We start from the raw sequence: 261,419 nt of genomic DNA on the forward strand, positions 1-261,419 counted from the left end.
GAGTCTTTCGTGATTATCAAGGGGCATCGAGGGCATCGGGAGGGTGAGCGCTCACCTGCTGCCCCCACCGGGTCCATGGCCACGTTCCGAGGCCTCCGCCGCTCACTCACCACTCTCCGCGTTTAGCGCCGCTGTCCCGGGAACCAGGTGCACTCCGGCTCCGGGGCCCTTCTCGAGCCGGATATATCCTGCCCAGGCCTTATCTTCAAGGCCCCGAGGCTCCTGGTCCTCTGTTTGCTCTGGGCAAGGGCACCTGCTTGGCAGATGTGGGCTTCCCACGGCCCCCTAGCCAACATAGCTAGTCCGGGGAAGATGCCCCCTGGCGGCTTCTTCTGAGAGCTGGTGGGAAGTGGAGTTCAAGGGGGAAGCCGCGAGTTCAAGTGCGTTTTGGCCAACTCTCTGCCGAACCCCCTACTTTCCCAACACAGCGAAAGGGCGTGCGGCCTTCCCCGGCAGCCTGCGGTTGGGCGGTGCGTGTCTGACTACGTGTGTGTGTGTGTGTGTGTGTGTGTGTGTGTGTGTGTTGGAAGGACAGCTACACAGAGGCTTCTTGTATGGAGAGGGGAGGAGGGCCTGAGGCGGGGAATGGCTTCGGTCTGCAGAGATTCTCCCTCCCACGAGAAGAGGGCGTGGAACACGTTGGCTCGTCCTCGGAATCCCCTAGGCATTGGGTTGTATCCTGGTGCAGCTACATTTTTGTCGCGCGACTTTGGGTGCCAGCGCTTAACTTTTCTGAGCCGGTATCCTCCTGGGTATTCGGTTGGTGCAAAAGTAATTGCGGGTTTTGCAATTATTTTTAACCTTTTAAACTGCAATTACTTTTGCACCCACCTTAAACAATGGGAACAATAACAGCCTTAGTCTCATAGAATTGTTGAGAGGATTAAGTGCCACAATGCATGAGAAGTGTTCAACACTGTGCCTGGCACTCAGGAAAAGCTTTTTTCTTTTAAAATTCTGTATATTTTATCTGCTCTTATTTATTTACTATTCTGCAGTTCTACAAAGCAGACAGAATTCCTTGTGTCTTCCAGCAATCCCGCTGTAATGAAATTTAGTTATGAAAAATTTCAAGCACACACAAAAGTAGAGAGATTAGTCAAATAAACCCATGAACCTCCCCTTCTTCCAAGTGCCCATCACCCCAAATGAGAGTTCTGTAAACACTGTTGCTTTGCTATTTCCCTTTCTCCCTCCAGGTTCTGACACGTCTGTTCCCCAAGCGCCATGAGGGTCCTTCCATGCTCACCACTGCCTGTGTTGCTGCTCCTTCTCCAGCCTTGGGAAACCCAGCTCCAGTTCGCAGGTGAGCCGGGGCCCAGCCCTGACCAGCGAGTGGACGGGAGCAAAAGCAGGTTTTTGGTCTGCAGCCAGCTAGGCTTGCGGGGGAGAGAAAAGCAAAAGCTTTGCAACCATAGGGGCTGGGTTCGAGTTCACCGCTTCAATTCTCTGGGCCTCAGTCTCCTCATCTGTAGGACGTGGCTTAGAGGTAAGAGTTGGGCTTATGCAGAATGCCCATTTGGTAATAACATTTTTTAAGTTAATTGAAAAAATCAGGAGGTTTCACATAAAAATCCTGATTTGGGACTTCTCTTGAAAAACCCAAGAATCTGCTAACACTGGGTCCGCATGGCTGCATGGCAACAATTGGCTGGAGCTGCCCACTTTAGGAGCAACATGGGCTCTCTGGGTGTCCACTGTCTATCCCACCGATGTACTCATTTATATTGCCTGCCTGGCCTCTATAGGCATTTGAGTTTGCAGTACCCCCTCACCCACTCCTGAATGGATAATACCTCCTTAGAATAGCTCTCAGAGCTGTAGTAGGATAGAGAATTGGTGAACTCTCCTAGCCCAGGCCCTCAGCAAATGCTGGCTGAGTGAATGTACATAGCTAGCTTGCATTTGCTAGGCTAATTCTGTGTAGGCGCTGTTATGCTGGGTTAGTACCATTCCGCCCTGGGCTTCCCTCGGGGTTTCCTCGGGGATGAGGCTTTGCTGATTTAGGAAAGTCCTTCCTGGTCTCCTCGCAGGTCCCAGGTGCCGTACTGGGCCCCTAGATTTGGTGTTCGTGATTGACAGCTCGCGCAGCGTGCGCCCCTTCGAGTTCGAGACGATGCGACAGTTCCTGATGGGCCTGCTCCGCGGCCTGGATTTGGGGCCCAACGCGACACGCGTCGGCGTAATCCAGTATTCCAGCCAAGTGCAGAGCGTCTTCCGGCTCGGCGCCTTCTCGCGCCGCGAGGATATGGAGCGCGCCATTCGAGCTCTGGTGCCGCTGGCGCAGGGCACCATGACCGGGCTGGCCATCCAGTACGCCATGAACGTGGCCTTCAGCGTGGCCGAAGGCGCGCGCCCGCCGGAGGCGCGCGTGCCGCGTGTCGCTGTCATTGTGACTGACGGGCGGCCCCAGGATCGCGTGGCAGAGGTGGCGGCGCAGGCGCGCGCCCGCGGCATTGAAATCTATGCTGTGGGGGTGCAGCGCGCGGACGTGGGCTCCCTGCGCGCCATGGCCTCTCCCCCGCTGGACGAGCACGTCTTCCTAGTTGAGTCCTTTGACCTTATCCAGGAGTTTGGCCTGCAGTTCCAGGGCCGGCTGTGTGGTGAGTTAGGTGGACCCTGGAGCGCGGCTCGAACTCGAACTGCTTAGATTCCGGTTCCCACATCAGTAAATCCCACCGGATCCCGGGCGTCCCCGCCCATTCCAGCTTTAGCCACGCCCGCCAGGTAGTTGAGTGGTTCAAGCCTAACGCAGGCTGTGCCGTATGCCAGCTCTTCCCACTTGGGCTTAGGCTTCGCCCACCTGGTGCAACGTTTGACGTGCCGGCCTACCAGGATGGACTGCTGTGGTTTACCGCAGGCTTAATGTCAAACTGCAACAGCACCCCTCGAACATGAGAGGAACGCCTACACTAGGCCCTGTCCCGACCTCGCAGCCACTCTTATTTTAGCTTCTCCTACAAGGCTGCAAGATCCACTCACACTTTGAGTTACTCCGCCCACGTTGATTCAGCACTTCTCCGCCTCTGCCTCACCTCAGTGGAGTTCTGCTCCATCTCACTGACACCCCTAGCCCTGCGTTAGCTCTGCGTCAGCCCTGTGTCCCTCTCTTCTGAGCCTACTCACAGGGGGCTGTTCAGGCCCCATTCTTTCCAAGCTGTCCCATCTGGATTGGCCCCTCTCAAATAAGTCGTATTCCACCTAAGGCCATACCTGAGCATGGTGCCCTGCCTTTTATCCCATCGAGCTCTCTCTTGTTTGAGGATTCTGCCCATCTGTCCCCTGCTGATTATACTCCTGTGTGTCGTTAGGCAAGGACCTGTGTGCTGAGGGGGGACACGGCTGCCAGCACCAATGTGTCAGCTCCCCAGGCACATCCTACTGTGCCTGCAACACCGGCTACCAGCTAGCAGCAGATAACAAGAGCTGTTTGGGTAAGAGCTACCTCTGCCCTGCAATCCCACTCTTCCTGAGCCTTCTGTGGCTCCCCATTGCCCTAGAACCAGCCCAATGGGTCTGAGAGGGCCTTTGCAAGTAAAATTCCAGCTCCCTCATTTTACAGGGCTAATAAAGAGATGACACACCTGGGGGTCAAACAAGTCCTTGGTGAGACCAGGGCTAGAAATCTTGACTTTACAGTTAGGTATGCTTTCTGCATCCTTCTCTCCTGTCTTTCAGGCTCATTTCCTACCTGTCTCCAATACACCTCCCAAACTTGTTTGTGTCTTCTCACAGGCATATCTTTACCGTTTCAGTTTCTTAGACACAATTGGGGTCTTCAGTTAGGGTCTCCATACACCCCCCCACCACCACTACCCCATATATGCTGTCATTCTTGCTTCTGCATCTCCTGGGCTGTTCTCCTGGGCTGCTCACCTGGGCTCTCGTGCCCCTCCTCTCTGCACTTGCAAATCTTTCAAGGCCTGGTTCTTTGTTTTGCCTTCTGAAAGGTTTTGGCACACAATGCCTCACTTATACAATTGGGGTTTTCTTTTTCATGTGCTGCCATGTCCACTTCTTGGATCATAACGGCAGTTCCCATTCGCTGAGTGCCAAGTTAGTACGGGACCGTTGTGCTTGGAATGTTGCATAAACCATCTCTCAACCTCACGACCACCTGAAAAATGAGGTCATGTGTTCCCCATAAGCCAGACATCAGCTGGGGTCTTCTTGTTTCTACAATTTAGAAAAGGCTGGCTTAAAGCCACCCGTGATGACCCGTGAGCGTTCCAATCCCTCCCCCAAGAGCTCTGGAAATTCCCCCAAGTGCTTACGTTCTGTGGTTCCCTCTCACTCTGAGCTTCTGCTGAATTCATTGTTTACGGGTCCTCTCTCAATGTCTCCACCCTATACATGCTGTTCTTGTTCTATGCATGTAAATCAGCCTCTTCCTTGATTTACACACTTGTGCACACAAGGGCATGTGCGTGTATGTGTAAGTGCATGCATAGGTCAGACAATTAAGTTCTCGAACCTGTTGCAACGATGTTGCTAACCTGTTTTTATGTCAGAGGGATTATTCATTATGAATTTGTACCAACTGGACAAACTGTTAACCAAGTTTACTATTTGGAAGTGCTGAAAAGGCTGTGTGAAAAAGTTAGATGACCTGAACGTTTTGCCAACAATTCAAGGCTCTTGCATCACGACAATGCACCAGCTCACACAGCACTGTCTGTGAGGGAGTTTTGAGCCAGTAAACAAATAACTGTATTGGAACATCCTCCTTACTCACCTGACCTGGCCCCCAATGACTTCTTTCTTTACCCGAAGATAAAAGAAATATTGAAAGAAAGACATTTTGATGACATTCAGGACATCAAGGGTAATATGACGACAGCTCTGATGGCCATTCCAGAAAAAGAGTTCCAAGATTGCTTTGAAGGGTGGACTAGGTGCTGGCGTCGGTGCATAGCTTCCCAAGGGGAGAACTTCAAAGGTGACTGTAGTGATATTCAGCAACGACATATGTAGCACTTTTTCTAGGATGAGTTCATGAACTTAATTTTCTGACTTTGTATGTCCATTTTAGTAAAGCTGGGCATGAACAGAGGTGTGAATTACATCTAAGAAAAGTCAAACATACACAACAGGAGACATCCATTCTTTATAATTGAATATTAGACACTCTTGACCCTGAAAGCCCTCAGTCACCCGACGACGGGATTTTTCACTGGTGGGCTCAACCCACACAGTTACTCATCTTCACACCATCTCTCTTGTTCTTTGTTTTTCCTCTCTCCACTCCCATCTCTTTTCTTGGGATCCCAAATTCTCACTTTTTTACGCAGGACAATTCATCTCTCTCTAGTTCCTATTCCCCAGTGCAGCTCTAGGCCATCTTTGCACATTTAAACTATCAAGATACCCAACAGGGCAGTAGTTCACCCTGCTCAGAAGGAAGTTATAAAGAGCAATAGCTCTCTTCCATTACATCCCCATTTTGCAGATGGGGAAATGAAGTCTCAGACAGGTGAAGTGACAGATCCCAGTCTTCCCCTGTAAGTCAGTGAGCATCTTCAGTGCAGGGGCCCTGTCTTCTACCAGTATGGATTCTTGGCCTTATGCCTGGCTTAGTAAGGGACACACTGGGATGCATCATCTGGGCTTGAGTTGGGAGGGCTACCTGGCCCAATAGGAAGGAGAGCTATGCATATAGGAATCACAGATGCCTGGGTACCAGTCCAAACTAATTAAGACAGGATCTTTGAGAGCTGAGGTCCAGACATAGGTATTTTTCAAAAAGCTGTGCTGTCAGGGCTGAGAGTACAGCCCTTGGGCATATGCTGACCTCCCCTCTTTCTCAGCCATTGACTTATGCATTGAAGGGACCCATGGCTGTGAGCACCACTGTGTTAGCTCCCCAGGCTCCTATTTCTGTCACTGCCGAGCTGGCTTTATACTCCAGCAGGACCAGAGGAGCTGCAGGGGTAAGCGAGCCCTCCCACCCTGGACTGAGATCTCTGATGGCTCCAATTAGAAGTGACATCTTGCTGCCTCTTCCTTCTCACCAGCCATTGACCACTGCAGCTTTGGGAACCACAGTTGCCAACATGAGTGTGTTAACACCCTTGGTGGGCCACGGTGCCACTGCAGAGAGGGCCATGACTTGCTGCCTGATGGAAAGAGCTGTCAGGGTGAGGAGGGGCTTCTGCATTGTGTGGAGGGGCACGGGGTCTTAGTTGGAGGAGTCCACCCTGATTCATCCTGACCTGTTGTCTCTTCTTTAAGCCCGGGACCTTTGCAATGGTGTAGACCATGGATGCGAATTCCAGTGTGTGAGTGAGGGTCTCACCTACCGCTGCCTGTGCCCTGAGGGGCGGCAACTCCAGGCTGATGGCAAGAGCTGCAACCGTGAGTTATAGGTGGGAGGGGGTTCTGTCTGCCCTTGCCCTACTGCCCTCGTTCTGAGCACCCTTGACTTTGCCCTTGCTGTAGCCCAGGGGTGTGGTGTGAATGTGTGGGTGGTGGTGGTGGTGGTGGTGGTGGTGGTGGTGGTAGTGCAGGGTGTGCCATGCCCTGTCTCCATCTCTTTCCCCTTAATTCTCTACCCGGCTGTAAAGTTAATTTAAAAAATGCATATTTGATCACATTCCTCCCTTGCTCAAAAGTCTTCTGTGGCTTACCAGTGCCTGCAGAATAGAGATCAAATGTCTTACCCCTGAGTTTTGCAAATGGTGGGTGCAACCACATTAATGGATAATGAAATCAAATTAGGGGGTTACAACCAGGATTAAAAAGAAAGAGAGAGAAAGAGAAAATAGAGTTGACTGCATGTAGAAAGAGTAAGTATTATTGCATGAAGCTTAATTTTAATTATATGTGAGCATATGAAGTATGTCATGATGTATTATTATTGTTACTACTTTTTTAAAAAAATTGTGGGTTGTGGTCACAATTTTGAAACCACCGCTTTAGCGCATCACAGTCTAGCTTCAGCCAACCCCATCAGCCTGTCTCGTGCCACACCTGAACATTTTAGCTATACTGGCCTGTCCATTCCCGAATGTGTCAAGAGCTCCCAGCTTCCATGCCTCTGCACAGGCTGCTGCTACCATCTAGAATGTCTCTTCCTGCCTTGGAGAACTCCTACTCATCCTTCAAGACCAAATCAAATATCACTGCCGCCAGGCAGGCTTCCTCACCAGCTCCAGAAAGAATGAACTATTCCTATCTTGGGCTCCCTGCAGGCCCATCTGCTCTAGACTTTCTTTGACTGTAGCATATGGCATGTCTGACTACTCTGCTCTACCCTGATTTCCTCATGGATCAGGATTGTTTCATTTCCTGTTGAACCCCCTTCAGGGCCTAGCAAAGCCCCTGTTTGAGGAAAGGAGAGAGCACATGATAGAGTAATTAGAAGCATGGGTTTTGGAGTCGGCAGATCTGGTTTCAAATCCTGGCTCAGCTACGTTCTACTGGCTCTGGAATCCAGAGCAAATCACTTCCTCCTTCAGAATCTCAGATGATAGAAAATGGGGATCATCCCCAAGGTTATTGGGAGGATTGAGAAAAAATATATAAAGCACCTAGCCCAGGGCCTGGCAGGAAGCTGTCAAATAATAATGTTTTTGTTTTTACTTAGTATTGTTGATAGTGGTAAAGTATTTAGAATTCCGTCTGATACGTAAGAGATGATCAATAAATGGTAGCTATTGTGCTGGTTGTTGTTGTTGTTATTATTATTATTATTATTATTATTATTATTATTATTATTAAAAAGATGCTTTTAGCGATTGCCTGGCTTGTGCTAAGCACTCCATAAATGGCAAAGGTTATAATGACTCTGCTGCTAACAACAATAATACATCATTCCATTAGCACAGCGCCTGGCACAGGAAGGACTTCACACATGGTGTCTGTTATATAATTAGTGTTTCTGAATGAATGACCAGATGGGTAGACGGCTGGTGCCGGCCAAGGTTCTGGTCCCTGCATCGAAGCCCTTCTCCTTGCCCTGTAGGATGCAGGGAAGGCCACGTGGACCTCGTTCTGCTTGTCGATGGCTCCAAGAGCGTGCGCCCGCAGAATTTTGAGCTGGTGAAGCGCTTTGTGAATCAGATCGTGGACTTCCTGGACGTGTCCCCCGAGGGCACGCGAGTGGGGCTGGTGCAATTCTCGAGTCGGGTGCGCACCGAGTTCCCCCTGGGCCGCTATGGCACTGCCGAGGAGGTGAAGCAGGCGGTCCTGGCCATAGAGTACATGGAGCGCGGTACCATGACCGGGCTGGCACTGCGCCACATGGTGGAGCACAGCTTCTCCGAGGCGCAAGGCGCGAGGCCCCGTGTCCTTAACGTGCCTCGGGTGGGCCTGGTCTTCACCGACGGCCGCTCCCAGGATGACATCTCCGTATGGGCGGCGCGGGCCAAGGAGGAAGGTGGGTTTGGCGCAGGACGCACTGACCTGGGGTTGGGTTGGAAGCGGGGAGGTGGTTTCCTGAGGTCTAGGGTGCCGCCTGTGTCCCCTGGTCCCTAGGCATCGTCATGTACGCCGTGGGCGTGGGCAAGGCGGTGGAGGAGGAGCTGCGCGAGATCGCCTCAGAACCCGCGGAGCTGCACGTGTCCTACTCCCCAGACTTCAACACCATGACACACCTGCTGGAGAACCTCAAAGGCAGCATCTGTCCAGGTGAGCACACCTGTCTTAGGACTCCTCCCCTTCTCTCACTGCCGATCCTCTGATATCTCCCCTTTCTATTCACCCCCACTCACTTCGCAGAGTGATAGCCAGAGGATGGACTCCCTAGACAGAGCCTTGTTGCTTCAAGTGTGGTCCGTGGACCAGCGGCAGGGCTCTCCCCTGCTGGTTTGTTAGAACTACAGCATTTCAGGCTGTCTCCAGACCTACCCAATGAGTCAGAGTTTGCTCTTTAACGAGACCCTCAGGGGATTTGTATGTATATTAAAGATTAAGAAGCACTAGACGAGGCTATCTGTCTTCCAGATCAGTGGGTGTCCAGATTAATTTGGGGAAATTTTTTCAAAGGAATGCCAAACAACATTTTTAAGTGGAGTCACATTATATATTCCATTAACTTGTTGGAATTCAACTTTACAAGCCTGGCAAAGTGGCAGGACTGAGCGTGATTCAAGTACACACAGCTATGTATTTTTTTTTTCTAACAATGTAGCCCATAAATTCAATCCATTTACTTTGTCTGGTGCTCAGCTGAGAAAAAAAAAGACCAGTGCTATCCATGGAGGAGAAGTGGGCTGTTAAACTTTGTGTGCTGTACTTTATAGGCGATATAGTGAATTTCTTGGGGGTAACTTTTACTATAGAGTCTTTAGACTCTAGCCCAGGCCTAAAATAGGACTCTTCTTTTAGATTAGCAGGCCCTACTCCAGAACTAGGTTCAGTAGGGCTGGCCTGGGCCTGGTAAATCTAAGTTTAAGTAAATGGAGAAATCTATACTTAAATAAACAAACAAACACGCACACATATATACATATGGTATCTATATATATACACATATGTTATGTATATACAGATACATATATATACATATATATACAAATATATATATATACACACACACATATATATACCTCTCCTCTCTTTTTCTTTCTCTCTCTCTCTCTCTCTCCCTCCTACCCCCCAGGCTAATTCTAAGAATTAGCCAGGATATTCTGGAGGCACTGGATTAGCTGCTCCTTCAGGGCCCTTCCTGTCCTGAAGTGTTCCCTACAGTATGACTTTGAACAAGTCACTTAACCTTCACCCCTACCTTAACTTCCCTCTCCTATAAAGGGGAGGAGGCTGGCTGCCCAAGGTTGCCTTTAGCTATAGAATTCTATCAGAAATCTGGGCTCTGGGGTTGAAGCTTTTCACCAATTGGCCATATGACCTTGGGTATGTCCTCCCCGCTCTCTGGACCTGGGACTTAATCTGCAAAGTTAGGAGTCTTTGTAGGCCTGTCATCAATACCATCAATGACATGACATACAGCAGTTTGCTAAGGGTACACACAAGACTAAGAAAGAACTCAAATCATAACAGCAATTCTTTTGAAGGCCAAGTGCCAGACATTATGCTCTCATATTAAAAATGGCACATGTTTACAGACTGTCAGTGAATCTAAGATGCCATCCGCTGTAAGAGTCACCATTATTTTCTATATTGCGAAGAAAAAAACAGGTGCCAAATTTAATTGTAAATCCCTTATTTTGATTTCACAGATGTAGAACTGTGTGAAGAGATAGACTTGGATCAGTGGTTCTTAAACATTAGTGTGCATCAGACTCATCTGGAGGGTTGGTTCAGACACAAAATGCTGGGCTCCAACTCCAGCGTTGGTGATTCAGTAGGTGTGGCATGGAATCTGATAATTTGCATATCTAGTAACTTTCCAGATGATGATGCTGACGCGTCTGGTCCATGGACCACACTTTGAGAAGCACTGGCCTGGTTGAAATACGCTGTCGTGTATTTACTTTTGCCAGGAAGTGCTCTAGATTCTAGATCTGCTGTCTTCAACAAGGTAGCCACTAGCTACACGTGCCCATCTCCTTTAAATTAATTAAAAGAAACATTTTAGTTCTTCAGTCACACTGGCCACCTTTCAAGTGTTAAATAGTCACATGTGGCTGGTGCCTACCACACTGAACAGGGCAGATACACAACATTTTCATCCCCGCCTAAAATTTCATTTGGAGAGCGCTGCTGCGAATTCTTGCCACTCAAAGTGTGGTCCACGGACCAGCAGCATCAGCAGCCTTTGAGAGCTTGTTAGAAATGTACAGTATCAGCTCCTGCTCCATTCTGAATAAGAATCTTGTAACAAGATATCCTGGTGATTCCAATGAGCGTCAAGGTCTGAGAATACTCTTCTAACACACACACACACACACACACACACACGTTAGCATCCTCAGCACCACCCAATGAATAGGATTTTTCATTGTATCCATTTTTACAGAGGAAGAAACTAAGGCTTAGAAAGGTTGAATGAGGTTTCCTGTATCACACACTCATCCCACGTCTGTCTGAATCCAAAGGCCATACAGTCAACTACAGTCCGGGTAGAGGTATATCAGAGGGCATTGGCCAGGGCCAGCTGGTCCTCCTGCAGATTTTCATTTCCCCACTCTCTGTGCCTGCCTGGCAGAGGAAGGCATCAGCGCGGGCACAGAGCTTAGGAGTCCCTGCGAATGCGAAAGCCTCGTGGAGTTCCAGGGACGAACGCTGGGGGCGCTCGAGAGTCTGACTCAGAGCCATATCCTTTGGGGCTGGGGGCGCCGGCTGAAGGGAAGGGGGCGGGGGGTCCCGCGATACCCAACGGCTTCCTTAACCACTCACTCGCTCAGCTGATGGCGCGCCTGGAGGATCTGGAGAATCAGCTGGCCACTCATAAGTGAGGACCACCATGGCGACCCGGACAGGGACGCGGACCCACGGACTGTGCCCCCTTGTGCGCTGTCCCCAGCCAGTGGAGGGCTGAGCCTGGGCTCCTTTGGCTCCGACTGGCGGGGACCAGGCGCTGGCGGGCTCCCAGCGCTGCGCTCGAGCTGGCCTCGCCTGGACCACAAGCCGGACTGCGGAGTACAGAGGGACGTGTACTAGGTCCTCACGCCCTCGCCGCGTGCTGCGCTCAGATCTTTCTTGGATTTCTTTTTTTGTTTTCTTTTTCTTAAAAAAAAAAAAAAATCTGGTTTCCACGGGGTCGGTTTGTGGGTCTTGCTGTGCCGCCAGGGGGAGGGGAGCCCAGACGGAGCGCGCTGCGGCGGCGCCCGCCCGGGCGGCGTCTCCTCTGAGAAAGGCGCATTGTGCGGGGGTCGGGCTGGGGGGCAGGGGACCGGGCACTGCTTCCCCCTCCTTGTTTATTCAGCCGAGAACAGACGGCTCCTTCTGCAGGCTGCAGGAAGGGAAGGGGCTCCACGGGAACCCTGGGGTCTGTGCAAGTCTGCACCCCTCCTTCCCCCTGCGGATCTGACGCTTTGCTCTCTGGCCATGCCTATCTCATGGTGCCCCCAAACCTGGCTGAAAAGCTGCTAGAACTCGGTGGGGGAGTTGGTGAGGAAGCCGGAGGCAGTAATTGAACCCTTAAATGGACAGGGTGGGAGCAGATAGGTGAGTTTCACCTGAATTTTATCTGCCTTCTGCACTAGGTAGGAAGAAGAGTATCAGCCAGGACCTGTGGTACCGAGCAGGCAGGCCTCTGCCTGCCCAACCTGTGTCCCACGCTCTGCCTCCCATCCCTCCCCCCAAAAAACCTCTAAACACTACAAAACCAACCCCTATAGGTAAAGAACACAAACTGGTACCATTCCCCAAGTGCGTGTAAGAAAATACAAAGATTAAAATGCTTCCAGTCCTAGAGTGACTGGGGGCAAATTACTCTGGGTTTGTTTCCATATCTGTAAAATGGGGATGAAAATTGTTACCCCAAGAATGATGGTGAGAATTGAGGAAATTATTCTAAGGCATCTGACGTTGTGCCTGGTACATCTTGGGCCCTCAATTAATGGTAGCTATTAATCATTCTTATAATAATAACTAACATATTTAATCTTGGGCATTACTCTAAGTGACTTGCAGGCATTTTCATTTTATCCTCACAACAACCTTGTGAGTTAGGAATTATTGCCCTTCTCATCCCCATGTTACAGACCTTCCAGCCAAGTCTTAACCTATGGCCGGAATTTCTGCAGGTGGCCATAGGGGATTTCACAGGCGACTGAAGCATGAACGTGTGTATTCAGGAGTGACTGGAGTATGGGGGGATTGGATGATTGAGATCTTACCTGGACTTGAGGGTCAGATGAGCTAAAGTGCTAAGCACAGTGCCGGGCTTATGACTTCATCTGCCCAATAGCTTTGTTTTACAGTTAGAGAACCAGACCCAGAAGGCAGAGTTGCATGCCCAAGATCACACAATGAGAGAACCCCACATGGGTCAGGCAGTAGCCTCGGGGAGGGTTCTGATTGGAACGGGGCTCTCAACTGATGGTGGGGCACCAAGGGCAAAGATGAGGTTCCCTCCCTGCCTCCTCCCTGCCTGCCAGGACAACTTTCTGTAGGGTTTCTTTTCTCATCTGCTCTTTTCTCCTGCAATCTCCCCAGTGGTCACTGGATGGCGCCTGGAGCTCTGATTTGGAGTTGAGTCCCAGCCTTTTCAGACACTTGGTATCTGGCAGTTGGACACATGACACATGAGCCAGGGCTGTTCTCCATCAGGCTCTCCTTCCCCTTCACACCCCACCCTCCCACTCTGGCAGACCCCACCACCTCATGCTAGAAGCTACTTCTGTTCCTTAGGTATTGAACACAGACTCCTGGATTTGCAGACCAGCCCTACTGCTTACCAGCTGGGTGTCTGTTGACAGGTGCTGGTTCCCTTGCCCATCTCCCAGTCTCCTCTCTTTAATTTTCCTTTTTCCCTCTTGGATAGGAAAGAATGTCCCACATATACGGGTAGCTAGCCCTTGCTTCTTTGTTTACACCCCCTCCTACTTCAAAGGATAGAAGACTTTCAAAGGATTCATTGGTTCAGAAAAACAAACATCCATTAACCCAAGAACAGAAAGAATCCAAGAACAGTGGGGGGAGAGTGAAATCGCCAAGAAAGCTTAGGCGGAGAGAAGGCACAGAGCCTGAGCAGACACTGGGCCTGGACCACCTGGTGTCCAGATCCTGATAAGACTGGTCACAGAGCACTTAGGTTTTGGGGGACTCTTGAGCCCAGGTCTCCGGGAGGGAACGCAGCACCCTCAACACTCTTGGTTCCCTGGCGATTTGAATATTTAAAAGGCCCATATCTTCTACAGTGGTTGTGTCGTGCAGGGGATCCTGCTGACTTCGCCATGTGTCGTGCGGGGCGGCCTGCGGGGTCTCTGGTCCTGCTCCCCACACAAGAACGCAGGATATGGCTAGGCCAAAAAGGAACACCCACGGAGCCATAGGTAGGGGAGTCATACTACTATGGTCTCACTGGAGGCTGGGTTTACACGACGTGCGACCTGCTGTTCACTTTGCCGCCAACCGACCGACTCTCCTCCACTCTCTTTCAGTCTCCTCCTCTCTCCTCAACTTCCCTCTGTAGCCGCGGCAGTTATATTAGTGGCCAATGGCTCAATGGTTACAGCTGACGGCCAACCAGCCACAGCTGATGGCTATCTACTACCTGAGCCAGCACCTTTCCACATGAGGCCGAGAGCCTGGAAACTGCTTTCTGGGGCTCTGTCCCCACAGGTTGCCAGAGTTGTTACTCATGGAGCTGTTTCTTCTACTTGGTAACGTGTGCTGGAGATATTCCCCGATGGGAATACCCGGGGCAGGAATGGCCTGCAACCAACCTCAGCCAGTCGCCCTGACTCCCTTTACTGAATTTCACCCCTTTCTACGTTCTCTGGCTTTCCATTTCTCCATGGTTTTTGGCCTTTCTATCCTTATCTTCTAGCTGGCAGCCCTTCTCAGTTTCTCCAGCTGGCACAGCTGCTGTCTCCAAGGGTTATCCACTCTTCTGGTTCTTTGCACTCATGATAGTAAGAAAAGGGAGAGAAGAAAAACATCAATCACAAAATACCTACAGCGTACCAGGGCTATGCTATGCCTCACACCTGCGTTATCTTGTTTAAACCCCTCACCCTATAGAAGGGAAAACCAAGTTTCAAAAAGAACTATTGCCCACGGCCACAAAGTTTCAACACTAGGATTTGATTTGAACCCAGGTGTTCTCAATCCCAGAGTATGGCCTGTTCATACTCCTACCCTTTGGTTCATCATGGACAAATTTGAACTTTTACTAGGAAATTCAAGGGGCAGGCAAAAGCAAAGCCAAAGTTTTCGAAGAGATGAGGGGCAGAGCACTGGTTGTCCATTCAGGGATAGCTCAAGTACATTTAAAACTCCCGGGTCCATGAACCACTGTTTCTTTCTGCTTTTCATCTGGCCCTGGGCAGTCCTGCCTCCACCCCACCCCACCCTCTGCTCTGCCTTCTCCCAGTCCCAAGGTGATTCTTTTTCCTGAAGCGTACAATATACCTTCTGTGACTCACCTGAGTGTCTGACCCCCAGGGCAAGCGCATGGTGGGCAAAGTGTCCCAGCAGCTGAGCTGGGTGGGGCTGGGGGTGGCGATGAATGAGGAAGTAGGCAGATAAAGGTAACAATGCCATTACTGCAATGCAGACCATAGTCCAGGTCCGTTTTCTTCCACGTGAACAAGAAAATCTCAGGGGGCCTCCGTCCCCTGCTGGAGAGCACCTAGTCCTAATCTTGGCAGATGCTCAAAAATGCCTTCCCAGAGAGTATTTTTTGAATGTCTACTTTGGAGATATGTTAGATACTGTACTATATAGACACTGGGGATACAAGGGTGAAAAAGAGAATCACACTCCCTGTCTTCAACGTACATTCTAGGAGGGAAAGAAAGACAACAAATAAGTAAATGAGTAAGAGTTTAGGTCGTGATAAATACTAAGAAGATGATAGGATAGCCCTCTGTTAACAGCAGTGCTATCCAACAGGATTTCTGTGATGACAGGAACCTCTATATGTGCGTTGTCCAATACAGCAGCCAGCATGTGGCTATTGGGCACTGGAAATGTGGTTAACGTGACCGAGGAACTGAATGTAAAGTGTTATTTTAATTAATTAATTGACTAATTAATTAATTGTGAAAAAGTTCCATGTGGTTACTGGCTGCGGTATCAGGCAGCATCAGTAGAGAGAGTACCTGGAGAGGGGAGAGGTGATTACTTTGGATGGTAGGGGTCAGGGGAGACCCCCTCAGGAGGTGAGATTTGAGCTGAGGGTCTGAATGAGGAGCCACAGCTTTCCAGAGTTCCAAGGAGAGAGAGTGCGAATGCAGGGCCGGCGGGTGGGAACTCGCTGGCTTGGTGACTCCAGGGTGGGCAGAAGGTCTGTGAGGCTGGCATTTAGTGAGCAGGATGGCATGGTGGGAGTTGGTGGTGGATAGAAAGGGTGCAGAGGGCAGATAATTGGGGCTTTGCAGGCTGCAGGGAGGGGGTTCATCACTGCTGTCGTGCGGGGCGGCCTGCGGGGTCTCTGGTCCCACTCCCCACACAAGAACGCAGGATATGGCTAGGCCAAAAAGGAACAGCCACGGAGCCATAGGTCAGGGAGTCATACTACTATATTCTCGCTGGCGGCACTATACTCTCACTGGAGGCTGGATCCACACTGTCCGCAACCCACCATCCTAACTGCAATCCGCGCTTGCCAGCTCAGCCACCATCTTCTTTCTAGCCCCCATTTCCTGCTAGCCTAGCCACGGCAGTTATATTCATGGCTAATGGCTCACTGGTTACAGCTGACGGCCAACTAGCCACAGCTGCTGGCCATTTGATCACAGTCGATGGCCATTTACTACCTGAGCCAGCACCTTTCTATGTGAGGCCGAGAGCCTGGAAACTGCTTTTTGGGGCTCTGTCCCCACAACTGCCCTGCTGGATTTGCCCCTCTGGGGCCTCTCAACTTCCTTAGCAATGAAGTGGGCATGGCTGCTCCTGCCTGGCCTGCCCCTTTTTCTCTCAGAGTGGCGGGGAGCATCAGGTGAGACTAGGTGATGATCAAATGCTTCATACATTCAAAATTCTGCCCATTAGAGAAGGGCAGAGCCGTGGTGCTGAGTGCAGTCCGGGACCAGCCACATCAGCGTCACGTTGGAACTTGTTAGGAACGCACATCCTCAGGTTCTCGCCCCCCCCACAGCTCTGGGGGTGGGGCCCTGTGATCTGTGTTTTCACAGGCCCTCCAGGTGGCGGTGATGCACGCTCAAGTTTGAGAGCAACTGTGGAAGAGGAATGACATTCACCGGCTCTTCTTCATTCTCACTCACAGCCCCTCACAATTGCCCCCATCTCTCCCCCGACAGAGCTCCCTGATGGCAGGCAGGAAGGTGTCTGTGCTCACTGTGCTCTCTAGCTCTCCTCCCCACAGGACCGGTGCAGTTTTTAGCTCCACATCCAGAAATGTTTTTAAAATCTGGTAAATAAGACCTTTGTATTAAAAATCATTTTTTTATAAAAGCAATTCAGGCTCATTGTTAAAATACAACTTAAATCGTACAGAGTGTATCCAGTGTGTGTGTGTGTGTGTGTGCGGGGGGTGGGGGGGAATCCCCTGGCTCTCCTAATCCCATTCCCCAGAGGTAACCACAGAACCACGGTTTCTTGTGATTCCTTCCAGACCTTTCTGGTGCTTCTGGAGGCAATCAGTGCCGTGCTCTGAAGCCAGCTCACTTGGGTTCAAATTCCAGGTTTGCCTCTTCTTTGCCGAATAAGTGGGACAAGTCACCTCAGTTTCCTCATCTGTGAAACAAAGTTAATAATAGCACCGACCTCACAGAGTTGTTGTGAGGATTAAATAAATGAATTCAAGTCAGCAGTCAGTGGTTGGCATGCGGGAAGCTCTTTGTAAGCGTTAGTGATTTCAGTATGTATTTTTATAATTTTCTTTTTTAAAAATGGAAGCATGCTCTACACATTACTTGAAGCTTGTTCTTTTCACTTACTACTCTCTCGGGGAGATATTTTTCCTATGGCCAGACATGTACATCTACATGTACAGGATGGTGCTTGTTTTCTGTCTCCCCTGTATCTGACCATCCTTCCTGCTGGGGGAAGTCTCCATCTGGAAGTTCATTAGAACCCCTCACTCAGAGAAATAGCCTTGTCCTTAGCCCACGATGGTCACTGGTCTTACCATTGTTCTTTTTGGTACACAGTGCAGCTGTCAAGTGTTGGTCTCCCTCATCTGTTTCAGGAAGACTGCAGGGATGCTTCTTCCAGTGGTCTTCTCCTTTGATGGTAGATTGGCCACAGAAATCTTAATGGAACATGTCTCTGGGCCTTAGTTTTCTCATCTGTATAATAGGACCATAAAAGTACCTAATTCCATAAGATTACTGTGAGGATTAAGTAAGTGACAGCATGGGGAGTTAGACCCCAGCTTAGTCTGACCCCAGATCCTGTCCTCTTTTTGTAACTGGGCCAAAGAGAGCCAGTCAGATGGTCTCAGGAGTTGTTACTTTTTTTTTTAAGCTGTAATGGAGCCTTGAAAATTATTTCTAAATTAGACACTTTTGCTTTTCAAAGGAAAAAAAAAAGTTAAAATGAAAACCTTAGGACTGGAAGAAAATGTTTACCATATATGTAAATGACAAGGGATATTTATATCTGACAAAGGATACACATAAACTATCAGAATATATAAAGAGCATCTACGAGTACAACTCAATCATACAAAGACTAAACATACACACACGAAAATGGCCAAAGACTTGAACTGATATTTCACAAAGGAAGCTATATGAATGGCCAATAAGCACATAAAAAGGTGCTCAACATCATTAATCACCAGAAATGCAAATTGAAACCTCAATGAGATATCACCTCATACCCACTAAAATGGCTAAGATAAAAAAACAGTGACAATACTATGTGTTGGTGTAGGTATGGAGCAACTGGAATTCTTCTACACCGCTGGAGAAAATGCAAAATGGTACAACGACTTAGGAAAACCACTTGGCAATTTGTAATAAACTTAAATATACAGCTACTCTATGACCAACAATTCCACTCCTAGGTGTCATTTATATTCAAGGGAATGTAAAGAATATATCCATAGAAAGATTTGAAAAGAATATTCATAGTAGCTCCAAACTGGAAGCAATCCAAATGCCCACCGATAGGAAAATGGATAAACAGATTGTGGTATATCCATATAAGGGAATATTACTTGGCAATAAAAAGTACTGGAATACTGACACAAGGAACAACATGGATGAATCTCAAAAACCTTATGTCAACCAAAGAAACCAGAAACAGAAGATTACGTATAACAAGATTCCATTGTTCTGAAATTCTAGAGCAGATAAAACTAATCTAGAGGGAAAGAAAGCAGATTGGTGGCTATCTAGGGCTGGGATTGTGGGGAGTGGCGAAATTTTTATCGATATCTACATATCTATATATTTACATCTATCTATAATTGAAGTTTCCTCCTTTAGCAATTTGGCAAATGGGATGCCTTCTCTTAAGCCCTTGGGGGACTGCCAGAAATGCCCTGGTATATTTCTGACATCTTCACAAATGATTTCTGGCAGGGGTTATCGGTGGGAAGGCATTCACACTCAACCATCGTCAGTCTGTTCTCTCACCTTCTACTACATTGACAAACCATCGCTGCCTTTGTCCCAGACTCCAGGTCTCAGCTTCCCTAAGATCTCAAACTCCTACCTGTAGGAATTTCACTCCTGAGGAGAAGAACCCCCTTACCAGTCTATATAGAATCATAATCCTAGGAAATACAATCACTGTGAACATAAAGATCAAAAATGCAAGTTGGGAATGGTTTAGGTGGGAAACCCCAGTTGGGGAGTGGCGGGGCCACCCAGCTGTGTTCTGGATAGGAGGAGATCTTGCAGTCACATCTGTCACCGTTGATCATTGAGGAAAATTTGAATGATCTGATCTTTCCTTGTGTTCACTCTTGCCCAATCTTTTTCCTTCTTGCTCATCTTTGCAGAGGTTTCTTCACGGTGGCCACCACCCCCAGGAAGGCCACTGGCCATTCTCCCAGTCTTCTGATCTCAGACCTGGGGGAGTAGGGAGTGGATCCTCTAATCTTTTAAGCCTAGCACAGTATAAGTAAGCATTTTGCAAGGATCCTTTTTAATTGAAAACAAAGACAACTATAATTCCCGAGACATGGTCTGGTGAGTCAGGGACAGGTACAGGTGGAGACTGGGATGGTCTCTTCTGGAGTAAATCCATTCTCTCATTCATTCATTCCACAAATCATTGTCTGCATCTAATGTTTACCGAGCACTGACTATGTGCCAGGTCCTATACCTTGCACCTAAAATAAAGATACGAACCAAACAGCAAAGATTCCTACATTCATGAAGTTGACGTTCATAACTACTGAGGCTTACTCTATGCTAGGTGCTGTGTTAAGTTACTAGGATTATGGAGATAATCAAAGTGCTCTCAGTCCAGTGCAGGGAGCTATAAGTTAACAGGTAATTACAACCCAGAGCAAAAAAGAAGGGGAAGGTTGGGCAACAGTAGAGGAACATCTGACACAGATAGGAGGTCAGAGGTTAAGAGATAAGAGGCATAAGCTAGGCTTCCAGAAATGGGTCTGAACCTTTCTGGAATCCAAACCATTTTGAGATCCTGATGAAAGATATCGAGGTATGAACTCACTCCTCTGAAAAGTGTATATGATATTTGCATATAATTTCCTGAGGATTATAGCTCCATTAGGTATCCTTGGACCTCAGATAAACCCTAGCAGAGGCATAGAGCATCAGAGCCAAGTGGAGTCAGAGGTTACTAGAATGGCCTCATTTAAAAAGGTGCCCTCCTCCCCTCTCGCCTCTAAGAAACCTGCTTAGAACTGGCTAACGGAGGCCCATGAGCGTGAGGGCTCTCCTCCACTGAGAGTCTGCCGTCCTGAGTCTGGGCCCTGGGAGGACGCAGAAAGCATGGTGTTTCCTGGAGACCTAGGAGTCAGCACTAGGAGGAGTCTTCACCGTTACCTAATCCAACACACTCTGTACTGGTGAGGAAGTAAGGCTCAGAGAGGGGCAGTGTCTTGGTCAAGACTACATAGTGAGTCAGGGACAGGGTCCTAAGACTTCAGGTCTCTAAGCTGTCGGTTCAGAGAGGATGGGGCAGGGAGCAGTCAAGGTTAACCTCCAGTCAAGGTTAAGGATGGCACCTGCTAGGCCACTAGAGAGACAACTGGAGACTTAGAGGTGCACAGGACCAGACTGGGCTGATGGTCAACGGGCCTGAGCAAGATCTCCCCAGAGATGAGGACGTGAGGTGACAGAAAACCCTGGAGTCCCCGCTGAGCTCCAGGTGGGCAGGAAGCAAACCGTAATCACGAGAAATACTATTTTGATTCTCTGCCTGCCAGACACAGAGCTGGGTGCTTTATGAGTGTCCTGTCACTTGCCTCTCGTAGTAGCCCTCACTAAGGGATAATTGATCGTGTCTAATGTACATAGGTTCTCGAAAATAACAGAGGCCTCCTGATTTGCTGAAGATCACACAGGAAACAAATGGCCGAGTCAGGCTTTGAATTCATTTCCTTCTGATTCCACAGTCCACCTCTGAGCTGCATGGCGTCCAAGTGCGTATTCCCAGTTGCTTCCTGAGTGGCCAGGATGCAATGCCAGGTACTTAGTAGGCAGTTTTTGAGGGACGGAACGACTAAGCAAGACTTAGGAAGAAGTGTTGGAGGATCCTCAGCTGCCTGCCAGGAGCCAGATCAGGACAAGATACTACAGAGCAGGCTCCAGAGAGTGCCCGTGCTGGGACAGCAACCTGGCCGGTGTCCGCCTCTCAGAGTCTTGGTTTTCTTTCTCTGAGAAATGGCTGGTTTGGCCAAGGTGATCTTCAAGACCCCCTCCGGTGCTAACATATTATGGTTTTAGGATTTAGAACTAATTATGATCGGGTCAGAATGGCTCTGAGCTGCTAATATGAAACCTGGTTCTGCCCTGAAGGGACCTTGGAGGCCCCAGGGAGGATACCACAAAACCAGAAACTTTCCCTTTTAGGCAAGTCCATGCACTGAAATGGGAACCCATGTGCATGAAAATAGTACTAGGAAAGCAAGCTGTTTTGGTCAGTTGACAAAATCAAGGGAGACTTTCTTTTCTTGAGCTACCGTGTTTCCCCGAAAATCAGACCTAGCCGGACAATCAGCTCTAATGCGTCTTTTGGAGCAAAAATTAACATATGACCCGGTCTTATTTTACTATAATATAAGACGGGGTCTATAACATAATATAATATAATATAATATAATATAATATAATATAATATAATATAATAATATAATACCGGGTCTTATATTAATTTTTGCTCCAAAAGACGCATTAGAGCTGAAGCGACCTAGGAGACCCGTGAAATGGTTTTTCTGCTCCGCCTTGAGTGTGCTCCTCAAAGAGTATTCAGTCATCACCTTATCGATTCCATCCCCTCTGTTTGAGAGATTTCTTTTTCTTTTTTATTTTCTAAAAATCCAAACAGATAGCCACTTTTATAAGACTGGGTAGTAATTGGGGGTGCATAGAGGGTTTTTCTTATAACCTTATTTTTAAGAAGGGAGGTATTCCCTTTCGTAACCTCTCTTGACACACAAATGATTGGCTGTGGTGAGACCTGTTTGAATTCCACTAATACCCTCCAAGCAGGTTCCATGGGCACATCCCGTTCTGCTCTGCAACATTAAACAAAACAGCTGGCTGGTACCATGTTTGCACAGAGAGAAACTTCCCGTAGGTACTTTGTAATCATATCATGTTCTGTTTCTTGCATATGTAAAATTTATGTTTCTGAGAAATGCCCATGAATCATGGTATAATAGTTGCTTTATTGTTATACTTTATTAATTTATTTTTAAACCAATAGAGCAAAAAATAGTTTTATTGTGAGTGTAAGATAGCACAGACTTATAAAAGTATCTCGACTAAGGATCTCTTGAAACAGTAGCCAACAAACTTAATAATTAGGAGATGAGTTCAAGAAAGACAAAATGCAAATAACAGCCTCATCCCCCCAATAACTTTGAAATAAGAATTTTAAGCCCGTTGAGAGGCTAAAAGGAATAATATTCATGAAAGGAGGAGAAGAGGTTATAAAATAAAAACAGGTAGCTAAGAATCAAGAACAAATGGATATGAACAAAATAAGAGGGTGTGACATACATACAGCTCAAGTTCTAGAATAAGAGAAAAGAAAGTCAGAAGAGATATTCAAAGAAGTAAAGGGAGAGGATTTTCCAGAATCGAGGAATGTGAGTGTCCAGATCGAACGCATACATCAAGTGTGGAACAGAACGAATGAGCTAACGTCTACACAATAGGATACTTGGCTTTAGTTATAAATTCATGGCACTGAGTAGAAGCTAATAGACCAGAGGTTGACTAAAATTACAGTTGTACGGGCAGGGAAAGTCCAACGCTGGCCAATAGGAGGATGGCTTATTCCCGAAGGCAATCCTCGGACCCTGTTGCACCTACAGGAGTGGTGGGATAGAAGTCCAGAGATGGGCTTGACCCGTGGCCTTTGTCTTTTCTGTTGTGATTAAGGCCTGGAAGTATCCAGACGCTCCAATCCCCCAAACAACTTTGAGAAGAAAGGCCAGTGCTAAGGTGATTTTCAGTGCTGCAAGAGTGTGCATGGGAAGGCACGTAATCCCATTGTGAATGATTCAGAGGTGGCTGATGTCACACAACAAACCCACTTATAATCACAACAGTTGGTACCGTGGGGCATGGCTAAGAGATCACCTGCCTGTTTACCCTTTTGTGTGTGGGGGGGCCTATGTGCCTGGCATTTCTTTAATTAATTAATTAATTAATTTATTTATTTATTTATTTTAGTGGGGGAATATTGGGGAACAGTGTATGATGTCCGGTGTCCTTGGCTGTCATACACTGGATACCAGCGGGCCTTTGCAGTCATGTCAAAATCCAAAACCACCTCTGTAAGTTTCCCAAAGTCCCCCGCGGCTTTGCCACTGCCAGTGAGAGCCACTGATGGGACCGCTGTGCGTGGAGAGACGGAGGTCCAGAAAAGGTTGTTGACGCAGGGAGTCAGCTGGAGCCAGGATTACAACTTGTCTCTCTCCACCCCACACTGATATTGTTTCCATGCTGAGTTTCCATCCATCCCGTAGAACCTTGAGGGTGGGAAGAAAACACAACAGGTCCCCAGTGCTGAAGCATGGGCCTGATTTCCTTCCCACAACCTGATTCCCACCGCCAACTGGAAAGAATAGAAACTCCCTCACTAGACGGTCTCAGGAGAATATGATCTCCTAATTTTATATAAGGCTCATGAGGCCAGGAACTTAAAGCCTCAGGAGGAATGATGGCATTAAATAGATGGTATTGGAAACTGCAGAGGGAAGAGGTTTTAGGGGTCAGTGTTCTCTGAGAAACAGAACCAATACGTATAAGAGATAGATAGATAGATAGATAGATAGATAGATAGATAGATAGATAGATAGATAGAGGGAGGGAGAGAGAGATTTATTGTAAGGAATTAGCTCAGGCGATCTTCGGGCTTGGCAGATACAAATCCACAGGGCAGGCTGGGAATTCAGGTAAAAGCTAATGTTGTGGTATTGCACCTGAATTCTGCAAAGTAGTGGACTGGAAAGTCTGGCAGCGTTTCTAGGTTTCCGTCTTACGGAATACTTCTTTTTCAGGAAACCTCTGTCTTTGCTCTTAAGGCTTTCAACCGATGACACGAGGCTCTCTCACATTCTGAAGGGTAATCTGCTTGACTTGACGTCCACTGATTTAAATGTTTAATCACATCTAAAGACTACCTTCCCAGTAACATCTAGATTGGTCTTTGGCCAAACAACAGGGTACCAGAGCCTAACCTGATTGACACATAACATTAACCATCACAAAGGTCTATCTTGTTGTAATACACACACTACAGAGCTACGGCACTCTGAGTAATAACAGGGCTGTTATCTTTTTGTGCTGGGAGCTCCAAAACCAGTCACATCTGACACTAAAGAACATGGAAATCTGGTTTCTGGACCCATCGAGGAAGAATTGCTGCCTGGATATGAAGGAGAGTCTTCACACGCTCCGGTTGGACAATAAGTAAAGACGTTGGCATCTCTTCTCTACCATTATTTCAAATCTTCACGGATAAATCACTGTACCTCACATGGGCCCATGAACTTTGTGATATACTTTTTAGTCCAATTGTTTCTATGGACAGAGGCCCCGTAAAACATATTTGCCAGGACCCCCACACACCGTAGGAAGAATTTAATGGGTCATAGAGCGAGGGGCCCAGACCCAAGGACTGAGGCTGCAGTGAGAGGACTGAGCCTGACGGCTCCCTGTGTGCCTAAGGGACAGTTTACCTGACCGTAATAAGAACAATAGTTCACCAGACTGAGTGGGCCACACACTGTGCCAGTGATTTTCTTCCAACCTAGGTAGCTCTGACTCTGAATTGAGGTTCTTTTTTTAACAAATTAAATTTGGTGGGATGATATTGGTTAATAACATTATACGAGTGTCATGCGGGGTTTTATGCGGGGTCTTAGCTCCCGCTCCCCGCACAAGAACACAGGATATGGTAAGGCCAAAAAGGAACACCCACGGAGTCATAGATAAGGGTGTCATACCACTATATTCTTGCTGGAGCCTGGGTTGGAGACACAGGAAACAGGAGCCACATGATCCACAACCTGCCATCTGCTTCTCTGCCAACCAACCAACCCCACTTGCTAACTGCAATCCGCTATCTGCTTCTCTGCCAACCAACCAACCAACCAACCAACCAATGTAGCCACGGCAGTTATATCAGTGGCTAATGGCTAACCGGTTACAGCTGATGGCCAACTAGTCACAGCTGATGGCCATCTACTACCCGAGCCAGCACCTTTCCACGTGAAGCCGAGAGCCTGGAAACTGCTCTCTGGGACTCTGTCCCCACAATAAGTTTCAAGTGTACAATTCTCTAATACATTATCTGTATATTGCAGTGTCTGCTGATCACCCAAAGTCTAGTCTCCTTCTGTCACCATATATTTGACCCCCTTTCCCCTCCTCGAGTTTAGGTTCTTGATGACCACATGGTACTGACTGCGTGTGTCTTCTTCCTTGTAGCCTGGCATGCAGTAAGAATTCATGAAATAATTTTGGTGTGAATGAACTGAATGAATGAATGAATGAATGAATGAATGAATCTATAGCATTTAATAGAAGGCAATAGAGGGTATGTGAAGTAGGCTTTGCGAAGCAATCTCGCCTTAAGATCTGGTTAGGGGAGGGGAGTGTCCACAACCAAACAGGTTCTGGGAGTCAGCAGGGGAGTAGCCAGTTTTAGGAAAGCTCAGTCTGGTGCTGTGTAATTAACTCCTTATGCAACTTTGGGTTTGTCTCTTGCTGCAAACTGAAGATTGGGTCTTGATCATTGTGGTAGGAACGTGGCCACAGACAACGCGTAAACGAATACACGTGTGGTTGTGTTCAAATAACATTGCACTTAGCAAAACAGACAGCTATCTGGATTTGGCCCAGGGGCTGGCTGTAGTCTGCTGACCCCTGGCCTAGATAACCTCTGACATCCTTTGAACCCTAACAGTCTACGAATTAAGGATTTCGAACCAATTGTGTGAAGGACAGAAATGACCATCCAGCATCATTATGTTCCTGTGGTGGCCGGGGCAAACATTATTAATTGATCACATGGCTCTTTTCTGATGAGAAATGAGTTGGCTTTCTATCATCAATCGCAGATAGAGAACTGTAGCTGTCATATTTCTCCCTTTCACTCTTTAACAAGCAAATATTTGGAAAATTCCAGAACCCTCTTAAGTGTGGCATCGAGGAAGATAGAAAGAAACAGAAAGTGAGAAGTGTGGCAGATTCTCCTACTCTCATCCCCGTGTGAGAGGAATCAAATTAAGTATAAGGGAGAACCAAAATCCTGAACCTAAACCAAGCTAATTGACCTGCCAGTCATGTTACCTGGGGTAGAAGTCAGATCCTTCAGCTCTCTTATTGACCCTACTGAGCGCTCCAGCTAGGACTGAAAGCACCTGGCTTATCGGAGTTATCTATCCAGTACATGCTAATTTTCTTTTCTTTCCCTGCCAAAATTTACACCATTAAGAGACTTCTGCATAGAGGGATCAGTCGACAGTTGACTGTCTAGGTGGAGAATACTTTAAAAGTGAGTTCCCATGAAGCATTCACCGCTTGATAACGCATGGCCCTCTCATGTCTATTTAAATTTCCACAAACCTTCACTTTGAGGAATGAAGGGGGAAATTTCAAGCATCAAGAAGTCACATGGTCTTGAGGAAGAGCTTGGGCTTTGCGGTTAGAGATAACATCACTCTCTTGATAATTAGAGGCAATCTATGCGGACTGGGTAGCACATAGATTAGATTTAATCTATGGCAGCCCTGTTTTGTTATCATAGGAGATCTGTAGGGGATGTTTCCGTAGGAAGCACATTCCTCTAACATCACAAATGACACACTATCACTAAGTGTTGATTACAGTGACTGGTGAGCTGGTTTTCCTCTTTGGTGAGCACTTTTCATGTTCCGGCACGGAATAGGCACTGGGGATATAATGGTGCAAATATTTGGGGGAAATAAATACTGTTGGTTGAGTGATATGTTACCTGAACTTTTGAGCAGGAAATTACCTTGTGCAATCAGTGGAGAGTCCAGGAATAGGAGAATTAGGGGTGCCGTGCCCGAGGTCTCAGCTGAGAACCCCACATCTCTAGTTTCAGTTCCAGATTTAATTAGCATGTTTGCATTTGACCTCTTCTCCCCGTTTCCACCTACAAGGCTAATGGGGCCCCCATGATGTTCGGGGTTCAGATCAACACCAGAGACGGCCTTCTTATTAGCCTGATGACATCTTCCAGGCCAACTCCTTCTATTTCTTCCCTGCTAGTGGACCTCACAGTCTAGCCTGGGCCAGGAAAAAGCCACCATCTGGCTGGTGAAGCAGCTAGTCTGTCAGGCGGTCAGTTTTTCAGGTAATGGTCATTCAGGTAACCAGACAGGTAGCAGCCACCCATCCTGTCAGCACTGGACAACTGGTCACCTGCATTCACTGAGACCCTCATTTTAGACGAGAGCCAGATCTTACCCACGAGGCACACACAGGTCTCAGGAAGGAGGTGGTGGTCGTGGAGGTGGGGAGATGATTCTTCCCTCTCAGGCTGGGGCAGGGGCTGCGTCCAAGGAGCGGGGATGTGGTGTGGAAGGTACAGGACCTCAGACCTGTGGCTCGGCTCTCACCAGATCAGAATCCTGGGGAGTGTCCAGCGGTCTGTGAGCAAGGTCTGACGCTTGATCCTGCCCTCTCCCCCACCCCGCCCCCGCCAATTACTGTGAGTCAAACAGCCAGTGCTTGTGTGACTTAAAGTGCTCCAGGGGCACATGTGGGAAAGCATGTGTATTCCCTGAGAAAGGTCAGGATTCAGACTCATTGGAGAGGGTGTGGCGGCAGCCCATTTGTTGGCAGAGAAGCCGTTGGGTTGTCCCAAACCCGAGCTGGTCCACAGTCCCAAGCTGGGCAGAGGCTAGCTTGGGTGCTGGAGAAACACTCTGGGAAGCTGCCTGCTGGGGGTGCTGTTGAACTAACTGGGAAGCCGTTTCCAGGAAGTCACCAGGATGCAATTGGGGAGCGTGCAGGACTTACACTTAGGAAGCCTGCCGGTCGTCCTTGGAACGCTTCTTGGAGCAGCCTGGGTGGGGAGGGGGATGGGGGGGCGGGTGTCCAGCTAACGCGCCTGCTGGGTGAGCACCACTGGCGGTATCATACACCAGCGCTGCAGCAAGAAAAAGGAAAGCACACCAAAACCAGGCTGAGAAGACCCTTTCGCTTTCACTATTGACAAAACATTAACATTGCGCTGTCTGGCAAGGGAGAATGTTCCCACATTACAGGCCAGCGATGAAGGATGGATTTGGAGCGGACAGGTAATAAATAGAAAACTAGCACAAATAGCATAGAATAAAGAGCCCCCAAACAGTCCCCTACAAATACGGGAATTTGATTAATGACACAGGTTGTTTTGCAAACCAGCAGGGAAAAGGGAGTCTTTTCGATAAATGGCCCTGGGACAAATTCCATTGTTTAAAAAAGAAGAAATAAAAGAAATTTGATCACTGTCTCTCATTATATGGAAAGCCAATTCCAACTGGGTTGTAGACTTCATATAAAAGGCAAAACCATAAAGATTTTAGACTATAATGTAGGACAATGTTTTCATGACTTTAGTGTAGAGAGACATTATTTAAAGAGAACACAAAATACTAACCATGAAGAAAAGGAGTGGTAAATTTGACTACAATAAATTTAAAATTTCTGTTTAACAAAAGGTACTATTAAGAACATGAAAAGGCCAACCATAGGAAGGAGAAGCTATTTGCAATGCATGTCACCACCACAGGGCTCACATCTAGAATATACCAGGGTGCCAAAAAAAATGTATACCCATGACTTGTATTCATCTTTTGTTATCGGTATATACTGAGTATTACAATTTTAATACAGTTTTTCCTTTCTTGAGATGTGTATACATTTGTTTTTGGCACCTTCTGTATATAAAAAAAGAACTATAACTAGATAAGCAAAGAATAGTCAACCTGGTAGAAAAATGTACCAAATATATGAACAGCCTCCACACAAAAAAAGAAATGCAAATGCCCAATAATCACCTTAGAGGTGCACAACCTCATTACTAAGCAGGGAAATGCAAATTAGAACCCAAAACGAGACACGACTGCATATCCACCAAATTGGCCAACATGCAAACGTTTGACAGCACTGCGTTGTTTTTCACAAGACTGAGGAGCAGTTGGAACTGTCATCCACTGCCGGTGGGAAAGTCAACTGGGACAATTCTTTGGAAAACTGTCGGTCATGATGTAGTAAAGTTGAGAGAACCCATGATCTATGGTATAGCAAACCCCAAGTATAAAGGTATTCACGTGTATACAAGAGAATGAGCAGAAATGATCATAGCAGCATCATTCAAAATAGCCAAAGTCTGGAAACAGCCCAGTTGTCCATCAGAATTAGAACGAAAGAAAAAGTGTGGTATATTCACAGATTGCATGTAAAGGTAAATAAACAGCTACACACAACTTCAGACGATAATGGTGATTGAAAGCATACAGACTGTTAACATTTATAAGAAGTTCAAAAGCAGCAGAATGAAAGTATAGCTTTGGGCGATGAGGCTTATGTAATCAAACTATAACTAAAAGCAAGGAAGTGCTTATCACAAAAATCACAGCTCACTGGTTCCCTTTGGTTGAGGGAGGGGTTTATGGCTGGGAAAAGGCATACAGGGGCTTCTAAGTCACTGAAAACATTTTTAAAATCTCGATCTGACATGGGATTTGCTTTATCATAATTTATTAAACTGCATATTTATGTTTTAGATGCTTTTCTTCCTGTGTTATATCTGATAGATTAAAAGATATGCAAATGAACATTGAGGCAAATGACATATCAATGTCTGTACATTGGAAATAAAAACATTTATAGTAGAAATATGAACTTACATCTGACAAAGAGAAAAACTGGTCAAAAAATCTTGAAGAAAATCTCCAAAGTGGGCACACATGCACATCCAAAGAAAAAGCAAACATTCTTTCGAGTAGCTGCAAATACTCTCTCATGGGGGACTAGCCTAAGTGTCTTAAACACAGGTTGTAGCTCGCTTCTTTATTAGATAAACTCACGTTAGGGGAATTCCTGGCTGGCGACTGCAAGGTCTACTGACAGGAGAGGCAGAAGTCCCAAAACATGTGGACCAGCGCTTTCTCCTTTAAGGGGCCCAGTTTCCCTATCTGTACATCACAGTGACTGGATGACATGACCTCTGGAATATAAACTGAGCAAAATGCAGAAGTGCCAGCGAGATGTCTGAGTCGCAGACGGCAGAGAGGAAGGTCAGAAGACATTAGAAATGATGGTGTTCCACCCTGACTGCAAAGATGGAGAGACGGGGGCTCAGAAAAAGGAAGGGCCTTGCCCACATTTTCACAGGACATCAAGAGTGGGAGCAGAGCCAAAGCGGCCCTTCCAAAGCGCTCTTCTCCCTGACGCTCTCTGCTTTTCTGACCCTCAGGCCACACGGGAGCTGGGCGGAGGAGGGCGGTTGCTGCTATTTCAGGCTTGGTAGTGGGAACGTGAAGGCCAGGTTCCAAAGAGGAGGAATCCAAGCCCCATTTCAGGGAGCAGCACTTCTTTTAGGGAAAGACTGCTCAGATTATCCTGTCCTTCTCTGTCCCACCCCACCCTTGCACTGCCCAAAACACTGGCCATTGTTTTATCTTTCCCCTTGTCTCCTGGCAAGAAGCAGGGGATGTTTCAATAAAACTCACAGAGCCTGGCCTTTCTGCAGTTTGGGGCAGGTGCTTACAGGTTTCCCGTGGAGCACAGATCCTTGCCGTTGGAGGGCTGACTGTTATTTCCCAGTGCAGTTCTGAGAAAATGCGAAAGCGTGTGTGGGTTTTACTGATGCCGGCGTATGTTTCTATGTGCCTGTTGTGTCTTTGTGGCCTACCTGCCTATTAGTCAGGGTGTGGGCCCCAGACAAGCAGCATCGGCAGAGCCGAGAGCTTGAGAAATATGACATCTCTGATCCCATCCAAGACCTACTGAGTCACAATCTGCAGTCTAAGCTTCTTGTGCACATTAAAGTTTAACAAGCCGGGCACCCCTGTGTGAGGGAGTCAGGACAGCGTGCAACCTATGGAGGTGAAAGTGTCGGGACTAAGCAGCCAGGCGTGTCTGCGTTCCAAATCTGGGTGTTTACAGGCACATTCGTGTGTGTCTCTGTACGTGAATGAGATGTGTCTCTTGTTCAAAGGGGGAAGCGTTTCCTGAGGGCTGACTGTATAGCCAGGCACCCTGTAAGTTCTTACCGCGATTATTTATATCCTCTGCCTCATTTGATTTTCAATAAAGGCCTAGGGTGAAGCAGAGAGTGAGGTTGATTTGTGTTGAAAGCCTTAAAAATAGGCAAACTCGTTGACCCGGTACATTTCACTTCATCTGAGCAGCTATCTGAGCAGGAGAACCTGAAATAAAGCAAAAATGATTCACATGTACAGATTTACATACACACCGACTTTACAATAGGAACCAAGAACTGGGAGCACCTGGTTGGTCCAGTGGAGTTACAGAAATGATGATCTAACCTTGAAGTGAGCAACAATATGGCCATTAGCTGAGTTCAGCTAAACAGTGTTTCCTGGGCAACCTCTCCATGCCAAGTGCATGCCCTGTAGAAGGTTGACAGAGCCGACAAACACGGCCCCTGCTCTCATAAAGATCTAGATATTTATGAAGTTTGTATAACATTGGGAGATTGTGTTATAACATAAACCAGAAAAGAGGATATGAAATTATATGTACAGCATAGTCATAATCAAGGGAAAAACGCACTTGAACGAGAAAGAACAAGCCACACCTTCCCTCCGGACAGGGAGGGGGGCGGAGGAAAATGACTTTCCTGGACGCTAGTCCTATTAAAGCCTTGCCTTGTTTTCTGTATCAACTGTTTCTTATTCCCCATAGATTGCAAGAGTCACAATTCGAAAGGAACAAAAGGCATACTTTGTGAAATCGCGTCAACACTAGCTCCTTTGTGGGGAGCTTTGCAAATTACGGGCAGTTTAGGAAAATGTTTCTCTTTCTCTGAACAGATTTAGGCTATGCATTATCTGAGAACTGTTCATCCTTCAGGGCCTGTGTGCCATAGGAATAAGTCTGCCTGTCTATCACCCGATCCAAGTGATACTCACTGGACATTTGGAAAAATAAAGATGATTATCTGCAAGTCACAGCAGATGGAGTGCTCAAAAGGACGAATTCTGTTATGTCAATGCCCACTCTGGATTATTTTGGGAAACTTGGAACGCCAAAGACCTCACTAGACCACCCTGCTACACCCTTCTCTCACCTCCAACAAGGGTTATTCCCCAGACTCAGAGAAATGTGTTGCCAGGGGCATGAGCCCGTGTCACCTTGTAGGGGAAGGAGCCTGAGTCCTGGAAGGAGATAAACGCCTGGGTTATACATAGAACACACACTGAAAAGGCGATGGCAGGTTTTTTTTCTGTTGATTGCTACTTATCTAATTTTTGACAATGATCACTCGAAAAAAAAATTAAGCTCTTACCAATGAATTAAAAAATATTTAGAGTCCAGAAATAACACTGGATTCCCCAATTCTTTTTTTAAGACTCTTTTTTTTTTTAAAGAGCAGAGTTATGTTCACAGCAAAATTAAGAGGAAAATACAGAGATTCCCCACGTACCCCTCACCCCCACGCATGAATAGTCGATCCCACTAGCAACACCCCGCACCAGAGTGGTGAATATTCCATTGTCTGGATGTACCATCATTTATTTATTCATTCACCTGCTGAAGGACATCTTGGTTCCTTCCAAGTTTTGGTAATTATGAATAAAGCTGCTATCCATATCTGTGTGCAGTTTTTTGTGTGGCTGTAAGTTTTCAACTCCGTTGGGTAAATACAAAGGAGTGTGACTGCTGAATTGTAGAGTAGGAGTATGTTTAGCTTTGTAAGAAACTGCCATATTGTCTTCCCAAGCGGTTGTACCAGTTTGTATTCCCACGAGGAAATAATGAGGGTTCCTGTTGCTCCACATCTTTTTTAGCCTTTGCTGTCGTCACGGTTCTGCATTTTGGCCACTCTCATAGGTGTGTAGTGGTGTCTCACTGATCTTTTTATTTGCATTTCCCTGATGACATGTGATGGGGAGCGTTTTTTCACATGCTTATTTACCATCCGTACAGTTTCTTTGCTGAGGTCTCTGTGAAAGTCTTTAGACCATTTTTTTTTTTTAACCCGGGTGGTTTGTTTTCTTACTGTTGAGTTGAGGTTGTAAATTTTGGACAACAGTCCTTTATCAGATGTGTCTTTTGCAAATAGTTTCTCCCACTCTGTGGCTTGTCTTATTCTCTTGACCTTGCCTTTCACAGAGTAGTTTTCAGTTTTAATGAATTTTTGGGTAATGATGACTTATTCTAATAAGGTTCCCCGGGGGACAGTCTCAGAGGCAGATGTTTATGTGCAGAGGTTTTCTGGGGAGTAGTCTGAGGAGTAATGTGAAAGGTACATGTGAAAGGTAAAAGCAGCATGGCTGGAAGAGGGAGAAGTGGAATTGTGATGCAGTTGCCACAAAGTCTCAGCCAACTTCATGGGGAGCGCGGGAGTGAGGAGGGACCGTCAGTGTCCCTAACTGAACAAGGGAGCCTTTGAATCCCTACATCAACTAGTCAGTGGATACAGATTGCCCTGGGAACGAGGTGTAACCTTGGATGAAGCAGCTTACTTCGGCCTGGGCAACTCCCAGGGAGGGACTGAGCTGTGAGTGTCAGCAGCCAACGCTCCCGGCACCTGCAGGCATGAGTACCTCAGCCCTAAAGGGGGATCTGGACAGCACATCACGGCACCCACTCTATAATCTGAAAAAAATAAACGTGAAAAGAAAGAGAAAGAGCGTGGGGCTTGGAGATAAAGGGTACTCAGCTCCGCCACTGACTTACTGAATGATCTCGGACAGCTCTTCTCTTGGGGCCTCAGTTCTCCATCTGTACGTTAAGAGGGTGTTACAGGACAGACTACCTTTGACATTCTAGTTGCGGCTAATTGGGACACCCATAAGTCACAATAGCCGGGTAAGCAGGTGCCCTGGAAGCTGACCGCACAACTACAAAGGATGGGCTGGGGTGGGGTCACAAGGCTGAGGAGAACCTGGAATTACAGGGAGTTCATAGAACTCGATGGGGTGGCCCCTCCTACCGGGGCTTTCCCTCAAAATGCTTCTGAGACTCATTAGTTTGTATAAAAGCAGAACAAAGTGGGACTTTAAAGGGCAGATGGATCATCCATTCATTATACAAATGAGGAGTCAAAGAACTTGTCCAACGTCACAGACTGAGTCAGCAGCAGAATTAGGAATCAACCTCGGTTATTCAAACGTGGCCAAGTGATTTCTCAATATCCATGTTTCCCGTACCTTGAGTCAAGGTTTGTTTTGGTTGGAAGACAGAGATACCCCCTCAAGCTAACTTCTCTGAAAGGAGAACCTCTTTGAAAAGAGTCAGACTAGAAAGCAGTGATTTGAGCACAGCACGCGGCAGTGGCTGTAAGACAGGTTTAAAATGTATCCAGAGTATTGGAGGGGCAGACGCCCTCTTAGCACAGTAAGGTCAGAATTAAGGGACCCATGGAATAAAACCATACTCTTTCATGTAGAACTTGGGAGTCTTTCAGGGAAAAATTAACCTTGTGTTTCAAATATTTGATTTTAGATAAGCTGAGAGTAAGCTTGAGCTAGAGTGGAAGACAAAAACCACTCTTACTCCTGCCAAAAAAGATGGGTTTCTCCTTCCCCTCTTCTCAGCCGTCACCGATCCATCACACTGAATCAACAGACAGTGAAGATTGACGTCACCCTCCTCCACCAAACACTGAAAGCATGTGCAAGAGAAAATTGCTTAACATTAGTGGACCTGGAGAGTGAAAACAATCTATTCATACGTGATATTCTTGTAGTGAAGTTTCTGGTTCTTCTCCTTTCATTTCCCACCTCCATCCCCACCCAAACATGGATTAGATTCAAACACTTCCATGTGGGATCCATGATGAAATGAGGCATCACACAGAACTCAAAGACAGGAAACGAAATGAAGCCATACAGTGGACTGACACTGGGCTCCAAACAGTGATCAGGACTGGATTATTCATGTCATAAACAAATTCCAAACAGTGGTGGCTTAACACAACACGAATTTATTTCTTGCTCACGTCATAGTCCCAGGCAAGTGGGGAGGAGAGGCCGTGATCCACAAAGAAACTCAGGATCCCAGGCTCCTTCCAGCTACACCGCCTTCCAGGTCCTTGGTCCAGAATTGGAACACATCAGTCCCACTCACTTCATTGACCAGAACTCAGTCATATAGCTGCACTCAACTGGAAAGGAAGATGGAAAATTCAATCTAGCTGTGTGCCCAGGAAAAAGCGGAGACTGTGAATATTGGTGGACACTAGGGTTAGTTATCTTTAGGTCTCTCTCTCTTGCTGTAGAGTCTTCTTTGCTTCAAACCCAGTTTATTCTTTTTCTCTACATTCCAGATTTATGCTTTCTTAGCTCCAACAGCCTGAGCCACCGGGCCAGCCCAACCAGTCCCCTTTTCAATCCTTTTTCTCTACAGGAAGCCATCATCTCACATTTGGTGTGTATCCGTTGGTGTATACTCATAAACAACTTGCTATTTTGTGTGATTCTTAAACATATAAAAATACTTCATACTAATCTTTATATCAGTGATATGATTTCCCCAACAAACTGTTTTTGTGATATGTCTCCATGTGGACTCATGCAAATTTATTTTAATTTTTCTATAGCATATCAAGGTATGAAACTTTAACCGTTTCACAAATGAGTGACATTTAGGTTGGTTTCAGTTTCTGATTCTTTGGAACAATCTTGTAATAAAGATCCCAATATGTGTATTAGGCTCTCATTGGCAAATGTTTAGTGTTGCCTATATTTCTGGAAGGAAAAGTCCTAAATGATAGCTTATGTGCATTTTCAGTTTTATTAGGCATAAACAATCATTCTTCTAAGTGGCTGTCCCAATTATATGCACATCAGCACACTTTTGAGTCTCTGAGAGTTTATATTATAGACTTTTTTTAAAAAAAGATTTTATTGGGGAAGGGGAACAGGACTTTAGTGGGGAACAGTGTGTACTTCTGGGACTTTTTCCAAGTCAAGTTGTTGTCCTTTCAATATTAGTTATGGAGGGCACAGTTCAACTCCAGGTCCAGTTGCTGTTGTTAGTTGCAGAGGGCACAGCCCACCATCCCTTGTAGGAATTGAACTGACAAACTTATGGTTGAGAGCATGTGCTCCAACCATCTGAGCCATCCGGGAGCTCAGCGGCAGCTCAGCTCAAGGTGCCGTGTTCAATCTTAGTTGCATGGGGTGGAGCCCACCATCCCTTGTGGGAGTCGAGGAGTCGAACCAGCAACCTTGTGGTTGAGAGCCCACCGGCCCATGTGGGAATCGAACCGGCAGCCTTTGGCATTAGGAGCACAGAGCTCCAACTGTCTGAGCCACTGGGCTGGCCCTATATTATAGACTTTTAATTCTTACCATTCTGATGGATGAAAAATGGTGTTTCTGGTTGTTTTAATTGGCTATTCCTGATAACTAGTGAGGTTGAAGCTCTTCTATGTGATGTTAACCATCTATTATAATAATACCTCTTTTTTGATTGCTTATCTATTCATTTTCCTTTTTTTCTAAGAGCTTGATTTTCTTCCTGATTTGTAGAAATCCTTCACATGTTTTTCATTCTGTTTCTTTGTCTGTTATAATGATCCCCAAATATTTACTTCAAAGCTAGTATTTATCTTTTAACTCTTTTGTGTTTATAATTTTTTATGTTGATGTAGTCAAATTTTCGGCCATTTTCTTAATGTTTTTGTGCCTCGCTTGAAAAAGCCTTTTTACCCGAGATAAGTCTAGCACTTATTGTCTACTGTATGACAATCACGGGGCTATTCATTTCACGTTATCACCTCTAGTTCTCATGACAACGGAATTGGCATTGCTGGTACCGTTCCCATCTTATAGTTGACAAAACTGCAGCTCAGGGGGTCACAAGCACTTGCCCAACATTATAGGGCCAGTAAACTACAGATGCAGGACTTAAACCCATATCTGCTTGACTCCAAACTCTCTTCTTTCCACTTCACAGGTTGTGGGTGAAACCCTGTGCATGCGGATATTTCGTTCTTCATCTCACCCGTCATACTGTAGACCAGACTCAATGAGTCAAGGAAGATAGAAGTGTAGAGAAAACTTTGTACATTTATTTGTTCATTAATCAACAGACAGTTCCTTTTGTGTGCCAAGCCTCATGTTGGATGCTGGGCGTACGTTGATAAAACAGGTCCAAACTTAGACCTCAAGAAAGTATTGGTTACAAAGCTACATCTTCATCAAGGTACTCTCATTTTCTCCAGGCTTCAGGGGTGGGGGTGCGGCAGGAATCCCCAGACCGCAGATACCAGGAAATCATAATGGTTTTGAACTGATAAAAATAAATTTGTGGAAAGAAAATAAAACAGAGCCTCAGCACAGGAACAATCCAAGTAAGTGCCCCTTACATCTTTCCCCTTCTGCCATCACGCCCGAAATCCCTTGGGATAAAGAGAGTGCAAGAGAACACGGTGCTGGAATAGTTGAAACAGTACTGGTCTTTCATCTAGGAATCTAGAACAAATTCAGGCTTTTCACTGACTCTCTGCTTTAGTCTTCCCTCTGGTAAAATCAGAGCATCGGGCCTCCAAATCTGTGCATCATACTAGGGTTTCCTGTGGGTCCAGATAACCCAACCAAATGAGGCCACAACCATAGCAATACTCAATGCACATAGGACTTCAATCTTAAAAAGTACTTTTACAGGTAGTATCTCAGTGGATATTAGGTTGGTGCAAAAATAATTGCGGTTTTTAATGGAAAAAACTGCAATTACTTTTGTACCAACTAATATAATTGTGTCCATTTTACAGATTAGGAAACAAAAGTTATGGAAGATACAGTCAGTTGCTCATAGTCACACAGTTAGTCAGAGGCAGAGATGATATTAAAAGATAGAACTTGTGCAGCCTTGTGACACGGCTCCTTCCTCCTAGTTCATTCCAAGAATCCTTCCCTCCCAGGACCCAGCACTACCAATCACAAGTGAGCCTGGAGACTTCTTGTTTGGAGAACAGGGGGTGAATACTGTTGAAGGGCAGAGGATCTGCTTGGTGGTGCGGGCTGCAGGGAGACGCTAAGCGTCCCCCTTTACCTGGAAGAGCACACGGAGTTTGAGGCTGTATTAGGATGGGGGGAATGTGGACTTGCCAGATCTTCTCCTTACCTCACACTGGTTTGACACATGAGTTTCCACACATCCCCTTGCAGCACTTGAAACCGTTCAGGCAGTGGCTGTCATTCAGGCAGTCGTCTTTGGGGCTGAGCATCTTACACTGGCCAATGACTACTGGACAATTCTCAGGGTTGACCGCAACTGGTGAGAAGAAAGCCACTACTCAGAGGCTTGATCCCCTAGACACCATCCAAGCTCCCTTCCCCATCTCTATCCCATGCATGGAAATCAGGTCCTCCCCTACCTCCGTACCCAAACAGAGTCAAGCGCATGTCTTGAAGAAGATTCCTTCCCACTGAGGAGGCTCCCAGCAGTGTTGTAAATGTCTGAAGGACAGATTGACTCATTGACTGACTGACTGCTGTCAATGAGTTGACTCATGGACTGGCCAATGGCTACTGGCTTACCTACTGACCAACTGAAAACCTGAGAATGCTGAGCTGGGAATGGACGAGGCCTGATTCTGCCCCATTATCCAGCCTAGTTCAGAGAAGCCCCCTCCACTTCTCCAAGATGCGTGTCCTCACGTTCAAATTTCCCTGGTCCCCCTTTCCAGGACTCTACTTCCTCACCTGGCTTTGATGGGTCTACAGGATCCAAGCATTTGATGCCACAAAGGTCAGGACAACATTTCTGCTTCTCTGGACACTGCCAGTCACTGTGGCACTGAGGGGGTTCATAGACAAGGCACATCGCCGGGGATATGAAGGGGCAGGCTCCATATTTAGATTTTTCTGAAGGGTAAGAACAAAGGAAGGAGAAAGATTTGATTCTGAGTCATGACCATAATCCTGGACAAGGAACCAGCTTCTCAGGAGGGGAGAGAAAACCTAACCCAGGTGGCTGACCCCAAAAGAAGGGAAGGAGCAGTTAGGATTCCAGTTTTAAGGCAGGTGTGGGGCAGTGGCAAGCTCAGCCAAGCTCTCAACCAAGAGCGTGTCAATGGCCCAGGGAAGAAGACACAGATGGTGGTGTGCTGGTAAATGTTTTAAGAGGGAGATTTTGTAGTGTTCGCCAATTTCCATGGTGTAAATACTCCCTTCACAATTGATTTCAAGCTACCAATGTGATGTCAACTAGCCCACAAAAGTCTTGAAAATTTACCAGTCAGCTATTGCAAGCCAGTATGAGCCAGTTCCAGGACCCAGCTGCATAGAGCTCACGGTTAGGTGTTCCCGGCCCAGGTAGAGGGAGAGATACACCCTGGCTGGGAGGAACACAGAGAGGGGCAGTGATAGCAGGAGAGACAACTCATCAGAGATTGAAAGAAAGAGAGCAGATCAACTGATAAGTAAATAGAGAAAGAGAAAGTGACCATCAAAAAAGAGCTAGTAAGAGAAAAAGAGAACAAGTTGGAAAATTACACAGATGGAGACGAAAAGAATGTGACAGAGAAAACGACCAAACAGTAGAGAAGGCACCGTAGAGAAAGAAACAGTATGACAAGTACTGAGGTCAACAGGTCCATTTGGTGAAAGGTGGGTTTCCAGGAGCTCAGAAACTCTCTTGGTTGAAGTCCTCGGAGAGATGCTTGAAATTACGGGCCATAGGCTGGACCACTGGAAATATGGCTTCCAGGTCACCTGGGCTAAAAGGAAGAGGCCATGCCGAGAACCTGGATGGCCTGAGACTGACTCACCTTTGCTAGCCCCTTCCACAGACCTCAACGTCAGGATTCCAAGGGACAGGAGCACCACAAAGGGGACCAGGCTGCTGGGCTTCATAGTGAGAGCAGGTAGGGCTGAGGTGGCCAGGGCCCGCCTTTGCCCTTATACCTCTCCCTGTGGGTGTGGCCCAACCAGAATGGTCTTGGCTCTCCCAGCTGCTATTTCATAAGCAGGAAACTCAGGCAAAGACAGTGACCTTGCCATGTAGAGTGTTGGTGGCTCTTTTCTGCTCTAGGCAAGAGCCTGGGGCCCAGGAAGGAAAATATAGAACTTGGAGGGGGACATGTCACCAGAATGGCCAGGAGCCATTCACAAACACTTTAGAGAACCCTGAACCACCTGCCTTTGGGGTGAGAGGGGGAGGGGAAAAAGGGAGATTAAAGGGCCGAACGGAGGGACATAATGGAGCTTCTCAGAAACCTGGAACAATCAGTGAGGTGTGACCCTTCAATGAACCTTGACTTTCCCACACTCCCGGACTCTTAGGGATTACCCAAAGTCCCTCCCTTCTGTAAGCGTCAGCTGACACATTCACTCACTTTCTCCTGGCTTGTTCTGATATAATACCTGTAGTTCCAGGCACTCTGCGGGTCACAAAGGGGTTTCTCAAAGAATCCTCGTTGAATAACAGGTGCAGTGGGGACAGCAATGAAAATCTCTTTGGGCCTAAGTCTTCCCAGCTGGGAAGTGGGGATAATAACAACTGACTAGGTCACCGAGAAGGATTTGAGATAAGCAGGGGAAAGGACATTGAGGACAGTGGACACACTACCCCATGGCATTGTGATTGGAAGGGAAACTGATGTGAAGCAAATCACATTGGAACCAATTTTTCTGAGATAAACTAATAAGACTCTTTTCAGCAATGAGTTGAACAGCCAGGTAGAAAAAGAGCACCACTTAACAGGCTCAAAAATTTCTCCCACATCCCCAAATTAGTCCACTGCTCTCTCATGATTATAATGAAGGTTTTCATTTACTGATTATTAACTGCGTGCAAGCCTATTATGGTGAAATAAAGAAAAAAAAAGCATGGGATTCAGAAAACAGAATGTAGGGGAGAAAAGAAGTGACAACCCCCTTCCCCTGTGATGCTGGTGACAAAATCCCAAAGTGACAGCTGAGTACCAGAAATCCAGGGCCACCAGCCCAGACTGAAGCAGGTCAGAGGGGTCTCGGAAATACATCTTCTAGAAAGTGAAATTAATAGATGCATATGAATACAGGCAGAGGAAATTTTGGCAACTGGAGGAGAATTTGTGGTTGAATAGGTGATAGCTATATAGAAAACCAAGCAAAGGTAAAACTCAACAATTTTTCACTTCAGAGAGAATAAAAAAGTTGTGCCAGAAAAGAAAAACAGTATCGTTTACTACACAGTTCAGCTGTGACAAGTGTTTACATAGTCATGATAAAGTAAACAATAGTACAGATCTAATCAAATTTATTGCATAACGTTGATGGGAGGGAGGAGGATGGAAGGGTGGGCCTATGGGCTAGAAGTGTTGAGAGGGAAGAGGTAGATGAAAATCTCGTTTGCAATTGTGGACAGTCAATAGATTATATCTAAAACGGAAAAGTCAAGATGTGACGTTACACAAATACTACTTAGAGACAGGGAGGTAAGTGCCAACATAATAAACTAAACGTGGTTTCTTTTCCTCTGGAGGTGAGAGTGGTGGTGATGGTGGTGATAAGCAACTGCTGTTTTGCACCACCACCTTTGTAAAACTGTGACTCTGCAGTCTATCTGTATGTATAACTCTGATTAAAATAAAGGAAGATGTTTTTGAAAGAAAGCCTATTATCTCACCTAGCTCACCATAAAGATGTACCATCACTCAGGTAAAGCACCATGCATCCAAGCGTAAGCATTCTTCTTCTTTTTTTCTAAATTAAAGTTTATTGGGGTGACAATTGTTAGTGAAGTTACATAGGTTCCAGGTGTACAGTTCTGTAATATATCTGTAATCCTCTATATGTCACATTGTGTGTTCACCACCCAGAGTCAGTTCTCCTTCCATCACCATATGTTGGATCCCTTTTACCCTCATCTACCACCCCCAACCTTCTCGTAACCACCAAATTATTGTCTGTGTCTATGAGTTTCTGTTTCTTCATTTGTTTGTCCTGTTCCTTTGTTGTTTCCAGTTTTATATACCACATATCAGTGAAATCATAGGCTTCTTGACTTTTTCTGCCTGACTTATTTCGCTTAGCATTGTAATCTCATGATCCATCCAGGTTGTCGCAAATGGCACTATTTCATCTTTTCTTAAGGCAGCATAGTATTCCATTGTGTATATGTACCACATCTTCTTCCTTTGTACATAGTGTCTCTCTCTCTCTCTCTCTCTCTCTCTCTCTCTCTCTCTCTCTCTCTCTCTCTCTCTCTCTCTCTCTCTCTCTTTCCCCGCGACTTGGGAGCCCCTCCTCTACTCCCCATCTTGCCCTGCACTTACCACTTTCTTGATGATTATCACTGAGGATAAGTCCAGTTTATGGGGATGATTCTCCATGAGATGATAAGGTCCTAAAGAAGAGGGACTGTGTCTGTCTGGTTAATTGTAAAATTCACCCTATTCAGTGTGCAGAGTTTTGTGACAAAGGCTTATAGCCGTGAAACCACCACCACAATCAAGAGAGAGAACAGTTCATGACCCCACAAAATCCTCTTGCACCCTTTGTAGTCAATCCCTTCCTCTACTCCCAGCTCTTGGCAACTACTGGTGGGTTTTCTATCCCTATAGTTTTGCCTTTTTGAGGCTGTCATATAGATGGAATCAAACAGTATGTAGCCTTTTGAGTATGTCCTCTTTCACTTAGTGTAATGTATTTAAGATTCATCTGTGTTGTTGGTCGTTTGTTCCTTTACAATGCTGAATCCTGTTACATTGCATGGACAGGTCATGGTTTGTTTATGCATCTCCCTGATGAAAGATATTTGGGTTGCTCCCATCTTTTGGTGATTATGAATGAAACTGCTCTAAGCATTCACGTACAGGTTTCTGTGTAGATATGGTTTACATTTCTCTTGGGTCATATCTAGGAGTAGGATTGATAGGTAGTATGGTAAGTGTATGTTAACTTTAGAATAAATTGCTAAATTATTTCCAGAGTGTCTTATCATTTTCTAGTCCCACCAGTGGTATGTGAGAGATCTCATTTCATTGAAATTTTATTGTTATTTCCCTAAAGACTAATGAGGAAGTGATTATTTTCATGTGCTTGTTTGCCATCTGTATGTCTTCTTTGGTGAAGGATCTGTTCAAATCTTTTACCCATTTTTATTGGGTTGTTTGTTTTCTTCTTGTTGAGTTTTGAGGGTTTTTTATATGTTCTACATCCAAGTACTTTATCAGATATGTATTTTGCCAATGTTTTCTCCCAATTGGTGGCCTACCTTTCATTTCTTAATACTGTTTTTCAAAGAGTAGCAGTTTTTAAATTTGATAAAATCCCAATTTAAAAATGAATGAAGTCATCAATTTTTTCTTCATTATGTTTTGTGGTGTTGTGTCTGGGAAATCTTTGCATAGCCTGAAGTCACAAAGATTTTCTCTTTATGCCTTCTTTTAGGGCTGCTTCTCCAAGCTTCTGCAGGCCATCTCTTTCCCAGGGCCCAGATCAGAGAGGTCAGGCCTAGAAGTGCTGCTGCAGGCCATCCTCTGAGGTTCTGTGCGTGGAGGATTGTGGGAGATAGTATTGAAGGGCTGGAGGTTCTGCTGAGGGTTACACATGAGGCAGCCCCCCGTCAATGAAGACAGTTTCTACGGATTTGGGCCACACTGGGGGAGGCTGATGGCAGGTGGGTCACAGAACTGAGCCTAGCCTTTCTTCTGCTCTTCCTTAGGGACAATGCACCACTTCCTATACTTGCCCTTGTAACACTTAAGGCTGTGTCAGCTTTGAGCATCATTTTTGCAATAGTTTGGAGGGTTGAGCATCATACGAGTGCCTTCTACCACCGAACACTCCCCATCTTTCATCTGAACTGGAGACAGCAGGTCCAGAGCTTGGGACCCTCTTCTGTTTGGGACCACAGCCCAGCCTTATCCTGCTGCATAGAAGCCAACCTTTTCCTGCTCTCAGTCCCCAAATGGAGGCCTAAGCCTCTCATGAAGGAAGGCCTGATGGACTGACTGTGGCTTACCTACAGTCAGGCTGCCAGGGGTTCCACTAACTGATCAAGTAACCAGTAAGATTGACAAAGTTGGCAGTGGCAGAGATCCAGCTAGGCCTTATCCCCAACCAGATTCAGAAGGAGACCTACCTACACTCCCAAACTCTCCATCCTTGGAGAGTCTCAGTCTTTGCCCCTTGCTTGCAGATAGGACCCTCTCACCCAGGTTCAGAACATTTACCGGATTCCTACACTTCATGCAACACACAGTAGGGCAGCATGTCCTCTCTGAGCACTGCCGGTCATTCTGGCAGTAAGAGCTGGTCGACCTGGCACCACTAAAGGGTGACAGGAGGGCAGGCTCCAGCTTTCTCTTCTGAACACAGACAACATGGACAAGAAGGGAGGTGGATTTGACAAGTGCACGAGAGGCCATCTTCCCAGGAGGTGAAAGGAGTCCCCCAGATACCAAGAGGAAGGCTGTGGGGGAGCAGTCATAACCCCGATGTAGACGAGGGGAGCGTGCTAAGGACAGCCTGATAAGCGGGCGATGAAAAGTCTGTGACAAGCGGGCTTGTGATGTCTGTGTAGGGTCACATTCAGGTGAATGTCCCAGGGCAAGATAAAGACACACAGAACAAAGAATGACAGAAAGAGAGGAGAGAATAAAGACAAGCCTATGAAAACATTACGACAAAAACTGAGAGTTAGCGACGGGACACAGAGAAAGAGAGAGATTAAAATGAACCAGAAATTAAAAGAAAGCCAGATAGACACAGAGGGAATGAGATGAAGAAGAAAAGAACAAAGTCAATGTCAAGAATGAGAATGAGACGAAGTATAACAGAGAGGTAGAGTGAATATGGCAGACAGAGGTGTTTTAGTCAAAGGCTAATTGCAGGTGGTCCAGACACACTCCCTCACAGAGAACTTGGCCCCTATTTGTCAGGATCCCCTTTCCTGGAAGGCTCAGTGGAAGGACTTGTTGAGCTCTGGCCCTAGGAAAGGAAGAGGTGCTCACCCCCAAGCTCGCCAGGAATCCTTCCATCTCTGGCCCATTCTGAGACGTGGGACTTTAATTCAAGCACTGTCGTTGAAGTGGTAATTAGATTCCATTAGAAATATTAAAAAGAGTGAAGTCCCCAATTTATCACTTGCAACTATGTAAATTATGATGAAAATTATTGAATGTCAACTTGAAACTTTCTAAAGAATACACACTTTTTCAAAAATTTGTTTAAGATGCATGTGTCAAAGAAAAACACATCTTTTGAAACCCACACTCCATGACCTGAAATCCCTAATCAAGACAGATTCACATAGCAGACAGCGAGAAGATGCAAGGCTAAATAATACTTTATTATTAGGTAGATTAGGGACTCAACTCCTAAACAAGGAATCAAGGGAGCTAAGCTGGGCAACAGACAAGAGTTCCTTTTCTTGGTTTATAATGGCCTACATTTTAGACCCTAATGTAGCCTAGCACTAAGGCCTGTCCTTCTCCTTGTCCAACCCAAAGTCCCAAATCTCGTCCTAGATATATTACTCCAACAAGTGGAGAAACTACCAGTGGTAGCACCAGAGAAAACGTAGCAAACAGGCTTGCTCCTCCATTTCAGGATAACGTGTACACATTTCATGGGGTCCAAACACAGAAGATACGACTCAAAATGCCCCAGGGTCCAAGGTCACGGTTTGGAATCTGACCAACAGAGACTGTGAGTGTCAGAAGACACTGAACGAGAGAAACACATCAGAAAAACAGGAGCTCAGGAACTGATCAAAACTAAATGGGAAACAGTACCTCCATCCTCTTTTACAAACCTTAAAAGATCTCCCTCAAAAGCTGAAGACAGAGAAAGGGGTATGGATGGGTGGGGGAGGGGTCCAGCAGCCATAGATCTTCATGTACAGTAATTTTTAATATTTAACACTTTATTTTTATATTAATCAGCCTTCAACTTTTTTTTTTTTAATTAGTTTCAGGGGAAGCATTAAACTCTTGATAAAAGGAAGTCTTGAGGAGAACAAGAAAGACCTGGAGATCAGTTATCCGTCTGACCTGTGCTACCAGTGTCTTCTCAGGCCTGGTTAAGAAGGGGTTTCTCCCTGGGGAGAGAAGAGAGAATCAGAGCTATGGGACGGTGCAAACCTGCAGGGGGCAGGGACTGGGTCGCGAGACCACTGTGGTCGGCATCCCACTAGCTATTCTCCTCCCAAGAGCCCTGAGATGTGCTGCCAAGGAATCAGGCACTGGGGATCAGCCATCCTAAAGAATTAAAATCTTATAATCCTTTACCTCACAATTTCAATGGGAAGAGGAAAAGGATTCATTATGAGAAGCTGGAAGAAAAAACAATGGCAATTGAAAATAGTCATAATGAAAATTCAGTAATACTTATCCAAATGTCCCCATCACTCACAGCAGAAGAGTGAGGCCCATTACATGAAATAAAGTGTGGGGTCTGATAAGAGGTCTGATGCCCTCCCACCCCCAACTCTCACCCTCCGTCTTTACTGTCCTTGAGGCAAATGTCAGGGCAGAGCCCCATTTAAAAGCTCGGATCTCAATGATTTCCAAGGGCACTGGCAGTTCTCAACTCCCTGTGGGACTCCTGGTTCTCCCGGAACATTTCTGGGACAAAGCTGAGAACGGCCGATGTGGGGTTTCTCACCTCAATCCAAACTCGACCACGGCTCCACACACTGACGTTTACAATTGTAGAAACAACACTTCTTGGCCCCTTTGCAACCTCTATCGCGCCGGCACAGAGGTAAAAGGATGAAAGGGCAGGAAAGTAAGAACTCTGGGCAGTATCCAGGTTTACCTACATCTGAGGAAAAAGGCCACAGGGTGATTGGGGCACCTGTGGGTCGTCGCTGGGCATCAGTGCCAGCTTGTCCCGTGGACTCCTCCGAGGGAACGTTCCCCACCCCAACAACACACAGGACCGCCACAGCCTACACGCACTTTTCTGGGATCCAGACTGCGCCATGTAGAGGCAGATGAGGAGGAAGCCCACGGTGAGGCCAGACGAACTGCTCAGCTTCATAATCCACGAAAAGCGTGTGGGTGAACGACGAGGCGGGCTTTTTATAGTGTCTATGGCAGGGGCCCACCAGCAGGGGGAGCTGTAGTTTCCATGGTCCAAGGTCAGAGGTGCCTTAATTTGACCTTTCCTATCAGCTGTTTCCTTTCACCCCCGCCCCCTCCCCCAGAAGAGGAGCTGTAATAACCTCTGGGGCCCTAACTTCTGAAAGCCCACAACTGCTCCCCCTCTTTTTTAGGGAGTGTCAAGGCTGGCCTGGCCCCTAATAATTCTTTATGCAGTGGAGTTTGAGGCAATGGGAGGGAATTGTCTCTCACAGGGCATTCCTCAGTTCTAAAAGTACTCCAGCCTCTCACTATGTTTCCAGAACAATTTAAACCCTACCCCTCCCAACAGATGTCAGAAATGGGTACATTGGAAGAGTGTATTTCGAATAAACGAACTTTTGAAACACACAGGCACCAAGATAATGAGCTATCACCAAGATAATTTCCAGATTTATGGAAAATATCAATATATTGTGAGCTGCAGAGATACAAGTTTAAGTTGTGTGATGAAGGTTCTCTGCTTTAACTCCTGTCTTTATGTCACCATGATTTTGTATAAACTTAATTTGTTTTTAAGGTCAAAAGTCTAACTTGAGATCATTTTGGAATGTGATCCCTTGCCCAAATAACCTTTTTATTTGGGTTTTATTTACGTTATCTTTGATTCTACACTTTGGCTTGAATCATTCTATTACCCTAGAATTCCTGATATGAACTTGATTTCTGACTCAGGTAAAACAAACAGATCAACAAGTTGTATTTCTCCAGGGCCCATCAGCTCCAAGTAGCTGTCCTTCAATCTAGTTGTGGAGGGCGCAGCTCAGCTCCAAGTCCAGTTGCCATTTTCAATGTTTAGTTGCAGGGGGCGCAGCCCACCATCCCATGAGGGAATTGAACCGGCAACCTTGTTGTTGAGAGCTCATGCTCTAACCAACTGAGCCATCCGGCCACTCTCCAGTCTTTTTTAAAAGGCTACTGGTCCTCCTGTAGCCTATAGGATGTCAACATCCTATAGAAAGAGAAAAGGCATAATATCAGGACAGGTGGTTCCCAGCCCCAGCTGACCTTGACTCCTAGTGTGAACTTCAATGGTGCCTCCAGAAGTCAGCTTTCCTGTCTGCATCCTGAGAGTGTCTGTCTGAATTACTCGTATGTCAGAGGGGACTTGCCACTCCAGATTCAGTGGAAGTTCGTGGCTCAGGGCACCTGGGTCAAGCTGAGAAGCACTTGCTTCCTGTGCGGGACCCTTGTCATGCTGGACTTCTGGGGGCAGACACACTTGGCTGGCTGGAACAGAGTGTCCTCATCTAAGGAGGGTGTGAACAATGAGAGCCTCAGAAGTGGCCAGAGAATGTCCCCAAATTATCAGTGACACTGACTGCTCAACCCTCAGGGTGCGCCCAGAGCCTGCAGATATGGCATCAGGATTTCAGCTCAGCAAAACTCTGCTAGAGAACGCTATGTCTCTGGGAGGAGCCCGGTACGTAGTAGATGAGCTGTTCCCAATTAAACATTGTCGTGCGGGGTGTCAGGCAGGGTCTCTGGTCCCACTCCCCACATAAGAACGCAGGACATGGTGAGGCCAAAAAGGAACACCCACGGAGCCATAGGTAGGGGCGTCACACCACTATATTCTCGCTGGCGGCTGGGTTGGAGACACGGAAGCAGGAGCCACACTGTTCGCAACCCTCACTGAGCCGCTTGCAGGCTCAGCCACCATCTTCTTGCTAGCTCCCCCCTTTTTTCCTTTTTTGCTAGCCTAGCCACAGCAGTTATATTCGTGGCCAATGGCTCACTGGTTACAGCTGATGGCCAACTAGCCACAGCTGCTGGCCATTTGATCACAATTGATGGCCATTTACTACCTGAGCCAGCACCTTTCTATGTGAGGCCGAGAGCCTGGAAACTGCTTTTTGGGGCTCTGTCCCCACACTCCACCCCTACAGGGTCTCGCCTCACAATCTACGCGACAAGAGTCTTCCGCGAGGGGCCCTGTGCGAGGAGCCTGGAGGTGAATGCTATTTCCTGGACACAGCCAAGCTCTCTGGTCACAGCCAGGGTTTCTCAGGGCACACCAGTACTTCTGGGCACAGCCAGACTTCCTGGACTTCTTAGGGTACCACTAGTCTCCCCGGGCACAGCCAGGGTTTCTCAGGGCACCACCAGTACTTCTGGGCACCACCAGTACTTCTGGGCACAGCCAGACTTCCTGGACTTCTTAGGGTACCACTAGTCTCCCCGGGCACAGCCAGGGTTTCTCAGGGCACCACCAGTACTTCTGGGCACAGCCAGACTTCCTGGACTTCTTAGGGTACCACTAGTCTCCCCGGGCACAGCCAGGGTTTCTCAGGGCACTGCCACTCTCTCTGGGCACAGCCAGACTTCCTGGACACAGCCAGGGCTCTCAGGGCACTGCCACTCTCTCTGGGCCTCTCAGGGTACCGTGCTGGAACAATAGCGGCTCACAGTCAAGGTGCTTACATATTCTCGATGGCGGCCAGTCAAGACACAAAAGCAAACATCTGCCAGTTCCTCTACATGGTGGTATGTTCCCAAACAAATAGTCAAGCTGTCCATTAAATTAGGGATGGAAGGCAATTCCCCATAGTCCATAGTCATTCACCAGGGCTGTCCTGGGGGTGAGGGATGACCTTGACCTCACCCTCAGCTCCCACGGAGGACTCAGCAAGTGTTTCCTCCTGGGACTACAAGTCCTGCATCCGGGCTGCCTCAGCAAGCACTTCCCAGCTCACAGGGCCGCCACAACCTTCGCTTTCTCCGTCCTCTGCTGGTTGGGGAACCGTCCACGTCTTCCCACCCCTCCACAGGGTTCCAGCTCTCAGGCAGCTGCTCCTCCTGGTCTTCCTGCAACTGAGTGTTCATATGCACAAACTGCTCCACTGCCCTTCGGAGGGCTTTGGCCGGCACCAAACCCTGCTCGCTGCGCCATGTGTAGTGCAGGGGATCCCGCCGACTACGCCATGTGTCGTGCGGGGTGTCAGGCGGGGTCTCTGGTCCCACTCCCCACATAAGAACGCAGGACATGGTGAGGCCAAAAGGAACACCCACGGAGCCATAGGTAGGGGCGTCACACCACTATATTCTCGCTGGTGGCTGGGTTGGAGACACGGAAGCAGGAGCCACACTGTTCGCAACCCTCACTGAGCCGCTTGCAGGCTCAGCCACCATCTTCTTGCTAGCTCCCCCCTTTTTTCTTTTTTTGCTAGCCTAGCCACAGCAGTTATATTCGTGGCCAATGGCTCACTGGTTACAGCTGATGGCCAACTTGCCACAGCTGCTGGCCATTTGATCACAGTTGATGGCCATTTACTACCTGAGCCAGCACCTTTCTATGTGAGGCTGAGAGCCTGGAAACTGCTTTTTGGGGCTCTGTCCCCACAAACATATATTGTAAGATGACAGTGCTTATCCTGAGCGCTTCAGCTGGCATCGCTGGGTCATTTCACTAATATCATGCATGCAACCCCAGAACTTCTAGCCTTTCCCATCATGCTTGCTCTCTCCTCTTCACTTCATGCAGAGTTGAAAATGCTTTTATGACGTAGGTGATTTAGAGAATGTCTGCCAAGAGGCCTTGGAAGCCCTACTAGCTGTAATCCCCTTCCTTTTTACAGTTGGTTAAACTATAGGCCAGAAGCTGGGGCTAGAACACAGAATGGAAGGGAGGGTGCATAGCAGCTGCTGTCGTGCTCACAACGGGAATCAGAATGGCTTAGACAGCTTTATTTCTTGGCTGATACTCCACTGCTTTAATGAGGGCATACTCTGCCAGACCTCGTGGGAGTATGAGGCTGAGCCTGGGTCCCCCATGGAATCTGGAAAGTTCGGATGCCTGCTCTCCTTGCCTTTTCTGCAGCCACCCCATGTGCATGTGTCCTGGTTCAAACAGCACCTGCACAGACACCCTCATGGAGGTGAGGACTGGTAATAGTGAGAAGCAGACACAGAGAAAGGCAGAAGTTAGACTTTATTCCAGAAGCCAATGGCGGCAGCATCTCACTTCCAGGGAGAGGAGTGGGAGTGATACCCAAGGCTCTGACAAAGTTGGCTGAGAATGTAACCTGTGATTAAACGAGGGGCAGAAAAGTAATTCAGGTTCATGAAAAGTGACCTTGTGAAATAAATTACTGCTGACGGAGAAACTGATAGAAGAGGCGTCGTGCTGTCTGGCTCCATATGAGAAAGCATTTTCCTAGGGACATTGCCATGGTGATTGGGGAGTGTGGCCTTCTGTTCAGAGGTGGCAATATTTATGCAGTTCCCTTTGCAACTGCCAGTGGAAAGAGTCCCTGGAGTTTCATGAGGAGTTTGAATCCTATGAGACTCTGCAATGTAGGGGATAGTGGTATGTCTGTTGACGACCCCCTATATGAGGTTCCCTTGTTATGTTTTGGCCCCTCCCAATTTGAGTTGACACTTGAGAGCTGGTCTCCTGCTGTACAAACTGAACAGATCAGAGGGTCACATTCCTTTACCCTCTGATCCCTAGGGCTGCACTAAGAAGCTCAGCAAATCCAATGTTCCCAGCTGGCACTTTAGATCTCTGCTGAGTGACTCAGGACACCAAGGATGAAGGGGCATTCGGCAATACAGTGTTGTCAACCACAGCAACATGTGACTCAGAAACACTGGTGGCCATGGGGAGTGTCCAGGACTGCAGCAGAAAGGTCCACGGCTCAGTGTTGAGGTGTGGTTCTGGCTGCACTCATGCTGTCAAACACTCTCATTCTTGCAGTGGCCCTGAGCCTGAGTCTTCATTATTCTCTGAGCCACATTTCTCAGACTGGTTTCTCAGGGGAGCGAGAGCTGAGTCAGAGATAGGACTGCAAGTTTCATTGCAAAGCAACACCTGTGAAAGTAAAGGAGAGGACGCAGGGTTGGGCACAGGGAACCATTCCCACGATGGTCTGACGACATCTCCACCAGCCCAATGGGGAGCTCTGGAGCAAGGATTTTCCATCAGAGGAGATTTCCCTGGGGCATAAAAGGCAAGACCCTACGACCACAACCTTACTCAGTCCCTGGGTAGAGTGTGAGGCTAGAGGCCTCCTGGGTAGAGTGTGATCTGAGCTCAAGCATGGAGGCAGTGCCTGAGAAGCATTTGCTGTCAGTGGTCAGATAACCACAGCCCTTGCAGCTGGGCAGCGAGTTGCTTCTGGAAGGGGTCTGAGCTGCACATCTCGCAGTTAGACACAGCGCCCCCCTTGTGCTGTGGAGCTCCACAGACGTCTCCATACACGTTCAGGAATAGCTCCTGCAGGGCTCCGGTGGGCGCTCTTTCTGCAGGAAACCATAGAGGATGGAGGTCTTTGGGGAAAACAACTCCAGCCCCTGAAAATGGTATCAGGGCTGCAGCTGCTCCTCACCGGCCTCCTCATCTCTTCGTTCAAAAGTCTCCTTGTCCTCAACTATCGTCAATGCTGCTCTCAGTGACTTACGTGGTGGCGTGAGCCAAATCCTCGTTCCTGAGGGCAAAAAGACATTCCATGCACGTGGTAATCATAAGAAAGCTGAGTACTAATATCTGTACTAATATCAGACAACCATTTTTGACTCTAATTCAAAAATGGGAACGGAAAAGCAACAAGGTGGAAGGAACCAGGGTCTCTGAGAGGTCTTCATTTGATGAAGCCACTCGACTAGCCATAGACTGCTCACACTAGACTGCTTCCTGAGAGAAAAGAAACGATCTCATTGGAGCCATTTACATCAGCTTAATCTATATGCTAATTCGAACAAGAGGTGCTTCTTTTAGTTTTGCAAATGTGAACCTGCAGTCTGAATCCTATTATTTTAATAATCCAAGCTTTATTTATTGATTTCCAATACGACATTGATCTAAATTAAATTGTATACAATAAGCCCTGCTTCTGGATTTTCTGTTCTTTGGATTGATTTCTCTGTCTCCTCATTTTTCTAATAAAACCATCATATTACGTGTTATTACTTGGTTTTAAGGCAATGAGACTCAAATGCCCTCAAACGATTCTTTATTTTCAAATATTCAAATTTCCATGGATATTCATAAGAATTTTTCCTTTTATATGAGCTTATGTATGAGTTTTAAGTTCCTTGAATCACCACCATTACCAGCCCCCCCCCCCAAAGAAAACAACTGGAGTTTTGAATATGTTATACTCAAGGGGTAAATTGGGCAACAACTCCCCGACCCCTACCCAAGAATTCAATTGGAAAATGGGCAGAGGACTTGAACCGACAATTTTCCAAAGAAGACATACAAATGGCTAACAAATACATGCAAAGGTGTTCGACATCACTAATCGTCAGGGAACTGGAAATCAAAACCACAATGAGATACCATCTCCCACCTGTTAGAAGGCGGTAAAAAAAATATATAAAAAATATATATATAAAAAAGTATAAAAAATAATAATAATCAAGAGATGATAAACACTGGCAAGGATGAGGAGAAAAGGGCTCACTGGTGCCTTTTGGTGGGAATGTAAATTGGCACAGCTGCTATGAAATTGAGGTAAATATTGATATCTTCACCTTGTAGGGTCTTCCCATTCAGGAGCACACTGAGAATCTATTCAAGCCTTTTTTCATGTACCTCATAAACAGGTGTATCGGTTTCTTTTTAAAAATATTTCTGCCTCTTATTATTTGTAGGAATGGTATAATTTTGTTGACATTGTAAGTGGGCATTTCTTGCTGTTCCATACTCTGATTATTGCTAGTTTATATAAAAATAGGATTTATCATCATTTACCAACTATGTGATTTTGGGTAGTTACTGACCCTCTCGTAGCTTCAATCTTTTAACAAAATTAGACTTGTGTATAATACCCATCTGAGAGAGTTTTTGTGAGAAATAAATAAGACTATACACGTAACATACTTAGTATAGGACCTGGAAAAGAGAAAACTACGTGCTTAAACTATGCTTGCCGCCAATGGTGTATTTTGTATTTGTATTTGTCAGCCCAGAAGTTTAGGCACTGCTGTCGCCTGGACTCCAAGATGCCCTGGTATCAGAGCTCTAGCCCAGTCCAGCCAGTCCCCTGGAGAGTGAGAGGGAAGCCCTGGCTTGTATGCTCCCAGAGAGAAGGGGCTCAGTTCTCCCCGTTCTCTCACCCCAAGACTCTGCCTCCCATTTGCAGTCACAGCAGGAGCCCAACACACAAAAAAGAGTTGTTTCAGGGCCAGAAGGTCAGAGTCAGACTGCTTCCAGAATAATTGCATCCAACCCTTCAAACGAAATAGACAACGGAGGCTCAGAGAGGGAGAGAGATCTGTCTGAGGTCATCCAACGAGTTGGGAGGCAAAGCTGGGACCAGACGTCGGATCCACTGACTGCCACGCCAGGGCGCCTCCCACTCCACCCCACATGCCCCTCCTCCCGTGGCTTTGGCTTTCCCGGAGAGCGTCCTCGTCCACGGGCAGCGCGGCGAGGGGGCCAGCAGCAGAGCCATGAGTTCCTCCCAGTTTGCTCAATATCTACCCTCCACCCTCTTCACTACAAAAGTAGACCCTGCCTCCCAATTTATGTCTCCGGAGAACACTATTCACCATTCACACTACAACTTGGTGTGTCTTGCCTCCTTATTCACGTCGTAAAATAGAAAGTTGGGAGAGGACAGTGCTTAACCCAAAGGAATTATCTGTCAATAGAAGCATCTCAGGCACGACCAGGTGAAATGTTTCACGAGCAGAAACTTCCCAGCATCCGTCTTTCTTTGTCTTTTTGCGAGGATAGAGGTCCCTGGGAAACATTAAAGGAAAGGAGGGAGGGAGCTATAGGTTTAGCCACAAGGGTTGGTTGGTCACACGGGCAGGTCTGGCAATCGCCAGGGTAGGACTAGGGGTTACTGGAGAGGAGAGGAACTGCTTGCAGTTTATGCCACATTTTAAAATTGTATTTTATTTTAATTAATTAATTAATTAATTTATTTATTTCATTTCATTTCCCTGGTCCTAGGCCAGAGGCAAAATTTCCAGATTTCCATTTCCTGGTTAAACAGAGACTGTAGCTCTTGGGTTAATTACTGGATTTCTAATATTAAACCCTATGAATGGGCCTCTTGGTTCCTGCCCCTTGCTCTCCTTCATACACCACGAGCACCTCCCATGGGGCTCTCTCACCCCCACCCCCCACTGGGGAGAGGGAGTCCCAACTCCACAGCTGCCTCCCCGGGGCTCCCAGGAACAGAGGAGTCATAGGAACCAAACAAATTGAGCAGAAAGTGGTCTTTTATTGGAAAATCACTGAGAAAAACAGCTCCAGGCTGGAACATCCTCAGGGAGAGGAAGTCTGAGCAGCGTGGGAAAGCACAGTGCTACAAGGACCAAGGACGGCAGCCCCGCGGACTTCACAGGTGCAGCAAAGACAGGCTCCACCTGGCAGGAGAGAGGCGAACCGGAGATGTGATTCAGCAGGTAGAAGTCCTGGCCACCCCCTCAGGAGCCCAGTTATGGCCTCTGAGACCCCTCAGCCTCCCCAGAGCCTCTCCTCCCCACCACTCAGCCTTCTCTGTGCCTTCAGGACTCTCCTCTTCCTCCATTCAGTTCTTACCTCACTGGGGATTCATACAGATCCTCCCGCAGGAGCCCTCACAGCACTTCTTGGTCCCCCGGCACTCGGAATCTCTCATACAGGTGTTAGGGGGATTCATCATGGCGCACTTCATCAAAACCATGGGGCAGAAGCCAGGCTTAGTGTGACCTCTGACTGGATCTTGTCCTTTAACTGGCTCTCGTCCTTTAACCGGCTCTCGTCCTTTAACCGGCTCTCGTCCTTTAACCGGCTCTCGTCCTTTGACTGGATATCGATCTCTAACCGGATCTTGTCCTTTGACCAGACTTTTGTCACCTACGTAACCATGATAAGGATCTGTTGAAAGAAGAAATGTACCCACATCTAGACCCAGTGTCCTTGCTTCAACTATCTCATCTTGCCTCTAGGTCCAGCTACTGCTCACTGCAGTGTCCCCCAAACTATGACCGGAGATGGAGGTGGGTCACCAAGGCTAGCTGTGGTCTGTGCTCTTGGAAGGCTATTCCCTGAGCTCTGCGGAAAAGGTCTACAGGACCATGGTTGCCTCGGGTGTCTGTCTCTCCTCTCTCCCTCCAAATCCTGGGATGACAGACTGGAGTGACTTCCAGAGGTGAGAAGTATACATTGTCACCTCTGAGGAAACTTAATGGAGGGGAAAAAGAGCCCTGAGACACATGCCGGGAGACGTGAGCTCCTCCTGGCTCTGGAGATTGCTTTGACAATTTCTCATTCTTGTCTAGGTCTTGATATTCTCCTTGGTCCAATGGGCGGTCTTCAAACTATATGATTTTGAGGTCCTCTTGGTTCTTAACCTCCTCTCTGAGAACTGACTCCTCAGGTACTTTTATGGGGCAGACTGGCAAGGGACAGACCTCATACCCAGGGCCCAGATTTCTGGGGTGCCTCACTTCATTGCCCATGCTGCAGAGGTATCAATCCCTGGGGCCAAGGCCACATAACAACGCTTCTTCCACAAACAGTCCTGATATCTCAGTCCTGGGGTGGAAAGCATGTGGAGTCTGCTGGACAACTTCCTGCTTTTTCTGGGTACAACGGAAGTGACCACAGCCTGAAGTGTGGGTCCAAGCCCTGCCTGCTGCTCCAGAAGTGCTCCCAGGCAGGGTCCAGGTTGCCCTTACAGCCTGTCCTCAACCCAGCCCGGCCCCAGCTAGCCCACGTATCCACTCACCTCCTGCGACAGCTGCCTGTGCTGCCAGCGTCCCAAGGACGAGGAAAACCGCCAGGACCAAGATGCTGCTGGACCTCATGTTGTCAGGAACGTGGATGGCTATGAGCTGAGGCCAGCCGTTTTATGCAACTGCAGCTGGGCCTGGTGCCAGGGGCGGGTCTGATTTTACACAGGGATAAGACCTACATTTTTGTAGTTCTACCAGGAAATAGCCACCATCCTGGGAGGGACCTGGGGATTTCCCCAAAGATTGTTCACAGAGAAATGTGTTACATCGCCTCTGACGGTGCCAAGAGCTCTGCTACTTTCTCACGGAGGTACATAGCTGCTTGCCCTATCGGTACCATCACAAATTCTTTATATGTAGAAAGAACATGAAATCCAGAGAACAGACAGAAATCAGCCAAGGTCATTCTGCAAGTCAGTGATAGGTCCTCTGTTCTGATTTCAAAACCGAGGTGCTCCCCCATGACTCCCTGTCTCAACAAGCCCCACCTGAACAGCTTACCCCTCCCAGCGTCAAGCTGGGCTTTTCTTTCATTCTCCTCTGGCCCAGGGGAAAACTCTCAAAGGCAAATTTGCCTGGAAAGTTTAATGGCTCACCACTGCAATTTGCCATTTCACGGATGGTCTCTGAGATGCACCAAGAAAGTAAAAGGGAAGGGGGCATTCTAGATGGGGAAGCAGGTATGCCCTTGAAATCACAGTAAGAAGAGAAAAATAAAAGGAAGAAAATAGAAATCATCTATAAGGTGGACATCTATAGTACACATATCCAGCATACCTTCCTCCCTCTTACCATATTTCCCCGAAAATAAGACCTAGCCCGACCATTAGCTGTAACGCGTCTTTTGGAGCAAAAATTAATATAAGACCCGGTACTATATTATATTACCCGACCTTATTTTACTATAAGACCGGGTAATATAATACCGGATTTTATATTAATTTTTGCTCCAAAAGACGCATTAGAGCTGATTGTCCGGCAAGGTCTTATTTTCAAGGAAACACGATAGAACGGGCCCCTGTTTCATCTGAATTCTTGTTTCTTTGTACCATCAACTTAAGAGTCTAATGGAGACTGCTAATCACGAAGTGGGGGTGTGTGTATGGGGGTCGCTCAGGTCAGGTCTATTGAAGTCCTTTATTTGAGTGGACATTAAGGGGAAGAGGGAAATCCTCCCTTTTGGTAAAGATGCTAGATACGAGCCTGGGAACTCCAGAAGCTGTGGTTCCAGTCTGTAATGAGTTCAACTGCACGAGAAAAATGAACCTGATTAGTACACTAAGAGAAGCAGAGAAAAGATGGCGAGAGGGGATTCAGAAGGCACCGGCCTGCCCTCCATCCCCCTTTCCCTTGAAAGCAGCTCTTCCCACACCCTTTCCATAGTTGGACTATAATCCAATAAACTGGCTTTCTGCCTAAGCTGGTCTTATTTCGTATTTTGTCATTGCCACCAAGGTTGAGAGTAATAGAAATTAATACCCAGATGTTGGGTGTTACCAGGGACAGAACCTGAAGTGTGGGAATGACTGAGCTGAGTTCAGGTGAGACAGGGAAGAAAGCAGACTAATTATTGGATAGCAAACCAGTCGACTAACTCCCCATCCTTTGTCTCTTTGGACTCAGACCACATACCCACCAGTGCTGAAACATTACGGAGATATAAGATATAAACAAAGGTTAGAATGTTGGAACCTTCTGGCTACTTTAAAAAAAAAAAAAAAGAAAAGCTCATTGCAAAATAAATCCTACAAACAAAAAAGTGTGTAGAACATACTCTGTTCTTTAAAGAATGGCATTAAAATGCGCAGTGTGTACTCACCTGCCAGGTAAAGAAGGAGAATATTTTCTGTATATGTATATTGTCCTATCTCTCCAATTGCTTCCCTCCTCCTCCTTCCCAGAAGTAACCGCTTTCCTGGATTTTCTGTTAATTAGCCTTTTCAAATATCTTGCCCATTTTTAATGAGTCTATCTTTTTTTCTTATTGATTTATGGAGAAAAGAAACTCTCGTACATTACTATGTTGGTACAGCCTTTCTGAAAGTCAGTTTGGCATCAGCTATTAAAATAGAACATGTGCAAAACCTATGATCCAGCAATTATCCTCCTAAGTATGGACCATATACTAAAGATAAATATTTCCACATGTTGACCAGAAGACATGCACAAGAATCCACAAAAGTACTGTTTCTAAAACAAAAAAATAGTGGAACAGCCCATATTACCAATAAAAAAATAATAGGTAAGCATGTTATAGCATATTAATACAATGAAATATTATGTAAGTGTAAAAATAACACAAATGTGCCCATTTAATATTTATACAAATATATTTATAAATATAATTTATAAATATCGTCACAATGTGACTCATTGAAATCATGTTGAATGAAAAATGCAAGTCCTCCAAAATATTTAGAATTATATGCTTGTTATAAGGCTCAAAACTAAGGAAAACCAAGTAACAGATTATTTAGGCATACTTATATATGTAGTAAAACTCAAGATGAGGTAAATGGAAATGAGGAAACTATGAACATGAAATCACGATAGTGATTAACTCTGGGGGTGAGGGAAGAAACATTTTGGATAGGAGAGAAGCACTTGGGTTGGCTTTTGATTATGTTCTAGTTCTCAGGCTGATGATGATTTCACAGCTGTGTGTGTGTGTGTGTGTGTGTGTGTGTGTCTGTGTTTGTGTGTGTGTGTGTTAAGGTTGCAGGGTAAATGATTTACGTATTACCTTAGCTTTCCATAAACCCGTAGCACTGCACTCTGAGGTTTTAAATCCTTTGTTATTACAAACTATACCACATTGTGGCCTTTTGGAATTATTTTGTAAGCTAGATTCCTAAAAGTAGATTTGCTACTACAAAGGTTAAATGCATTGGAAAAATCTCCCCAGCTTATCGAAGTGTGATTGACAAATGAATATTGTTTGTATTAATGTATACAGCATAATGTTTTGGCATACGTATATGTTGTGAAAAGATTACCACAATCAACCCAATTAACATATCCATCACCATTTTTAAATACTTTTGAAATTTTGACAGTATTGTCATATTTCCCTCGATAAGGATCGTGCCATTTTGTACTCCCACTTGTAGTGGATGAAAATGCATTTATATCCAGCCTCTTGAACAGAGAGTGTGTCTAATTTTTAGATTTTTATCAATGTGATGGATGAGATATGGTACCTCACTGAAGTTTTTAGTTAGCATTTCTCTATCATTACTGCAAACATTTTTTCACATATTAAAGGCCACTTAAAAAAAAAAGGCCACTTATTTTCTTTTTTTCTGAAAACTTCATTTCCTTTGCTCATTTATCTATAGATTCACTAGCTGTTTTCTTCTCTATTTCTAGGCACTCTTTACATATTATAGAGAAAGGTCCTTTGTCTGTGACATGGTTTGCTAATAAAAATGTTAACTCATCCTAAGATGTGCTCAAAACAGCTCAGAGTGGGACCCTTTCCTTGTCTTATCTGGATGTTACTTCCTGTTGTTGAGCTATTTCTGCTCGGGATTTCTGCATTTCTGCTTTATGATATTCTTAACCTCGTGCAATTGGTTCATTAATCATTTTTAATTCACGTGCCAAAGTATTTAAAAATCTAAATGAAACAGAAAAGATCATAGAAAGATAACTTTTTATCTAAACTGATATCACGGCCAATTTCGTTAGCTCTGACAGCAGCGTGGTAGTCACGTGCGCAGATGTCCTTATTTCTTTGAGATGCATACTGGAGGATTGAAGGGTAAAATGTGAGAGGCGCTAGATTTACTTTCAAATACTTCAGCCAGGAAGGGGTGGGAATAGACATGAAAGAAGTGTTGTAAAATGTTAATTGGGACTCAGTTCTAAGATGAGTAAGTTAAAGGGATCTCAGTAGAGCCTGGTCATTATCACCATCATTACTGGATTGTCTACTTGAAAGTTGCTCAGAGTCAAGCTTTAACAGTAAGAACAACAAAATGGTAATTGTGGGAGGTAAAGGAAGTGTTACCTAACTCATTGTGGTTAAGTATTTTACAATACCTATGTGTATTAAATCATCACATTGCATACCTTAAACTTACACAATGTTGTACGTCAATTATATCTCAATAAAGCTGGGAAAAATGTTAATCATTGAATCTGGGTGGTGGGCATATGGGGTTTCATAAAAGCAACGCACTGTTTTTTGGTGTATTTTTGAAAACTTCTATGATAATTTTTGACAAAAAGACGATAACTTTAATTTTGGAACTTAAAAATGACTATTAGGAAAAAATAGTCATTTTTTAGATTACCTTGGAAGAATAAAATACTTGTGACATGGATGATTGAAAATGTAGACTAATGAAGGGTAATGGGACATTGTCAGTCACTAAAATGTATTTTTGTAACTGTTACAAAAGCAGTTACAAAAGCAGTACTGGCAGGAGAATAAACAAAGGAAGAGAACAGAAAACCCAGAGTCAGCCCCTGTTACATAGAAGACTTGAGTTTTTGATAAAGTTCTAATTCCCAATCAATGGCAAAAGTTTGAATTACTCACTAAATGATGCTAGGACAATGGCCTAATAACTTAGAAAAAAGGTATTTCCCTGTTTCATACCTTTGCCCAAGTAAATTTCAGATGGATTGAAGAATGAACGTTTTTTTTTTCAAAAGTCACAAAAGAATTATACATAACTATAGTGAATAATTAATTATCTGACACCAGTCAAAAAGACTTTTTTTTTCAGCATAAAAACAAAGGGAGAACATACAAATGAAAACTGATTTGACTACCCCCAAATTTAAAACTTTGATACAAAGTGAAAACAAGGAAACAAATAGGACAGGATTAAAATAAGCATTTATCAAGCTCACTTTACTCAATCTTCAGAACCATCCTAAAATAAATATTATTATCTTTATTTTATAGAAGAGGAAACTGAAGTCCAAAAAAGTTAAGTAACTTGTCCAAAGTCACAGCTAGAACCTGGGGGCAGTAGGATTCAAAACGAGGTCTGCCTGACTGCAGTTTACATCCGTTAACCACTTTACCATACTGCTTCTTGTGTTTGACAAGTTAGTCGTATCCTTAATACATAAACAGCTCTTACAACTCAACAATAAAAATAAAGGTATTCCAATAAAAATGGGCAAAGTACAAAACCAGGCAATTCACAAAAGAATACATACAATTGGTCAGTATAACCATATGAAGAAATGCTCTCCCTCACCCATATTCAGAGAAAGGCAAATTAAAATGAGACTGTTTTCCATTGGCAAAGATTTTATGTACTTCTTTTTTTACTATCCTGTATTTGGTGAGTATATCTGTTAAGAATCTTGGGTTGTGAGCAATGATTTTAGACTGTTCTCTAGAGCACTGCCTACTCTGTTCAGTATTTGAATGGAGGGTTGGACAGGTTAGAGTCCAGTGGCTCTTACCTGGGTTAAATGTCCTCACCTGTGATAGGGGAAGTACCTGGTGACTGGCAGCCAATCAGAATTACAGTGGGTGGGGCGCTATGACTCCAAAGGAAGGGATGCTGGTCAGATAAAAACAAGAGATGTCTCCTGCAGAGCAGGTGGAAGCTCACACACTTATTTACTTTCTGAAATGCAATTTCAGGATGTTCAAAGCCTGGAAAACTTTCCCGCCCTTGACCTAGCATTTCTTGTTTGTTTGTTTTTGGTTTTTCGGACTTTCTATTGAGGTATAACTGACATATAACATTATATTATTTTCAGGTGTATAACATGATTCGATATTTGTACATATTGTAAAATGATCATCACAATAAGTCTAGTTAACTTCCATCACCATGCACAGCTACAAATTATTTTTCTTGTGATGAGAAATTTTAAAATCTACTCTCTTATTAACTTTCAAATATGCAATACACTACCATTAGCTATAGTTACCATGCTGTGTATCACATCCCCAGAACTTATTTATTTCACAACTGGAAGTTTGTACCTTTTGACTGACCTAGCATTTCTAATTTGACAAATTTACCCCAAGAAAATAGAGATGTGATTCAAAATATATGTACAAAGATTGTTGTCACAGCTTTACTTAGAGTGAAAAAAAATTGGAAACCTATGTGTTTCACAAATATACATGTTTTGGCATATAAATATTACAAAATACCATGTTACATTAGAAATGGTGATATTGGAGGACACTTCATCACCCAGGAAATGTCTAGAGAAAGCCTTTCTTTAATATACACGTGTAGTTTGTCATCAGGAAAAAAAATAGCCTCATAATATTCTTCTAAATAAAACTGCCAAGGGGACGCTAAAATTCCAAAAGTAATGATCAGATCATAGAATATAGGGTCCCTCTTTCCTGAGAGCTTAGAAGACAGCATGAGGGAGTCAAGTTAAACCCAGGGAAGAACTTCCTGTGAGGGTTCTGCACTGGAATGTCCTCTTCCTTTCTCAGGGTCAGATGGGGTAAAGCCTTGCTTCCAGGGCCCAGGACCTGATTGGGGACTGTTGGGAGACAATGACAGAAGTCACAGCTTAGAAATTAACTGTGTGTCCTTGGCCTACAGTTTCCTCATCTTTCAAATAGGAGGCAGGAGGGTGGTCTTGACCTTCTCCCATCCTGGTAAGGTACTATGGTTCCGTGGGGTTTCTGCTCGGGGCCCTCTAGGACCCTGAGCCCCAGCTGCCTCTCTTCTACCAAATGACAGGAGCCAAATGATGTGAAATCTATGGTGGGGTCCTTGGCTGAGATGATTTTTTTGCTCAGGATCCCTTAGGGCCAGGGAAGGGGGTCTCAGAGGCCACCTACAACTTGTGACCAGCGACCTCAGCCAAACCAAAACCTGTGCTTCATCCACCCCGGACAGCTGAGCCAGACCCAGGCAGGGGGAAGTACTACCAGATGCCACTGGAGGTGATGTCCTCAAAGGCAGCGAGCTCTCTGTCTCCCATCCATGAGGACCCAAGAGGAGAGGCCAGGGCTGGACTCACCCACCGTGCCAGCCTGGGCCAGTCTTCTGCAGCAGAGAGCTCTGACCCGAACCCTAATGCTTCCTAGGCTCACAGAACTCTGCAAATCCTTGTCATTCAAAGCTGACATCTATCCCTTGCCTAAGCCATTGCTGGGGCTTCAAGATCTTAGAGAGCCAGGAAAGGGAGTATCTGACAACCTGCACCCATTAAGGAGATGAGAAAAACTGAGGCCTAGCAAGGGACAAGACTTGCCTAAGATGACAGCCCAAGTCAGCAATACAGGCAGGACTGGATCCTAGCCCCCAGTACTTGGTCCTGTCCTGACCCATCATCAGTTCTTGCACAAGCGTCCTTGCACGGAGGCTCTTGGGCAGGGGGGTGGGGCCAGGATGAGGCAAACACGTACCACTCCATCCACCCTCTCCTTCCTTCCTTTACTCAGCTGCCTCCCTGAGGCCGAAGGTGTTAATTTAGGGGCCCCTGGGCCCTGACCTTATTAGGTGTCGGCAGCAGAAACATGAGGGCCCACAGCCTCCTCCTCCTGGTGGCCTTCCTGGCTTTGGGGAGCCAGCTGCCTGCTGCTTCAGGCAGGAGGAAGGGAGGTGAGTGTGTATAGGGTCCTCTGCTGCAAGGACCAGGTGGTTCCTACCTCTCCGGGGAGTGTGAGGCTTTGGGGGAGGCAGGCAATGCAGTGTGTGCCTGTGTGTGTGCCTGTGGATGCCGGCGTCTTAGTGCTTCCAGCAGCTTGCGTTTTGTTTGTGCTTCTTTGTGCCCATCAGCCTGCCCACGTCTATATCTGTAAACATCTCCCTGCCAGTTTCTTGGTGCTCGTCTGTGCTTGTCTTTACACCTGAGTGTGGGATTGTGGGTGCACGCATGCACCTGTTTCTGTGTCCATGTATATCTTTGTGCGTCTGGGGTGGGGGAGTAAACCTGTCTGTACCCCCTCTGCTCTGGTTGTCTCCATGGAGATGTGTGGATTTGTGTGTCCATGTGGCAGGGAGATCAACCTTTCTGTTGTCTTTTGTGGCCAACGAGCCTGTGCCTGGTCTGGCCTGTCCATCTTGTTTCCATCCTTCTTGGACCCTCTTTGTCCCCCAGCCCAGTCTGTGGAAGGGACTCCGAAATTGAGTAGGGGTGTGGTTTCTTGGGAGGACCTGCCTCCTTCTCTCCTCCCTGCTTCCCCCAAAAGGCTGGGGCTGACATGTCAACAGGTGAGGGAGGCTGGGAGGCCAGGGCTGCTGGAGTAGCTAGACAGGTGCCTCCCCACCTGACTGAGGCCTCTGCCTCCATCCTCTTCTGGGGCTGGAACACTATGACCTACATACACCTGTGCAGCCCTGGCCCCGCCTTGCGGGAAGGGGACAGTGACGGGGACAGGTCCTGTCCTCACAGGGCCCTGGGAGCAGTTCCCTGCATCCTCTTTGCCCCCTCTAGCCTAATGTAAGCCTCCCTCAGATGCAGGGCTCTCTCCCTGGGGAGGAGAGACTCAGAATCCCTAGGCTGAGGAGGAAAGGATGCTGGCAAGTTCCAAGGCCAGATCCCATTCTGGCTGTGATTCATATGCCATCACCACATTCCTCTTCGCTGCAATGCTGTGAGGTCACAGCTATTTTTATTCCCATTTCATAGATGAGGAAACTGAGGCTTAGTGGACAACCACTTGCTCAAGGCCGAAGACTGACTCTGAGTCAGTGTCAAAGGTGGCAGTTGAAGGTGGGTCTTTGGAATCAGGAAGACTCACCTCCCAAACCTACACCTTGTAAAATGACGTCTCATGCTTCTCTCTCAGGAGTAGACGGTGTCTTGAGGAATAAAACACGCTGGTCTCCCCCAAACTCATCGCATCTCTGTCCTTTCCTGATTCTCCCCATGAGACCTCAGCCTGGCTCTCCGTAGAATTTCAAACAGTGGAGGAAAGGGGCAAAGTGGAGTGAAGGGAAGTCTTGGTTTATTTTCTGTGGAAGCACAGCTGCCTCTGTTTGTAAGGTTCCCCTCGCACACTCAAATCTGTCTGGGTGTCTCTGACATAAAGAGCCTGGTACAGTTCCTGATAGGTAGTGTGTGTCTAACCAGTGTTTTCAATGGTTTCATTGTATTGGTGTAGCTCTGGGCATATAATTGTGTCTATGACGGTGTATGCACGTTCACGTCTCTCTTCACACCCTACATATGCTATGTGTTTATATGTACATGACTATGTACGTCCGAGTGCGTGTTCATTTCTGTGTGTATGTATTTCTGTGTATAGGCATGTGTACATGGCAGTATGTCTGCATATTCCGCTCTGTACATATGCCCCAGTTCTCATGACTGTCTATATTTATACATATATATATATATCAATATTGTATATATCTCTGTGTGCATGTATATACACAAACAAATGTATAGGTTAAACCATATGAAATTGCTATTTTTGTAGATCAAAAAAGTTGAATATCAGCATTTCGTACGGTCAAACTCATAGCTAAGTGTGTTTGCATATCTAACTATGTATGCGTATGTATGTCTTTGTGCATAAATATGCATATTTAACTGTGACTGGGTAGGACTCTTTTATTCTCCGAGTCAGCACCTCCAGGAGCACGCAGGTACTCCTGTCTCTGTGTACATGTCTGTGAGCGTGGAACCTGGATTTGGAGGGCAGGGGAGGAAGGCAGGTGAAGACCTGAGTATGACCTCCCAGCCCCTCTCCCATTGTCCCTGTATACTGCAGGCTCTTATTCCACCGCCACTCTGTTGCTGCCCCAGTTCTCCCCACTTGAAATGCCAGTTTTCATCCTCCTTCCCTTCCTGCTCATCTGTCTGTTCCTCAAGGCTCAGGTCCTGGCCCTCCCCCCAGAAGCTCTCCCTGGTGCTATGACCTGATCCCCCCCCCACGCCCCATAGAGAGCTCCCGCTTTGAGTTCAGGCAGCTCCCTCCTTGAGGCCTGAGACCCTCTGGCTACACCCTGGACACTTGGTCCCCAGGGCCCCTCCCTTCCCTAGCCTGGGAAGGAGAGGCTACTCAAGTGTAGCGGGCTCCCTCACAGGCTAAGCTGCTCTTTCTCCAGCAGGGGGCAGCAATTTGGTTTAAGCCACATGGCACGAGTGAAGTTGACTAGAGCACTTACTGTACCAATAAGCACGGTGCCTACTATGTGTGTGGCCAGTACCCAGTCAGGGGCGGGAGGGGAAAGGTGGACACAAGGTAAAGTCACAGCACTGCATCCAGCTGCTGCTGGGGGTTCTAGAACCTCTTCTCAGAGACTAGACTGAAGTGAAGGCCCGGGACCCGACCCTGTCCGCAGGGCTCAGGGGCAGCCAGGGTCGAGGGATGCGCAGGTCAGAGGGAGCTGCCCTGGGAGATGAGGACTCAGAGTCGTCCTCCTAAATTAGGCCTTGATTCCGCCTTCTCAATGGAGACAGACACTGACGCAAGCCTTCTGCATGAAATCTGGAAATCGCCCAAAACCCGAACAAGGAGAGTAGCTAGGTAAGCGCCGGGACAGAACTTTCTAGAGCTGTTCAGGGACCTCCTGAAAGACCGAGTTAATACAGACCCCTGCGCCATTTGCAACAGTGACAAACGTGGTACAGATGTGGCCGACTGTGGCTATGACAAAGCACCCAGATGCCAACAGCTGACACACCTACGATGCCGGCTCTCCCTTCAAAACCCTTTCTTTCAAATACTCACTGAGCACCTAGTGTTTTGCGTCAAGGGTTGTGCTTCAGCCTAATGGTGAGAAAGCCGGCAGAGGCGCTCTTCTCATAGCCACCAGCGAAGTGAGAGAAGCAGACAAATAGAGGCAGTCACGAACGGAAGGAAAGCTCCTTTGGGAGTGTGTAGGGTGGGGTGGGGTGGGGTGTTTCCGCTGAGACCTGACAAGTGGGGTGTAGCAGAGCCAGGCAAAGGGCACAGCCGAAGCAAGGCCCTGCAAAGAGAAGCGGCTCGGAGTGGGTCAGGAGCCACAGAGTGAAGAGGATGAGGACCGAGGCAGACAGGGGCGGCCTTGGTGCAGCTGGAGATTTACAACTTCGTTTTCTCCTAAGCTTCCTGTCATCTGAGTCTCAAACCAGACCGGGAGGAAGGAGTCCAGCTTCCCACTTCACAGACAGAAAATGGAGGCTTAAAAACAAACAAATAAACTAAAAAAACCCAACTCTATAGCATTTGTGACAACATGGATGGACCTAGAGGGCATTATGCTTAGTGAAAAGCAAACAGAGAAAGACAAATACCATATGATCTCACTTATGTGTGGAATCTAAACAACAAAGAAAACAAAACCTAAAAAAAACCAAGTTCTTGGATACAGAGAACAGTGGTGGTTGCCAGAGTGGAGGGACGGGGGTCAGCTGAAATGGACGAAGGGGGTCAAAAGGCACAAATTTCCAGTTATAAAATAAGTCCTGGGGATGTAATGCACAGCATGGTGTCTATAGTTCATAATACTGTACTCCATATTTGAAAGTTACTAAGAAAGTAGATCTTAAAAGTTTTTGTCACAAGAAAAACACATTTTTACCAATGTATGGAGGCGAATGTTAACTAGACCTCTTGTGGTGTTCATTCCGCAATACATATACATACCAAATTATTACGTTGTATACCTGAAACTAATATACTGTTAGATGTCAACCATACCTCAATTAAAAAAAGAAAACTAAATAAAGATAAATAAATAAAAGCAAGCCCATCCCCCAAATAAAAATTATAACTTGCCAAAGGACAGGCAAGAAGGGGTGGAGAATTCAGATCTTGTGATTCCCAAGTCATTGCTTATTACTTCACTCTGAACTGCCTCCAGCTACAAGATTTGGGGGGTTCCCTTGCAGAGAAATCTGGGGGATGTCCACCGGACGATGGGCCCTGCCTCCTGTCAGTGCCTGACCAGTGCATAGAGGACAGCCAGTGTCCCTCAAAGATGAAGTGCTGCTACAAAAGTTGCTTCCGCCAGTGTGTCCGTATGGTCACAGGTGAGTATAATCCAGTTTGCCAAGTGCCCGAGCCCTAAGCCCCAGGACCAGGGCACAGGTAGGGCTCACCCAGGCCCGTGTGTTGCAGTAAAGCTGGGCACCTGCCCCGAGGACCGATTCGACTGCCTCAGCCCCATTCAGCACCTGTGTCACAAGGACTCAGATTGCCGCGGCAACAGTCGCTGCTGCCCTGGCGCCTGCGGCCGGGACTGCCGAAACCCTGCCAGAGGTATGGCTCCTGTGTGCCGGGCCCAGCTCTAAGGTATCCTTCTGGTTCAACCAGCTCAGCAGGATACCTTTCCAGAAACCTGGGCCTCCCTGTGACCACAATTGGGGAAGCAGATGGGGTAGAAAGGGTCCTGTTAGGATGATGGAGAAACTGGGGATCCTTGGTTCTCAGCGACCTGGCTGTGTCCCCTGGACCACAACGCTAAACTGCTCTGACCTTCAGTCTGCCCTTGTGAAGGAGGGCGGGGAGTCCTGCCTTCGTGGCCACTGGAGCTGGGCTGATGGGGTCTGGATGGGCAATCAAGGCCAGAACTCAGAGCCCTAGCAGGGGAGGGGGTTAACCCTTTCCTTCTCTCTCCTCAGGCTAATTCTGGTTTAGGATCCACAGCTCTGAACCTTAGGAGGGGGTTCCCAGCTGGAAGAGATGATGACCAGGGGCTGGGACCCTACCACCCAGACAGCAAATCTCTGCCGGCGACAGTTCCAACCTTTTGATAAACACTGATCTACTGTCACTTCCCCTGCAGCCCACCCACCCCTGGCTTTTCCTTCTGGGAGTCGCGGCTCCTAGTGAGACCTCAGAGGGGTTCCTCTCTGTACCACTGCTGCACCGAGCTTCTCATCCTTCCCAACACCCACTTTCACAGCTCTCAGGACATGTGTTTCTTCCACCTAAAATGCTTAATGCGGTTAGGTCTCTCCTTGTGGGGTCCTGACCCCTCCCCCAAGCAGCCCAACTACCCCGAATGTATGTTCTAGCAGTTTCCCAAACATCAGTCTGTGCATATACCCCTTTCACTGTTTTCACCATACTTGCAAGATAGCATCCTGATGCTTTGTGTTGTCTAATGTTTTTCCTTAAATGGACTCTCTTTTGTATATAAATAAACTTACTTCAAAAGAAAAACTTGATATCACTACTATAAATGGGATAAGCAGGATCACTGGCCACAAATAGATGACCATTACAAAAGCAAATGCTATGAAACCAGATAAGTTCCATTAAAATCATGTCCGATTAAACAATATTAAATAATGTTATTAAATTCTAGCTAGATGCTGCCACCTGCCAAGCCTGTGAGGCTGAAGCCTGCTTTCTGTCCGTTGTAATAAATGAAGGTTGGTAAGGGTTATTGAAATGTTACAGACACAGGTCTGTAAACTGAGACTTTCTTCCTGGTATATTTAATCAGAAGGACTGAAAAGAGAGGCACTTTCTCACTCCAAGAGTCAGTGTTGTATAATGTTGCACCCAGGTATACCCTAAGGTCACTTCAAATCCCTCCACATTTGGGGAAATGTTGCTAGAGCAATTGGGGTGCCATTATTTTTGGGGAGGGGCTGTCTCCCCCACTGGACAATACCTCATTCACCTTGATTTCTCGAGAACCTGCTCTGTAGTCAGGGCCTAAGGAGAGAGAATGACAGCCACCACAATGGACATTTCTGGACCCAGCTAGCTGGATTCACAACTGTCCCTTCTACCCAGGACTTGCTTGGAGGAGGGAAGGAAGCTGGCAGCCTCCTCCCTACTTTACCTGCTGGCTCTCCTCTGGTGTCCTGATAGAATCTGGGGCTGGACAGTCAACCGTAGAGGTGAACTGGGTATCCTGGGTCTTCCTTGTTCCCTTGACCTTGCAGTGTGGTCACAGGTGAGTCACACTCGCACGTCTGTTTGTCCTGGAAAGACTTCTACTTCTTCACGGCGACCATCCTTCTGGTAGGATTCAAATGCCTGAGCTGTTGATTCAAAAGCAGCAAATGCAAATTACATATGGATACAAGGTGAGGCGTGGGAGGGAGGAGAGGAGAACAATCTGGGGTCACTGATTCCCTGTGAGAGCGAATATTTCCCTTACTCTTTCTGGGCCTCAGTTTCCCCATCTATAAACTCAGGGGCTTAACAGATAATACCGTACATTGTACTGTTTGCCCACAATCACCCCTGCCCTCCCTGGGGGAGATTATACATCTACAGCCCAGTGATTTGGGGCTTGGCCCTGGGGACTTGTTTTGGCTGATGGGATGTGGGAGCAAGTGACGGTGGGACAGTTTCAAGGCAAGGCACCAGCCTTCCTGCAGCTGTCACACTCTGCCATGAGCAGAGCTTGCCCAGAAGCCACTGTTCTCAGGATGCAAGACTCTTGGGGCAGGCTGAGCTACCCCAGCCAATCCTCAGACTTGCACGTGGGAAATGAATGTCTGTGATCGGAAGCCAGTGAGATTTGGGGATTGTTTGTTACAGATTTATCTCAGAAAGAGCTTGTCTAATTCAGAGAATGATTATCCTTGAGTGAATGCCCACTCTATGCCTCACACTTTAAAACATGATTTCATTCATCCATCCTGTAACCATTCGACAATTGAAGAAACAGAGGCTTTGAGATCAGTGACTTGTCCAAAATTTCCAGTTAGAGGTGAAATAGCCATGAGGAAATGATACCATCTGCCTCCTTAGATACTGATAAAATCAGCAACAGTTAAAATTACAGCACACTTACCTTGCAGCTGTCATGTAAATTACTTTACATGAATAATCTTGTTCACTCCTCACAGCCTTACTATGTAGGCTTTCTCATTTGTGCTGGTTTCACGTATGAGGAAACTGAGGCACAAAGAAGCTAATTTGGCCAAGCTCGTACAGCTTATAATTAGGAGAGCTGTGATTCAACCCCAAAGAGTCTGACGCCAACGCTGACCACCTTAACTGACCACACTAATTACATTGTCTTTGAAAATTCCTTCCAGCTCTACAGACCATTTCCGCATCTGAAAAATGGGAATACAACGACCCAAGAAGGTTAAGAGACCAGCCTGAATTCTAAGCAACTGGAACCCGAGATAGTTGGTACACAGCCCATTGCTTTGGGTTTCTTTCTTTAAAGGCATCAGGAAGAAAATGAAGGGGCCCCGGGAGGAGGCTCCCAGGCGAGCCAGTTAGGACTAGGCTGCTAAGGGGCTCAGGGCTGTCCTCAGGCCCTGAGCTCTGGGCCAGTGTCCTTCAGCAGCAGGAGGGGGCACGTCACAGGTCATGGCTTTTCTGGCTACAGGTGGCAGCATCTATACAGTCCATTCTAGAGTCATCTGCTCAGCTTCCTGGCTAACTCACCAGCTGTTCCATTAGGTCTGTGCATTGGTCCATGCAGTGCCGGCTCCGTCCTCAGTCACCAAATTCCAGTCCATCCAGCACCATCTCCACTGCCTGTCTCCAATGCCCTTCTGGAAAGTCTCCTGGGAGGTTGGACCCCTGGAGTCAAAAGCTTGGGTCCTCAAGCTCCAATCTTGTTTTCCTCCCTCACTCATTCAACGTTTGCTGGGCCCTTAGTATACGCTGTAGGCTGTGTCTTCACAGAGTTCATGCGCTACAGGATGAGACAAAGCTTTAATTCACGAGGAGCATTATATGTATCACACTAGAGGAACCCAGGAGACTATGGGAGGGCTGGAGGGACCCAACTCAGCCTGGGGACCAGAGAAGACTTCCTGAAGGAGGTGATAGCCAACCACGATCTCGAGTTTTAGTAGGAGTCAGCCAAGTAAGACACTGCTAGTCATCCATTCTCCCCTTCTTCCTTACCTATAGCAATGTCTCCAGTTAGAAATACCCCGTTTCCCCAAAAATAAGACTTAGCTGGACAATCAGCTCTAATGCGTCTAATGCTTAATGAGCAAAAATTAATATAAGACCTGGTATTTATTATATTATATTATATTAGACCCGCTCTATATTATAGTAAAGTAAGACTGGGTCTTATATTAATTTTTGCTCCAAAAGGCACATTAGAGCTGATTGTCTGGCTAGGTCTTATTTTCAGGAAACATGGTATTTGCCCTCCTCTGCCCCCAAACTACTGGGATGCTGGTGACATTCTATATTTTGACCTTGGTGGCAGTCAAAGGGATGCATAAATTTGTAAAAAATAAATTTAGCTATAACTTAAGATTTGTACAGCTTCCTATAAGAACATTATATTTCAAATTTAAAAAGTAAATTAAATTTTAAAAAGTTCATTTCCTTTCCAGGCTTCCTTGCAGCTAGGGATAGCCATGTGACCCAGGACTGGCCAATGAGAAGTTAGGGGAAGTCTACTGGAAGGGGCTTCCCAGAAAGCTATTGTTTTTCTAACAAATGAGACAGATGCAGCCTTTTTGCCCATCATCCTTTTGCCCTTCATCCTTCCTGGAACATGGCTGCTGCAACTAGAACAGCTATTTGGTGACCTTGAGGATTGCCTTAGGTGGGTTTTCAGAAGCAAATCTTGAGATGAAGATTCATAGGATGGTGATGTTTTGAAAATGCTCCCAGGAAAAATGGGTATAGGAGTGGAGAAGTGTACCAGGAAAGGAAGAAGGCCAGTAAGGTGTGACATCAAGCAAAGTCTCACAGGAGGATTCTCGGGACAAGTATAGGTGACTCTTCTGAGTTGTCCCTGTGGGACAAGTGTGCTGGAGCATTTATGCTTCTGGACCCCTTAGACATCAGTTAAGCCTATGGGTTGGGGGACAGAAATTTAAGGTTCTCTCTGTGTGTGGGCATAGCCAGCTCCGGTAGCCTTACAGAAGTCCTTTGACAAAGAGATGCGGATACTAGCTGTCAGGAGGGAAAGCATGCCAGGAGCCAGTGTGCACAGAAGTGGTAAAGGGATCCGAGGGGATGTGGGCAAAGCTCTGACATCATCTGCTACTAGAATGAAAGCCACACAAGGCTAGTGGACGAGGAAGTGACAAGACTAGGTGTTCAATACCATTCGTGGGCAGCTGCACCACATCTGGACTCCTCCACAAAAGTCACCTCCTCTCTGATTAAGCCACTATAGTTCATCTTTTGTTCTTGCAGCTAAATTAAATCCTAACTGCTATACCGGGTACAGAAAGGGCAGGAAGAGTTGTTCATGGAGGGGAAATAGCATGTGCTACTCCTCACCACAATCCTGAAAGGTACGTACTGTTCCCAGTCTACAGATGATGAAGATAAAAATCCAAGAGGAGACATCACTTTGCCCATGGGCCCACAGCAATTTAGTGGTGAAAGGCAGGATTCAAACCCAGTGTATTAGTTATCTACTTCTGTATAACGAATTACCACACATGTAGAAGCTCAAAACAACACACATCTTATCTCACAGTTTCTGTGTGTCAAGAATCCAGGCACAGCTAAGCGGGGTCCTCAGCTTCCGAGTCTTTCAAGGCTGAAATCCAGGTGCTAGTAAAAGCTGGGGTCTCCTTTGAGCCTCAGCTGGAGAAGGATACCCTTTCAAGTTCATGTGGTTGTTGGCAGCATTTCAGTGTCTTCAGGGCATCTGAATTGAATTCCTCAGCTCCTAACTGGTTGTTGGCCAGAAATTGCCCTTACTTCCTTGCCTTTCTAGTATGGCTGCTTGCTTCATCAAAGCCAGCAGGAAGTCACAGTCTTATGTAACCTCGTCCTAGAAGTGACATATCATCACCTTTGTCATAGTCTGTCCATTAGAAACAAATCAGGATGTCCTGCCTTCACTCAAGGGAAAGGGATTACTCAAGGGTGTAAATACCAGGAGGCAGACATCATTGGGGGATATTTTCAAAGCTGCCTGCCATACCCAGGTCCTACTTAATTCCAGAAATTTCTGTACTTTATGCAACATCAAGCTTGCTCTTTAGGGTCAAACTCCATGGATTCAGATGTCCATCTGGGTCCAGGGACTGAAGGAGAATTTGGGGGGCAGCCCATCCATGGCTTTGATACCCTTTTAACCCCAGAGGCCCATATGCCTCTCTTCCCACTGCTATCACTCATGAATTCATCTAAAACTCCAGTTCCCTCCCACAGAACGATCTGGGGACAAAAACCATACCCCGGCTCCATTCTCTCCTACCCTTGGGAAACAGGTCTACCTTTTCTCTTTTGGAAACAACGTCTCCAATTCCAGGGGGATCTCCCTGAGTTTTGGAGGTAGTGAAGGCTACAGACAGACTAGTAGGCCAGGAAATGGGAGACCTGCTTCTCCGCAGATCTGCCTCAGTTTCCTTGTCGGTAAAATGAAGGAATTGGGCAAGCACCTTCCTGCTCTTCCTAGGGAAGACCGACAGTGACACAGGCTAGAGCTGAGCTGTCCAATATGGTAGCCACTAACCACATGTGGCTACTGAGCATGGGAAGTGTGATTAGTCCCAACTGAGATTTAGGGTGAATGTAGTCGAAAGAGTTCTAAGATGATTCCCAGCGACCCTTGCTCATGTGTCACGCCCTTCTGTTTGAGTGTAGGTAGAACCTGGGAATGTGTGTTTTATAGTGAAAGGGAGATCGTCCTGGGTGGGCCTCGCCTAAGCAGGCGAGTCCTTTAAAAGCAGAGAATTTTCTCTGGCTGGTCACAGAAGAGGAAGTCAGAAGTCTGGTTTGCCTGGAAGAAAGGAAATATCCACCTTGTGAAATGCCTGTGGGGCCCATGGCAAAGAACCACAGGCAGCCTCTAGAAGCTGAGTGGGATCCCCAGCAGGCAGCTGGCAGGAAAAGGGGACCTCAGTCCTACACCCACAAAGCAATGAATTCTGCCAATAACTTGTGAGCTTGGAAGAGAACCACAGGCCTGGCTGACACCTTGACTTCAACTGGGTGAGACCCTGCGTAGAGAATCCAGTCATGCCATGCCCAGACTTTTGACCTATAGAAACTGTGAAATAATAGCTGTGTATTGTTTTAGGTTGCTAAGTGTGTGATAATGTGTTACACAGCAATGAAAAAAACAAAAACGAATGCAGTGGATTTTGAAGACTTCATACAAAAATGAAAATGTAAAATGGCTCATTAATTTCTTTATTGATTCCATGTTGAAATGATAACATTTTGGATACTGGGTTAAATAAATTATATTACTAAGACTAATTTCATCTGTTTTCTTTTCACTTTTTAAAAATGTGGCTATCAGAAAAATTGTAAATTATGTGTGGCTCACATTATATCTATTGGACAGAGCTGCTCTAGAGGACTCAGGACGGAGCTATCTGACCCTGGGAGAGTCACTTCACCTCTCCAAGCCTTACATTTCTTATCTGTGAGGTTGGAATACTAACGGCACCTCCCTCACAGCTACATGTGCCGCTTAAATGAGACGAGACCCGTAGAAAACTTGGCCCAAGATAAGTGCTCAATAAATGTTGGTCATTATTATCATTAATAACAATTAATATTTGTAAAGTAGGAATCCTTTCTTGTAGCTGGGTCCTGATCTCCAGCACCTCTCCCCAACCAGGCACACACAGGCACTCAATAAATGCTTGCAGATTATGCAACACTTACAAAGCTCTTTGGCACAGTTCTTCCTTACCCTCACTACCCACTCAGAAGGTGGGACTGAGGAACCCCTGAGCAGGTGGGCAGGCGAGGAGACTGAACTTCAGGGGCCAAGGGGTCTGTGCCAGGCTTCACAGCGAGCAGGGGAAGAACCCGGTCTTGACCCGCTCAGGCAGAGCCTAGGACTCTGTGGGGGCCGGGTGTGTGTGTGTGTGTGGGGGGTGGCGAGTCCATCTTCTCCAACTCCCTAATGCCAATGCCCTCCCACAGTTTTGGAGGGGAGTTCAACCCCGGGTCCACAACTCCCAGCGAAGAGCCCTGAACGAGTGACTCGGCCTCACCTGTAAAATGGGAAACGTGAAGACCTTCTCCCTGCGGAGTCTGTGTCAGCAATAACTTAGATAAGTCGCCTGAAACAGAGTGCCTGGCACGTCCCAACTTAGGAAGCTATTGTTCCTTTGTCAGAGAAGCTCCGGCTGAAATCCTTCTCTAGGGGGGACCCCCCTCCCCTAAATGACCCCTCGGTAGGGCCCTGGCTTGGGGGAATGCCCCGTCTGTAGGGCCCTGGCTCCAGGTCCCCCCACCCCCAACCTAGTCAGTAATAGAAACCACAGCCTCCTGCCGCGGACTGCCTCCCTCCTTTCCTCCCTCCCTCCCCGGCAGCGATCGATGCGGCCTCAGCTGCGGGGGACGGAGCAAGACAGGGAAGGAGGGGGCAGCGGGGCCTCCGCAGCAGCGAGGCTTGGCGGGGCCGCCGGGGCAGAGAGCAGCCCCGGTGCGCCAGCGGCTCCCCAACCGCGGCGCTTTCCGAGGGGCAGCGACAGGTAAGGGGCCTCCCCCCGGGAGGGGCGTGGTCTGGGCAGGGGAGGGGGCTGCGAGACTGGGAGGCGGAGGATGCCACCGGTTTCCGGTGCCTGTGCCCCTTTCCTGAGAACCCCAAGGAGGCAGCAATGTGGGATGGCCATGCTTTGGGGCTGGTCTTGTTTGTTCTGTAAAACGGGATTAGAAAACCTTCCTGGCAGGGTTGGGGTAGGGCTCAACTCAGTGGAAAGTACATGTTGCCCAGTGAAGTGACCAGCACATAGTAGGTGATCAAAATAAGTGTGGAGAGTCTTGAATCACAAAACCTAGTTTCCAGCATTGCCTGTGCCATGGACTAGCTCGATAATTTTGAGCAAATCACTTAATCTTTCTTACTGATACTCCAGATTGTTGATGGGGAAAGTTTGAATTAATTCTCCCATTTCATAAAGCAGGAAGGTGAGTTCCAGACAGAGAAGGAGATTTGCATATGGTGCAGCAGCTAATGGGGTACTGGAACTGGAGTAGAAAGTTCATATTTTTGATGCCAAGTCCAGACGGAGGGGTAGGAGTGCAGCTGTAGCACACACGTGTTTAGTGTGCCGTTTATATTCCAGGGACTGTGCTGCTGATAAACACCTTGCCTCCAGTAACCCTCAGAATCTCTCATGGAAAGGATGATGGTCTCCAGTTTACAGATGGGGAAACTGAAGCTCAGAAGAGGGAATGGATCAGCTCAAGGTCAACAGTAAGCGGCAGACTCAGCATTGGAACCCAGGTCTGACCAGAGAGGCATGCAAAGGATTAACATTTACTGAGCACCTACAGTGTGCCAGGGCCTTTACACACATACTCACAAAAACCCTTCATCTGAAGTGCTATTGTCCCCATTCTATAGATGAGAGAGTGAAAGCCCAGAGCCGGAGGAGACCGAGACTGGTCTGCGGTCACACGAGTGACAGAGCTAAGGATGAAACCTCGACCTGCTTAATGCCAAGCGCAGGGTAAGTGAAGGGCAGGCCGCTCGCTCCTTGCTAGGCACTGGGCCAACTGCTTTATGTGCACTCACTCCGCCTCCAGCCCGGGGAAGCAGGCATTACTGAATCCACAGTGCAGATGACGTTACCGAGGTCAAGAGGTGAGTCACTGGCCCTCAGTTCCAGCAGAGCTTAAAAACAGTGGGCAGTGGCAGGATCTAACCTTTCCTGAGTATCCACTAAGGCTGAGCCTTCCAGAACCTACCTGACTCCTCCAGCCTTCCTTGAAGGCAGGCGCTATTCATTGTGCAGGAAACTGAGACCTAGAGAAAAGGAGCTTCCTCAAGGCGCCAGATGCATCTAGGGTGGAGAGAAACCCAGGTTTGCCTGAGTCCAGGAGACAGTGAAACAGGTGGATAATTTCCTTAACCTCTTCTGGGAGCCAGGCCCAATAAAGACATTCATTCATGTAACCTTTTTAACCACCGTTGGAGGTGGGTATTTTTTATCTCCACTTGACAGAAGCTCAGAGAGGTGACATGACTTGCCTATGGTCACATAAGAAAGGCCAAGTTCAATGTGATTGACTCTACAGATAGTCTAAACCAATGGTCTCATGCCTCAGAATCACCCTTCAAGCTTCTTAAACACAGACCGCTGGATCCATCCCCCGAGTTTCTGATTCAGCAAGTCTAGAGTAGGCTGAGAATTTGCATCTTTGACAAACTTCCAGGTGATACTGTCGCTGCTCGTCCAGGGAACACACTCGGAGAACTACGGGTCTGCAGTGATTCTCCCAGCAATGCCAGGTGGTAAATAAGTATCACTATCCTCGTTTTGCTGCGGACGAAACAGGGTCAGAGTGCTGGAGTGTCCGAGATCCCAGAGTATACTTCTGGGATACGAACATCCAAGTTTGTCTGGAAAGAGGAGGCATCCTGCATGAACACTTTCCCAGGTGCCAGGACATCCTGCCATTCAACCACTTTCATAGTCCTCCAAGGTAGACTCAGTATTTGTTTTATGCTAATGAAAAGGGGGTGGGGAGGGCCAGTGATTTGGCCAAAGTCCCCCAGTTGGGGTGTGAGAGCTAGTGAAACCCACGCCTGAGTCTTGAGTCCAGAGAGCACTTGACACCTATGAGCGCCTACTGCATGCCAAACGCTTCACATAGAGCAGAGGATTTGAACTGGGTCTTCCTGGAAGGGAGGTCCGGGGATACCCCTCAGTGCGCCCCTCCCGTGTCCGCAGACCGCTGCACTGCAGCCATGGTGAGCGAGTCCCCCGGGGACGGGGCCAGAGTCCCCTGGCGGCGAAGCGACGAGGCGCTGCGCGTGAACGTGGGCGGCGTGCGGCGGCGGCTCAGCGCGCGCGCCCTGGCGCGCTTTCCGGGCACGCGGCTGGGCCGCCTGCAGGCCGCGGCGTCTGAGGAGCAGGCGCGGCGCCTGTGCGACGACTACGACGCCACGGCACACGAGTTCTACTTCGACCGGCACCCGGGCTTCTTCCTCGGGCTGCTGCACTTCTACCGCACCGGCCGCTTGCACGTGCTCGACGAGCTGTGCGTCTTCGCCTTCGGCCAGGAGGCTGATTACTGGGGCCTGGGCGAGAGCGCGCTGGCCACGTGCTGCCGCGCGCGCTACCTGGAGCGGCGCGTGGCGCGGCCGCGCGCCTGGGACGAGGACAGCGACGCGCCGAGTAGCGTGGACCCGAACCCCGGCGAGATCTCCGACGTGCAGCGCGAGCTGGCGCGCTATGGCGCGGCGCGTTGCGGCCGCCTGCGCCGCCGCCTCTGGCTCACCATGGAGAACCCGGGCTACTCACTGCCCAGCAAACTCTTCAGCTGCGTCTCCATCGGCGTGGTGCTCGCCTCCATCGCCGCTATGTGCATCCACAGCCTACCTGAGTACCAGGCCCGCGAAGCAGAGGCCGCCCTGGCTGCGGTGGCCGCGGGCCGCAGCGCGGAAGAGGCGCGCGACGACCCTGTGCTGCGGCGCCTGGAGTACTTCTGCATCGCCTGGTTCAGCTTCGAGGTGTCGTCGCGCCTCCTGCTGGCGCCCAGCACGCGTAATTTCTTCTGCCACCCACTGAACCTCATCGACATCGTGTCTGTGCTGCCTTTCTATCTCACGCTGGTGGCTGGGGCGGCTCTTGGCGGCCAGGGAGGCGCGGGCGGCGAGGAGCTCGGCTACCTGGGCAAGGTGGTGCAGGTGTTCCGCCTCATGCGCATCTTCCGCGTGCTCAAGTTGGCGCGCCACTCCACTGGGCTGCGATCGCTGGGCGCCACGCTCAAGGTAGGGCGTCTGAGGCCGGGTTGGGGGGTCTGCGGGGAGCGGCTGTGACCATCGGGCAGGTTAGCAGGTGAACTTACAAGCCCGCTGTGTCCAGGCACACAGTGAATTGAAACGACACCCTTTGTGCCAGGCACAGGGCTAGATACCAGTTGGACATTTCAGGCCCAGGCTGACCTTCCCAACAGCCCACCCAGGAAGGGCTTCTGGTTATCTCTACTTCCCAGGGGAGAAAACAGAGGCAGAGCTTTGCTGGTATTTATTAAAAAACCAAAAAAGACAAAGGTCACGTTTGATCTATCTGTCAAACACCAGGTAATACAGACCAGAAGAATATGCAAAGCAAGATGCTAACTGGCTTCTCCACTGAACCTTTCTTCTGACATTATCAGGAGCACAGCTATCATAGGTCACCCTTAACAGGCCAAGTCTAGCAATCGTTCTGGAGCGAACGCTAAGTGCTGATTCTGTGCCAATTTCATATCCGTTATCGATTTCATCCTCAAGACAACTTCCTCAGGAAGATGCTATTATTTATTCCCTTCCCGTAGATAAAGAACCTGAAGTCGGAGGGTTGGCTTTTTTAAGGCTGGTTGCCATGTGTTGAGCACTCTCCTTGTGCCAGGCCTTGCAGTCAGGGTGAATCACTGCCCTGGGGAGCTTACCCTTCGGCGGGTGAAATTAGCCTGCTTTAGGGCAGGAGGATATGTGAGCAGCTTGGACGATGGCCAGAAGAGAGGACAGGATGAATGCTGGGAGGGGAACACGGAGGGCAGGGGTACCAGTGGATGAGGTTAAGGACGTGAGTGGGACAGGGTATTGAAGGGCATGAACTCCTGGCCCGGGATTTTGGACTTTATCCCTAGGGAATAGGGGAGCCTATGAGGGATTTAAGCAGGGACAAGTATTATTGTCATTAGTTTGCAGATGTGGAAACTGAGGATCCAGGAGGTGACAGGACTTGTCAGAGATTCCCCAGTGAATAAGTGGCAGAGCCTAGAGAAGAACCCAGCTGTGCCTGACTCCAGCGCCTCATGTTCTTTCTCCTAAAGCCCCATGTAACCCTGCTAAGGATTCCTAGAAGGTGCTCAAATTTCCCTTCCACCCATGGCTTAGTAAAACCTCTCCCCCCCGCAACCCTATATATATTTTTAAATTTTTATTGGACACTATTGGAGAACAGTGTGCTTCTCCAGGGCCCATCAATTCCAAGTCGTTGTCCTTCAATCCAGCTGTGGAGGGCACAGCTCAGCTCCAAGTCCAGTTGCCGTTTTCAAGGGGCCGCAGCCCACCATCCCACATGGAATTGAACGGGCAACCTTGTTGTTGAGAGCTCGCACTCTAACCAGCTGAGCCATCCGGCTGCCCCTCCAGAAGCTCAGCAGCAGCTCGTTGTCTTCAATCTAGTTGTGGAGGGCGCAGCTCACTGACCCATGTGGGAATCGAACTGGCAACCCTGTTGTTCAGAGCTCGTGCTCTAACCAACTGAGCCATCCGGCCGCCCCAGTAAAGCCTTTTGCATGTCCTTATTGCGGGGCAGCCCAGGATGCTGGGTGCAGGCAGGGTTACCTGGGCAGAATGCTAGGGTGCTGCGCAGGTACAGAGAATTTCATTAGCCAGGCGCCCTGAACTCAGCAGCTCTCCAGGGACGATTCCTCCACCCAGCACTCTGCCTTGCCTCTGCCATACAGGGAGCCCGATGCTACCAGCCTTTCCTGCAAGGAGGGAGAAGAGTATTGATGGAGGTCGCCAAGGTCCAAGACACAGGTGTAGGATTCCAGATGAGCGCCTTGCTACTCAAAGCGAGGCCCCTGGCAGCAGCAGCTTTCTCATTAGCTGGAAGCTTGCTAGCATTGCAGAATCCCGGGCCCTACCCCAGATCTCCGTCCTCAACTGATTTCTGCCCTTTCAACAAGATCTCTACGTGATTCCTCCGCATACTACAGTTTGGGAGGCCCTGCTCTAGCCTAGGGGTTCTCAGCCTCTGTTAACATTTGGGGCCAGAACATTCTTTATTGTGGGGACTGTCCTGTGCACTGCTGGATGGTTAGCAGCGTCCTTAACTTCTACCCACTGGGTGCTGGTAACACAACGTGTCCCAGTTGTGACAACCAAAAATGTCTCCAGACATTGTCAAATGGCCCCTGTGGGGCAGAATTGCCTGAGAACCACTGCCTTAGAGACAGAACAAATATACACACCCCTAGACAAGTGCATTCAGTGGGTGGTCTGGGGAGTGTGTGTGTGTGTGTGTGTGTGTGTGTGTGTCCCCGTGTGTATCCTTTCAGCTTCCCTGAGAGGCAGAAAATATTTTTGTATGTTTCAGAAATGCCAAAAGTACCCGAAACCAACTCTGCATTGTGGAATATAAACTACGGTTCTCTCTTGATTCGGCAACAGTGTAAAAACCACAAGCTTTTCATTAACTGGCCGTTGTTACCAGTGCCTCCCACATTAGAAGAAACGACTGTGGCTCAGCAGGCACCTTGGGCAACGGAAATTAGGCCTGTGTTCAGCTGCAGGGAGTTTTGCTGCTCATTGTAGTTGAAAGACCTTAGTTTGGAGTCAGGGGACCTGGGTCTTGGCAGCAGCTCCACCTTGCTTTGTGACTTCCGGCGTGTCCTCGCTACTCTGGGCCTTAGTTTCCCCATAAGCCCAGCCCCCGGTCTGTAAGCCCACCCAGCGCTGACTTGGCTTCGTACATTCTCTTCCAGCACAGCTACCGCGAGGTGGGCATCTTACTGCTGTACCTGGCCGTGGGTGTGTCCGTGTTCTCCGGCGTGGCCTACACAGCCGAGAAGGAGGAGGACGTAGGCTTCGACACCATCCCGGCCTGCTGGTGGTGGGGCACCGTGAGCATGACCACCGTGGGCTACGGAGACGTGGTGCCGGTGACGGTGGCCGGCAAGCTGGCAGCCTCGGGCTGCATTCTAGGGGGCATCCTGGTGGTCGCCCTCCCCATCACCATCATCTTCAACAAGTTCTCCCATTTCTACCGGCGCCAGAAGGCTCTGGAAGCTGCCGTGCGCAACAGTGACCACCGGGAGTTTGAGGACTTGCTGAGCAGCGTGGATGGGGTGTCAGAGGGGTCTCTGGAGACATCCCGCGAGACCTTCCAGGAGGGAAGGTCTGCAGACCTGGAGGTTTCGGACCCCAGTGGGCCTCCAAACGCTCAGATTTATTAAAACCAGGGCTCCATGTCCCCCTTCCCACACGCCTACAGTCAGCTGCAGCAGAGATTCTTCCCCTGCGTAAGTTCTTCATGGTCGCATGACCACTCGGGATCATTCACGCTGGCCTGAGAAGTGACCCCCAGAGGCTGGGTCCCTTCCTCCAAAGGCCCAGGGCAGGATAGTGTTACCCTAGATTGTGTGAGCCTGGAGAGTGACCCAGAGACCTTTATAAACAAACCTCCAAGCCATCTAGGAAACAGCATGAGCAAGAGGGAGAAAGCTGAAAGGATGCTAACAGTTCCTAAGCACCTGCTGTCTGTTAACCAGATCATATTTGGTCCTATGTTGCAGGATAAGAATTATCCCCATTTCACAGTGGAGTAAACTGAGGCTCAGAGAGGTGCATTGACTTGCCCAGATGTCACGCATCTAGGAGTCAGGTTTGGAATGTGTGCTTGTGGGCCTGCCCAAACAATGTTCCTCCCAACCTGTCTTCTGCCCTCACAAAGTTCGCGTGGGGTTTCCGTGGGTTCATGGATCCCTGGAGTTGATCCTTAGAGTTAGAATCCTATGTTAAGCTTGGGAAAGGACCAGACGGGATTCAGATATAGGGAGCCCTAGACCTCAGCTGTGGTTCTTTTCCAGGAGCTTCCAACAGGAGTCAGCTCTCCAAGGTGAGGTCTGGGAGGAAGGAAGAGGTTGCTGCCTCCTTAGCTGATGCATGAGATTTGCTGAGCAGGAATCCTGTAGCTTCCTCCCAGGGCTGGCTTGAGATACGGATAAAGGGGCCCTGGCCTGAGACCGGAAGTCTAGACCCAGCTATGGGACCTGATACGTGAAACAAGTCCTTGCCCCATCTCCGGATTTCAGCCCATCTGCCAAATGATCATAGTCTGGGCCCAGAGGGAGATGAAAGCCAAATGGAGCAGGGGAGGCACTGATTTCAAGCTAGCTTGGCTCTGAAATGTTGGTGGCAAGGAGCTGCCAGTGCATGGACACCTGTCCCCCAACCCTGGGTCCCCCTAGTCTGACCTTGGCAGTTTCTGTCTGCCCAGCAGGCAGACCTCGAACCGTACCTTGAGTTATCATCCAGACACATGCTCGAGATTCCCGTCCCTTTTGGCCAGCTCCAGCCCCCTCCTCCTTGCTGGGGGCATATCTCGTGTGCCCACCTACTGAATCCTCTGTTTACTTGCTAGAAAAGTTGGGAGGAAGGGTCCCCATAGCCCTTCCACATACTGTCGCCACCACTGTATTGTCATTGCTGGATTAGCTGTTTGTCCCATCACTCTGAGCTTCAAGATGGATGACACTGTCTGGTTGAACCCAGACAGTGGTGTAGGTATTTAGGAAATGTTGAATAGATCAACCAGTTCATATGGCTAGTGTGCGCCGAGCACTGCGGAGAGAGAGGCAAGTGCCAGGGAGAGACCTTGCCCTTAAGAGAGTGGTGGTAAGAATGAAAAGGAGGTCCTTTCACTTTTGCCTCCCTCTTCTTCCTTGCTTTTTGAGGCTTTTACAATGATTTCCTTGTCGAGTCTTCATTCACTCCTTCAACAAATATCCACTGGAAAAGTCATAAGCTGGCGCTTCACCTGTGGCCTGAAGACAGGTTTTGTTTTAGCGGAACAGTATTTTTAGAGTGTTTTAAAACTTTGAATGCCTTTGGGGGAGGCGTGCACAGTTCCCGATCGCGCCCCCGCCCCCCACACACAGCCGCTCCTGTGTTAGCCCCACCATTTCTCAGATTTACTTTACCCACTGGCCTGTGATTTATTGACTTCTTACTAGGTTCGAGAGATAACAGTGTCAAGCCAAATATATAATCCTACATCCCTGTGTCCTGAAGCTTACAGACTAGTAGGGAGACGGATTTTAATCCATTCATTACATAAATATGTAATAATGAGCTCTCCTAAGTGTAGGGAATTATAAGCATGTATAATGAATGTCATAGGGACCATTAACCAAGGTCAGAGAAGACTTTCCTGAGCAAGTGACAATTGAACCTGCCATCATATGGGTAAACAGTGATTAGCCAATGGGGGTGCCAGGGAAGCAGTGTATTCCAAGCAGAGGGAACAGCATGTGTGGAGGCCTCATGTTTTACACAGGGCCTGGCACATAGTAAGCTTCCACATGTAGATGGATTCCCGTCTCCAGATTGGAGCAGAGACTGGAGCTAAGCCAAGCGGCTGCTCGTGAATTGACCACATCTGTGCACCACCAGCCCTCCTGCACGCTCACCTTGTCACGTCCAGGTCCAGCTCTGCCCACATTGGGGCACGGACCAGGAGGGCTGCATGCACCGCCCTTATGGTCTTGCTGACCATACAAAGGAGCCAGTTAGCTTCCAGACATTCTGACCCCACAGACAAATCCCTAAAGCTGGTGTGGGGAAAGCTCCCGGGGGAATCGTCTGGCTTGCATCCATCATGAGGTTGTGTGTGGTCCTGGCAGAAAAACAGCAACTCACTCCCACTCCCATGTAGCAGTGAAAGCCACTATGCAAATAAAGAGGCTGGGCCCACAGACCTGTTTCTGCCTGTATGGAGCTGGCTGCCTGGCGTAGTTTCTGGGTGATGGGGAAGGGTGGGGTGATGCATGGAACGACCCAGAATCCACATTCTCTGGTTCCAATCTTAGATTTGGCACAGGTTGCAAGTGACAGGAATCCAGCTGGAACTAACTTGGCCAAAAAGCGTAATTCATTAGCTTCAATAATTGAAGTGATGAACAACTGTTAATAACTAGAGTTCTTTGGCTACAAAGCAACAGAAACTGACTACCTTAAGAAAAAAATGAATTTGTTGGAAGGTGTACTAGTTTCCTGTGGCTGTCATAACAAATTACCACAAGCGTGATGGCTTCAAACAACAATTTATTCTCTCACCGTTCTATAGACCAGAAACCCAAAATCAAGGTGTCAGCAGGCTCACACAGGGCCACACTCTCTCCAGAAGCTTTAGGGGAGAATTCTCCCCTTGCCCTTTCTCACTTCTAGTGGCTGCTGGTATTACTTGGCTTGTGGGTGCATCACTCCAAACCCTGCTTCTGTCATCATGTCACCTTGTCCTTTGTGTCAAATCCCCCAGTGCCACTCTCATAGGACACATGTGATGGCATTTAACACCCCCCCCCCCGATAATCCAAGATGATCTCATCTCAAGATCCTTAATCACATCTGCAAAAAGACCCCTTTCCCAAAGAAGTAACATTTATAGGTTCCAGAGATTAGGATGTGGCCATATCTTTGGGACCGCCATTCAGCGCAGTATGGAAGGGTATTGGTGAAGTTCACCCCATCAAAGAAAAAGCTGACTGACCAGGCCTCGGGAAATATAGGAATGAGGGGAGCTGTAGGGACCACAGTCGCAGAACCCAGGGACCTTGTATAGGACACTGTCATCCAAGTAATCTGCCTCCAATCACCTTCCTTCCTTGGATCATTCTGCTCACAGTCCCAGCCCCAGAAAAGAAGCTGATTTAGCTAGCTTGCGTCATATCTTCTCCCTCGGTAGGGACGGAGGGCAGGGAACCGGGATTAACATCCGAAACAGATCATGTGGAATGGAAGAAAGGTAGTTACCCAAAGAAAAGGCCCTGTGATAGCACCACAAAGGGGAGGGATGTTAGTTACTAGGCAGAAATAGTAGAGGTCCGTTACATGCCAACTGTGGTGCCCAGCACACCATGTGCTCACGCCTTCCCACACACACATTTTGTGAATGTTTCTAACAGAAGGAAACGATCCTGTATATAAGCACAAATACAGTTTAGCTCTCCAGGCCCAATTAATGTGATTTAATCCATGCAGTGGTCAGTTTGATGTGGAATGGGGAGACTCAGGGAATCAGATTCTTTCTGGTACAGAGCTGGAAGAGAATGGAGGTATCCCTGAGGTGAAGAGTAAAGGAAAACCTCCCTTCCAGCTAATACAAAATGCATCCAGTGGTTTCTGTTTCTTGGAATAGAGAATAAAACCCGTAGGTGCATATTAGCACCAGGCACTGTAATAAGGAGCACATGTCTAACAGCAGCTAAAATTGGAATTGCCACTTGATTAAAATAAGCCACAGGCATTTTCCAAGACCCATCTAATTTTGCACCCACCAAACGGGAAACTAACGGTGTTGAGATGGGAGTCATCGCCCTACAGGGTCTTCGGTGGAGGCACTGATCTGTGTAGCCTCTCCAGATACGTGGTACTCTTGTTGAATTTTTTATTCCCAAACAGTTGCTCAATTGGATTCTATTGGCCTTTTATATTATAATGGCCTCCGTGGGTCAGGGAGCCAAGTGGGGATCTTTTCCAAGTATCACTCAGAAACGAGATAAAGGACAGCTTTGGGATCCCATTAAACCTCCAGTGACAGGGACAGAGGTCAAATAAACACTATTTTCCACATGACTGGTGGACCGCCAGTGGACCTACTCTCAGACCCAATAAATTGGTATTAGCTCAAAGTCTTCGTCCAAGATTCTCTGCAAGTTTTGGGTCTTTCCCTTTCTTCAGTCCCCAGTGACCCTGGTAAGCGGCCACAGGTCTTTCGGAGAAGGCAAGGGAAATGTTCCCATCACGCTCTGCACCAGTGGAGCAGAGCCCTTCCTCAAGGGCAGGTAGTGTTGCTTCATTCAGAGGTCTTTCGTCTGTAACCGAACTCGAGCCTGGGTGGTAGGTGCTGCTCTAACATGGTGGCTTAAGTCGGGACTTTTTTTTTTTTTTTTTTTTTTTTTGCCAGGGCTAGAAAATGTTTCTGGTTTTTGTTTTACTTTGTTTTGTTTCTTATGTTTTGTTGGTTGTACACATCAAGTAAGACTTGAGTGGTCGCCTTTTTGGGGCCCTCCGGCGTGAGATCCTGCCTCATTCAGAGACCGCTGAACATGACAGTGACCATTCCCACTTAATTTCTGAGGGTTCATTGCGGATACCTGGCCTCCCACACCTCTGCATTCTTCCTCCCATTTGATGTCAGGGAGCCCCTCCACCTAGCACTCCCACCCCAGGCTTTCCTTAAAGCCAGGGTCAAGTGCTCTGGGCTTCACGAGGGCCAAGGGCCGTAAGTTAGAGGTATCTGGGGGAAGGAGGCACAACGCATATCCAGTCCAGCATCCCCAGCTTCAGAAATCTTTGAATCCCTTCCTCTACAGGATGCCAGGGGATTTGGGGCCTTTAAATAAAATTTCACGTGGGCCGGTGTTTGGTCCAAGTCTGCAATGGCCAACCCATCAGTTGTTAGAACCCAGCCAGCTTCTGGCACAGGCACAGAGAATGCAAAACCCACTAGAGGATCAGCTTGGTCCAACATCCCATTTCCCCTTCCTTCACCAAGTGCCACAAAAAATCCTTTCCCATGAGTATGCCCCAAATTTCTGATGACATCAATTAACAAGTTTCAGCACTTCTGGATGGCTCCACGATTCTTTCCTACCCAGAGTCTGTTTTTCACCCTCTAGGTCAAAATTGATCCCCATCTTCCAGCTAAGCAGCCTTGAGGGGTGGGGCAAGGAGGTACGTGGGGACTTTCTCCAGTAAGGAGGGAAGAGGGCTGCTTCCACCCATTGTTTTAGATCGCCTTGGATTCTTCCCATGTCCTCTCATTTAGCCATTCCACTTGTCATACTCCCACTCGTTCTGTCAATGCCTAACTTCATCCAAGTGTAGCAGGGCTGTGAACTCAGCAATCTGCCTAATCCCTTGCCAACTTTGGTTTTGAAGATCTCAGCCCTACTGCACGTCCAAAGAGAATCTTTCACCATGGTCCGAGAAATGCTCTCCATTTCAGTCCAGGCTCCCCCATCCCCACCCCAGTTATGTTTGGCCTCGCTTTGTTGACTTTCCCTTTACATTATTCGGTGCAGTTAGAAATAAGACATTCTATCCCTCAGCCTGGGCATTCCTCACCGCCTAAGATTGGACTGTGACAGAAACTACCCCTTCTCTACGAGTCACTCCTTTGGTGGTCATTAACACAGGAAGTGGCCCTCGCCCACTGCGTCCCACGGTCTGCTGGTGTCTCAGGCCAGAGCACAAGCAGCAGCCTCGCTGTGTCTTGCCTCGTGACAGCTCAGTCATTTTTAATACCCACATTTCCTGGAGGACATGTTGCTGTGACTCCACTCTAGTTCCAATTGCTGCATCAGTCAGGTGTCTTTCGTTGCAAACAACAGAATCCAACTCTGGAAAACTTAAGCAAAAATGACTGCATCGGATAGATATCGGCTAGGATCAAAGCAAAATTAAACCACTGAGAAAGATAGGAGTGAGGGTGACTCAGGGATGGAGGTAGATAGAGCCCGTGCATCCCCTCTTTAGGGCACTGCAATTCAAGTGACCCTGTGACAACTGCCTCCATTTTATGTATCACTCTGCTCAAGCTAGGAATTCCTTGAAGACTGAGTCTAAATGGACTGGTTTGGGTGACATGTCCATCACATGCTGGGGGAAAGATGGAGGAACATCACAGATGGTCTCACAGGACACAGACAGCAGAGGAGTAGTTCCCTGAAGAAAAAGTACAGCAGGTCCTCAAATAACAGCCTCTCGTTCAACGTCTTTTCGTTATAATGTCAATGAGATGCCACAGGAACGTCACTCTTGTTGATACCAGTTTGCCTGTGGTAACACTGGTTTCAGAACACGTTATTTCCCTTAAAATTGCAGAACCTATCGACGATGTTAAGTGAGGTCTTACTGTGTGTTGAGATGTAACTGAGGTTTGCTTTAGAATCAGGTGCTTTTGTAAACAAGTTTCCCACCAACATAAGTGTCCAGTGCGACAACCAATATGGTGCTGGACGCAGGACAATTTTTTGTTGGGCGGACTGTCTCAGAATGCATTGCAGGACATCTAGCATCCCTGCTTCTGCCCCTTAAATGCTGACAGGGCCCTGCAGTTGTTGTTACAATGAAAACACTGACACATTTCCAGAACACTTGCAAGTGGGCAGTACTGCACACTATGAGAATCACATACCTATACAAGGGCTGTAGTACTATGTACCTCAAAGTCTGTGAGACAAAATGAAACCACTTAAAAGGCTCTGCATTGTGGCTGACATATAGTGCTCAGTAAACGTCAATTTATTAGGTTGGTGCAAAAGTAATTGTGGTTTTTGCAGTTATTTTTCACCTTTTCAACCGCAATTACTTTTGCACCAACCTAATACTTCGTCTCTCCGTCCCTCCTCCCGGCCATAGGGTCTCAGTCTGATCAATAGGGAATACCTGTCGTCACCCCTGGCAACAGGAAGGAAGGTACGCCGAGTATTTCAGGGAGCGAGGTGAGTACATCAGGCAACAAGAAACACATCACTTCCACTCGCAGAAAAGTGGGCAGAATAGCATGACAATCTATTCCAAACAATTCCAATCATACCAATAGACTGTAGAACTATTATATGAAATACTGAGGATCAATTTGACGCAAGAGACCTAACTCACTTTTCGGTGTAACTCTGTTCCCTCCCTGCTGTGAAGGCAACTTGAAAGACGAAGAGCACCCAGGGCCAGGCTAGGGAGTTATTCTGGGTAAGGACGGCCCCTGTGATGGGCAGGCTCCTGGGGCTCCCTCAGAAGGCGGGGCCATGCCTGGCCTGGCTTCATGCAACGACAGACAGGGAGGGAGACTTCAAGGTCATTCTACAGGCAGACGCACACTGGCATAGGCCAGTCGCTTTGCCCAGGATGCCTTCTCTCTCTCCCTTCCCATCCTTTCTCCATCTGGCCATTTCTCCCTCAGTTAAGTTCAGGATGTTTTACCTGCTTCCTTAGACACTCCAGCAGAAGTGACGATCACGCCCTCCTCCTCTATCCACAGGCTGTGTACCTCCTTCTACCATAGTATTTCCAGGGTTGTGTTCTCGTGTGTTCCAATGACTCCCTAACTGGTTGGTCGGCAAGAACTGTGTCTGGTTTTTTTTCATTATATCCCTGACAACTAGCTTAGAACCTGGCACACAGTAGGGGTCCAACCAAATTTACTCTCTATCCTACCTACCTACCTCTCGCTGGCTTTGGATTCTAGAATAAACACAAGTCAATGTCATGAAGGTTCACAACACCATTATCCAGGCTATAGATGGAGGGTCTCATTTTTAAAAAAAGGATAGTCTGTGGTCTGAAGTACAGTTTATTTAAAACAAAGGTAACATGGTGTAGGAAGAACGAAGGAGGGAGAACAATTCCAACATAAAAGCACATAGGAAGCATCTCAAATGAAGAAAAAAAAGCAATGGAGGAAGCTATGTCTCATACATATACAAACTGCTGACTTTGACTGATTATTTACATCCAAACCTTATAAAATAGCATTTCAAATCAGCACTGAAGCCAGTGTTATTAGTTTTTGTTACAAAAAATTAAACCTACAAACTTCACATTTTAAAGCTGTACATCTGCAACAGCATTTATGCTTGTTTTTCAAAGTTGGTCTGAGTGTAAGCTGGTGGAAGAGGATTTTATTTTCCCCAAACACAAATAAGGACATGGGTTCCAAAGACAACGAATATAATCCCGATGAAAACACAAACATAGTGCTTAAGAAAGGATGGGGTGGGAGGGTGTAGATTGGGCAGGAACAATTTTCTAGTAAATAAGAGCTGCAATTTTTAGAGGCAACATGGTATGCTAGAAAGGGCACTAGAATAAGAATCCGGAGAACTGGATTTGAATCCTGGCTCTGCCATATTCTAGCTATGAATGGACTTTAATCTCGCGGAGCCTCAGTTTCCTTATCTGTAAAATGAGGACAACAATACCTGTATCTCCCAGAGCTAATATGTCTTAATAGATACAGGACTTTTCAGAATCTACTTCTTCTTGAGTGAATTTAGTACTTTGTATCTTAAAAAAAAACTGTCCATTTCATTTAAATTCACTGAAACAACTTTATTAGCATAAAGTTGTTCATAATATTGTTATTAGCCTTTTTATATCTGTAGGATCTATAATGATGTTACCTTTCTCATTCCTGATACTGGTAAAAGCTTTTGAGTTTTAAATGGTGTAATAAATTTCTGGCATCTGGCAGGTGCTCAATAAACATTTCCTGGATCAGAATCTATAGTCTCAAGGAGTTAAGGCTATAGTGCTTAAGTTGCTTCAGAGAATTGGTTCTGTCCGTCCATCCATCCATCCATCCATCCATCCAAACATTCACATCTCTCTATCTATCTCTCCATCCACCCATCCATCCATCCATCCATCCATCCATCCATCCATCCATCCATCCATCCATCCAAACATTTATCCAACAATCCAATTGGTTGGGAGAAGGGGCAATGGAAAAAGAAAAATAGAAATTTGCTTCAAAATTACTGATGAGGAAGCAATTAAGATATTCTTAGAAAATTTGAGTTTTTTAAAGACACAATTCGGGGGTGGGGGTGGTCATCGTTTCTTAGGAGAGAATAAGTGAGGGGCTAAGAGTTACCTGGAAGCTTGAGTCCCAAATGCTCAGGCAAAGACTAACGCTCAGGGCTCAATGAAAGCAAACTAACCTATCTTGAATTTAGAATTCAAAGGGGAAAAAAATGACTAGGTTGACTCCTCTGCCTTCCTATCACTAGAAAACAAATACACCTTGTCAGGAAATTTATCTGATCCAAAAGAAATTGATTTCTGGCAAAGGACTCTGTCTAGCTAGACTGTGTACTCTGTTGGACCAGCCTGTTGGGTGCACACATGCTTGAAACAAAATAAATTCCAGATCAAGATTCATGACCCAAGAAAATTTATGGGGAAAAACTGAACCTTCTTTTACTTAGATCTAGCTTATAAAGGGAGAAAAGGGCATTCCCTTCCTGTCTGGCCAAGTGCAAAGTCCTTTTTAAAAGGGACTCAAGCAGGACTGTTCATTAGCAGATGGTGTGGGGAATGGCTGCTCCATGCATTGGTTTCTAAAACTCACGTACTTGGCTGTCAGACTTGACTACTAATTCAGTTTTTTCCCAACTTAAAAATGCCCGTTAGGAGTTAGTCTGTACACGAAAAGGTGGTTGCTTCCTTTTAAAGAGACTTGTGACTTTCCTTTTCCCTGTAAATACTGGTCCCATGTGATGCTCTGAATCCTGATTCTACCACTGACTAGCTGTGCTGCCTTGGGAAAGAACTTTTTTTCCTTCTCTGAACCTTTTTCTTTATCTATGAAATGGGGCTGACACATACAGCCTACCTAGCTCAGTGCCTGGCATATCATAAGTGGCCAACGAATGATAGCTGCCATTATTCTAGTGGGATCCTCAAACTGTCTTCTATTCTCTATATCTGCCAGATACCGTTTTTCCCTGAAAATAAGACCTAGCCGGACCATCAGCTCTAATGCGTCTTTTGGAGCAAACATTAATATAAGACTTGGTCTTATATTAGATGAGACCAGGTCTTATATTATAGTAAAATAAGACTGGGTCTTTCTTATATTAATTTTTGCTCCAAAAGATGTATTAGAGCTGATGGTCTGGCTAGGTCTTATTTTCGGGGAAACACGGTAGCTGCTTAACTGGCTTGCTGACCAACAACTGCCTCTTGCATTTTTAAAAACTTGCTTTAATAGCAAAGAATAGAATGTGGCCACAGAAGAGGAACGTTCCCTGCCTTTCCACTGATTCCCAGGTTGGGAAGCAAAAGCAATTATGGAGTCAAATTACAGTATCTTTAGGTGCAACCTAGTCACAGCCCCGTATCTGAGAGGAAGAGCTCATTTGAAAATAAAAACACATTTGACTTTCCCTACTGTCTCCTCCGTGTGGAGGGACTAAATGACAAGTGGCTGAGCTGAGGCTGAGGAAGGGCTCCGTGCGGCCTGTCATAAGCCCTCTGATTTGCTTTTGGCCCTCAGTCTGCCTGCATGAGGCTTGTCTGCGATCCGGCAGATGTTGCAGAGCCAGGGAATGCCTGAAACAGAATGATTTGGCTCCCCCGCAAATCTCTTCATAGCCAGTCACCCACTGAAGAGACAAAGCAAGGGCACGTTTCCATCAGCAGGCTTTCCTGGAACAACCTAACCAAAACAGACACAAGTTGCTTCCGCGGAGAAGGGGCTGTGTGGCTCAGCAAAGCGGGAGTGGGGAGTCGTGAGGTCTAGTCCCAGCTCCTACTTTAACCTGCTTTGTGATTTAGGCCATGTCACTTGCCCTCTCCAAGCCTCAGTCAGACCAGATGATGTCTAGGGTCCCTTCCAGCTCTGGCCTTCCATATGTCTGGGTTGAGCCTCCTGGTGAACAAATCTTAGTCTGATAGTCACTGATACTTTCCAGACCCCTTAGCAGTAAAATAAAAAAGAAAACAGTCATATACTTGAATGTGGGTCATAAAATCAAGGCCCCCTACCCCGGTCTATAAGGAGTGGGGAACAACATGCCCTGGGAACGACGAGAACTTGGGAAACCCTGTCCCTTTTGTGGGTTGGACACAGCCCCGCGTGTGCGGAGAGCTCCTGGTAGGCCTGTCCCCTCAGTGGATCATGTCTCTTCTTAAGGCATTGGGCCAGTATCTGTGCTGTGACTTTAGGCAGCTGGGAGAGGGGAGGTGGATGAGAGACGCTGACACCGCAAAGGCCAATTTGCAAAGAAGGCGCCAGGCTTCTCCTGGGACCCGCAAAGTAAACGCAACTCTCAAGGCTTTGCCCTGGACATCACCAACAGCTCCAGAGGCCGGGACGGCCCACACAAGGCCGAAACCGTGGTGGAAACTGGCCCAAACCTAGTATTTAAATGCAGCCCTGCAAACGGGAGAGCTTGGCTCCTGGGAGCGGGTGCCCCGGCGGCCCCCGGTGTCCTCTGCCCTCGTGTTGCACAGTACCGTAATCTTACAGAAAAGAGGCCAACGGTTTAAAACTGTACCTGTACAGAGATGCCACCACACTGCGTGGGGGACCTACTTATAATTTATATATATATATGCATATTTATATTTTTTAAAAAAGTCCTCCAGAAAGAACAATTGAAAGCTATTGGGAGAAGGAAAACAAAAGACAATGTAAAACTTTCCCAGCTATCACTCAACTAGGAGTCTCTGTTCCTGGGGTTTAAAACTGAGTTTAAAAGCGCCAAGAGAAGTCCTGTGAAATAAGAAACCTGATCAGTTTCGACACACACACACCAGGGTGGCACGCTGACCGTCGAGGCAGCCCGTCCGACTGGCGCATGTTCCTGAGTTCGCGAAGGTGCTGTGGAGGAGTGACGGCGTAGAAGGTAGAAGTGTTGGCTAACAAGCTTGAGGTTGCCGAGGGCCGGGGTGGAAGCGGGGCCCTCACAGCTGGCCTGGCTCAGAAGTTCTGTTGCCGCCGCTTCTTAGCCTCGATGGCGTCCAGGATTGGCTGCCGCTTCGACTGGTACTTCTGCCGGATCTCTTCAATCTCCTGCTCCATCATGGGGTCCAGGGCCACAAGCCTCTTCTGAAGGTCCTCCACTGTCCAGCTCTTAAGCTAGAAGAGAAGTGGAAAGTACCGTCATGACACAGCCCAGGTCAGCGGCAGAGCAGCAGAGACGTCAGCCTTTGCAGGCACCCGGAGGGAAGGGAGAGAGGAGGACATGTGGGCTGTCGTTGGACAGTGACAGGTCATTCAAATAAATGGCACATCACCAATCTTTCCTGAAACAATTTATCCCTGGAAGAGTTCGGAAAAGTGCTACTCTCTCTGATTGACAGCGCTTTGGGAACTTTCACCTCCCCTAGCTTTTAAATTAATTACGTATGGACTCACTGTTAGGGCATTAAAATAACAGTAACTCAGTGTATGCAGAATAATGGCTGCCTCCTAGTTCTTGTGCTACCCAGGAGATGGGCATCTGGACAGTGACCACGCCTCCTTCTGGACACCACACCAGGGAGCACGGATGCTCTCCCCCAACCCCTGCCTTCCCACCCCCCCAATGTCTTGGCGCTGTCGTCCTAATCATCACTAACATTGGGGGCTAACCATCAGCCAGGCCCCACGCTAAGCACTCTATGTGGATTAGCTACATAAATGTCTTGGGAATATAGACATCACCCTGGGGTGGGGGTGGGGGCACAGAGATGGAGAAACCCTAACCCTTCCGAGCTAAGATTTCCGTCATCCAGAGAGGAAAACAGGACTTGATATATAATAACACTGACACTTACGTAGTCCTTTCTACGTGCCAGCCATCCTGACATGTTTACGTACATTGTGTCATTTAATCCTCACTTGAGTATGCTATTATCCCCGTATTACAGATGAACAAGCCACAAAGAGAGGCTACGTAACTTGCCCAGCGTCTCACGGCCATAAGTGGCAGAGTCAAGATTCAAACCCAGAGTCCACATTCTCCGCCAGCATCGCTTCTAGGAGGAGTGCAACTCTTGACCTTTACAGTTGACTCAGGCAAGTTCCCCATCTCTCCAGGCCTTCCTCAGCTACAGAAGTGGGACAGCCGTGCCTCATCAGGTTTATTATTAGGCTTAAATGAGATCAGGCCTGAAAAGCTGCTAGCACCGTGCCTGCTACCTTGTGTGCATAAAGATGGCACTACCCGTGACAACCTCCCTCTTCACCAAAGCTGTGTCCCTGGCTGCCGGCGAGTGGCTTCAGTGCTGTGTGGCTGGGGGTCTTCAGTGCATCCAAGCAAGGCCAGTCCTGGCGGGCAGGGTGGGAAGGAATGCAACACCATCCTCAGCGGGTGGTGATCAACTCTGTGAGCTCACAAACCAGTTTAATAGGTCCAGTGTTTCGAGAACTCAAAAGGCTCCCTCTCAAGGCTTAGGAGAGATTTATAGAATCATCACCTCCCGCAGCCCGTTCCTGAGGCCCCAACAGGGAAGTGGTACAGGAACGTGGGTGAAGGGGCCTCTTTCTGTCCCTGCTTCCTTTAGAGCATGGGGTGTGAGTGAGTGTGAAGTGCTATAGCGGCCTCCCCAGAAATGGCTGAGTGACCTGTCACCACAGGAATTTTCCTTGGCCCGCTTCAGGGAGGTTGTCTGAGAAGTGAGAAAAGCCTAACAGTTCAAGACGAAAGGTTCTTTGTAACCTGAGAATGGAAAGACTTGAGAGTGTGGGGAAATGCTGGAACCTCAGGCTGAAAAAAAAATGCCTTTTTCTTTCCAGCCTGTAGTTTTATACCATCTAGGAGGTTGGTATTCTTGGCCCAGAGACACCCCAAAAAGTGATGCTTGCCTCGTCGTTAGCTTTTCCAATTCCTCTCCCAAGAGAGAACACCCCAAACCTAATACTGAATGTTACTGGTAGCGAAGGACTTCATCTGTGGGACCCCAGATCCTAAGTCTCTACTGGCTGTGTAACCTTGGACAAATAACTTCACCTCTTTGAGCCTCGGTTTCCTCCTCTGGAAAACAGATAATACTAGTTCCTCCATGAGGATTAGAAGAGTTAACGTTCTTCGCCTGGAACTTCCCATAGTACATATTTGGCAGATAGTAAGCATTCCATAAATGGCAGTTATCTCTGTTGTTATTAATAAGTGTTACTGTTGTTCTTGTTCTTGTTATTATTATTAAAAAGTCTTTATTCACCTCTCATTAACAAGCTGTTCCAGTAACCTCTGATCCCAGCCAGAATCAAATAAGTGAAAAAGAAAATACTCTATTTTGGGCTAACAGTGCCTCAGGGTTGGCATTTGCTACAATGCCCACTAACTTATCTATAGTTTAACAAAATATTTTTCATCTATCCATCCACCCATTTATGAAATATTCTTTGAATATCTGCTATGGACCAGGCACTGTCCAAGGCACATAGGATACAGACAGGAAAATTCTTGTGGTGACAGGTCACTCAGCCATTTCTGGGGAGGCCCCTACAGCACTTCGCACTCATTCAAATCCCACACTCTGAAGGAAGGCGGGAGTATTTTTTTCAGTGAAAACAAAAATAAGAATCAATGCCCTTGTGAAGCTTACATTTTAGTGATGCAAGACGAATAACAACACAGTAAATTAGCAAAGTACTCTTACATTAGGTGATACGTGCTGTGAAAAAAAGAAAAAAATACAGTGAAGGAAGGGGAGCAGGGCATTGGGAGGGAGACTTGCTTTTTGATCCATACATTAGGATGAAGAGTCAGCTGCAAAATGAAGAATGGGAGTGACTGGATCTGCTCTGGCCTCCCAACCTGTTCTGCAGCTTAAGGCCGGCCCCTTCTCCTCCCTGGGCCTTTTTCCCCATTTGTAAGCGAGGGCTGCCTACATGACCTCACAGGTCTTTTTAGTTTTTCAGACTCACTGTTTCTCCAAGTATGAACCGTGGGTCAACCTGCATCGGAATCTCTCGAGCCCCAACCCAGAGCTACTTGATCAGACGCCCCACGAAGTGAGGCACAGGACTTTGCATCCGGGTGTTTCTCATACATCCTCAAATTGGTAAGCATGAATCTGCATCTTCCTGATTGTTTTCCTGTTGCTTCTTCTAGGTTTCTGATTTCTGTGCAGTCTTTCTGCCCTTGATTCTAATCTGGGGGCACAACCAACAAGCACCCAGCCACCTTCAGGCTAATTGACTTGCCCGAAGGCCTTTGAGGCTTAAGTTACACCTGACCGATGAGAACACAGCCAGCCCGTCACCGCTAATGACTGGGTCACACCATCCAGATATGGATTTTTCTGAAAACAAGCTCAGAGAATGGTTTTATGGCACCGAGGGTAGCATTTCACCTTCCTGGTCCTTGGTGGCGTAAATAAATTTTAAATGGCTATCTTGTAGTAAAATAACTGTGGTTCTACAGTTTTGCTACAGCCTGTACCCTGAAGGAGCAAATTCTCAAACCAGCCACGTAGGAAGCGTGAGCTGTTTTCGCTAGCGACAGGCAATACCACCATTTAGTATCTCACCTATCCCCCCAGGATAAACATCCTCTCTGTACAGTGACTCCCACATCTCTAGACCAGAATTCCCCTGGGAACACGTCCAGATCAGATCCTACTGGATCTCGGTCCCTGATGATCTCATATAAATCTGCAACTTACCACATCTAAAACAAAGCTCTGGGTCCTACCCCTCCCTCATCCCCAAACCTCCTCCCCTTACTTCCCAGCCTTCCTCATCTCAGGAAAGGTACCGCCATCCTCCCAGGTGCTCAAAATCATCCCTGACTCTTCCCTTTCCCCCACCCGCATCCAATCCTTGGATCTAATCTCTGAAATACTGGTACAACTCAAATCCAACAACTACTTTTTTCCATCTCCACCTCCAACCCACTAGCATCGCACAGCAACAAACATAATTAAAAATACAAAAATGAACCAGATCACATCACCTCATGTTTCCTAGTGCACTTAGAATAAAATCCAACAAAAAGGCCCACTTCTCTGGCCCCGTCGTGCCCCCCACCCGTTATCTACCACGCTCCCCTTTGCTTAGGACCCGCTAGCCACGCTTTACTGCAGCTCCTCACATAGGCCACTCTGTTCCTGGCCTCAGAGGCTATGCAGTTAATGACCCTTCTGCCCAGTTCTGCCTTGTCCTTTAGGCTTTAGCTCAGATGTCCACTCCTCAGAGAATTCGAGCAAGCCTTCTCTGACCATCGTATCTAGAAAGTCGCCTCCTCTCCATCATTCTCCATCTCAGCCCCTGGTTCTATTTCCTTCAAAACAGTCATGGCCTGTGGGAACCATCAGTGTTGATGTGTTTGCTCATCTCTCGTACTGGGATGAAAGTTCTACGAAGGCAGCAACTTTGTCTTGGTCACTGTGCTGAGTGTAATACGGGCTGAAGGAACGATCGCCCTTCATTTCCGGTCAAACAGTAAAGGAAGCCACAGAATCCAGGGAGCGGGCGACCCCACCGCCCCTAGCACCACCTCAGGTAACAGGCCCCGTCCCCACTGAGGTGCTGAGAAGACTCGGATTGGAACAAAGGAGTGAGTTCTGCCTTCAAAGAACTGACATTCCTTTCAGCATTCTTTCGAAATCAAAAGAAGTCTCTCTTCACTTGATTAAAATTTCCGTGTTTTATACAAAGCAGGTCTCCAATCCTTGCTTAGCTCTAAAGGACATGTCCAATGTAAATTTCTTTTTTTCCCCGACAAAAAAGAACTCCTACTACAAGAAACACACTATGGAAAGAAGAAGATCAAACGAACAGACGTGATCTTTCTGGACAAGACATGATCTCTCTGAATGCCAAGCACAGATTCGCAGGCTCGTTGCTGCAGGTAGGCTGTGCTGGAGAGAACAGACCCCACCCTGGGATTTTGGGCTCTCTTCCTGGGAGAGGTCACAGACAGAAGGAGAGACTAAAAGAAGCCTCTCACTCATGGTTATGTAGAATCCCCTGACCGCCTGGGTGCTAATCAACACTTCAGTCTTGGGGGAAAATGGAAAAGGGTGGGCTCTGAGTCTGACAGGTGGTACTGACATTTGGCGGTTGTCCTCACTCACTGCTGTCTGACGGACACCTCGGCCTCACTCAGCGTTGCCTTTTATCCTGTCTGATGATGTGGTCGGAGGTCTGAACAAGTAAAGGCAACAACGTATGTGCGGGAGAGAGAGAGAGATCTTAAAAAATGAGGCTTCCGGAAATGTGCTGTATCTAAAGCAGGCATTATTTCAGTCTGAAATTCAGCCTTTCCCCGTTTCAGCAGGATCCAGGGCTGACTTACTACTGATTCTACAGAGACATGGAGAAATATGTTAATTACTTGAGCACATGCCATGTGTTCGGCCCTGAGCCAAGCATTTTGTCGACACGGTTTCATTTAACCATCTGTAAGGTAACTATCATTACTGTCCTTTCACAGACGAGGTTAATGAGGATTAGAGCCAGCAAGTCATTTCCCCAAAGTGACACAGCAAGGAGTTGGGAGCGACGTATAATCCCCACGGGAAGGGTTTCTGGAAACGGGTGTGTGTGAGTGACAAATGTGGGGCAACTGGGAGAATTACAAATTTCGCTGACATTAACTACACCTGATTGTCCCTCACATTCCAAAATGCCACTGCTGGCAATGACGGTGATTTGGGGCAAGTTCCGTGACTTCTCTGGGATTTGGTTTCCTCCTTTGTAAAACAGGGATGAATGACGCTGCCTTTCCTCATGTGAAAATGCCAAGTGCCTACTATGTGCATGGCCGTGAAACTGAGGTGCCGTGACTCAACTCAAGGCTGCTGAACACGATTCAAATCTAATTAACCAATTTTACTGGCAGCGCCACGAGGCCAGGAACACTGCTGGGTAACGTGAGAATAAAAGGTGGTATCTGTTGGAGAAGCGGCTGGGTTTAGGGGCAGGAGCACTGGCGCTGAGTCAGAGGGACCTGGGCTCCCTGGGAGCTCTGCCCTTGGTAGCGGGATGCCCGTGGGTAAGTCATCTAATATGTGCCTCATGGTCCCCATTTTTCAGTAGACAGTAACAGTATGTCTCCTACGGGGAAGCTGTGAGGCTTGGCGGTGTGGGCAAAATGTATTAACGTAGTGTTTGGTGCACACCAGAAAGAAAGGGGAGAAGTGGGAGCTACCACCTTAAGTCCTTCCTTGGAAAATGGAGTAACAATTATAAATAGTAGCTGCTGTTGCTGATGAGCTCCAGCTACGGTGCAGGACGCACACCACACACAGAGGAGTCGGCAGTGGCCTCCGTGGGAGAAACCCCACATCAGATGACTCTGGCTTGTTTCCTCTGGGCCAGACCACAGCAAAATCTCAGATTCCAGCACTGGTCTGAATACAGAAGGCTGATGGGAACTGATTTCTTCTCACGTAACTTTAGAAACTGTGAAATTCTGAGTTACACAGTACCGTTGCACAACTGCCTGGATAAAAACTGAGAAGATGTGGCTGATGTTTCATCACAAGTGACAGGTAACTTACGGGAATTACACTGACAATGAACACATTAGAATGTGTAGCAGAGCTTCCTCCTGCCTGGGCCACAAGGCCCACAGTGAACAAACAGGTCCGGTCCTCATCCCAGGTACAGGGTTTACACCTATTTCAAAGTTCTGCTTCTCTGCTGCTAGAGACCCTCACCTCAGAAGTCTATTGTGCAAGCAGTGTCATGAGATGTTCCTAAAAAAACCATCAACGAGAGACATGTCAAAGCTTTAAGGACAAGCTTCCACTCTATACAGACTGTACTGAGCACTCACCATTCTGTGTCCAGTGTCACAAACAGGGTTTCTTAAACACACACCCTTCTGGACAGGTGAGTCAAGCTGAGGCCCTGTCACAGATGTTTTACGGTGGCTAACAAGAAGGAAAGAACACACCTTTGGAATTTAGCAAGATGACAAGGAAGCTTGACAGAAGCTAAAAAGTCAAATGAAGCCACTGCATACCTTCAACACCAGCCCTAGAAGGTGGGCAATGGAGAGAAGGTACAACAGTCAGTCAAAAGGCACCGAGGGCACTGACTTTGTTCCACCAAAGATACTCTTTCTTGTCTCTGTCTAGGAGTGGATTCTAGACTGGGAGAGGTGACTCCAGTAAGGTAAGATTTGTAGGTGATGCAATAATCTCTCAGCAGATGAGTGAGCAGATAGTCAAGCGTAAAAGCAAGGACGCTGACAATTAAATCACAACTTGAGTGGATTAAGTAAATACCAAACCATTCAGTTTCAAAAGATACTGCTCTGTAAGTGAACCTTGTGAGAATTTTAATGAGAGATTTCCTCTGATTCAAATTATGGTCATGCCAAATTATGCTTTCGTCATCAGGCCCTTATACAATCCCCCTCATGCTTTTCCAATAAGGAAGAAAAGTTATAAAACTATTATCAATTAGAGATTCCTTCAATTCCATTTTGAGTTTATGATGACTTCAAATCAATACATGGAACTGTTATCAGAATTCCAACCAAAGAAAACATGACTGCCTATATATAAAATATATACCAAGAAGACTGGAATGAAATGCAGACTGAAAGCCTGGGTAAAACAAAGAGATCTGGCTCAGGGAGGCCTGGTGATAGGACGAGAGCTCAGACATGGGCCCGACGACTGGTCTCAACCAACCTGAACACTGAATCCAGACAGTCTCCCACCTAGAGAGGGCTCTGTATGTGTGTGTTGAAGTGCATGATTTGATAAATGGTATAAACAAAAAGACAAAAAGCAAAAGATTTTTTCTTTGAACACTGAGGTTTACCTATAATATAAAGTATGTTACTTGCATACTGTTAGTAATAATAAATATGGACGTGATTTATGGAAAATTATCCTTCAAGTCACGTGACAAAATTCATTTTTGAAGTAGTACTTTTGCATGCTTAGAATTTACTCCAACTCTGTTCTGCCATGAACCTTCACAACTTCCTCATCACGCACCTGCTCTTTTGTTGTTCCTATTTTGTTTTTGTTCTGTGAGTTTTCTAATAGCCTTTGGCCAAAGGTAATAAAGTTTTGGCCAAACCAAGATTTTTTCTTACCACCATGACTCTGGCTTTTCCCAGAAAGAACCCATAGGAAATTTCACACCTCAAATACAAAAGAATAATGGGTCTCACGATGCACTGCACTGCTCCTACATAACATTAAATCTTTAATTATCAAGATGCAGGGAGTACCTGCTCTGTGTCAGACACATGTGGTAGGCCTGGCTTGGGGGCAGGAGTAGGGGGGCAGATGATAGGGGTGGTGGGTGAGTCAGGGTGCGTACGGGCCAAAACAGTATACATAGCAGGACCCCTTTAAGACGTGGAGACAGACGAGGTAGGTAAGGCATGAAAACAAGCTCCCACCTGAGGCCTGCTGAGTCAGTACCTGACGATGCTGATAGTGAGAAGAGCTGCTTTAACCGAGCGCCAGGTTAGGTACTGTGCTCAGCACTTTACAAGCATTAGAACAGTCTGGGAAGTAAGTGGTATTAGCCCATCCCACAGAGGTGGAAACTGAGGCTTAGGGGGATACAGGAATTTGCCCATGGCCCCAGAGCCAGGAAGTGTAAGTGGCTGAGTTAGAGGTGAGCCCCAGCATGTCCGACTGCAAAGCCTCAGCCAACTCCGTGTCAAGGCAACATGTGCTACAGGAGATGAGAGAAGACACCCCTGTGGTCAGAGCCTCTGAGAGAAAGAGCTTGCCATTTTATACAGTTAGAGTGCAAACAAGGGCCACTCACTCTAACTCGGGGAAAAGTCTGAACTGTAGAATTTTTACAAATGAACAAATCTCCATTTTCAAGGAACCACCACCACACTTGAGATATAAAGGAATAATAAAATTAGGTTAAGTAAATGAAAGGATATCTGAGTTCTTTTGTCAGTATTACCATAGCTCCTCCAAATTCCTTCAGGTGCCATACTTTCCAACCTCCATGCTTCTGCTGAATATAATGCTCCCTGTCTTAGCTTCGGGAATGCCCATTCAACCTTCCAGTCCTGCCCAAGCTCCTGCTCCTCTCTCTTTCCGGCTACCTTTTCCTTTTACGAAAGTGGGAGCTATTTCAGAGTAGGAACTACATCTAATATAGTTTCAGAGTGTCAGGCCAGCAGAAAAGAGTTCTCAATAAATATTTAACAAAGAAATATACCCTTAATCATTAAGCCCTGACTTGAAATGGATACTGACGTTTTACTGGGTTCCCTCCATTATTAGTAAGACGCTGAGCTTTTCAGAAGCTTTGAAAATACGTAATCAATACAAAAGCCTAAGAGTATAAGTTTATTAATAAGGTTACGTCAATTACTCCAAACTCAAAACGAACAGCTCATCCAGTGTCCTCACTGCCATAAAGGTACACGGAAAACAAGGACATAAAAATTCGTTCTAGTCTTGGTTGCTGATGATTGCTCTTGAAGAAAAAGTCTATTTGAAAGGTTTTTAAAAATGAACAAGTCTCGTTATTTCACACTTGATAAAGCCACACTGTGAGAGGACAACTTTCAGGAAGTTAGCAAACACATAGTTTAGAATACTTACACCTCCTAGAGGAACTGTAAATGTCTAAAGAAGGTAGAGCGCAAGAACACAGCGTGTTAGCTCCCGCTATTTGAAAGCACTCAAGGGTGACGTCAAAAGTGTCATCATTCTTGCGGGGATATTAATCTTTCAGAAGGTTAAGAAAACCTAAACACCGAGCTGCTGTTTTAATGTAGCTTAATAATTCAGGAAAAGGGCGAGCTGATCACATAAGAACCCCTGTAAGTTGTGCCTCTGGACACTTTCTCAGGCTGGAAATTTCCAAGATAACAAAGAGGCTGGGCTTTTCTCTCTTCTCTTGCCAAATGAAAGAAGCCCAAAGAATCCTGAGCAAACCTGAAAGCTAACAAACAAATTGATCTCACTTTACTTAATAGAGGGAGTCTTAAAAGGTATCTTCAGACCAAATAGGATCCAATTTAAATACACTAAAAGAACAAAATGTTTACAGAAAACTGGAGAATCCAAAGAAAGTTCCCTGAGTAAGCTGTTTTGCGGGCCTAAATTTTTACAGTTTGGACTTTCTTAAACTGGGAAAACTTGTACGGGAACAGCACTCAATTTCTGGAAAGTGTATACAACGTCTGTAAGTAAGCCCTACTGCTGGGAAAGTCCATGTAATGAAGGGTCAGAGATTTACAACCTGAAGACCCCAAAGTAAATATTCTCTCAATATCCTTTGAGAGAGAAAGGAATTCTGCAACAAAAGCAGACAAGGGCTCTCTGCAAGGCACATCAGAATATTTCTGCAATGGCCTCAAGTCTTGGGACCTGAGTCCCCTGCCGTGTCAAAAACATAAATCAGGTCTGGACGGGGGGGGGGGTGTGTGTGTGTGTGTGTGTGTGTGTGTGTGTGTGTGTGTGTGTGCAATACTTTCAATTCTACCAGAAACACGTAACTGTTAAATAGGGACTTTTCTGATTCTTTTATTTGTCTGATTTAAGATTGCCTAAAAAAGATGGTTCATTCCTATTCTGTAAAAGTATTAATGTGTATATGTCCTAGATACTTTGGGATCACCCTTTATTCTTTTCAACAAGTGTTTAACTGGTATGAATAATCAAATGTGACTTAATTTATTCCATGGTGATACTTTTCAAACGTGTATAAATTCATACCAGGAAAGTTCTTTGTCAAGACCACGTGTCCTAGTTTTCTGACTCAGAAAGGATGATCACCATCTTCCTAGCGGTATGTTCATCTAAATTCAGTTAAAAACACACAGCTTCTCTGGTATGAAACTGTTCTTTAAAATATAAATTCACGTATTCAAAAGCTAATGCTCAATGGCAAGGATCAACAAAACCAAAAGCTGGTTCTCTCAAATGAGTTCAGGGGGAAAAAAAAATAAAAGAAAAACCTCTGAGAAATTTGATCAAGAAAAAAAGAAACATATATTAGGAATGAAAGGCAAGCTAGAATTACAAGTTTTAAGACCCAAAACTTTATGCCAAAATATTAAAAAACTTAGATGAAATCAAGATTTCTAGGGGGCAAAAACAACAACAACAACCCTAGACTTATCTGGAATAAAACCAAAAAGATTATGGACCAGGAATTCTGGACCACAAGAATAAAGCGGGAGGAGATGGATTGTTAAAAATGTATACTGGGGCCGGCCTGGTGGCTCAGGTGGTTAGAGCTCCATGCTCCTAACTCCGAAGGCTGCCGGTTCGATTCCCACATGGGCCAGGGCGCTCTCAACCACAAGGTTGCCAGTTCAATTCCTCGAGTCCCGCAAGGGATGGTGGGCAGCGCCCCCTGCAACTAAAATTGAACACGGCACCTTGAGCTGAGCTGCCGCTGAGCTCCTGGATGGCTCAGTTGGTTGGAGCACATCCTCTCAACCACAAGGTTGCTGGTGGGCTGTGCCCCCTGCAACTAGAAAACAGCAACTGGACCTGGAGCTGAGCTGCACCCTCCATAACTAAGACTGAAAGGACAACAACTTGAAGCTGAACGGCACCCTCCACAACTAAGATTGACAGGACAACAACTTGACTTGGAAAAAAGGCCTGGAAGTACACACTGTTCCCCAATAAAGTCCTGTTCCCCTTCCCCAATAAAATCTTTAAAAAAAAAAAAATGTATACTGAAACGACAGCGCTACAGAGGATGAAATAATCTTTGAAAATAGAGACAACCATGATGATATTGAGCAATGGTGCTTCCCCTATAAACCGGGGGGGGGGGGGGGAAAGAAAAGTGAACTCCCAATTCCCAGTTCTGGCGCCATGACAGACTACTGAGATAACTCCCCAAACTTCCTCCTGTGAAAAGGGAAGTCTCTAGGCGCCAGAAACATTGTAAGTATGCCCACCCCATTTTATTATAATGCTAACGTTATTTCCAGTCAACCTAGAAGACATAAAGGTAGGGCAGAAGCACGAGCAGAAGCCTTGCCAATGTGGCCTGGTGAGTGGGCAGGATTTAAGAACTCATTGTATAACGATTACAGTAAGAGTAAGAATTATATAAACCGGCATTTACAAACACTTATTAAGCATTATTAGCTGGTCACTATGTTAAGCACTTCCATGTATTATCTCTTTTGATTTTCATTAAATCTTACAGCTATAATGATTGACCTGATTCTATAGATGGGAAATTTGAGGTGTGCAGAATTTTATAATTTGTCTGAGGTGCAGGCCCCAATTGGCAGAGACCAAAATTGAATCTGGTTCTATCTGACTCTAGTCTGTACTTTTAATGAAACATCACCCAAAATCTACCCTTGGTCAGGTGCTTTCACACTTGTAATCTTAGTTATAGAGAGAATGATGTGCAAAGACACCAGCAACGCAGCACTGAATACACAGATTAGCCAAGATTTAGTTGCTCGCCTTGGTAACAATGAGTTAGCACAAGGCTGGCAAGGTTTACTCAAGTCACGTTACCGTAATACTCATCTCCATCTGTAAAATGGAAAAGCCAGATAATCCCAACCAATTGTCTGTAGAGTTTCTGTGAGAAATAATCAAAATAAGCACATGGGTAGCAGAAGTTTCCTGGGGCCAAATTTTGGCTGCGATAAAAAAAACACAGCATCTTCCTGCGGAGCTTTTAAGCAACATGAACTATTTCCCAACTTGTGGAATTCCCCCTTCTTCGCAGCAATGACCAGAAGTGGTCAAGAAAACTTTGGGTGATGCCTCTTGTTGGAGGTGTAACAGGAGTTAGAGCACATGCCCGTTAAGGCCCCGTTCTGTTCTGAAAGCCTGTATTTCTATGAGTGACACAGTACTGGAACAGCTTACCGAGCGAGATGATGGCTTTTAGGAATTCAAGACAGATGCCACTTGTCAACTGTGCTTTCAGGGAAGCCACGTGGAAGTGACCGAGGGACAGCCATTTCTAGGGCCTGGGGTGCCAAGATACTATTTGCAGGTCTTAGGATCCATTTCTGACCTTCTGTTCTAAGTTATCTACATCTAAATTATTTCTTATCACTATTCATATTGTCTACCCAAATTCACAACACCCAAGGTCTGGATTCAGCTCTTTGGTTCACCATGTGTTTGAGATAAAAATCACCCTATATTTTAAAAGCAGAGAATAATTGGCCACGAAGAGTGAACTTGAAAGAAAAAGGAGGCCAAGTAGTCTGAGAACCAAACAAAGGAAATGAGAAATAGGGTCAAGCTCACACAGGCTGCTGCCATTTTAAGCAACCTCCTGGGTCACAAACCACCGGCATTTAAGTCTTGCTCTCAGCGCCATTTCCATAACTAAGTTAAAAACCAAGCTCAAATCAGCCAGCCCGATTCACCCAGCAGAGCCAGGCTACTGTGACTTGAGACAAAGACGACATTCATGTGCCATGTGGTTTCTCAGAAAGCATATCTCAACAGCAGGTTTCCCTGGCAGTTTTGGACACATATTTCTTTTTCAGACTGCTGTTCTTGGCTGGTTTTCTGAAAGTGAAAAGTACAAGATCTCATTATATTCCCAAGTACAAATGAATTCAGCCTTAACATACTTTCAACGCGGCTTTACAGGAAAAACAAGAAATTTGAAACAAAAATAGTATACCCTGTCAAGAACAATTTAGGATAGTCTTCTCACCAGAAAGTCCTCCGCATGATTATTACCTCAGTAAAGGTCCATTAACATGCAACTGCTGTTTATCCTGGCGAGCTCCTGGGCGTTCACGTGGCCACAGGAGGGTCGGAGACTGAAATACTCGGCTCGGTCTCCATTCATCTTTCTTCCAGCACAGGATTATGAAAAGGAACTCATCAAAGAAAGATGAAAAAGCAAACAAGCATGGAGATCGTCCAGAACAGAATGGCAGAAGCCTGAGAATACAGGGTCTGATGTTTAATATCCTAGAGTCACACACTCGACAGACAAAAAAAACCAACCACAGAAGCAAACACCAGACTTCAGCTCCTAAACCGGTAGTTGACAAGAAAGACGGCCTGGCCTAGTAAGTTAGAATGATCTAACGGCAACCTAACTCCAGCCAAAAAAGTTCCAAATACTAAACACCAGATAAATGGAGAAGAGTTAAGTCAATCAAACTAATATAATGTGATAGACTATTTGGTAGCCAACAAAAGAGATGATCATATAAATGTGTTTAATGATATGAGAAAATGTTTACGATACAGTAAGTGAAAAAAAATCAAGACATTGTATTACACATATGGAATGATCTCATACGGTCATATATATTATGATATATACATGTACAATAATATGTAAGTATACAAAAACTGGAGGCAAATGTATTAAAATGTAAAAACTGTGATTATTGCTGGCGGTGGTGGAATTGTAAGAGAAATGCTCTTCTCTAAGCTTTTCTTCAATTTCTAAACTTTCTACGATGGGCATGTATTCTTTTTACAACGAAGAGGGGGAAAAAAGAGCATTGCAACATCCTAGAAGAGCAAATCAACTCTAAAAAAGAGGACGAAAAATAACATTTATTAAGTGCTTCCTCTAGGCCAGGCACTGTCCTAAGTGCTTTACCTGTATTATCTCACTTGATATTTAAAACAGCCCTATGAGATAGGTGTGACTTTTATCCATATTTGATAGGTACGGAAATCGAAGGTTAGCCAGGTGACATAATAGGTGGAGAAGATGGGCTGAACCCTAACAGAGTGGCTCTGGAGGTTTTAACCACAGGGCCTTCACCCCAAGGCAGAATCTGCCTTCCTTACAGGAGGCTGGACTTAAAAACAAGCATCGATGATAAAACCTACTCTGAGAGACACTACAATAATTTAGGAGAATATGGCTACAAAAGAGGAACCTGCCAAGGCACTACACTGCTCAGGTACATTCTTAAACTGGACGAACTGAAAAGCACCTCTAACTGAAGTGATAAAGAGAAGATCTGTGAAAGAGCCACACACACGACTGGTGAAAATACACCAGTACAACAAATGCAATCCACAGCTAAATTCTACAATACAGAGAAGGCTGGAAAACACTGTCAAAGAAAGACTCCTGGTATCTATTCATCAAATGGCCAAGAGAAAAAAAATACACGCATTTTAAAGACACAATAGTAGGACTTGGTCGGAGAGGATTTGAATTGGCTCCACCCTCAAAACAACAGCCCCCAACAAGAGACACTGCCCATTGGAGGCTAGAGAATAGAAAGAAACTTATGAGAAAAATAAAAAGCATTGTACATGATGCCAAATGATACCATCTGCCACCAGCCTAGGAGGACCCCTGACTCTTTTTTCAGTCCAGCTCTGAAGGCCTTTTCAGAAATAATCAATTTTGCTTGGCAAAAAGGCATCAAGACATAGAAGTACTTTGGATCAAATTCTGTGGAATCAGCCTATTTGAGATGCATTCAAGTGAATGCCAAAACCAATATGGTGTTCTGTTCACAGCTCCTTTCTAGAGGCTTTAAAAGCAGAAATATTGAAACTCAGAGGTAAAAGTGGAAACTTTCTATCTATAAAAACAAGCCACTTTCAGATACCAGAAGATATCAAGATTTGGTAACTCCAAATTCACCGTGTATATTAAAAATTGTTGGTTGTTAGGAAAATTGGCTAGCTGTTTAGAAATACATGAAGCTGGATTATTATCACTACCTCACTTTTTACACCAAGACAAATTCCAGACAGAATACCAAAAAAGAAAAAAAAATCTAAAACAAAGTAAGGGTTAATATTTTTATAACCTTGCGGTGGGAAAATATTCTAAACATGGTATAAAATGCCATAAGTCACAAAGGAAAAGCTGCTAAATCCAAGTATATAAAAATTCAAAATATCTAAACAGACACCATATATAAAGATTTAAAAAACTGGGGAAGTATCTTTACCATATATGTTTATAACCCTACTTGGTTTCCATTAACCTTTCTTCCAGCACAGGATTATGAAAAGAAACTCATCAAAGAAAGATTAATAAGCAAACAAGCATGGAGATAATCTAGAACATAATGGCAAAAGTCTGAGAATATAGGGTCTGATGTTTAAATTCCTAGCTTAACTCACACATTCAACAGACAGAAAAACAACCACAAAAGCAAACACCAGGCCTCAGCTCCTAAAGAACTCTTTGAAATCAATAAGGAAATAAGAATTCCATTAATCATTAGATAAATCACACAAACTGGCAATGCAGACACCAAAAACAACAGGGAAATTTGACAATATGTGTCACAACTTCAAATTTTATAAGCAGTTTGACCCAAGCATTCTACTTGCAGGAATTAATTCTAAGGAAATACAAATCATGCAAAAGTTTTATTAAAACAGTGTTTAATATTAAAAAGCCGGAGGCTACCTAAATGTCCAAGATTTGGGGATTAGTTAAATCAGGGGTCACAATGCAAATGTTTTCAGGGGATGGCACAAGAAGTAAAAATAAGCTCAACAGGCCAGTTATAAAACAAAAAGGAAGCGGTGTGACCTGTGGTAAACTGGAGAGCTCATACCCATCTCCTTAATTCAAATTGTAAAATTCATATGTGCTATGGCCAAACTGGCTCCTTCTTCCCCAACCGCCCCTCCCCCATAAGATGCGTAACCCAGACCCATGAAATAAGTACTCTGCGACCAGCCTAGGAGCACAGCCTAGGAGCATCTATTCTATCATGTTCGAGTTGACGCAGCATCACCACCTCTCAGGTTTGGACAAAACCTTGAGGTCACCTGGGCTAACACTGAGCTTCCCTTGAGGCTAGAGTCAGTCAGCCTTGTTTTACAGGCCCAGGAGGGAGGGGAAGGGGAAGGAAAGGGAGAGTGACCTGCGAAGGACCAGTCGTCAGGGAATGAGGACTAGGCTTTCTTTCCAGTGGGATTTTCATTTTCTGTAAGAACCAAACGGAGATGGGAGGAGAGGTGGTGAGAATGAAACAAGGTGAACTCCTCTACATATATCACACACCTTTTCTATAACTAAGTAAAGCTCCACGTCTTGATCAAAGACTAGGAACTCAAGTGCTATTTCTTAAAATTCTCCCACGAAGTGCTGAATCCATAGTATCAGTGTTAAACATTCCTTCAGCAAGAAACGTCTGGGCAGCTGCGGCCCTCATTCACCAAGCTGGCACAGAGGAGAACTGCCACAGATCACGTGACCGACGGTATGTGGTATTTTATCACGAGATCTTAATTCATCCCAGAAACTGGTTCAGATTAATCCTAGTTTATAATTACAGTCTCAACAGCACTTCAAAAGCGGAAAATCTCCACCTCCATCTGGAATGGTATGCTTCTCCCCAATGTGTGAAAATAACTTTATGCTCGGTCCCGCTGTGTCTGGGGACAAGGGCACTTGGGCGAACACAGCAAATTTCCTGACTTTGCCCTTAAGATTTTTTAAACTTCAAAATAGATCCATTGAATGGCGAACAGATTGGTAGTTGCTTAGAGTCACCCCATTTTCCCCACCCCAATGGGGAGGGTGTAGCTCCAAAGCCAACAGGAAGGAGGGACCCTTGTGGTGATGGATCTGCTCTTTATCTTGAGGGAGGAATGTCAATCAATATCCTGGTTATGATACTGTACGACAGCTTGGCACAATGTTACCACTGGGGAGACTGGGTCAAGTACACAGGATCGCTCTGTGTTGTTTCTTACATCTGCATGTGAATCCACAAGTATCTCAAAATAAAAAGTTTAGTTTAAAAAAGAAGGAATATAAATAAGATTTTGAAAAACACATCCAACCATCCATGTCTGAGTAGTCTTTAATATGATTTTCCTAAATAAGGAACAAATGGAAGTAACTGGTGGTTCTGAGTTGCCCTTCCTCCAGCAGCTGGCACCTTCTGAGCCAGTGCTGTGTGCCATGCGATCTCAGCCACAGAAACAGGGGCACTCGATGGGTGATGCCTCCTGGATATGGCTCTCTGTCTCTCTCTGTCTCTCTCTGTCTCTCTCTCTCTGTCTGTCTGTCTCTCTCTCTCTCTCTCTCACACACACACACACACACACACACACACAAGAGCTATTTTATATCTCCCAGGCAGGTGCAGAAGAGAAACAATCTCATCAGAGAAAACATAAAAGGTCTATTTGCATCCATATGTTTGATATTGAAACCCTGTGAACTAGAAGTCACAGCAGAATTAAGCTCATCTTAGTTATGAAATCAATACTTCAAAGCAAACATCACTTAACAAGGACACGGGAGCTGCTGCGGCAGGGCCCTTGAAACTGTGAAGTGTGGTTTGGGCTTGCCTCCTGCCTTTCTTGTTTTGGGCAGCCCACCTCATTATCTTCAACTCTTCCCCTCTGATAGTTCATCTCTCCCACCTAAATATTACACATGTAATAAAACTTACTGAATGCCTACTGTGTGCCAGGTACTCTGCTAAGTAGTTTGAAAGCTTTTTCTAATTTAATCTTCTCAACGACCCTGAGGTAAATGTGATTAGCATCTTCATTCTAGGTTAAGCGACTTGCCTAGAGTTACAGATCTCTCAAACAGTGAAGCTAGGATTGAATCCAGGTCTATCTGGCTCTTGGTGAGTATGTTATGCTGCCTCCTATGTTCATTTTGGTCTCTAGGGAGTCCAAAGCACCTCCCTGCGTTTTAAAAAGATGAGGGAAAAAACGGACATAGACTGAGCATCTTTTCTACGCTTTACACAGGCTATCTCTTTCAGGCTCAAATAACCCCTATGACAGGTATGTATTATCTCCATTTTAAAGAGTAGCAAACAAAGACTGAGAGTTTGAGGGCTCTTAAAGACTTTTTAATCTCACCTTTATTTAGCAGATAAAGAAACAAGAGCCCCAGAAAGATTAGGTGGCTTGCTTAAGGACACAAAGCTAGTTACTGTCAGAGCTGAGATCAGTTTCCCAATGCACTGTTCTCTTTAACTTTATGACAGCTTACTGTAAGCTGTCACTCTGAAAGGAACCAGGATATTAATAATAGAGTAGGCCTGCCAGGCACTTTGCTAAATAAATGCCTTACATGTTTTATCCAACTTGGGTGTAGGCGATTCCCAACACTACAGTTCCAATGTTTTGTACTAACAATTTTCCGAGACGGAAAAAGACAAGCTTCACGTCGGTCAAATGTGTAAGCTAATTAACGTGCTCCTGTACACACAGACGAATGCACGTTCCAAGAAGAAAATACGAAAAGATCTGGAAAATTTTTCAAAGAATGCACAATGGGCTCAACCAATGTAATCAAATAACACGTTTCGAGCACCTCTGTGTGTGGCTACTTGCCAAGAGTCGGGCCCATCAGAGAAAGAAAATATATAGCAGCTGAATTAGGGCACATACAGAACTCACCATCAGAGCATCTGTGACACTTCTCACACAACAAATGCGTGATACTCTGAGAAAAACCATGGTCCTGACATCAGAAAATGTGGATTGAAAGCCTCACTCCATCACTTATTCACCGTGTGCCACGGACAGGGCACCACCTGAGCCTCTGTGTCGAACGAGTGGGAAGGAGATCTATATGCAGGATACTGTGAGGCGAGTGGGACGGAACATTTACAGGGACCTAACCCACAATAAGCCCTCAATAACTGTCATCATTTTCTTCTCAAATTCTGCAACCCTCGGAGAGCAGTGTCCTCGCCAATAAAATGTAAAATACGAGAAGATAAAGGGGAAGCGGGGCATTATTAGTCACAGGGTACAAAGTGTCAGGTATACAAGAGAGAGAAGGCCCAGACATCTACTGTACAACATGTGCCTAGAGTTAACAAGTCTGTGTTGTAAACGTATGTTAAATGTTTTTCTCTGAAAAACAATAATAATAAAAATAAATAAAGGGAGGGAGACAAGATAATCTGCAACCAATATGAAGATTACTAAAAGCGTTCCATATCTATTACTAAGGAAAGAAAAGAAAATTTACAGAGAAGGTAATGCTGAGTAGATAACAGTATGAAAGAGCAAAAATTCAGGAATAAGTGCCTGAATGAAACTGCCAGACACACTGTGACAGAGAGATCACCTGAGTCTATCAAATGTTTGCGTTAGCCCGAAGACTCCTGTACAATAGATACTTTTGTTTCCACAGAAGTTATATTTGGTCAAAACGAAAAGAGTTCTTACAATAATAACGCCTTTGTAGTTAGCATGACATTTCCTGAACAAAAAAAAAGCACAATAACCGTAAAACCCATGATTACAAAGTAAGTAATAAAGCACACCAAAAGGAGGTAAAAATTCAATTGTTCCAACAAGGGGAATTATTTACGTAAGTAATTTAAGGTAACGCAAACCTTTTCTGCATTATGTTCTGATTAAGCATGGAAAAAAAACCATTCACGTCAATAATAAATACTCCTCCAACATTACAAAATGCCCAGCAAGACACCACATACTTGAAACCATTCTCCCCTGTCACTGAAGTTCTCATGACATGTCACATGAAAGATGATTCTTTTACAATCATCTGCTCTGTAACATTAAGTACCTGGTATGTGCCCGGAGCTCACTATCCATTTGTTTTGTTTTTCATGTGAAAAAACACCCAATGGTTATGAGACAAGAAGCAACCTGGGGTTTTGCGTTCTAGGCCTGATTCTAGAACTAAGTAGGAAAGTGGCCGTTGAATGTCTCTGGATTTCAGATCCTCAAACTATAAAAGGGATAAGAAACCTCGTCCTGCCTCCCTCACAGGAACACTCGAAGCATCACCGAACAAAGGAGCAAAATATGAATGCAACTTTAACTCTATTAAATGTTGTATTACCCGAATGTGATGAGAATATTCCCATCAGTAGCAAACAAAAGCATGGCAGAAGTCTGGGCTTAACTACTCCTGTGGCCTTCTCCTGTCTCTGGATTATGTTATTATTCAAAGATCTAATAATTTCTTTTTTACAAAGGCAAAATTGAAAGTGAAATAATAATGAAAGAAGTAGTAATACTTAATACACAATGAACCTAAAACAAACATAAGTAATCTTCCAATTTCTGTGCTGGTAGAATTCTACTACAGTTCTAAATGTGAAGTTGGTTCAAATAACCCCAACTTCCATTTCACTGGGTCCTTCCTCTAACCGTGGGAAAAGCAGCACAGGTGGTATGATGCTTGATTTTTACAGACTACAAACCTGAAACTCAAAGAGGAGGAAGACTCATCCAAGGTGCTGGCTAAAGCCAGGGTCATTCACCCCTCTTCTGACATAATTCAAGGTTCATTCTACTGGTCTACGTTACAAGGTACCCGTATTTTCAAGGAAACTCACTTCCCCCGATGCCCACTTCCATGCTGATAAAGTAACTTTATCGTTCATTTCATGTAGCCCGGCGGCCTCTTTGTACCCTGTGCAAATTCCACACAGGAGATTGCACAGAAGAAGTGAGAGGGCGACATCTTCTGGCAAAACTGTGCGCTGCAATGGAAGTAGTGGGAGAACTTCCACATCTGAAAAAAACGTCAGTGACATTAACAGTCTATTAGATGTGAGAGGTGGGTAGTAAGAAAACCGGTAAGGAGTAGAGATGTAAGGGAAAGAAAGCAAGTGTTGGGAAGTTCTAAACATGATACCATGACCACTTTGGGTAATCAATTCCCAGCTGGTAACAGTTCCAATTCCTTTCTTTTAGAGTAGTTTTTAAAGCAGTCTCTGGGAGCAAGATTTCTTTGGGAATGGCTCTCTGGTTTTATAACGGAAGTGAATGGCCAATCGCTGGGGGGAGGGGTTTAGGTTACTGAAATTCGCTCCATCGACAATGTTTCAAGAAAGAAAGGGGGAGTGGAGAGAAAAGAGGGAGTTAACATTTATGAAGTTCTATGTTGAAGGTACTTTGTATGCATTATCACATCCGTTCTCATACACAAACAGAATCCATCCTGGAGATACTAGCATTACCTCCATTTTATAGAAGAGGAAACTGAGGCACAGAGAGAACAAATTGGCCCAAATCTATTCAGTAAATAGTGAAGTCAGGATTGGAACTCTAAAAGCCTCTTAACTACCAAGTACTCTGCCTCAACCAAAATAGCAGTTACTTAGCTACACATAGGCATAATGTATTTCCTTACAAATAGACCCAACTGCAACTTTATAAGAACTTCTAGAAAATGTGCAATCTAACACATTCCTGTCTGAAAACAACCAATATCCTGAGTTGGGTCTTTTTCTCAGCAGCAAACCTAACTCATCAGCAATCAGCCTTCTCCTGTCTGCATCTTCTCGATACCTCTTCTTCCTTCCACTGTCAGCTCGAAGTCTCAGTAATTCCAGTATCGAACTCCAACAGTGAGATGAAGAAAGGAAAAGAGACATGCGTCCCATTCAGAACTGTGGTGCTTGGAGTACACATGTCGTCAGAGACAAAAGATGCTCAATTCTGTTGTATTTCATTTGAGCGGTAGAGCATCAGGATTTTTATGCAGCAAATGTGGTTGTGTTGGGGGAGGGAAATGATATAAGGACTTACATCTCAGGTCATGAGAAAAGTCTCACATCACGTTTTCTTTCAAAGGCACTAGGTTACAAAAGCAAATACGACTTCCAGAATTCTAATAGAGATTATTTCTTTGAAGGTGGGTGAGAAAAGTGGCATAAATCTTTTCCCTGTGTTCTTAATGTTTCATGTCCCAGGAATATGGATTACTGAACTGTCAAGAGTCTATGTGAGAAAAGAAAGAAAGGGGAGGTGAAGCTGAGGAGAAAGACTGATGACAGTATCTTTGACAGCTCAAAGGAAGAAGAGCGAAAAAAGATAGGCCAAGGTGAATGAGATCATAATTCAAAGTCAAGGTGAATGAGATCACAATTCAAAGTCATGGCTGTGGATTCAGCAGTAAAAATAATTTACATTCATCTCAACTGAAAATTTAAAACTGCTTTCTAGATTAATAACTGATTTACATTAAAAATATTTTTTAGCCTTCAGACTTTCTGACTGATGAAGAGTAAATAATACAAAACTTAAGAGCTATTTTTCTTTTATGACTTCAAATTGATGAAAATTAAAATAGCTGAATCAACTCTTGCCTTGCCTTGAAATGAGATTCAAACTTAAGGAATTTCAGGTTGTGATCACAGCAGTTAGGAATCCCAGGCCTGCAGGGAATTCCTTCACTCGTTAATACCAACCTGGCCACATTCTGATACCTGGGGCATCTAACTCACAACGTTCACAGGGAGAATGAGTGACTCACTCTTCTGTGACACAGGTGTTATGACTAAATTAGAGTCGAGTTAGTTTATATCAACAGCACCAGGGCTGTGGCAGACAGACACCCCTGAATAAATCTACTCATCGATCCCCACCATCATCACCATCTACATTAACTACAAAACAAAAGCTACCCAAGCTTAATGTATGTAACTTGCTTCTTAAAACTCAAAGGCTAAAGCATGAACTTTGAAAAACAAAAGTAACAATTACAAAAAGTTTCATTTTCTATTTATGAAGAGATCAACTTGAAAACCACTACAAACAACCTAAATGTCTATCAACAGAGGACTGGGGAATAAACTACGGTACACGGTACACGGTATGAGCATTATGTCTACACACTGCTATGGAGTGGTTTCTAGGATATACAGTTAAGTGAAAACAGAAAGGTAGTTTAAACTGTGTATAGTACACTGCTGCTTGTCTAAGAATGGGAGTACAAAAACATGTATTTGTGTGTGTGTGTGTGTGTATGAATAAAACCCAAACATAACAACAAAAAAAGAGGAGACAGAGTAGAAGAGATAGGGACAGAAGTTAAGTCTGTATAACTTTGTTTTGTACACTTGCCTTTGGAACCACATAGTTTACATAATTATAAAGTGAAACAATAAAAAGCAACATCTAAAAGCAGAAAGCAAAAAAAAAATCTATCTGTATACTGAATGTGTGGCATAACCACATAGATAGAAATTATACCATATGACTTTAACATATAATAATTTGACTACAGAGCTAAACTGGGACATGGCCCAAGGACAAAAAGAACTGCAATACAAATCTTACATTGTTTTCAGTAATTGTTGTTGATGGAGGTGTTGGTGCTGCTATGCTGGGGCTGACACTATTACTACGGAATATAAGGCAAGTGAATAATTATACTGATGTTGGGAAGTGAGATATTTGGCATGAAGGAAAGGAGTTACAAATGTAGGATCAATGTGGTTAAGTAAAAAACCCTATGGTATTCAATCTTTGCTGGACATAGCATCAGAACTCATGAGTTTGTAATAAACATACTTCCTGGTTTTGTCCATTAAAAAGGCCTAAAAAAATGACCTAACTGCAATGAGCACACCAAGGTTGTGGTCTCTACATACCATTTCCTCTCTACAGACTCAAAGAACTAGAGAGTAGAATGGTGGTTGCCAGGGGCTGGAGGTGGGTGGGGGAAATAGGGATATGTTGGACGAAGGGTACAAATTTCAAGCTATGAGATGAATAAGTTCTAGAGATCTGACGTACAGTATGGTAACTATAATTAAGAATACCATGTTACTTACATACTTGAAAATTGTTAAGAGAGTAGATCTTAAATGTTATAGCCACAAAAAAGGTAATTATGTGAAGGAATAGAAGTGGTAACTGACCTTACTGGGGTAATCGTTTTGCAGTGTATACATGTATCCAATCATCACACAGTACACTGAAAGTTACATGTATTATATGTCAATACTGTCTCAGTGAAGTTAAAAAAAAAAAAAAGGTTGTTTCCAGGTCTAGAGTAGGAAATGTACAAGATGAGTGTGGAGCATCTCATCATACTAGAAAGCAAGGAAGCTATAAAAAAAACTACTGGAGAGTACATACCTCAATAAACCAGACTTTAAAAAAAAAAAAAAGAACAAACTACTGGGATCATATCAAGAAGAATTTGAACATAAAAATAAAATAACTGCAAGGATCAAAATGCATCAAATATTTTTAAATCCATGAATTCGTAATGATACAAATCATTGGTTACCTTTGGAGGATGCTAAAGACCCAACTCATTCTTTCAGAAACTGATAAAGAAGGGGAAAAAATTAAGTACATATTCTGTTTTTCCTCCATAAGTTGTATATGAGATTATTTACGTCATGAATGGAGTGCTTCACCATAGAAGTGTTTCAGCTGGGTAAATGAAGAAGGAATGATCAAACATCAGCGTTCTGCAACCCCTAATGAAATAATCGATCTAGGCACCGACCCTCAGAGGCTGAGAACAGAAAAAGAGAGAGGAGCATGGATTCAGATATTTTGAACCTCCTGATGAAAGTACACATATCACCTATGAAATATCCATGCCCAAAAGAATTGAACCTGAGTCTACTCAAGCTTCTAAATCAGCAATTCTCAAAGGATGGCCTACGGATCCCTGACAGCCTCTTAAGGAACCTGTGAGATCGAACTATTTTCCTATTAATGCTAAGACATTACTTGTCTTTTCTAGTGTGTTGACGTTAGCACGAATGGCACAGAAGCAATGGTGGGTAAGACTGCCAGCCCTGCAGTATGAATCCGTAAGTGGCACCAAATAGTATTAGTGGTTATTGTATTCTTCATGACCACAGGCTCTACTAAACAAAACAAAGCAAAGCAAAACAAAACAAAACACAATTCCCTTAGCAATGTCCTTGATGAAGTAGTAAAAAGTATCAATTTTATTCAAGTCTGTCCTTCAAGTGCACGTTTTTTTAACAGCATCTGTGATGAAATGGGAAGTTTGCATGAAGCAGTTCTGCCACACACTGAAATATGATTATTGTCTTGAGGCAAAGCACCTGTGCGAATGAGCTGTAAGCTACACTAGCTGCTTTTCCCATGGAACACCATTTTGACTTGAAAGAATGACTGACAAACTGTGGCTATTCAAACTTTGGTATTTGGCACACACTTTTCACAAAAATTAACAAAGTGAGGCTGTCATTTCAAGAAAAACAACTGAGAGTATTTGTTGCCAATGGTAAAATTCAAACTTTCAAACAAAAATTAGAATTTTGGAAAACTTGATGCCACTATGATCTTGACAGCTTTACCTAGATACTGTGTTTCCCCGAAAATAAGGCCTAACCGGAAAACAAGCCCTAGCATGATTTTTCAGGATGACATCCCCTGACCATAACTCCTAATGCATCTTTTGGAACAAAAATTAATATAAGACCCGGTCTTATTTTTGGGGAAACATGGTACTTAGAAATTTTTCTGATGAGATTGGTGGCAATTTCAAGGAGTGTGGTTTTTAAAATATTGTATAATGAAATACACCAACATTTGGAAGATCTTTGTAACTCAGTGATCCAATATCTTCCAAATGATCAACGCACTTATGTTACAAAATCATGTATGAATAAAAGTTCACTTGAAGTGCAAGACATGCAAATGAAAACCACAATGAGACTAGAACTACCGTAAGGCCCAGCAATTCTACTTCTGGGTATTTCTTTGAAGAAAACGAAAACATTAATTTAAAAAGATGTACCTCTATGTTCATTGCAGCATTGTTTACAATGGCCAAGATATGGAAGCAACCTAAGTGCTCGTCAACAGATGAACGGATAAAGATGTGGTATATATATTGGGGGTGCCAAAAAAAATGCATACACATGACTTGTATCTATCTTTTGTCATCATATATATTATTACAATTTTAATAATTTTTTTCCTTTCTTAACGTGTATACATTTTTTTTTGACGCCCTCTATATATACACAATAGAATGATATATAGCAACAAAAAAGAATGAAATCTTGCCATTTGTGACAACACAGATGGATCTAGAGGGTATTATGCTAAGTGACATGAGTCAGGCAGAAAAAGACAAATACCGTATGGTTTCACTTATATGTGAAATCTAAAGAAACAAAACGAATGAACAAGCACAACAAAACAAAACCAGACTCATAGAAACAGAGATCAAAGGGATGCTTATCAGAAGGAAAGGATTGGGGGGATAGATGAAAAAGGTGAAGGGGAATATTGTCAATAATATTGTGATAACATTGCAGTGACACATGATTACCAGAATTAGTGGGGCAATCACATTGTGAAATAGAAAAATGTTGAATCACTATACTGTACACTTGAAACTAATATAACAATATAAGATTGTATACCAACTACACTTAAATTTTAAAAAGTGTAAGAAAGATCAATGGATTTTAATATTCAGAATAAGAAAAGTTCATTGATATAGTTTCGATGCCACACTGCAACTAACCTTTAGAAAACCATGAGTTGTTGCACTTCAGTGTAATCTCAAAGAAGCCTGAATATCCACGATTATATGAAAAGGGTATTAAAATACTTCTTCCTTTTCCAACTATGTATCTTAGGCCAGACTTTCTTCATGTACCTCAACCAAAATATATTACAATAGACTGAATGCAAAAGCAGATATAATAACCTAGGTGTCTCATGTGTTGAGCCATACAGATTTGAAACAAAATGTAAATAATGCCATTCTTCTCTCATTTCTTTTTGTTTGGGGAAATATGGTTATTTTTCTTAAAAATATATTCTTTGTATTAATGTATAATGGGTTTATTATTGTTTTTAAATGAATTAATAAATTTTTTTAAATTTCTCAGTTTTAATTTCTAATTTAGTAGATATAAATAGATATAACTCACATAAACAAAAGTTGTTGGGGTTCTCAATAATGTTTAAAAGTGTGAAGGGGTCCTGAGAACCCCTATTCTGGATCAAACTGCCAATTTACAAGAAATTCAAAGAACATATTAAACAGACCACTTAGATGCAATTAGCAATATCCAGAATGTGGGAAACTCTATGGGACAACAACTGATTTCTTCCATAATATCAAACAATGGGTGTGTGTGTGCAGGGCAGGAAAGGGGAGTGCTATAAATAAAAAGCGATTTAAGAGACGTATCAACCAACTATAACGTGTGAATTTTACTTGGACCCTAATTCAAACAAACCAGCTTGGCCGAGTAATTCAGCTGGTTAGAGCATGGTGCTAATTAAAACAAACTGGGGAAAAAAAAAAGATGATTGGAAACAACTGAACACTGACAAGGTATTTTGTGGCGTTAAAGAACCATTATCCTTAATTTTTAAAGGCATGATAAAGATATTGTGGTTATGTGTTTCAAAGGGATCTTTCGTCTTTTATAGGCATATATGGAAATATTTAGAAATGAAATGCAACTGGGATTTGTTTCAGAATAATCAAGTGGGGGGAATAGCGGAAATGGAGGATTAGAGAAGAGAATAGTCCTGAGCTGATGACAGTTATAGCTGAGTGATAAGAACTTCTTTAGGTTCTATCTTACCAATGGAGGCTGGGATATTTAAGGAGATGCACTAAGTTTTTTAAAACTGATTTTGAAACAAATGAACAATAAATTAAAAGACAGCAGATTTTGGGAGTGTTCCTTTTGTTTCTGTAAGATGGCAGATAAAGTTTCAAGCTGTAGATACCTGGGTTCCTACAAAACATCAAGAGATGCATCCTTGAGACTATTAATCTAAACATGAGTAAATAAAGCATCTCTGTTGCCATAGCAATCATGATTTTAAATTATAAACAAGGTGGTAATAATCATCACCTCCCACCAAATGTCAAGTTTCTAAAGTGGATAGCTGAAAGCAAAAAGTGCAACCTAAAAACAAAAATGAGTAATTGACTATGTCCTGATAATTCAGTAAAACTTCTTTATAAAAACCCAAAGAAATCTCTACTTATCATATTTGGAGCTCTGATCTAGGAAAGAATGGTTAAGATAAAGTTTCATAAAATCAGAGGCTATCACCCTCCTGGGGAAAACTCAGGGCTAAAATTGATGCTTCTCTACCACAAAAAGCTATCTGAATGGCTTATAACTTTATAACTGCCCAGGGAATCCGAGCAATCAATCTTATTCAGGTTCCATTACTTTTATCACATTACTTTTGACTTAACAGTTCAAAGGTGTTATATCCTGATGGACCCAACTTTGGAGGGATAGTAACTTATTAGCTCTTTGTGCTGCATTAGGATTCTATTTTTAATTTCTCTGATTCACCAAGGAAAAATCTAAAAAGAGTACTGCATATTTCCAGAAAAGGTAAGGGCACACGGGGCACTCATTTCCTTCACCTGAAGGGCTCTCCTTCAGTCCATCTCCCTCTTCCTCACCCCCCACCCCCCAAATTGTATGCTCCAAATTCTGTTTCCCAGTGCTTCCAGCATTCTGCATTCCTGAGTGCCTCCAAAGACACACTTTCTCTCTCCCCCAAGAATGATCTTTACTTCCTTCTCTAGCTCAAGAATTCCTATTCATCCTTGAAATACCCTTCAAATGAGACTTCTTGATGCCTTCCCTGGGGTTTTTGCTAAAGTTCTTGCTTCCTCTTCTGGGCTCCTACAGAACTTTTTATATGCACTTTATGCACAGAATTTACCAGAAGAACCTAAAGAGACACCCTCCAGTGGAGGTGGTTAAGAAGATGGGCTCTGGAGCAAAGTGGTTTGGTTCAGGTCCCTGCTGTGACACTTACTAACTGTATAACCCTAGTTATACTAACTGTATAACTAACTGTATAACCCCTGTATATTGTATATATACCATATATATATATATATATATATATATATATATATATAAAGGATTTAGACCAATGCTTGGCACACAGTAAATTCTCAATAAATGTAAGTTATTATTAGCACACTATATCGAAATTATTTGATTATCTTTTCTGCTACATTATGACATCTCTAAGGATAGTGGCTGCATTTGTTGAATTAATTCAGAGACTATGTCTGAGTTTAATTGAAAATCATGTACAAACTTTAAGCCAGGCAATTGCTAGGTTTTAGGAACACAAAGGTGAGTATAATGAATTCCCAGCTGACAACGATCTTGCAGTCATGCCTATTATATAGAGGACTTCAATGAATAGATTGGATTAATATGTGGGGGCCAGCTACTATCGACTCTTTTTGTAGAATAAGTCATAAGAAATCTGGAAACAAATTCATTTGAATAAAGATGAAACTTACTCCAAAACCTAACAACATCAAGAGCTTATAATCAGTAATACTTGCAAATTTATAAGACTGAAAAGTACTGTGGTTCTTCTAGACTTGCAGATGCTCTCGCTAACTCTATTTAGACTAAAACCAGGAAAATGTCAGTAAAAATTTTAAAAACGTGTATCTCACTTTTTTAAAAATTTAAGAAAGTAATATGTGAATACAGTAGTAAGTTCTGTCTGCAAAAACAGCTAAAAGTAGTTCCTTTTCTCAAAGGTAATGACCTTTATCAAGTAATTTTATATTCTCTTTTTTCAATTTACCATGTTTCCGCGAAAATAAGACCTAACCGGACAATCAGCTCTAACGCATCTTTTGGAGCAAAAATTAATATAAGGCCTTATTTTACTATAAATAAATAAAATAAGGTCTTATTTTACTATAAGATAAGACCAGGTCTTAATATAACATAACATAATATAATATAATAAATATAATACCGGGTCTTATATTAATTTTTGCTCCAAAACATGCATTAGAGCTGATTGTCCAGCTAGGTCTTATTTTCGGGGAAACACGGTATGTAGTTACATGTGTACATATATATAGAAATATGTAGTATGGTTTGTGGCTTTTAAAAAATGTACACAAATGGTATTGCACCGTTTCCATTATTTTGTATTTTATCACTACTGTATAATCAATTCCTATATATACACAGGTGTGTTGATACCATTCCATTGATTTATGTTCTATTTTTGTGCCAATATCACAATGATTTCATTACTGTGGTTCTGTAAGTTTTATCATCTGGAAGTAAGTCCAACTTCATTGTTCTTCCTGTTCAAAAGCATCTTGGATACTTTAATGTACTTACACTTCCATATAGAAGTAACTATGGCATAATGTTCAAGCATCTATTTATCTAGGTTTTAAATGTGATGATATAAATTATAATAAAATTCTCTTATCATTCTAACATTTTTATCTCTAGCAACATTCTTTCCCTCTTTCCTGTAGTAGAGTTTATAAGTATCTTCTTCCTTTTTTAACTTGATCAAATTGGCTAAATGTAGGTCCTTTCAAAGAACCAACTTTTGGTTTTACCGGTCAACTTTTTTGTTTTCTATTTCATTAAGTTCTGCTTTTGTCTTTATCTTTTTATTTATATTTCTTGTATTCTAAAAAGAAACTACATTTAAGGCTATAAATCTTTCTCTGAGTACCATTTTTGCTGTATCCCACAGGTTTGAATTACAGGGATCTGAATTTTGTAGGGTTCTTATTAATTCATTTCTAAGTAGTTTAAAATTTCCTATTTTGATTTTATCTTTAAAGCAAGAATTTAGAGATACACTTTTACATTTCCGAGTACGAGAAAATGGTTTTGGTTACTTTATTATTGTTAATTTCTAATTTTACTGTACAAGTCAGTGAATGGGGCCTGTATGATTTCTCGTTGAGATTTCTTCTCAAGAACTTGAAAACAGTCAGATTTTGTGATATTCCATATGTGTTTTACAAGTTTCATGGATATTTCAAAAGTGAGTGTTCCCATTTTCTGTTTTATCGACTTGTGTTAAATGTGTTAGTTTTGCTTTTGTATAATTGAAAGGTCACTTTTTAAGAGAAGAATGTTTAAGTCGTCAACTATGATAGTAGTTTCCTTATTGCTCCTTGTACTTCTATCAGTTTTGGATAAATATATATGCTCTATATTGGTTTGTGACTTATGTTTTCTGGATCGAGTATACCTTTTAGCAATATATACCGTATTTTGCAGTGTATACTGCAAACTGTTTTGCCCAACTTTGTGAGGAAAAAATAAGGATGCACATTATACATGGGTAGTACTAATTCCATATCAACATAAATGTTTTTAATTCTTTTATTTATGCTTATGAGTTAAAAGGGTAACTCTAGAAATCAATAACGATATCCATATGCAAAATAATACCCTGGAATACGATCATCGGTTTTGTTGAACTTAACAATGAACTTGCAACAACGAAGAGTTCTTGGCCTTCTAAATTTGTTACCAGTACATAAAATTTATTGTACCTTGTATCTGTTCTTGTGTTTTGTAATTATTTGTTACATAAAATTTCTTGTACCATAATATATTAAACAATAAATGCTAAAATTACTTTATAATACAAAAAAAGTACCTCAATGTAAACAAATAAAAATTTGAATTAAAAAATTAAAATGAAACATTTTTCCCTGAACGTTTGGGCCAAAAATGTGGGTGCACATTATACACAGCAAAATACGGTATTATACCTCCCCACGTAATTTTTTTTCTTGGATTCTATTTTATCTGATGTTAATATTGTTTCACCTACTTTCTTTTAGTGAGTATTTGCCTAGTGTATCTTTTTCCATTCCTGTGTTGTAAACTCTTCAGTGATATTTTATTTATTTTATAAACAGTGTATAGCTGGATTTTGACTGCTACTCGTATTTTTGTCCAAAGAGTCTGTCTTTTAACAGGAGACTTTAACACACTCACGTGTGTTGTCATTACTGATGTGCTTACATTTGGACTGCTACCTTACGCGTCACTCTGCTCCAGCCATAGTGGACTTGTTCCTTCCATATGTCCACCTGCCATGGCCTGCTTCAGAGCCTTTGTATTTGCTGTACTGTATTTCTCATAGCTCAAAGGTCCCTCCACCTTCCTCTCTTCCTTCAGATCTTAGCTGAATGTCCTGTCTCTCTGCAAGGCCTTCTCTCACACTACTGTGCTTTTTTTTCTTTAAAGGCCTAACTCCCCAAACTGATATATTACCTGCCTTAATGTCTGTCACCCTCAGCACGCTGTAACCTCCAAGAGTGCATGAGCTTTCTCTGTCTTGTTCATCACTTGTGGCACTCCAGCCATCTTTGACTAAAATCTTACAGCGTGTTTTTGGAAGATCCATGAGTCAAACTGGATTCAAGTTTACAGCTTTTCGTAGCTTTGCAAATGGCAAAATGGTAGGGTCTGAATTCTCACAAACATAGCATTCATTTCCAAAAATGCAATCTGTGTCTAGAATATGAAATACCAATTTTAGAAAATGCTGCATACTCAAACGCCTCTTATTTACACTTGAAGCAGTATATATATTAAACATTAAAGGAAATCTTTGTTGCATTTTCAACTTGGCAAATGAGGCAATTCAGTTTTAGAAATGAAGCAGTGTTGAATTTCAGATGAAAATATAAAGTTTTTTGTCAGTATCACATCCTGCCATTCCTGGTTAAATTCCTATTTGCCTTTTTGAGCAAAAAGTTCATTTCAAAATAGCAACTGCCTTCACTGGAAGAAAGAGAATATCTTTTCCATAATTAAATACTGCCTGTCGGGAAATTAGAAAGTCTCTCTGTAAGAGACTGTTGTGGGAAATATGCCAGCTAGTCTGACACACACCCTTCTTTAAACTTAGTGAGATTATTCCAAATACTTTCTTCACTCAACAGATTGGCTGTTTCTTTGCCAGAGTCACTTAAAAAAATGTACATTTTCCTTCTTTGATATGCTTCTTTCAAACTTCCAATAAGAGTACAGGAGACTCAAAAGAGGAGTAAAAGGAAATTAAAAAATCAGGCAATATTAATAAAATATGAATACATCCTTATCTCTGAATTTCTATAGTACCTAATAGGAAAGAAAGAAGAAACGTACATGAAATTAATTGGTTACAATCACACGTAAGGTAGGTTAGCACACAGATTACTGGGCACCTGTCCCCAGAGATTCTGATTCAGTGTGTCTGGGGCGGCGTCTGACAAACTGCATTTCCAAGTTTCCAGGTGATGCTGACACTACTGGTTGGAGACCACACTTTGAGAAACACAATTTTAGACTATCATTTCAAACGCTTGATTTAGGATTAAGGTAAGAGCTAGATAGCAACAATATCAAGGCATTAAAAATAGTCTTCATTTGATCGTTGCTACTTTTTGGAATAGCAGCTTATGTACACCCTACCTAAATTCTCTTTCGCTGCTTAGTTTAAAAGAGAATTTAAAAATGAATTCTCTGGAAATTCTGAAGGTAACAATAGAGTAAAATTGTCTGTGTCAGGATGGGTTGGCTCAGGCCCAATGTGAACACAGACAAATCCAAATGACTTAGAGCAAGAGTCCCAACATCAAATGCCCCTAAATGCCTGACAGGTCAGACAGTTAATACCAATGAATGGAGCAGGCCCATACTGAGGTCAAACCCCAGAGGGCAGCTGCTATTCAGCTCCAGACAACCAGCATCCAGTAATGCAGGTTTATGATGGCTAGAACTTCCAAGTTTTCAAAAAAAAAAGCTGAGATCCAACATTTTATTTAAAAGCTCTCAATTTTTAAACAGAGGCAACTAATTACAAAATTTTTCAACACTGGATAGGTCACACAAAAATTTCTGTTAATGGGATTCCGCCAGTTTATAATCTCTGGTGTAGATGGGCCAGGAGAAATGCCAGGTTGGGCAACGTGCTAACCTGTTCACCGCGCTCAGGGGCCCACTCCCTCCAGCAGCCAGCGACTTCCAAAATGAAAATCTCCAAAGACCTAATACTAAAGCCCCTTTGCATAAATAGCTTTCCCATTGAAACAAGTTATCTGCCAATAATTTAGTATGGAAAAGCTATGGCAGAGAGGTGAATGGTTCCACCATTGCCACTACTGACCCAAAAATTAAGGATTAGATTAAAAGGACGAATTTCAGGATCAGGAACTTCTATAACATTAAAAAAAAATAAAGATACTGGACCTAGGAATACCGATTTTAGGACTCTTAAGCATTCTGTCACAATGACGATGTGATTTGGTACCCAGAAGTTATTTCAGCTTTGCCTAAAGACTCACTAAACTGAGAAAATCAGGCCGTACAAATATGCTGAGGACAATTACACAGGCAACATGGAAGAGCAAGCATAATAATTCAGATCTCATGAGTCTACTCTGATTAACAGTAGAGTAGCCAGCAACACTGTGCTAAGGATTCTGAAACTGAATCCTGCCTCTGTGGAAAACATGAATGGCAAAGACCTAGAAGAGAGGAATGGCAGCAGATGTACCCCATATTTGGCCTCCTTTGTATAGTAGACAACAGCACCACACCTGTGTTCAGAAAAATCTGGTCTCCCTAAAGTGTTCTACTATGGCAACTAGAATAATCCTTTCAAAACATATAGTAGTATCAAGTCACATCTTGCCAACAGCTTTCCATTTCACTCAAAGTAAAAGCTAAAATCCTTGTTATTACACAAAAAGTCCTACCTTCTCTGGTTGCTCATGATGTCTCTGATCTCATTTCCTGCTACATAACCCCCTGATGCCATTCCAGACACACCGTTCTCTTCACTGTTCTGCAAATATTATACACTAAACAAGTTCAGGACCTTTACATATGCTGTTCCAGCTGCCTAAAAGCTCCTCCTCTGGATATTCACGTAGTTCATGCCCTCACCTTCTTACCACAGAGAACGTCCTTAACGCTTTATTTTAAATGGCTACACATTTTCTCTCAATCTCTCTCTCTCCCTCTCTCCTGCACCCCACCTGTCAATCTCCTTTTCCTGCTTCGTATTGTCTACAACACTTACCACTATCACACACTAAATATACTTATTTTCCATCTTCTAGAATGAAACCTCTGTGAGGGATGGATTTTAGGCTGTTCGATTCACTACAATATTCCTAGAAAAGTGTCAAGCACATATTGATGCTCAAAAAACTAATAAATAAATGAGTAAACAAATAGATGATGAATAAATAAATGAAATGAACAAATAGATGATGAGACAAATGAACTTGGGTTCTATAACATGGTTTCCGTGACTGGTTAAACAACCTGAGATGAGTGACTCTGGTCCTCAAAGGATCTGTCATTAGCTTATAAACTATGATGTTCTTGCCACTCTACAGAAGTAGAACTTAGGTTATGGAAGAATGACATCATTTCCTCAAGGTCAGTCAGGAGGATAGTGAAAAGCCAGGACTAGAAAGGCCTCCCAGAATGCAAATACAACGCCCAAATTAGGCTCTTACAAACAACAGAATTGGGAGAAAATTTAAGAAGGTAAAAATTAAATATTCCGAAAAAGAAAATTCTTTTCTAAAAATATTCTGAAAAGGAATGCTGACTCTTTAGCTTACTTTTCCCCCCCAATTTTTTATTGCCTCTACTCATTAAGTCGCTGTGAACATTAACAAGTGTCTGTGGCTGAGGGAGAAATGTTCCATAGCAGAGAAAGGAAAAACACACCCAGTTTTTCATAAGAAACTTTGGAACAGCTTAATATTCATCCCCAGGCAAAATTCAGAATAAGCCTCTCAGAGAGCCTAAAATTAGGATAATAGTTAGCAAAATGACAAAGACACTACAAAACAGCATTATTTGTCCTCCAGTCTAATTCTTAAATATAAAATCACAATCCCCAATAAGCTATTAAAGACAAGGCATCTTTGTTTAATGACTGAATATTTCTTTTACCATTAACAATTTCAAACTCGACAGAAAGAAAAAAGGCAAGTGAATAAAGGATTTTTCAAGCAAAAAAGATGCCACTAGTTGGGAGGCCCAGATCTGCTCAAATGTCAGTCAAAATATTGTCGTCTCAAAGTCATGAGGCCCTCAGCCCCGGAGCTGCTGCCAGAGGTGGTGAGAGGAGACTAGAACTACACAAGAAAATGCTCAGGCACTTTCCGTGAAATGACAGAATTGGGTGTGTGATATTTCAAATAACTTTCCCCAGCAGACATAACCTTTTACTTCCAACACTACTTACAAACTCATAGTCTCCATCCTGTGGCACTTTCCAATCTGAAGAGTTCTTCAGTTGGCCAGGGACACTCTTGCCAAAGCTGTTGATCTGATTTTCCTTTTCTTTCTGTTCAAAGTACTCAAGGAAAGATGGTTTTGCAGGCTGCATGGTCTCATCCCTCCCTGTAAACGAAGAAAAATAAAAGATGAACTATAATATCCTAGATTTCAGATATGTTTCATAAATAGATCTATCGCCAGATGGATTATAGCCTCTGGATCAATGGCTCTTTTTGCTAGATAAGGACTCCTCTAAGAATCTAATGAAAACTACAGGAAAATACACAAATGCTTACACAAAATACTTCTCACAGAATTTCAGAGGATTCATTGCCCCTCTAAAACACACACAAAGATTTCCTCAGGGTCCCTTTTTCTAGATGGAAAGATCTGGGTGCTGCAATGACTCTGAGTAAGCTGCAAGTTATATTTTTGGGTCGCCTATAGCAAACAGTTCCTATAATATTAGACTGAAAACAGGAACAAGCAAAAATATTCATTAATCATCTTTATATACAATATTCTCTACAGGCATTGCAGTAGGAAAGGGGGATGATACAGTGTGACTTCCTTTGATAATCTACCTGGATTAATGAGAAAAATATGCATGAAAAAGAAAATACAAGTAAATCACAATCCACTCCATGAAATACTACTGTGTTTCCCCGAAAATAAGACCGGATCTTATATTAAGGTTTGCTCCAAAAGACGCATTAGGGCTTATGTTCAGGGGATGTCATCCTGAAAAATCATGCTAGGGCTTATTGTCCAGTTAGGTCTTATTTTCGGGGAGACATGGTATATAACTTTTCAAATACTATTTACAAATGGCTTAATAGAAACTTAAAGGGAAAAACAGGATACAGTATTACATATACAGTATGATATCAACTCTGTAAAATCACATACACAAGAGGGGAAAAAAGGACTGAAAGAAAATATACCAAAATGTTAACAGGATTTGTCTCTGAGAGTAGGATTTCAGGTGATTTTATTTACTTCTTCTAAACATTTTTTAACAGACGATAGGACAGGATAAGTATTAAATAGAACTGATTATAACAGTTACATGTGCCCAGAAGATGGAGAAATCTTGCAAGCTGGCTGATTAGGGAAAACTGGTAGAGGAGGACTTAGGCTGAGCTTCAAACGATCCCTAAGAAAAGAAGCAGCAGTTACACGGCAGGGTAGAATCAGCAGTTACCTAACAGCAGTTACTATATAAGAGAGCACACAATAGAGGTTACAGTTACAATAGTAAGAATGGCAAAAAGAATTATTTGACCTGGCATGACTTAAAAACCTAGGGAGCTGAATGTACCTATTTCACGTGTTGAAGTAGCTTTGTACTTGTGATCAGTAGTCTAGCACTGGGAAGTACAGTGTTTATTTAGTGCTTTCCGTGAACATGTGGGTTTATATTGCCCTTTTCCCTAGTAACCAGGAAAAAAGACCCGAAGGTTCAGAGCCTTAAGAAGTGGATGGGAGGGGGTCTAGAAGCTAAAGAACAGCAAAGTGTTTCTTTCTCTCCAGGCACCCTTGTTCCACGCAATCTTATCTCCTGACACATGCTTAGTCCAGTTTCAGGCCAGCACCTTGACCGCCTCTCAGATATTTGTCATCTTACTCACTATCTCCATTGCGAAGTTCAAAGGCGGCCAACCCCAGACTCGCCCACTTCCGGATGCTGCCAATAGCTTACTTCACTGTTTGTTATCTCTTCACTTATTAGGGATTAAATACAATGTTTGCTCTTGGACAGGTCAATGGTTATGTGCTGAATGTTTCTGTTCTAGGTACAAAATGTTAAGTGCTTTTCATGCTTATTGTGTTTAATTTTAAAGTTAAATTTAAGGTATTTCATAATATAATTCTGAAAGAACTACAACAAAATAAAACTTGTAAAAATGGGAGTGTTTTGGATTTGCCAACAAGTCAGGAAGCTAACTAAGTCCTTTTGATCAGGCTCCTCGCTGGGACCTCCAACTGGGGCAAGCCCACAATCATCCTACACATAAAAAGGGGTGTTTAGAGAGCCTCCTTGAGCCAAGCAACGGTGAAAGTGTTACCAATTGCTGACATATAAAGTATACAGTGCACTTTTATACAAACTTTCCTTACTAGATACCCCGATTGGCTGAACAGAACAGAAAACTGTAAACAAAATACAAAGCCCAAATGGCTATCCAAAAAAACTGGATAGCTATTTGGACAAAGATTAAATTGGATCCACACGTCATACCTTAAACCAGGAAAACTCCAAATGGATGAGTGCTAATTGTAAAAGTGGAAACCGTAAGCACTTGAAGAAAGCATCTGTGAATACATTTAAAACCTGGGTGTAGAGAAGGCTTTCTCACAACAGCAAAAACCCAGATGCAATAAAAAACGGATAGATGAAAACCTTTTGTGTGAAGAAAACATCACAAAATTTTAAAACTCAAGCACACCTACACTATAAGCCAAGACAAATGAGGAACTGGAAGAAAACATTTGCAACCAATACCATATATTTTTTAAAGAATTTTAAAAAATGAGGAGTTATTTATATATCAGGCAGATAAGCTCTTACACACATAAAGAGTTCTGCCAAAAAAAAAAAGAAAAATGGGTTAAACACCTGAAAAGATAGTATACGCACAAAAATATCCAATCAGTCCTTAAACATCAAAAAAAAAAAATGCAAAAATGCTTAGGTTCACCAATAATAAGAGAAACTCAAATCAAAACTACTTAGAGGATGCGATTTCTTATATTTCAGATTGGCAAAAATTCAAAAGCTCGACACTCTATTTGTTGATAAGGCTCATACACCTGCTGAACTGGAGTGCAAAGTAGTACAAGGGGAGGGGATAGATATTGGCAGTATCTAAACATCAAAATATGAACCGGGAAGGTACAGAAGAATCCTGTGGTGGTATATTTGAACTGCAAGTATTAACATGAACTCATGGTTTATTAAAAAAAAATTCTGAGCTTTTTTCATTAAAGGCCTTGAAGCAGTTTAACACTCTATCACCAATGAACACAGCTAGTCCTCAGATCTTGGTTTCTAAATACCAGACCCCACTCAAAGGATCTAAGGCTTCTTAAGAGAAATAGCTAATTCCAGGTCTCGGGCAGAAAAAGTACAAGGTGGGCCTGGAACATCTTTTTGTGTCAAAAAAAGCAAGCAAGTACTCAAAAACTGATGGGGACATATCTACAGGATACAGGAGTCACCTTGAGGGGCTCCTATTTGTAAATTTTGGGACACTGAGCATCATAAAGAACACAATGAATAAAAAGAATCCACGAGCTCAGAGTAAGAATCTGAAAGTGAAGAAGGTTGGGGAAAGAAGGGAAAAACTCTTCTTTAGAAAAAAATCACCACTTGACAACTGTACAATGGTAACAAAAGAGAATATCATCTTTCTTAGGAAATACACACAAAACAAGAGTATCTCCTTTCTTAGAAAATACACACTGAATGTTTGAGAGTAGACTGCATACATCATGCACCAACCACTCATTACTTCTGTCCTTTCATGTCTGTTTATCCATCCATCTTTATATATGCACAGAGAAATGAAAATGACTGAAATGAGTTCATCAAATAAAAATGACAACATCTAGATAGACATAACAGGTAAGTTAAAATACAATCTCCTGTGGAATTGTTACATAAACCATAAAGACATTATTTTTTTTAAAGACAGTATCACATCCAACAATAAAAATTTTATAACTGGTACTATATATTTCCATGATGCTTCATTAATTCCTTTCAGGTCCAATACAGGTGGATTTCAGAAAGTTGGGTCTTTAAACCAGGGATGAAACACTAAAGATAACTTTTCTGTGGTCTAATTCTAAGACATGGCATAAAAATCAAAGGAATGTCTGTAAAGCTAGAGTATGATCATTTGTCTAACTTCTATGACTGTGTAGAGAGAAAATGAGAACACCTGTTTTATCTATATTTGAGTTCTCTTATTTGATGACAATAGCCCCGCCCAATGCAGTTAAAGATTGCTAATATTGTTGGAGGTAAATCACCAATTATTCTTTGTCTTTTTCAATAACTAAGCGTTCACTGGTGGATGAAGATTCTATGGAGGAGATAGCACTCCTGCTGTGACCAACATATCCTTAGTAACACCAGTCAAATTATAGCACCTGTTCTCTGTCTGACTTCATAGACCAATAATAATTCTCAGTAAACAGATCTGTATTGCTATCACAATCAGTGTCTAAGGTAGATTGTAAAAGTGGCCACAATTATTTCTTCCTGGTACCCTTGCTTGTTAGTACTGCCCGCCCACAGTGACTCTGGGCCTGGCCACGTGACTTGGTTTGGCTGTTGAGACAATAGCAAATACACTGCAAGTGCCTGTGCATGCTACTACCATGTAAAGGAATCTGGGTGAGCCCGCTAGATGGTGAAATACCAGGTGGAGAGAGGCCCTCGTCAACACATTGTCTTAGCTGAGGCTTCATAAATCAGCGGCCCCGGCTTCTACTGCACCAAGCTGACTACTAGGTGTGGAGGTGCTTGTGAGTTGGAGCAGCAAAAACTAACTGATACAGTGTCTGGCTGTCTCTCTTTCCCTCACTCACGCACACCACTCTATCAATAGAAAGAGTTCCATTCTTTGGGACCTCAAGTTCAAATTCAACTTACATTTATGGAATACCTTCTAAGTTTCCGGCTTTTGACCAGGTGCTTTCACATGATGTTCTCATTCAAATTTCCTGACCACCATGTAAATAAGTAGGAGGGAAGAGAACTTGCACTTACTAGGCACTTACTTACCAAGTGCTAGACAATGTGCTATTTCACTTCAGCCTCAAATCTTTCGAGGTATGTATTATTATTTCTACCTTACAAGGGAGAATTGTGCCTAGTATTTCATAGTTACCATCAAGGATAGACTGTGAACCCGCATCATCAGGTTTTAAGTCTGAGTAGCTGCATCTCATATTGCAAATTCTCTAAAGTCAAAATGAAAATTCTTGACCTGTCAGAACTGCCATAAAGTTGAGTGCAGAAAGAGTGGGGCGGGGGGCAGGGAATGGAATTTTCTCAGTAACCTTATCTTTGAACTTTTCTTTCAGCACTTTTAAGCTAGATGATCAAGGGTGCTGGACAACAGCCTGTCAGTACTGAAAGCACAAGAGAATCATTCCACGCTGATTAAAGCCAGTGCCATCCCTGGGGCTTCGGCTGGCTGGTGGAGTTTTTGTTCCAGTGTGAGCTAGGGTAGTTTTTCAGGTGGATCCCAGGAAATGAAGACGTTCAATTGAATGATAATACCAGAAACCTGAAGCCATAAGGAGAATGGAACTGAGCAGAAAAGTCAAACTTTGAAAACAGCCACATCTTGCTGTGATTCTTTTATCTGATGTAGAATTCCTATACTGGGACTGGCCCGTTTTACTTTGTAAGCAGCATCTGGCAAGCTAAATGGACACTCTGTCCAAGCCCACAGACAAAGGGGTGAATTCATAAGCAACTGTAGACGATATTTATTTTTCTTTGAAAAAATGCTATGTAAAAGCAAAAGGACCCAAATGTCCATCAACTAATGAATGGATAAATAAAATGTGGCATATCCACACAGTGGAATATTATTCAGCAATAAAATGGAATGAAATACTGATACATGATACAGCATAAATGAACCTCAATCAATATTACGCTAAATGAAGGAAGCCAGTCAGGAAAGACCACATATTCTATGACTCTATTTATATCAAATGTTCAGAATAAACAAATCTGTGGAAAGATTAGTGGTTTCCCAGGGCTGGGGGTGGGAGTGAGTGGGTGCGATAGCAAATGACTGCTAATGGATACAGAGTTTCTTTTGGGGGTGATGAAAGTGTTCCAAAACTAGGTTGTAAACAAAATAGGGTGTATCCATACAATGGAATATTATTCAGTCATATAAAGGAATAATGTACTGATATATGCTACGAAACGGATAAAACTTGAAAACATTAAAAAAAGCCAGTAAAAAAAGCCAGACCGAAAGGTCATATTTTGTATGATTCCATTTATATAAAATGCCAAGAATAGGCAAATCCAAAGAGACAGAAAGCAGATTAATAGTTGCTTGGGGATAAGGAGAAGGGGGAATGAGAGGTGACTGCTAACAGGATTGTGGTTTCTTTTGGGGGGTAATGAAAATGTCTGGAATTCGATAGTGGTTATGGTTGTATAACCTTGTAAAAAACAAAAACAAAAACAAAACAATTATAGCATTAAAATGGTGAATTTTATGATATGTGAATAATATCTCAATTTAAAAATTATAAATTTTTTACAACTAGACTATGGTGATGGCTGCACAGTCCTGTAAATAAACTAAAAACCACTGAATTGCACACTTCAATGAGTGAATTATACGGTATGTAAATTATATATCAATAATTCAATTAAAAAACAAAACCGCGGGAACTCTTTCTTCTACTACTTACTCTTATTTCTGGATTCGTATAAGCTACAACACTATGCTAAGGATGTCATAACTGGGAAGGACCTTGACCAAAGTCTGAAGCCCATCTTTTCCTCTGGAAGGACAATCTACTAGACATGAAGCTTTATGCCCTCCCATTTGAAACATTCCTTTTTAAGATTGTCACTAAGTAAACCGTAATTTCTACAATAACTCTTTTCTCCCTTAATAGTAATTAATTCTGTTTAAACTGGAGAACTGGGCAGAGTCTGCATTTTCTTCTGGGTTTCACACATGAATATTTGCAAGAAAAAAAACTTGAGTAATCCCGCAAAACTTTTTTCCTTCCTTGGAATAATATGCCTTATCATATAGGGTTGCTTGTTTTGTTTTCCAATCTACCATTTATTGTGTGTGTGTGTGGTTTTTGGTTTTGTTTTTCTTGCTGGGCACCTACATGTATGAACTCATTTAATTACACAATTATTATTCGAGTTGCTGTGTGTGGTAATAAATATTCCTTTGAATGTGCTTTAAAACTACTCAGAATTACTGGAATTGTAAGTTTTAAGATTCCCTAGAGCCCAACTTAAATAACTCTTCCAGTTAACCAGTTTTGGTCATTGCCTCAAGGTGAACTGACTTCTGGCAATGGTGCTCTCGTTCTTTAAGTCTAGTGAGCTGCCATAAGTCTCTTCAAAGAGATCTAAATCCAAATTTCAAAGGATTACTAAGTAGAGGAATAGAGGGAGCACATCTAAAATGATATAAAAGGTGTACAGGTGAGAATGATCCATACCTTTGTTATTGCAACAATTTCCTAACCGGTCTCACCTTTTCTGGTCTTTTCAAACTCCTTATCATCCAACGTGACTCTCCTAAAAAAACCACTTTGTTATATCATTTTTTCTGATCAAAATGTCTCTATACTACACTATCACCAAAAGAATCAAGTTCAAACTCCTTGCCCTGGCATTCAAGGTTCTCTAATATCCAGTCAACACCGACGTCAGCCAAACGGAATATTCTTTTCTTTTTTTCCTATCTTTCTGGCATCGCTCTTGCCTGGAAAATGCACCCCTAGACTTTCTGTATGTCTAAGTCTTTGCTTTTCTTCTTACAAATCCTTCAACACCTTTCTATACTACTTACCCAGCATTTGGCCAGGCATTAAATTACCTTCATATGTAGAGGTCCTATAGCCTTAACGAACTTAGGTCATCATCAAATACCACTACCTGAAGCACCCAGGTGATGCTCCATACATATAAGGAATTAGAAAGGACAGTTATAGTAAAGCAGGAACTCTATAAATATTAGATAATGGTAATTACCACTGTTACCTTCCCCTTTTAACCTAGAAATTCCTAGTCAGCAGCAAATGTCTCAGTTGGTTTTTGTACACTACACAGTCATGACACATAATAAATGTGTCATGTGACTACCTAATAAATACACAGTGACTACACAGTGACTACCTAATAAATACTTCTTGGTTGGTATTACATAATTATTTTTAACAAATACTGATTCCAAGTGATATGTTAGAACATAAATAAGACAATCATTTACTTTCTCTTTATAGATCCATTCAAATTTATCAAAATGCATCTCCATTTTTTTGCTGAACAAGAAAGAGTAAGCAGGTCAAAATAGCTTAGAGCACCAGAGAAATATATTCCCCAAACTGATCAAAACTGATTTATCTGCTTCTTAGGCATAGGAGCCAAAGTATATCTTTTGGGACTCATTTTCTTTTGCTTTTCATTGCTTTCATACTACTGCCCTCTCTTGGAAAATATATTTTCCCCATTGCTACTGTTGGCTCTCCTTTTAACGACTGAACTATGATGGCACACCTTATCTTCTCAAAAATATAGGTCTTAAGCCTTTCACCCAAGTTACACTGAGATCTGGTACTTTCATATCCTAACATGTGGTCTGGCAGGGTGTTTTGAATGAATTTTCAGGCACCAAGAGTCTGTGCTTTTTGGCTCATCCCAAAAGAATCAAGAATGTTAATGGTTTCCAAAGATAAAAGTGGGCCCAACATCTGGACACAATTAGAAAAACTGCATAAACAATTAGGATTTAGTCTCCACTCTGGCATGATGGCCTTGAATTATTTGTGCAACTGTGAGAAAAGTCTAAGGACCAGGCCGTCTGCTCTTCTATTGTAAATCTCACCCAAGAGGGAGCTTCTGATAAATACCCCGTGAACCACAGCGATTATCTTTCAGGGAAAGAAAAAAATTCCAGTCAGTAATACATTCCACAGTATTAAGATAAGAGGTTGAAACTCTACAAAAGAAGGCTCATGTGGATCCAAAGTCCAGCCTTCTTTAAAATCGGCCATCTTGTATTTTGAGCTATTTAACAGAGTTTCAAAACATCTATCTTCTTATTTCCAAGGAATGTGAAACACACACACACACAAGATCTCTCTCTCCCCAGCACATTTTAAAATACATTACTGAAACTGACAAGTGACCTTCCTTTAGACCAACCATTTTCCTGCCAGTGCTCAGACATAGAGGTGACATTTACAAAACACCATTAGTACCAAGAGTAAGAAGTAAAAGCCTAGCTAGCAAGAGAAAAGAAACCAAGATACAGAAAAATAGCTCTGGTTCAAGGAAATTCTGGGTCTAATTAAAAAGCCACTGTCCTACATTAAAAGACTCATATAATTATTCTGCTGCCTACCATTTTTGAGCATTTATATGGTAAGTATTTAACATATATGATCTCCTATCATCTTAACAATCCTACAAAGTAGAAACTTTTATGCCCCATTTTTTTCAGACTAAGAAACTGAGCCTAAAAGGAAATAGCTTGCCCAAGCTGACTCCGTCCATAAGACTCTGAGCCAAGTTTCAGACCAAAGCCTCTGATTCCAAAAATTACTGTTCTTCCCGCTATTCCTTTTTCTTTCTCTCACTCTTACCCAGAGATATGATTCTAACAAATCCAAATGTTTTAAGTTTTAGCTTTGGTATGTATAACTACACGAATGCTACCTGAAACTCTCGTATGATGCTGATTCTGAGTGGTACGGGTACACGAACACTTAATATTCCCTCATGATAGTTTTAAACATCCTGAGGATCAGAAAATGAACAGTAAGGCTATTGTGGTGAAAGAAGTGTTAAAATACCTGCAGTACTTTATGTCCTATTTACTGTCCTTGCAAATGCTATCATCTGAGTCAGAGAGAATGAGACAGATAACACACAAGGGAGGCAATGTTATAACAGTCCCTTTCAAACAACTGCAGGTGGAAAGAAAATAGGCTGCGAGTCAAGAATTTCCATCTTATGCAGCTCTGAAATTAGTATCTGATGTGTGGTGGTGAAATAAAAACATTTCAGCAAGAGCCTGGACTTTGGTTTTCACATGAGGAAACTCACAGCAACAATAGATGTCTTCATGAGACTGAGTACCTTCTGGTGCACTATAAATACATAATGTTTTTACCACATAATACAATCACAGTAATTTACCTAAAACATGCTTCTGCGTTGCCCTAACTTAACTATGCCACTATGCTTTAAAATTCGATTTCAAAGAGATTAATGCAGCTACTGCTCTAGAAAAAAATTAGAAATTTATGAATGGAAGGCAAGTATTAAAGAGAAATCATCCACTCACTCCCTTTAATTAATCGTTCACTGAGTCTAATTTGAAAGGCTTGAGTCAGTGGGAACAACCTTTCAATTTAGTTGAAAGCAATCCACGTTCTGCTTCCCCTTAATAAGCCTGGAGACAAGGAGAGGGAACTCAGCTGCTATGTGTCTCTTGGGAACGAGGCACAGACAAGAAAGCCATGACATCCCAGCCAATGAGCCTTGGGAGGGAGAAATGCTCCGTGTCAAATCTTTAGTAGCAGGGGTACATATTATTCTAAGTGGCCATCCTTTGGCCTGTCATCTCCTCATCTGAGCAAAAGCATTTAACTGCTAAGCTACAAATTTATGCAAATCAGGGAATCTCAGTTGCTCCAAGATTTGTTATTGCTGCCTCTGATAAAAAATAATCTTTTTTTTCTTTCAAATAGATTTTAAAATTGTATTAAAGTACGATAATATGTACTTTATTTACCCAAACATTTTAAAATGTTTTGAAAGCTTAAATTCTTTCTATACTTCTAGTATAGAACTAGAAGTTCTCATTTTAGCTCCTAAATATTAACTCCTTGTTAGATAATGATCAAGTAAAACACGGAAGAAATTCTCTTTCTTTAAAAAAGGATATTTGCTTGAGAATGGAATGGTGAAAGCATTTTTCTGCATATTAAGTCACACCAAAAAAGACCACATATAATTTAATATAAAATGCACAGAAGACAATGTCTACAAAATTTTCTTATTTTCACAACACCACTAATGGTTTTCAGTGCCCAATATATCACTTTGAATGACATCTACCAACTATTAACATTTTCCTAAACCTCTGTGATAGGCTTGATTTTCTGAAGCACACGTTTCTATCAATGTTAATGACAGAAATAATACCTAAATCAGTTAGTAAAAACCAACAACCTCAAGATATCATTTTACTAGGAAACTCTTTCAACTTATGAACTATCCCAAATTAGCCTCTTGAGGCTTAGTTCTAAAAACTGAAAATCACAGATTAACAATCATTTAATGTGTTATGTTGACATAATTCCACATGTACAAAAAACCTGCAGTGCTTTAATGACTATCCTTCACCCAGGTTCCTCAAATGTCAGCATTTTACTACATTTACTTTATCCTTCGATCAACCAAGCTAACTAGCTGTAAAACTTTGTCTGTTTATCCTCACACTTGTGAGCCTTGATAACACAAAATACCAATATCACAAACAATGCTACTGACGTGCTAGGACACAAATGTCTCAAGAAAATACCAAAGAACTCATATCACACAGACCATGTTCTTTAACTACAATTCTCTGAAATTGAAAATTAAAAATAAGAAGTTTTTAAAATTCATACGTTTGGTTTTTTAAAAAGCACTTCTGAATAATTCATGGGTTGAAAAAGAAATATGTAAAAAGAATAAAGCACCACAATCTGAGGGAAAAAATAATGTTCATATACATATAATGTTCTTATACGAAGCTTATGGGATGAAGCTAAAACAGAACTTAGAGGAAATATTACAATGTTAACTGAACATATCAGTAAGCAAGAAAATTAAATATCTAAGTGTTCAACTCAAAAAAACATAAATTTAACAACAACTTTAATTTAAAAATTAAATCTCTTAAATTAGATATAGATAAGAGCATCTTAAACCTGACACTGGGTATCTATACCAAATCCTGCTGCAAAATCAGATTTGTTGATAGTGAAATTTTAGAAGAATTTTCTTTAAGGTGAGGAATAAGACAAGACTGTCCACTATCACCTCTATTATTCAACACAGTCTTGGAGGTCTTAGTAAGACAGAAAAATATGTAAGCATAAAGATCAAAAGGAAAACAATTAAGATTGTAATTCACAGACAATAAGACTCTCTTTATTTAAAAAAAAAATCCAGAAAACCTATTACAACAAATAAAACAATCCATAAAAATCAATTTAACAAAAAGATCTAAAACATCTTTGTGGATAAAATTGTAATCATCTGAGGATTGAAAAAATAAGCCAAACAGATGGAAAGATAAACCATGTTCATGAACAGGAAGAATTGACATCATAAAGATGGCAATTTTAACTAATGTAAATATGCGATGCAATTCAGTGAAAAAATCCCAGTGGTGTTTTACAAAATTTGATACACTGATGGTAAATTTTACATGGAAGAATGATATAAATTTCAAGTAGTAATTTGTGTTGAAAGAAAAGATGGGAAAGGAGAATTTATTTTAGATAGATGGTCTATGAAGGCCTAAAGATAACAGAACTAAAGAACTGAATGAAGAAAGCAAGTCTTTCAGATGGAAAAAGTAAAATTAGATGACTAAAGCTCATATTGTAAACCAAAACAAATTTCTGATATATTAAAGAAAGTCCTACATGTGAAGAGTAAAACTTTAAAACTTTTAGAGAAAAAATAGGAGACTATTTTTCAGGTATCTGGTAGCAAAGAATTTCTTAAAGAAGACACAAAAAGCATACTGTATAAGAAAATTCAGATAAATGTGACTTCATGAAAATGAAAGTTACTTTTTAAGAAAAGATCCTACGAAATTAAAAGCACAAGTCATAAGCTGGGAGAAAATATTTACAATGCTTATAACTGACAAAAAATTTGTACCCCATATATAAATAACTACTGCAAATCAGTAACAAAACGACAAAAAGAAAGGAAAAAAAGGAAAAAGGGTGAGCCTATTCCCAGAGAAAGCACTGAACGCTGGTGTAGTCAACATGTAAATGAATTAGATGAAAACCAAAAAGGCTAGGCAAGGAAAGCTATAAATTGTCAGTATTAATATTTATTTTGATACATAAAATAACTTTTCCCAAGTCAGTTCTGCACAAGAATTTTAAGTTTTATTCAAAAAATTTATTCAGTTACTTGGTTAGGGTAATTTTAGCTGATTATCATTTCAAAACTACATGCATGGTACAGAAAGAGACCATCAGTTCTGATTAAGGTCGACGGAGAAATCTGGGAAGAGGGAGGAAAAGATTAAACTATTTTGAGACGTTTTGGCTGACCAGTCTTATTTGAACTTTGCCAAGTATGAGGTAGCCAATCTCCTACCTAAATAAAATGAAGACATTGCTCTAGAGTTGCTGTGGTTTCTTAAAATACATTTTAAAATAAATACATAATGGTCTTGATCTAGAAGGAAGCCTACCATAGAGAGGGGATTTGTGAACACAAATGGGAACACAATTTTAACTCATAACCTATTACAGAGCTCCCTCTGCTGGCCAGAGGGAGTACAATGCTCCTAATCCTGGCATAGAACCTCTCATGTCACTTCAGGAATATGCCCTTCTGTTCTTGGGGGCAAAGTTCTTCCATAGCCTTATCGCCTCGTCCCCCTAAAAAAAAACCACCCACTTATGAGGACAACTAGAAGTCTTCCCAAATCCCCAAAGTAGTATTTCACCCAGACATGGGTTTTTAAAGTAGTGTGGGCCATCGTTTAACTCTATGGTTCTTACAGGTGTTCTGGAGGTGTCTTATAAAGCAATCAAATCTCACCCCATTCTAATCCCCTCCCTCCAGCTGCAATCTGATTCCTCACTGTAGATTCTGATATACACAACCAAAACATCCGCCCTCAGCTGTAATGTCCTCAGCCTATCAACAGAGGCACGCCCCCTTGCTTCTGGAAATCCTGGGAAAACATATAGACCAGGCAGTTATTCAAACAACCGGCAAGGAGAGGTGTATTACTGCAGACTGAGGCTTGCCAACACATGACCTGTCAGCCTTAGTCCTGTTCCCCAACAACTTAATAAAGGGGCTCTGCTGAGCAGTATAATTCAAAGAGCATGAGCTTTGAAATCAGACATATCTGGCATCAAGTCTTGGCTCTTCTATTACTCACTACGTAATCATAAGCAAGTAACTTAACCTCTGTGCAAATCAGTTTCCACTGCTGTAAAATGGGGGTGGCTATATTTATCACACAGCATGGTTGTACTGATTTAAATATGTGAAATGCTTAGAAAGGATTAAGCACACTGCCTGCTATATATTAAGTGCCTAATCATTAATGATTATTGACAATTATAATGTCTATCCTCCGGAGTATAAATAAATAATTTAACATAATAAATAATTGTTTCTAAAAACAAAAAGGTATCTCTGGAATCTCATCAGAAGCCAGCACTGGTTTTACCATGAATTTTGGTAAGTTTTATATTCAAGGATCTAATCCCCGTTAATGTAAGGGTTGGCTTCCAAAACAAATCGGTTCAGAAAAGTGAAAGAACTCCATAGACTCTGGAGTTCTTTCAATTCCCAGCTCTACCACTTTCTAGCCATGTGACCATGAGCAAACAGCAACCTCTCTGAACCTGTTCCCTAAGAGAGAAAGTATAGAAATATTACCGCTGTAGACAGCTCAAGATAATCGAATGAACTGAAGCAGTAGAGGCCGCTGTTCTAAACACATAGAAATTCAAGACTTAAAAAAAACCCAACAACCCCAAAACATTGAAGTGTGCAAAACCAGGACAGGAAAGTCTGGAGATGGCAAAAGAAAGAAAGGAACCCATAGCACTGGCCCATTGGGAAAACTAAACCATAGACTGGTAAAGGCTGAAGTAGGAACTTCAAAAAGGAATTGGGATAAAGATAGGAGCCAAGGCACATCTATAAAGGGAGAGCTAGAACTCAATTCCCAGCACAAGATAGGAGCTGCAACTCTACCCACAAGCTCAAGAACATGGCTTAGGAATGCTTCTGCCCACATAAGGGATGAAAGAATCAACTTCTAGAAATATAATTCCCTTGGCTGGGAAACACACTGGGGAAATGAGAAATAATCTAAAGACTACTCTGGAGAGAACTACCCTTTAGGGCTCCAATAATGATGCTTATACAACCCAAAGAACACAAGTGGTCTCAAAAGTAGATGCTTCCTATTGAAGATAAGCTCATAAACAAAAATTACAAAGCCTAAGAAGAAATCTAACAGCATGAGAAATAGACACAATAAACAGAAGAAATTAGACGCACGGAACTCAAGACAATAGATTAATTTTAAAAGATAACTTAAAATAAATACATTTATAATGTTCAAACAGATAAATGAATATAATTTGTAAGATAAGAATAGATAGCTGCTGTTACCCCTTGTGGAATATAAAACGGTCGTCCAAATCTTTTGGAGGACAATATAGCAATACATACACATTAAATTATTCAAATGCTTCTGGAAATTTTTCCTAGGGAATACTAAAAAGAAGGAACAGTTTATATGTAAGATGTTCCTGCCAAGTTATTTATAATAGTGAAAAATTAGAAGCAACCAAAATGCCCGGCAACGGGTAAAGATTAAATAACACCGTTAACTGTGATAAATATAAAAAAGGATTATGCAGCAACAGGAAAAATGCACATGCCTATAAGTGGAAAATAATCAGAAAACAGAGTACCTAGACAAATTGTTACTGTATATGAACTATACCGGCAGATGGCCAAAACAAGAGCTCTTTGTTGGAGTGAAGTGAATTACTTTCTTTTTTTATAGTGCATTAATATTGCTATAATACTGTTAGTGTAATAATTTTTAATACAATAAATGAATATAGAGGCAAACGAAATGTCTAACTTTTCTAAGAAATAAATTTTTAAAAACATTTCTAAAATATAGTCAGTTATCAAAAAGTGTATAAAAAAGTTCAGAAAAGTTTCTGACCCAGATATCCTAAACATAAATTATGAATGCAAATCTTCTCATTTTCATGTTAAAGGTTCTTTAAACATAGAAACTAAAGTTACATTCTATGAAACTAATGCAAAGGACTACGGTGGTATGCATGTCTTTTCTTGTTGAGGTTATAAAGGGTAACAGTTATAATTTTAGTTTTCAAGGATTGAACATTTCATACAAGTTCAATGAAGTCACTAGAGGAAAGTCTACCTATTTTCACAAATTTTAACTTCTAAAATCTTCGATTCTATATTAGTCATGAGTTATATGATTTTTATAAATGTGTGGACTATAAGAGCTGTGAGAGACAAGGAAAATAGATAAGTTCAATAAATCTTTTACTGATTAGGGCACTGAGGACCATACAAGGAAAATGAATTATCTAACACAACACAGATGGTATCTGAGCCAGGCTTAGTCAAATAGTCTGCTTTAAGTGTTTAAAAATCAATTCTGAAGCAGTGATATGATGTCTGAGATGTGCTTTAATTCAGCTTGTTATTTTCTTGGGGGGGGTCTGAAATATGATGGGCAGTGAATTAATCATTTTTGAAACCGGGTGATAGGTCCGTTGAGGTCATAGTATTATTCTATGAAATTGTGTATATGTTTTAATTTTCCATAATGGAAAGTTTAAGTAACTCCTAAAACAATAAGGAGTAAAGATCTCAAAATAAGTGTCAAATCTGTCAAACTTATAACCCAAACACTGAATTATAAGACCTGCAGCAGATTGTTCATGAACTGAGTATATTTAACGTCACTCATCTGTGACTATTGAGGCTTTTAAATGGTTTTTTTCATCATGACTATAATAAAAGATGCATGTTTGTCATTAGACATACTAAAGCTATCCAAGCTCAGAAACTGAACAAACGACCCACTGAATTAATTAGACTTGAAATACGAAAATTACATTTGGAACAAAATTAATTCTTTAAAAAAAGGCAGATTTTCCTTAACACGTGCACGCACAACACACGTTAGCAGGTCAGCCTAGTTATATTACATGGTGATTATAATCATCTGCATAATTAAAGCTCTTAAAACAAGTAGACGATAAGGCGCTCAGAGTCAATGAAAAGAACTAGAAGTCAGCAGCTCATTACTGCAAAACAAACCTTCCTAACAAATCACACGGGCTACTTAAAAAAACGAAAAGAAAAAGAAAGAAAAACTAAAGACAGATGAGCCTTGAGACAAAAAAATCACCCAAAAACAAAAAAAACCTTTCCCTTTAAAAACAAAGTGTTGATTATAAACACACAGACCTGAAAGGTGAAAATGAGAGGGGACTGCCTATGAACCATATTCCAGCCACAATAAACCAGCTGCAGTTCCCCTGAACTCATCCGCCTTTCTCTTGCCTCTAGGAATTTGTGACACTGCTCCCTGTGCTGGAACATCTCTACCCACCCTACTCACTGCCAACTTTCCTGCCTCTTTCCTCCAGGAATTTTTCAGTAATCCCCAGTCTAAGTTAAATACCCTCCCACTCTGCTTGGACAACACCCTAGATTACCTCTACTTCATACACTGAAGTGTAACCAATGGTCTGTCCCCCACACTAGACAATGAGTCCTTTCAGGGCAAGGGCTGTTTCTTCATTTCCTGAAGTATTCTCAGCATCTACCAAAGTACCTGGAATACAGTAGGCACTGAAGAAAAATGTATTAAGTGAATTAATCAATCACAAAGCAGAGGGTCTAGAGCAGGGGTTAGAGAAGTTTTTCTGTCTGTAAAGTACAGGACAGCAAACATGTCAGGCTTTGGGATCCACACGGTCTCACGCACAACTACTCAACTCTGCCTCTGTAGCACAAAAGCAGTCATAGACAATACGTAAATGAACGGATGTGGCTATGTTCCAATACAACTTTATTGCCAAACCCAAGCGGTGGGCCAGATTTGGGCTGTGCATCATAGAGACTTAATGCTTTAAACCTATATAAAGGCTAAATTGTATTTATACAACTCAATTATTATCATTTTGTATTCCCAAATTCCTCTCAGTGAGGTGGTCTGTAATGCACAGAGTAAGGGGAGGGAAAACAAGAGGGAGGGGATGGGAAGAAAGGGGAGGGGAAGGGATAGCACTCGATGATGGGAGCTGAGCACAACGTTGGGCCTGTCACAGCCGAAAAAAGATGAGCAGAATGAGAAAAGCAGCAGAGATGGGTTTAAACCAGAAGGGATTTGCTAGGACTTTTAAATTTGTACAGTTCTCCGTAGATCGACTGAGTATTGGCAATGCTGGGTTAGACACACAGAGTATCATGAATATAGACTGAAGAGATGTACAGGTAATAGCTCAGAATTTCATTACACTTTGAATTATGCGTCAAAACAACGTATGTGCTGACCTCCACAAATCAAGGAAAAGAAGGAGAAAACAACAACTGTCACTGAGAGAACGGCCACTCGGGTTCAAACGCGAGTCCCTTCTCATGGCTGATGCCTTCTCGCCTCTGATTCCACATACCAGCTTTCCCTGCCCCCAACCCCCACCCCCGCCACAACCCTCCAGTGTTTTCGCTGCTTTGGTTGTGGCGAGAGAAGCCTGAGCCTACGCTGACCATGGGGACCTGCTTTCTCTGGAATGTGTATGGTTGGTCTGAGAAGTTCACAGATTTAATCAGAGCCTTACTTTTCATAGTGCCTTCTTCTTCCTCGTCCTCTGCATTGATCACCATGGTGCCCAGCTGTGACGCCAAGGTGTCATCGTGCTCAATCATAGTATTGGCTCCGTCGCTCATGGTACTGGCGACTCGGACGGTGCCCATCTCATCACCGGCTGCTCGAACCATCGTGCCAGAATCCATTTCATCCTCCTCCTGTCAAAGGACAAAAATCTCAAACTGGGGCGAACTTGATCAAAAGTGACTTTTCTGAATTACTATTACTCATCTTGGTGCAAATATATCTGGGTTTGACACTTACTCAGTTCTCAACCCACCTTGTCGAAAGAACCGAGAGCACTCTTATTTAACCAAAGATCATAAATTTACCCAGGTGAGAGCAGCCTATTGCATCCTACCGGAACCTCTGTCTCTCCCCTTCCTCTCTCCTTCTTAGAGTCTTTGCAACATAGATCTAAGGAGCTGAGGTGCACACCCTTGGAATCTCAGGATTGTGAGGGTATCTTCAGTGAAAAACCTACACATTGCGTATGGATCCTAGATTCCCCAAAAAGGCATGGAAAAAACCAAGTCTCGGACCTGAGCATTCTCTTTCCCGAATAAAAAGTTAAATTGAATAAAAGATATGGAGGCAAAAGAATTAAAACCTGCAAGTGTCTTCGGAAGCATTGTGAGAAGAGCAAGCACAGGTGCACTAAGCCGCTAGCAAGCCTGGGTCCAGGACAGGACATAGCCATGCCAGAAGATTCTCCAGCTCCAGGCTGATCCAACTTCTCCTACTCGTCTTACCTGGCTTGGCAATCATAAAATAACCAGCAATAATGCCCAAAGCCCCAAGCCAGGCCTGCCACTCACTGAGTTTTCTTCATCGTCCTGCTCCATCTCCCGCTGCTGGGCTTCCTGGCGTTTCAGTTTCACATCCATGGCTTCGTTAATTAAGTCCCGCAGTATGGACACTCCTTTGGCACTCTTGACAAATGGGTGCTTAAACAAGAAAGTGGAAAACACTGGGGATAGTGTATATGGCACTAGCGCTCAAACAGTACCTGGCACACAGCGGGAACTGGGTAATCAGTGAATCTAAACATTCTCTTTGTGCTTTGGACAACAGCAAAACCACGCTCACTTTATAACTGACAAGATGCACACTTTTTTTTTTTAATTTATTGGAGTGACAATGGATAGCAAAATCACATAGGTTTCAAGTGTACAATTTTATAATACATCATCTATATATCACACTGTGTGCTCACCACCCAGAGTCAGTTCTCCTTCCATCACCATACATTTGACCCCCTTTGCCCTCTTCTACCACCCCGCTCCCCCTTTACCCTCTGGTAAGCACTAAACTGTTGTCTGTGTCTATATGAGTTTTTGTTTGTTTATCTTGTTTCTTTCTTGCTTTCAGTTTTATATCCCACATATGAGTGAAGTCATACGGTTCTCAACTTTTTCTGTCTGACTTATTAGCAGATACACATTCTTTTTCAGCCTGGCTGGAATGTCTCCTCCATTTCTCTCTGCCAAATCTAGACATTCTCAACAGGGTGGCATCACCCCCTAGAGCAGGGGTGTCCAAACTTTTTTCAACGGTTTTCACCAAGGGCCACATGCGGTAAAATACACAAACAGCCGGGCCACTCACTCGAGGTGAAGTACGTATTGCCTCACCTGGTTTATTTAAGTAAACTAAATATATTTTTGGAATTTGCTGCGGGCCAATTAACAATGGATCGTGGGCCGCAGTTGGCCCGCGGGCCGCAGTTTGGACACCTCTGGTCTAGAGGAAGTACTGTAACGTTGGGAGTTTGCAGTTGTTACAATGGTTGAAGAACACAAACAGCACGGGGCGGGAGGCAGGGATACTACAATCCTGCAAAGTGTGGAACACTCCCGCACAAAAATGAACCAGGCACTTTCTGCACATCTTTCAAATGTCTCAGAGGTCATGTACATGTTCAAAAATAACACGGAAAATCTTTTCAAGAGAAGCAAAAAGTCTAGTAATTTGGGAGGTGATTTTGGAGTGGGGGCTTAAATGGAATAAAGACACCGTTTAGAAATCCCTGAATGATTTACTTGTCCTGCTTATTCTTTCTAGTCAATGTACGTTAGCATTTCCAACTACATATTTAGGTAAAATGAGGTTAGTGCAAAAGTGTAGTTCCTGCAGAAATACTAAAACCGGTCACAAACATGTAACAGACGGAGGCCCAACTACTATTCAATCAGCAAAGGCACCTCAAACACAGGGGCATTGCTGAATTTCATTTCTAAAAACGGCTTCAGGTTTTTGATATTAATACCATCTTACATTTTTGTTGCTTGTATTTGTGGCACAATTGTAAGAAATCTATGCTGTGAAAGTTACCTATGGAAATTCGTTCTGGGGGAGTTGCTTATTGTTTTCCAGCCTTATTCTGATATTGTCCCCAGTGTTTCTCTTTGCAGTCCATCTCTATTCCCTACCAACCCCTCAAAAGACGGGGGTCTCCAAAGTAAGTACTAGAGATTGAATGTATGCTTCAGCATGTGGTGGGATCGCAAAAAGGAGGTTACCTTTCCCATAAAACTTCATCGGTGCTCTAGGAAGGAAAAGCATTTGCCACGATACTTAGAAGTAAGACACAGCTTATTTGCAAGAACATCGCATTTCCTTGTTCTCTCCACTGGGAAAAATCTTTAAGATCATTTTCCTCCTCTCATCAAATACAAATAAGTCTGGTCTGTTATTGCTTAACATTCGTTTTATGCGAGTGTCCCCCATTCATTTTCCTGTTATTTCATGAATGTGGAATGGTTTCTGTTCTTCTTACTGCATTATTGTCTTGTTCAATGATTTAACATTCTTTTCTATGTCTTTTCTACAATAGATTAGATTGAATTGATTATGATTTAATAGATTATGTCTTTTCTACAGCAGTTAGATTCAAACCTCCCAAGAAGGAGGGAACGTCTTATATATTTTTACATCTCTAAGTAGGTGGGTTAACAGCATTTTGTGGTCAGCGTGTGAATGAAACAGAAGAGAGGCAGCATCTCAGAGTGACTCATACCTGCAGGAGTTGGGTGGCTGTGGCTCTCTGCTCAGGGCTCTTTACAAGACACTGCTTCACAAAATCCATGAAGTTATCTGACCACAGTTCTGGCTTCCGGAATGTGGGAGGAGGGTTGGTAGGAATCATGAAGATTGCCTAGTTAAAAACACAAAAAAAGATTTGGAAAAATAAAAGTGATGCTCCAATAAAAATATAACTAGAAACACATTTGAAGTTTGATAAAATGATTTTTCTTTTATCTACTGATAAGCTCATCCACATTCCAACAAAAGTCTAAGTATTCAAAGAAAGAAGTATACCAAGTAGAGAACCTGATCTAGCTCTCTCTCTCTCTCTCTCCCTCCCCCTCCCTCTTCTCCCCTTTCCTCCTCCCTTTCATATATACGCTTGTCCCCTGAACCTCACAATATCCATCAAGGTTGGGTTGTTTTTTTTTTAATTTTTGCTAACCACAGTACATTGCCTTTCAAAGTGAAAAGGCAAGAGCATTGATAGCCTAAGGATAACCTCAGTCCCAGTTTTCAAATTTCCCTCCTCCCTGAAGATTACCACCACCACTACATGTGAGCAGTGATTGCAAGGAGATCATAAACCCAGAAGTCCCCCAAATCACAACGGATTCATTCAAGCCAAGCCCATTCAACATACTTGAAAAAAAAACACTGGCCCACTACATTGTACTTAGTTAAAACAAACAAACAAACAAACAAACATTACTTATTGAGTTTACAATAAAAGAAGAGCCATAGTATTTTTAAGAAAACTCTTTGCAATAAGCAGCTTAAATTATATTCTTTAAATCTAAAAATATAACCAGTAAATCCTCCTACCTTCTTTACTTCTGCCCCCCCACAAAAGAGGGGAGCTTATCTTTGGGCACATGAATACTTTTCAAAAAACTGTTAAGTCTTTTAATAGTAGGAGAACTAATGGATCAGAGAAGAGAAGGAGCTGAGGTTGGGAGGTATGGGTAAGACAAAAAACTCCCCGAGGAAGGCAGAGTCGAGGTCATATAACAGTGCTATGATGAGGGGTGCTGAAGGGGGGCAAAGCCTGGAAACGCCGTAGGGTGTCAGCATTGAGGGAGTTTTGGTAGAGGGTGAACCTATGGGCCCTTAGCACTCCAGAAGGAGATGGAGGTTGCAGAGTACAGCACCTCCATCTGAAGGGAGCCTGCGGATCTACAAACCAGAACTTACACATTTAAATACTTATGAAGGCCAGGAAGGGAAAAGGACAACAAATGACCCAGACTGGGTGTAAGTGACAGTGAGTCCAGTAAATTAGTTTGCTTTCCCCTTAATACTACTGTAAGAAAAACATTAGTGAAAACACTGTACTTGGTGATCAGGGAATCATGGAGACTGACAAAGTGGAAGAAAGCCCATGCCCTGTATAAAGAAGAAGAACGCTATTCAGCTCCAGTCAGTGTTGTTATGTTCAAATGTGAGCACCTAAGCTAAAAAAAATACAGTGCACCAGTCAAAGCAGGCATTTCTGGGGGCATGTCCTGCCAGAAGGCTATCAACACACAGCCTCTGGAATGGAGATGGGTAGATCACACTTGATTATGAGAGACTGCAACCAGTGGAAGTATATCATCTGGAGCCTAGACTGACACTTATCAATAACATAGAATTAACTGATTTATTTTTGGTACCTAACCAAGAAAGGCGTTTAACTAACTTTCTAATGATAACTAACCACTCCACTGGATTTTTGGTCCATTTCCTTACCCTCATTGGATGGATATCGGCATATGGGGGCTTTCCTTCAGCCATTTCAATGGCAGTTATTCCCAATGACCAGATGTCTGCCACACAGTTGTACCCAATTTCCTGAATCACTTCTGGAGCCATCCAGAACGGTGTTCCTATCACTGTATTTCGCTTGGCCATGGTATCCTAAAATAGAAAAAGAGGGGAGAGAAACACAAAGCATTAAAACTATAGAGAAAAAAACGTTTCTAACAATAAGTAATGACTCACACTTAAAATATATATAAAAACCATACTCAAGGCACGATCAAGCAAGTCACAAAAGAAATTCAAAAGACCTAGAGAAACAAGAGTCTCAGTCAGCTATTAAAACACAAAAAATAACAACTGACAAAATACTAAAATAAGATTGAAAAATATTTAAAAGATTAATAATAACTACTGCTGATAACAGCATAGACAATCATGCACTGAGCTACACTGTTACTGGAGTATAAATGGGTACAACGTTTTTGTAAGCAATTTTGCAATATTTATTAAACTCAAATGTCCATATCCTTTGATCCAAACCAATTTCTAGAAATGTATCTGATGCATAAGATACATGCACAAGTACTGTAGAAATACTTGTAATAAAAGGGGGGAAAAAGAAAAAGGAAACAACCCAAATGACCATCTAAAGGGGCTAAGTTAAATAGAATAAATATCCATACAATAAAATATCACATTAAAAACAAAAGAGAGAGATAGATAACATTTTTCTGGCATGAAAAAAGGTGTAAGATGTGAAGCAAAAAAAATTAGGTCGCAAAATTATTTATAACATACCCTTTGTTTTTGTAAAAGAAAAATAATGAAATACTACTAATAATAAAAATTGTTGTCATATGGATGGGAAAAAAAAAAGCTCAAGAAATATACGCCAAACTATTGACAAGTTATATCTAGAAGGTGGAATCACTAAAGACGTCTTACTTTTCTATCCCATAAACACTCTGATGGTTTACATGAGCATAGATTACATGTGTAATCAGGAAATTAAAAAAAAAAAAATATATATATATATATATACACATATATACATGTGTATACATATACAATTTTAAATAACACATACATATATTTTTATATTTTACATATACATATATACATATATATATATATATGTATATATGTATGTCATAAAGTCTTAGTTTGGTACTTGAAGAATATATGGATATAGTACACATGGGCCCATAACTACTTGCGTACTTTCCCAGAGTGGCACGGCCCTGATGAAGGACCGTCCTAGCGTTCCTGTATTTTAGAAAGGATTTTAAACAGAACTAAATATGCAACAGGACTTCCTATCACCATCACCCATGTTCCCTCTGAAATGCCTGTGGCTTAAGTTTGGTTATGCCAGTCAGGAGCAAATGACAGGTAATATTTTAAAATCGATCTCACTTTGTCAGTCCTATGTAAAAAATTAACACAGGAACTAACTTACTGCTTAGTCATTTCCTTTGCTCTGAAACATGAAATTTGCAGGGGTATTTTCAAATGGTCGTAGTCAATGTTGTTTTCAAGGATTATTTCAAGGATTCTAACTAGAAATGGATATTTGGGTAACTAGAAATTTTTTGAAAATTACGAGTAATGAGTAGATACTAACCCAACTAGATCAACAGAGAATATTAAGTCCGGGTAGATTTAAAAGGAAAAAAAAAACTGTACACAATACCAGCTCTAAAAAGACAAACAAAATATATATATATTCTACCACCCAAGAAAACTGTTTGATCTATAATTTTGTTGCAAATTTTAGTACATACCTGTCCAGAACTGTTTTTTTTTCACTATATATATTTCAGAGATACTTATGTATTTTACAAAATCAGATAATTCTAGACTTCCTGTTTTAAAACAGGGTTTTTTTCATTGCCATGCACTAGTGATGCAGGAGGAGAATTGAGAGACTACATCCTGGAACCAAATGAGGACAGTGTTTTCAGTAAAAAACTGCCAACTGCTACCTGGAGGCTGAATGAGAAAATGTTATGTCTTATTCAAGGAAAGCTGTTTGGATTTAATTTTTCTTCCTTTTATAAATATGATGGTACATACAGTCCAATAGAATTTAGACTTCTACTCTATCATTTCTTGTTTTAAATTTTATTTTAATCAAAATTAAACAAACTTAAACTATGGGACCTGAACCCCAGGAAAGGATCTAAAATAACTTACTACCTCTTTGGTACATTCTATAATTTGTTTTACTAATACAATTAAATAAAGTATTATTACAGCTTAAAAATAAATAAATAAAAGGAATTCCTTCTCAGGACATAGCTGAAAGTTAAGAGTCCAAGTAACATTTTTACTTACTGTAAGTTGACCTGCTACCCCAAAATCTGCAAGTTTTGCATGTCCTTCTGTATTTAGCAAAATATTTCCTGCCTTGATATCTCGGTGTATTTTTCTCATAAAATGAAGGTATTCCAGTCCCTTAAGTGTGGATTGTAATATTGTAGCTATTTCATCTTCTGTTAACTGAAAAAAGAAAGAGAAGTGAAAATCCTATCAGTTTACATCAGCACATTCGAAAAAGGAAAAAAAAATTAGATCCAAACTCCTTTCCTAGAAGATTAGATCTTATTCAACCGGTAAACATCACTCCACTGACCACTCCCAAAGTTTTATTTCCAACCCATCTCTCCCCAAGTATCAGATTCATTTGTCTGCCTACACAGTATCTCCAATGAATACCTAACAAGCACCATAAGCACCATGCCAAACTCAAATTCTTTATTCTTTATTTCTACCACAACCTTACCTCTCTCCTTGCCACCCACCTAAGCTTCTCTACTCTCCCCAATCTCTCTCTCAGTAAAAGGTAATTTCATTCTTCCAGTTGCTGTGGCTTTTCTCTGTCTTCAAAACACACCCAAACATATCGTCTGCAATCACCCTGGTGCAAGCCATCATCGTATCCTGGCTGAACTATTCTAATAATGTCCTAACTGGTCTCTGCTTCTGCCCTTAACCCTCTACAATGTATTTTCCACCTGGAAGCCAGAAGGAACCTTTTAAAATGTAAGCCAGATCTGTTCAAACCCCCAGTGGCTTCCTAAGTCATTCAAAATTAAAGCCAGTCCTCACTAAGGTCTTACATGACCTAGTTCCCAGCTACCTTCTTCTTCTACCACCTTCCATCTTGCTCATTCTGTTTCAGCCGTGTAAGCTTCTTTGATGTTCCTCGAACACTCCATGCACACTCCCACTTCTGGGCCTTTTCACCGGCTGTTCTCTCTGCCTACAATGCTCTCATCCAGACTTCTGTATGACTTGTTCCCTAACTTCACTGCTCCTGCCCAAATGTCACCTCATCAGACAATGAGAGGGGCCTTCCCTAGCTCCCTCCATTCCTAGATCATTCTCTACCCCTTTCTTTACCCTATCTTGTTGGTCAGTGCAGCATTATCGCCAGCTGATTTATTATCCACTATTTGTATACCTATTCATGTAATGTCTTCCCTATTGGAAACATATGCTGCATTTAAAAATGTCTTTGATCTGTTTACTACGGTACCCTGAGCACCAAGAAAGCCACCTGACACACAGTAGGGCCCTGAAAAAAATATTTGTTGAATGATGATGAACAAATAGAAGAATGTTGGAGACTGACATAGACTATCTGATCAGTCCCAATCCTAAACAAACTCAATCGACCAACAAATCCTCACTCAGTTCCCTTTATGACAAACAACTTACATTTAGAAGGGAGTATACTGTGGTGCAAAAAATGTGCGATTTGGAAATACAAAGACCTAGCTTTTCTCATAAAATGAAAATATTAATTTCTCTTGGCTCTATCTTCTAACTGTGTGACTTAAGCAAGTTGTCGAACCTCTCTCTCTTAGTCTCAGTTTCACAGTCTTTAAAATAGAAACATCACTTTTCTTCAAGAGTGTCATGAAAATCACATGATATAAGGCATGTAAGAATACACGTGGTTTAATAACTATTACATTATCAATCAATCAATACTTAATAAGTGTCTATGATAAGCCAGGCACGCTAATAACATTAAAACTAGCTAACAATTACTAAGCATTTAATCAATACTAGGCACTATCTTTGTAATCTCATTTAATCTTTATAACAATCAAATGAGGTAGGTACTATTATTATCATTGCCATTTTATAGATAATGAAGCTGAAGCACAAATTAATTTGTGCCAAAGGTCATAGAGCTAATAAATGATAGAGCTTTTACTAAAGTCCAGGCAAATACCCTTGGCAGGGTAGCAAGCTAGAGTTTGGGGTACCTTCAGTGGTCAACAACCGGCTACCTGACTGACACCTTATTCTAAATAGCTGAGCTAATCATTATGGCAGAACTGCCCAGAAGAAATATATGTGAGCCACAAATATAACTTTCAATTTTCTAGCAGCCACATTCAAAAAAGAAAAAAAGAAAAACCACCAAAATTATTTTTCATATTATATTTTACTTAAGCATATTTATCCAAAATATTATCATTCCAACATGGGTTCATTATTTAAAAAATTAAAATTTTTTTACATTCTGTTTTTGTAATAATTCTTCAAAATCTGGTGTGTATTTTATACTTACAGCACATCTCAATTCGGACAAGCCACATTTCAAGTCCCCACTGACTACATGTGGCTAGTGACTATCATGCCATCACAGTAACAGCAAATAACCCTTCACAGAGATGTGCTCTGACTAATTAAGATATATAAGAAGTTCATCTGTGAACACTGTGGGTAGGAAAAGAATATCAAAGCTAAATTTAAACATTTAAAATTCATTGCTTAGCCAAGACTGGACAGTCATTTTTTTTCCCCCAATAAGAAATAAGTAAAGCATATAAATATCACTGGATTGGGTTGGTGTCCAACTGTCGCATTTAAGAAGCAAAGGGGTAAAAGAACCATGGAAAGGAGGTGATTTGACAGTCATCTCTCTACATACAGTAGCAGGACAGTACACGTGAAAAAAAGGCACAGAAAAGAAGATGGCATAAGACTAGCTCAGCGGCATTATTCTAGAAGGTAAACTTACCGTTTTATTTCGTAATCGAATGATATCAGACACTGAACCAGCCCCACAGTACTCCATAACGATCCACAAGTCTGTGTTCTTAAAATAACTGCCATAATATTTGACTACATGAGGGCTAGAGAGAGAGAAAGAAACACTACTAATTAGTGGAATAGCCTTCAAACACCTCTATTAATTCATACTATTAAATACATCAAAATTAATTTTTCTGCTCAAAAGATCAATTATTCATATTTATGGTTGAAATGGACACCTGCCTGATAAAAATGTAAAATAGCACCACTTGTCTGGAGGGAAGGCAGTAAATAACAAAAATGGGGGAAAAAATGTATGGGTCCTTCAATTCAACATTTCTAAGCATATAATTCATCCTAAGAATTACAGATATTCACAGAGAAATAGTTACTATTACAGTACTGTTTATAAAAGTGAAAATTCAGATACCATCTAAATGTCCAACATTAGGGAGTTAAGAAATAATGATCTATCCATGTAATGAAAAAAACATGAATCCATGGGAAATGTTACAGAATACTTGATAGCAAGATATCCTGTTTACACACACACACACACACACACACACACACACACACACGTGTGGATGCATGCAGGTTACATACTAGTAAGCATAGTGAAATTCCAAAAAGAGATATGGAAGGATATGTACACCAAGTAGTATTTAACAATGATAATTTCTCCAAAGGGAAAAGTGATTTTATTTTCTTCTAGTTATTTGCCCTTTCCCAAGAAGTCACATGTACTTTGAAATATGAAAACAGAAACAAAAACACTACAATCTATTATAAAGGAAAACCTGGGGTCTCAAGCCTGAAGAGAGATAACTAAACAGAGAAAAGTCAAACATCCCATTGAAATGACATAATCTGCCATCTGAGAGCTACCAGCTTCTGGCTAGATTGTTCTCAGGGCTAAATAATGTTGCATAACTGAAGATGCTAAACCAACTCAGCTTCATTAACTCTCGGAATTTGAAGCTCCTTCACCCTTGGGAAACATGCCAATGACAAAGACAGCAAGGAAAAAAACCCCACACAAAATGAATATTAATGAAGAAATGGATGAATAAGTCTTTTAAGATACATATCACCACACTTGCTCTCCCATCCTTAAATTCCTGTAATATTATGGCCTCTACGAGGCGATTACTGTCAGGTACTTCCTGTTGGAATATGTTCTACACATCTTATATTGTCAGCAACATTTTCCTGGCCTGCCTAATCAGTTCTAGGTATAGACTCGCAGAGGACCAGAACTCAGTCCTGTATTTCTCTGTATTCCTTGGAGTACTTAGCACGAGTAGACTCTTCAAAATTCCTCTTCTTTAATTACAAACATTTGTATGCCCTGTTTGGAACACAGCTCCTGTGCAGTCTCTCAAAAGTGGCAAAGTCTCAATTTGCCAACTGGAAGGAGCTTCCATAATGTATCTTATGAAGGAGGAAAAAGAAACAGTGCTACCTTCCTCTGGTCAATCCAATCAAGAAATACGGGAGTTTTACCACCTTGAGAGCAACCACCAATTTACAGAGAACAAAAGAGAGGGAGGGAGGGAGAAAAACAGGCCGGCATTCAGTGTGTGAGGCCCCAGGGCTCCTGAGCTTATGTCCTCGTAGGTAGCCCCACCTGCCTTAATGTTGAAGCTTTACAAATAGGGGGTACTAACTTGGTCCGCAGACCAAAAGAGCTTCAGAAGAATGAATGCAGCTTCACATGCTAGATTTTCTCATTCTCCTTTCAACTCCCCAGGGCTGACATTAAATGTTCTCAAATCTAAATGGCACTGGGGCAGCCTGCTTCATCACTGACCACCCATGTTGTCACGGAATTTCAGAGCAAACCACGTGCTTTTCTGCGGTCGCCTGCTGGCCTGACTTCCTGCTACAGCATTTGACAAATCTTAGTTCCTCAAAACTAAAACACTTAGCTACTCTTAGCTTGAATAATTTCTTTAAAATGTGAACGAACAGTAATACCTAAGTAACTATTCTCTTTTTACAGATCTATTGGATATTCGAAGGTTTCTAAAGCTAAAAGCATTTGAATTACCTCTTCTTAGCTGTCTCTGTAGAAATGTTTTCTCAAAAGGAAGTAAGAGATCATTATCAAAAAAAAAAAAAAAAAAAAAGCCAGCACCAACCACTTTCTGCCTCTTCTTCCTAGTTTTGAAACGGGCTTATTAAAAACAAAACAAAACAAAACAAAAAGCAATACAGAAATAGAAACTGTAAAAGTTTAGCCACTAAAACACACAAACTTTTTCATCATGCTTTTTTTCTGAAAAGAACATGCATAATGATTCCACTAAACTCTCCCTTCTATGAGATATGTAAGTAAATGCAAGTCGAGGCATCCAACTCTAAACAATCACAGCAAATTCAAAGCCATGTTCTCCCCAAAGGAGCACCACGTGCCTTTACCTGTCACATTGCTGCATTATAGAGATTTCTTTGATTATCTCCTGCAGGTCTGATTCCACAGGAACTTGCTTAATAGCCACAATCTGACCGGTCTCTTTATGAATAGCTTTGTACACGCTGCCATAGGACCTATAATTGGGGGAAGGAGAACATTTATAAAGTCAATGCAAGCCAAGAGATAAAGTGTTGTGAAAACACAAGCAACTCACAGTTCTGATATCCCGAAGTGCCTCATACATATATACTTAGCTACACTTGCAAAACTGAGATAGCTAAAGTACTTTCGGAAAAAAAACTGTCATTAAGAGAACCACAACATGGCACCTTAAAAACCTCATATTTAAATTGTACTGAGTATGTTAGTATGAAATAAAAATCAGTATCATAGTAACTACCATGCACTGCATACCTGAGGCCTGCCAGAAACTGTGCATCTCACTTCATCCTCACAAAAAACAATGAAGGGCTCATTATCCTTCTTTCACAGGGAAATGCGAAAAGGCTCAGAGAGGTCACATGACTTGCCCAAGGGTCACAGAAGTAATAAGTAAATGGTAGGTCCAGGATCTGAATCCAGGTGTGTCTACATACAAAGCCTGTGCTCTCTCCGTATCCTTACTGGGGCACAAAAGTGGAGGTCTTTGTTTTCTTGCATTCACTCTAGTCCCACAAGGTCTTTGAGTCCTTGCTCTTCTTACTCGCAATACTTAAAATATTATGGAAACAAATGAAAAATCTAAGCCCCTGTAAAAGCTAGTATCAAGTGAACAGAACATATACAAATTCTTTTTACCTTTTACTTCATCTTCCCTTAAGAGTTTATTATCAAAATAAATAAAGAACATATGTATCCATTCAATTTCGGGGCTGAAAGAGCATTAGATTTAGAATCTAAAGACCTAGGGTTTGAGTCCTGCCATAACTGCAGATTAGCTGTCATTTACAGATGTATTATTAACCCTGCTGTGCCTCAATTTTCTCATCTGTAAAATGACAATACAAACTACATGACAATTGCGATGGTCAAATGAGGTATCATCATCTTACACAGATTGTATCTTCACTGAAATCTTGGATGGCTGTCAGTGAAATGAATAAACTGTCTTTCATGTTTCCCAAACACACCTGTTTCTTCATACTGTCTTGGTAAGACGAAATTAAAATAACAGTGCCACTTAATGGAGCAAAGTAGCCAGTGCTCTAGCTGCCAAAATGATGCTCAAGAATCATTTCGATGTGAAAATAACAAAACGTTTTTGAAGTCTACGCAGAGCACATGAAAAATTTCTACAGCATCACAATTCTTTATAGTGGCAAAACTAGCATAATGATCCTTAAATGTTTCAGAACACTTTTTTCTTGTCAGAGAAAGGCAACTAACTGCTGACTATGTGTGGAAGACCCAAGCACTGTCCCTTCTTCCTTGCTAAGATAACCCTCTGATTTGTTAGGGCGGTGAAAACTTGGTCCCAGGGGCTAAAGCATGGGGGTCTAAGCCAGCCACAGTAATCCTATCCTATTGCCTTTTGCCAGTGACTGAACTAGCTGTAAGCTGTTCTAGCCTATGAAATTTGAGGGGAATTCTGCTGAAGGGTTTTTGGGAAAGACTTTCTTCCCAGATAACAGAGAAGTATACCTGCCACTTCCTTTCCTGCTTTGGTTACTGTTATGTGAGGCATGACACCTGAAACTAATGCACCCATCTTGAGACGCTGAGAATTACACAAATGCTAAGCCATCATCAAGCCAAATAACCTTTCTGGAGTCTCTCAACCCACTTTTATTATTACTTAGTTACCAAATGCCCTTATTGGTTAGCCACTGTCACTTGGGTATTGTCTCTTTCATCCAAAGTTATTCTTGATGCACTAATTCCCACACGTGTGAAAATGTCTTTATTTTATTTTCATCCCGGAATGAATTTTGCTGGATATAGAATTCTTCTTTGACAAAATCTTTTCCTAAGCATTTTTACTGCAGTTTTCCAGCTTCTACCGTTGCTCAGAAGTAAGCTATCATCAGATTATCATTTTTCATAGGTAATCTCCCTTTGTGTAGCTTTTAAGATTTCCACTTTATCCTTACCATTCTATACTTTTACTATAATTTAACTAGGATTCGATTTATTTGATACTTCATAAACTTCAATCTGAAGGCACGTCTTCATGTCTGGAAAATTCTCAGCATTATCTCTTTATTTCCTATCTCTTCTAATATCTCCTTCTAGAATTCCCATCGGACCTGTATTGAGCCTCCTCAATCCATGCTGTCTTCCTGGTTTCCAACACTGTATTTCTCTGTCATGTATTTTGTGACCGGTCTCATTTCTATCTTTCAATTCACAAATTCTCTTTGCAGCTTGTTTACTGTTTATCCAATTCAATGGGCGTTGAGAACTTCTTAATAATTGTAGTTTTCATTGTCAAGTTTCCTGAGTTTTTATTTTTCACGGGGCTAACTTCATCTTAATGATATGGTGTTCTTCTTGTAAGGATGTGATTCCCTCCTTTTATGTTTTTGAAAATCATAAACAAACACCAATGTTAAATTCCTTTTCAGCTTGCTCCATTATTTCTACTGCCTGGGTGTGCATTCTCCCACTTGTTAGGTCTGCTGATGATCTCATGGCAGTGGATTTCCTTTCGCCTTGCATTATTTTCCTCTACGTAAAGCTCCCTGTCATGAGCATTCCATGATGTCATGATGGTTTCATGGGTCTCTCAGCCCAGTCATCTAAGCTGTACGCATACAACTGAAAGCAGATCTCGTAGTAGGAGTCTGGGGGTTTTGCCCCTCAAGATACCACACCTGAATGCAGTCCAGGCCTGGTTCCTATCGTCAGACGAGCACCTCCCCCTTTCCCCAGGCCATACGCAAATGCTACTTCCCAATGGTGATCAGGCAAATGTATTTCAACTTTGGTTCATGGAATGTGGAGCCATGTCCCAGCCCACAACTTCACATAGGAGACCCACCTGCAATCTCATGACACGGACCGGCATGCTATACCCTCATCTTATTGTAACAGACCATTTTCTATCCCTGGTCCATAGCTGGCTATGTAACCTTATATTTAAAAAATTAATTTTGATTCGTTATTCTTATGTATTTGAAATGGAAAGGAGAGGTCTCTGCATGCACTCACTCAGGAATCTTGACCAGAATACTATCGAGGACTCCTTCTGCCTATCTTGATAGCAAAGAAAACTCCGATAGCTCCTATGAGCAATGAAGATTCATGATTACACCTACTGCACTCACAGGAGTCTTGAGAGGATTCAAAAGGCTTCGGCAATTGTGCTCCTTAGGACCTGATTCCCTACCATAAAAACTAAGTGACTCTACGAATTTTAACTGGCAGAGACCCAAGATGATGGGGAAGTAGGTGTCTCCCACGAGCCGTACAAGGCGAGAATCAATATAGAAAAACAGAAATAATACAGTATCTGAGGGCAAATGAACCAGGTACTAGTCTTAACATTACCACTCGCTAGCTATGAAACCATGGTGTTTTGTTATTCTCCTATGATAAACACTTATGCGAGTCAATGTGTAAAACCTTAAGTACAATAGAAGGAAAAAGGCACTAGGTTCTAACTCAAAACACTTTCCAAGTGCTGTCCAATCATGGTCTGGAGCTTTGGCTCTACTCTTCCACAGATCCACATAATCTCCTGAAAATGCAGAATGACTGCAGCCTCTAGAAGCCAATCCAGTCCTTCAGCCAGAGCTCATTTCACAAGGCACAAGTCAGTGAGAGTTCAGAGTCCAATCATTTTCCAGAACAATTTAAGGATGGCATGGCAGTTTGTGTTTAGAAAGTAAGTGCAGTTAAGGTCTTCCTTCAGGATTTTGCTCAATGAGGCTTGTTCAGTTTCATTCAACCATGATGATAGAAATCCAAGCATTTGTGGTATCCCTTAAAAGAACAATATGGTAATAACACGGAATTCAGAAAGACCTGAAGTGTTTTCTCGCTGGTAGTATCTTTATAGGGAAATTTCCACAGATGAAGATATCCACAGATCTAAAGCACAATTAAAAATAATCAAATTAGCTTAATTTTTCCTTATATTATTATATATCCTGATACAGTCTGTAGTTTTCTTTTGACATTCCCCAAATCCAATCAACCCAAACAGAGTACCCTTCAAGAACACCTAAACAATCCTAAAGACTTAAGACTTAATTTTGATTTGACATGAGGTCTGAAAAAAATGCTTCAGTTGATAGTTAAAAAATAATAGAAGTTGCCACTTAGTGAGCACTTACTATGTGACAAGCATTGTACTAAGTACTTCATCCTCATTATCTCATGTAATACTTGACATAACCCTATGAGGGGGATCCTAATATCCCCATTTTATAGCTGAGGCTTGTGAAGTTTCAAAATATTAAGCAATTTGCTCCAGCTTCATCGTTTATGATGACTAATAAACATTAGAGCAAGGGCTTTAACGCAGGTCTGCCTGACTTCAGAGTCAATGCCTTTTCTACTGTAACACATTGCTATTAAGACATAAAAGACACAAGTTAAGTTTCATAGTCAGTTATGTCTACCACTCTCTATCTTATTCAAAGTGTAACCTGTGAGTATTGTTAGATTTAGGGCTTTAGACTCATATCCTAGAGGAAAACAACAAGGATCCCAAGCTAGAGCTGAAAATGGCAGGCAAGAGATGTACAGGGATGGTCGTTCTCCCATACCTTGAACGATGCCAAATCAACTTGCAGTCTTCAGATTCATCTTGCAGTTGTTTTTAAGCAGCACAGATGGTGTCATCTTTTACTTCCCCTCTCTGCTGGATGTCTTGCTTGACTCCAAAGAGTATTTTTCCAACTTACAAAAAGATGATGACTAATGTTGTTCACCAGGAGGTAATCCATGAAAAAAACCTATTCCATGTAATCCAGGACTGGGTTTAACATTATTATTGATCTGTATTAGGCATAAATGACACTAAACCCCAAAATAATCCAATGACATATAAGACCTGATTTTAAAGAGCATATAATAACTAGACAATAGACATTTTTTAAAGTTAATATTTCAGGTCTTCTCTTGAACCAGCAGTACTCCCAAGAGATTAAAAAAATACACATACGCACACACACACCCACACAATTTGCTGATATATGCAAACTATCTCTGAAGGATAAAAACCGGCTATACTGGTTGCTTCTGGGTGGCTAAGAGGTAGAGGTAGGGGGCAGATTTTTTTCATTGTACATACTTTTATGCTTTTTAAAATTCTGACTATGAATTGATTACCTATTCAAAAATTAACAACAAAAACTTAAGAAAGAGTGTCCCTAATATTTTAATGTCCCAGTTATTACAGAAGAATAAATAAACAAACAGGGATTAAATTAAAAGGATATGTAAAAGTACAAACAATTATGATGTAACCTTTATTGCACCATGAAAGTCAGTGATGGCCACTGGTTATTACTTAACATTATTTAATCAATACTTTATAAACTCATTCACAAATCTGTGTTTCAAGAAGTCTACTGGCGGGCGGGGGAAAAAAAAAATGAAGAAGTCTAGATGTTTCCAGCCTGGGATTTTTGGATTTCTTAAGAAGCTATGAAGGTAGTACCGTGTTTCCCCAAAAAATAAGACCTAACCAGAAAACAAGCCCTAGCATGATTTTTCAGGATGATATCCCCTGAACATAAGCCCTAATGCGTCTTTTGGAGCAAAAATTAACGTAAGACCCGGTTTTATTTTCTGGAAAACATGGCAATAATCCTTGATTTATTTACTATATTTCAAAATGTTGTACTAACTAAACCGCTGCATCCCACTGTTTTTTTTTATTGAAACCACACTTACTGTATATCAATCAGAAGCTAGGGACTGCAAATAAAAATGTCTGACTAATAAAAATTTAAAATTATAAACTAATTAGTGCTGTTAAATAGGAAAAAAAAATATGCAAACCATGGTTTCTACAAGAGAAACAAAATAGATGTCCTCGGTGTTAAAAAGACGAGGAATCACTAAATCTGTCTATAGTAGTGACTGTGAGGAAGAGAGAAAGGGCATTTCAAGCTGTAGATTTACCTTCCACCCCACCCAGAGCAATGCTGATATGCAACATTCCTCTTTCCTCATCTAGGTTAGAAAATTATTGCCATGAGAAGGGTTCATACTCATAGCCTTCTAGTGTGGCGGGTGGAAAAGACTGGGGCCTACTGGTCTACCTATATTTTATGTACACTCACCCTTCTCCAAGTTTCTCTAAGACATCAAACACCTCTTCTGGTTGTTTAGTTAAACTGTCTTCATCCAACTTTTTCAGCTGCCTGTGAATGAAGAAATATAAACAAAAATTACATTTTACTTGCTAGCAACTAGAACACAAAGTACATTGCTTATTTTAAAATTAGCATCTTAGGAATATCTCTACAAAGTCTTCCCTAGTAAACAACAACAAAGGTAAACTACGAGACTTTTAAGCGAAGCTGAAGGGTTGTCCCATGAAGTATTACATGTGTCCTGGGTCACTCTGATGAGCAAAGTTGGAACCCGACGGTAGACAGCCATAAGAGGCAAGCTTCAGTTCAACAGATGTAAGAATTTTCTAACAATAAAAATAGTTCTAAAATGGTTTACATGCCTTAAGAAGCCCCTAGAACCCCGTCACTGGAGTATTTAAACAGAAAGTGAATCATCATGTGGCTGAAATGCCGTAGAGTGGATTCAAGCATTAGATGTAACCTTTAAAATCCATTTAAATCTTGAGATTCTATGAATGAAAATGGTCTATCTATCTCTTCAGAAAAGAGGTTTAATGTAAAGTTAACTATGAATTGAAACATAGTCTTAAATTGGAGGCCAAGAAGACATAGAAGACCCTCGCTCTCCATGAGCAAGGTTTTGATAATTACGTCAAAACACAGAGATTCTATAGGTACCACAGAAACAGGAAGTGGGAAGTATATGCTAAACATGATCAAAAGTGAAAAATAAGTAGGCAGCTGGGAGTTTCAAATAGTATCACTAAGTCTCTCCCACAAGCAGCCATGTACCTCTGACTAGTCCCAAAAATCAAAGATATATGGCTGCTTACAACCTTCTAGATAATTCAGATTTTTCTGACTATGCTAGAGAACAATAACAAACATGGGAGGTTATAAACTAACAATATTTTTTAAAAACTCTGAGACCTTTGAAAATTATTAATGGTTTAAAGAAGGAGCTGCTAAAAAATATTTGAATGTATCTTCTACACAATGGCTTCCTGAAACTACCAAGGACAACAAAGAAAAGTGCTCAGGAAATGGTGAAATATGGAAGTAGTCACACTGGAGATTTCTTTGTAAAGAAAAAGTTGAACAATACCAATTAAAAAAAAAACACTTGAATTTAAAAAACACACAGACACACACACAAATGTGTACCTTCCTAGAGAAAATAGCAAAACCAGAAGACAAAAACAAAACTCTAAACCCATCAAGTGTATCTACCAATAAACGCTGATCTCAAATAGACAATCTTACAGAGCTTTCTAAATATCAAAGACTATGTCTAGAGAAATGGAGAATTGTTCCATGTCAATAACTGGTAATAACGCGAAAATTAACAAAACGACGACACTGACCTTTCAAAATTAAAAGGTCCTAAAAATTAAATTCCAATGACATCATAAAAACTCCCAGCTTCAAAACAAAAAGGGTTGAAGTGAAACTACTCTTAAAACTTCAGAAGTGAAATTTCTATGAACTCAGAAATTAGAAGGACATCCCATAAATCAGGTTTTTTTTTTCCCCTTTTTGGTGAAGCGCCGAATTTATAACTATATAAACAATGGACAATACCCCATTCCTCAAGCAGAATTAAAGTTTTATAAACAGCTTATATAAAGAAAGACCAAATGTGTTCCTTCCAAGGGTTGACTTTGTGGTTTACAAAAAACAAAACTCACTATTTCAATTACACGGAGACCACAGCGTAACAAAGGAAACTGCCACTGCCATGAGAGAGACAGCTGCAAGCCTCTGATAATATTTTGACAAGTCAAACTCTATGGCTGCTCCGATACTTCTTTAAAACAATCTAAGGGCTTTTTCATTTGGTTTTGGTCTGGGCTTAAGGGATCTTTTTATCTCTGGTGCCTGCTAACCCAGAGATTGGCCAATAAGTATTCGCTAAATGGATTAACAAATATAATGATGGGAATCATAAACCTTTATCAGCAATCTTTGTGGATTTTCAAAATAAAAGAGAATTATACCCTAACAAGTATTACTGGATTACCAACAAATAAGATTTCTCAGAAAAATCTTTTAATAAGTGACTTAGTGATATTTTAGACCATGAGTCTTCATGGAAGAAGCGCTATAGCCATTGACAGCCAGAATCTAACGATTCAGCTCTCTTGGCTGGGACTTCTCCCAGGTCCTAAGTAGTTTCTTCGCTTGCTCATAAACGGACAGGCCTGGCCAACACAAGCCTCCATGGACCAAATACCGGCACTGCTCCTCTCCTAAGTCAGATGACCACGTGAATGGCCGGCATCCCAGAAATGCACTCTACATCTTCCGCCCCACTATTATCTAATGGTAACTCACTTTTAAAAATTATAAGCTCCTATGTAAGCCATAAACTTTAATCTATCATCATTCACTTAGTCACACACAAATGTCAAACTCGTGAACACAAAGAGCATTTCCTGCATTGGGATTGCTATCCCTTGCTGGAAACACATGCCAGCTGAATCGCTGAAAAGGCACCTGTACCTTCCCAAACACAAAGAAGGGTATGTACGAAGTAGTCACTCACAGGTTTGGCTACATCTCTAACTTCTTTCTCCCACCTTAGAACTCTAGTAAGGTGCATTTTATTTACGTATACCTATCTCTCTCTCCACACAGAATTTGACATGGGTTATAATATATACATAAGATAAATTGATGAAGTTCTTTTAATGGTAATAAAATGAATGTGTTCCCCAATCCCTTCAAATTCACATGTTGAAGTCCTAACCCCCAGTACCTCAGAATGTGACTGTATTTGGAGATAGGACCTTTAAAGAAGTAATTAAGGTAAAATGGGGTCATATGAGTGAGCTCTAACACAATATGACTGGAGTCTTTATAAAAGATGAGGATACAGACATACACAGAGGGAAGACCCTGTGAAGACATAGGAAGGAGACAGCCACCTACAAAATAAGGAGACAGGCCTCAAAAGAAACCACCTTGCTGATACCTTGATCTCAGACTTCCAGCCTCCAGAACCGTGAGAAAATAAATTTCTGTTGTTTAAGTCACCCAGTCTGTGAATGCGACATGGCAGTCCTAACAAACTAATACAAACGATGATCAAGTTATCATTTGTATTATCGTTGCTGCAAACTAGGCAGTCTGCTAGTTATGAGGCCAGGAAAGCAATCATTCAAGAATTCGGCCCTGCCATGGCTCTTCTCTTGCACATTTAACACATTTTTTTAAAATCTAAAAGACACAGGAATGAGTGTCAAAAGCAAAAAAGTTCACTCTTTTGCACACGATTATACAACACAAGGCAAAGGTAGAAACAAAACTCAGATGTCTAATTTTCTTTTCAAGTAAACCAACACCATGGAGAAAGAATGAACATTATTTCATTAAGAAATATAACCGGTGTACATTCATAATTGGCTCACGATGGTGCGATAGCAAATCTTTGCTAACATACACAGGCCCTGTGAAACAGGGAGACTTCCAGAGAGGCATCAGAACCATGCAGTTAAGAGCATGGACTCTGGACCACACTGCCTGGATTAAAACCCCAGCTTTGCTACTTACTAACTGTGGGACCTCCAGCAAATCACTAACCTTTCTGTGCTTCAGTTTTATCACCGGTAACATAGATACAGAGATAACCGCCTCATTGGAATGTTGTGAGGATCAAATGTGTAAGTTGAATCATGTGAAATTACCATTTTTATAGGTCAAAAATGGTCAATATCAACAATTCCATATGGTTCAACAGGAGACATGGAAAAAGTACTGAGAACAGCGTCCAGCATTCAGTAAGTGCGGTGTGAGTGTAATAATCATTCTTATTTCAGTCTCAGCACACTGTAGTAGGGTGAATTATGAGTCCATCCTAACCAGCTACTTGCCTTCTGCAGTGTTTGTGCACTTCAAACAAACCCCAAGTGTGCAGCCCACGCTGCCAATCCCTTCCCTTCATCTCTCTATTGCCCTGCAGTCCACACACTAAACACTTCCTACTTCAGTGCTCCTTCTGCTGCAGGAAGTGAGGTCTCTGTGAAAGAGAAGCTAACTAACTACCCTGCACCTCGGAGAAGCATGACTTCCCTGCGTATCAACTATTTTTCTCCAGATGTGGCAGAGTGACACAGAGCTTAGTGTCCATGGAACAAATCAATGATACAACTGCCACCAACTCAGGAGTTCAGACTTTCTAGGCTCAGTCACCTTCCTGTTTTAAGAGCTTGACTTAAAACAATTCCAGGTAGCTGTAGGATCTGGAGGTGATATTCACAACAATCAAGGCCTGAAAAAGGCACAGTCTGGCCCGGGTCTAAGGATGCATTGCTAGTGCAAAAAAGGAAACACACAAGAGTGTGTCTCAACTCTCTGGGCCTCAATTTGCCCATTTATTCTTATTTCCTTATCTACCTTCCAAAGTCAGGTTTTGAAGAGCTGAGGAGGATGTCAAAAAAAAAAAAAGGAAGACACCAGACATCAGGAATGAAAAGATGCCGTCTGTCATTCCTGCTAGAGTGGGATCAGTACCAAAAAATCTTCCTAAATGCTATCCTCCACACCCCCTTCCCTTGCTAGACCTTTACCTTTTCTTGGCACACCTTCTGCCTTAGGAGCAAAGCTTTCCTCTCCCCTCAGCAGATCCTCCCCACGCTGTACCCCACGGGTGGGACTCCTTCCCTTACAAAGTCCACCCAGCCTTCCTCTCTGCTTGTCCAGATCCATTCCTTAGACCCCTCACAGGTTCTCATCCTGCTTCCACATTCCCCCTATCCCAGCGAGTCCCCAGGATAGCCTTCCCCCAGTAGCCCCAGCCCTCAGCAGGTGCTCTCTCGAACTTGTCCCCGCCTTCCTCAGCAGCTGCTCCCTTCAGTGATGCCCCTCTTCCCCGAGGATGTCCCCTCACAGAAAGTGCTCTCCCTAACCAGACCCACGTTTATCCCCCTCCGCGCCTGCTCCCCTCTGTCGGACCACCAGCCGCCAGAGGTCCCCTATTCAGCAGGTGCCCCATCAGCCGGATCGCCCGCCCCGTAGGTCCCTCCCCTCCGGGGGGCTCGCACATAGGTGTCCCTGCCTTTCCCTCCCCAACGCCGTTCCTCTTAGCCAGTGGCCCCTCACCGGCGCGGCGGGTTCCTCAGCTGCACGGTCTCCATGGCGCTGCCAGCAGCCGCCCAGACCCGCTCACTGACCCATCCTCCCCCGGGACCTCCCTGAGCCCGCCCAGCAGACCCTCCCACACTTCCGCTTTCCGCCCATACCGGAAGCGGCGTGAGGCGCGGGGAGCTGGGCAGGGCCCTGAGGCACCGGCCTAGATCACGTGGTGAGGGCCTGAGTCAGGTGGCGAACCAGGGCGCGGACCCGGAACTGTGGAGTCAAGAAGGCTCCTACTCTGTGTGCCCCAGTCAGGTTCGAGACTTGATGATGCGGTCTCGTTGCGACGCTTTGCCCAAAACACTCGGTCCCCAGGCCCACAACCCGTCTCTGCCTCGGTCCCGATCCCCCATTTCTCTGACGGAGATGCTGAGGCTGCTTGAGAAGTGCCGGCCTCAGTCTTTGAGAAAAACTAAACTGACACTCAGAGTGAGAAGTACTAAATTAGGGATAAACCCGGGGAACAAGTCCACATAGTGGAAGAGGGGAGGAGTAGTCAAGAAAGATTCGCAGATAAAATATTTGAGTTGATTGAGTCAGGATAAGGCAAGAGAAACGGTGTTTGGAAAATAATTCCAAGAGAAGAGCATAAACAAAGGTTAGGAAGCAAGAGAAACAGAAACAGATTCATGTGTACAGGTGGCAGTGCCTTTGCATTTGCGATCCCTCTGTCTGCAACAGCGTTGCCTAAATCTCAGGTCTTAGCTGTTAGTCCCTCGGATGCTTTCCCCATCCTCCTTATCTAAAATAGTCCCCACGTGGTCCCTTTCTAGTGCAGTAGTGTTTTATTTTCCTTATAACACTAACAACATTCTGAGGTTATCCTCTTCACTTGCTGATGAGTTAATTGCCTTTCAGGTCCCACTAGTATACAAAAGAAAGCAGGGACTTCGCCTCTTTGTTTCACGCATAGTGCTGCAACACACCAAGGCGCCCAACGCCGCTCCAAAGAGGTAGTGGCCCTCCGAAGCGTGTACGCCACACTGCGCATGCGCCGAGGGCCCGGCGCTGCGGCCCCCTGATTGGCGCAGGCCTCAACCCCGCCCACCTGCGTCCCTCCTCCGGGTCAGCTTGGCCATCGGACCCAGTACTCGCAGCTTGTGCTTCCGCCCGGACGCTTTTCCGCAAGACTCGGCGGCGGGAACGGACGCGCCCCCCATTTGCCGGCCGGTCCCGGGATGGCCCCCAAACTTGCCAACTCTGTGGAGGGGCTCCGCGCCGCCGGCAACCAGAGCTTCCGCAACGGCCAGTTCGCCGAGGCTGCCACCTTCTACAGCCGCGCGCTGCGAGTGATGCAGGCGCAAGGTACGACCCTGGCCCTCGTTTTCTCCGCCAGGGCTGCTTCTCTCTCGTCTCCCCCAGCCCCCCCCCCCCCCGGAGCCGAATTACTCAGACCTCGCTCTGTCCCTCGGTTCAGGGGGCTTCCTTTCCCCATGGCCCACTGTCCCACCAGGCGCCTCCACCACCCTTCCCGCCCATGTGGCATCTTACGAGTAACTTCCTTGGCCCTTTCTTCCTGCCTTTTAAAAAAATCGTAATATGGTTTTATTATTCGTTCTTTTTCACTTAATGACATACCAGAAACATAGTTCCATGTTAATAGGTGTTTTATCATTTTTTTTTGTTATGGTAAAAACACAACATTAAATTTACCATTTTAACCATTTTTAAGTGTTGAGTACTTTTAGTGTCAAGTATTTTGGCCTTGTTGTGTAACAGATCTCTTGAACTTTTTCATCTTGAAACACTGAAACTCGATATCCACTAAACACTAATCCCCTCCCCTTCCAGCCCTTGGTATCCAACTTCCTGCTTTTTGTATCTGTAATTTTGACTACTTCAGATGCGTCAAAATGAGTGAGATAATACAGTATTTGTCTCTTGTGACTAGCTTGTTTCACTTAGCAGTACCCTTGAGGACATTGTAATTCCTGTTGTATCCTGTGACAGGATTTCCTTTTTAAGGCTGCATAATGTTCCATTGTATGGATATGCCACTTTTTTAAATCCGGTTATCATTGATGGACATTTGTATGCTTCCACCTCTTAGCTATTGTGAATAATGCGGTGATGATCCTGGATTGAATTCTTTTGGATATATACCCAGAAGTGGGATTGCTGGATCAAATGGTAGTTCTAGTTTTAATTTTGGGGGGACCCTCCATCCTGTTTTCCATAGTTGCTGCACCATTTTACATTCCTGCTGGCAGTGCACAAAGGTTCCAACTTCTCAGCATTCTCACCAGCACTTATCTTCTGTTTCTTTTTTTGATAATGGCTGTCCTGATAGGTGTGAGCTGCCTGCTTTTAAATGTCCTGTTGTTATTCAGGCTTCATTCTAATCCCTGAGGATATAGCTCAACCCACCTTCGCAACTATTCGTTTTCAATTAAATTAGTGTTTGTTGAGCACCTGATTGTACTGATTATATATAACAAGACAGAGAAGGTCCTTGCTCTCAAGGATCATACATTCTTGGTTTTTTGGGGGCGTGGGGGTGGGCAGTCATGGATCTTAAGCTAGTAAACAAGACCTGTCCGATAACAATTAGGGCTACATAGAAGGCAAATGTGGTGGTGGGACAGAGTCGACTAGGGAGCTCCTTTAGAATGGGAGGGCGAGGGCAACTGCTTTGAAGAGGTGACATTTCAGGTGATGTCTGAATAATGAGAAGAAGCCAACTGCACAAAGTTGAGGTGCTGAGCATTCCAGGTGCTGGGAACTGTAATTACAGGCGTACCTCGTTTTATTGGCCTTTTCTTTATTGTGCTTCACAGGTGTTGTGTTTTTTTTACAAATGAAAGACAAGACCCTCCAGCAAAAGGATTACTATTAACACTTGCCTGGAACCGAACCCTCAGTGTTTCCTGGGTATGCCTATACAACGGCACCAAGGAGGAATAAGCATGTGTTCCAGGAGCCAAGAATAGCGAGCCAGTGGAGGGAGTAGTAAGACTTGAGCTCAGTTAGACAGGCAGAACCTTACTGTGTAGAATTTATACAATAGGCTGTGTCGTAGGAGTTTGGGTTTTATTCCCCATGGGAAGCTCCTGGAGAGCTTTAAACAGGAGTACCAGTTCTTCCAGCCTCCAGCTCATTTCAACCAACCACAGCCCTTGCCCCACCTCTTCTGCAAATTGTCTTAGCCCTCATCGGAATCCCCTCTCTGTATTTCCCGTTGCCTTCCTTCTCTTTCTTATTTTCTCAGCTAGCATTTGTGGAGTGCTTTACCATGTGCTAGACATTATCCCTTTTTATCTTCATACTAACCTGTAACTAAGACACTTTATGGATGAGTCCAGAAGAGTTAAATTACCTACCCTGGGGTTACACAATGAACACATGTAATAGGCAAGATTTCAATATGAGTCTGTTTCCCTAGTCCAAGTTTTTCACCTTTTTGCTAGACTTTCCCCCAATTGTTCTCGAAATTACCATCTTTTTTTGTTTGAACTTTTGCAGTTTTAAGCTACTCTTGCCTCCTTTTTTTCTGGAACACTCTACCTGCTCATCTCAGCCTCACTTGATGTCGCCGAGATACTGATATTTCTGCCTTTTTCTTTCATTCTACCCCAGCTGGCCTGGAAAAGCTTGTGCTTTTGTGTGGATTTATTCTGGGTCACTAGAAGAGCTGGCCTAGTGTCTAGATTTAGTAGGGGGCCAGAGTTTGGTTCTCATCCTTTTCTAGATACTATATGGGCAAGTCCCTTGATTTCTCTGATCAGTTTTCCTGATCTTGAAAGGAGAGCAGGGAGCAACCTAACACAATGAACCCTTCCAGTAAGTCTGTGAAGTGATATTGTCATGTGATAGGTGAGCACATGAGATCAGAGGGATTGGGTAACTTGTGTGGGATCACAGGCTGGATTGTAGGTTCAGTCTGATGTCCTTTTCGCCATGTCACTGCTGCTTCTGAGCATGCATGCCCTGGGGACTTGAGATGGATTCCAAGTTTTAAGTACTTGCACTTGTTCCTTAAGGGCAAGGATATATTTTTATTTATCTCTGTACTTTGCTGACTCATTCAGGCCCTGGCAAAATAAGAAAAAAAAAAGTTATTTAATTGTTTGTTATTGTTGGTATTGAATGAAAGCTATGCATCAGTATGGTAACATGATATTTAGTGAAAAAAGCAAGTTGCAGAAAAATAGGCAATAAGGTGTCATTTAGGAAAAGCTTTTAAAGATATAAAATGATATCTTAGGTATGAATACATACATAACAAAAGGTAGACAAACATGCATGAGCATGTTACATACCAACTTTAGGATTGCAGTGACATCTGGGTGCCTGGGGACGGAGCAAAGGGAAAAGGATGGGATGAGTGGAGCTTCAGTTATATCAAAAATGAAAAAGGTTGGAAACGAGTATAACGTATGCTCAGTCTAGTGATGGATATTGAATATTTGTTTTCTGTATGATTCACACCTACCGTGTTTCCCCGAAAAATAAGACATAGCCATGCCATCAGCTCTCATGTGTCTTTTGGAGCAAAAATTAATATAAGATCTGGTCTTGTTTTAATGTAAGACCCGGTCTAATGTAATATAATATAATATATAATATACTGGGTTTTATATTAATTTTTGCTCCAAAAGACGCATTAGAGCTGATGGTCCAGCTAGGTCTTATTTTTGGGGAAACAGTAGGAGTGGAATAACTGGGTCAACACTTGATAATTTCCTTTTCTTTTTCTCATGGCCCTTGCCAGTGGGTATGCAGTGGTTGAAAATTATTTTTTGAAATGTAAATCATGGTAGCCAGAATAAAGGACTTGAGCTTTGAAATTCCTGAGTTACCCTGCCTTTAGAAAAATGTCTGATAATTCTCCTCCCCCTTGGGGAGCATGAGTCCTTTCCCTGATTAAGTTCTCTGTAGTCCTGTCAGATCCAGAGGACTTTTCCGTGGCACAGTCCTCTGATTTGACAAGGTAGAATTTAGTCTCTTGTCTTTTATGGTCCTACAGCACTTGTTCAGTCCATTTGTCATGTTTTTCTTACCTTTTTATTTTTCTTTATTGAGTTTACATGCTTTTTGTAATAAAATTAACACACATACACACAAGTAATTACAGCATGGATTTCTTTGAGGCAGAAGTCAGCTATTTCATGTTTATCTTTTGCCTGGTACCAAGTTTCTTGGTGGAGTGAATGAATGAGAAGATGCTTGGTGTTCTCACTCCCATGTACTAATGACAAACTTACCAGCCCATCAGACCAGCAATTCCGATCAAGTTACAGTTATCTCGGCTACCTTTTACCAAAGCCCAGAGAGCTCAGAGGGTGAATGTACCCTGGTGACCCGAGGCATCCATTTCCCAACCTGTCAGTCTCATGCTTTCTGCTTCCACCTGGGCAGGTTCTTCGGACCCTGAAGAAGAAAGTGTTCTCTACTCCAACCGAGCAGCGTGCCACTTGAAAGATGGAAACTGCGGAGACTGCATCAAAGATTGCACGTCGTAAGTGGTCGAGGGAAACTTTGGGGTGCTCGCGAGGCTCGGAAGAGGAGTTTATCTGGCCTGGTTTTTCTTTGGACTGATCCCACCAGTTACTTATGTGACAGATACTAGGCAGTGTCACTGTCACCGAGTCACTGAAACAGGAGGCTCTACTTGGTCTTTGTGGCCCCTGCCTTGTGTTTTTGGAGTCGTGGCTCTGCTGCTGTAAACGAAGTAGGATGGGCAGTTAGAGACAGGCCTTGAAGTCCTTGTGAGATTTGGGACCTGGGGATGACGGGGAGTTGCAGACTAGTGACTGGCGTGCCCAAGTTTCTTCTGGGGTGGATGTGTGTGAAAGGAAAGGAGAGAGGGAAAGAAAGAGGGATAGAGGTTAATAGATAGCCAGGAAAGAAGCAAGGAGAAAGGAGAAAATGGTATCCATTAATGACCAGGTGTAGGGGACGTTAAACAGTTTGTCATACTTCTTTCTTCTTCAAGCCAGTCTGATACAGCCTTCTTTCATCATTACTAAACTAGCTCACACACCTTAATATATTCTCAGATCTGATATCCTGTGACATTGCCTTAGTTAGAGTCATGCATGCCCTGGGCATAGATGGGAGAGAAGAGAGGTGCGCATGCTCATGGAGCCAGTGCTAAGTTGATTTGTACCAGGCCCCGTGCTAGGTTTCCTTCCTGGAGGGCTCATAGCCATTCTATGGGGAAAGTTTACCATCCTTCCCAGGCTAGAACTGGGTCGCAGAAGGTTGAAGTGGTAGAGTGACTTGCGTGGGGTCACATGGTCAGTGGCAGGGGTGGGATTCAAACACCACTCCATCTGACTCCAGAGCCTGTTTGTTATTCCCACCGGGCCACAACTAGAAACACAAAGAAGCATGAAAGCTACAAGGCACTTCGTCTTGATTTTGAGAAGTTTGCAACTGAAAATTGGTGCACGTACACTCAGATTTTACATTATCCATGGTTTTCTGCCCTCTTTCCCTTCTCCACTTCAATCTAAGTCGAAAAGTCGCACTTCTAAGGCTTGACATTTTTAGTAGTGTCTCTGCTAAAAATGACCTCCTATATCCTGAATGCTGTAGCTGACCCGATCTGGAAGGAGCCGTGGGGGGAGCCCTGGTGACTTAAAAGCCAGGTGACATTTCTGCCTCCTGTTCTAGAGCTCTGGCCTTAGTTCCTTTCGGCATAAAGCCCTTGCTGCGGCGAGCATCGGCCTACGAGGCTCTGGAGAAGTATCCCCAGGCCTACGTCGACTACAAGACCGCGCTGCAGGTTGATGGCAGTGTGACGTCAGCCGTGGAAGGCCTCAACAGGTGAGCCTGAGTCACTACGGGCAGTCCTTCTGGAACTCTGCCCTCCTTCACTTCATTGACATGCGACCATTGCTTTGGTCATCTTCCGGTGGGATCCCTTTGGCCTAGGCTTAGGAACTCCTCATGAGCGTGTGGCGAAAGTGTGGAAGGAGAATTTGCTGTCATATTTAGCAGGTGTTCAAGGGCTCAGGATTACTGAGTTGGTTGCTTTTTGTTTGTTTGTTTGTTTGTTTGTTGCCTGGATGCTTAAATGCATTCACACATAGTAATTTATTGAGCTCTGTGTAAGGTATTGTGCCAGATTTAGGGGGACTATAGAAATAAAAAAGTGATACTAATCCTACTTGCTTCCAAGAGCTAACTAGATTGGGGAAAGGAAGACCCAGGCACAAGCAGCTGGGACACGAGGCTGTAGGGATATTGTTTCTGGATGTGTTTCAGTGTATTGTACTGCGACCCCTTCACAAGGCCCCTCGGGTAACATTTCTCTCTGGTCTTCTGAGCAGTTGTTTGTTTTTATCTCATGGATGCCCCCATGTTTCCCCTCCTTGCATGGGCTGCTAGAAAGCCAAACACCACACTAACAGCAAACCCTTAGCCGGACTTCCCGGTATGTCTTTAGTGCACCCTTTCTGGCTTCACGTGTTCTCTCTCTGCCTCCTTTTAGTTTCTGTCTGCCCCTTACGTGCCAGACTTTGCCCTAGGGCCTGGTCTGATGCCGGAGACATATGTCTTCCTGCCCTGACAGAGCTCCTGGTCTCGTGGAGAACACCAGTCAGTCATAGGCAAGCACACTGCAGGGATGAGTGCTGTGCTAGCAGGCAGCTCGGGGGGCTGTGAGGGCAGACAGGGGGCCCCTCACCAGACAGGGGGGGGCTGTGAGGACAGACAGGGGGCCCCTCACCAGACGGGGGGAGGCCAGAGAGGGCTTCCAGGGGAGGTGAATGGAGAGAGATGACTAGAGATCGGGGCCAAAGACCAGCAAGGACAAAGGGAAGCCTGGGCAAGAGTGAGCGAGTGTGATGTGTTACAGAAATTGTGAGGGGTCCATTTCACACGGTGCTGTAGGTGAGGAGCGCAGCTCAGCTCAGCTCAGGACAGGTAGTGAGGCCAGGTCATGCAGGGCCTGGTTTTCAGGGGCTTGGACTTATCTGAAAACAGTGAGGCATCGTGAAAGGGTCTTAAGCAGGGGAGCAACATGAACAGATTTGAGAGAGAAGCTCATTCGCTGGCTGCCATGTTGAAGAATGACTTGAAAGAGAACAGAGTAGGAAGGGGGCATGCAGTAACCCAGAAGAGATGGTGAAGATAGTGGAAAGAGTGGGACCACTTCGGGGGACGTTCAGGTAGTATTTCAACAGGTTGTGGTGGTTGTGGCATGGTGAGAGGGAAGAATAGGAGACATCCAGGTGGTTGCCATGTTGAGTTGGAGGTGATTGGGGGACGTGAGACTAAAGATGGAAGGAAGGCAGCAGGTATTCACATAAGTTTGGAGCAAAGGGGAAAATACAGGTCAGACATACAAATTTGAAGGTCATCAGCATAGAGGTGAATTAAGGCTGTGGGAGAAAAGAAGAACCCCACAGCCGTGTATAGGGGGAAGAGGATGGAGCTTTGAGAAATTCCAGCAGTGGAAGGACCTTCAGAGGAACAGCGACTGGAGTGACAGGAGGAAACTTGAAGCAGTTAGTGTCACAAGGGAAGGAGTGTTTCCAGAAGGATGAAGACGTCATTCGTGTCAGGTGTGCCAGTAGACTAAGCATTCCGGAATGAAGTCCCTGATGATTCTGATGGAAGCAGTTCAGTGGGGTCAGAAGCCAGATGGCGCTGGGTTCTGGAAGTCTGGCCGTGAGGACGCAGAGCAGTGTAGCTATGATGGCAGAGGGATGTCCAGGTGGGTTTAATTAAGTGAAGAAAGAGTTAAATGCTGATAGTTGGAGTCAGCAGAGAGAAACGATGAAGATATTAGAGAGGAAGATGCTGGCTGAGTGTGGTCCCTGAGAGGCAGGAAGAGATGGGGTCCAAGCTTAGGTGGAAGGATTGGCCTTGTTAGCTCTTCTGTTGTGACGAGAGAAATAGGAAGGGTTGATGTGGGGACAGAGTCCCAGAGAGCAGTTTCCAGGCTCTTGGCCTCACGTGGAAAGGTACTGGCTTGGGTAGTAGATGGTCATCAACTGTAACTAGTTGGCCATCAGTTGTAACCGGTTAGCCGTTAGCCACTGATATACCTGCCGTGGCTGCGCTGGCAAGGGGGTTGGTTGGTTGGTTGGTTGGTTGGTTGGTTGGTTGACAGATTGCGGCTAGCAAGTGGGGTTAGCAAGCGTGGATAGCGGATTGTGGATCGTGTCTCGCCCAGCCACCAACGAGACTGGGGTGCAGGAAGACCCCCTGTTGGGGTACTGGCAGACGTTTGCTTTTGTCTCCACCAGCGCCATTGAGAATGTAGTGGTATGATTCCCCTGTCTATGGCTCTGTTGTTCCTTTTTGGCCTCACCATATCCCGCGTTCTTGTGCGGGGAGCGGGAGCTGAGACCCTGCATGACACGTGGCGCAGCGAGCAGGGTATGGCGCCGGCCAGAATTTTCAAAGGGATAATGGAGCAGTTTATATGCGTGAAAGCTCAGCTTCGCAAGCAGCGTATGGCGTCGGCCAAAGCTCTCCGAAGGGTGGTGGAGCAGTTTGTGCGTATGAACACTCAGTCTCAGGAAGACCAGGAGGAGCAGCTGCCGGAGAGCTGGACCCCATGGAGGGGTGGGAAGACGTGGATGGTTCTCCAACCACAATAGGCCAGAGAAAGCGAAGGTCGTTGTGGCCGTGTGGCCTGGGAAGTGCTTGCTGAGGCAGCAGGTGCGGGACTTGTGGTCCCAGGAGGAAACGCTTGCTGAGTCCTCGGTGGAAGATGCGGGTGAGGTCAAGGTTGTCCCTCACCCCCAGGTTGGGGAGGACTTGGAGCCCTCGCCCCGTGGAGAGGGCACACATTGTGAGTCTAACGCACAGCCCTGGCGAATGACTGTGGACTATGGGGAATTGCCTTCCGTCCCTGATTTCATGGACCACTTGACTCTTTGCTTGGGAACGTACCACCATGCAGTGGAACTGGGGGGGTGTTTGCTTCCTGTGTCTCGCCCAGCTGCCAGAGAGACTGTGGTGCAGGCAGACCCCTTGTTGGGGTGCAGGCAGACCCCTTGTTGGGGTGCAGGCGGATGTTTGCTTTTGTGTCTCGACCAGCCACCTTCGAGACTATCGTAGTATGACGCCCCTATCTAGGGCTCTGTTGTTGTTCCTTTTTGCCTCACCATATCCTGCGTTCTTGGGCAGGGAGCAGGAGCTGAGACCCTGCATGACAGTTGGGTGCCCATGCAGGTGGGTTTGTATTTGGAGTTTGAGGAAGTTTGCTCTGAAAAAGGGGGAGTGTTAGGAGCAGAGTTGAGGAGGGTTGAGGTTTGAAATCGCTGGGCAGATTAGAAATACAGCTTTGGGGGCTCAGAGACTGCATTTGCAGTGGCACCATTGTGTTTTCATTCTGTATCATAGGAGCATGGTTGTAAAAGCAGAAAAAGTATACAGTAGGCTTTATTCACTCATTCAACACACACTTATTGTGGGTGCAGGTAATGATGTGCAGGTGCTGGGGACCAGTTAACAGAACAGACACGCTCCCTGAGCAGCATTTTAAGCAAGTTAGCTGGGCCTGGAAGGAGGGAAAGGCGGCTGGGAAGTGGACCAGATTGTTTTGGGTAGAGGACAAAGGATGTGCAAAGGCTTTAAACATAGGATCAGGAGGGAAGGTGGCACCTGATAAAGATGGAGAGGTGGGAGGGGACCAGATCTCGGGCCGTGCTAGCCTAGGGAAATGGGAACCACTGAAGGATTTTCAAATTTGAGAATGACGCAAGATTTACATTTTTGAAAACTCTCAGCATTAATCAAATGTGAGAGGCTTGCATGGCCTTGTATGATAGCTCTGTTAATATAAAGCATCGTCCTTTCTTGGGGACTGTGTGGTCCTTCGGGGGTAAGGTAAGGTTGAAATACCCTTCACAAGCAACAGAGCATTACTTTGAAGTTAACATAGTGTGACCAGCGAGGGCCAGGCAGGAGGAACTATGATGATGGCTGATGTGAGAAGACTTTTATGGGTGGCCGACTCCTGTTCCTTTCCTGCTGCGTGTCCGGAGGATATAAAGAGATGGTCCAAACCAAGGAAGATAACTGGCTCTCATACACCTCCTTTTGGTTTATAAGAGGAGGACCATCTTGTCCCAGACGGAAACGTCCCTGCTATCCTGCCTTCCTTTCCAGGATGACCAGAGCGCTTATGGACTCACTTGGGCCTGAGTGGCGCCTGAAGCTGCCCTCCATCCCCTTGGTACCTGTTTCAGCTCAGAAGAGGTGGAATTCCTTGCCTCCAGAAAACCACAAGGAGACAGCTAAAAGCAAATCCAAAGAAACCAGAAGTACGAAGAGCAAAGGTAAGCTGTGACTTCCTACTCAGTGTTGGGTAGTTTCTCTGTAGCCACTCTCTCTAGAGTAATCCTGTAAAACTTGTCCTAGTTTACGCAGAGTTATAAAAATATCTTTAAAAGGTCTTACTTAGCCTCTTAGAGACTGTCTCCTCAACTCCACAGTGAGGGTGGTGAGAAAATCTACCCCACAACTGTAAGGACTGAGTAACACAGGTGAACCCCCAGCCTGGCACATAGGTCCATGGTGTTGGTTCCCTTCTCTTTTCTGGCAGCATTTGGGATGTATCGTTTTGGACGTTTTGCTTGCAATAATAGAAAACTCACTGTGGTAAAAATAATAAAGAGTTTTATTGGCTCATACCACTGAAAAGTCCAGAGTTCAGGTTCAGGCAAGGTTTGATCCAGCAGCTAACTACATTCTCAGGCTCTGACTCCACTTCTCTGTACTTCTCTCAGCTCTCTTCTCTGGTGTGTGTCAGCTTTGTCTTTGGGCAGCTTTTCCTCCTAGCAGTAAAATGGCTGTAGCAGTTCCAGGTCTCATGCATGTACCACACCTCATGACCTACAGGAAGAGAAAAACTTTTGTCTGAGAGGGTTTCTTTCCCCCAAATCCCTAGCTCACTTATTTTCTCAGTTTATTCTGGCCTCTTTGGTCACAGACCATTCCCTGAACTAGTCACTATGACCAGGGGCTGAGATTTTGTGATTAGTTTAGCCCTAAGCCATCTGCCCCACCCCCACAGCCAGAGGGTGATGCTTCCCCAGGAACACGCACACGTATGAGTCCCTGGAAGGAGAGAAATAAGAGAAGGGAGATCAAAGCCAAGTGGCCCTACACAGGAAATTGTCCACCTGACGGTAAAACAGAGGCAGGGCCTCGCTGGCTCTACAATGCTCGGGGAATTGTCCCAGCCCAGCAAGCCAGGTGTAGGGGACAGGCTGTGCGGGAGGGTCAGGCCTGCAGCCTTGCATGCGCTAGGCAAGGGCAAGAGTTACTTCCATTCCCAGGAGGAAACCTATCTGATCATAGGTTTGTGGGAGCCTGGTCAGTGTACCCCCCGCTTCCCCGGAGTGAAAATGTGGGGTGCTAATGAACTAGGTGGCTTCAGTGCACCCAGCGTTCACATCATTCCTTCAGAGTCACTGAGCCCTGTGTTCCAGGCCCTGTGCTAAGCAGTGTGATGCAGACAGGACGGGCAGTCTTGGCCCTCAGGATGCTCTCTGTTTTAACGAGAGACTGAGACACATAAACAGCATTTCAAAATACAGGAGGAAGAACAAGTGCTTTAGAGTCTTCATAGTTTTCGGGGAGTTCAGAATAGGAATAGATGTAAGTGTGCTTGGGGGAGTCGGGGAAAGGCTCACGGAGGAGGTGGCAGTGGAGGTGACAGGTTGAGCTGGGCCTTAAAGGGTGAGTTCTTCAGATGGGAAAGGAGAGGGATGGGAATTGTTGGCAGAGTGGAGAGTGTTGTTGAATGATTGCGTGGAGTGTTTCTGCAGAACAGTGGAAGTGAGCACGGCTGCAGAGTACGGTGTTACAGAGCTGGGGTAAAACTGAAGCTGTGTGTGCCCTGCAGCCCACTGGCTCTTGCAGAGAAACTCACGCACGTGTGCACAAGCACACATGTACAGGAATGCTCACAGCAGAATATTTGTAATGGCAAAAAACAAAACGCAGTAAGTCTGCACAAGTAGGAGAATGGAAAAATCAATTGTATGGCAGCAGGCGGTTGAATGAACTACAGGTATATGCATCAACACAGATCAATCTCAGGAATCTAATTTTGAGGGGGAAAAAGAAAAACAGGTCATGGAAGAATACATAGAACTATTTATTTCTTTACATGAAGTTCAGAAACAAAGTAAACATGGTTTATAGACAGTATGGTATAAACAATCAAAAACAAAAGGAAGTGGGGATAATGGTTTCCTCCAGGAGTGGATGGATTTGGGGAGGGACCCACAGAGCTTCAAGGGCCCCAGTAAATGTTGTTTCTTGAGATGAGGGATGAAGTCAAGGGTGTTAGTTTTACTCCTAAAACCTTACCCTTGTCATAAATATTTAGTATTTTATAAAGATGTTTTTAAAAATTAAAAAAGCAGGTGATATGGGAGCTGGGGCTGGAACAGCTAATTGGGGCAGAAGGCCAGGTTGGTCGGCTTGGATTTCATCTCCCATCTCCTGGAAAGCTGGGGCATGGCCGCACGTGTCCGGTGAGGATGGTACCCACAGGCTAAGACCAAAACAGCCAGGAGGAATAGTAGACTCTTCTGCCCTTTTCTGAAAGCCCAGGAGCTACACCCTGTCTTTAACAGATGCTTATTTATTTAAATACTTACTTATTCCCCTGCTTTAAATTCAGAAGGGGTTCTATAGTTTCTCGTGCACTCTCAGATTTCATTCACAGTAGCCTTGTGGAGAGTAGGTGTTGCCCCCATCATATTGGTGAGGAAATCGAGGTCCAACGGACTAGGTAGGTCACACAGATCTTCCAGCTACTAAGTGGCAAGGTTGGAACCCAGGCTGCCTTTTATCACGTGTGTATTATGACGACTCCTCATTAATAGGTCTCCCTATTATTAAGAGACCTCATTGATCTCGTCGGCACCTGCTCCATGGTTTTTCATTCTTCTGAATTTGCATCTAGTGCCTTCTGCTGAGGATGTGGAGAGAGCCAGAGTTCTGAAGGAAGAAGGCAATGAGCTTGTAAAGAAGGGAAACCATAAGAAAGCTATTGAGAAGTACAGTGAAAGCCTCTCGTTTAGTAACCTGGAATCCGCCACGTACAGCAACAGGTACCTTCCCCTCAGCTGCTGGCCGGGGGATTTCAGGACGATGGTGTTGCGTGCCGTAGCCTTCTCTTGGGCTGTGATGGGCTCTTCACCCCTAGCGTTTAGTCAGTGGTAGACCTCAGAACACACACTCACTCAGTTTTGGTCACTGCGAGGCAGGTGTGGCCAGGGGCATTCGCTCTCTTAAGGGGACAGAAACGGAGGGACGCCAAAGGGGAGCCTGGGCTTTGTTAGCCCTCCCTCCTCCCCAGAATTTTCATTAACCACCCAAATCAGCAGACGATGTCAGTAAAAGCACTGTGCTTGCTACACAGACACCACAACACAAGTCTCGTAGCCTCTCCATCTTCTTCCACTCCCACCCCATAGCTTGTCCAAGACCCTCTTGTTAGAAACTGGCACTGTGTCTGAGAGCACAGGGCAGAACCCAGGGTATGGAGTAATCGCCTGGCCGGAGGGCTTAGACGTGTGGTGCTATAGGACGCCCTGCACCAGGAGCTGCTGTCAGTGGTCCCCTGACAGGGAGGGAGGGGTTTGCCTCAGCTCACCCAGCCACTAAATGGTGGAGACAGAGCTGGAACCTGGCTCCAGTGAGATCTTTGTTTCACTGTCAGAAGCTTGAAATGTTCGGCAAGGGACCCTATCTGATCCAAACATTTCTTATAAAATGTTATCAATCTGTTTCTCCTTCCCTACCACATGTTACCTTTTAGATCAGAAATCTTGGATCTATAACAGGCTCACTGTTCCTTATCTAAAACTCTTAGGATAAAATGTGTTTCAGATTTTAGTAAGGTAATATGGTCCATCTACTGAATCAGGTAACAGTTAGGGTCTGGGCAGCTTACAGAAGTTAACTGGTAGCATTTCTACAGTGAAACTGAAGGGAACCCCACGTTCACGTTCACGTGGGGTGGTATAAAAACAGACTAGTCTCATGTCAGTTCATGAGGGCTTACTGCCTCATGAGTAGAAAAGAGCTCTCAGTTGTCAGGCTTCCATTTTGGACCTGCACTTGCCTGGCTGATTGGAGCAGGGTGCCTCCGTCTGCCAGGCTAACAGTTGGAAAAGAACTGCAGCCTGTGCCGTGTTTGTGCAGCATCACCTTCTAACTCCTCTGGGCCGCCTGGCCTTGCTAACCTCATGCTGCTGGAGCCCTCTATTAACCCGTTTTCCTGGGTATTTACCACATGTGGGGGCAATGTTTTGTTTCAATACTATTTTTCATGCAAATGTGTCTGTGCCGCAGGTTTTAATTACTGTTGCTTTACAGTGTCTTACAGGGCGGGTTTTTTCCTCGTCCTTAATCAGACCATCCCTGGCTGTCTTCCCAGGTTGGCTCTTCTAGCTAAACCTTAGGGTCATTTTGACAAATTCCAAAAGGTATCTTGTTGGGCTTTTGATTGTGGTGACATTGAGTTTACAAATTTAGGAAACTGACAACTTTACACAAAACTGAATTTCCCATCCATTGTGGCTTTCTCCATCTTTATAAGAACCATCTTTATAAGAATCCAGGTGGAGTCCCCAATGTGCCCCTTGAGCACGTTGCGTCACTCCTCTGAGCCAGCGTGATCACCTGTAAGTGGGGTAGGGTTGTTGTGAGCAATAAAGGTGTCAGGTGCGCACAGTAGGTATTTGGCAAATTAGGATCACTCCTCAAACTACCTCATGGACCTGGGTGGCCCCTAAGAAGTGACAAACCTCTGCAACGGTCTTCCCCCGTCAGGGCGCTCTGCTATTTGGTCCTGAAGCAGTACAAGGAAGCAGTGAAGGATTGCACAGAAGCCCTCAAGCTGGATGGAAAAAACGTGAAGGCATTTTACAGACGGGCTCAAGCCTACAAGGCATTAAAGGTAAAAAGATCCCGACCAAAAGTCAACTAAGCTACAGACATTTGTGCCTGTGGTGGCACTTCTAGACCATAGTCAGGGTGAGGTGGTGTCTGCCACACTCTGGTGTCATCCGAGGGCCCAGGGTACCTCAGGGCAGGCCTACAAGCTGGGGTGAGAAAACCCTCTGTCGTCTCAGCAGCCGTCCCCACCCCGCCTTTGATCTAACCTCACAGCACCACCCCACACCCTTCTCTCTTCTATTAGGACTATAAATCCAGCTTTGCAGACATCAACAGCCTCCTGCAAATTGAGCCCAGGAACGGTCCTGCACAGAAGTTGCAGCAGGAAGTTAACCAGAACTTAAACTAAAACTCCCAAAGAGCAGCAGGAAACCTCTGTCCGACGACCTTCCTCTGTGCCTGCTCCTGACACCCAGAATGCCCCAGACTGAGCTCTGAGGCTCCACCTCTGCCCCTCAGAGATGATGGCCTTCCACCCCTTACAAGGCTTGTGTTTGTTCAAATGAAGCTCAGTGTAGCCAAAAACCAGACATTGTTTTGCTGGAAAGGTTTCCTGCTAGAGCTGAAGCCCTGTTCTCCATTGCCCCTGCCTCGGACGGCTAGCGGATCGCAGAGTGCCTGTCAGCAGAGCACTCGGCTGGCTGCTCCTGCCCACGCATGCTCCAGACTGCATGCTGCCCCTCAGACTTCACCAGACCCCTCACTGGTTCATTGCAAAGTGAGCTGGGAGTAGGGAAAGGGGGGCCACAGGACTAGAAAACCGTGGCCCACCGCCACCCAAAGCAGCCTGTTGAGCTGGCTCTCAGGGCTGCCGTCCCTGTGCTGTCCTTGGCATTGTCCTGTGTTCTGAGCTGCAGCCCTTTTGGCCAGGCCCCCCTTGGGTGAGGGTGCAGAACCCTGACCCTTGGGCTTAGGTGCCTAAGCTGTTTCGAGAGCCCAGAGGTGTGGCCGCTTGTCCTGAAGGTGGGTGGGGTAGGCGAGGTCTCCTTGGAGTCTCCTTCATTCTGGGCAGGGGCTTGTCTTTCGGCCCCGACAGTGGTCCCCTCCGGACTTCTTGGCTCATTGTTATACGAAGTTAATTTGAACCGAACTGATTCCGATTTTGTTGAGCTGTTTAAGTGATTGTATTAAACGTCTTTCTTCTGTATAAATATCTGTTGTACTTGATGCTTTTTCAGCTTTGTATTTGGAATTTTGCAGCAACAAAGGCTACCGCTTATTGAGCATTCATCTATTGACCAAACAAATTTACCAACATGTCTGCTTGGGCCAGGCCCCATGTGTAGCACGAGGGAAACAGTGAATGAACAGACACGGTCCCTGCTCAGAGGGCTGCCAGTCCAGGGGGATCGCAAGACGTTAATCAGCTCATCCAGGAACAGGTGTGAAACTGCCACTGGCTTACGTGTTTCAAGTCACACAGTGCTTTCCCTGCCTACCCGGGAAGATGCGACCCCGTGGAGGGAAAGGGGTCCCTGAGGAAGTGAAGCTTGAACTGAGTCCTAACGTGGGAGTTTAGCTGGGAGCACAGGGTGAGCACAGGGACGGGAAAGTGCCACTCCAGTTCCCAAAACACGGAGTGCTTCAGGATCAGCCACACTCAGGGCCGCCTCCCAGTTCAGTTAGTTTCCCCTCAGTGGAGTAGAAGTGTGATGACTCCATAAAGCACGGCAGTCGGGGTTTTCTCCACCCCTTCTCCCCGTCACATACAGGGCTGAGCAGCAGTCAGCTGTTAGCCGGCAGCTTCCGAGCTCTGGAGGAGTCGTCTCTGCTGAGCAATCAGGCCCCTGAGCGGAAGCGGGTGTGAGGGGCCCCAGACAAGCTCCGTGGGTGTGGACGGGACCATTTCAAAGCGGGGAGCTGTGCCTTCCATTTGCCCCGTTAAGCAGGCGTGGCTCTCACCTGACTTAAGGCGGGTTTAGTGGTGACATCCAGTCACAACTCACGCCCTTTTCTCCTCTCGAGGTCTAAAAGGCAAGTATCTTGATTTACTAACAGAAACAGAAAGTGAGTCTGGCACAACTTGAAGAGGCTTCTCCCTCCCTGGAGGGGAGGAGACTCGACCCAGGAAGGTACCGAAAGTGTTTCTACGAGGGTTCTTTCATTACGTCACACAACCTCAGCCAGCCAGCCTAGCACGCTGCTGGTTTTGGGGCGTCTACCTGCACTGCAGGGTGCTCAAGCCAGACATCTATGGCTTTAGTTTATCTGGGTGGGGGGGTGGCTGCTCCTCGGGGGCTATCACAGCCCTGCTGGGTCCCCGCCCTCTACGAACTTCAGCGCTGGTTTGGGTTTCTGTTCCCTGCAGCCAAAGCCCCAACCCAGTCCCACTTCCCTCACACAAGAAGGCCTCCTGAGAGACAAGCCCGAGTTTGCAGCACTTTTAATGCACAAAGCAAGAGGTAACGGCTGGCTGGCTGGCCAGCCTTCATTCTACAGACAGAGCTCTGGTACAGGTACAGCCTGACCGGGAAGTAAGTTACGGTTCACAGGGCCTCAGAGCCAAGCGCAGGACACGCCAGTTCTCATCAGCCAAGGGAGTGAGGAGTCCATTTTCTGGGGCTGCAAGGGTAAAAATGAATGTTTCTGAAGTATGGCAGACTCCTGGTCTTCAACTAAGAAGGGAGACTAGACCACGCCAGGCTTTGAGGCAGGCGGTGCCCAAGGGAAGCCCACCCGGTCGTGAGTGAGGCCCGGCAGGGCAGCGGGCAGGGGAGCGCCGCCTTCACTTTGGACGATAGTCTACACCCATCCCAGCCACACAGCTTCCCCCCAACTCATCCTTGGGGCCTCAGAGAAAGCCAGTGACACAGCGTCGTTCTCCCTGATTGGATGCCAGTCCCGGCCCAGTTCTTTACAGCTCCTGGGCTCAGCTACTTCTGTCATCCTTCCTCCCACCCCCATCCACCCACCTGGCTTCAGGAACGTTCACTGTCGTCTGCTCCGTGACCTGGTGAGCCTGCAACACCACCAAAGCCTCTTCTACCTGTGGGACACGGTGGGAGGGGCTTAGGCAGCTGCCCCAGCAGGGTTCCCGGAGAGCCCCGACCTGCCTCGGCACAGCAGATACAAGAACTCGCCCTCCACAGCGTCTCCACAGAGCCCTCATCCGACTGCTGCTCGTAAGCGCCCCTGACAGAAACCCACGGTCACCTTCTCAAGACAGATGTACAGTGCTGGCCCGCTGGGAAAACCTGGTACTGAATCAGAACACAGCTCCTTGTGCCGAAACCTCGCCCAGGGAGCTACAGAGCATCACTCTGTCCCACCCCAAGATTCCCCAGGTACCAGCTGGGATTAAGAAGATAAACTTGGTCCAAGCGGCAGCCTGCTGGCTCACACAGGAGGCACCTTTGTGCTTAGCCCTCGTCCGGCCACCCAGGCTCCAGCCCACCTTGGCATTGAGGGATTCTGGGGACTCCAGCATGAGCAGCAGCTCCGAGTTGTCGATCTCCAGCAGCATGCCCGTGATCTTGCCAGCCAGCTGGGTGTGGACGTCATGGATAAGGGGATAGAGACGCTCACCTGTATGGAACAGCCTCTGATGGCTTACGCACACACCTGGCTGATGCCCCAGCATCCCGGGGTGCTGCTGTGGAACGGAGCAGTGACACATCTGGGTGGCTTCCCAGAACTGCTCCTCCCAGGCTGTGTTACTTAATCTTACCAGGAGCCTCTTTCCCCGACCGTGACGTGGGCATAGTAATAGTAAACGCTGCTCTGGAGGCCAGTCTGCAGAATCAAATTTGATACTACCCGGGAAGGAGTCTGCACCGGGGCTGACGAAGGTGGGTGCTGTTTAAAAGACTCCTCTTGTTCATTTGGCAAGAAACAATTCCAAGGATACGCACAGAAATTCTAGACAGGCTATGATAATGCTGGACTTGACTTTTTGGGGAGCCAATACATCAGAAAAATTCACCTTCCACCATCAGGTACTGCTAGTGATAGGCCTAATGTTGGGGGCCAGCCCATCTCAGCAATGTGTGGAGGGTCTAGCCAGGATGGGGTGCTGGGGTGTCTTAAGTGGGAGCGGGACATGTCTTCCCACGATGAAAGCAAAGGTGTTTGCAGGAACTGTTAACAGAACCTCCTGCCTCTATTAAGCCCACTGATAATTTTTCTTTGAGGGGTAAGTAGTAATGTGGCAAAACCCCAAGCGAGCTGAGGAAACAATGGGTTGGTAGCAATGGGGGCCTACAGAGAAGGGTCAGGAGACCTCAGTGGCCACGAAGAAAAGAACCTGCCAACCACTAGCAAGCTTGTTCATTCATTCAAGTTGGTGGCACCCTTAAGCAGGGCCTGTCAGACATTGGGGATGGAGAGGAACTGGAATTCAGGGTCCAGTGGGCAACATTTGTTTTCCCGACGCACATTTCCCACCTCCAGTGGGCTCTACTGGGAAGCTGATGAAATGTGGTGACAGCTTCTTCCCATTCAGGGGAGGTGTGAGAACTGCAACAGCCACCCTACAGGCCACGTCCCAACAGAAACTCAACACTATACCCTTCACACTCTCACTCTAGCCCCTGATATCCCCACCTCTGGGGTCTCTCCCAGCCTAACTCCAAGTCAGAACAGCGGAGCTGAAGAAACCGTGGGAACACCTGGTTTCATTTCAAGATGAAAGAACGGGGCCTAGAATGCAGAGACAACTTGGGCGAGGTCACCCAGCTGTTTGGTCAGTGGCAGAGCTGGACCTTGTCCTGACATCTGACCTCCACTCGGTGTTTCCCACCAGGCTAGCCAGCTCTCAGCCCGCCTCCTCCTGCTCCAGAGTAGGGGAACCGGCCACTCACCAATCATCTGCTTTTGCTCATGCAATGGTGCTGCAGCCAGCATGGACGCGGTCAGGGGCTCCTGTCCGGGGACGCACACAGCAGACTCCTGGACCTGCACATGATGCCAGGGACACATCCCTTAACCGCCACGGATGGTCAAGGCCTTGAAACACTTAACCCTGTCAGGTGAGCTTAGGCCTCCAGGAAGGCTCTGGAAGAGGGGAGCAGGGGGCAAGGTATGGATGATCGGGTGGGACAGTCCCTAACAAGGGCACGGCATGGTGGACTAGACGACAAAGTTACACTAGAAGAGAGATGTTCCCCATAGCACTCGGAATCTAAAGGCCCCCAATGCGTGCAGCCAAACGAAGCCACACCTTCCTAATCATTTTGTGCCAAATAAAGCACTTCTGCTCAAGTATCTTTTATGGCCTCATCCCCAGCATACTTCTGACCCTTTCACATCTTGGTAATTTTAAAAGCATTTTGCTGTTCAAAGACGACTCTTGTTCATTTTGCAAGAAATAGTTGGAAGTACACACACTGAAATTCTACACAGGAGATGAAAATGCTGAGATGGAGACTTTTGGGCAGGGCAGGGAGGTCATACAGCCTTTAAATTTAATCGCAGTAGATATTTTCGGTTCTGTTTTGCAGATGAACGGCGTCCTTGCTGCTCAACACGTAGACAGGAGATCCAGATTAATCGTGTTAATAACCCAAGCAAAGCAAATCATGGTTCATAAAGAACACGACACTGGCCCTTTCCCCCCTTCTATTAGTAAAGGGGAAAAACATGTTGATTGTACACGTTCATAAACGAAACTTTACAAGCCAAGAAGAGAAAACTAAGGCCCAGAGAGCGCTAATGCCTTAGCCAGGCCTTCTGGAGCCCAGACTAAGATGGCAGCTGGTCCAGCCTTACCCCATGGGGACTAGGCATTGCCGAGGGATATCTGTGTGTCAGGAGAGGCTTGCCTGGCGTACAGCATCCCGCCCCACCAGGTCTGGAGGTCTGGGTACCAATGTTGGCTGTAAGAAATAAGTCGGCACGTTAGGGCCTAGCAGCAACCTAAAGCCATAAAGCTTAAAGACAAGCGGTTATGCAGAAACCCCAGCACTGAGTATGGTGCCAGCACATAGATGTGCAAACATTTGCTGAATGAAGAAACAGACATGCTTGCCCACAGTCCAAACCTACGCTCTTGTTCACAGTTGCTGCTTTGAACCTGCTCAGTGCAGACCCGGTGCTAAGCCCTGGCAGGTATGACCTCATTCCCCCACACAACAAAACGGAAATGCTGTTTTCATTCCTATTTTAAAGATGACGCGATCCGATACAGTACTTAGCAAGGCCACAAGCTGACTTGAGCCCACACGGCCTCTGAAACCAGCTGTGCTCTCCAAGAGGGGGAGTGGCAAGCTTATCGCTGGGGAGGCCGGCTCTGACTCCCCGCTAGCCCAACCCAGCAGCAAGCCCTGCCCCCATTCCTCCTGGCCCTGCCCAAACTCACCAACTCTTGGAGCGTGAGGCACCTGGTGTGACACCTGGGTGGAGACCTGTCGGACACTGCTGACATGGGACAGGGGGTGCCGAGACATGGCCGGTGGCTGGGCCATTGAGGCAGCTGGAGGGTAGGCGGCTTGTAGCACAGAGCACATGGAGAGAGAAAAGTTGGCAGGAACAGGGCAGGGAGTATGATAATCAGAGTGCCACAGCGCACCCTGAAGGGTCCAGGATGAGGGAGGGGATGGGAAGGGAACCAGAACATTGATAGCCGAGAGATGAGTGACTTCACCTAGCCAGGCAGACCCAGAACTCCAGGGAGGGGGGGGCACGTGGAAATCTGCTATTACAAACCAACTCACGGCTCCCCAGAGCCCCAAGAGGCACAGGCACCATAACTGCACACTTTCGTGCCCCCAGACAGTTGCAAGTCAGGTGAACGTCACTCTTAGAGAAGGGCCATTCACCAGTAATACAGCCGAAGCGGTTTCATTTTCTCAGCTTTACAAGAATTTTCAGTCACAAATCAGACAAACCTTTGGCACTAACTGCAGATAATGGCTACACTGTGAGTCTTTTACGGGCTCAGCACTGTGCTTGCTGCTTTACAGATCTCATTCAGGCCCCCATTCAGAAGAGGACACTGAGGTTCAGAGAGGTGAAGTGACCTACCCTAATTAACACCTTGGGAAGTGACAGAGTCAGGTTTGACCCCAAAGCTCATGTTCTTTAACCACTACGCTACATGCTGCCCCACGGGGCCCACACTCATTGGTCAGACTGGGGGTGGAAGGGGCTGGGTCACTCACACAAGGATCTAGGTGGTTGGGCCGTCCACCTGGGCGCAGGCTGCACAGGTGGGCCAGAGCCGTAGTACGCAGCCTGGGCTGGAGGCTGTGAGGGAGAAGACCCAGAGTGGGGGTTACAGCAGGGGAAGTAAAAAGTTGCATGTCTTCAAGGACACCCCTGCAGGAACTGCACTGGCCCTTCTAGGGGATTGGTTAGCAAAGACCCACAAAGCTGGGATGAAGGCCTGTCTTCCATGTCAGGATGTCCATTAGCCCTGAACCCTTCAGGACAAGACCTCAGGTTCAATGCTTGCCCCTTATTATCCGAGCTACTAGCCCAGTGACCTGAATAACATGGTGACACATCTTCCTGTAACTTGTGCCGGCTTAGACAACTTTTGAAAAGAGCAGGAATTTTCCTATCCTAGCAGCCTTTTTAACGGCTGACATCTTTCTTCTTCCTCTAGGGCACACGAGCTCCTTTTTCCAACCATGCCGCTCAGCACATTAACCCCCAGGAGAGAGGTGAGCAAACACCCCCCCAAATCTATTTAACTTGGGGGAACGCTACATACTGCCAGTTTGGGCAAGTCAGAATGCATACTGCCATAGTAGGGTAGAACAACGTATATGGGAGAGAAACCTAGGCGGCTTTGGTTTATTGTAGTATTTCCGAAACTTATCTGACCACAGAGAATCGTTTTCAGCATAACACTCACAAATCTCTCAGGTCGGGAAGCGCTCATGGACAGCGACACTATTAGCCCGGTCAGAGACGGGGTTAAAACCACCTGCGGTTCCAGCAGAAGCAGGTTGGAAACCTACGTCTGCCTGAAGCTCTATCTTGCTGCTCCAGCAGGCTTTCAGGGACAGAGTGTGGCGGGGGTTGCTGGCAAGCCCTCACCTGGGGCACGGCGGGCAGGAAGTAGCTGGCGGGCTCCTTCCAGCAGCCCAGGAGCGGGCCGCGCAGGGCCCGCACGGTGGAGAGGCGCTGCATGTACTGGTTGGTCAAGATGGCCTTCCGCTCTTCTTTGCGCTGGGCCAGCGCCACGTACAGCGGCTTGGTGCCGACGATGCGCCCGTTCATCTCTGTCACGGCCTTCGTCGCCTCTTCTGGAGAGGAAAAACACACAAAGCCAAACCCTTTGCTGTGGCCACCCTCTGTCATCACCTAAAAGCAAGACAAGACAAGGGCTGCTGGGGGTGGGGAAGGAAGACCCCTGGGGCCGTACTCCCCTCCTCCCCGGGACCCAGCCCGGCCCTGAGCAGGCCCAGGACAATCCGGCCGAGGTTTTCCTCGCGGGTGTCCTGTCACCCCCACATTTACTGAGGCCCACCGCATGCCAGATACTTGACACTCCTCACTTCAACTGCGACACCCACTTTACAGGTGAAGAAAGTGGGGTGCAAGAGTGACTTGTTTCAAGATCAGTCCACTTGCTGACTGAGAACGGCTCACGTTGCATAGACCGTTCCCCAGAGTTAGGGAGACCAGATGCATTTCAGAATATATTTTTCTCTCTCAAGTTCCTTCTGGAAAAGATTTTCTTCAGCTGTGATGGAAAGCTGGCTTCAATTAATTAAACGGATGTCCCTTCCTCAGAGGGGCTACCATGAAGTGAGATGGTAGTCCAGGATTAGTAATTCTAAGAACAGGAAGGTTCTTGGGCCAGGACCACGATCATAAACATTTCAGTGGAGGGCACCATGATAAAAAACACACAGTCTGCATTCCACGACTCCTTGGGTTTTATTAAACTCCTCATACAATTCTCCAGTTCATTGTGAATTAGGGACATAAAAAGAGGTTCTAAACTATATTTCCTAGAGACTCCAATAAAGAGTTAGATTTGTATGGAATATGAAAATAATTTGAATTTCTAGTTTTGGTGCTTTATTCTGTTAATTTTCTTTTTAGAAAAAGTAAAAGTCTTTCTTATTAAAAAAACGAGTGACTTGTCCAGGGTTACCTAGTCGGGGGATCTTGTATCAGCCAGAACTCCAACCCAACGCACTATTCTGGTTATCCCCCATTGCCCCTGCAAGGCTCTAAGCCAAGTTCTTTAGGAGTCTGGGGAAGAGGCTCTTAGACTTTTTATTACAAAACCTTTTTATTGAAGGGTGGCTTTAGATTTATGGAAAAGTTGAAAAAGTATCACAGCACTGCTATGTATCTTTCACCCAGCTTGCCGTAATGTTAACATGGGACATTTGTCAAAACCACAATAGGAACGTTGGGACAATATTATTAACTATTAGCTCCTATTAACTACAATGCTATTAACTAAACTGTACATTGCACTTGGATTTCACTAGTTTTGCTACTACTATGTTTCCCTGAAAATAAGACCTAACCGGACCATTAGCTCTAATGTGTCTTTTGGAGCTAACATTAATATAAGATTCAGTCTTATATTATATTATACTAAACCCAGTCTTATAGTAAAATAAGACCGGGTCCTATATTAAGTTTTGCTCCAAAAGATGCATTAGAGCTGATTGTCCGGCTAGGTCTTATTTTCGGGGAAACACGGTAATATTCTTTTTCCAGGATCCAATCCATATTACATTTAAGGTTCTTAACCATTTTTTAGGGTCAAGACATTGGCCTGGCTCCGCCACTCCACGAGCGGAGATAACCTTTAAAACTACCCTATTAGAGTGCATGCTCTACATCAGAGATTGTCCAACAGCACTTTGCTGCCCACTAGGATAGGGGCCCTGACCTGAGAGTTCACAGATCTGCAGGGATGTCCATGGGTAGAGTTCAGGGGGTCTGTGAACTTGGATGGGGAAAAATGGCATCTGTATTTTCACATTAACATTTCCTTCTATTTTGAATACGGGCAACAATAAATATCATAGTATTAGCCATGCTTGTGCCTTTCTCAGGAAGAGAAATAAAATATTTTCATATCACATTAATTATTGATCTCAAAATATCATGTATGCTAATTGCTACTTCACTAGATCTTATAGTTTACTGCACATACTGCTGTCACCTTAGCATTGTGATAATTATTTCATTATAATTTTTTGTAATCCCATGAATGTTCCTTTATGCATTTAAAAATACTCTCAGAAGGAGTCCATGGGCTTCGTCAGGTAGCCAAATTGTCTTGGCACAATATTGTCTTAAGAACTGACATTAGGTAGTAAAAAAATAAAATTAGTACAAGTGACACACAGAGCTTGCTATGAACTTGTAAGCACTTTACATACATTATATATCATTTAATTTTCATAATCACTTTCATATACTAAGAGATAATATATTAAATTATGTAAATATATAAACTTATATAAAATCAATTAACAAGATAGGTGTGCCTCAAGCCTAAGCCATCCAGGTTTTTACAATTCCATTCATTCAAGCAGCCCTCAAGGAGGCTGGTGAATCTCCTGAAATTATGTGCAATGTGTGTAAATTATTAGATCATGACTTCACTGCTTATTGTGGGCAGGTGCTCTACACGCAGGCTCTTTAGTTCTCAGGACACCTTTAGAAGTAGGGAAGGTTACTCCCATTTTACAGATGGGCAAACGGGGTCCACAAGGCAAAGCCACTTCCCTCAGGTACTATAGCTAGTTAGAGGCAGGACTGGGATTTAGACGTAGTTCTGATTCACTCTGAAATCCCATCTTTCAACCACAATACTACACCAAGTATGCATTAGCCGGGAAAGAGGGCCCATAGCCTTTTTATGACGCTTAATAAAGTTTACTGGTGCTTAATTTACATGCCCCACAGGCTTTCTGTCACATTTTTTAAAAGCTCGACTCAAAAAGTTGTTAGAACCTCTTCCCCAGACACCAGGCTCCCTGAAAGACATTTAAAGTTGGAGTCAACAGGCAAAAGAATTTCTAGGCCATTTCCAAAGAACACAACCAGCATCTACCATGTGCAGGTCACCAGTCCATCACCCACACCAATCTCTTTGGAAAGTTCCTCAATCCCTCCTGCTGCTCCATGTCTCTTCACAGCCAAGTCAAATAGTGCTCACTGCCACTTCTTACAGGAAGGCCTCCTTCCTGTTCCACCGAGTTACCACAGCTCTGCCTCTAGTACTTACTCCCTCCCTGCCCCACACATGCCTTAAAATAGATTTGAGTTAGCGATGCATCTGACTTCCCCATTAGACCATAAGCTACTCAAGGGCTAGGACCACATCTGACTTGTTCCGGTATGCTTCCCACAGGGCCTGGTGAAACAACAGGTGCTTAACTATGGAAAGAACACTGGGTCATCTTAAAATCCTCTGGGGGAGCTTTAAAAAATACCCTCAGAGACCTACATTCAGTTTGTCTGATTTGGGTGTTTTTAAGAGCTCCCTAGGGGATTTTAAAGTGAAGTCAGGGTTGAGAACCATCCAGTGAGCCCAACACCCTCATCTTATATACGAGGCTCAGAGAACATCCGCTCAAGGTCACAGAGCAACTGAGTAGAACAGTCAATCATCACATCTCAGGTGCTAGGAGGGCTGTGCCCAAGGTAGGTGCTCAGTCAACGGGGAAAAACACAGGAAGAATGATGCAGCCCGACCCTCTCATTTTTCATATGGGGAAACTGAGGCCCAGAAAGGGTTATGTCATTGGCCAAGGTCAGACAACAAAAGTCAATGGAAATTGTGAGACATGAATTTCTGGAATCTGGCATACAGTAGGCACTCAATAAATGCTTATTGAATGAACCAAGGTTACAGTGAGCCCCAATAAATCCAGCGGTGTGACAGGGACTGAATGTCTACCCTCTTCCCCTCCAGCCCAGGCAAAGATGCAGATGGACAACAAGCTCCAATGTGGTCCAACCTAGCCTCCACAAACTCCAAAAGAAAGAGAGTAGCCCAGGACCAACTCCCTGCAAGCCATGGGGCAGGGAGGGGTATGTGGGCAGTGAGAGGATGGGAGCAGAGGCTATCCCCTGTAGTACCCCGGTTCTCACCTTGGCACTGGTGATCACTCCATAGGGAGAGAACTCTTTCCTTAGTTTCTCTTCATCAATGGAATCATCCAGGTTCTTTACATACAGGTTCACACCCTAGAAGGAAAGGATACTGCTAGCCGTGCCTTCCTTTCCAAACTCCACATTGCCTTGGGGGCTGGGGAGGGGCCGATGTAGGCAATGGAAGCCCTGGCCCCCAAGCTTCCAGTTCCCAGTCTCCACAGCACCCATGCACTCCACCAATCACTCAGCATGCCCATCACCTGGAAGCTCGAGCCCCCACAATCCCTAATGCCAGGTTGCCAGAAATGGGACTGCTAGAGGAAGGAGTCACATCCAGGGCCCTCCATGCACAGAAGCAGCTGCCACCAGAAGGCTGCCCCTTACCTGGTAACGGTTCAGCCGGTCCTGCTTCATCTTCATCTGCTCGAACCTGCGCTTCAGCTCATTCTGCCGCTCCCCCCGCTTCTGGGCCCGGCCCACATAGAGCAGCCGTCCGCTCACCTCCTTCCCGTTCATGTCCATCACAGCCTGTGCAGGCGAGGGAGAGAGAGCGCGTGGTGACCAGCCCGTGAGGCCCTGGCCGGCCTTAGCCTTGACCTCCAGTCCTACCTCCTAGGCCTAGAGGAGGCCACCTGCCAGCCCAGCCGGACGCATTAGCTGAGGATAATTAGTACCATGATAAAGGCCACTTAAAGTGAATCCACTTTTTAAAAACTTGGGACAAAATTTCAGAGTAAACAATTTAAAAACTGATTTTGTCTCTACTTTAAAAAGTGAAATGGAAATTTGCAGTTTCCCATATTTAACAATTAGGTTCCAATTAACTACACACTGATTATTTGAACAAAGCAGCAGGCATAATTCTTTCAAAACGGCATAACAGCATAACCCAGATCCTTCCCTTCATGTTGAATTTCACAGCACAAAGAACCCTTTTGTTAACTATTAAGGGCTTTAGTTTTAGAAAAATTTGCATCTTAACCATTGATTTTTCTTTTCAGTTAACTGGTCTAAGCCTGCCGGACTGTAAATTGTCAGTGGCTTTGATTGCACGAAATCCTACATCTTCTACAAGATGTGTAACTTCTCTCTACAATCCATTTATGCTGAACTGAATTGGCATTGACTTATCCACAAAAATCAGCAAAGGCAGACTTGTGTGTATCGATTCAATGGTTAGGATTAGACAATGGTGTTAGCGAGGAGAAACATTTGAAGGGAACTGACTTTAGTCAGTTCATTAGTAAATACTTCCACATAATGAGGACTTTTGCTTCCCTACCTAAATATGCAAATATATGTAAATATATAAAAATATACTCAGGGACTCAGGAACTGCCTGTTCTATATCAGTTAAAGGTCATCACCAAAATCTCTAAGACCTTGGAGTTAATGGACCCCTGAAGCTTCACCCATCTACTCCAACTGGTTATTTCACAGTTGGGGACACCAAAGCCTAGAGAGAGGGTAGCACTTGTCCTAGGACACACAAGAAGTTACCTTTTGAAGGAGCTGTATATTTAAGAACAAAACTTCAGAGTCAGAAAGAGCTGGTTCTAATCCCAGGGATCTCGCCGACTAGCTACAACCCGTGCAAGCTAGTAACAGCCGTGGAGCTCACACTGCTGGGGGTAGATGAGAATGTATGCACAACCCCTCAGCACAGTCCCTGGCCCATGGCCCAGGGTGAAACTGTTCAGTGAGAAGTAGCTGCTGTGAAGATGGCACCAGGGTCCAGGCCTCCGACCAGAATCCCCCCTGAGCAGGGCTCTTCCATATTCGGCGGTCTCAATGGGGCAGCAGCCATGGAAAGAGCTTTACGGTGGAAGACCAAATATGACATTATTATTCCAGCTTGGTCGCTACCTGTGTGATCTTGTGCTAGTCACTTGTTTAGCAAACATGTAGTTGGTACCTAAAGGCAGGTACAATACTAGAGACTTAATGTGAAATGGGACCCAGCCTCTACCCTCAGTTCTACCCACGGAGATCTGCGCTGATGACGGAGAGAGGCAGAAGGGGCACCTCGTCCGAAGCAAGTGAAGACAGGAAGAGGTGGCTTCCTGAAGGAGGTCTAGTATAAGCTGAGACCCAAAGGCCCGGCACTGAAGAGTCTAAAGGCACACTGTCCAACATGGTCGTTACTCACCACATGTATTGAGCAATTGAAATATGGCTAGTCTGAATTGTGCTGTCAGTACCAGATTTCAAAGAATTAAGAACAAAAAGAGGGAATGTAAAAATCTCAATTTTTATATTGAACCACACATGGAAGTGACTGTAAATTGAATACGTTACGTTGAATATATTATTAACATTCATTTCCATTGCTTTTTTTTACCCTTTTTAATGTGGTTACTGGAAAATTTTAAATCACACCTGTGGCTCTCGTTACATTTCTATTGGACAACACTGGTCTAAAGAGTAGGGAAAGGGAAGCGTTTTGAGAAAAACAGCATTTGCAAAAGCCCGGAAGGAAGAAACAACATAGCACTTTCCCTCCCTGGTCTCAATCCTACCATCAATTCAAGAAGAGCCTAGTGGCTGTCTGGGAGGCCCCTTCTCCCTCCCATGGGGCAAGAATCTATGCAAAGAGGCCAGCCTCAGGGCTTGGAAGGAGCCTGAAGCATTCTGCCTACAGTACAGGCAGGAAGGGCCCTGGCCTGTGTGGGCCAAGGCTGGGGAGGGGCTCCCCTTCCCTCCGCCGGCACCTGGAGCCCTCTGCTCCTTGTCTCCCTTCTTCCTAGTCCGGGCTCAGTACCTTCTCCATGAAACAGGGCCATGGGAAGGCTCCTACCTTCTGGGCTTCCTCATGCTTCTCAAAGTTGACAAAGCCAAAGCCCCGGGAGTTGCCGCTGTCATCCCTCATCACCTTCACACTCAGCATCTTCCCTGGGAAGGACCGACCTGGCTCAAAGGGGAGTTTGGGAATCCCCCAAGACGGTCCCCTCCCTTCCCACAAGTCTTCAGGAAGTCCGAGGAGGGCCCCTCCTCCCGGCCAGCACGACCGGGAAGTAGAAGAGCAAGTGACCCCCAACTCCCTTGGGAAACACGCCCACCAAACTGAGAGAAGAGTTCCTGCAGGCCCTGCTCGTCCACATCCACTTGGAAGTTCTTCACATAGATGTTGGTGAACTCCATGGCCCGAGCCCCCAGCTCGGCCTCCCGCTCCTGTCGGGACTTGAAGTGGCCGACGAAGCTGTGGACACACCGACAGGGTAGGCAGCTGCCAGCCATCAGCCATCCCCATCCCAACCCCAGCCCGTCCAGTAACCCTGGGTCATTGGGGTCAACGGCTGCTGGTCTCCAGGCCTCTGTATCCCTCATCGGGAGACTGGGCAGAGCAATACTTCTTAAATGGAATACATCCAAGGCCTGACCACCTCCCACAGCTAAGATTCGATGTTCTAGCATCAAGTTAAGACGACGGCATTCGTGCGGCAAAGGCACAGGGAACTCCTACCAGACACCAGGCAGCTGAGTGCACAGGAGTCTCAAGAGCATGAACTTGGGAGTCACACTTGAACCCTCGCTCTGCAGTTGCCTAGCTGTGGGACCCAGGGCAAGTTACTTAATCTCTCTGAGCCTCACTGTTCATTCCTCTAAAACTGGGGATCAAACTCACATCACAAGGATTTGGTTATTCATTTAACACTACTGGGTTCCTTGGGGAAGCAGTGGTGAGAGAACCAGACACGATCCATGCCAGCGTTGCTAGGTGGGGAGGGACTAAATTAATACAATATTAATTTTAAAAATTGTAATTTCCAAGGTCATGTCAACACATCTAGGAAAGTATCCTCAATTAACAAAACAAAACTAAGCACAAGAAAACTGGAGGGTATCTATAGCACGTTTAGCTGGCCCTAAAAATGGAAGAAAACTGAGTGGCAAAGGTAAACTTGGACAAATGTCAGGTAACAAAGATAGCATCCTTCTGAGAATTGGGAAAAGCCTGCAAAGGTTCAATTTCATTGACAGGAACCTCCCCTGAGAAACCTTGGATAGAATGACTCCCACTGCATCTCCCAGCCCAAAGCCTCACTCCACATGGAGCATGGGTATGGGCCATCTGATGGGCAGAAGCAAAACCGGGCAAGGGAAACTGTCAGAGCAGATTCTCTCCAGCACCTGTGTCTCAATTTTCCCATCTGTGAAGTGGGGATGATGCCAAACTTAAATGTATGAAGATGGCTGGCTAAGTATATTTTCCTCCCCATCCAAAAATCCCAGGAAACAACACAAAGGCTTAAGAAAAAAAATTCCTAGCCGTGCCGAGCAGGCTGGAAGACATGAAATCACTGGTGATTTGGCCATTAGCTGTTCCTGCTAGAATTTCAGAATCATCACTTATTACTCAGAACCATCCTCAAATGCATAGGAACAGCCCCATTTTTACTTGAAGAAAGGGAGTCCCTGAGAGATTGAGCCACTCCTCCGAGGCCGTGCTGTCAGGAAGAAGACTGGCAGCTGCTCAGTGCCTGGTGCCCGTCAGACGGTGGTGGGTAGCATCAGTTCCCAGTTGGTGATGCCATGATTCTGTCCCTTCAGCCTCGGCCCCACCCCCACACCACAACACTCACACTTTACGGTTGTTGAGCAGCATCCCGTTCATGGTGCTGATGGCCTGCTGTGCGGCCTCGTGGGTCTCAAAATGGACAAAGCCAAAGCCTCGGGAGCCGTGATTGTCACACACCACCTGGGCCACAGGGAAAAAGGACAGGGAGAGCATCCAACAGAGGGTTCAGGCAGAAAAGAATGACAAGATACGAAGCAATATCTGAGTGCTTGCTCTGTGCCTGGGAAAGACAATCCTATAGCACACAACAGCTCCATGTTAGAGATGGGAAACTAAAGCTCAGAGAGGTCAATCCACTTGTTTAAGATCACACAGAAAGGAGGGACAGAGTCCTCACACTGAACACAGGCCTCATCTATACAACAGATAAAATCTAGAGGCAAAACACCGAGGGTTCAGCCTTCTGTCAGGACCAACTGACCTGCTGTATGACCTCTGAATCTCAAGATCCTTGCCTAAAAAGTCAGGGAAATGACCAGACCGCCCCTTCTTAAATTATAATACAGCCATTTGCTCAACAAATATTTATTGAGCACCTATTATGTGTCACATCTATTCGACGTACTAGGACACAAGGGTAAAGAAGATCACTACTCTTATGGAACATCCATTCTATGATGAGAAATCTTAAAAACGAGGCGTCAGTACTGGTTGTCAGGATGACCTCAATTAATGGCCTTCCTATAGCCACACACCCTTAGTCCCATAATTTCTACTGTCCTCCAGCTCTGAATTTGGTCTGGTTTTGTGACTTGTTTTGGCCAGGAGAATGCAGCGGAAGTGACAGTATGCTAGTCCCGAGCTTCGATCTCAAGAGGCCCAGTGAGCTTCCGCTCTGTCTCCTGGGCCCCTGTCCTTCCCATGACACTAGCCTGGGCTCATCTACTGGAGGGTAAAAGACCACAGGGAGGAAAGCTGAGATGTTCCAGCTGACAGCCAACCACTGCCTAGAAACAGAGCCATCCAGCTCTCAGTGGGTGTACGAAGGAGCCCAGCCAAGACCAAAAGAACTGCCCAGCTGAACTCAGCCCAAATCACCAACCGCAGAATTATAAACTAAATACAGTGGTACCTTGGTTTTCAAACATCTTCATTGACAAACATTTTGGTTTATGAACGCCGTAAACCCGCAGTAAATGCTTCGGTTTTCGAACATGACTCAGAAGTCGAACATGTCACACGGCTTCCGCTGAGTGCAAGATCCTGAGGCCTAGCTGTCGGCTGTTTTCAAACGCTTCAGAACTCGTGGATTACGTTTGAAAACCGAGGTACCACTGTAATGGTTGTTGTTGACAGTGACTAGGTTTGGGGTGGTTACACAGCAAGTGCTGATTGGTATACAGATGACTTCTGATAGGTCTATGAGGATGGAACTGAAAGAATAACTTCCATTCAGGTGTTTGTTGAACCTGGAGCTGAACTCAAAGACCTGGTAAACTATAAAGTGAGGTGCTACTTGGTACCCCTCTACCACACAGGTATTTGACACAGGCCCCTCCAAGAGGCACACCCACCTTGCAAGAGAGGATGTTCCCAAAGGTGGAGAAGGTGTCATATAAGGCCTTGTTGTCAATGGAATCCTCCAGGTTCTTGATGAAGATGTTGCCCACACCCGACTTGCGAAGTCCTGGGTCTCTCTGGGACCACATGATGCGGATGGGCTGGCCTTTCATCACCTCAAAGTTCATTGTGTCCAGTGCCCGCTCCGCTGGACAGGAAGAGGAGAGAAAGGAGGAAGGTAAGGGGACTTTCTTTCCCTAAGCCCCAAGGTGCTTAATAGGGAGTCCCTCCCAAAAAAAGAGTCAGTCTGTGGGTCTCATTGGAGATAAGAGCCTGAAGGCTCAGGAGGGATAAGAAGAATTAATGTGTATGGTACTCCTCCCACTTTCCAGTTAGGATCTCATTCAACTTTTCACCGTAGTTATGTGAGCATGGTTTCCTATCCCCATTTTACAGAAGGGAAAACTAAGGCTCAGAAAGGTGAAAGATCGGTGGCAGAGCCAGGTCTACTGTGGTCTCCAAAGCACACTAAGTAGATAAAAACGTAAAGGAGGGTCCCTGTGACACAGGGTGGTGGCAGTTTGAGGAAATTAAAGCTCAGAGGTGCTGAGCAGCAGAGTTGAGATTCGCTCCCAAGTACCATGTTTCCCCGAAACATAAGACCTAACCAGAAAATAAGCCCTAGCATGATTTTTCAGGATGACATCCCCTGAACATAAACCCTAATGCGTCTTCTGGAGCAAAAATTAATATAAGACCCACTCTTATTTTCGGGGAAACACGGTAGTAGGGTTTGGTGGGGAGACGAACATCACATCACCTCTCCGAGTTGGTTTCTTCACCTGTAAAGTAGGTATGAGAACATGACCCACCCTTCCACATCTAACAAAGGGAGATAATACCATCGACCTCCAGGTTGTCAGATAGGCTGAAAATTAAATAAGATATGCAAAGTGCCTTGTCCTTTGTGCCTGGCACAAAACAGGTGTTTGGCAAACGCGGTGTGTCTGAAAACAGTAGCCTATGCCGGTCCTCCTGCCATCGCTACGGCCTGTCCTCTTCCAGGTAATATGCTTGGTACCCCTCTGCTTCAGGGAATCCCCTAGGTTGAGGCATGGAGGGGAACCGTGCAGCCCTCAGTGGAGCACATTTCAAGAAGTCTGGGTTTTCCATCTAGTCCTGCCATGAACAGCCAGGGGCAAAACCTCTCGGGAGTTCAGCTTCCCCATTTATGAAGTCTGCAAAAGGTCAGATCACGCAGGGCTTGGAGGACGACAGAAATGGCAGTGGGTGGGTAAAGCAGAGCAAAGCGGAAGTCTCCCTGGAATCCAGCTCCGTCACCGGCTGGGAAACAGGCAGAAACAACCCAGCAAACTCCCAGCTCAGGGAACCTCCCTACCCCATCCACTCAGGAGACCCAGAGTAAGGACGCCCTCTTTTGGATTTGGCCGGTCAGGCCTTTTCGGGTTGTTTCTAGTCTTACACCCCAAGGCTATAGCTACTATTTCTTTTCTTAGGTTCTCACTCATTGAACCTTTACAATGTTCTGGAGACAGTTCATAGACACAGTTCTCCCTTCCTTCCATGCTACTGGGGAATAAGCCTTTGCCCCATTTCACAGAATTCTTTCTCAAACTCATACCCTAGTGGCAGAGATTGAGCCAAACCCGGTGCTCTTAACCTTCATCCTCAACACTCTCAACACGAGTGTGGACATACCCCTCTGGCAAGCTCTAGCCAATCCTATCAGCTCTGAGAAACGGGTTGTGGAGTCTGGAGTGGAGGTGGTTTTTCGGGGCTCCCCAAGGGGAAGATCCCTGGTGCAGACCTGTCAGGCTGCCAGGAAAGGCCAGAGCCCCAGGCCCAGCTCTCCCGTCTTCCCCACACTCATCACCTGTGTCACCTCAGGTATCTTCCTCACCAGGTGCTTTGAATTTCTCATCCTCCCAACCACTCTATCAGGAAGGTCTGGTCCCCCTTTTGTACATAGGCAACTGAAGCTCAGAATGGTTACATAGTTTGCTCAAAGTCACACAGCTGCTGGCTTTCTAATCCCAGGTTGGCCTGTTTTCACTCAGCCTTAATACCTCCCCTCTGCAAAATGGAGCACTAGTGAAACATACAGCAGGCGCACATTAACTGCTAGTTTCTGCCCCCACAGGCATCTGGGGGCGGGGTCCCTTCCAATGCCCTGTATCTCTGAGCCTGTTTCCTTGGCTGCAAAATGGAAGATGCAGCCAGAGATGAAAGTGCGTATGGCCGAGATGCTGTCGGCTCGTCCCCCCACCCCGCGGCTCACCGTCGGCCGGCTGCTGGAAGTTGATGTAAGCATAGCCCAGCGAGCGGCGTGTGGCCACGTCGCGGCACACGCGGATGGACAGGATGGGGCCGGCAGGCGAGAATTTCTCGTAGAGCATGGCTTCCGTCACGTCGGGGTGCAAGTCACCTACGTAGAGCGAGGCGAGCGGGAAGCCGGAGCCGCTGGCGTTCATGGTGGGCGGCGGAGGGAGTAACAAGGGGCCCGCAACGCGGCCCCGCGCTCGGCGCCCGCGTGCGTCACCCCGGCGGGAGCAAGGCAGCGGCGGGCGCGCAGGGGGCGCGGGGCTCTCCCTCCCCGGGGCCAGCCGCCCCTCCCTTTACCGCCCCCGCCGCCCCGCGGGCCAATCGCCGGCGCTGGGGCCCCTCCCCGTTCACCTGTGTCCCTCAGCGTTCTAGAAGCCTCAGGTGGGCGGCATCTCTGACCCCGCCTCCGGATGCGGGGAGAGCCCTCACCTGGCCTGGGGTAGGGCTGCGGGGATGCGGTGGAGCTCTGGGCTCTAAATAATCCCTAATGTCACTGCCTTTCTGGGCCCGCTTCCCTTCTCTGTAAACTTCCTCTTCGCAAGGATTAGACAATGCTGCGTCCTGTGCGTGTTTCACAGTAAGTGGGAGAATTCGGAGGCAGATGACCAGTTTCAAAGCTTGTGCACCAAGCCACCTGAAAGGTGTCTTTTTCTCATTAAGACAGCTCGGATCCAGTCGCACCCTTCTAGTACAGGTTGAGTTGGGACTGAAGGCTGTATGAGAATTTGAGACCACCAAGGCCTTCCTTGACACTGGCTATTAAGACCTTTCTGTGGGATATTTCCTGCAACCTTTCTCATAACAAATCCAGTCCACCTGCACACCACCAGGAAGGTTCACCTAGTTAGTTGTGACCTAGCCTCTATGGGAAAAGGGGGGACCTAATAAAACGAAGGTCTTGGCAGTGGCCCCAAGAGCAGCAAGTCCCCCTGTGCGTTTGCAGCCTCAATAGGTGGTGTAGTCATTTGTGAATTCCAATACAGTGTGCGATGTACTTCACGCGCCTCTCAGGGACTGTTTCTTGCTGCAACAAAGCAGGTAGGTTCCCACTGCCCTTTGGTTGGGTGTGACTTCAATAGGTGGAGCAGCTCTGGAACCAGGAGCAGGAACTAGTCTCGTTGCCCAGCTGACAGTAGCAAGAAAGCACCAATTTTAATCTTGGGGTGAAAACGAAAATATCCCCCATCCTGATTTTTTTCTCTGTGGAAGTGTGGACATTTTCAGAAAGGAACAAATCCCATGAAAGTGCTGTAGGCTCCCATGAAGCATTGGGATAGAGGAGAGACTGGCATAACCTTGGAGATGCCCAGGCCTTATGCAGCCATCTCTGTCTTGGTTACATCTCAGGGTTTACAAAGGCGGGTGGGGTGAGGAACACGGCTTAAATGGGATGCGAAGTAACTGTACCAAATCTTAGAAGCCCCCAAAGAAGCCCTAACAGCTGGATGCTTTGTTGTGGAAGGTGGATAGGCTCTGTGTTAATTAAAGGTAATGTCTTCCCCTTTACGACACTTCTGGTTCTAAAGGATGACCACAAAGCGGTTGCCTACTTTTAAAGAGTAGAGCCAAAAAGTAAGTGTAATCAAAAAAGTTAGCTAGTTCTGGTAGTAGTGATAGAGATGGTGCCACACATCAATTCACAGGCAACTAACTGATAAAATTTTTTATTTCACGTTTGAATTTGTACACTTATTCCTGATTATTCCGTGTAAGGTGGAAACTAGAACTGTTTAAAAGACATACACAAATCTAGCACATCGATAACTGGGGATTTTTCTTTTTTTGCTATACTATTTTCACAACCATGGGTGTGCTTGCTAGGCAATATAACCACCACAGAAGCAAACGTGAGGCAGAATACTGGTAAGGAAAAACAAAGCAAGAAAGAGCTACCAGATATACAGACAGGCTCGTTCCACATTCACTACTGCATTTTCAAGCGCCAAGTATTTAACTGCACATTTGTTCAGCTAGAAAGGAGGGATTTTTTTTTCTTTTTTTCTTTTTTTGGTTTGTTTTCATCAGTGCATGAATGTTTTTTTATTCTCATTTCAGCAGATGGACAAACAGATGGACACTACAGCTACGTGGAATGTTAAAGGGAGGGTAGGATACTGTGAGACTGGTAGGCCTGGGTATTCTTGATTCTTCCCATTGCAGTGTTCATGCAACTTCCCTGCATAATAGGGTCTTGTTTAAACACGTCTGTGAACTTGGCTGGATGAGTACAGTTGGGAGATCTAGTGACAGGTGCTAACAAGCATTATCAGGGCTGGCTGCAATACAGGGAGAAGTCATGGATATTTAAAACTACTTTTTGGATTCAGATCTTGGTATGACTGAAGAGCAACAACCGGGCTGAGAACTGGAGGAAGACAGAGCTACGGTGCTGGAAGCTCTTCTCAACTCTGAAACTAGGCCTGCTCACCAAAGTGCTCACCAACTTCACGCCTCACTCCCTCCAGGCCCCCTATCCCTGCCCATACAGTATTCAACTGTGGACAAAAGACAAAGATAAAAGAACGAAAAAAAGTGCAAAGAAGCAGAAGAACAGAAATTTAAAGAGGGAAGAGAAAACCAAACAGTCAAAAATGACAGTGGGAAATAATGTTCAGATTTCAAAATTTAAAAGCCCCGAGCTAGAAGACCCCAAAGACTGAGTACTCCCCACGTGACAGAGAATCTCTGCAGAACAGTATCTTTAAAGGGATCACCCAGGAGACAAATAAGGTCATTTATAAGCTACACGGCCTTTTTTCTTCTTTAGCTCGTGGTTACAAAGAAAACAAATCCCACTACTGAAGCACAAGTCACAAATCAGTAACACATTGCTGAAGGAAAGGGGTTTCAGTCACGTGTGTTAAGTGAGCACTGGACCTTCTCATGGTACCATAACCCAGTTATCTGAAACAAAGAATTTCAATTTCAGGCTTCGAGTTTCCTCAGAGGAAGACACTATGGACATCTGCGGTCATGAACTTTGGAGTGGCAACAGCCCGGACTGGTCAAGTGTCTATAAGCCCTGAACAACAGGCAGAATTACTGTGAATTACCATCAAGCTTGAATGCGAAATGCTAGGTGTCTCACTCCAAGTCCCAGCACCTCAATATAATCTATAACTTTCTGTACAACTTTACAATGAGCTGTATTTCAGTGACTGTTTTGATATCAGATTAAACTTTCCAAAAAGGTACATGTAATTCAGGTCTTTTTTTTTTCTACCAGTAAGAGTTCTGCTTAGTTACAAAACCCAATAATCACAGTGTTCAGTTTTTTTTAAAAAAAATTAAACACACAGTAATCCTGTCAATGTTAATCAAAATCAAACCTTCAGAATGCCGTGGCATTTATGTGACCAATCTGAGTTTGAAATACAAATACCAGCTGTTTATCCCATGGACCATTTTTGCTAGGCTGAGGCTGTGAAAAATCGAAAGTCAACGTACGATTCTTTTTTTTTTTTTATCGCACAAAGGGACGTATGTGGAGGGTACAGAGTGACACTGAACAGATCACGAAGCACGACTGACATTAGTTCTCTCCCTCCCCAGCATCTCCTTCATCTCCCTGGTTTTCCGACGTCCACAGCTGCAAGAGAAAAACAGAGCTATAATCAGAGGAGGGCTACTAAAACTTACTCAGGGAGGTGACCCAGTCTGTGGCATTTTAACTCACTCAACTGTTTAAAATTCTTCCTTTATTACTGCAGACAGTGAGGACTGCAAAGGTCAAAATTTTAGCACTCATTTAGAACCAATTTAACAATTGAAAATTTGAACGTATTTACAAGGCACAAATCCCCTCTTGAGTCTTGGGTAATCATGGATTATTAGGTAGGTGAGCAGACCATAAACCCTCCGAAAGCAGTCCCTGAAATCAGTCGTACTCACAGTGAGATTGTCCCTAAGCAACTGCATGATCAGGGTGCTGTCTTTGTAGGACTCTTCATTCAGTGTGTCCAATTCAGCAATTGCTTCATCAAATGCCTACAACAAAGAGCCATTAGCAAAGAAGTCACAGGTTCTTTGAACCAAGTTAGGCCCATTTTTTCTGCTAACAAGTGAAAATCATTTCTCTTCCTATACAGTACTCTAGCCCTATACAGTACTTCTATACTTCCTACACAGTACTCCTGTACAGTATTATCTTGTTTGTCAGTTGTTTCAGCAAACATATAGTAAATGTTTATAAAGCACCAACCAACAGTGTCAAAAATTCCTAGGTAAGAACTTCACCTAGTAAGTCAGCAGGTATTACTGTTAATACAGCCCATTCATTCTAGGCAAATTCATGTAATTTTTGAATTACCAAAGACATTTCTAGTAATTTTTTTTTTTAAAAAACTAACTCAAAAGGTTATACAAAGGAAAAAGGGAGAAGAGAAATTCACACCACTAAATCTGATTAAGTGATAGAACTTTGAGAATTCATTTCACACACTTTTTCCAAATTAAAATAATTTTAAGTAAAAGTGTGCATGTGGAATAACTACAAACATATACAAAAAAGGGCAGCTGGGTTACCAAAAGAAGATTCGGAGGTAACCCGGAACACGTAGAAAACATGGTCCTATTTCTTTCATTTCCACAGCCACCACTTCAAATCGTAGTACCAGGAACACAAATGTATCACAGAGGCCTACAGCCCAAAGTTCGACAAGAAACAACAAACTACCTTCACCCTGAATTTTCCACAGCCATCCCTAAAAACAGTAACCAAACCACGAAAATAAAAATTAGCAGGCGTTGAGAAGAAATTAAAAGTAATAGGTCTGCATTTATTTCATAAAAGATATACTCCTATCCCCAGAAAATCTTCAAAAAAGTCCAAGACAATGAGTAACATTCAGATAATAAAAACAAGTTAATTAAAAAGCACAAACACTGTTTTACTAGGATCAGAAACCACCGGGGGTGTTGCTCACCGTTTTTGCCAGGCTGCAAGCCTTCTCAGGAGAGTTAAGAATCTCATAGTAAAAGACTGAGAAATTCAGTGCCAGGCCAAGTCGAATTGGGTGTGTCGGCTGCATTTCTTTCTTACTAATTTCAAATGCTTCCTGGTAAGCCTGCTGGGAGTTCGACACAGTGGCTAAAAGATAAAAAACATTAAAGGTTGGGTTCTTTCATAGGCTACATCATACACGGGACCGCTATTAAATTGTTTTACCAAACTAGGCTGGACTAAATGACCTATCAAATGAGGGGTCAGTGTCTCCACCATTTGCTTAACAATCAATTGTTTAATGTTTGTTCTAAGCCAAGTACTATATTAAACGCTTTGGGCGAAAACAAAGTCTATAAAGCAATTAAGAAATACAGAAATAACCTCAAACAAGATAGAACATGGAAAACAATATGCTCTCGTGGAACGATCATGGACTTTGAGACCCAAACTTGAATTCCTAACTCTATTCACTAGGTGTGTGTCTCGGAATAAGTGAAACCCTCCGTGAGCCTTGGCTTCCTTAGCAGAAAAATAGACTCCCACGTAAACTCCTAGGGTTGTGTGTGAATGGAGGAGACTCTACAATACGTGGCACGTAGCAGGCACTTAATAAAGCATAGCTATAATTATCACCATCACAGTAATACATGTATATGATAAAAGACATGCCTCACTATTTACTATGGTGGTTTCATGCTATCAAACTTTTCAAGTTTCACCTCTAAAAAGAGACCCTCAAATAATCCTCAAGATAAAATCTCTTTAAATGCACTGCTGCACCAGCCTTTTCATGCCCTCCCTATCGTCCCCTTACATTATGATGTGTCAGCCCCCATGAGCCCGTCTGTCCCAGGTCAGCACAATGCTGTGGTCTTTTAGATTCTGAGCACTGTGAAGTTAGTGTCTACCATGAACAGACAAAGCAAAAACTGTTAAAATTATTAGGAAGGAAGACTGGCTCCACTACTGGTCAAATTTCTTTTTTACAAAAATGTTACTTACTTTGTTTATTGTCTCCAGATGCCACCTCAGAAAGATATCTAAAATAATCGCCTTTCATTTTCAAGTAGAACACTTTACTTTCTGGTTGTGTAGCATTGGGAATAAGATATTTGTCCAACAGCTCCTAAAAAATGATTCACATTCTGTTAAGAATCTGGAAATATTATTTACAAGATGTTAAAACTATGTTTGAGAGATTCAAGATACTCACTACCACTTCTAAATTTTTTTGAAGATTTAAAAAACCCTATTTTTCATCCAAAGCTTTTATGTGGTTTTTAGCCCAGGTCATAAGAGCAGATGCCTGTTTTCTTCTGATAAAAATCACTTTGACCATCCATAAGGGGTTGATTAAAGTAAAGCCACACAATGGAATGCCACATGGGCCTTAAAAATGACGATGCAAACCTACACTGATAACATGGAAAAGTTCTCAAGTCTCAGTGAAAAAAAGAATGCAGATTATAAATACCACATGAATCCTATTTTAATGTTAAAATATACATGTGTACATGCACAAAAATATGTGAGGGAAAAGTCTGGAAGGATATTTATCACTATGTTAATAATGGTTCTCTAGGTGATAGGATTAGAAATGATTCTTATTTATACTCTTCTGCCTTTTCCTTTAAAAAAAAATTAACTTGTGTTATTAGGGTGGTGCAAAAGTAATTGTGGTTTAAACGGTTTAAAAATAATTGCAAAAAACGCAATTGTTTTTGCACCAACCTAATACTTCTATTAGAGAAAAATAAAACTTTCCATTTTTGGAGGAAAAGGGTAAAAATAGAGCAACACTGCAAAAAACTTAAATTTAGAATCAATCAGACATGGGTAGACATCCCTCCTCTGCCGCTTACTGTCTGTATGACCCTGGACAAATGACCTCATGACCTTGAGCCTCAGTTTCCTCAGCTCTCCAACCGGGAAACATAATAGCCATCCTTTTAGGGTAGTTATGAGGAGAAATGAGCTCACGTACATAAAGTCTTTAACATGTTGCCTGGCACGTAGTAAGCACTCAGAAAGTAGCTACTACTATTATTAATAATAAATTCCTTTAAACATTTATGCTTACAACAAAAGCAGTTCTGAAGGAGTCCAAGCTTCGTATACAGAGCAATATTTTCGAAGAGTTGTTTTAGAATGTGGCATCCTGAAAAACTGGTTAAGAGGCAGTAAGTACCATGCTTTTCTTCACATTCTTTCAGATACTCTTAAAAGCTGGTCTGCATTCTCAGGAATTATGGAACTTTCTTGCCCTCGGAATGCATGCCATACTTCATCTGAATACCAGATGTCCCTAACATTCAGGAATTAGTGCACCATTAACAAACCCCCACATTACCAACAGGCACCAGATTTAGCCATGACATCTTACACCATGAGTTTAACAAAAAGAGCTCAGTGCAAAAGCTTAGTTATCAGGGGATTTCATCAATCAAAGTGAGGAGATGCGAGGACAGTGGTCATTTTAACATCCTTGGCAGACAGACAGGGTGTAACTCCTTATGGGTTAGGTCTGAGGAGACTGATGGCTGATAAGCTTTGCACAGGTTTTCAAAAGAAAGGTGTCATGGACAGTAATTCGGAGAGGCAGCCCAGCAGGGGAGGAGAGAGATCCACAAGTGTGAATTCCTTTTCCCTTCAAAGCAGCCCTCACCGTTCATTTTTACCTGATTTCACCTGGAAGAAAAAGAAAGTTCCCAGTGGGCTCAGGACGTGAGGGAAACACAACAGGCTCATGAGTTGCTCTAGGACATGCACCCCTCCCCACCAACCCAAGATGGTGGCCAGAGGGAAAGCAGTTAGGAATGTATTACCTGACTGAGGCTTCTATACAACAGGAAGGAGGATCCCCAAACCACTGTTGATTTGGCTTTGGAACGCAGGCCCGAACGGACCAACGCGGCTAACTCCCAGACAGAAACAGGACTCTATACTGTGCAGGAATGACTGGGGAGAGGACGCAAGGCAGTTTAGCCTTTTGCTCCTGTTCCCCTACTGGAGATGACATCATCATTCAGACGAATATATAAAGTAGCCTACCTGCAGGTGCACCGGTCTAAATCCTACCTACCTGGATGGACTCAATTTCTAAAGATGGAGGGATGTTGACTAAATGTTCCTGTTTTTCACAGGTCTTTTTGAAGGGAGAGGAAAGTACTCCGTAAGTGATAAGCAACCTCTGTTCGAGTAAGAGGTGAGAAAAATCACATCAGATGCTTAAAAACTAGCTGCAAGTGGTTTGCAGCTTTCCAGGGTATCAGACACCTCTCTCTCATAGGCGGTTTGCGAGTTTGCATTTGTACATTAAATTACTAGTATCTGGAAATCAGTGTTTGAAGGGGAACACTGGCCTCTCACCAGAACGTCGTTGCAGATGTCCTGCAGTTCTGCCTCTATCTTCTCACGGTATTCTTTGCCCATCTGCTGCTTCTTCTCATTCCTCTCTGTTTTCTGTTCAATGCTGGAGATGACGCGCCAGGAGGAACGGCGGGCGCCTACCACGTTCTTGTAGGCGACGGAGAGCAGATTTCTCTCTTCATTGGAGAGTTCGTGGCCCTGCTCCGTGACTGCCTTCATGGCTGCAGCCATGTCATCATAGCGCTCAGCCTGCTCGGCGAGTTTGGCTTTCTGCACCAGCTCACTTTTATCCATGGTCATTCCCTAGAACAAGAGGAAGAGAAAAAGGAGAAAGCAAATGTCAGGCTGCAGGGCCCAGGAAATGCACGTGTGACTCTTCCAAACCATCTGGATAGAAACATGCCTCCATGTGAAACATCTGTTTCCAGAGGCCCTCAACAACCCCACCAGGAATACCTGCAGGCTTAGGTACTTTGGTTCTTTGCCAAGGTCTTTTTATTATTTTGGTCAATTCATTTTCCCAACAGTCCTACAGGGTAGGTATGTTCACACCCGTCCCTTCCTCCTTTTTCTGAGGTGAAGATATGGAGGTTCAGCAAAGGCAAGGAATGTGCCCCGGGCAACACTGACAGGCTATGGTAGAGCCCGGAACTCAAGCTCAAATCTGTCTCTAGAGCTTTTTGTTTTCTTCCACTTCCCTAATCTGCCTCCGCAATATACACACTGCTTCATAACTATTTCTTTAGATACTTATGCTAAATATGCGCCTTTACTTTTTTCAAGAATTGTCTGGTTTTGTCCCCATGGTATATGGCAAAACATCTTAATTGCTTCAATCAATCTTAAAAGATATGACTTAATGTTTTATTTGGCAGTGCCCATCAAGCAGTAGGCACCTAAAAATTAGGCGCCATTTTTACCATTATCTTCTGCAATTTGCTAAATTTGTTTCAAGAACATACTATAACAGAAATGCAGGGCAGGCCGATTTGGCTGTATCTAGCACCAGCTCTGCTACTTACAAGTGGTATAACCTTGGTCAAATAACCTAACCTCTGAGAGCGTAAGTGTGGAACACACTCATATCTTTTGCAGCATACACCAAGTACACAATTAGTGCCTGATGTTTGTATGTAACGCTGTGAATTTCAAAGCGTCTCTACGTCGATTAGGAGATTTATTCCTGACAGCAGCCCATGGAGACTTAGTATACTGTTTTCTTATTCTCCACTAAGGAAACTGAAGCTCTATTCTAATAATAAGCACATCAAAAATATACTTTTCATCATCTTAAAATTACCCACCTTCTCAGTATTGTCTAACTTTCTTGACCATAAAGTCTTTCAGATCAGAACACTATCTCCATCATTAAATAACCCTACTTCATTGTTCATAAAAGTGAGAAGCAGAAAGAAGCCAATGTTCCAGTCTGTAAACTAATTAAAAGTTAGCAGTCACTTAGTGGTCCACTCCAAAGTTCATAAAATAGCACCTGTCCAACTCTACATAGGAAAGATTCCAATTAAGAAAGTACTGGCCAAAAGCCAAGTCAGAGCTAAGCCACCCAGGCAGTATTATAAAAGAGTAATAAGTACAAAGGACCAACACTGCTAAAGGATGCCATGAAACTTTGGCCCCACTAGCCCCCCCAATTAAGATACACCCCGCCTCCTCCCCGTCCCAAACATTAAAAGTTAAATCAGATCTCTCAGAAGAATCCTGACCACTCCTTGGGACCTCCCAAATGTACACGCCCTATTTCTCAAAATAAAACGTGACCTTTTTGGTTTGGGGCCAACTAACAATATTTGCAGCTTCTTTGGGATCACTGCAAGAACTCTTGGAGACTGAGAACCATCATGATATGGTAAGACTGAATACATGCCTAGAAAAATATCCATCTGTTTAAAACACACACACGCACGCACGCACGCACACACACCAAGCAAGCAAAAGCCATAGCTAAGTGTCCTGATGCCTACTGCTTACATAACTTTTGACTTATATAACATAGATTTTGAAGCAGCTAGACCGATTTCAACAGGAAATGGGTTACACAACACCCAGCAGTTTGGCGGAAGGCAGCAGACAACGGAGAAATTAAATTGTTCCTATTTCTACATCTACAATAAACTTCCCATCCGTGATCTTTCCCTAGTTCCACTGCTCAGTCTCTCATTATCTTTAGCCCCCTTCATGCCTTTGCTATCAGACCCACTCTTAAAGCTCTGATCAAGTCACTTCCTGCTCAAAGATTTTTAATGTCCCCGACTGCCAGTAACAGTCAGATTTCCACCGGTCAGTGAAGGCTTTCCTATCTACCTTTCCCAGACTATTCCCCAAACATACCTTTCACAAGTATGTACCTCAGTCGAAACCGTTTTCTTACATATAAAGTATGCTTTTCTGTCTTTGTGTGTCTGCTTACCAAACCACTCCCTCTACCTGGAATGTCTTTTCCCATCTACTCCGCATACAAAATTCTTTCCAAGCACAGCTCAAATACCACCCCCTGCATGAAGCCTTTCGTAAGCTGCTACACCTGAGCTGTCCAATATTAGACAGCCACTAGCCACACGTGGCTAATATCCCATGTTTAAATTGTAATATTTGGCTATGTGGAGTTCAATTTTTAAAAATTATTAAAATTAATTTCACTTGTTTCTTTTTACTTTTTAAACGTTAGCTACCAGAAAAATTTATAATACATGTGACTCGCATTCTATTGGACAGAGCTACTCTAAGCTGAAAACATTCTCACAAAGTATCTATACCTATCTTAAGGTTTTATCACGTCTTGAGTACTAAAATTATTTGTATGTATCTCTTAAGTCCCTTACTACACCATAAACTACTTTAGGGCGTTATCTCCCATAGCACCTTACACACATAGGTATGAATAAAAACATCTACTGAGTGAATGAACAGATCCCAAAATGAAAAGACTAGTAAAACTGCCACTTTGGTCGAGTTCTCTCTTCTCAAATAATTCAAAGCACCTATTCTTCATAAGCACCTTAAATCCTCATTATTCCTTGTACTTTTGGAACCCTACTTCAAAATTACTTAGTCATGCCTCCACCCTTACTCAGTAACTTTCAATGACTCTCTTTTGGCTACTCTATCAAGTCTAAACTCTACCTGGCTTTCAAAGTCCCTCGTAACTTGGCTCCTCCAGACCAGACCTGTTCCATTTTCTCATCCACTATTCTCCAACATGTATCTTTCTCCCAGGCTGGACACCACTGAATACCCTATAAAATTGCTTCTGTACAGTAGCCCTCCCTTATCTGCGGTTTTGCTTTCCACGGTTTCAGTTACCCGCGGTCAACTGCGGTCTCCCTGCCCGCTTGTCACTTAGTAGCCATCTTGGTTATTAGGTTATCAGAGACCACATTCACATAACTTTTATTACAGCATATTGTTATAATAGCTCTATTTTATTATTAGTTACTGTTATTAATTTCTTATTGTGCCTACTTTATAAATTAAACTATCACAAGTATGCATGTATAGGGAAAAACAGTACATACAGGGTTCAGTACTATCTGCGGTTTCAGGAATCTACAGCAGCGCCTTGGAACATGCCCCCCAAGGATAAGGGGGGATTACTATAGTACCCTTCATTTAGATCGGTCTCCTTTTTACTTCCTGCCTATGAAACCTCCATCCATCCGTCTCGGGCTAGAAGGCGTTCCCTGACCACCCCAAGCCCCCACTGATCTACTCTGCCTACGAATCCAAATATACTTGGAGCCCACTACACAGCCTAGGGCATCTTTATGCCCACGTTCTACGTGCTCCATGGCGCAGATGGTGAGTAGTATACCATTTTGCAAACAGTTTCACATGTACATGTTCTCAAAGGAAAGCTTTACATTTGTTTCTCATGTAATGCCTAAAACTGTGCCAGTCAAATAAGCATCTATGATTTTTTTCAACAAATCATTACTGGGAGAAAGAACACAGGCTACGTACATGAGGTTTGGCCAGAAAGGCAACAAGACAATGTGTACCTGCCACTACAATAGCATGTGCGCGTGCAATCTGTCTTCCAGTCTATAAATTGGAGACAATAGCATTTACCTCAGAAGAGGTGCTATCAAGAGGAGGGGCAGGAAATTAAAGAATAGTAAATAAGGAAATTTGTTAAAAAAAATGCATAGTGCAAAACAAATCTGAAGAACTATTAGTCCTCTCGCAGTATCTACATATCCCTGTTTTAGCCTACAAAATGTAAGCTTGGATTTTTTTTTAAAAATATGCAAGCCAGGAGAAGGAAAAGCCAAGTGTAGATTAATCCTGTATAGGAAGTGAATATGGTAAGTTCCTAGATAAGACTCTACCCTTCAATGTCTTCAAAATGGACACAAATGTTAACAGTATTCCTTAGTTCCTAACTGAACTTTCTAGAGATGCCAAGAAGTGATGGTTTATAATCAGGACTTAGTTCTGAGACTTTGAACCGAAGTTCCACCAAGATAAACACCGGCAAGAGTTTTTATTTGCCTCTTAAAAAGCCTTAAGAGACTGCAGTCTCTCATCACCAGGCCTGGCACTAGCAGCACAATCAAGATACCGGAGGAGATGATTTTATTAGCGGCCTGGAAGTCTAACCTGCAGTGGGCCAAGGGACTTCCTTGTGCCCGGCATAGCTCAGGAAGACGCCGACATGCCCCAGGACAGGAATTCTCAAGCACAGCCACCTCATCATGGCTGTCCAGCTGTTGAAGGCCGCGAGAGGCGGCACTTTACGGAAGACAATCTGAATATCCAACAGCAGGGTGGTTAAAAGAGAGAAATGGCCCAAGACCACATGGCCATCAAAAGAAGGGATTTAATGTCAGAGAAGTATTTGCTAAAGATACATAAAGGAGGAAAAAGCTGAATAACAATATTTCATTTCTGTTAAATGTCCCCTAAAGAAAGAACATTAAGAAGAGTAATTCTACTGATACCCATGAAATAATAGGATTTCCTTCAAATAAATAAAACCCTAAATCCGACAGTAAATGCTGAAATGAGAGCATCTATGAAACAACCTAGCCCCTCCTTCTCAATCCTTTGCCTAAGGAGTATTTTTCTAGCCAGGATCAGAATCCTGAGAGGTCATTTCTCAGTGGCCAGAAGCAGACATCCAAGGATAAGGTAAAATTAGAAAATAAAAGACTATCCATTGTGAATCCATATTTTTCTTAAAAAGCATTGCAAAGGAAGAAAACCATTGATAACAACACCTGTGGCTTTTTAGAAGTATTAACTTTCACCTATGTTTTGTTTTCAAGGAAATAAACACCCTCAATTTGAGTTTAATAATTTGTTAGAAGTTTAAAATGAGGATTCTATTATCACATGTCAGCACTACCAAAGCTCTACTATAAAACACATATGATTGGGACCTGTTATTAGGAAAGCTCTACACACAATAAATCTCAGCTTCTAAAAAGAAAATCAGGTATTTTAAAAATAACTTTTCTGAACTTACGGTTTCCTCAAACGCTAAAAGGAGACACTGATAGCTATCAAATAAGATGCTATACATAAAATGGCTAGATAGTGCTGATCAGAGTAAAGGCTCCTAATATTTAAATATCCTTAAACTAGTTCCCAAAAGTGTAATGTATGTAATTCAATGTGTGTTGAAATAACTGTAAATGAAAAAACTATCAGTATTTCCAAGGACTCTTGATTAGTCATTGAGGAGTTCCATGGTAGGAACACGAGAAGACAGCTAAGGGTTACAAAGCTTCTTAGAGAAGTAACCAGGTAGAATTCGAGGAAACAGGTTTAGTTTAAATGTGACTGGGTCCTGACTGGCTTTACTGGTTGGGGGTGGGGGGTGAGGGTGTATACATAGGAGAGAAAGAGGGAACTCTATGTCTCTGTGTAGGCACAGGAAACAGTGGAAGAATAAAGTGCGTGTATGTTTCTCTAGATGAAACAGAAATCAAAGGCCAAGGTGGATAAAGAAATGAGAACAGGTATCAATCTGGAGCAAGGAAACTGACAGGAACATCTTAGAAATCTAGTCCCAAGAGTCCCCATCGATAAGGAATTGATAGTAAATTCTGAATAGCAGTCACAGACGTATCATTCCAGAGAGAGCACCCATAGCACCAGAAAGTCGAAGTTACAGTTCTGGAGTCACTCTGCCGAAGGAAAAACAGGTGCCCAGCTACTGCAGGCGGGACTGCGGAAGTCAGAGGGACCAGGTGGTTAGTGGGTGTTACCCAGAAAAAGAACTCCTGGCTCTTAAAGAAAACTACTCACTGAAAAACGCCCACTCTAAAAATGTCTGTGCCATTCCACACACAAAATTCAGAGTCCTGTAATAAACTTAATTCCATTCAAACATTTGCAGGCTCTTTTGTTAGAAAATAAAACACAGCATGTCTGAAATACAAAGTCATCAGCGCTGACGTCCAGAGAACTGGAATTGTGGAGGGAAAGCGTACTTCTATTTGAAATCCCTTCCCTCCTTCAAATCAGTTGTTGACTATCATTGTTATGTCCAATTAGCCCAATTTAAAGCGAAAACTATGGAGGTGGTAAGTGATATGCTCAAGGTCACACAATGTGAATCAATAGCAGATATGACAATACATTGATCTCTTGGCTTTACGTGATCAATCTAAAAAGACAATAGGCTAATTCTGATCCATCAAGACAGCCCAATTGGTCGACCTTGTGAATGGGGTTCAAAAGCTTTGGGCCCACCAACGTAATGGGAGTGCCCCATTACCAGTACCACACCCCAACTCCACAGGTTACCTCATCTCTGTCTGTCTTCTTATGCATTAAGTAGACAAATCTACTTAAGGTTCTTGTAAGGAACAAATACATTTGTTCATGATGCAAAACATTTAGCAGCACAGCCTCTGCACCCTGTAAGCAGTCAATGGCAGCCGTACTATACTGCACACACGTCTAACAAATGGTCAGCCAGTGAAGGGACACTTACTACCTACCTCATTTCTTTTCAATCCAGATGGCTTTCTTCTAATTTAAAGACTTTTAAAAGGTACATGTTAACTTCCCTATGCCTAGTTCTAAATGAGCAGTTATCACAGTTTACTGTAAAGGCCTTTGTCGGCTCCCACACTGGATTGTGAGCTTCAGGAAGGAGCCCAGACTTATCTGTGGGTGCCCCTCATGTAGCACAATGCCTGCCACGCTGAATATGAAATTGTTTGATCAACTGATGCACTTTTTTAAGGAAGTGAATAGGCTGTTATTTCCTACGTGGATAGAGGTAGATAGACCACATCTGGCCTATAAAATACAGTCTATATTTATATGGTCTTACACTACTTTCATTCTTTTTTTAAAATTAAATTTACTGTGATAACCTTGGTTAATAACATTACGTAAGTTTCAGGTGTACACTTTTATAATATACCATCTGTATATTCCATTGTGTGCCCACCACCCAAAGTCTATGTCCTTCTGTCACCATGTATTTGACCCCCTTTACTCTCTTCATCTTACCCCCACTCCTCTTCCCCTGTGGAAACCACCACACTGTTGTCTGTATCTATGAATTGTTTGTTCGTTTGTTGCTTTTTATTTTTTTAAAAAAAGCCATCTCAGCCCCAATCAGGAGACAACACCGTACGTTTTGACTGTTTCTCAGCTACCAATTGTTTTATTTACAGATTCAAACAGAGCTTCAACAAGCCCATGGAATACTTTCTGTCCATCTCCTCTATTCTAAAGTCCAATCAGTTAGCTATACAAAAAGTTATGCTGGCTGAATGGTTTAGTAACAACAAAAATCCATCACTTATGGTCTGCCTAAATGTGCAAAGCACTAAGGGTTTATATCCACTCATTTAATCCTGAGCATCCTAGGAGGTAGGTATCATTGTCCCCTTTTATAGATGCCAAGAGTAACTTACCCAGGGTCACACAGGTATATTTGGTACACGCTCTCTGCGGCACTCACACTATTCCTAAAGAGTAATTATGATTCTCAATGCTTACTAAGGAAAAAACAGAATGGACAATTTTTTTGAAGATTTATAAAAGTTATTACAGTGAGGTTTGAGAACTGGCCTTTATTTATCTAGCTTTAAAAACCAAAATCAAATCAAGCAGTTAAAAACAGCGTATGTCCAAAACTTACTGGACTGTCAAACAAGCTTTAAGGTAAGGTTTGCGGACAAACAGTAACAATGGCCAAGGCTCACAACTACTTTATTGTCGCCTCCAAGCTCTGTCCTGGTCAAGGCCATTCAGAAATAACTTTTATTGTTGGGTCTCTTAAGGAAAACAATGAAATAAACTAACCAATACAGGAACAAACTTACATAATAGAGGAATGGCCAGATTAAAAATAAGTCATCTCACTGACTTGAAGTCAGCTGGGAATGACTTGTTCTCTTGGGGCCGCCAATCAATTTCATCATTGTAAGTATTACAAATATATAATGATATCTATATTACATCTTTTAGCAGAGAAAGCAGTAAGATGATTTGATGATTGGCTTTGAGCATATACATCACAAAATACAAAGTACTTCCTTCCTAAGTATTCCCCTTAGAAAAATTCCCTGCAAATCCAACTGTGTTAGTTTCTCCATCACGACATATATATACCAGGACCATATTCAAGTGGAGACCAAGATAGTTCTAAACCTTAAAAGTTACCATTATACAATTAATTTCTTGCCCTCTATTTAGTATGAATTGTCATCTCTCCCTAGAAAAATGTAGGAACCCAGAAACTTAAAAGTTCCTTTACAAGTAAATTTTAGTTCATTCTCTAAGGTACTGATCCTCATTTAAAGGAAAACTGCTCAGTTTGATGCCACTGAAAGAGCAGGCAGCATGATAGGATGTTAGAATTTAGAATTTTTTCTCTCCTTATGTAGACATATTCCTTATCTCCTCCTCCCTAACATAATATAATCTAAAACTCCACATAAAAGGTCGTATGATAAATAATAATTATTAACGGCGGTCCTGACTAAATCCTATTAGATGAAGAACCTAGGATTGGAGAAATCAAACAGCGTGCCATAAAGTAGTGAAGAACTTTCTCCCTAGTATGAAGCAAATACTAGAAAACCTGGGTCTTTCATAAGTAGTATCATCCCTACAAGCCAGAATGAATATATTCTCCCCCAATAAATTACATTCTATTTTCAAAAATAACCAAAATTCCTGTTCAAACACATTTATTTTAAAAAGACACATGTAAAGAAAAATTAAGGATGAAATGAAATCTTCACACAAAAGATATACACATGTTGTTTTACTACGAGTAGAAATCTATCTTTAGAGCCAGACTGCCTGCTTTTGATTCCTGATTCCAGCACTTACCGTTGCTGTGTGTATATCCCTAAGAAAATTATTTAACTTCTCTGTGCTTTGGTTTATTCATCTGTAAAATGGGGCTAACAGTACATACCTATCATTGCTTGTTATGAAGGGTTATTAATATGTGTAAAGTATTTAGAACACAGCTTGGCACATAGTGAGCAACATAAGTGGTAGCTATTAGTATTATAAACTAATTGCTTGATGCAACCTCCTCAGTTGGCGAATAAATCACAAATGGATAGACTCTATATGTGTTCATACTATATAGCATATATGCATATATCTTATCTATACATGTATATGTACACCCATTTATATGGTCAAATAACCTTTACACAACACCTAGTACACAGCCCATATCCTTATTTGATTACTGAGTTTCCCACAAGAATTCATTAAAGGCCATTACCATTTGCATGAGAAAATGGGCTCAGAAAGACTAGAGATGCTATACACAAAATACGGTTCTATAATAATACTCTGTCATTTTTTAAAAAAGCAACATGCGTACACAGAGGAGTTGGGTCTCATCAGAATGCAACTGGAGGAAAAAACAAAGCCATTAATGGTAAACTCTGTGATTAAAAAACAAAATCAAAAGCTTATATTTAACAATTTCCAGTTTGTAAAAAGGCTTCATACAATATAGATAGAGAAAGAAGAACCAGAGATTAGGCAGCATGCTCAAAATCACACAGCTAGAAAATGCTGCAGGCAAGACCTGAATCAAATTGATCTGACTCCAAGTCTAGTGCTCTTTCTGCTTGTATATCCACAGCCAAATGGGCAAAACGCACTTTTTGCAGTGGCCCAAAAATCTGGAGATTCTGCCTTGGGAACTAGCATCATGGGAATTTGCTCAGCCTGGTTTTCTGGAGGTTGCCTCCCTGATCAAGAGATCCAATTCTAAAATGGCTTCAACATAACACAAGCACTGCATCATGGGAAACACACAGAAGATTATAGGGTAGGAGCCATACCATACTCCAGGGACTGACAGTCCATAAATATTTACTACTGATGAATGAAGACATTCAGTCTGAAAACCAGGTGTGTGTGGTCTAGGCCAAATCACCTCACTTCCCACAAAGACTCCATCTGTAAGATGGGTGAATGGTTTCTTATCTCATGGAAAGTAGGGGCCAGGAAAATAATTCAGCATTTGCTACTGGATTATTAGCCTTCTATTTTGAAGACTACCCATAAAATTCTAATTTGAGTCCAGTGAAACAGACAGATTTTACTCTCACCATCTTGTGTGCTGCTAAGGACATAGAGCCAAGAAAAATGAGGGTTCAGGCAAGTGAGACACAATTCCTAAATAAGAAATGGGGTTCACTGAAAGTGTTCAAGGAGAAAAATCACTACAAACTAAATAACACTTTTACATTTCTAACGGGAAAATGCAAAAAGCTGCGTGACCATGTGTCCTGTTCTATAAACTGCATGTGTGTGGTTTCATATGAACAACTGAAGACAATGAGAAATGCAGACAATTTTTATATTCTCACAAATGCTTCGTCTTTCTGTTCAGGCTCTTGCTGCCACCTAATTTGCTGTGTTCATAACATCATCTTTCCAAATTCCATCTCCCACACATAGCAAGTCAAACCAGAGCCTGATGCTTGCTATCTAGCCTTACCAAAGTGAAAAGCAGTGACAGCAAGGACAAGAGACATGGATTTTTACAGAAAGGTTGGCAAATTGTCTTACCAATACTGCCACCTTTGAAAACCCCATTGCATCGGAGTTCTCCATTTGCAATAGACGAAGATGTACTCATCTTAGGTAGAAAAGGGGTCCAAATCACTCCTACTCTTCCCCACCACCAGAGAGGCCATCAGGGCAAATTTCAGTCCTAAAAACATACTAACACACAGCATGAGGGAATTTGGGGCGAGGACACAAAAGACTCTGGCATTAATGACGGTAGATACCGTGGGAAGATACTCGGTACTCAGCCTTTTACATTTTTTCTCCTGGGGATCCGGCCTGACTCAGTAACCGGTTCCAACAAATGCATTTTCTTGATTCAAACCTCAACCCTAGACTTCCCAGGGAACCTCGGATTCTGCCAGGCTCAAAAACCAGCGAACGATGATGAAATAAATGGCTTTACTGCAAAGTGGGAGGGGGTTTGCTTTCTGCTCTCTCCCAAGGTTAAACCCCTTACCCATCCAGGGAGAGTGAAGCAGGAGCAGTGGGCCTCGAGAACTCGTCGGCCTTTGGTTCAATTTTAATTGCTGGAAGCCAGAAAGTAATAAGCAGGGGTGACAGGGCTGAAAAGGTCGGATCTCCGCGCCCGAGGAGCAGGGAGGGGTCGCGCGGGGATCGAAACTGGGCAGTGAGGGAGGGCCTGAGGTCCGCGGCTGGAAGCCCATTCCCGCCCGGTACGGAGCCGCACCCCGCCCGCCGGGCAGGGCCGCAGGCGGCGAGGGCGGCCCGGGCCTCTCCGAGAGCGAAGGGCCCGGCCCCGGAAATAGGGAGGGGCCGCGGCGAGACCAGGCCCGCGCCGCAGGCGGCCGCGCGGGGCCTAGAAGGCCGTGCGCGCGACCCTAGAAGCCCACCCGCGGGGTCGCCCTGGTGGTCGTCGCCGCCGCCGGGGAGGGGGGGAGCTTTGGCCTTGAGCCCCCGGGGGCCACGGGCGGACCCCGCGCCGCACTCACCGTGGGAGGGCTGCAGGGGGCAAAGACGCTTGCGAGAGGAGCTCCGAGCGCGGTGACCGCTTTCTTCCCAGGCCCACTCCTCAAGCGGCAGCGGTAGCGGCGGCAGCGGCGGCGGCAGCTGCAGTGGCGGCGGCAGCAGGCACCCCGGCTCCGGAATCGGCGGCGGCGGTGGCGGCAGCTCCACTTCCGCTCCGGTCACCACTTCCGCTCCGTCCCGAGCTCCGCCCCGCCCCTGCGCCTTCTCCTCATTGGGCGAGCGGGGCACGGGGTTGCCCCGGCCGCGTGAGAGGGGCGCTGACAGAGGGTGGAGGAAGCGGAGCAGGGGACCTGGATGCGGCTGCCGCCGGAGGGCGGAGGGCCGGGGCCCCGAGCAAGGAGGAGGCGGGCGGTGGGGGACGGAAATGGGGGCGGGGGAGCGGAAAGAGGAGGTAGGAGGAGAGGGGGCGGGTGGGGGGAGGGTCAAGAACTGGGATGTGCTGGAACGAGGAAGACTGGGCGAGGTTTGGGGTGGGGCGGGCCTGAGGCCCACTCTGTTTAGGCTAAACCTCGAGAGGGCCAGGCCCAAAGATTCCGAGGTCATCGGTTCCCACCCCACCCTAGAAGTAATCGCCATGGGGTTAGAGGTTGAGGTCAGTCCCCTTTTGCGCTGTCCTTTGGAAATACTGGATCTAGGGATGGACAGAAATTGCTCATTCCTAAATTTTTGCTTAATCCTGTCTTCAGTCCTTCAAGGTACTAATCATTTCCTCTTTTTTGGACTGAAGAGGCCATGAGGATCGAAGGTCTTTTTCCCTTTTTTTAAGCCTGTGTTGATAATCTCGTAATTGAACACCCCCCTTTCGAGCTCCTAGAGGAAATTTAAGGAAAGGAAACAGGCCCCCACAGCCCCCACTCGCATGACTGCACTCACCGTTATCAACATTGATCTGTTTCTTCCAAGGCAGTTGACTCTTAAACACAGTTCTTCAAAATGCCTCTCACCTGCTCGCCCTCCCTTTCATTCATTCTTTCAATAAATATTTATTGAGCAGGCTGTGTGCTGATTGTTGGAGACACAGCAAGAACACCACAGGCGGGGCCCTGCTGTCTTGGAATTTACAATCTGGTAGGAGAAAAAACAAAGTGAAGACGCCTTTGTCACCTCTTCTTTACCCTGACTCACCTTAATGATAGACTTCTAGCTCATCACCTTACTCTGAGCCCTGCCTCCATCAACTGCCAAAGTGATCTTTTTAAAATGCCATTCTAATCCTGTTCCTTTCTTGCTTAAATCCTTTGGTGATTAGTCAGACAGACCTAGAAGACAATTGGTAGGCCCCTTGAGTGCGACAATCAAGGTTCTCCAGAGATTGCCCTTACCCTGTACCCTTTTCCTGCTCTTTCTCCCCCATCATAAAACCCCAATTCAATTGGATGATTCCTTCTCCTCCCAAGATAACGTCCAGTATTTCTAAATCATTTGTGTGTTAGTTGCCAAGTTTTTAAAGACAGAGATTTTTGTGTGAACAAAAATGTGCATCTCTGCCTTGTCTAGCAACATTTGTGTGTGGGAACAGTTTGCTGAAGGCAAGGAGTGTGGCTGCCTACTCTAGGTCAGACATGGACTTTTCAAAGTGCCAGGGTCCCCTCCTGACCAAGTCTGCTTTCCTCATTCTTCTTGTCTGTCATATAGGTGTTTGTGCCTGTCACTCCTGTGCTATACCACCTTTTAACTTGAGCAAGCTTGAACATTGTGTAATGTAAACAGCACGAATGTGACATCAAAACCACAGGATGGTTTGAACCCCAGAAAAGTTTCCCAGTGCAAAAACTTCCCCATGGGGATCTATCTTTGGCAAACCAAAGGTCAGTAATCCAGAGACTGCTCGGGTTGAAATAAGCCTTCATGAAACATGACTGTGCCTTATGCCCCCATCCAGAAAATAGCCTAGTGGGTCACAGGGCTCATGATGGTTACACCACAGATGACATCAGCAGTGTACTGAGGGAACAGAAGTGCCCTTTGCCAGGCGTCCCTGGGTGCCTGCTAACGGGTTGCATGGATAAGCTGCTTTCACCATTTCTGCATTCTAGGCCATTGGTCAACAAACCACAGCTATTAACCGACAGAGACACAAAGAGATACTAACATACAAATGTGGCAGATGCAGCCATAGGAATATATATGCCCAGGGTATTATGGGAGCCGGAGAAGGGCACCTAACTCATCCTGGGAATGTGGTGGGGGAGCAGGCAGGACTTCCTGAAAGAGGTGATAGTTGAGCTTTGGATTCCATAATGAATTTTTTGTTAATTTAGTAGACTATTTTTTTAGAGCAGTTTTAGGGTTACAGAAGAATTAATCCGATGGCACAGAGTTCCCATAGACTCAACCTGTCCCCACCCACAGACTCCCCTGCCATTAACACCTTACATTAGTGTACATGAGTTACAATGGATGAACCAATATTAATACATTATTATTAAAGTCCATAGTTTACAGTAGGGTTCATTCTAGTCTATGGATTTTGACAAATGCACCATGTCAGGCACCTACCATTACAGTATCATATAGAACAGAGTCACTGTGCGAAAAATCTTGTGTGCTTCAACTATTCAGACCTCACCCTCTCACCCGAACCCTTGGCAGTGACTTTTCATTTACACTGTCTTTGTTTTGCCTTTTCCAGATGTTGTATGGTTGGAATCATACAGTATGTAGCCTTGACTGAGTTAAAGCAATATGATTTACGATTCCTCCATATCTGTATTGTTTAAGAGCTCGTTTTTTTTTGTCACCGAATATTATGGCATTGTATGAATGTCCCACAGTTTGTCCTTCTTTCTCCCCTTCCTCCCTCCCTCCTTCCTCCTCTCCCTTCCCTTCCCTTCCTCCTTCTTTCTTTCTCTCTCTCTCTCTCTTTCTTTCTTTCTTCTTCCCTTCTTTCTTCCTCTCTTTTGCTTTTTATTATGACCATTTTCAAACAAACTCAAAATTAGAGAGAATAGTACAATGAACTCCATGTACCCATCACCCAGCTTTATTTTACTATTTATCTTTTGCCTTTTTTTTAGGAGTATTTCACAGCAAATCCCAGACATTATATCATTGAATTTGTAAATACCATTCAATGTAAATACCATTATATCATTGAATTGTAAATACCTTAGTTCCATATGTAGCTCTAACAGGTAAGAATTTTTTTAAAAAAAATAACCACAGTTCCATGATCACACTTAAGGAAATTAACAATTCCTTATTCTCTTATAATACATGGTCCAGGTTTGATTTTCCCTAATTGTCTTAAAAATTACTTTTTACATTGGTTTATTTAAATCAGGATCCTAATAAGCTCTACACATTGCATTTAGTTGCTAAATCTCTTAAGTGTCTTTTAATCCATCACAGTTAACGCTTCCTCCTTTTTTCTTTATATGATTGATTTGTTGAAGAAACTGGGTAAATTATCTTATCACAGTCTGAATTTGGCTATTTGGTTTCTTGCAGAGTTTTAAAAATGTGACCCTATCCCTTGAATGTCCTATAAACTGGCAGTTATATCTAAAGACTTGATTGGATTTTGGCTCAATTTTCGGCAAGAAAATTTTACAGGTGGGACTATGTTTCCTATTGCTTCATACCAGGAGGCATATAATATCTAATTGTCACTAACAGGCTCTTTTAATCTGAAAACCTATTTCTTTCAGTTCTGGGATATTTTTGTGGCTTATTTCCATGAAGATTTCCTTCCTCCACCTCTCTATTTTCTTTGTCTTCGCTTTCTGGAACCCCAATTATTCAGATATCTGAGCTCTTGGAATGATTTTCGAATTATACTGTTTTTTCCTTCCTCTCTCTTATTATTTTATCTTTTTGTGTTTGGGTTTACTTTCTGAACGTTATCATCCAACTTGTATTTAGTCAGAGTTCTGTGCAGGAGACAGAAGCAGAAACCACTCTAGGTATTTTAAGCAGAACAGGATTTAATAAAGGGAATTAGGTGCTTGCAGACTCATTAGAAGAGCTAGAATTGCCTAAATCAGGTGGGACTTTGTTTCAAAGTCACCATAGCTGTGATTGAGAGGTCAGAGTTACTACTGCTACTCCTGTTGCAGCATCATAACTTCCTGATCACACAAAGCTGGGGACTGGGCACTGGACCGGGGAATCTGGCCACTGACCTTTGGCTCAGTAAAGTAAAGTTCAAAGACAAGAGGGCTGCTGTTTGGATTGAATAAGAAGTTGAAATTGAAGGGTAGCCTATGACATGTCAACTTGCGTGAGGTTTTTGATATCCATCCCACCAATTTTGGCTTTTCGTTTTAATGGGACAAAGGCTGAAATCCTGACTCAGAAAGGTCTATCGGTGTATCAGAAAAAGAGCTCCCATAGTTCTCACTAACTTTGCCAGACAAGGGTAAGCTGTGTCAAGGAGACCAGCATTCTCCAAACTCACTGAATTGAATTTTGGCTACATAATCACCTTTGTTTTCATATAAATGAGGTCATTTGAAAGGTAGATATCATTAATGTAAAAACAAAAGATGAATCTGTATTTCTGTTTCATGATAGCTGAACCAGAAATAAGTTTCACAGTGTGTCTAGGCTTTGCAGATTTCTGCCTGTAGAGAAAGTGGCAAAGCGTTGTCATGCTCCAGTACTTCCTCTAGCTTTGGAAAGTGCACACAGCTATTCACCTCCAGTCTCTTTCTTCAGAGTGCCAGCTGGGCAAAAAGAACCATGAATTTATTGGGTGTTTGTGTGTGTGTATTTTAAGAATGATATTTTTTAGCATTTAAGTAAGAAAACGCCTGCTGTATTCATTTTAAATAATGCATTTTCATTACATGGTGATGCATGAATATATTTTAATTGTAAGAAAACTAAACTATTAAAGATAAAAACTAAAGTCCCCTGTGATCACCACCGCACCAAGTCCGTTTCTCCTCCCGAGAAAGTAACCAAGTATCAATTACATAGGAGGGAGCATTAGATTATGCTGTGATAACAAACATTCTTAAAATCTCAGCGACTTACAACAACAAAGGTTTATTTCTTACATGTTTGTCATGGGTTGGCTTCAGCTGTATCTCTGGACACAGGTGGAAAAAGCAAGGAGAGTATGCTAATCTCATAACAGAGGGGAAAAATGGAATAGTGGAATCTTAAAGCTTCTGCTTGCAAGTTTCATGTCAGTTTCATGTTTCTTTGGTGAATGAAAATCATACGGAGGGGCAGTGAGCTTTTGTCTAAAGTTTTGAAGAGTGCATAAAACTATGGATATAGACATCATTGCTGTATAATTTATTACGGTCCTGAACCTGACTTTCTTCAAGCAAAAAATATGTCTTGGAAGTCTTTCCATGTTATACAAATACATCCATTTCCTTTCTAAACAGCTACATACTATGCCATAACATGGGTGTACTATAGCTTACACCCATATGTAAGCTATTTCCCTATTTGAAAAAAAATTAAATTGTTTCTAATTTTTTATTATTGCAAACAAGGTGTAGCCAATATTCCTTACTTGCCCCTTGTGCATATGTGCAAGTGTTTCTCTAGGGTGGGTACAGAGTCGTGGATTGGCTGATGAATAGCCTCCCAAGGAACTAGGCCAGTTTTTCCCTCTGTATCCCAATGTGGCACACTCATTAGGAGAATTTCAAAGAGAGTTTAATAACAGGACTGTTTACACAAAACAGTGCAGTACCCCAGGGCTGGTAACAGTGGGGCTGTTGCTCCCCTGGGCCTGAAGGAACGAGAGGAGAGAGCAGTTAGTAGAACAAGGAGGAGAACAGTGATGTGGAAAGAAATGGACAAAGCCAGCCCAGTGTGGCCCCATTGGAAGGAGCCAAGAATACAGGCCTCAAATCACTCTTTTCTCTTCGGTCTCCTACTGGGCTGACCTCACCCAGATGACAGAGGGCCAAGGAGCCTGTTGATGTAGCCCAGGCAGCCCTGCCTCTTGGGACACAGAGGAGGTGGAGAGGAAAGAACCAATCTGGAGGAGCACCCCCTCTCCCGCCCACTATCCTGGAAATGGCTTAATTATGTGCCAAGACCTTAAGCAAAAAAATCATACTTAAGTGCATTTTAAATTTGCATTGCCCTGATTATTAGTGAGGACTTCGGCTGATAATGTCAGGATGCAGAGTGTCTCTTCTTCCCAGGGCTCGGTGGTGGGAAGATGTAAAAGCCAGATACTGGTTCAGCCATTGTGTCATCATATTGGGGGCCAGTGGAGAGGATGAGCCAAGAAATGGATCTGGTGGCATCTTTTGAGTCCTGGATCAAGCCTTACCTGAGGCTACTCGTGACTGTTCGGTAACATGAGCCAATGAATTCCTTTTTGCTTCAGACACTTGTTGGTTGGTAGCGATTGTGTGTGTGTGTGTGTGTGTGTGTGTGTGTGTGTGTGAACTGAAAGACCTCCAGCTGATCTGGGATTTGAACTCCATTCTTTATCTCGTATCATGCTTCGTATGTTTTGTATATAAAAATTTAGGGCTAAATAAAGCCTTAGATATTATTCTATTCCAACTCTCATTTTTATTTATACATTCAAAAGTTTAAACATACAAAAACATTTCATTTTTGCTTCTAATTTTAAAAGTAAAGAAAGAGAACGTTGTAGGTAAAGTTGAAATCACTTTGATATCCTTCCCTAGTTCATTCTCCCAGGGGGACCACCATCATGGATTGGTTATATATCTTTTCCTACCATATTTTAATATTTTTACCACATATGTATATATCCATGAACAGAGCATAGAATTGCTTTGTGGGTTTAAAATTTTTTATATGAATGCCATCTTGTTGTATGTATCATTGTGTACTTTGCGTTTATCACTCACCCTTAGGTTCTCGAGAACTAAACATACTCACAGATGTGGTTCATTTTCACTGTTGTGATATACTCCATTGCCTGAATATACCACGATGTACTTATCTAATTTATTTCTATAATACACATTGAGATTGTAGGTTGTTTCCTCTATGCTGCGATAAACATCCTGGAGTATTTCATGAGACACACTAGCCAGAGTGTCGCTATGGTGTACATTTAGAAGTTGAACTACTGGATCACAAGACATGCACATTTTCCAGCCTTACACTGATGGGTAATTTACATTGGCTGTGCTAAATTACATTTCCACGAGCATTGTTTCCCCTATGCCCACATCAATACCTGGATTTTTGATTTTGTCAGTCTGACTGGTGTGAAATTGTATCTGCTTGTTTTAATATGCATTTCTCTTGTTATTAGTGAAGGTAAGCATCTTTGCCTGTGTTTATTGATTATTATACTTCCTTTTCCAACCTCCTTATTTTACCGGTGAGGGAAATATGGCAAAGGTCACACAGTTCATCGGCAACAATGCTGGTTCTAGAACTTGGATCTTCTAACTCCAATTTAGTTTTTTTTTCTCCCCAGCACACTGAATAATTTCCAAACATAAATTTTAAAGTGATATTGTTTCACTAACTGTAACAAAAACAGAAAAGAAAGGTATCTTTCCTCCTAATTAAATGTAGGGACTATGAATTGTCAATAGTTGGGTGCTGTATCAATTAGGGTTAGGTTTGTCTGTGAATAACAGAGATGCCAAATATCAGTGACTGTAACAAAAGTTCCTTTATTTTCCCTCTCCTGTAAAAGTTGTAGATAAGAAGTTTGGGTTGATTTGGTCATTTGCGCCATGAAGTTTTCTGGGAGTTAGGCTCTTTTCATCATGTTGCTTCGTTCGATATAGCTGCCATTTCCAAGCTCACCTCATGTTCCAAAATGGCTGCTCCAACTCCTGCCATTACAGCTGCATCCAAGTCAGAAGGAAGGAGGAAGAGACCAGCAGGGGTAAGGTGGAGGCATAGGGTGCAACCTGGCTATCTCTTAACGAAGTTTCTAGAATCTGCTCTGTGATTATTTGATTTGTGTCCTTTTGGACAGTACTCAGTTACATGGCCGTGCTGGGCTATAGGGAGATTGGGAAAATTGGCATTGATTTAGGGGACCATGTGCCGAGACACAAGGGAGATGACCTCTAAATACTATCAAAGTCCAGAAGGACATACATCCTTCTCTGGCAGGTGAGTCGTCCTGCTTTCTAGGAGGAGTGTTCCTGTCCTCTAAACTCCATGACCCCTGATTCTTCCCTCAGGGAGACTTTTGTCCAGTATCCTCATGGCCATGTCTAATAGACATTAGTGTCACCTTTTTTGGGATGGAACAGATGTTATAGCCCTGTTTTCTGATGGTTTTGGGATCCCGGAGTTTCTTGTTGCTTTGCAGAAGAAAGGGAGACATTTATTAGGGGACATTTAGTGGTCTCTGCCACAGATGCTGAAAAAAATGCCTGGCTGCATTGCAATTTGAGTTTTCCCTTCTGCCTGTGATCCTGAGAGCACTCCGCAATATACAATAAACTTCCTGTGTGAGATGGCAAACAGACATATGAGGAAATGCTCAACCTCACTAACCATCAGAGAAATGCAAATAAAAACTACAATGAGATACCACCTCACCCAAGTCAAAATGGCCATCATCAATAAATCAACAAACAACAAGTGCTGGCGCGGATGTGAAGAAAAGGGAACGCTTGTGCACTATTGGTGGGATTGCAGATTGGTGCAGCCACTGTGGAAAACAGTATGGAGGTATCTCAAAAATCTGAAAATGGAACTACTCTATGATCCAGTAATTCCACTCCTAGGTATCTATCCAGAGAAATCCAAAACTCCAATTCAAAAATCTTTGTGCACTCCTATGTTTATTGCAGCACTATACACAATAGCCAAGACATGGAAACAACCGAAATGCCCATCGGTAGATAACTGGATTAAGAAACTGTGGTGCATTTATACAATGGAGTATTATGCAGCCATAAAGAAGAAAGAAATCTTACCATTTGCAACAACATGGATGGACCTAGAGAACATTATGCTAAGTGAAATAAGTCAGACAGAGAAAGATAAGTACCATATGATCTCACTTATATGTGGAATCTAAAGAAAAGAATAAATGAATGAACTAATCAGAAACAGTTTTGGAGACAAAGAGGAAAAACTGAGGGTTGCTAGATGGGCGGGGGGGGGTGGGGTAAGGGGGAAGGTGAGGGGATTAGAAAACAATCAGTAACCACAAGATGGCCACGGGGTTTTGAAAATTAATATGGGGAACGTAATCAATAATGTTGTAAAGATTTTGTAGGGTATCCGATAGACATGTGTCCCATTTCGGAGACCACCTCAGGGAAGATGTAGATGCCTGATCACTGCACTGTACACCTGAAGCTGAACAATAATGAATGCCAACTATAATATTATATATATATATGTATATATAGTTATGTATACATTTACAAGAGGCAGAGTACAGCATTGGGAGTGGAGATAGTGGAAATGGGATGGCTCGGTGCGATGTCAGAGAGATAGTGGATGGGGTGGGGGGTCCACAGTGTGAGGGATATAAATGATAAAACGTCTAAGTAAAAAAAAAAAAAACCTCATAGACAAGACAGACAATAGTGGTTACCAGAGGGTAAGGGGGGTGGGGGGTGGGAGATGAGGGTAAGGGGGATCAAATATATGGTGATGGAAGGAGAACTGACTCTGGGTGGTGAATACACAATGTAATTTATAGATGATGTGATACAGAATTGTACACCTGAAATCTATGTAATTTTACTAACAATTGTCACCCCAATAAATTAAAATAATAAATAAATTAATTAAAAAAACAAAAAACTTCCTGTGTGCATCCTCCATGTTGAAATCTGATTCCTGGGGGACCCAATCCACAATAGGCTTCGAAATGAGACAGAACTGGGTTTGAGTCTTATCCCAAATACCCACTAGCTGTGTAGCCTTAGACATTATAAATCCACTATAAGTCTCTATAAACCTCAGATTTTTAATATCTAAAGATGTACTGATAATAGTATCTGTCTCTTGTAGTTACAGTGAGAAGAAAGAGAAATAATGCATATAAAACCCTTAGCACCCCTTCTAACACAGCTCTTTGCTGGCTTTTCCCCAAGCCAGTGTCCCCATGCCTCACTAAAGCAGACCTGTTGTGCTAACTTATTTCCAGCAGATGGCGCCAGCGGACAAGGCTGCAGTCTTGTGAGACTCAGTTAATAATTTTCACTGTTTACATCAGTTTCACATGCTTTATCTCATTTGATTCTCCATCAACCATTAACCAAGTGCTGACTATTCTGTCACTTATTCTTTCATCTTTTCTTCAACAAATGCTTACTGAGCACTTAACTCCAGTCAAAAGACAGCTTTAAATCCCTTCTAAAACCTGGTGGTGGCTAATAAAAAAAGAAAACACATAAAACTCCAAGATGCTGCTGGAAAGCCGGATTGAGATGGAAAGATAAGTCTTAGCCACTAGTTCTGGGTTGGTGCCAACTCGTATTCTCGAAGGAGGCTGCTTTAATAAAGCGGAAGAAGCTTAATTTGACTGAAACTGAGTCAGGAAGAAAGCCAAGGTGCTTCCCCAGGAACCATCCACCGTCCTTCCCAGAGGCTATTCATATGAGGGCAGAACAGTTGGTTCTTGGGCTGGTTAAAATTGCTGAGTAGGAGAAAGAGGAAAGAAGTCCATCAAGGAGGTGTTGAAGGGCTTGGAGAGGACGGGGCTAGCTGGCCTGGATTCAGGAGCTCCAGACAGAAGTGACTTTGCAGGTCCCTCAGCTTTACTGGTAGGCCAGCAGCCCTTCCTGGAAGCCCTGAGCCCAGGGCCCGGTCGAAGTCTATTTGTATGGTAGGGATCGCAGGTGCCCACCTCAACCTTCTCACAGCCACTTTAGACCTGTGGGGGAATGAGCTTACTTGAAGGTCACCTCAGCGGTGCAATTTTGGGGGTGCCAAGAAGGGCTCCCTCCATGGGTGAAATCCCTCTCTCCCTCAACAATCAATCTCTGGTGCCCAAAGTGCCACTATTAGTAATGAACTGTCCCTTAAAATGGGAGTTAAGAGAAGCATTTCTATATAGGTGTGTGTGTGTGTGTGTGTGTGTGTGTGTGTGTGTGTGTGTGTGATTATGTTTATTTCAAGAAAAGTTTGCAAATACACTCATCAGTTATTACCATGGTTTATCTTGAGCCAGAAGCTCGGGGGCACAGCTTATATGACATACTCATGTCCAAGATGCAAAGGAAGCTGGGAAGTCAACATTTGATATTTTCTGCCTTCTCTGTGGAAACTGAACTCCAGGTTCCAAGGAGTCTAATAAAGTAGGCAACTCCCTTAAACAGAAAAGGGGTTCAGATGTTGGGAAAGAAAAAAAGAATGACATGATTAGCTTGATGACTGTAGAAAAATTATTGAAATCTCAGTACTCAAGTTTTCCCATCTGTGAAATGGAACTACTATTAGTACTTTTCTCAAAGTGTTTAGAAGATTAAAGGAATGACAATTCTTATAACTGTGTCAGCTAGCCACATAGTGGCTTAATGAATGCCGGATCTGATTTTTCAGTCATATTAACCTTTTGGCTTAAGCCATTTGGAGAGTTGGTGATTTTGTTTTTTTCTACTTGCAACTGACAGTCCTGACTAATACGAGGACAAATGACACCTCACAGGGTTGTTGTAAAGCTTGAATGAGGAAATGTATGTCGAGTTCCTGGTATACGGGATGGTCTCCATAAATGATAACTACTTGTTGCTATTACTAATACCATCACTACCAATGGTTCTTTATGATGTTCTTTTATGTCATTGCTAAGAGCAAGATTTTATAAGAGGTACCCAAACTGGCAATCTGAAGAGAGACTTTGATTATTTGGGGGTTACAAGAGGATCCAGGATTCCAGAGCTAAAGAGAACACCAATTCAGGAAAGTGAACACACAGGTGAACTCAGCAAATATTTGTTGACTGGAAGACTAAAGGGAAGAAAGAATTTAGAAAGAGGTTCTTTTCTGAAAGCAAGAATGACATTTATAATCCTAACTAGCATTTATGGGGGACCTACTCTGAGCGAGGCTCTGGGTTTGCTGTTGGAGCCACAGAGATGAACAAAGCACCATGTTTGTTTTCAAGGAGCTCCCAGCCTAGTGCATGGGTGGAAAGCCCAGGTGCCCACAGGGTCTAGTCTGGTGATGTAAATGAGGGAAGTGGGCCAGGTGTGAGGAAGGGACAGGGGTGAATATTTTACTCCCTCCTTTAGTCCACTGTAAGAAAAAAACAACACTGCAAGAGTTCTGACAAATGGCTCTGATACGAGGTTTTCTTGCGGAGACAATAGGACATGGTGGGGACTGTGGAGAAATGGAAAAGCCACGCTCTGGTCTGCCACAAGGTTGGAAAAGTGCATGCATGTTGCTGGATTTCTAATTTGTTAAGGAAAGCCAGAAATCTGGATTTTTATGTGAAATCTCTTGATTTTTAATTTTTGGCTATGAATGCAAAAATTGAAAAACACCATGTGAGCCCAAGTGCTGCAGGCCAAATAAAGCATGATTCTGTCTGAACGCCAGGTCTGAGCCCCAGGGTCCAGTAGATGATCTCCAGTCCAAGGGGAGAGGCAGATGGGCATCTGGGAGATTTCAACACAGCTTGATCAGTGAAAAGACAGAAAGATGTGAGTGACGAGTGCACAGGAGCACAGCGCGGGGTGGGGAGGAGATGCCACCCGATCTGAGCCCTAGAGGAGGACTCAGCAGGCCAAGAAACTGGGGTCAGGCAGTCCAGGCAGACGGAAGAGTACAGGGATTTCAGTGGTCAGGAAGTCAGCGGACTGGCAAAGCTCAAGTGTCACGTGGAAGTGGGGACCAGGGGGAGATGGGCAGGGCCAGATACACCATTGCCTTGACCGCACCATCTGTCTGTCCAACGATTTCTCATCATTCCTTCCTTGTAATTTCTGCTGTTTTTGATAGCAAACCAGAGGTGGTTTCAGTGGTCAAAGACAACCATTTCCTATGATAACAAGAAGCTCTTTCAGCTATTAAAGTTGGCAACACACCCCTTTCTCTTTTCCCGGCTCTGGCTCCTCTTCCTCTGTGTCTCACTCTCATCCTGAGAGTAGTAAGGAAAATAAATACTTTTGACCTTTGTTAGAACACCTTGGACTTGCCAACACAGGAAGAAACGATTTGCACAGGAAGAAATGTTTCAATACCTCCCAAATGGCTCTCTCTTTTCTCTATGTCCGGAGCCAAATGCAGTTAGGATTCTGAGGTAGAAGACAAAATGGATGAAAAGACAAGTTTTAGCCACCGGTTCTGGGCTGGAAGTCAGGAGCTCATTCTAGTGCCGGTCTTGTGGACTGACTCCTCATGGAGCTGTGGATAAGACCAGGTCACATGTACCTAACTGTGGCTGGGCTTAGTCCAGTTGTTTATTAAATCTGTACAGCTCATTGTCCCTTACTTCACTTTCACATATTTATCTTACCTCTGGTAGACTCATGGCACAAAAACAGGTAATATAATCGATTAACCAGAGAATCTATAGTCATAGGATCTGATGTAGAGCAGACTGGGAGGTGGGAAACCACCAAGTAAGAGAGGAACGTTTTCTTCAGACACCATATTTGACAATGAATGAGAATTTTTGTTCCACATCCTTCCCATGCTTTTGGTGGTGTCAGTATTTTGGAGTTGAGCTGTTCTGATAGTTGTGTAGTGGTATCTCGTTGCATTTAATTTGCATTTTCCCGATGACATCTGATGTAGAACATATTTTCATGCACTTATTTGCCGTCTCTGTATCTTCTTTGGTGAGGTGTCTGCTCAGGTCTTTGACCCATGTTTTAATCGGATTGTTTGTTTTCTTATTGTTGAGTTTTAAGAGTTCTTTGTATATTCTGGATAATAGTCCTTTATCAGATGTGTCTTTCGCAAATATTTTCTCCCAGTCTGTATGTAGCTTATCTTCTCATTCTCTTCCCATTGTGTGTTGGGAAGTTTTTCACGTTACTAAAGTCCAGCTTATCAATGATTTCTTTCACGGATCATGCCTTTGGTGTTATACCTAAAAAGTCATCACCATACCCAAGGTTTTCTCCTGTTACCTGCTAGGAGTTTGGGGGCATGTATAGTTTTACTCTAACGTGTGGCTTTTGCCCCATCTGATTGGTTTCCAAGAATGCCCTTGGCATATTATCCTCCTAGAGTCATTCCGTAACCTTCTCTTCCTTATCTTGCTGAGCAGGCAATGTCAGCCCAGCATTGAAAATGTCCAAGTTCTTGTGTCCGCCAGATCACTTCCCCTCTCTGTAAGTCTTCTTAACCACGTTCAATCGAGACGTATGCTTCTGTAGCCAAGATTTGTTTGATTCTACGCAGGCATAGGGGCTGATGTCTTCTCTTAGTGGTGAAATTACATTTACCAAGCTCCTGGGACTGATGTGGCAAACCGGTATGTCCACGTAGTCACTGATAAGAAGAAACGTAATTGGTAAGCAAACTGGAATACTCTCATCAGCATGGCCATCACATGCTTTCCTGAAGGCAGAGCTCAGTGGAAAGTCAAATTATACAAAGAAGGTGGCTTGGTGAGCATTTGATCAGTCAGCTCTATTGACTAAGCTTCTTACATGTCAAGCATTGTGCAAGACGCTAGCGGGAGAATAGTGAGGAAGGGAGATGGGGCTTGGTGCTCTCAAGGATTTTAAGGTGTAGGGAGAAGACAGGCCCTGAACAGATAATGAGACTTCTAGGTATTTAAAAAACAAAAACAAAAAAGACTGCTCACTTTAGCCTCTGCTTCCTCTCTGAACCTACCCTAATAACAGCACAGAGATATTTTTTTAAAGGCAAAGCAGTAAGACAGAGGTCAATGAGCTATGGTCCAGGGCCAAATCTGGCGTGCTGTCAATTTATGGACAGCCTGTAAGCTAAGAATAGTTTTACATTCACAAACGGTTGGGGGAAAAAAATGAAAAGAAAAATATTTTATGACCCATGCAAATGACATGAGATTCACATGTCAGTGTCAGATGAAGTTTGGTTGGAACACACTCACCCCATGTATTCCAATGCGTGTTCCAGGTACTGTCTACGGCTGCTTTCATGCTGTCATGACATAGCTGAGTAGATGTAATGGTGACCATATGGCGGGCAAAGCCAAACATATTTACTATCTGGCCTCGCACAGAAAAAAATTGCCAACATCTTCTCTAAGCAGCGCTGTTCCATGGCACTTTTGGCAATGACAGAAATGTCATGCACTGTCCCATGTAGTAGCTGACCACTAGCTCCATGTGGCTATTGAGCACTTGAAATATGGCTCGTGCAGCTAAGGACTTGAAAGTTTAATTAATTGATTAATGGATTCTACACAGGCATAGGGGCTGGTATCTTTTCTCAGAGGTGAAATTATGTTTACCCAGCTCGTGGGACTGATGTGGCAAACAGGTATGTCCACGTATTCATTGATACTACGAAATGTAGTTGTTAAGCAAACTGAAATACTCTCATTTAATTCAACTCATTTAAATTTAAACAGCTGTATGTGGCAGAGGCTGCTGTGTTGGATGGTGCAACTGTAGCAATAACAGGTGGGTATCTGCACTGGGAAACATCACGCATCATCCCGAAGATGGGGCATCATCCCGAAAGCAGAGGGACTAACTGACAGTTTATGTAGGTACCTGAGATGTTGCTCAGCCTCCTCCTCTCAGGTTTTTCCCCCCAACCTAGACTCCAGAATGCTGGCAGGGAGGATTACACACTCCTAAAAAGAAGCTAGAAGAAACTTCTCTGGAGAATTTGACCGGCTCAGGAGGAAAGACCTAAAGATCCTCACACTGGGGGTTCCCTAATGGAGAGTCATGCCGAAGCTCAGAGTAAACAAGGTCACCTCATGGGCACATGGCTTCCAATAAACTGTAGTCTAATTTAGTCAAACATTTGAGGACAGATGTGAATGAGAAGGTGACCAAACAAACAGATAAACAGGTTTAGGCAAACTCTATAAAAACACATATTTTATTAAATTTGGAGGGCCATGAAGTTGGATGAGAAAAATGGTGTGAATGTCCCCTAAGTCCGACCTAAAATCAGCACTTCCTTCACTTATGAACATAAACGACAAACTACAGTAGTATTAGTAGTTCCTGTGGCTTCATCACCACTAGAAACCAGATATTTTCCTATCACGGTGCTGTTGAAGTTATCTCAAAATATCATTTGTGCTCATCATGACTTTGAAATTACGGTAGTTATTAGACATGCTGCTAAATCGTCTAATATAGAATCCCACATGTTACTATATGACAGATTTGTTTTTTAAATATTTTGATAACTGCATTTTGATATAAATGATTTCATTTGTAATCCTATGTGTGGAAGTTCATTCATTTAAAAATATTATGCTGAGAAGAGGTCCATAGACTCATCAGACTGCAAAGGGGCCCACGGCCCAATAAGGGTTAAAACCCTCTGTATCGATGTTCTCTTAGAGCTAAAAGTGCATGGAGAATAGAGATAATACGCATCAAGCACTCTGTGCCTGATTTTTAGACCTTCTAATTCTAAGACTAGGTATTCTTATTTTGATAGCTTTGATTAGGACTTTGAAATGCTCCTTTTGTCATTTCAGTGGGATATTTGGAGGGAGGAGAGATAAATAGATGCACTTAATCCGCCCTCTTGACCCAAAACGTCAGCTTTCTTTTGTAAAAATAGTACATTCACATCATCAACAAGTTAGAGAAGTACAAAGAGGACAGCGAAAGCCACCTCTGCTTCCACTACCTGTTTAGTGAACGTGGTTTCAGACAGCACTGTATGGGTGTACATATCAATATTCATCCATACACATAAACGTATACAAAGATAAGTATGTGTATAAAGACATATACATAGTTTTTAACAAACACAGGCTCAAACTACACATGTGTTATTTGTTTCATTTTTATTCTTTTACAAATAATACATTATATTTATTTTGCACAGCAATAATAAGAACGGAGGCAGGTAGTCATTTTCACCATACAGGTAAGGAAACTGACACTCGGATAATTAAAGTCTTGTCCATGATCACGCCTGGTGAGAGGGGAAAAAATCTCTTGGTCATTCCAGAGCTACTTACTCTTCAAGGACCTCACCATCTCTATGAGGGGCAAACCCTGGGGTTCGGCTGGACTGAGAAGACTTCATCTCTTCAGCGGCACTGACCTGAAAGCTTATAACCTTGTATTATAGCTGAAGTCTTAGCGACTTCAGGGGATTCTAGGTTGGGGGCAGGGGACCCATATGCCAAGTCTCAACAGAGATCTATTGCTGAAAAACTTCAGTTGAACTGTCACACTCAGAGATGGGGAATCTGGCACATCCTGGGCTCCTTGCTTTATTTCCGGTCTGAGTCCTTTGTGAAGCAAATGGGAACAGTGAGCCAGTTTCTCTCATTGACCCCAAATGTAGCAACTCACCACTAGGCGTGTCCATATGTGGTAGTGGGTGATGGAGAAGCACTCACACAAAGCTTGAAATTCTTCATCCTGTCTGGCTCCCAGGAACCAGAGGAAGGTGAGAGAAGGTGGACTTCCTGAGGCCAGTCCCAGGGTTTATTTACTCCATGGGCTCCCGAAGCTTGGATTGGCTACCTCAGAATTACCTGAGGAGCTTGCTGGAAGCATTGATGCCGAGGTTTCATTCCCAGGGTAGTGGATATCAACCTTGGTTACACGTTAGTATCACCAAGGAAGCTTTTAAAAAACAAAATGGCTGAGTAGGTGTGTGGTGGACTGAATGTTTGTGTCCTCCTGAAATTTATATGTTAAAAGCTAACCTCTCTCCCTATGTGATAATATTAGGGGGTGGGGCTTTGGGGAGGTAATTAGGATTAAATGAGGTCATGACGGTGGAGCCCTCGTGAATGGGATTAGTGTCCTTATAAGAGCCGTAAGATTGCTTGCTTCCTCTTTCTGCTCTCTGCCACGGGAGGTTCCAAGAAGGTGGCAGTCTGCAATCTGGAAGAAAGTTTTCACCAGAACCCAACCATGCTAGCACCCTGATCTTGGACTTCCAGGCTCCACAAATATGAGAAATAAATTCCTGTTGTTTATAACACCCAGTCCATGGTATTTCTGTCATCACAGCCCAAACTGCTGCTAAGACAGTGTTCTCAGCTTCTCCATGGAAATATTGAAAAAATAAGCAGAAACATTCAGAACCAACATTGTCAGAACTCTGGAAAAACCATCAAGGTTTGCAACAACCAAGTGAAGGCTAAACCAAGAAAAAAGCAACTTAAAACAGTTCAGTGCAAACAGGGAGTGCAGTCTAAGGCAGAATTGTAAACAGCCTGGCTAAGTGTTGAAGGCATGCCCCAGCACAGAGCCAGTCCGCAAATACTGAAAGCTATGTTTTCTTTTGTTTGGTTGTTTTGTTTTGTTTTTAGTTCCTGGTGTTCAAGGAAACCTGGTTGAACGTGAGCCAAAGGAACAGAGACTTAAGTGACTACATATGACAAGGAATACACTCTTTGTAAAATAGTTTGGAAAATTCACTAAACAAATGGATGACTGCGTCCTTCAGCAATCAAGATCAGCAAACCCTTGGCAAAAGGGAGAATCTGATTTCCAGTTAACGCATTATAATATTTAAATGTCCAGTTCTCAGAAAAAAAAAAAAATCACAAGGCATACAAAGAAACAGGCAGGTATGGTCCAGTCAAAAGAACAAAATAAACTGACAGAAACTATCCCTGAAGAAGCCCCGACACTGGACTTACTAGCCAAAGATTAAATCAACTGTCTTAAATATGCTCAATGAACCAAAGGAAACCATGGATAAAGAACTAAAAGAAATCGGAAAAACAATGTATGAATAGAATGAGTATATCAATATTCCGCCAAAAGAGATTCTATCAAAAGTGATAGAAATGATGAAAAGGAACTAAAATAGAAATCCTGCTGAAAAGCATAATAACTGAAATGAAAGATCTGATGCCCAGGCCTTACCCCAGTCTAATTACACAAAAATCTCTGGGGGTGGGCCCCAACATCAAATACAACAAATTACAACAGTATTTTCAAAAGCCACCAGGAGTGAGAACCAGTGTTTCAGAGATTCTGTTTTAGGAGGTTCAGGGCTATAAATTTCAACCATGGAGGCACATTAGCATCGCCTGAAGATCTTTAAAAAATACTGATGTCTAGACTCCTCAGATCAACTGAGTGAGAATCTCTGAAGGTAGGCACTGGCTATTGGCATTTTGAACAAACTTCCCTTTCAATTCTGAAGACTAGTCAAGTCTAGACACCATGGCAGATCGCATATTGCTCAACCTTCATATCTGTGAAAGCCTTTTGCTCAATTGAAATATCATCAAGAGCCCCAATATGTAAATACAAGTTAATAGCATTTGTTTATTCTAAAGTTCATTGATAAGGCTCTTGAGGTTGGAACCATTCATGCATGTCTGCATTTATTCATATTAATAAAAATATTTACTGAGGGCCCTGCTACGGGCCAGGCCCTGGCAATACAGCAGTGGATAGCTGGGTTGAACAAAAATATTTGAAATCTTGGTGTAAGGATGATAATCACAACCTCACATCAGCCCATTGCTTTCTTTCTTTTGTTTTGGGTGCGTCTCTCAGCTGGGTCTGGCGAAGCTGGCTCCTCTCTTTCCACTAGCTGTGTGAATTTGGGGCAAGTCACATCATCCCTAAGAGTCGTGGTATCTTCATTTTTAAAAATGCACATAGTAATCATATTACCTACCTTGCCATAGAGTTGCTGAGAAAGGAAAACGAGACAGGGAAGTGTGGTACAATGGTTAACAGTGTGGGATCCTGCATTTAGAGTCTGGCTCTGCTATTTTCTAGCCATATGACCTTGGGCAAATTACTTAGCCTCTCTGGGCCTTGGGCTTGTGAGGTAGACGCAATAATGCGCCTCCCCCCAAAATGTCCACAACCTAATCCTGAACCTGTGACTATGCTAGGTTTCACAGCAAGAGGGAATTAAAGTTGCAGATGGAATTAAGGTTGCCAATCAGGTGACTTTAAGATAGGAAAAGTAGCCTGTGTTTTCTAGGTAAGTCCAATATTATCACAAAGGCCCTTAAAAGTGGAAGAGGGAGTCAGAAGAGGAAAAGCAGAGAGATGTGACTACAGAAGAATGGTCAGAGTGATGTGAGAAGAAGTTGGCTCCTTGTTGCTGGCTTTGTAGATGAAGGGGCCACTTGCCAAGGAATGCAAGTGGTCCCTAGAAGCTGGAAACATTAAGTAAATGGATTTTCCCTTAGACCACTGGAAAGGGGTGCACCTCTGCTGACAACTAGATTTTAGCTCAGAAAATAGACTGTCTAACCTTCAGAACTATAAGATAATACATTTATGTTGTTTAAGCCACTGAGTTCGTGGTGATTTGTTATAGCAGCAATGCAAAACTACTACAGCTTGTCATCTGATAATGGACAAAGTAATAGCGTCTACCTCATAGGTTTGTACGGAGAGTTACATGAATTCACAGCAGTGCCAGGTACATAATAAATGTCTGTGGTAGGTAGAATAATGGCCCACCAAAAATCCCCAGAACCTGTGAATGTTACCTTCAGGGACTTTGCAGATGCGAATAAGTTAGGATTTTTGAGATGGGCAGATTATCCTGGATTATCCAGGTGGACTCAATACAATCACAAGGTCCTTATAAGTGAAGGAGGGAGGTAGAGTCTGAAAAGGAGCTGTGACAACAAAATCACAGGAGAAAGAGAGAGACAGAGTGAGAGACAGAGAGAGAGAGAGATTTGAGGATGTTACGCTGCTGGCTTTGAAGATGGAGGAAGGGGCCATGAGCCAAGAAATGTGGGCAGCCCCTAGAAGCTGGAAAAAGGCAAGCAAATGGATTTTCCCATGGAGCCTCCAAAAGGCGCACAGCCCTGCTGACACCTTGATTGTAGGGCTTCTGGCCTCTAGGACGGAAAGAGAATACTTTTGTGTTGTTTTAAGTCCCTAAATTTGTGTTAACTTGTGACAGCATCCATAGAAAATTAACACAGTACTCAGTACGTGTTCACTCTTGCCATTAGATACGGCCTTCAGCATTATGTCAGAGACACAGCTAGTGTCCTCGATAAATACCAATCACAATAATCACAACAAATACTAGAATTCACCAGAAGGGGCACACACACCAGGATGCCTCTACCTTTTCTGAGTAATTTTTGGCATCCTCAAGCATCTGAAAACACTTTGTTCCCAGTTAAAAAAAAAAAATTCTGAACCAGCTACTTTGTTCCCTTACTTAGGCCTAATTTTACACCTTGGTGAAAGCTAATACGTTTTATTTTTTTTTTTTTAGCAGGGAGAGGCAGTAGTGAAATGGAGCACGCCCCAGGTTGGAAGTCAGAAAGGCTGGGTCCTGGTCCCAGCTCTGCCCCTCTCTGGCTGTGTGACTTAGGTCATCTTGCTTCCCCTCTCTGGGCTTCATTTTCACCATTTTGAAGATGAGGGACTTAAACCAATATTAACTTATTAACTCCCATTTGTTGGATGCCTACAATGTAAAACGTATGAAAACGTATGCAGAGTCTTGTTTGAGCCACATAAAAACTATGCAACATGTCATCTCTGTTACATAGTTGACAAAATTGAGAAGCCCAGAGAAGTTAAGTGATTTGCCCACGGTCACAGAGTCAGTATTTGGCATCAGTGGAATTTAAAACCAGGAATGTTGACTCTTTTTGATAATACCATCTACCTTTCACATGCTTTGGAGGTCAATTCCGTCTTTAAGGGATGTATTGACGCTGCTCCTGGTTTTGTCTGTACATCATAGTGAGGATGATGGCAGGGTTGTGAATAGCCCGATGGCCACCCTCCTGCCCTTTCTTAACTTTCCACATCAGGGCTTTGGAAACTAGTCCATCTCTTGTATTTCTGAGACCCTCGGCCTCACCCCTCCATGGGTTCCTTCCCGATGGTTCATTCCCCATCTCACCTTTAGCATCAGGCACTACTAGTTGCTTAACCAGTATCTATTGTCCACTTCTCACTCAATAACAGAATCCCAATTTCATTTGGATAAAATATGCCCGGTTGAAAAATATCTCCCTACATCCTTTGCAGCTAGGGGTGGTTTTCTGACCCAGTCCTGACCAACGAGATATAAGTGGAAATTTGGATGGGGCTTCCTGGGAATCGGCTGTCTTCCTCATACAAAGGGGTGGGAGAACTCAGCAGGCACCTGACTTTCCTCATTGTCTTTGCTTTTGTTCCCACCTGGAATGTGGGTGAGATTTCCGGAAATGGAACACCCATCTTGGGACTATGAGGGTGAAAGCGACCTGCTAAGGATAGCCGAGCAGGAAGATAGAAAGAGCTTCAGTCCTTCATGATTTCTTTGAGTTTCTGTACAAGCCTGGACTGCCTAGACCTACACTTCTTGTTACATGAGGAAAATAAAGCTGTATTTGGTTAGGTTTAGGTTACATGCAACGCCATGCAATCCTAACTGACAAGTTCTCCAAGAAAAGTCTCTTCTCTGCCCTGTAGCCCTGACATGTGGCCTTAATAAGCACCTGTGGTGATCCAAAAATAGACGTGGGGGGAGGAGGGACTGGCATGGCTGTGATTCTGAACTTGCTGAGCCATCACCTGTTCTGTCCATGCTCGGAAGAAGAGTACCATTAATTACACTCTCCTTGGCCAGCCAGAGCACAGGAGGCTGCGTCTGTGTGTTCTCAGGGAAGCTCAAATATAGCTCAAGCGCCTGCACTGCTTCTGCTGAGTGTGCAGCGTCCGCATGTCTGCCAGCCCCAGTGAACAATGGGGAAGCTTCTCCTGGGAGAAGGGAATTGAGTGAGTGTCTGAAGAAGGCGCTAGAAACCAGGGATGTTGGCAAGGCCTGTCTCAAGGAAACAAGACCTTCTCGCCTGCCTCCTGCAAGGTGGGTGTTATACCTCCCAGTTAACAGATAACAAAACTTGCTTGAGTGCCAGAGGTTGGAGTGACCACGTGTTAAACTGGTTATTTGATTGTGTGCAACAGGAATGGACTCTATAAAGGGAGAAAAAAAACCTAATATTGGGAAAGAATAGGATATGGCTCACAGAATTGCAGGCCAGGCTGAAAAACCAAGTCGGACACAAAGGGAACCATAGTTCCAGAAGGTCTGGGGAGCAGCACTGTGATGACATAGCTTGGGTTATGAGCCCACAGTTAAAGGAGGACAGCGTGCCTTGACTGTCTCTAGATGGTATTGGGAATAGTGGTTTTCCTGAAGCGACCCAAAGGTTCCAGTACCAGAAGAATGGCAAGAGGATGTTGGGTGGCAAAAACAAAACAAAAAAATATGTCCACTGCAGATAGTATCCAATCGGTCAAGGGGAGCTGGCTAACCTCACTTAAACGCTTAGCTCTGCTCTTTACTATCTGTCTTCAAGTCAACTTACCTCTGGAAGCCTCAGTGTTTTCATTTGTGTGTGGTGAGAATGAGACATGCTTAAACCCACGAGAATAGCAGCTCTTGAGGGCAGGGATTTTTGTCTTCCCCCCACGGTTATATCCTTAGCTCCTAGACCAAGGCATGGCTCATCATTGATGCTCAGTTCATATTTATTGAATGAGTGAATGCATTTTATATTTGTCCCAGAATACCTTTTAGGTAGAGAGCTATTTTGTTGCAAAGAGAATGTGATACGTCCTTGGGGTGGCTGGGGAACAACCCCTCCTGCTTCACCGCCTCGCTCTGGGGAGAGAGGTGAGGGAGGGGGACAGACAGGAGACACTGAGAGAGATAGACAGATGGACTCTACAGTCTCTTGACACACTCCCCACCAGCTCGCTGACCTTCTTACTCACATCACAGTCACTCTGTCCTCGTCTCCCAAGCAAGGCTCTTAGCTGAAAACAACAATCCCGCATTGAGCGCAGGATGAATCCATTCCAGCAACCTCCAGAACTTCCTGACCTAATGTTGGGGTGCTAACCTCTGCTCATCGGTTGGATGGGTTAAGAAGTCTGAAGTCACCACGCCCCTACAACATTTCACAGTGAACCATGCGTGACATAGTGGCATATAGAGTAAATGACAGCCCTGGGAATGTGTGTATTGTTAAAAAAAAAAAAAATACACTCAGGAGGACATCACTGGTGAAATAAATGTATTTCACCTCTCTCAGTTATGTTTTCATTCGCCAGTCTTAACAAGATGAAATTCTAAGTGGTTTCATTCCCCAGGGCCGTTGTGGAGATACAAAGCATAAAACAAAGAGACACACCTTGAAGAAATAGGGTCTTTGGTATCCTTGGTTCCTCAATAACCAGCACCTTCGCCATATTCATCATCACCCTCAGAAACACCAACATCACCGTGCCCCCAGTTACCACCACTACCACAACACTGCCACACGACCACCGTCACCACCAGGCCACCAACTACCACCCATAACCCAACCAAGCCCAATGTTGCAGGCAGCTGTGGAACCACCATCACTGGGACCACTTCGAGCATCCCCCTCTCCATCATTTTCACCGTAAACATTCTCAGCATTGTTATCACTACCTAGTCAATGATACTGGACGCCCACCGGATGCCCTTCTCCAGGCTGGTACACTGATGCCCTCGGCTGCTGCGACAGTGGGTCACTCACAGGTCACAGCTACTCCTGTGAGTTAGAGCTGTAACTTATGAGTTAGAGCTGGCCCTGTGCAGGTAGAATTTCCCCAAGAAGGGAATACGATCAGGAAAAGCATTCGAAAACATGTCTCCCGTTGCACACATTCTTCCCAACTTCGTGTTCAGTCACATCACCTTGATAGCTTGAAATCTGCCATGATGGGAGTATTTGCACCACGGAAACTGGCAAAACATTTTGTTGTTGTTGTTTGCTTGTTTTGGAGCTCTGGTTGTTAAATATTTACCAGTCTACTACTGGGCATAGGCCACCATACAATTCAAAACCTTTGTTGGAATTCCAACCCTAAGTTATAAATTGAGGAGCTGAGACAGACTCCTACCCCTGGGGAGACTTACCCACAGGCCACCAGTGGCACATGAATTATGTGGCCTGGTGGCTTAGGCCAGTAGATGTCTCATGGACTTCAGAAATCAATAAATTTTGGTCAGTTGGCAAGGAGAGCTGAATAATGCTAATGATCATAGTTACCATTTATCGAATGCTAAATTAAATTTGTGTTGTACTAAGCATTTGTGCTACATACATTATCTTGTGTAATTCTTGTAATACTCCTTCCAAGAATATTATCAGCCCCTTTTATCAGATTGAACAAGTTCAAGGAGTTAAAATGCTTGCTCAAGGTCACTTCGCTTGTTGGTGGAGGAATTGGAATTTGACTGCCCCCAGCTTCAGATTCCGGAGCCTGTAGTTATAACTACTCAGGAAGCAGATCTGGGGGCCTAGAAAGACAAAAATCACTGGCACGGTGAAACTATGAGGGAGGAAAAACTGGAGCAAGTAGAATGTGCCCGTTTGGATACTTAAGTGATACTTAAGTTTCAAGTCGCAGAAATCAAACTTGAACGAGCTTTGATCAAAAATTCTCCATTGGCTGAAATCCATCCTTAGGAGAGGTATGAAACGGGCTGGCCGTAGGGCTGATTGGAAGAAGAGTCTGACACCCGAAACCAAGCCGTTTCTCTCTCCTCTTCCTCTTCCTCTCCACCTGCCCCTCTCCCCTCTCTCCATCTCTTTCTTGGTTTCTCTCTGCATACTGACATCCAGACAAGGAGGGGATGGGGGGGACATTGTCCCAGCTATCCTGTGTCCTTGACCCCATCTGACTGCAGAGGGTAGTTGTCCGAGGCATTCAGAGGGCAGTGTGGTCCCAAACCTGGGGATTCATGCCGGGTGACTCTCATCAATGAGGAGACAGAGAGATTGTGAAGAATATGAGAAACCTTATGGGTAGGGGATAGTCGCCAAAGCTCATCAGCTTTCCCCCTGACTGGAATTCCTCTACTCACTCACAGTTCCTCCTGGGCAGCAGGTGGTGTGACATGGAAGACACATAGTGTAGGTTTGATGTCACAGAAATCTAGGCTCAAGCAGTGCCTCTCCTGTGCCCACCCAATACATTGCCTGAAGGATGATTAACTGGCAGTGTGGCTTTGGGCAAGTCACTTCACTTCTCTGAGTCTCAATGTCCCCATCTGTGAAATGGAGACGATCATCATACTTGGTTAGCAGCGTTATGAAGATTAAATGAATGAGGTGGAGCACCTGGACACAAATGGTGCTAGTCAATGTCTCCATGCCCACGAGCTTTCCAGCAGAATCAGTTCTCCTCTGTTACATCATCTCCAAGTTAACTACTGGGGTGGCATCCACTCTCATCCAGGGCTATAGGGTAAGGGGAAATCAATTACATTAAAAATATCTGGATGATACCCTAATTCTTTGCTCTGCTAGCAGTTACATAAATCTCAAAGCCATCTCAATCTCTCCCTGCCATCCTGGCTAGCCTCCAGGCCAATTAAACATTGATGTGGTAGCTATACTTATCTTCTCTTCCTTCTTCCAGCCAAGCCTTGGACATCAATTCTCTCTTTCAAATAAAAAATTTAACCCTCACATTTGTGGAGTTCTTCGGCTTAAGAAGCACTTCCAGATTCACTGTTTTCACATACTCGTTATAGGAATTAAATCACTGTGGAAAAGTACATAATGGTAAGTAAAAAAGAAAGTCAAGTAAAAAAAAAAAGTAAGTGAAGTAAGTAAAAAAAGTCAAGCGATCAAGGGCAACATCACCAACGATAAGTCATGCTGTATCATGTGCCCCTGATATGATGTGAGGAGAAGAACACATCACTCTTATGGTCTTCTTCCCGCAAACCTCTAACCTCAGTCTAGGCATGAGAAAACATCAAACAAGCCAAAATTGAGGGATATTCTACAAAATATCTGACTACTACTCTGTGAAAGTGTCAAGATTACAAAAGACAAGACTGAGAAACTGTCATAAGCCAGAGGCGACTAAGCAGGCATATCATCTAAAAGCAATGTGGTGTCCTGATTTGGAAACTGGAACAGAAAAAAGATATCAGTGGAAAAATTGGAAAATCAGAATGAAATCTGTAGTGTAGTGAATAGTGTCATGCCATTATCAAATTAATTTCTTTATGTTGATAAATGTTCCGTGCTTATGTAACATTAGAGGAATGTTAACGTTAGAAGAAGTTTGGTGAAAGGTAAAAAGAGAGTATTTTTGTACTATCTTCCAACTTTTCTGTGAATCGACAATCATTTCAATATCTTTTAAGAGTTTAAAAACAAAAACAAACAAAAAAGCCTGAATTTCACCCAATTCAAATGAGATGAATGTCATGTCACACATCTTTCAATGCATCTATACGAATAGTCAGAAATAATTTTAATTACTTCATATTGTAATACTCTTCTTAAATTTTGAAAGGCATTTATTTTACTTGGATCTCACAGAATTTTTTAAATGAAAGTAAAGAATTTCTGAATGTTAGGTAGCTATCCTTCCACCAAAAAGGATATTAGCTCCTCAAAGATTCCCTCAGGAAAATATCAAGAGGTTGCAGCCATCTCACTTTTAGTCATGTATTTAAATTTTAGATGGTGATTATCTGCAGTGAAACATTGGCACCACTATACTTTTTCCCATCTCTTCTCCCCAAACATCCTGCTCTGTTATATTTTTACACTGTTGGGTGAATCAGTGAAAGATTGCTTTTAGTCATGGGTTACAGGAAACCTAAATGTACAGTAGCTTAAAAAGCAGTGAAGAGTTAGGCAGTTGCTGTCACCTCGTTTAGTACCTCAAGGGTGTCAGGATTGGGTTCACTGCAGTTCTTCTGCAGTTTTCCTCATGATTGCAAAACAGCTGCTTATACTCCAGCCATCACGTTCTTGTTCCACCAAGGAAGAAGAAGAAAATGACTCTAACAAGAAAGGAAAGCTTTCCACAAATTCCTAGTCTATATATAATTGGCCATAGCTACGTTATTGCAACCCCAAGCTGCAGCAGAGGCTAGAAAATGTGGGATTTGTTTTTTACTAGACACATTTGGCGCCCATCCCCCCCATCCCCCAATTGTTATTTCTTAGTAAGGAAGAAAGGAATAACTAACTGCTTATTCTTACAGTTATATTTTTCTTGGTTTATGTTTAAATACATTTAATATTTACAGGCAATCTTATATACAAAGCTTCTTTTCATTAGCAATAATCGCGCCTCAGATAAACCTCATTGGCTACGATACTGCCACTGCGCAAAGCTCCCCAGCTTCTTTATACTTAAATTCTTTCTTTTAATCCACCTCTTGGTTGGCAGGATTTCATTGTCGGGGTGAGCTGAGGCAGGGATCTCAGGAAGCACCTCTAGAAACCTGGCTTGCACGCCCTAATTTCTCCACTTCCCTGGTTCAGACATTAAATGGAAAGAGTCAAGGTGGCCCAAACCTGCTTCCCTTACCTGGGCAGAAGCTATCCCTTTAAAAGACATAGGAGGCAGAGAGAGCTTACCGCTGTCAGAAATGGCTTCTGAGACAGAGAGGATAAGGTCCTTTCTGGAAACCTGATCATTGCCAGTGCGCAGCAGACATCTGACTGGCAGCAGAAGGATGGCTTCGTGTAGCACCTGCCCAGCAGGATTTTAAAGTCAGAGGAATTTGTCTTAAGGGAGTTGCTTCTAGTTCATCCCAGGCCAGACACCTCAGGGCGTCTCACTCAGCTTTTCCTTCCAAGCAGAGCTCGGCACTGTAATGAATTTGGCATTATTTTGTCCTAATTATGAAGATAATATGGGTTCATTGTTACAAAAGAAAGAAAAGAAAATACAGAATAGTGTGAAGAAGAAAATGAACATTATACATAGCAACAATCACTGCTAATATTTTTCTGTTCTTTTCCTCCAGGACTTTTTCTATGCATTTTTTTTTTTTTAGTGAGATAGATAAACTTCTATAAAGCACATAAATTTTAACGACACACTGGATTAATTTTTATGTTTGAAGACACCGATGTGACTACAACGCAGATTAAGATCTAGAACATTTCTAGCACCTCAACAGGCTTCCAAATTGATGACCACCCCCCAAAACCTTGATCACCATCAACTAGTCTTTCCTAGTTTTGAACTTTGTAAAAATGGCATAGATGCATTTTTAAAATTAAAATGGGACATAACTGTTTTATGTCGTGTCTTTTAAAATTAACATATCATGGTTATTTCCCCATATCATTATTCTTTCAAAAGTTATTTTTAATGGCTATGTATTTTACCATATGATTCTATATGATTTATTTAGTTATCCCTCAGTTTTTGCACATTTAAGTTATTTCTGAATTTTTGCTATTTTAAACAATGTGATGTGGAGCATCATTTTTTCACAGTGTCCCGAGGGTACTATAGCACGGTGGTTCAGAGCACGGAGATGGATTTATAGAGACCAGGGTTTGAGCCCTAACCTGTCACTTACCAGTTGTTGGAACTTGTGCAACTTACAACACCTCTTTGAGCCTCAGTTTCCCCACCTGAAAATGGGCACGCTAATATTCATTTCATAGTATGTTGCTGTAAGGACTAAATGAGTGAAATGTAAAGTGCTGAGCATATTACCTGGCACATAGTGAACACCCAGTAAGTGTTAAGCTGCTATTATTCATCTGTGTGGTCACTTCTAATTATTTCCTTAGGAAAAATTCCTAGAAGTAGAATTGCTGGATCAAAAACAGTGCTTGTCTTTAGGGTTTTAAACACAGTCTGCCAAATCACCCTCCAGATAAGCTGTGCCAATTCACAGGACTACCAGCTGTGTGTGAGAGTACCCTCTCAGCACTCTCTTAAAAATGAGTATGAGGGAGGGAGGGAAGGAAGGAGAGAGAGAGAGAGAGAGAGAGAGAGAGAGAGAGAGAGAGAGAGAGAGAGAGAGAACAAGGAGAAGGAAAAGAAAAATAAACCTTGCCAATCAGATAGGGAAAAAATAAATCCCTTATTATTGTTTTGCTTTCTAACGAGGTTGAACATTTTCTTTTTGTATGTTGGCCATTTGTTTTTCTTCATTTGGAAATTTGCCTGGTCATGTCTT

The 261,419-nt window shown here is 44.0% G+C and overlaps 9 protein-coding genes, 1 long non-coding RNA gene and 1 pseudogene across 20 annotated transcripts in view; 5 read left to right on the top strand and 6 right to left on the bottom strand.

Moving 5' to 3' along the window:
- MATN4 (matrilin 4) overlaps positions 1-11,617 on the top strand; it is a 13,083-nt gene extending 1,466 nt beyond the window's left edge. The window contains exons 2-10 of the mRNA XM_033094256.1: positions 1,200-1,306; positions 2,034-2,603; positions 3,312-3,434; positions 6,015-6,137; positions 6,232-6,354; positions 7,964-8,377; positions 8,476-8,628; positions 11,108-11,215; positions 11,299-11,617. Of these exons, the coding sequence (XP_032950147.1) occupies positions 1,228-1,306; positions 2,034-2,603; positions 3,312-3,434; positions 6,015-6,137; positions 6,232-6,354; positions 7,964-8,377; positions 8,476-8,628; positions 11,108-11,215; positions 11,299-11,357 (1,752 nt within the window). The 5' untranslated portion in view covers positions 1,200-1,227 and the 3' untranslated portion in view covers positions 11,358-11,617. The remainder of the gene's footprint in view (positions 1-1,199; positions 1,307-2,033; positions 2,604-3,311; positions 3,435-6,014; positions 6,138-6,231; positions 6,355-7,963; positions 8,378-8,475; positions 8,629-11,107; positions 11,216-11,298) is intronic.
- A 26,043-nt stretch (positions 11,618-37,660) lies between these two features.
- On the bottom strand, positions 37,661-40,251 carry LOC117016109 (antileukoproteinase). Its single transcript, XM_033095206.1, has 3 exons — positions 40,129-40,251; positions 39,062-39,223; positions 37,661-38,630 (listed from the first exon to the last, which is right to left on the bottom strand). Exons 1-3 carry the CDS (start codon positions 40,211-40,213, stop codon positions 38,482-38,484), a joined length of 396 nt encoding a protein of 131 aa, XP_032951097.1. The 5' UTR covers positions 40,214-40,251; the 3' UTR covers positions 37,661-38,481.
- Positions 40,252-55,593: 15,342 nt separating this feature from the next.
- On the bottom strand, positions 55,594-57,249 carry PI3 (peptidase inhibitor 3). The gene is made up of 3 exons (XM_033095006.1): positions 57,105-57,249; positions 55,934-56,251; positions 55,594-55,758 (listed from the first exon to the last, which is right to left on the bottom strand). The coding sequence occupies exons 1-2, from the start codon at positions 57,181-57,183 to the stop codon at positions 55,935-55,937; spliced, it is 396 nt and encodes a 131-aa protein (XP_032950897.1). The 5' UTR covers positions 57,184-57,249; the 3' UTR covers positions 55,594-55,758; position 55,934.
- Positions 57,250-64,518: 7,269 nt separating this feature from the next.
- Positions 64,519-70,055, top strand: WFDC5 (WAP four-disulfide core domain 5). 2 transcript variants are annotated; one of them, XM_033095278.1, is made up of 4 exons: positions 64,519-64,664; positions 68,887-69,027; positions 69,101-69,256; positions 69,619-70,055. In XM_033095278.1, the coding sequence occupies exons 1-4, from the start codon at positions 64,580-64,582 to the stop codon at positions 69,621-69,623; spliced, it is 387 nt and encodes a 128-aa protein (XP_032951169.1). In that variant the 5' UTR covers positions 64,519-64,579; the 3' UTR covers positions 69,624-70,055. The 2 variants fall into 2 exon arrangements, with proteins under 2 accessions (XP_032951169.1, XP_032951170.1); XM_033095279.1 differs by having other exon boundaries at positions 69,116-69,256.
- A 7,159-nt stretch (positions 70,056-77,214) lies between these two features.
- KCNS1 (potassium voltage-gated channel modifier subfamily S member 1) lies at positions 77,215-86,317 on the top strand. 4 transcript variants are annotated; one of them, XR_004421845.1, is made up of 7 exons: positions 77,215-77,349; positions 77,944-78,104; positions 78,225-78,330; positions 79,037-79,306; positions 79,555-80,597; positions 83,309-83,845; positions 84,119-86,317. XR_004421845.1 is itself a non-coding variant. In XM_033095400.1 (6 exons), the coding sequence occupies exons 4-6, from the start codon at positions 79,246-79,248 to the stop codon at positions 83,777-83,779; spliced, it is 1,575 nt and encodes a 524-aa protein (XP_032951291.1). In that variant the 5' UTR covers positions 77,215-77,349; positions 77,944-78,104; positions 78,225-78,330; positions 79,037-79,245; the 3' UTR covers positions 83,780-86,317. The 4 variants fall into 4 exon arrangements, 3 of the variants coding, with proteins under 3 accessions (XP_032951291.1, XP_032951294.1, XP_032951293.1); XM_033095400.1 differs by having other exon boundaries at positions 83,309-86,317; XM_033095403.1 differs by having other exon boundaries at positions 77,944-78,074; positions 83,309-86,317.
- A 7,907-nt stretch (positions 86,318-94,224) lies between these two features.
- STK4 (serine/threonine kinase 4) lies at positions 94,225-174,896 on the bottom strand. Of its 3 annotated transcripts, none has more exons than XM_033095175.1 (11): positions 174,784-174,896; positions 169,669-169,749; positions 163,438-163,566; positions 161,000-161,114; positions 158,296-158,460; positions 155,947-156,114; positions 154,208-154,345; positions 152,007-152,135; positions 151,160-151,346; positions 132,708-132,865; positions 94,225-96,192 (listed from the first exon to the last, which is right to left on the bottom strand). In XM_033095175.1, exons 1-11 carry the CDS (start codon positions 174,816-174,818, stop codon positions 96,034-96,036), a joined length of 1,464 nt encoding a protein of 487 aa, XP_032951066.1. In that variant the 5' UTR covers positions 174,819-174,896; the 3' UTR covers positions 94,225-96,033. The 3 variants fall into 3 exon arrangements, with proteins under 3 accessions (XP_032951066.1, XP_032951068.1, XP_032951069.1); XM_033095177.1 differs by lacking the exons at positions 169,669-169,749; positions 174,784-174,896 and adding exons at positions 167,399-167,464; positions 168,145-168,323; XM_033095178.1 differs by lacking the exons at positions 169,669-169,749; positions 174,784-174,896 and adding an exon at positions 163,847-164,137.
- LOC117016095 (uncharacterized) lies at positions 137,138-137,980 on the top strand. Its single transcript, XR_004421830.1, has 2 exons — positions 137,138-137,585; positions 137,840-137,980. It is a non-coding gene; the product is annotated as an uncharacterized LOC117016095 (long non-coding RNA).
- A 982-nt stretch (positions 174,897-175,878) lies between the features above and the next one.
- TOMM34 (translocase of outer mitochondrial membrane 34) lies at positions 175,879-191,958 on the top strand. Its single transcript, XM_033094193.1, has 7 exons — positions 175,879-176,121; positions 180,175-180,274; positions 181,435-181,587; positions 185,890-186,059; positions 188,702-188,849; positions 190,576-190,702; positions 190,946-191,958. Exons 1-7 carry the CDS (start codon positions 175,995-175,997, stop codon positions 191,048-191,050), a joined length of 930 nt encoding a protein of 309 aa, XP_032950084.1. The 5' UTR covers positions 175,879-175,994; the 3' UTR covers positions 191,051-191,958.
- PABPC1L (poly(A) binding protein cytoplasmic 1 like) lies at positions 186,074-212,990 on the bottom strand. 5 transcript variants are annotated; one of them, XM_033094189.1, is made up of 16 exons: positions 211,101-211,366; positions 208,816-209,009; positions 207,306-207,421; positions 205,782-205,921; positions 205,520-205,614; positions 203,107-203,250; positions 202,720-202,815; positions 198,682-198,948; positions 197,799-197,883; positions 196,997-197,125; positions 196,408-196,514; positions 195,501-195,594; positions 194,096-194,226; positions 193,614-193,687; positions 188,394-188,736; positions 186,074-186,615 (listed from the first exon to the last, which is right to left on the bottom strand). In XM_033094189.1, the coding sequence occupies exons 1-15, from the start codon at positions 211,291-211,293 to the stop codon at positions 188,634-188,636; spliced, it is 1,968 nt and encodes a 655-aa protein (XP_032950080.1). In that variant the 5' UTR covers positions 211,294-211,366; the 3' UTR covers positions 186,074-186,615; positions 188,394-188,633. The 5 variants fall into 5 exon arrangements, with proteins under 5 accessions (XP_032950080.1, XP_032950082.1, XP_032950081.1 ...); XM_033094191.1 differs by lacking the exons at positions 186,074-186,615; positions 188,394-188,736 and adding an exon at positions 192,691-193,263; XM_033094190.1 differs by lacking the exons at positions 186,074-186,615; positions 188,394-188,736; positions 193,614-193,687 and adding an exon at positions 211,496-212,990 and having other exon boundaries at positions 193,703-194,226; positions 211,101-211,247.
- Positions 212,991-214,426: 1,436 nt separating this feature from the next.
- On the bottom strand, positions 214,427-231,666 carry YWHAB (tyrosine 3-monooxygenase/tryptophan 5-monooxygenase activation protein beta). The gene is made up of 6 exons (XM_033094194.1): positions 231,449-231,666; positions 219,459-219,761; positions 217,092-217,215; positions 216,070-216,233; positions 215,036-215,131; positions 214,427-214,733 (listed from the first exon to the last, which is right to left on the bottom strand). Exons 2-6 carry the CDS (start codon positions 219,756-219,758, stop codon positions 214,677-214,679), a joined length of 741 nt encoding a protein of 246 aa, XP_032950085.1. The 5' UTR covers positions 219,759-219,761; positions 231,449-231,666; the 3' UTR covers positions 214,427-214,676.
- A 27,826-nt stretch (positions 231,667-259,492) lies between these two features.
- Positions 259,493-259,609, bottom strand: LOC117016343 (uncharacterized; annotated as a pseudogene).
- Between the last annotated feature and the right edge of the window lie 1,810 nt (positions 259,610-261,419).

The sequence above is a fragment of the Rhinolophus ferrumequinum genome, chromosome 23 (assembly GCF_004115265.2).
Source record: "Rhinolophus ferrumequinum isolate MPI-CBG mRhiFer1 chromosome 23, mRhiFer1_v1.p, whole genome shotgun sequence".
Classification (NCBI taxonomy): Eukaryota; Metazoa; Chordata; class Mammalia; order Chiroptera; family Rhinolophidae; genus Rhinolophus; species Rhinolophus ferrumequinum.

What these genes read in the sequence shown, in the direction of transcription:
- LOC117016109 (XM_033095206.1), bottom strand. Translation starts at nt 40,213, where the DNA reads ATGAAGCCCAGCAGCCTGGTCCCCTTTGTGGTGCTCCTGTCCCTTGGA. An exon ending in TGTGGAAGGGGCTAGCAAAG is followed by an intron (nt 39,224 to 40,128) that starts GTGAGTCAGTCT and finishes CTTACCCTTCAG; the next exon opens with AAAAATCTAAATATGGAGCC. An exon ending in TGTAGACCCATCAAAGCCAG is followed by an intron (nt 38,631 to 39,061) that starts GTGAGGAAGTAG and finishes TCTTCTCACCAG; the next exon opens with TTGCGGTCAACCCTGAGAAT.
- PI3 (XM_033095006.1), bottom strand. Translation starts at nt 57,183, where the DNA reads ATGAGGTCCAGCAGCATCTTGGTCCTGGCGGTTTTCCTCGTCCTTGGG. An exon ending in ACAGGCAGCTGTCGCAGGAG is followed by an intron (nt 56,252 to 57,104) that starts GTGAGTGGATAC and finishes TTCTTTCAACAG; the next exon opens with ATCCTTATCATGGTTACGTA.
- WFDC5 (XM_033095278.1), top strand. Translation starts at nt 64,580, where the DNA reads ATGAGGGCCCACAGCCTCCTCCTCCTGGTGGCCTTCCTGGCTTTGGGG. An exon ending in TTCAGGCAGGAGGAAGGGAG is followed by an intron (nt 64,665 to 68,886) that starts GTGAGTGTGTAT and finishes GTTCCCTTGCAG; the next exon opens with AGAAATCTGGGGGATGTCCA. An exon ending in GTGTGTCCGTATGGTCACAG is followed by an intron (nt 69,028 to 69,100) that starts GTGAGTATAATC and finishes GGGCTCACCCAG; the next exon opens with GCCCGTGTGTTGCAGTAAAG.
- KCNS1 (XM_033095402.1), top strand. Translation starts at nt 79,246, where the DNA reads ATGAACACTTTCCCAGGTGCCAGGACATCCTGCCATTCAACCACTTTC. An exon ending in CACTTTCATAGTCCTCCAAG is followed by an intron (nt 79,307 to 79,554) that starts GTAGACTCAGTA and finishes CCGTGTCCGCAG; the next exon opens with ACCGCTGCACTGCAGCCATG. An exon ending in CGCTGGGCGCCACGCTCAAG is followed by an intron (nt 80,598 to 83,308) that starts GTAGGGCGTCTG and finishes ATTCTCTTCCAG; the next exon opens with CACAGCTACCGCGAGGTGGG.
- STK4 (XM_033095175.1), bottom strand. Translation starts at nt 174,818, where the DNA reads ATGGAGACCGTGCAGCTGAGGAACCCGCCGCGCCG. An exon ending in AGGACGATGAAGAAAACTCA is followed by an intron (nt 151,347 to 152,006) that starts GTGAGTGGCAGG and finishes GTCCTTTGACAG; the next exon opens with GAGGAGGATGAAATGGATTC. An exon ending in AGGATGGAGACTATGAGTTT is followed by an intron (nt 96,193 to 132,707) that starts GTAAGTAGTGTT and finishes CTTCTCTTCTAG; the next exon opens with CTTAAGAGCTGGACAGTGGA.
- TOMM34 (XM_033094193.1), top strand. Translation starts at nt 175,995, where the DNA reads ATGGCCCCCAAACTTGCCAACTCTGTGGAGGGGCTCCGCGCCGCCGGC. An exon ending in TGCATCAAAGATTGCACGTC is followed by an intron (nt 180,275 to 181,434) that starts GTAAGTGGTCGA and finishes CTCCTGTTCTAG; the next exon opens with AGCTCTGGCCTTAGTTCCTT. An exon ending in CAGAAGTACGAAGAGCAAAG is followed by an intron (nt 186,060 to 188,701) that starts GTAAGCTGTGAC and finishes ATTTGCATCTAG; the next exon opens with TGCCTTCTGCTGAGGATGTG.
- PABPC1L (XM_033094188.1), bottom strand. Translation starts at nt 211,293, where the DNA reads ATGAACGCCAGCGGCTCCGGCTTCCCGCTCGCCTCGCTCTACGTAGGT. An exon ending in AGCATGAGGAAGCCCAGAAG is followed by an intron (nt 203,251 to 205,519) that starts GTAGGAGCCTTC and finishes TCGCCTGCACAG; the next exon opens with GCTGTGATGGACATGAACGG. An exon ending in TCCTGCCCGCCGTGCCCCAG is followed by an intron (nt 197,884 to 198,681) that starts GTGAGGGCTTGC and finishes TCTCCCTCACAG; the next exon opens with CCTCCAGCCCAGGCTGCGTA.
- YWHAB (XM_033094194.1), bottom strand. Translation starts at nt 219,758, where the DNA reads ATGACCATGGATAAAAGTGAGCTGGTGCAGAAAGCCAAACTCGCCGAG. An exon ending in ATCTGGAGACAATAAACAAA is followed by an intron (nt 216,234 to 217,091) that starts GTAAGTAACATT and finishes TTTATCTTTTAG; the next exon opens with CCACTGTGTCGAACTCCCAG. An exon ending in TGCTTAGGGACAATCTCACT is followed by an intron (nt 214,734 to 215,035) that starts GTGAGTACGACT and finishes TTTCTCTTGCAG; the next exon opens with CTGTGGACGTCGGAAAACCA.